The sequence below is a fragment of the Aedes aegypti genome, chromosome 3 (assembly GCF_002204515.2).
Source record: "Aedes aegypti strain LVP_AGWG chromosome 3, AaegL5.0 Primary Assembly, whole genome shotgun sequence".
Taxonomy (NCBI): domain Eukaryota; kingdom Metazoa; phylum Arthropoda; class Insecta; order Diptera; family Culicidae; genus Aedes; species Aedes aegypti.
Window position 1 is genome coordinate 283,017,420 of NC_035109.1, and position 288,358 is coordinate 283,305,777.

Below are 288,358 nucleotides of genomic sequence, written 5' to 3' on the forward strand. Positions count from 1 at the left end.
CTTATACTTGAGCAGGCATTGCAGAATTCACTCTCATTTGACTTTGAAGCATGATCAAATCAAGCGAAGAAAAACATCCCATCTGTGGCGGTTTGTGATCGGTAATGTACCGTTTTGATTCATATAACGGACACTTAAGGCTTCAGTGAAGAACGACTAATCGAAACACATATAAATTGAATCGTTCTTTATAAAACTTTAGCGTAATCAGGCCTTGCAAACACTTAAATTTAGAATGGTGGGTGAAGATTTGGATTCCGCATTTCTAATTCACTTTAATCAATAAAAATGTTCGGCCTCTTCATGATTTTTATTCCGGACACAGCCACGTTTTTGCTTCATATTCCGGACATTTTGATTTGAATTCCGGACAGCTATTGAATAACACAATTAGAATAGTTAAATCAATAATTAAACGCACTTAGCCGTTAGAAAGACGTCAAAACTAGTTGAACATTGTAAATTTTCATGGATTGCTGTGTAAAATGTTTATGAAAATCATCTTTAAAATTTGGAACTTTTTGGCGGCACATTTTGAAACATTTCGAGTGAAATGTTTCCCATACAAAGTAGAGTGTCCGGAATTTGAAGCTGTCCGGGATTCGAATCAAAACGGTATCGCAAGTTGTAACAAGTTTGATAAATGAGAGCAGCGAACGAGAGCCTCAAAGAGAGAGCGAAGATAAAATCCATTTTTCTCGCTTGTTTGTCCTTGGGGTAGGTGTTTTACTTTACTGGCACAAAAAACAATCCCCAAACTTCCGATACCAATAGTGTTCCCCAGGTTTGGATCTTGTTAAGAGGGGTTTTATCATGTATTGTCGCGCGCCCACCAAATCGGAACGCGCGTGTGGGACACGCGATGTTTGACTCGTTCCCGACATAACTGTCATAATGACATGTGTGCCGCTTCATTCTTACGATTTTTATGCACACAGCACACTATTCAAATATTAGTCGCGACGCTTGGAGATTGAGAAAAAATATATAAAAAAAAATGTTTGTCCTTATTTCTGTCGGATCCATAAATAGAGATAGAAAACTATAGAGGACGAATGTCGCTGCTGTTCCTTTTGTTCTCGCTCAGAAACATGTCGGGTACATAAGTGTCAAACTGCATACTTTTTCGCGTTGACATTTATAGCCCCGCCTATCTCCGCCAGCAAAAGATGTTCCTGCAGCGACGCCAGCGACATTCTTCCTCTATAGTTTATTACCTCTATTGATCCATAATACTACTATCCCCCCGATCTGATCGTAGTTGTAGCAGTAAACGAACAGTCTCTTAAAAATGTGCTACATATCATGATAGTTACAGAGAAATTATCTCAATTTTCTCAGGATTCAATCCCTGTAATTGAGTACCGTAAAACGGGGTATCTTTGATAGTGCGGGACCCACCACATACTAAACGAAATTAGATAATATCTGTTAAACAGTTAAGCAAAACGAATGCAACAGTAAAGAATATAAGTATGACACTTCATGTCAGAGCTATATTTATTTGAATCGAGAATATTTGAGACTTTATATACGAATGTTTAAAATAGATGCAACTTTAGAAATTTCGAACCGTCAAGAACAATCTGTTCTACAATCAATATTTGTTATAGTTTTGATCTGAGGGGTGCGGTCTGCAATATTTTGATCATTCAATTTGAGCACAAATTTTACTACCAGTGCTAACCGCTGTTTGTTTGCTTGTCTCACAGGAAACCATTTTCAAGATGTACACTTGAAATACTTCATACAAAGCTTCTGCAGTTTGATGCAGGCAATAAGTTCAATAAACCAGCCGAATTAGACAGTTTCTGATGGTATGTTAGTTAAAATATATTTCACAAAAGTTCTGAAAAACTTACGCCAAGTACCAAGTAAAGTACCAAGTAAACGTTTTTTCAACAGTCGATAGTTTTTGTGTCATAAAAAATGTATAGCAGTTTTTGGAGTGACGAACTAATGACCTCATACTCCTAGGCTATCTTTTGTCAATCTACCAACTGCAATCGATAGCTAGGATGCCCGTTCTTGTTTTAAATATATTAATTATAATTATTTGAAAGAGCATGCATAAATATCTAAGTTTTCTTTGAAAATAATATCAAAGTTACCTCGTTTTACGGTACTTCAAAATGTTATGAAAAGGAATGAAACAGTCTTGAAACAAAAGTTGCATAGCACTGACTAAACAATCAATCTGTTAACAAAACAGAGACAAAAAGTTTATCTCGAATGCAAGGGATGGTACACAAATTATGTCACGCTCAATTTCAACTTTTTTGACCCCCCCCTTCCCTTTGACACGTTTTTTGTATGAGTCCTCCGAAATTTTTGTAAAGCTTGTCACGCTTGGATTAACACCTAAAAATTATGGTAGGGGGGGGGGTAGTGTCGGAGGGGTTTATTTATGTGAATTTGAAAATCATTTTTTGACACGTATCGAAGGAGGAAGTTGATTGTCAGAAGCAGTTGGGACCGTTACTGAGTAAACACGCAGAGGTTTGCTAGCATGGCAAGGTGCGACTAGCCCTCAAGGAAAAAGCAAAATTCTGCAAGCCCCGGAAGGTTCCTCTCGCTTTCACAGAGTGTCAGGGAAAGTCAGGGAATGTCAGAGAATTCAATTTTTGACCTGAAAAGTCAGGAAAAGTCAAAAAATTTCACTAGAGGTTAGGAAAAAAATATAAAACTTCATACAAGAATTACAATAATTTCTTGCATGCTATTAATACGATCTTTGAAAAAATGGGAATCAATCTTTTAAAATAGCTGTTCACCATTGGGAAAACGCTTTTATGCATAATTAAGTAAAATGCAATCTTCCACATATACTTATCCTAAGAATTCATAATTTTCTGACATAAAAAGTATCAGCAGTGCTCCATTTATTTAGTTCTGAAGTTTGCTAGATTTACTCATTGACAATTTTTGGTAACAAACTACCCAGCCAACCAGAAATCGCATAAAAATTCACGTTACAACTCGTTTATTCATACTAATCACATCAAAACCGCAAAACACCGTGGATAAACTCGTCAGATTGATGAGTTTCTTCGCATAAAACACTTCTTTTCTGAGTTCATCTGTACATTTTGTTTCGTCCCGTACACTCGTACAGAGTAAGTCGAATCAATCCGTAGCAGCTGTCAAATCAACATTTGTTATCATAAGTTAAGTCGCATTAGATCACAGGTTAGTTCGGTAGAATATTTATACACTCGCATTGTATGTTATTATTCATCACATAATATATGCACGCATATCGCCTCCACTTTTGTACGTAGAAAGCCTTTTCGCGACACCTTATAAGTGAAATTTTGCATATACAAAGCCTCCAGGTGATTTCGTTATACAATGCCCACACAGTTACGGATCACCCACAGTGACGGATCACTTTGCCGTTCAACATCGGATAACTCTCTCAAAACATAAAAGTTGACGTAAAACATATTTTTCCCATGCTATACTATTTGTCTTCTACCATTTGTAATGTTAAGCACAACATTCAACCACTAAATAGCGGTGTATTTGACAAATGTTTAGTTGGTACCACACAGCTATCATTATATGGTCGTTTTCTGTAAGAAGTGCCGTCAGCATTCATAAGCTCCACAGGTGGTAAAAATTCAAATGGTATAGCATAAAACATGCTCGTTCGCTTCGATTTAGTATGAATTCATCTCTGGAAAACATTTGTCTTGATTGTTGATTCTAAATACCGAATTTTAGCACTTTTAACTAGTGATCCATAATATGGGCCAGGAAATGATTGTTTACCACGGTTATGGATCACTTCCAAAAAATGTAGATTTCTGCCATTTTAAGCATTGGATTCGACATTTTCAGACAATAGCACTAAGGATAAAACTAATAAAACATCAAGGTTTGTCAATTTCGTTTTTAAGCAGACAAAAATGGGTGGAAAACTTGGTGTGGAGCGAAAACAGTTCATGTCTCAGTTACTACAATGCAGTATCACAAAAAAAGGCCATTTTACCATTGTTTCCAGCTCTAACTCTGCTATTTTTTGCAGTAATATGTAACACATCGTTAGCTTTCGCTAAATCATGCAACACAGATGCATTGAGTTGAAAATCTCTTGATTTTTGCGCACTGATCCGTAATATGTCACAATTTGATCCATAATATGAACATTGATCCATAATATGGTTTTCAGAAACCGATACAATTTTTATTTTTTATGCAATCCTATGTAAATATTACACTCAAAACAGTTTACTAACCGAAGTTCCAATTTGAAACGATTCGATTCGTGCTTTTAAGGTGAAACAGTTTGGAATCAACTTCTAAGATTGCACTAAAACTTCAAAGGCACAAATCTCGCGAAGAAAGCATCCCACGACAGTGCACTTTTTATTTTGGCTTTGTGCACTAGCAGAAAGCTTAAAATAAGAAGATCAGGAGCGTTTGCTAACTATTTCTCCAGTTTTGTGCCTTCGAAATCGTGAGTAGGGGGAGAAGTCGGCCATTGTGCCGGCCATCTTTGGATTCCGAGATGTTTCACCTTAAATTACAATTTTGCGTTTTCCATGTCGTTCTATTGAATTTTATAGGTTGGACTCCACACTATTGGGGTCATGGTACGTACATTTTGGTTGTCTGGGTATGTTACCAGATAAAATCGAGTTGTATCACAACCACGTCGCTTTAGTTAGGGGACAAAAGTTGTGGCGTATTAAAAGCACTGCTTGGACCCGGTGCAGCAACAAGTAAGGCGACACAAGTGTGACCCTCTAGTTAAATTCGCTTAGGGAAAACTCTGAAGTTTTAGGCCAGAAAATTTGAAATACTGCCACCAGGAGGCGGTAGTAATCAAAGTCTAAATATATATGCTTATCGGAAATTGTACAGTTGTTTAAGCCCTAACATTTACAAAGGAAGAATGTTAGTTCAATGTCCGAAAAGAATGCAGTGTAGGGTAACCGAGGGTTGCCAAAATGAATTAAAAATGCCATAAATTCAAAAAAAAAAAAGATTTAATAAAATAAACTTTTTTCATTAAGGTTCGAAGGATCAGATTTCACTATGGGATTATAAGTTTGTACTTACATTACAGTACTAACGTGTTTTGAACACGTTTCAAAATTTCTCCATAGTAATTCTCAGATAAACCTACATTGTCTTTGAACCACCTTTGAACTTTTGATTAAAAAATTTGTAAATATTCAAATTGGCGGAAAATGTGAAACTGGATCCAGGCTTCTGAGATGGGTCACATGTACAAAAAAATTGAACCATCGATTGCCTAGCTTTGGTACAAAAACTAAAATGTCCCACATCACTGGTATCTTCGGTTACCATTCCTGAGTTATCTCGGTGATCAAGATGAGCCAAAGTGGTCATTTATCTATAATTGAACTGAAAAACCTCAGGTATTCAAAACCACGAAGGTTCAGCCGTCGCATGCCTACTTTTGGTGCTAAAACTTAGTGGTCCCATATTAAGGGTTTCCCGGTGCTCTAAAAGGACCAGCATAACCATCCTTTCATCATTTTGACAAAATATAATCAAGCCTAAAAAATCGGAAAACATTGGACACGATTAATTTGGTTCGGGGCATCCCGTCATACCGCTCATATACGAATGAAAGAATTACACATGCAACAAAATAAAAATTTTGCTATGAATTTTTCAAGGATTTCATCACAAATTGAATAATAGTCTAGCAAAGAACCGTTTAAAAATCTTGTCTTGTATCCAGAGTTTATGAATGGAGAGTTGCGCGAAGAGTGAAACCAAATCTACACTCAAAATAATCCAAACGTCATTGTTACGTGAAAACATACATGGTTTTTTTTCCATCGCACTTTCCACGTAGCTCTTACGTTAATCATAGGTAGCCCAAAATGAACGCATGAACTTTTGACCTTCGTCCATTCCACCGGCGCTACACGTAAGAGCTACGTGGATTTTCCGGTAGCCTTTACGAAGCGTTTCAATAGGACCTAGATGGTTTTGCATTAAATTTAACTGGAATAAAGACCAACCTTGTCTCTAATAGGCTTTGGAAGAAAACTAATTCCCAATTGGAAAATGTAAACAGACCTAAAAGATAGTGATATTTTTATATTCAATCTGAGCATTATGAATCCTGTTTCCCAAATGTTGTGAGTTTGTTCTGTCTTGTTGTAGCCTTCGCCTTCGCGTGCTATAATTGATAGAGATTATAAATCAGGTATAAAATATGAAGTAATGCAGGGATTCTTCGGTATTCAAAGCATATTTACCTTGAAATCAATCTAACACAGGGTTTAAAGTTCAGCAGCTTCTGAAGTTCCTCAAAAATCAAGCGGGCGCCATCTTAGGATTTGCGCTCAACACCGAATGTACGTACAACATGCAGATGTCAAAATGAACTTAGGCACCTACGTGAATTTCACGTAAGTGCGATAGATAACCTCAGTAACAATTACCGATTCTCTATTTGATGGTTATGAATGGCTTAGTGATCTTTATCTTAGTCAGGTAAAGTGGAGGCAAAATGAATTTGGAATGATCTACGTGATTTTTCACGTAGCAATGACGTTTGGAATTCTTTGAGTGTACCTATCGAACTGTCAAACCGTCTACCTATCGAGCAGACCAGCACAACAGATAGGGGCTATTTTCGAAGACGAAGAAGAACAACCATTCAAAGAAGTCTCTTCGCGCAACTCTCCATTCGTTTATTCGTCTCAATTCAAATATTTTACAATTCTTTCAATAATCTAGTCCAATTATATTAACATTTTGATATTCGCTTTCTTGTTATCACTAAATGCTTCTCATAGATACAAGGTGACCTCTAATTTCCTCATAATGTTATCATTTTTTTATTCTCGGCAGTCTCAAAAAAAAGTGTTCAGGCTTTTAGTTGTCTTCGTTTAATATGATCTTTTTGTTTTCCAGTACATGTTTTGCCCATACATCTTGCACAACTTATGGTGCAGACCCTCGAAGATTGAATAGTCGCTCTGCTTAGGACTTGAAATGAAAATGTCCCCAAACAGGCTCTGGCGGAACCTGTGCCAGGTGCTCTGGAATGATAATATTTGATGACATCGAAATTATCTTCCGTTTATTGACATATTCTATCGAATGAACAAAGATTAAGACGACACACGGTGTTTTTTTTACATAAAACGGGAATGTCCCCAAAGAGGTCCTCTTGGAACCAGTGCCAGATGCTCTGCAGTGGCCAAATCAGTCAAAGCAGCCAAAGATTTGATTCTTCATTTATTGACGAGCTCCTTCGAATTCATGAAGATTGAGACGTCGCACAGTATGTTTTGGACATAAAACGTAAATGTCCCCAAAGTGGCCCAGGAGGAACCTATGTCAGGTGCTTTGGGAAGGCCAAATCTGTTGATATTTAGAAGAGTGGTTCAAAAAATCGTTTTTGCTCCACACCGTTCATTAGATTTTAGATCAAATTCTGAGTGTCCTCCCAAAATTTAAACTCATTTGGATGAAAACTGAGACTACACAAGCCCTTTAAAGTTTATATGGGAATAACTATGGGAAAAACAACCAATTCATTCAATCGGTCATAGTGTTTGCCCATGTACTCTTGGAGATTAGAACTACGTTGATACTGTGAGATACATTCATCAGCTACAACTTTGCCGAAGACCGTTTTTACATCGGACGCCCCAGTAATTAGTTATTGATTTTTGAATGAGTTGTAAAACTTTGGCTATAATTATTGGGCTGCTCTGCAGGCATCACTGGATATATGCAGTAAAACATAGTAGCCATGATTTGTGCGTGCTATATCTTTCGCGCCAGGTGCAGCAATGTTGCCTGTTCAGAAGTTAAATGAGCACTGCTGAAGAATTTATGACTGGTTATAAATCAATAACTAATTACTGAGGCGTCCGATTTGAAAACGGTCTTCGGCAAAGTTGTAGCTGATGAATGTACCTCACAGTATCAACGTAGTTCTAATCTCCAAGAGCACATGGGCAAATACTATGACCGATTGAATGAATTGGTTGCTTTTCTCGTAGTTATTCCCATATAAACTTTAAAGGGCTTGTGCAGTCTCAGTTTTCATCCAAATGACCTCAAATGTTGGGAGGACACTCAGAATTTGAGCTAGAATCGAATGAGCGGTGTGGAGCAAAAACGATTTTTTGAACCACTCTAATATTTAGTTTATTCTTCCTTATTGGCATGTTTTTTCGAACTCACGAAGATTGAGAAGTCGCACGGTATGTTTTGTAAATAAAGCGGAGATGTCCCCTAGAACACCCTCGTGGAACATGTGCCAGGAGCTCTGCAGTGGTCACATCTAGGGTCACCAATATATTTTGGACCCCCTTGGCCATTTTCCTGCAAATTTCCCAGTTTAAATCGAAAGACCAACTCAATTTGCATGTCATTTGGAAAGATAGGACTATTCCGCACTTGCATCAACCGTTTGTACAAAGAAAATGTGTTTATATTATCTGAAATTAATTTAATTTAATCGGTGCAACCATGCAACCGTTACAACACGTTACACACAGAAATTGATGCCGTCAGAAATTTTTCAAATGTAAACAAAAACTTTTTTCAAATTTCTGGACAAAAAGCGTAGAATTTGTTCGGTTTTCCATTGTCGATCGATTGATTAGACTATGGGCAAGCATATTATACATACAGTGTCATGGACTTTATCGCCAAACGATAAAAAAATGCCAGGGGTCCAAAATATATACTTTGAGGGTCCAAAATGTATTGGGGTGTCCAAAATAATGAAAAACAGTGCTTCACATTTCAATTATTTTCGACGGTTTTTGGATCCTGCATGACCGTTTGGGCATTTTTATCTCGTAGAGGAAGTTTTTCTCTACATTTTGACATCCCAAGTAACATTGATAGTTGAATAACAACTTATTTAGCTGAAAATTAGCTATATAAACATATGTTTAGCTGAATAAGCTGTTATTCAGCTATAAATGTTACATGGGATATTCTTTGACTTGGTTACGCTGTGCAATTAATTAATTTTGACACAAAACTAAAATCACTTCCTTAGGGGGTCCAAAATACGACCGTTACCCTATTCGCACCGAGTTATTTCTTCTCTTATTGACATGTTCTCTCGAATTCATGAAGAATCAGATGTCGCAATTTATGTTTTGAACATGAAAAGTAAATGTCTCCAAAGGGGCCTGGCGGAACCGGCTAAGGTGTTACGGAACGGTGCCTTAATTCGAATTATGATCATTATCTTATGTTTGACATAAAAATAAGCTTCGGTGTTGTAACTGCACTTAATAAAAAAAAATAATCACATTTGCCTAATTTGGCAGTTTGGCACCCTCGTGCCGAACCCAAATGCGTCCGAATCCACCTTTGTCCAATCATGACAAATAACTGGTACCTTTTCAAAGTCAACTGCGTTTCAACAAAATAGAATAGAAATTGACGAAATGGCAGCTCGCTGATAATGCCTTGTTGGAGGTCAGGACGCAAAGGATAACCTGATAGATATTAAATCTGTGCACTTTTTTCAAATGGGCGAAATTGACATCGACGCCAAAATGAGAAACCATCGAATGAAATTTTCCAACAGATAATCAATTCCCCATTTATTAAAAAGAAATAATTCGACCCTCATTTTTGTTAATCATATTCATTGTAAGGTGTTTTATCATTCAAAGCAATTTATCATTTATTTATTTTAATTTTGCGTTACAATTTTGAGGAAAAAATAGTAACGCCCAATTCTGAACATCGTTTGTGATTGCGCCCTTCAGCATAATCGCCGATTGTCAAATCATAAATCCAATTGCGCCCCCCTATCGAGTCTTATTGGAAAACCATCTGTCAAATTCGCCTGTTTGTTTTCCTTTTTGTTGAAAATAGTTTCAATTGCGCCCTTCTGCACAAATGTGTTTTTGCGGTATATTTCTAAAGGAAAACTCTTAGTTTTTGTGAAAAATCAATATTGTACATTGATAAGATCACCTCGTCACCGTCAGCAACAGGAACAGCCCGCATGGGCAGGCTAGCTGTTGTCAGGAGAAGCCGAAGGTAAGTGTTCTCACAAACCATTACCGATAGGATACCACCCACATCTTCGAAGACAACATCAACAGAATATATATTTTTTTCCAGCCAGGCATATAGAATTCCTTCTAGATATCGTCTTGGGCTAGAGGATGAACCGTCTTTGCAGTCTTTGTTTGTACGGGAAGGTGTCGGATCACCTGCGACGGATATTCAGACGGGGGTAACTTTATAAACCCATGGCGGCGAAGGTATGTCACGAATTTAATTTTTTTGGGTAATTTGGTGTAGTGCGATGAGCAGTGAACAGAACAAAGGACTACGTTCACCGCACTATGCATTATCTAGCAAGGCTAAGTGCGATTTATGTGCCAAAGTATTCCAACATAATTCTTCGTGTGATACCATGTTTTCTACCTCTCAGTTTGGATAATTAATGCAGGCGCCTTGAATTAACTCTCATAGTAACTGATCGAATGAATTATGGTACAATTTATGTGAAATTTTTTGAACATAATCTTAAATATCATTAAGAGCCCTTAGTCGAAAAGAGAATTCAAATCAGCCCTTTTGTTATCGTTGTTTGGTGTGGGAGGAAATGGGCGAAATTGCACGCTAAGAAAAAAACAATCAAAATTCAATTACGCCCATTTGTTTTTCATAATTTATTTCATGTAAAATTTAAAAAAAATTGAAACTTTATGGATTTTCTGGCAAGTACGATGCAAAATGATGCCAGCCCAGCTTCTAACTTTATTTGTTATTTTTTGTTAGTTTCGCCCTTTTGAATAAAGCATCCAGAAATATCAAAGATCTGGAAATGTTATTTAGGATTGAAGGTTTCATATGTTTCTCTGTGATATTATTTTCCGATACCGTCAAACGGGGCTTCTTTTGACATAATTTCCACAATCTTCGACTTTGAGGATTTGTTGCTTTTAGAATTATGGATAGATTTAGATAATTCTTGCATATATCTAAGTTGTATATGTGCGTAACAAATGTGCAAAATATGAGGCAAATCTATCAATAAATAAAAATATTGCTTAAATAGCGAAAAAAAATGTGTCTTTCAAAACAAAAAAGGGGCTACTTTGGACATTTTTAGAAATCAATACAATTTGATAATAAAATGATTTGTTGTCTTAAATTTTGAACTGATTCTATAGATCATTGTCCACCATGATGTTTTGAACGTTTTTTCAACGACAAACTTAATTTAGAAGATTATAAAGCTTTAAAAAAATTACACACATATTACACTTGTTTGCGAAACATGCTCCTCTCAATTTTTAGGTTGTAACTTCAAATTCACCTTCTTTCAAATGGAAGTGTCAGTTACGAATGCTTGACTCACAGAGAAACAGACGTAACACTTAGAACAAATCGCGATCAAAATCATAGTCGCGAAAACATGTACGCCCAATCCTAAAAACACTGTAGTTGGCCGATGGACCAACAGGTGGCGGTAATGTGTAAACGTCAAACACGAACAAAAACGACGCGAGCGCTGCGGATGGTCGATTGACCACCTACAAGATATTCGAATCGATCGTTAAAAAGTTGGTCGATGAACAGCGATGAGAGTGTGACGTCTGTTTGTCTGTGCTTGACTGTTGCAGTTCATATACACGAATGATGTAACTATCAATTACTGCAATGCTCAATGAGTTTTGTACAAAAACATTCGTTCTGGTTCTCAATAGTGTTGAGATGACTCTTACGCTTAGTTTATTTGTAGCAGATGAAGTATGCAATTGCTTTGTACGGATGATTTATGTAAAATGTGGCCGATTTACATGAAAAAGTTGCAAGTTTACTGTTTTAAGTATTGAAATATACATGATTTATAGTTATTCACTTTTCTGAATTCTTAGTTTGATTTTATTTGTGTTGTTAAATATACAAACCAATACTATAAACTAAAATGTAGGTCGTAAAATTAAGACCTCTGGTCGATTATTTTTAGAAACCAACAATTTTCAACATTAAATTATCGAAAGTTTCTTTGAAAAATGAATATTCGATAGTTTTGTGATGCTCCCAACAACTTTGCACGATATGTGAAAAATTACAACAAAGTTTACATAGCAAATGTTTTGTACCTTGCGAATATTTGTTCGGACTTTTTTGACATATTTTCTTCCTTATCCTGTTATTGTTGATGTTGTTCCAAAAAATGTTCATGCCTGGTTGAAGTGCATATATTGGTTAATAAAAGTACCGTCAAACGGGGTAACTTGCAACAGGGGTGAAACTTGCAACACAACGACATGTAACTGAATTGATGTTTTCTAAAGCATTAAGTTCAATTATTCTAATTTGTTACACCGGTTAATGGCCTTAGATATAAATAGAGAGGATTTGGTGAGGTTTTTGGTATTATTTCTACTTTGGTTGGTTCGTTGGAGGAGAAAATCATATCACACATTTGTTCATATAAAATTAAGACTGAAAATCGTTCCTAGTACCACACAACCGGGATATAAATATTATTCTAGGTATTTGCTGTTTGCTACAGTATTTAATAGTGTACAAAACGACTGTAAAAAAGTTTGGTTAATTTCACGTTTAAACACAGAAAATAATTAAAAACGTTTTTGACTACCCTTGTGGGGTAACTTGCAACAGTAATTTTAATCTCAATGGCAAGATGTTTTCTGCCGCTTGTCATCAAAAACACATGGAAAAGCAAGATTGACCATTTATTTGTAGAATTACATTAAAACTGTTGATCCTGAACCAACTTATTACACGTTCGGTATAAAAATCTAGAAAAGTTACATTAATGGCATTATTATTGGATTTTATTATTTTATATTCTAGAAAACTAAAATTAATTTCAAAAATCTGTTCAAATTTAACTTGCAAATCTGTCATTGTGAACTATTCACATGAAATATAAAGATAGCTATTTTCATTTACCAACAGAGGCCATTTCAAGACATGCTTTCAATATATGATACGTTACTTTGGTTAAAAAATGAATAAAAAATAAGTTATGTGAAGCAAAACCTCCAAACCATTGCAGTTTAATAAAAAAAAAATAACACTAAAACTTTTGAATGGGTTTCTACTAGTCGTCAAGACTTGTGGTTTGCTAAAGTTTTCACTTGTGGAACCAATAAAATAGAAAATCAATTAATTTTTTAATCGGATAGGGTCAATACTTATAATTCAATTAATACTAATGATTTTTCAAAAATTACCAAGTACCAAGTTTTTTTTTGTTGTTATGCTTTTGCGTGGTTAATTATCTAATGATTTAAAACATGGTATCGATAAAAATTTTGATAGTAAACTTCAGTCAGCATTGTGTGTTGCATGTTACCCCACATCAGGGGTAGTATGAAAAATACATATTTTCAGCCTCTCCTGAATACAGGAAACCAAATTATATTAAAATAAATACCACATGGCATTCTTTACGTACCGATTAGGATACCAGATTGTATTTGGTTCATCCAAGTTCTTAAAATTTTCGTCCAAATAGATTTGAAGTTGAAAAGTGTTGCAAGTTACCCCGTTTGACGGTACTGAATACACAAAATGGCTCAGATTAATATTTATGCCACAAATAAATCCAGAACGCTAGTGTCCAAAGTAGCCCCCGGAATCAAAAGTAGCCCTGACGGTATTACATTTTTTATGTCAATCAAGTCAATATCTCGATTTGATGGTCAGAACATCGCTTCTGCTCGGGATGCGGTCAATAGGGCGATATTCAAAACTAAAAAGGCAATAGATGGCTCTTTTTCAGTGGTAGTAAAAACGACATCCTGAAGCAAAATAAGCACCACGGAAGATGAACTAAACACAAAAAGTTATGTATTCACTTTACACTTGATTTCTAATCACTACTTTTTTGATCCAGTTTCCTAATAGGGTAACGACTGTTTATTTTGATCTTAATCGCTAACAGTTGGCGCCAGTGGCAAAAAGTACAGACAACAACCCTTCGAACACTCAGTTTATCTGTGCTGGCCGCCGAGCGACGACACTGTTGTTTGTATTCCTCCCACTGATCGCGCTACGCTGCACGCTCGTTCAAATCTACTTAAAAGAGAGTAAGTTTGACTCACTTTTGAAGTTTCAAGTTAGCTGTCAAAAGTGAGTAACTTTATTTTATCAAGGTGAGTAACTTCTTACTCAATCATGAAAAAAACGACCTTACTCACTTTTGAGTAAACACAAACATATTTGACTCACTTTGTAAACGTCAAAGACTTGTGAAAATTTCGGCTTCTAAGTTTAGGAGTAAACATTGCTGTTAAACAAGTGCCTTAAAACGAATCATGCAAGTTGTGAATATATATGGGCAATTGTTAGTGGTATCATTTATCCTGTAGGCGAATCCCGGCGCGTATTTTCTTCGAAGAAAAGAAAATTCTCTTGCTGGTGCATAACGGAAGAAAATTTCTTCTCTTCGAAGAAATTAATCGCCGGAATTTACCTACTGATATCAAGTGAAGCGAGGTCAGAGTGAAAATTACCAAGTCCTTCCATAATCCACCAGCAAGAAAATTTTCTTTTCTTCGAAGAAAATACGCGCCGGAACTCGCCTACTGGTTTTGATCGAACAACCGCAAAAAAAATATATATATATAAACAGTAAGTTTTACCGTCGTACTTTTTATTGGACTAATTATCAATTCTTTACAGTCTAACCGGGAAGGCTACTCGTTCCGTCAAACTACATCTTCCAATGTCTTTCATCAATCCCCCAGGTCCCCCAGAGATTTACAACACCCGGGGATACATTCCAGAGCAGCAAAAGCTTCGACACAAATACCACAATTTTTACTTAAAATCATGTACTATCCCAACATTAATGTTTAAGATAATAAAATAAATGTTATGCTTTTTGTATATTTTTCTCTTGATTTTACAAAAATAATAATAAATTAATTTCCAAAAATATTATTTCTGAAGTGAGTGACATCTACTCACTTTCGCAAATTCCAGATTAAACGAAGTGAGTAAGTGTTACTCCAATATTGACATTTGACAACGTTACTCAAAAGTGAGTAACGATGGTGTTACTCACTTGTGAGCAGTTCCACTTTGTTCCGAAGTGAGTCGAATTCTACTCACTTTTGAGTAGATCTGAACGAGCGTGTGGATTCTCAAATTTCTCAAACTTTCAACACAAGCGCATGGAAGAATGGTAGTCGGAGAACTGTCAAACGTATGGAAAATAATGAAAAACGTAAATTACTTGCAATTTGGAAACTGGATCAAAAAAGTAGTGATTAGAAGTCAAGTGTAAAGTGAATACATAACTTTTTGTGTTTAGTTCATCTTCCGTAGAGCTTTCTTTGCTTCAGGATTTCGTTTTTACTACCACTGAAAAAGAGCCATCTATTGCCTTTTCAGTTTTGAATATCGCCCCATTGCAAGTAATTTACGTTTTGCATTATTTTCCATACATTTTGACAGTTCTCCGACTACCATTCTTCCATGCGCTTGTGTTGAAAGTTTGAGAAATTTGAGAATCCAGCGTAGCGCGATCAGTGGGTGATATACAAACAACAGTGTCGCTGCTCGGCGACCAGCGTAAGAAACTGAATGTTCGAAAGGATGTTGTCTGTACTTTTTGCCGCTAGCGCCAACTGTTAGCGATTATTAACGAAATAAACAGTCGTTACCCTATAGGCTCCCAGCTCCAATATGAGCCTATGCATACTATAAAACGTTTGACTTTTACTGTGCGCCCTGTTTTCCAGTTGCCCGTGAGAGAGAGAGCGAGACAGCACCAACACACGGCGCACAGTCATGGCACAGCAAGTCAAACGTGCACAGTTATGGCACGTACAGAGGCTCATTAGAATGTCGTCGACACACGTGAATTTCTTACACAGATGCCTATCTTCAGGCGTTTTTCAAAGTTTTTTTGAAAGTTTAATTTCCATTCAAAGAGAACCTTAATCTAGAAAAGCTAAATTTTGTATAAATTGAAATAAATTTTGCAAACATTAAATGAATACAAATTTTGTAGAAATCTGTAATTTAATCATCACTCGTATGTAACTATAATGCCCTTGTTGAACAGTCCTGAAGCTGTACTAAATTTTATTCCAGACGCAAACCACTTCGCCTCAGTACGAGCAATGCCTTCATGCTTGCAAACCAGACGTCATTCCCATTCCTCTTTGTGCTGCATTTTCTCCCTCACATCAGTCAAACATTTTGACATCAAACACAGCTGGGTTTTGACCAAAGAAGCTAAACAAAACGCCATGCTGAGGCTCTCTCGCCCATTCGCGTTCTCTTCGGCTCTCCACTGGCGACGTCACAAATCGCTAATCTACTGCAGCACCGAGCGTCTGAGATGCCGTATTGTGCTGTTCCGACTCGACCTGCAAGCTCAGTTCACTTCTGTCTGCTTGAAGAGTAGCACCTTCTTCTTCCGAGACGCCAACTAGGGGGAAGTGTGATTCCAAGTAGTGTGATTTCGTGGGAGGAGACGACCTCGCGTATGCGTAGAATTTTTGTTATTTCCTGACAGGAAACTCTTAGCTACCATCCGTGGGTCTTTAGGGTTTGAGAGTGCTGGTTGAATTATCACCTTAAAATTGGATAGTTGCTTTGGCTTTTGAAGACACTGTTGAAGTGGTGTTCCATAATCGGTCAACGCAAAGCCGAATCGTAGCGAAGATCAAAAGAAGCTGCTGCAGAGCCAATTTTCAATGGTATCCATGTTTATGGGTGTGTGTGAGTGTGACGGAAAACACGACCAGAAAAGCATGAAAATTTAATTGAACCAAAACGTATATGCATAACAGCAGCCCAACTCGGAGAAAAATCGAAATCCAAGTGTGCCTCTGCCCGAATTGCGCGTGAAGAATCGTAGTATTGGCCAACTTTGATGAGGTTCAACCGAACGAAAAGCCGAGTGTTGGAGTGAAATCAATGATTGCTTTGATCCACTGTCTCCCAAATAATAATAACACACACTGTGTGAAAGTCGAAGAAAAGTGAATTCAAAGAGAGTAAAATTTCCTTCTGTGTGCAAAAATAAAGCCAGGAAAACAAAAGCGAGAGAGATCAAACATAAAAGTGTTAAGGCGAAAAAGAAAAGAAAAACACAGATAAAATAATTGTTCTGCTCGTTTGGATTTTGTGGCATTGTGGGTGCATTCTAAAAATACTACGCGAGTGTATCAAAATCAATTTCGGCTGAAGAGGTGAATTTGTTGTCTAAATGCTTCAAAGTGTTCAGCGGAGTCGTCGTCAGAGCTGAGCTAAGCGGAACGATAATCGGTTGACTTGATTATCATCGCAACGCAACGGAACATCATCTAATGAGACTGCAGGTTAGAGCGCGGGGAGGGACCATTTGCATCGGCGGAGGGTTTAACATTGAAATATGATTTACATAACGATCGCTCTAGTATGCATATCTAGTGATATTTAGAGCCGTGCGCCGCTGTAGCGGATATATTTTACGTCACGCCACTGATTTTGTATTTTACGCTGATTAATATTTCTGCCCAAAACATGCCCTGGGAATATTTAAACATTGTTTTAGGAATTCTTGCGAAAAAACTTACGTAAATTCGTAAAAGGGATTTTTCCAAGAAGGTGTATAGGAAATCATCAAGCGGATCATCCAAGAATTCTTCTACGGATTCTATCAAAAATCATTTCAGAGATTCTTCTGAGGATAGACACTCAGATACTTTTACCGTTTTGATTCAAATTCCGGACAATCTACTTTGTATGGGAAACATTTCACACGAAATGTTTAAATTTTTGCCGCTCAAAAGTTCTCAATTTCGAGGCTCATTTCAGTAAACTTTTTCCATAAATATCTTTGAAAATTTATAATACCCAACTTCCTTAGATGTCTCTTTAGTGATTCGACGATTTTTTTTTAAATACAGTAATTTTATTGTATTTTTGTATACAACTGGACGAACCTTAACAGCTTTCACAAAATCACACTCAGAAAATTATTATATATTGTGGGTAACTTTGAATTTCCGCAGTAGTGGAACATTTGAAGTTTGATTCGACGAATAATAATGCTTGCGATGAAGTCGATTGAAACCCTAATTTGGAGCTTTCTTAGAAGGAGATTCGCAACTGTTAATCAACCTTTTGAAAAACATTTTGCCAGAAATTATTCGAAGGTTATATCAAATCTGTTCACTTAAAAAGTTTCTGCAAATATATTGTCAGCAGAATTAACATTGAAGTAATGAGAGAAAGCTCCTCGTTTTTCCCCAGGAATTGCTCTCGGGATTTGAATCATATTCCTCTAGCTTGTTCCTCAACAAAATTTTAAGGTGTTTTTGGAAATGCTTCTTAGAATTCTTCTATAAATACTTAATATAATATGCCGAATCTTGGCTTCTATGAAGTTTGCTAGTTGAACAATGCCTAAAATTGAAAAAAAAAAACGAGATTCACACAGCAGAGTTCATGACAAAAAACTAGATGTTAAGGTTCATTAATGAATTCCTGCAAGATTTCTCTTAATACTATTTCAAAAAATTAATTTATGGAATCCTGCAGAATATTTTTTTTTTCAAATATGTTCAAAAATAAAATTCGTAAATTGTTTCAGAAACATACTCCCTTGAACTCGATCACAAACTACACCCAAAATTCTCATAGAATTATTTTTTTTTTAGGAATGACTGCAATAATTATCTTCTTTTACTCCATGTTAAATTCTTGCATTTTTTCTTCGGTATGTCTCGAGATATATTTTCAAAATTAGCTTCTTAAAGTTTTATTGAGTTTGTGCCTACAAATGCTTCATAATCTTTTTTAAAGATCCCTTCAAAAATAAGTTTTGTTGAAGCTTTTTTACGATATTCTTGATGAAGTTTGATCTAGGATTCATAAACATCTAATTTTCTATAATTCCAATATTCCTCTAAAAACTGTTTTGAAGATTCCTTCAGAACTTCATCCAATTCTCTTTTAAGATTTTGTTTTGAATGATTTCTATGATTTATTGATGTATTCCAACAGGAATCATCTTACGGGATTTTCAGGAAATTGACCAACAATTTCATCAAGAACATTTTAAAGCATTGAATCATCCTATAAGTATAGAAATAATTTCTGAGATTTATTCACGACTTCATGTAACGTACTTTATAAATACTTCTACGCTAAGAACAGACAAAAAAAAACCATGGAAACTAAAGAAAATGTCTTGGTTTTTATTTCTGTTAGACATATTTTTAAAAACAGGATCGTAGTAACCCGCGCGTCGAAACGGACGTCAAAATTTTTCGCTCGCGTTTTTTTCTGCTGATTCTTGATTTTAGTCAATTTAGGAAGCGTTTGTGACAGGATTTTTGAGAACTTACGTCCGGAAAAGTGTCGTCCAAGTTTCAAGCTCGAGTTTGGCTTTCGCGGTTCCGGAATGAATTATTGTGTGTGTATCGCGTGTATCGACTGAGCAGCCAATCACGGATGGATGATTAATTTGGTGAGGCCGTTACATGCTTTTATCTTAAATGTTTGATTGATATGAAACATATTGTGGACTCCGTGGCCATTCGATTAGTGCTACTAAGCATTTAACCGTATCGAGTCAAAGAGTGTTGGTTCAATTCTCTCTTCAGTCTGGAAAACTTTTCGTCAGGAAAGATTTTTCACTGTGCCACTGGGTGTTGCATGCTAGTTCGTTCTAGTGTGGTGCTTCCTTCAAGCGGCAAATCGACCACTAAAAGTATTAACGTGTCGGAGTCTTTAAAAAAAATATTTACATCATGATAACGATAGGAATGTCACTATTTCGTATTTATACAACAGAATATTAATGGTTCGTCACTATAATCTACGAAATCCGAAAAGATCCTGGAACGACCAAAGAACGAACTTTGCTTTGTAGTCACGTTACTATAAATAAGGGTTTCCCAACCGTTGGTCCACAGACCCCTGGGGACCGTTGCGAGTTCTCTAGGGGATCCGCGGACACATTTAGAATAAGTGTTGTTTCTCTTGATTGACAGTGAATCCGTCGTCTAACTTGTTTTTAAAACAGATTTTTTTCCAAGTTGCAAAATTTCATCTCTCAAATATTTCTAAGCTTTGATCTATTTTGTTTCTTTCAACTGTAAAAAAATATTTTCAAAATCAATCACTCCGTTGAAGATTCCAAGCTTAATGTAATTACATAACGCGCATCCGTTTTTTTCCCCTCCAGCGTGACTTTGAAAATTGAAACTATTATCATATCTGGAGGCATCCATAGGAAATTGCTGGAATATTCGCGGGCAAATTTTGCCAGCTGCCAAGCGAGAATTTCGAAAAATTCCTCGGAACTCTGGTGATTATTAGAAGGATTGAGAAAAGTAAGATTTTTCACGGCTTTCCCAAAACCATTTGCGGAAACTTTTCGAGTCTGTCATTGAAATTTTAAGTGACATTTTCGACCGATATCTGTCGCAGTAATTCCAAACGTGGAACGATACAGACTGAAGCGGAAACAGCAAACCCGCCTATTCCGGGACAAAAAGCGCCGCCTGGAAGAGGTGGAATGCCAAGAGATGGAGTTGCTGTACCGTTCTCAAGAAACGCGGAAGTTCTATCAGAAGCTCAACACATCCCGCAAAGGCTTCGTGCCGCGAGCTGAGATGTGCCGGGATAAGGATGGGAGCATCTTGACGGACGGACGCGAGGTGATCGAAAGGTGGAAGCAGCACTACGATGAACACCTGAATGGCGCAGAGAACACAGGCACAGAAGGTCAGGACAGCGAAGGCGATGGCTACGTCAGCACAGCGGATAGCGGAAATCAACCAGCTCCCACGATGGGGGAAGTTAAAGATGCCATTCAACAGCTCAAGAACAACAAAGCCGCTGGCAAGGATGGTATCGGAGCCGAACTCATCAAGATGGGCCCGGACAGGTTGGCCGCTTGTCTGCATCGGCTGATAGTCAGAATCTGGGAAACGGAACAGCTACCGGAGGAGTGGAAGCAAGGCGTTATATGCCCTATCTACAAAAAGGGCGACAAACTGGAGTGTGAAAATTATCGTGCAATCACCATCCTAAACGCCGCCTATAAAGTGCTATCCCAGATTCTCTTCCGTCGTCTATCACCTATAGCAAACGAGTTCGTGGGAAGTTATCAAGCAGGTTTCATCGACGGCCGCTCGACAACGGACCAGATCTTTTCCGTGCGGCAAATCCTCCAGAAATGCCGTGAGTACCAGGTCCCTACGCACCATTTGTTCATCGATTTCAAGGCGGCATACGATAGTATCGACCGCATAGAGCTATGGAAAATCATGGACGAGAACAGCTTTCCCGGGAAGCTCACAAGATTGATCAGAGCAACGATGGACGGTGTGCAAAACTGCGTGAAGATCTCTGGCGAACACTCCAGTTCGTTCGAGTCTCGGCGGGGACTACGACAGGGCGACGGACTTTCGTGCCTGTTGTTCAATATTGCGCTTGAAGGTGTCATGCGGAGAGCCGGACTTAACAGTCGAGGCACGATTTTCACGAGATCCGGACAATTTGTTTGCTTCGCGGACGACATGGATATTATTGGGAGAAAATTTGAAACGGTGGCAGATTTGTTCACCCGCCTGAAACGCGAAGCAACAAGAGTCGGGCTAATGGTGAATGCGTCGAAAACAAAGTACATGCTGGTTGGCGGAACCGAGCGCGACAGGACCCGCCTAGGAAGCAGTGTTACGATAGACGGGGATACCTTCGAGGTGGTGGACGAGTTCGTCTACCTCGGATCCTTGTTGACGGCTGACAACAATGTTAGTCGGGAAATACGAAGGCGCATCATCAGCGGAAGTCGTGCCTACTATGGGCTCCAGAAGAAACTGCGGTCAAGAAAGATTCACCCCCGCACCAAATGCACGATGTACAAAACGCTCATAAGACCGGTAGTCCTCTATGGGCATGAGGCGTGGACTATGCTCGAGGAGGACTTGCAAGCTCTTGGGGTTTTCGAACGCCGAGTGCTGAGGACGATCTTCGGCGGCGTGCAGGAGAACGGCGTGTGGCGGCGAAGGATGAACCACGAGCTCGCTCAACTCTACGGCGAACCCAGTATCGTGAAGGTAGCTAAAGCTGGAAGGATACGCTGGGCAGGGCATGTTGCAAGAATGCTGGACAACAACCCTGTAAAGATGGTGTTCGCCACGAATCCGGTCGGAACAAGAAGGCGTGGGGCGCAGCGAGCTAGGTGGATTGATCAGGTACACCAGGACCTGGAGAGCGTGGGTCACAGTCGAGGATGGAGAGAAGCGGCCATGAACCGAGGGAATTGGCGAAATATTGTTGGCGAGGCTTTATCAAGATAATTGATGTAAAGCCAAATAAGTAAGTAAGTACTGTCGCAGTAATCTTCGGATTCCAACAAAGATTTTCGACAGACTTTTCGAAAATTGTCTGCCCTTTTTTACAAATTATTCCCACAGCAGATAGTTGGCCTCTAAAAAACACATTCTCAAGCCTCTTGAAATTTACACAGTGGCTTAGAGAGCTAATGATTTCTAGTGAAATCCATGGGAACACCATGCAAAAATCCTTCATTACGTCCTGGGAATGTTTTTGACGAACAGTTAACGGGATTCGGAATATTCCCATGTAGGGAGATGTATCTTATTCTTGGCACTTTTGATTCATTCAACCTCCCATTCTTAAAAGCTACTGTGTCACAATTTGCATTTGTTTCGGTGTGCTTCTTATTGCAAATTTCAGACAATTCTGCCGAGAAAAATCTCACATGATCAGTGAACCATGGAAGTATCCAAGAATCTCCAGACAATTTGATGAAGAAAAACTACAATGCTCAATGTGAATGATGGATGGAGGTGTCCATGTGATTTATCCTATATTCGCTGCATGATTTTTTGTTGAATTGCGTAAAGATCATTTATAGAACTTTTTATGTCGTATTCTTGGAAAGATACAAGTAGGGCTCAACTATTAGGGTACTCCTCCAAAGGATAACAACATCCATAAACATTGATTTCAAGAGCTTCCAGCTATAGGGGTTCGCGAAACGTTTGTAAAGCTTCAAAGCTCCGAAAAAGTTGAGAACCGTCTATATCACTATACGGTTTGTCAATAATATGATTCAACTTAAAAAAAGCCCTGCAAACTTCTACAAAAACCCCAAAAAATATTTGCATACATTGAAATTATTTACTCAGCAATTTTGTTTATAAAAGTTTAAGTAATAAGAGTTAGTAAGGACTGCTCATTTTATAAAGTGGACACCTTGTACATGCAATATCTCTTTAATCTATCAATGAAATCGCAAACGGTTTTCTGTACATCATTCAACTAGTACTGTACAATATTGTTGAAATAAAAAAGTTATCAAAATAATTAAATTTCACACTAATAAGGTACAACGTTTTGAATGGTTGATTTTTGGAGGTTATCAAAATCAAGGATTATCAAAAATTGGCTGGAAAACTTGACAATCTATGTTTTTTATTTTCAAAAAAGGCATGTTCGTCGAAAGCATAATCAATTGAAAGCTTGCTAAAAAAACATCAAGTTCTTTTTGGAGAAACAGTTCTCCAAATATCATGGAATCATTTTTTATGGATTTTCAAAATAAAAATATTTTAAATTTAAATGGAATTAACATGAGTAGAACTATAAGGAATAAATTTCGTCCAGACGGAAGTAATAATATAGTATTAATATGAAAAATAACTTATGCCTCCATAGAGTTGCCTATTTAGTCCCCACGTCATATTTTAAGCAAAATAGAAAAACAAACACTTTATGTTCAGAAGACCACTGAAAGCACAATGACAATCATCAAAATTGGGAACATTGCTTTTATTAAATCGAATTTATTTTTAATGTATTATCTTCAGAATATGTTATTCTGAGATGACGTATCAAAATATCCGAAGAAAAACGCCTGCTCTAGATCGTTAAATATGCGTATATGATTTTAAAAGCATGGCATTTTTCAATGAAACCACCATAAAGAGTAAATTTTGTACCTTAGAATGGGGTCAAAACTCAAGATTTTGCTCTATTTCATACAAATATAGTTTCTTTAGTAATATTAACTAATTTTCAACTCGCTCATTACTTTACTTTTTTGCTGAGAGTAAAAGGATGGTGTATTAGCAAATTTAGCCATAAGGAATAAATCATTGAAGTGACCTTGTGTCAGAGAATGGTGGAATATTATTGATGTTTTCAAAGCTTTACCTTTAGTAGAATAGTAAAGGATACCAACATACAATTTGTTCATAAAAATTAGAATTTTTTTCATGCGCAAAATAATGCTTAACTTTGACGAACAGTTTTTTTTTAGGAATTGTGGCGAAAACTATTTAGTTCTTCAACCAAAAGCATTTGGTAAGTTTTTATATTTTCATAATATTTTCATAAATAGTTTTACCAGTGTTACCAGTGCTAGTATTTACATTTGAATTTTCATACACCGATCTGTCTCATATTCCTTACATGACCCTTATTAACTTGATAAATAATGTACAATATTTAAAATTTGTCCATTGGATGACCAAATATTTCACAATTCAAGTACACTAAAGTCTTTTTTTTCTACGGTTTTTTTTGCACGCTTTATTTTTACACGGCTTTTTTTACACGCCTTTCGGAATTAACACGGTACTTTTTTTATACAAAATTCGGAAATATCACGGTTTTTTACTTATTTACACGGATTTCGGAATTAACACGGCTTTTTTCCTATTCACACGGATTTCAGAATTAACACGGTACTTTTTCCACGGATTCTAGAATTACCACGGTTTATTTTAACACAAATTCTAGAATTAGCACGGTTTTTTTTTGCACGGAATTTTTTTGCACGGCACGGGGGACCGTGTAAAAAAAAACCTTAGTGTACTCTATATTGAAAAACACTGAAAATATTAGTTTTAGGCTTCAAAATTACCACTTTTCCGAATATGGGTCTTGTTCAAAATTTCAGACAAAATAGCAAACCTTCAACGTCTGTAGGCCAACAAATCCCTGAAGCCACCGCCGATGAAAAAATATCTCGGCGCACAGGTCTGGTAGAGCTCAGGGCCGAGAACGGGATATCGGCCATCGGTCGCTTTACGATTGTGGCGAGAATGCGAAGCGAACGGACGAAGAGCTGCAAGTCAAGCTGATTGCATATTTGCTCTCTTTGTTATGCTAGGTGTCACCAACTTATCTGCAGTGGGTTGTTTTTTTTTTCGCTCGCTTGCTTGCTCATTTCTTGCGCCTGTTTAAAGTCAGACTAGGACTGAAGATGTGTCTGAGCCGGGATGCTTGGAAATGCACATTATTGTAGTTGTCCCGTTTGTGTTGTTTTTGCTCCTTTTGCTTGGTTCGCTTTGTCCTTCTTGGCTTGTTTACGATTCAACGACCTCGATTCTGCTGCACCCCGTGGTGTTTCTTGCTTTGCTGCTTGTTCCCTGGTTCTGGTTTACGGAAGGCTACGAGCAGTGTTGCCAGTGTTTGAATCATTTGACATCGTTGTGAATTGTGAGCCGAAAAGGTTTGGAAAAACGAAAAGTTAACACCCTTGATAAAAACAACAAATAGCAATAACTTTTCTAAATCTCAATCGATTTCTACAATATTCGAGTTGAAAGTCTCTAACTTGAATAGCATTCGCACCACCATGACATTCATAACGTTTGTTTTGAATTGAGCTAGAAATCTCGAAAAAAAAAACTCGTGTCCCACTCGAACTTTTACCACACTTTACTCTTAGCATTTTATGAACCTTTCTTAGTCGAGTGGTTAGAGTCCGCGGCTACAAAGCAAAGCCATGCTGAAGATGTCTGTGCTCCATTCCCGGTCGTTCCAGGATCTTTTCGTAATGCAAATTTCCTTGACTTCCCTGGGCATAAATTTTCATCGTACCTGCCACACAAAATACGAATGCGAAAATGGCAACTTTGGCAAAGAAAGCTCTCAGTTAAAAACTGTGGAAGTGTTTATAAGAACACTACCTGAGATGCAGGCTTTGTCCCATTGAGGACGTAATATCAAGAAGAAGAAGAAGTCTTTGAACAAATCCAAAAACCTGGCAACTCTTCCATTTCGATCCGGGATTCCCGCATCTTGCGAGAAATCAAAACACAACTCCCTCGCTCTCGTTTCGAACTCACATTTCATTGAAAAAGCAATCCAACCTTTCTCTATTTTCATTGCTCTTGCTCAAAACCAATTCAAACAGCGTTATTCCTAGAAGCGAACAAGGTCTGAGCCATGAATGACACACACCATAGCGACGCCAGCCAGCCGATATGATGGTAAATCCGCCGTTCCACTTTGTCATCCTCTCCATGTCCTATTCCTCTACCGAATGGATCCTGTTGAGAGTCTCCCCATTTTGTGAGTCGATTGCCTACCATTCGCGCACTTTGCCCAATTTTTATGGTGATTTCAACACCCCCGAACAAATACAAACGCAAGGATGCACCCGACAGGATCCGGAATTGGTGGATCCTGATGGTGAAGTGCACATTGAAATTAGGTCAATTCAGCAAGATGGTTCCAGCTGTGGCATCCATGTCCTGGTGCTTCGTTTTATGTAGGGTAGGACGGGGTAAGATGGGCACCCTAAGGTTATTGTCAATGTTAATCGAGAACTAGCATTTTTGAACTTCAAAAACCATGTAGTGTCCTTTCTCAGCATCTTTACTACCATCTATACACACACATTAAATATCAAATATAAAAATATGTATTGATAATCATTGAATTAAAAAGTAATGTTTTTTAGGACATTTCTAAACACCCGGGGCAAGATGAGCACCCCTGAAGGGCAAGATGAGCACCACATAGAAAAATGGTTTAATCTCCGCAATTTTTTTTTTTTTTTGTATTTGCTTTAAGGGAACATTTTTGTACATTGTTGAGGAAGTATTCAGTTACAATTTTAAGCGTCTGTAAATTACGTCACGCTTTAGAATGGAGGAAAGTCATTTCAAATATGACAGGCCAATTACTATTAGGTATTAGAGATTTAATACAAAAAACATAACTTGAGGAGCGGGCGTGAAAAAATGAGGGCAAAGTAATGCAAGACGTAATGAATGGACGAAGCTTTGATTGTTTTTGAATTTGTCTTGTGGTTGCATCACGGTTTATAATAATGTTTCTATATTTTTTTTAGTAATTCTGATTGAAATCGTTTGACTTTTTTTTATTGAAAACAACATTTTAACAATTCAACGTTATAAACAAAATAACATTTCTTCGAAGTTCATAGATCTTGGAGTATGTAGGTAGGAATGATTTGAAAAATCAGCATGTTGGACAAGTTTGACCGTTACATAGGTGATACCACTTGTCATATTCAGCGCATTTATTCCAATTTTCCCCATCGTCCGACGTTACGAAGCTAAAACCGCATTTCTCGCATAATGAATCCTGGGTCAGAACATCCCTTTTACGTTTCTTAACAGGGATTTCGGCGTTCGCTTTGGATGATTTTCGTTTTTGCTTTCGAAGGTCGCTGATATCCTTGGTAGCCGTTGAAGCTTTCAGCTAATTACGATTGGGTCTAGATGTAATGTTAGCGGCTTTCTCTTTCTTCCTCCAATGTGTGATCCTTCTACAAGTCATCTTTGGAAGTGGTTTTATTTCAGAAGGTGAGATTTTGAACGCAGATTTTCCTTTTTGTACTGGGGTCTGCACTGGATCTTTCTTTGATTCAACAGTTGTCGAGTTTTCGATAATTTCCAGGATTGGATTATTGGTAGCATGTTGTTCCTTAGGCGATTTTCCAATCTCAGATTCATCAAATCCAAAGAATGGACGATCATCCTTAATCACTGTGATAGTAGGTACATCAGTAGTTCCATCTTCCTCGACCAATTGGCCTTTAACTACAGCTGAATTACTTTTCGTGATGACAGCCGATTGATCATCCGTGACTAGTTCATCTGGCGAACGCAGAGGTTCAACGATTGGCAGTTCACCGTCACCGTACATACTAGATGGCTCACCTTCGTTGATCAGAGGAACATCAGATACATCCGCAGCAGCAAAATCATCATCTCCAAAGACACATCTATTAAGCGGCGCAATTTCAGTTTTGATGAAACCGTTGATAGCGGTAGACGGTGTGGCTGATGCGATGAAAGCTTTTCCAAAGAGTGAGCTAACGTCATTAATCGTCACAGTTTTTCCTGGGTTGTTCTTTAAGAAAGACTCTTCAGCCTTGGAAAAATGTGATTTCAGTGATGCCATATAACTGACATCGAGTGGCTGAATTTTGTGTGTACAATGTGGAGGAAACGAAATTACAGTCACGTTGGACACTCTTGCTTTCTCCACGAAGGCAAGATTTTTAGTGTGCGAACTGTGTCCATCCAACAGCAAAAGTATTGGACTTTCTGGTGTTGGTCTGGTATGGTCTACAAAATGGTCAAACCATTTGCAGAGCTCTTTTGCATTCATCCAACCAGTCGGATTGCAGCTGAACAGCGAATCTGGGGGAGCGCCTTTCTTAAGCTGCGCCGTCATTCTCACTCTCGGGAAGATAAGCATGGGCGGAATGTAAGTGCCCGCGGCAGACATGCAAATCGCTGCAGTTGTAAGTACGCCCCTCTCTGCTGAGGAAACGCACCCCACTTGCCGCTTTCCACGACGAGCCAGCACCTTGCTTTTTTTCGTTTGAACCTGTAAAAGATAAGCATCTATCATAGTGATTTTTTATCAAAATAATGACAATGAATTTGAACCTACCCACAGTGGCCCAAAGCTGGCCATAAGTCAAAAAAATGAAGTTTGCAAATTCCTTCCAGAATATTTTTCCTTGATTTCTTCAGTATTGAATAACAACTCCCCAAAGTTTCAGATTGATCGGTGTATATTTCGATTTTTCACAGCATGTGACCTGGAGAGATGTCAGCTGAAATTGATCCTTTTAAGTTTTTAAAATATCGTGAAGATTGTTCTATATAAATTGCAGTTTATGTACTAAATCATGACCAAATCTTTCTCAACCGGTCTCATTCGAAAGAATATACCTTAGGCTTTGCTTTGAAGATATTTCAAACCATATTTGACATGTTTACCATTTGAGATTGTCAAGAAGTGTATAACATGGAGCTCCTTCAAAAATAAGACATTTTTTCAAAGGTAGTGCAAGTTATCTGGGAAACGCTCTAAAATGATCATTTACCCCTCAATGTGTGGCAAATGTTCCATAGTATTCGATGTACTATGGCTTCACTTGCGCTTTTTTGCGCCAAGATAAGTAAAAATATTTTTAGTTACACTGCAAATCAGCCCATAAGACCATCAAACTTGTTATGAATATCGCATTTTTTTACCATTATAAGCTTCCGAATGGATTCAAAAACCACCTCGAGCTTGCCTACGATATTTAACTTCAAATTGGCATCGACATAATGACGTTTCATTTGATTTTGATCTGAATACGGATTTCATTGATTGAATTTTAAAACTGAAAATATCAATTTTCTGTTTCAGCGACTATTTCTATCAAATTACGTCTAAAAATAATGTTTTGTCAAATAATTAGCATTTTTGAACGTTTTGAGTGATAATTGTACTTTTGGCCAGCATTTGTATGGGATGCGGCCACTGTGCTACCGTTAGGACAGAAGTTTCGTCCACAATGTAGATCCGAGAAGGTGAAAATTTTCCAGTTGCAAGGGCGTTTTCCAGCACATCGAAAAAGCCGCTGACGGCGACACGGTTGGAACCTTGAGCTCTTGCGACGGAAGTAGCTTCTGGCAATCTCAGTGATATTTCGGGATGACGCTTTCGGAAGCCGGTAAGCCAATCTAGTCCGGCAAGTTGCTTCTCTTTGTTGAAACGATGAGGGATTTTATTTTTCTCCGCCAGATCAAAGGCCAACTGACGGGCTTCCAACGTTGTCATGCCATAAAATCGTTTTTCGAAGTCCAGAATATGTGCAATTAACTCTTGCTCCTGTTGATCTGTGAATACAGTTGCATATCGGCCCAAGTTGTTCACCTCACGATGCTGCCTTAAATGTCGTGCCAGGGTTTGTCTCGGAATTGCATGATCAAAAGCTGCTCTTTTCACGGAACATTCACCGGATACGATACGGCTTCGATTTCCGCACGAATGTTTTGTTTTCCCCACTTTTTCCGGTCAGAAATACGCTTGTAATTCCGAACCATTTTTGGAGTCCACTAGCGTTCACAATCATAACAAAAACTTTCGATATTGACACACGCTATTTGAGGTTATAGCAGATTGTTGTTGTGTGGCGAACTTGCCCCGTATCAGGGTGCTCATTCTACCCCGCATGGAGATACTTTTTCAACTACTGTTTTTTACATATTTACATATTTTCCTCAGACATTTTTTATAACATACTTGAATCACATATCTTAAGTAGTGCTGAGCGTAGATAGCAATGGAACAAAAAGCTTTCAGTACAGTATTTTAAACCTTATTGTATAAGCCCAACACCTTATAAGAAATGTACTGATACACATTGCAGACGGATCAAATTGATTTTCTCGATATTTTTGAAGTATTTCTCGGCTTATTTCAGGAATAGTAGATGATGTTAATTACATCTAAACGTACATTTACTAATATTTCAAAATATCACAGTTTTTTTTAAGTTTTTTCAGGGGTGCTCATCTTGCCCCGGGTGGCCATCTTGCCCCGTCCCCCCCTACTGACGTTTCGTGGGAGGCGGGAATTCGGTACACTGAGGCAAAAATACTTAGGTTTTCCATAAATCATGACTTATGAATCAGCCAAATTATGGTTTCATTGAACGTTTAACCTTTTCGATATTGGGATCATAAGTTTCATAAGTGAGAGCTTTGAATAATTTAAGAACCAATACTTGAAATAATTTTCATAACAATTGCTAAAAGAACTGCTCCGCTTTCGATGTTGGGTACAAGTTAATCGTTAGCAGATCACATGTTATCAACACATGTCAATTTTTGAGCATGCCTGAAATGAAAGGCAAACATTATAAACAATTGATTATTTTACTTAACCAATTATCATTGCGTTTATTGTCGATTTTCATTGATTGACTTAAAAAAATTTAGTAATGAAATTCTTTACCAAAATCATAAGTGAAACTTAAAAATTTCAACAATAATCGTTGTGGCGCCAAATCATAATTATTCCTTAAGAAATTATTAAGTTTTTTTGCCTCAGTGTAGTACAGTATACTGCCCATAACTGCATAACAGTCACATTCGACATTTTTGACAAATTGGAGTTAATACCATAGAGAGTCTTCAAATGATAAATACTTTCGATCAACTTGCTAACATCTGTGAGATTGTTCTAGAAAATTCGAAAAAAATACCAAGTTGTTTTGTCACATTGGCAATTGTAATCGCATAACAGTCACATTGAGATTATACATGAGCTTCATAATGTAGTAGCAACGAAATTTCTATCTGAATTATTTTCTGACTATTCACCCAATATGCGATATGAGTTGTACAAAATTTCAGCCTCAAATAAGCTCTTTTGAATTCTTAATGGTTTTTTGAAATTTTGGTTTCCTCCCATACTGCAGTAAAATGCAAACTTGGTATCCCATTTACTCAATGCCTACTTTTGTCGAATGTTACAAATATGCAGTTATGGGCAGTATAGTCGCCATTAATGTTTAATTGCAGAAATTTATGAAAAGTTGAAGAATGTGACGATTGATATTTTTAGCGTTATATGTATAATATATTATAAAATCTTCTTTTCTTCTAATATTAGTGTTCTATGAGCACCTCCACAGTTACTGAGTTTTTTTTTGACTGAGTGCTTTTTCCATTTGACCTTGTTTTCTTTTGGCAAGCACAAAAACACGCTAAGGACTGTGTCGAAATAGTAGTTTACGTAACAAGTTGCAGAATGATGGTGTTTACAGCACGAGTCGTTTTTTGCAATTTCATAGAAGACCAATTGAGGGTATCACACACTTATCGGGAAGCATTCAACAGTATTTTATATTTTCTTAAAATTGTTGTGTAATGATTCATTACGCAACTCAAAACAATTGCGTCATGAAAAAGCGTTACATAATAGTCATTACGCAACTGATTCCCGTTTGCGGTAATGACTCTTCCCGACCAACCAGTCTTTATAATTCTTTATAGATCTTTGACCAACGATGGCGATCGCTAACGGTTCAATACGAATCTTTATCGATCGCTATCGAAAATCACTGACTGGTTGACCGGGTTACCACACTTCACAATTCTGTGCAGGAAAATAAGCCGTTTTATGGCAGATTGGCGTGATGAAAAACAGCCTATTACGATGAGAAATCACAAAAAGTAATTAGCAACATATTTAATTATCTGAGAAATGTTGATTTCATCTTCAGCGTAAAATCAATTTGTAGAGAGGCTCCTCGAGCTAGAACTGGAATAAAGTGCTCCGCTAATACTCTGAATTCATCGAATTCAACTTGAGGTACAATACGGTCCTGAAGCCATATTCCAATTTTAGTACCTAACGCTTAAATTTAGGCCAGAAGCACACTTTTGATCGTTACGGTTAACTTTTTATTAATAGTTGTTTTAAGTAAAAAACATTTTCGGGTTTTGAGATTTGTGTAACAAAATCTCAAAACTCATTTTTTACTCGTACTTTGAACTTTAACGTTTGGTGTATTTTGTTTAACGCGTCCCTTTCGGAATGTCAGATAGGAACATCCCCAGTGGTAGAAAGTAAAATCTCTGTGGCGTTTTTGTCAACTTAGTGAACGTCAAACATGATCAAAAGTGTCAACGTTTGAATTTGGACCCATTTTTTAAATGAGAGTATAAATTTGATATAACCGTTATTTAGGCAGAAAATTTGCTAAAATAGTAGCAAGATGTCGCATTTTTGTGTTATTGAATAAAAACAAGATTTTATCGAACAATTATGGTCCATATTGTTGTTTATTGTAAATGTGGATGATAATGGTTTGCAAAATTACGCTTATATATTCTAGATATGTGTTCAATCATTTAAAAAACGGTTCTATCCCCATCGGTCGAAAGGGTCGTTAGACTGAAAGCGTCATTAGGCCGAAAATGAACGATAGATAATTAACAGGGTCAGGATAATTTATATTACCTAGAAGCCGCCGAATGAATTTTCAGCTCGAATGGATTGTTAGTTTTCGATCAGGATAATTCGCATAACCTAGAAGCCCACAATATCCATTGTGAAATATAACTAAAAAGAACAGCCTTTGACTAAAAGAAGGGAAACCCACTGATGAATGTGTTAGCCTTATGGAATAGTAGTAAATTAACGGCATTAAGCTTAACGATCTGCACCCTTCTCTATGGATATTTCTACAGTATCTTTGGGAACTTCATACAAGTATTACTCGAGACATAACGACAAGTATTGTTAACTGCATATTTTGCATATCTACAGGAATTTCATCATAAACTAATTCAAGTATTTGCCCAAAGGTTCCTCCAAGTTTTCAGGAATTTGTCCATTGATTCTTTATCGGCCTTCTTCATGAATTTCGTTCCAGATACATTCAAAAATTCAACATCATTTAAGTTTAGTAGCTCCACCATGGTTTTTTTTTTGTCAGAGATGCCTCTACTATTTTCTTAGGATTTCCAAAATTGTCGTTTAGGATTTGTTCAGATTTCAAGCCAGAATTTTCAAAGGATATATGCCTTCAGAAATTACTTATGATATTTCTTATCATACCTCTTCAGGAAAATTTTCATACCTCTTCAGGAAAAAACTTTTGGACGATATTTTTTTGGGATTTTTTTTAAAACAAGTCCTATAGTAATCTTTGAAAAACTTCCATAGAAAATTTCGAAGAATTATTGCAAGGATTCCCTTACCCTTGTGGAAGCTCTGGTGGATTTGCAAAATTAATGGCTAAGTTAATTATTTAAAAAAATCAAATACTTCGCTGCATCATATCAGGTACGATTTTCTAAGGCGATTTCCTGAAGTAAATCAAATCGCAAATTGAAGCCCTGAAAATGTGTCTTGAAATTATCAAAATAATTGGAGTACTGATTGCAGATTTGAAACCTTAGATGAAAATTTGTAGAATCCATGGAGATTTTACTTGAGAACTTTCTCCAGAATCGTTAGTTAGACGTCATAAAAAGTTCTTGGTCTTGAAAATTCCAAAATAAAACTAAAATTTTAAACTACTACACGCCTTTTTGTATTTTTTGACTATAGAAACCTGACAAGCCTGCTATTTTTAGTACAAAATTTCATTATGAAGACTAATTTTAAATTATATTTTTGTTAAATTAAATATGGGTTTATGATCAAATAAAAATCTTCATTTAATTCTGTACCATAATGCCTGTCATAATCACTTCTATAGAAGTAGCTATCTTCGAGTTATTTCAAATTTAATGCAAAAATTTGTTAATTGAATAGTAAAATAAGTATATTTTATATGTTATTCGCTATTCTCCGTCAGAAATAAAGGTTTTCGAGAGTAAAGGTCATAGTTACCTCTATTGGCTTTTGTTCTTGACGAAGAAAAGCGAATAATTTATAAAAATAGTAAAATTAATTATTCACTTGGTATATTTTTGCATTGAACTTGAAATAACTCGAAAATGGCTACTTAATTACTTGAGCATTGGAACGTAAGTATTTATTTGACAAAAAAATATTTTGAAAATTGATCGAATTTTTGGTTTTAGGAATTTTTTTTTTTTAAATTCCATTATGTGCCTCAAACATCGGTTTCCTATCAATATTCTTCGGCAAAAAATAAAAAAAATGTAAAAAATAAGTTTTTATGTAATTTACCATTCAAATTATGAATTTTTCATGATAATATGTATACTATTTAAGGGGATATATTTTTCTTGTAGCCCATACGATTCACTACATTTTCCCCATAGACCGTTTTCCTCGAAAACCAACAGTTTTAGAGCTAGAAGTTTTGAAATAAATTGCATGCAAATACTTATAGGCCATTTTCATAAGTTATTATCGTTTTATCTAGGGAAAACATTTGCTCTATCATGCAGAAAACGTGTGTAAAATTTTACCAAAATCGAACATTATCGGGAACGATTTCTGATAGTTTCTATTCATTCTAGATGGGATTCTTAATATCTTGAAGTAATTTATGAAGTCAATCATGAGATAAACCGTGGACGATTTTAAGAAGTTACCCATCTAAGGATGACTTAAGGATTTTTTTTTGTTTTTTTAGAGACTTTCAGCCTTGATTCTCTGGAAGGAATAACAAGAAAAATCGGTAAAGGAACTTGAAGGATTCTTGATAAAATCCTTTAAAGACCAGATAGATTTTTTTGGAAAAAGTCTGGAGAAAGTTTTGGAATAATATCTAGGAAACATTGAGGAGTAATCTTTGTGAAAATTACTTTGCAATTTCCCAACATTTCTTGATAAAACTTCTGGAGCAATTCCTAGAAACATTTATTGAAAAACACTGAACGAATTTCTGGTCGAATGCCTGAAAGAATTCTTGATAGATTTATTTGCAGGGATGCCTGGAGAAATTCCTGAAAGAATTGCAGAATAAATCCCAGGAGAAGAGTTTGAGGAATTTGACAAAGTGACGGGGCTGGTGGTCTAATGGCTACCACTTCTGCTTGATGAACAGAAGGTCATGAGTTCAATCCTAGACCTGTCTCTTTCTTCGTACCTTGTAGTTGTAGTTTCACTTGATTATATCTTCCACACTTAAACTATTTGTTCATAGCGAACGCTAGAACCAGATTTGGACAAGAAACCGTTTCCCTACGCTTCTATTCTTCCATCTTTATAGCACGCCTTTCCCTACGCATAGCCTTGATAGAAACTCCTCTGTGATGCAAAGAGAAGGCGATTTTGCCGTTTTTCTGAGGAGAAAAAATTGAACTCAATTTTTAACACAGATCCTCAAGCGATTCGAGTGAGAGGGCAAAAAAATGCGAGGATTATTTCTGGTACTCTCTCTCTTGTGTCGATGCTCACTTTTGCTCACTCTTCAAAAGAACTTTTGAGCGTCCCGCCCGAACAGGGCAGTCGGGTAGTTGTGAGACCACTTGGTTAATGGACAGCCTCTGACTTTAGAGCCCATTTTAGTTGAAATATGGACTTGAGAGATAATATATTAAAAATACTACTTGCATTAAAATAGTGACCAATTCTCTACAACGATACCTGCTACTAGTCCTGCGTGGAAAGCATGCACCTTGAATGTTCCTTTTTTATTTTGATACATTCCTTATCATAGGCTCTACCGGCCATCCGCATCACGCTCAGGGATACCAGGATCCGGTAAACTGTACACACGGGCACGTTTTCGTCTCAAAAGTGGCCTGGTCAACTATCTTCCACGATGCCCATGCGTTTCGTAAAACTGTACAACACGCTTGCGGAGTGCTAGCTTTTTCTACGCCATCTTGGATTGAATTAATCTTGGATTGAATTAAGTGACTTCACTCAAATGTACTCTCAGCACGAATGTTTGTGTACAAAATCACAAAGAACAAAATTGAAATTGATCTCTGGTTTAGTAATTAAAAAGTAATCACAATGATTTGTTTAGTAGAGAATTTCAACAACACATACGATAAACAGTATGAATTCAAAAACATGATCTTTTTCGGTTTCCGCGTGACGAGCAACTGACAAAACAATGCATTTATCTTTGCCGCTTGCCGCCCTCTGAGAATTGACCGAAAACAACCGCATATTTAGGGTCAGTGTGGGTGGAATAACAATTATATAGTTTTCAAATTTCAGTTACATTTCAACTATAAAACGGATTTATATATCGCCACTGATGGAGGGAGATTACCGTCACATTACATGTAGCAAGCAGGGTGCTCATTCACAAATCATAGGCCCTAAAGAGCAATTATTTCGTTACATCACTGTAAATCTTTTTCTTAATTTCGTCACGATAACAATACCCCTCTTGCTCCAAAACGTGTTTGTTTATTTTGCTCGATAGGTAGACGATTTGACAGTTCAATAGGTAGACTTGGTTTCAGTCTTCGCGCAACTCTCCATCCATCGACTCTGATGCCACTCATTTTATTGAGTCCAGAGAGCAATTCGGAAAAATAATCACGCTCCTTACTTTAATTACAGAGAGGCATTGAAATAATTCTAATTTTTTACTGAACACTCTTTATGGTAATTCCAACCAAAGTAAGCGCACAAAATTATTAACGCATTTCGCTTCCGAACTATTGATGTAATGACTGTTACTGCTCTTCAGTCGAGGCCAATGTCGATGGCGACTCAATCGTTCTCCATCCGAGTACTCAACCTTATAAACATATATACATTTTTCAGCTGTGCATCGAATGGCATTTCCTTTGAAGAAAGGTTTTTCGTTCGAAATTGGCTTTGTTTTGTTTTCCTAGAAAAAAAAGCGGATATAAAACCGGGATTTTCCTTGACTAACCTGTACTGCTTCGTTTAGGGATTTCCGCTTTTGCCTCCGCTACTGTATCCTTCAAGGATCATCGTACAGCTGGCATCGTAGAACGAGCCCCCACTGCCATATTGGGAAGAGTGACAACCGGTGCAGAAACCTACGGTTGATTGACGAGATGTGATTTCCCGGAATAGGTTCCATTCAACGTGAAAGCGGAAAGCATATAGACAGTGACAGGAGGACTTGCTGAGCTGACTATGAGGCGCCATTGTGGCTGCTAATCTAGTGCTTTTCGATTTGAGTTGAGTGGGTGGTGCTGTAAGAGTTTTGCCAACAATTAAATGACGTCATCGTACGGATGGGAGAAATTGAGGTTGCAGGAAAATCATCCAATGGCGTTCAAGGACGTTTACAGGGCTAGTTATCATGGTGATATTGGAATCATACAATTTTATGGATCCCCTCCAATATTTCATTCATGATTATTCCTACAGTTTGTTTTTCAAACAATACTCAAATAAGTTTCCAACTAAAATTTTCATTGATTCTTAAAAAACTGTATATAAGGTTTCACACCAGCAAACACTAAAGCAATTGCAATTATAAAAGAATAACCTTCTTGAAGGGTGCAGATCTCAAGAGTCCAACTTTAGCCATTGGACTAAAATCGAACACCTTTCCACATCATCGAATGGATACTTCTCACGGCATCTTGCTTCCAAACGGCAAATGTTTTCCTTATGCGATTTTCCCTCACCGGTACCTATTCCGTTTGTCACCCAATTTGTAAGGTAAATAAATTAGTAATCAGGTCACTCGCTCGTTACCTCCTCTCCCGTTGTATATCGTTCATTGCTGCAACACTCTGCCTTGAGTTTATATGTTTGTCTCTACTAGCGAAGACGATATCACGCTAGGAGAGGAAACTAACAGAAACTAAACAACCAAAGATGCAAACACACGATAGTAGCGAGACCCCGAAAGGCGTCGCTCGACCAACGATTCACCTCCACTTCGTTGAAATCGAGAATACCGGGGAGCAAACATCTCCGCACAGCTGAAGGTTTAACCCCTATAAGAGCAGCAACAATTTGTTAAACGGAAAAGAACCTTCTATCACGATAATTTATTTATTTTTAAGTTTTGATTTCTTTTTGGATGTGACGATTATGATAATTTCTCATCTGGATACAGAAGTATTCCAAAAATCCTTGGGGAACCGACCCATTATAATAACCCACGTGAAAATCTCAGGTTACTAAGTTTTTTCTCATAATTATCTATTCGCTTTTCGAAACAATACTTTAATGAGAGTCTGTTGTTAAATAATTGAACAAATTAATGCTACCGTTTTCGAGTAATGAGCATTATTGTTTGTTATCACTCTGGTTGTACAAAGAACTTACAAACTGATCGTTTTGTAATTTTTAGATTTCTTGAAGACAATTCAACTGATTTTTATGATTTTTGTTACAGAAGCTCATTAATACCTGCAGTTATATAGCTCATTTTGTTTTAAATTAATAAAACGAAAAAGGCATTTAGCAGCATAGCATAGTACAAGTCAATGGTTGCTACTCCGTGGTTGAACGGAACTGGTAAGAATTGCACTACGATCCAAATGAATAAGGGATGGGAGTTTCCGTTTAATCTCGAAGTGCAATTTTATCAATAACGGCGCCGGCCATGTCCTTACAGTCAGTTGGGATGGGGAAGGAATGTTAGGGTGTAATGATTGTTGCTTCTAGAGACCGAGAATACCTCTGCATCTCCACAATCACCACGGGAAGGGAGTTTATTAGTGAGGGAGGAAAAAATCTGGGAGTCACCTTTGGTCGGTGATGCGATCCATGGAAAAGGGGGAAATAAACAACTTACATTTAAGGCTAGTTTTCTATTTTTGTCTCGAGAAGTTTTTGATAGAAGATTTAAAAAATACGTCAACATCTATAATGTCGAACAATTCAAAAGAAGTTTTTATTAACAGCGAAAACTGAAACTAACATGTATATATTTTAAATTATATGAAACAGGAATAATGCTGACACTTGTAGTGACGAACCATACATAGTTTGTTTGAAAATTACATACGAGTATTGAGTGATTCCAAGCAACAGCACCAAAATTTGGTAAATTTTTTAATTCATTTTTTTCTATTGAGCTAAAATTTTGCACAGTTTTCCAGTTCCATCTAAATCGTCATTTTCCGATATCAAATCTTCAATTTGAGTCACGACTAACTTTTCAAAATGGTGTATGTGAAAATGGTTCAAAAATATTCAAAAAGCTGCACAGCAAAAACGGTTCGTTCGATTGTTAGACAACTAAAGAAACAAAGTTAGACAACTAAATAAAGATTCCAAAAAAAATACACACAGTAAAAAAAAATGTTTTTTGCATTAAAAAACATAATTTTTAACACAAAAACTCAAATATCTCAAAACCCTATCGGAATACCAACGTAATTTTTTGAGGGAGAACGGTCCATTATATTAGCTATCTACCATAAAAATTTGGTGATGGTAAACCAATAAACAAAAAAGTTATGACATTTCAAACATGTCACAATTTTCACATTTAGTAGAAAAAAAATTTTTTTTTTCGGTGTAAATTATTACGGGAACCGCAGTTTGTTGCTGATTTTATTGTTAAGGGCCTTGCGTGAATTAAACAAGTCGTTTTCATGTATTCATTAGTATTATGTATATTATATGTATAAATATTATGTATATGTATAAATATTATATGTATATGTATATACTTCTCTTTTTTATTTTCGACTTTTGCAGTCAGCTATTTTTACTTTTAGGGGAAAGGTATTCAATATCGGCAGATAGAGATATGTTTGCCAAATTAAGTGTACTTGTGGTAACATTGTGCTAAAAGATTATGTAGCCGGCGGGACTTGAACCCACAATTTCCATTCTGTACACGGACGCATTACCAATTATACTACAGCTACGCTACGGTAAACTGAAGTATTTGGCTAATGACCTTTGTAGCATCCCCAAGCCCCACAATCTTACTAGTCCAATATACCACACTTATCCCTCACCATATCTCTATCTGCCGGCATTGAATACAGTCGGTGTGAGAAAACGCAACACTATTGTACCTACATCCCCATATGATCGCACGGGTTGTCGATTCGGCTGAGGAATAGGTGCGTGGCTGCTGCCGTACACACTGACCAACGACGGCTATGATACATCCGTATCAAAGGGGTTTACTCTTCTCTTTTTTATTTTCGACTTTTGCAGTCAGCTATTTTTACTTTTAGGGGAAAGGTATTCAATATGTATATATGTATAAATTAAAATGAATTAACAGATTACACGAAAATAAAAATTTTTTTCCAGGATATTTTTTTTTAGAGTATGATCGATGAGTTTCTAAATGTTATATATAAACTTTAAAAGTTTTGGATTTGGGTATGCGTTATGAGATCATGAAAACATCTTATTAATACTTATTTATTTATTTATTGTTATTCAATTTTTTTACAATATCGAACACTTTTGCATCATTATCAGTACAGTTCGAGTATAGTTTTGCTTTAATTTTATTTTCTGACAATGGAATGAAACAGTGAAATTTTTGGGTTCCTTGGATCGTTTTCGCGTTATTATATTGCTCGCTGAGCTCTGATGCCGTTAATTCGTACTCTTCAGTATTAGTAAAACAAAATGATAATTTTGTTAAATCTTCTTCTTGTCTGCGATTCGCCCAATCAAATAGTTCTTTTGCAGTTTTAATTGGATGCTCACGTTCTTTGGCTAAACTTGCTCTTGTGGCCATGCGCTTTATGGTTCCTCCAATAGCATCACAAGGACCTTTGCCATGTGACGTAGCAAAGAAATGCCATTCTGCATCAATTCCGTACTTTGATTTAAATTGACATAGGCTCAAAAAATTCTTACGGGTTTTGTACTGCGATGCTGCTCCATCAGACATGAAATATATCTTTCTGATTTCTTTATCCTTATCAACGCGTAAAAAGTTAATCATTTTGGCAATGAACAAATTTACAGATACTGAGTCGTGTCTTAAATCTTCGGAAATTACAATAAAACTAAAATGTTCAATTTGCGTACTTACATTGAAATAAATAACGAATGGATGAATTGTAGCTTGTTGTACGTTGCAGTGATGGGACTGCACTTCATCTTGCAATACAAAGCTATAGTTTTCAGAAAAATCACAAATGACTAAAAATTCACCATCTTGTAATGTATTTAATAAAGTCGTGAGGAATTAAACTTTCTAATTTCAAGCAAAAAAATGACACAAACTCATCTACAGGTTTTACAATAGTTTCTAGGTCACACCTATCCGTGGTCACCCATTGCTCAAATGATAACTGATCAATATAATTTTCTTCAAACTCAGCGAATAAAGTATTTTCCAATGATGAAGAATCTGGACAATCCGAACAAGATCGTAGATAGCAATTTGATGTTGTATTTTCACACCAGTTAACATTTTAATATCCTTTGATAAATTGATTCTTTTCAAACTATGGAAGATTAGGTTAATATTTTCGTGTGTTGTGCACACACAAACATTATGTGTTCCTGAATTGGATAGAAGCTTGCATTGCTCTGGACGAAGGCTTGCAAATGAGGAAAAACCTACCTTAATATTTTCGTTAATTTCCTTGAAGCGTGTATACGCTTCTTTCAAAGTAGTCATCATTAATCGTTTTTGGATTGCTTGACGCTTTCCATCTTTTTTTACAGATACATAATCTTTTTGGCCAGGCAAAGCTCTACTTACTTCATCGTCTTCAAAATATTCAATTATTGTTTCTTTTGTCTCATCTGTTAATGAAGTACTCGACCTAGCATTTTTGGTTGCAAGACAGTTATTTTTGAATTGTTTTGCCTCTTTTGCTGTATTTCTATTGGTTTTGAACTCATCAATGGCGTCTTGAATAGACCACGAGCTTGGCAGCATCGACAAAATCAATAATTTTTCTTTCCTTGTCGTGGCTAGATTCGAGAACCTTTCCTTCATATTCATAATTAACTCATCGTAGTCTGTATTTTCCACATCCTCAGGTCCTAATTTGAAGAGGTTTCTTCGTACAGCTTCGTTGATTTCACGGTATTTTTTCTCGGGATAATTGACGTAACCCATCTTCGTCCATTTAATCGGAGTCACTTTTATTCCAGCTATCCCTTCGTTGAAGCGTTCGATGTTGACCTTCTGGATGCACTCATCTTCTGATTGATTTGTTGAAACAGATGTCGCTGATGGTACCGTGGCAAGACTATCTGCACTTGGTACTTCTGGTAACTCCTCAGTTGTTGTCGGTGCATCTAGTAATTCCTCAGTTGTTGTTGTTTTCGAACTTCCTGCAACCTGATCCACCGATGATGTACAGATTGCCCGTTTGTCAACGTTTAAACGGCAGGACGTACAAATGCTTAAATTTGTATTCAATGTAGACATTGGAGCATAACCAGCCGCTTTCAGTTTATCTATGGTGCTTTCGGTGAGATTTCGTAGCTCTTTCGAACACTTTTTTTCTGCAAACGGCCTGCAACAGTTGAGAGAGCAACTACTCATGTTGCTCGTTAGATTTTAATAAACAAAATCACTTTTAATTTTTTACTGACTAGTTTGGTGTCGTTTGCTTGACTGAAGAAAAATTTTACAATTAAATCTTTTATAACCATAGTGGTAGTATATTTTTAGCTTTTTCGTGAGTATGTTCATGGTATGTACCTATCATGTTTTTAATGTTGTTGAAGTTACTCGCTTTCTCCCAAATATGATTAACAAAGTCTATTCTCTACCAAGGCGGGTCTATACCCAGGTGTAATCAGATTTTAACTTTGTGGAGAAAACCAGCGCCGAGAAAACCGACCTGCTTTACGTATACTAGATCACCTGGGTATAGACCCGCCTTGTTCTCTACGAGGTAAACTTTTTGCAGGTAAACTAGTCGTATACCTGTATAGAAAACTTTTTTTGTAGCTTTTGTCTTCAATATTAGATTTCTTATAGGTTTCTTTTATCAAAAGGTTTCAACACTATTGAGAGAATTTTTCTTCAGTTACGTACAATAAAAATATGACACTATCAAGACTTTAGATCACAACACTGGATCGCGTCTAACTTTCTAATAGATGCTATAATAGTTATGAATAATTAAATAAAACATCATGAAAACAACTTGTTAACCTCATGTGGTACCCTTAACAAAAAATTCAACAACAAACTGCGGTCCTAAAAAAAATTAACAATGAAAAAAAAAAAAAATTCACCAAGTGTCAAATTTGTGAAATATTTGAAATGTCATAACTTTTTTGTTTATTGGCTTACCATCACCAAATTTTTATGGTAGAAAGCTAATATAATGGACCGTTTTCTCTCAAAAAATTACGTTGGTATTCCGATAGGGTTTTGAGATATTTGAGTTTTTGTGACAAAAATGATGTTTGTTAATGCAAAAAATTTTTTTTTTACTGTGTGTTTTTTTTTTGGAATCTTTATTTAGTTGTCTAACTTTGTTTCTTTAGTTGTCTAACAATCGAACGAACCGTTTTTGCTGTGCAGCTTTTTGAATATTTTTGAACCATTTTCACATACACCCTTTTGAAAAGTTAGTCGTGACTCAACTTGAAGATTTGATATCGGAAAATGACGATTTAGATGGAACTGAAAAACTGTGCAAAGTTTCAGATATTTTTGAAATGGTCGATCAGAATCGACTTGCATGCCTCCGTGGAATCCCTCTATTACTGTGCATTTTTGTCTCGAGATGGTAGAAGTTCCAAAAAATACGTCAACATTCGCAATGTCAAATAATTCAAAAGATATTTTAATAATGTCAAAAAGAGAAAAATATATGTACAGTTAACTTTTCCCTGCTCGATATTTCGTATCTCGATATCGAGTTAGAGAACCATAGTAAAATTTGGTTTTCATGGCTAACTCGATGGTCCCTTGGATCGTAGTTGCACTGATTTTGTGTTCTGTAACCCGTAACTCGATGGTCCCTTTTTTCTGTTTTGGAGCGTCTTGCTGGGTAGTGCTTCGTAAAGCCCAAGCAGGACAGTTCGGTTTTGCGTCGTCCGATAGATTTAGCTCACGGTTTCGCGCGTGTTTTCGTCGCTGGAGATTTTTTTATTTTCCTGTTTTGGAGCGTCTTGCTGGGTAGTGCTTCGTGAAGCCCAAGCAGAACAGTTTTTACATTCAGAAATGGAATAGTGAAAAGTGAAAAATGAAAAAGTGATTTGTTTGATTTGTGTCCTCAGTACTGTTGGTTTTTGGCTGCCATAAGTTCACCGAACCATCCGGAAGTGACAGGCAGCACATAAATTTAGAGAATAAATCCGGTGAGTTTGTTCCAGTATGATACTTTTTCTTTTGTGAGCCTTCCGGATCGTTTTTGTCCGCGTCGTGGAACTTCTGATCGTTTCTTGAACGGAAAATGTTATTTTCGGAGTTTGATAATTATGTTCAGATTGCGCATTCTGTCCGGGCGGTTATTACGCAACTAACAATCGGTTGTCGATGCCTTTTAACCGTTCGATGACCCTGGAGGGATCGATTCTGCTTTTCGTATAAATTTGAGCAGAAAAACCGACTGTGTTATCCTAGGGTGTTTAGTTCGAACGCGCTTCCTTTCGTTTTTCGATTATCAAAAAATACAGTACCACCCAGTACAGTTTTTCAATGGACACAGTACAGTTTTTCAATAGGCATGATTTTTTTTTTACGCGTATCGTTATTTTATACAATCCGATGACCCTGGAGGGATCGGTTTTGCTTTTTACTGGTTATTGAGCAAAAATATTACTGCACAATCGACAAGCATTTCGCGAAATACTATTTATACTATAAATAAGCTATTGTTTTCTCTTTTGATTGCTGGCATTCAAAAGATTAATTTGAAAACGCTTAAACAACAAATATTTATGGTCTATCGCCAGCTTTCTAGGCGAATCCTGACAATATACCTTCCCCAACCTCCAACTCCGTAGCACTTATGAGGGTGTCGCTGAGTCGGTGGCCTCTCATTAAGTAAGTGCTACATCAACATTTCCTTCCCCTATCCCAAGTTACGGTAAAGATGGGCGTGGCTGGGAATAGCGATATTCATGCTTTTAGTATTCTTGTTTATGATTTGAACAAGGTATACTCCCCTGCCTTGTTCTTGAAAGTAGTCAGGGTGAGATTACACTGCGGAACACGTTTTTGTCTCCAGCACCAAAATACCGCTATTCACTTAATTAAGGGTTGCTATATCCATTGCCGTTTTCAAAAATATCATAGCACGTCTAGTTTTTGAGATATTGACTGTTGAAAATGCGAAAAATGACTATTTCAGCCAACTTGCATGCAAGTTGGCCAGCTTGTAAGGTAATATATTGGCTTAATTTGCCACAGAATGCAATCTTTATGTGTATAACAATACTTATCATCAAAGTTTGTATTACTTTCGATACGGAAAAGTTATTTTTTGATGGTTTAGAGAATTGTTGTATTTTGCCATATAGAAGAAACGAAGAATTTTGTATGGAGACTGCAAGCATGTTGAAAAAATCGGTTTAATCGAAATTTAATCGCGCAATTTCAATCAAATTAGGTCTGAAATGAAAGTTCAAATTCTATTTTGGATGTTTGGTGGATTAGATTACAAAAAAGTATGATAAATTGTACTTTAAATTTCATGTAAACATTAATAAAACCAGTGTTTTATACAACTTTGGTGACCTGTAGCTAAAAATTGTGACGTGCTGGAACATTTCTGAGAATGGCACCAGATTCAGCAACCCCAAATCTACTAGAGACACATAATTTGATCCTTGAGACACGCAAAAATGTCATTTTTGTTACGCTGTGTTATTAAAAAGAAACATGAATGTTGCTAGTATCCAATCTACGAAGTATACCGTAACTACGCTAACGCTAACGCTAACTCCTAACTCGATGGTCCCTTCAATATTAAGTTAGGATGAGTTGACTATATATTGAAATTGTATAGAACAAGCATAATGCCGACACTTATAGTGATGAACCATACAAAGTTTGTTTTAGTATTACATAAAAGTTACGCTTTCAAGAAAAAAATGTGTTATCATAAGCATGAAACGAACTCACCAGTTGGTAATCCATCGTCGACTGAACACAAATATCTCTTCGTACTCACACAGTGCGAACAGCAAAACTTCTTGGCGTCCCGAAAACAAACCGTCCTGCTTGGGTTTTCCCAAACACCTACCGAGAGCAAACCTCTCCGAAGACGCAAAAATCGAACCGTCCTGCTTAGGCTTTACGAAGCACTACCTGCCCGGCAAATCGCACGCAAATCGAGGGAAAAAACAAAATACCAAGCCGATTCGTTAGCTCGGGTTTTTTCGAGGCACTGCCCAGCAAATCGAGGAAAAAAAAGACGAAACACTTAACCAACTCGTTGGCTCGGGCTCTTTCAAAGCACCTTAATAAAACCAAAAAGGCATTTACACATTAAAACATCTTACATGAGGAGTTTTGGTCCTCAAGAAACATCCTAATATCTTGAGAATCAGGTAATCAATGATCAATATCGACACACTAGGGTCCTAAAGGCCTGTCCCAATTTTAGTGCCAAATGCTTAAGTTTAGGCCAAAACACATGTTTTTCCTCATTTTTTTAAAATGTTTTTCGTTTGTTTAAGTCCAAAAAACATTTTTTAAAGTTTTTTTTTTAGATTTTATCACACCCCTTGGCTTAAACTCAAATTTTTTGTGTATTTTGTTTTCCGTGTCCCTTCCGAAATGTCAGATAAGAACAACCCCAGTGTTAAAACTAAAAGCTCTGTGGTGTTTTGGTCGACTAAGCGAACGTCAAGCATGATCAATAGTGTTAAGGTTCATTTATGGACCCAATTTTGAAATTGAAGTTTAAATATGATATAGCCGTTATTTGAGCGGGAAAAATTTGAGCGGGTTTAAGTAGTTACAGTAACTTGCTTTTCGTGTTGCTAAATAAAAACAAGATTTCATTAAATATTTTAGGACCCACTTTCTAAAAATCGATGGCTTTCATGAGCTCTTGTGAAAAATAGTGCGATTGGTTATAGAGTTTTTTTTGTGGTTAAAAACTAAGGCTGCCAGTACAAGGGTTAATTGGCCTGAATTGTATTGAAAACATTACTCTTCTTATTTTATTATATTACACAAAAGCTACACAGCTCACTTCGTGTCCAATAGTGTACTTGTCTGGCAGCGAAATTGTAACAATTTAACACAATCGCTTCAACCGCTTATACGAGCACACAGCTAAGAGCTGAATGTTTTGTAAACTTAAGTACACAGTGTCATCGTAGTTGGCATCGACAGTGTCGAAAAAATAAACAAAAATCGCCGCGACGCCTCGAAAACACAGCAAGCTACAGCTACGAACGGGTTGCGATGATACGGAGACGCGACGACACACAGTGGGTCAATATCAAGAAAATTCTGGTCTATAAGAGATGTTTCATGCCTATTTAACTATCAAGCAAATAGTCCAAATCAACCAAATCTTTAGAAAGTACAAATCGATCAATAACTTATATACTTTCGGGGATGCTACACAAATTATGTCACACTAAATTTGAAATTTTTCAAAAATTTTGACACACTTCTTGTTTGAGATCTTAAATATTTTGTAATGCCAGATCTCATCCCCTTCTTGGAGCATAACATAATTTGTGCATGAGATAGAGGTAGCAAAATTCAGCAAAAATATGTGTTTCAATATATATTACAAATATTATAAATCAATTTAAAATCTTATCAAAAAGTGATTTTTTCCGTTATTTTTTATGCACATCATGAGTATTTACTCATAACTCTTTTCTAAGATTTTCAACATTTTTCACATCGTTATAAGATACTTTAAAAAGTACGTGTTTTTTATCATCTCAAATATTTATCTTTATTTGTATTTCTTAATCAGACTGGCAAGAGTTTTCGCTTGCCAAAAAATAAAATACGGTACTTGCATTATTCGTTACGGTTGTCTTTGCCAAAAAAACAGATTTTTGTATTGAACTCTGTAGATAACACAACAAATGCTATAGTAGTAAATTACAAAAAAGTTTGGATATTTTTTCTACATACTTGCAAAAATGTAAGATTTTTCCTAATACATCAAAAACTCTACTTATAATATTCTCACATTAACTAAAGGCTCTTTATTCCAATCCTTTAAGTAGACATGTTGTCACGATGAGAGGGGTTCCAATAAATTGGTCAGATGAAGTTAAGTATCTAGGACTCATGCTAGATAAGAATTTAACTTTCAAAAATCACATTGAGGGCATTCAAGCCAAATGTAACAAATATGTAAAATGTCTCTATCCCCTTATTAATAGAAAATCAAAACTTTGTCTTAAGAACAAGCTTTTGATATTCAAACAAATTTTCAGGCCAGCCATGTTGTATGCTGTACCAATATGGACTAGCTGTTGTAATACCAGGAAGAAAGCTCTGCAGAGAATTCAAAATAAAATTTTGAAAATGATTCTGATGCTTCCTCCCTGGTATAGTACCAATGAGTTACATAGGATATCCAATGTTGAAACATTGGAACAAATGTCTAATAAAATAATCAATAATTTCAGGCAAAAATCGTTACAATCTTCTATTGCCACGATTAATGCGTTATATGTTTAGGTTAAGTTAGGTTAAGTATATTGAAAACCTTTTTTTTTTCTCTTATAAGCAGGTGAAATCAACTCACCTGTAAAAAATCTGAACTGCTACGACAAATGAAATGTAATATGTTGTTAACAAAATGTTAATAAAATCTTAGATTTGTTTTACCAAATTAGGATGATAGTGTTGTCTAATAACACAGAACACCTAGATATAAGAAATAATGAATGTAATGTTTGGAATGATACTAATAAAGAAATTAAAAAAAAAAAAAAAAAAAAAAAAAAAAATAGCAAAGTATTTGCTGCCATCGAAAGTTCAGTGACCGCCGAACGCTACTTGGGTGAGCGCAATCCCGACGAATCGCAAACCCGTTAATAAAAAGACTCACAGAGCGGACAGAGAACCAATCCGCTCTCAAATGGGAGACACGTTAGAACGCGTTCACCATTCAATCACTAAAGGCATTCAACCGAATGTCCGGATTTCGCGTTCACTGAATCATTTCACCTTGTGTATTTCCAGTCAGTGTGTGCCCGTCAGCACTCGAAATCAAATGCCATTCAAGCGGAATTGAAATGTAAATAATCATTTGCTACTGAAATCGGATGCCTTCGGCACACGGAGTCGGTAGTGAATCATTCTGTTGCCGTTCTAACTTGTCGCTCGGCGATAAAGTGGAAAGCGCATTGGAAATTGAAACACTCAGCTCGGTAGGAGAAACGGCAACCTCGCTCTTGATTGTGTGAGCGAGGAGAACGCAGCAATCGAGTGAGTGTTTCCCAAGCCTGATGGTCCAAGCGATTAAACTTATCATTCTTTCTACTTTTTTGGTAGTTTTCAGAATAAATATCGAATCGATTATTAACGTGTAGTTATCGTTACTCAATGAGTAAGAAATTACATTGATAGATTTGAATTCGGGGTAACAGGAATTGAAAATGTGGTGAACGATATTCATTCGATTTTTTTCAGAACTATCGACCTGAGGATTGGCTGTTTTGAATTGTTACGCGAGAAATCATGTCATTAATCGAACGTCATACCATTTACCGTTATTACGAAATCATGTCATTTGCCGTTATTAAAAAAAAAACATCAAGCCAGAGGGTTCACATACCTATTCTATCCTCTGGGAAGATTTTTGAAAAAGTCATTACACGAACTTTTGAGTTATGCCCTTTCAAACACTTAACTGCCCAAAACGTTGATTTTTAAAACGTTAACATAGTATTAGCTGGATTGGAATGTTTTCAATAAAATGAAATCATTCAATTTTATAAGAAATTACCATAATTCTATAAGACATTACAGTGTGATTTATTTTCTTAATTACTTACAAACTATTTTTCATCATAAAAATAATTTGAAGAACCTTTCTTCTGGTGTTCGAAACATAATTTTCATGTGTACTAACTTAGTGCAAGATATATTACAAAGCGAATGTTTGTTTCTAAGAATTCCTATGGGCCTACAGTTTACGTAATTTGAACGACTTCTTTGATACCTCCATGACCCACTTCACACGGTTTATTAATTTTATTAGCTTATTTTCACAACCCAAAGAAGGTTTAACTATATCAACCATTGATATGATATATTGAAAGTTTTTCTGCTTAGAAGAACTTATATTACTTTTACAGTATGGCATATTGTTGTCCTTTATTGGCTTTCACGTATCGAACAAAACTTCTAAATCAAAATGCTTAGTTTGTGATTGGTTGACAATTTAAAATGTAAATTTCCCAAAAAATAATTCAGTATTTGTACTAGTAAAATGCAAGACAACGTCCAGTTGGTCACGTTAAAAGTTATGATTATGCCAAAAAAAAAAATACACACTGAATCATGACTTGCCTTTTTTCAGTTTAATCTCTCAGTTGGCTTAGATGTCAACTACTAGCCCGAACCTACGAGCTAGTAATGTACATATGTGTATCAAGATTCCTTTCAATAACAGATGGGGTTCGTGGGCGTGTTGTTAGTGTCGTCAGGCTTTTAACCGCATTATTTCAAGGAGTGTGGATTTGATTTCTGCTTCAGCCAGAGAAACTTTTCGTGAAGTAAGTTATCCGACTGTGCCACATAGCGTTGCATATTGCACGTCCATTGTCTAGTGTTGTGCATTCTTCAAATTACTATTCAGATTTGTTCATTGGAGGCATTAACGTATTAAAGTTATTTAAAAAATTCGAGATGCTTTCCTCACCAATCGACGCGATTTTCTTATGCAGCAAAAATGTGAAATGGAATGGGCTACAAACATTTATCAAACATGATAATTTCCGTAGAACTTGTTCATAAAGCTCAGCAACTTGCGTTAAATTTAAAATCCTTTAGTTACGAAAAAAAAACACGGTGTACCTTGGTCAGATGTGTGAAATCAATCTTTGCAAGTGCTAACAAAAAACTAAACATTACATATACTTCGCAATTGGGTTAAATGGACAAATTGATGTGAAGTTTTGCGAAAAAGTTACACGTCTTCTCGGTAAGAATCGAACTCACGACTCCCTGCTCTCTAGAAAGGGCGCGTTACATCAGCGCCACGAGAGGACTCCTTTTTCGCAAAGTGCACCTCTTTCGGAAGAATTAGATGCCCATTGGACTGATGCAAATTTTGAAGTTTTTGCTCCCCTATGCTTAAACGATGTCAATTATGATGAAAATGATCCTCCCAAAATTTGAAGTGATTCGGAAGAAATTTGGTTGTGCACACGCTATTTGAAGTTTATATGGAAATTACTATGGAAAAGGCAAACCTTTTGTGTTCAGTCCTCTAACAGCTTGTCATAATAATCTATGGAAAAGTGAACACACTCATCTAATGTGGAAATTTCCCAGCTACAACTTTGCCGAAGACCACATTTTGATGGGCCGTAAGGATAATTTGTTATTATTGATACCAAAGTCTATATCAAACTGAGATGATCATACAATTACTTTCAGAGCAACACTGCTTTTTGGCTGTAGAACATAGTAGCCTGGATTACTTTGATCTATTCTTACCGCCAGGAGCACCACTGTTGCCTGCCGAACAGTTGGTGAAGCATGCTAAATGCAAACCAACTTTATGATGATGAATAACAATTTATCCTGACGCCCAATCAAAAAGTGGTCTTCGGCAAAGTTGTAGCTGGGAAGTTTTCACATGAGATGAGTGTGTTCACTTTACCATAAAATATTATGGCGAAGAGATAGAGGGCTGAATACAAAAGATTGGCGTTTTCCATAGAAATCTCCATATAAACTGCCGTGTGCACAACCAAATTTCTTCTGAATCACTTCAAACTTTGGGAGGAAGCTATTTACCATAATTAAAATCGTTTAAGTATAGGGGAGCTAAAATTTCAAAATTTGCGTCACTCCAATGCCCATCCAAACACAACGCTCTCTATTTATATCCATTGCCTAGCCTGAAAGCGCATTATTTTTTAGGTATTGAAATACCACACCACACTCGCCAACGACGTGCTGGCTGAGATTTTTATTGTGTGGATCAAGGAGTCATGAGTTCGATTCTCACCGAGAACATGTGTAACTTTTTCGCAAAACTTCACATCAATTTGTACATATAATGACACAAACATTATCAGTTCTATCTAGATATCGATTATTATAATGAAATACAGCGACTTAATCGCAATCGCTTACCACAGTGGTACGCATACGGTCAAAAATATCTTATCTATTTCTATTTCGAAACACTCCTACTTCTACTGTGGGATCTGGTTAAGTGTCGGTCCCCCAAGGAATTTTGGAACATCTCCGAGACTAGAAAAGTTTTGAAAAAATGTTTATTTAAACTTGTGTAGTATTCTTGTTTTCGAACCATTTTGTTTGGAACAACATTTTGATTCAAATGCCGGTGTACGTTCTGCCTTAAAGTCACAAATTTAGTCCACCTTTTCTCGATTGCGCCCCAGTGTACACCCAGCCTGGCCTCAGATGGCGCGGTTTACTATACATTTCGTGACCTAGTCTCACATTGTTCGCCGCTGAAACACATTTTCCCCCGATACGTGTAGGTAGAAACACTCTCCACATCAGCCCCCCCAATCCGAAGCATGCAAATGATACATGACGGAGCTGCTGCAGCAGGGCACGATCATACATCGTTCGTTTGGGTTTCGCAAGATACGAAATAGGTCATCGGCTCTGGAGCACGAGCGAACGAGTTTAGAACTCGTACCAACATCATAATTAAATATAGTTTACATATTGCCTTCGGAGAATGCGTGGCCGGCCCCAAAATCGTCGGCAGTGCATTTGCTCAATTGCCGAACCTGGGTGAAGTTGGGAGGTGTTAATTGTGTTTTAACGCACACGCTAACTGGGAACTCCACGGCGTCGTCGCCATCGACGACGTCACCGGGGTCGGGTGTTTCGGGTTGGTACGTGATTTAAATGCTATAAACTTTGATTGGTCGGTGCTTAAAACGTAGATTGAGATATTTGTTTGACTTATTTGAGCTCTTAATTGAAGGGGTCAATTAATGATTGACTAAGCCCAAAAATAATTGGAAAAATGCAGTAAGATCAGCAATAAATATTGAGATACATACATCCTCATCTCTCCAATTGCAGGAAAATATTTGCTTTCTGTAAGTTTCTGGATAAGGATGTTAAAAATTCCTTTATCGCTAAAGGCTTTATTATTATTATAGCTTTATTAGGGAGATTTTCAGCCCTAGGCTGGTTCATCTCCGTCTCTAGAGGCTTTCAAATTTTTAAGTATTTGAGCAATACTCGCGTAACTTTTTAAATCAGTTGCCCAAAAATAGTCGAACGAAAACTTTCCCTTGATTTGGAACGTTTTGAAATTCTATAGAAACTTCATTAACGTTTTACGAATGAATCGTTTTAAGCACTGATTCGAGTTACGAACCAATTCAATTCCCACACATACCCACCCCCCACCCCTCCAAATAGTTCGTGAATTGTATGATTCGTTATCCGTACAAAATCAAAACATTCACGCATGGAAAATATCAGGCATTTAAAACGATTCACATTCCTCAATGCGAAGAATCGACATAATTCACACCGATTCCATAGTCATAAAACCAAGACACAAACCACGGAAACTGATCATCTCTACCATGAACCTCTCAACAGATTATATGCACCTCCTAGCCTGCTTAACGATGCGTATGCAAATCACCACCGAGTATCATTATTTCTGTCGATCCACTCAAAACCTGAACGCACGATTAAGGAACAAAGAAGGGAAGTACGCAAATCTGTAAGCCGCCCCTTTGCACCCCTTTCCTGGTGCGACTTGTTGCTTGTCTAACCCCTTGCAAAGTCCAAACCAACCCGAGCGATAAAACACCCAGTGGCTCAACAAAGCGGCAAGATTTCAATCATCGCGCGTCAATCATCATAGGCACTCGCTAACTTTGGGTACGTCTGTTGAATAATTCAGTAAAACTCGTGTGCGCGCCCCCGCATTCCAAGTCCGCCGCCACCGTCAACGGAATCGTAAATCCGCGAGAATTTAGAGTTTACGCTGGGCTGGGAAGGAAGCTTCCTATAGCTACGCCCGCATCGCCAAACGCATTCACCTCCGCTGCCAGCGGCAAGATCGGTTTGACCGAGCAATAATTGGCATCGAGTGAGTTTAGCAACAAAAAATCAAAGCTTTGCGTATGCCAGACATGTGCGGGAAGATTGGATATATTTTTGTATGTTCTGTCTCCTACGGATGGTTGTCGTAATACTTCCTGCTATGGTAGTTCTGCCAAGTTAAACGCAGCTAAATTCTGAAACACAAAGGAGAAACAGTTGTTTTGCCCGGGGAGGTGCTGAGAATTTGGAATTCTGGACCCGCGCGTGGCTTGATCAGAATTCATATCGTCGTAGAGCGGAGACGTGCTGAAAGGTGTAGCGAGAGATGATAAGGAAGCTATCTTTTGTCTAGTGAGGAAGAGATGGATCGATGTTTATGAGATTTGATTGGGGGAACGTTGTGGCCATTGCAATTAGTATGTATTGCGTCGAGACAAATTCAATGACCATAAGGAAATAATCTTATCTTTGGGAAGATTGTTGGGTAGCGGAAAATTGCTGAAAACGTGCATTTATCCCTTGAAGAGAATTGAATAAACAATTACGAGTTTTTGTCTTTCGACTGCTAGAAAGACTGAAAGCCAAGAAGCAGTCCATTGCAACCTGTAAAAGTATCCAATTTAACCTTCGTTAGTCTCTAACAAAAAGTTACAAATTGTGACTGTGGGTCGTTTTCGACCCGAAAATTCAAACAGCTCGCAAAAATCAGTGTGTTCACTGAATTTAGTTCTGTTGGGCTTAATTGAAAGGCACACATAGTTTCAGAAACCCTCCCGGATATCCTGATTTGGTAACCGGAAACCTGCTGCATCGGAAAAAAGTTTCTTTAGAGACCCTTACTTTGACAACCTGTAGTTTCGCAACTTATCAAGTAATCTGAACCGTACTCATATTGTTGTCACGTAGACTGTGAACAGCTATTCTCAAATAATTTACTTAGTCATACCCGGTTCCGCAAACCCGGAACATCCGAAAAGTAAGTTTCCATCGCAGTTTTGTATCTGTTATTCACATCGGTACTGTTCGGTTGATGGATATTTTGGCATAAAATATCTTTGTAATAAGGAACCAATTGCCGTCGCTCATCCTCTGAAAAATTCGGCCCAGTATGGTCCATGCGGAGCCGGTTCCTGGAGTTCCGGATGGTGGCCAATATGGACAATTCGATGAAACTACTCGGATTTATGCCCCAAAACGAAATGAATTAGCGATGGCGAATGAACGAATTAGCGCAGAAATTAAATTTCTATTTAGATCATTTCAGAAATCATAGGAATTCGTCCAAAAAACTCTTTAAAACAATTTTAGGATAGTGCTAATTTATTCAAGATTTTATCCAGTCCTTCATTCATCTTTTTCCCTGGGCCTAGATTCCTGGACAAAACATCTTCTGAAATTCAATCAATAACTTCTCCAGAAATGACTCCAGAAATTTCTAAGGATTTCCTATGATTTCCACTAAAGATTTCTCTGACAGGGTGTCTACTACCTGGAAAACCTGGAATTATCAGGGAATTTTATTCAATCTGGAACAAGCCTGGAATTCTCAGGGAATTTCGATCACAATCAGGGATGTTCAGGCAATAATTCATGAGAGAATATTTTCACGCCAAAGTATTTTTGCGTCATAACCCAGAGCCAGAAAACTCTTCATTCGAAAAAAAATTCGGCTGCGCCGCTCTCAAAATACTATATGAGCTGTTCAGTGAGGATCCATTCGAGTATGAAATTTCATCAGCTTGTCAAAACATGGTCTAAATTTATTCGGTAAAGGATTAACATATCTGAGGCTGGTAACAGGTTTCTTTTTAGATACCATTTTTATGCAAGTCTCTAAAAAGTCTCTATTTTTGATAAATGGTGCCTGAAGTCTCTATTTTGACCAAAATAGTCTCTAAAGTCTCTTTTTTCCATAACTTGCTTGCAAACTGAGATGCAAAATTTCTTCTCGTATTTCTCGAGAACAGCTTCAGGAAATATCCATGCGGTTTCTCCAGAAATTTTATCGAGAATTCTTCAAGAAATTCCTTTAGCATTTTTTAAATAGGATGCTTACAGGAGTTGCTCCATAATTTGCTTCAGGAAATCCTTGAACATTTCAACGTTACAACCTCTAGTAAATAAAAGATGCACGTAAATTTGCTTTAGGAATGCGTCACGAATTTTCTCAACAATTTGTTAGCTTTCTTTTAAATTCCATCAAAATTTCCATGGATAAAACTCCTAAAAATGTTTGTACTTTACTGACATATACCATATGTGCTTGTATGTTGTCGTAATGTCACAAAAAAAATGGGAAAAAATAGTTTTAACAATATTTTCAGAGAAATGTCTGGTCTGATCAAACTATTTTGTTCTGGTTCCTGTTTCGTTTTTTGATTACTCTTTGATGTCTCTTTTCGGTCTCTTTTTGATTACTTTTTAATCTTTTTTTTCTGGCAAGAGGTTTCTAAATTTCATATTTTCAAGAAACTTATTTACCATGCACAATTTTTAAAATTATTAGAAAATATTTAGTTTCAGAAAATACAATTTTCGAGAAGTAAACTGGATTTTAAACAACTTCAAATTCAAAATTTCGAACAATCATGATTAATTTAGAACTTTTTCGAATGAAATGCAAAAATTTATCATTTATTAATATTTCCACAGTTCTCGCATAACTTATGATCTAGCCCTAAAAGCCATTGGTAACCATGTGTGTAGCTCGTTGTTTCTAAGCATTTGAATGGAGTTTCACGTTATTTAACAACGATATGGTGAAGAAAGGATCATTCCATACCTGCCAGTAGTGTTGGTTTGGATGCTTAATGATTCGTTTGCTCAGAAACAACGAGCTACACATGTGGTCACCAATGCGGCTTCTAGGGCGTTATCCCAGATCATGCGAGAGTTAAATGTTATACAGTCGAATATGATTACCCAGGGGCTTAATAATCCGTGTTTCTAGTAAAAAAATGGATCCGGGATCCAAAAGTTTTACGAATTATTTGTGTTAATTTATATGGATATATATTAGAGTGGTTCAAAAAAAAAAACGTTTTTGTTCCACACCGCTCATTCGATTCAAGATCAAATTCTGAGTGTCCTCCCAAAATTTGAGCTTATTCGGATGAAAACTGAGACTGCACAAGCCATTCAAAGTTTATTTGGGAATTACTATGGGAAAAGCAAGCAATAAATAGCTACTAAGGGGGCAAGATCCGTCATTGGTTTCGGAATTTTCAAAAGCAGTTTTTTCGTTCAAAATCAATAAAATTTACAAGAAAATGTGTTCACTGTATTCTATTTTCCAATTAAAGCACAGTGAACACATTTGTATCGAATAATTTTTAGTTTTGAACCGAAAAACTGCTTTTTAAGTCGCGATGATGACGATGATTACGATGACGGAGCGTTGATCGTTAAATCGAAAACACTCAAAAATTTGTCGTTAATTTGTTTTAGATACATAAAATTAGGGTATTTCTTGAACCTGGAATTATTTTTATAAAACCTGGAAATATCAGGGAATTCCATTTCGGTGAACGAGAAGACACCCTGTCTGAAGAAGTGCTAAAGGTATTGCTTCAGAGATTATTTCTAAGATTTCAGAAAGACTAAGACAGAAATTCCTTCACTAATTCCATGTGATTTTCTAAAGTAAGTTTTGAAGTTTTTTTTTCAGTACCGTAAAATGGGGTGTTAAGGGATGAGAAAAAAAACCACTTAAAATTCGAGCAACTTCTAGTATGCCAATAATTGAACAAAATACAGTCCTACCATTCTCCCGGCGTGTATATCAAAAGTCAATTACAATGAATACGGTCATATGGCAGATTTCTGAGATAATCATAAACATGTGTGATTTTTTACGAAAATGCAAAATGGGGTGTTAAGGAATATGAGCTTTGTATATAAAACTATATTTTGCCAACAGCAAAAAAAAATATTATTTTGGTCAACATCGTTGATGTGTCCCTTCAACTCTAAAGGTCTTGATAAATCTAAAGATAATATTACTTCAATATAATTCAAGTTTTATTTTAACTTCTAAATCTCTCATATCTATTGATTCTATTTTCAAGCAAGCTATTAGTGCATCGCACAATTGGCTTGAAAAGATTTTTATACTTATATGCAGTATTCGTATTCTAGAACAGTGCAGAGCAATCTTCTCATGACTTGTCAAAAGATGGATAATTTCAACAAGCTTTAAGTGTGGAAAGGGTAAGTGTCCAATTTGCCTTTTAAATAAAGCACCACACCAAATAACGGATTTGCATGTAACACCCAGTTGCATGATCGGAAAAAATCCTAACGAAAAGTTTCCAATACAGAGCGGAATCGCTCACACTATACCGCACACTATATATATTCCAAAAAAAGCTCGGAAATAACCTTATACTTTAACTGTTTATCTAGGACCTAGGTAATACTTAAAAGAATTTGATGGAATATCGACCGTCTAGACTGATTTTGAGATTTATTGGCGTAATTTAGGTCAAACCTGTTTAGATGTGCTCGGGTGAAAGCTGTGTAAGTTTGTGCTCCGTTCAAATTAATATTATGTGAGTTAAGTTATTAAGTCTGAAATTTATTTGTAATTGCAGTGTAATGTGGTTAGCCGTTCAATCAATGTTTGTCCAAACCCACTTGACTTAATCAATGATGTAAGTAGTATTAATTAATGTTTCGGACTTGACCAGACAAATAGTATATATTTTTGTAAATTGTAATTTGCCCTGTAGATGAGCAAATAAATGCTCGAAACGTCGGCTTTAATCAAAACGATTGTTTATTAATGTAACCCGTGGACCGAAATTACGCCAATAAATCTCAAAACTTAAAGGAATTAAAAGCTCCAAAACCATTTCAAATAAGATAATCATTCCTATATGCAAACTTTTCTCCAATGTGATGGAACAACTTATGAAAAAATTAAAAAATTATATTCACATTAGTCAGTTTAATTTAGATTTCCCTACCAATTTTACCAAATTTTGGAATAAGTCATTTTTGGAGCTATTTAGTGACTTACTAAATAGATCCTTTAACTTTACATTGTAGTTCAACTTGGCGGAACAACTTAAAACTATATTGAAATATATTACGGCGTATTGATATTTAATGAGTTTAGTTACTTAGAAATGTTAGAATAGATAATTCCTTAACACCCCGCTTATTTTCTAAACGAGACTTTTTTCATAAAAGTTTCTAAAAATTGAAACCCAGACATAATTTTATGAAGTTTTTGTCTGTGCAATGATCTCAATTAAATTTTCTTATCTTTTACCTTACTCGAGAATTTTTCTCAAATATATTTCATGGTTTTGTAGATAAATGTATTTAGCCCATAAAATTCGAACAAAAATGTTTTGAAAGGTTTTCAAATTCTAGAAACCACAATACTTCATATTAATAGACAGCTCTTATTACATATTGCAGTTCACAATCCTCTGAACAAACCGAGCATAACAGATGACTTATACATCGATTTTCGAGGTTTCTGTGATTTGTCGAACTTGATTGAGAAGTTCAATCCCTTAAAACCCCACGAGTCCTTAACACCCCATTTTACGGTAATTATTCCAGGGAAATGCCAAGATATTTTACCATAGCATATTTTTAAAGAACCTCTGAAAAACATGTGTAAGTTTTAAAGTCATTCTTAGTGAACAAGTATATCTGAAAGAACTCCTGGACTTGCGAAGAAAATTTCTTTAGTATTAACTAAAAACTTGAATAAACTTTTGGAGATTGCATGAGATGTTTTTGAAAAACTTTTGAAGAAATGTTTGGAAAATATGCAAAATCAATACTTGGATGTAATGCTGGAGAAATTCCTAGAACAAAATGTTAGATTCCTTGGAGGAAATGTGGGTGAATTCGTGAAGGAATGCACATGAACAGGCTATTTTTCAAAAACTCGGGAATATTCCTTTGTGGGCTTCCTCGGAAGAAATTCCGTAGAAATCTTTGGAAGATTTCCTAGAGTAACAACGGGAGAATTCGGTTGAAGTATTAGCGGAAATTCTAGGATAGTTTTAAGAAAAAATCATAATAATTTCTGAGGAGATAGTAGCGTTGAAGTTCCCATGGATTTCCTGGGGAAATGTTTCTGAACATCCTTTGAGCAATAGTTGGAAGTATTTTTGGGAGAATTGGTAGAGATATACCTAGAGGTATTTCTGTAGAGGTCCCTCTAGGAGACCCTGAAAGTATTCTAAATAAAATCAGTATGGCAAATCCTGAAACTTCTCTTTGGGGAATCTGAGACGAAATTCTTGAAGAGTCTGTTTGACCCACCATAGTCTCTGGAGCCTGTACAATTTTGCAGCAGGAATCAATGCAAGTATTATAAGGAACAAAGAGATTCAAAAAACAGAGTATCCATTATATTTAAACCCTCAACCAAAAATTTGTCTATACAACCATTCGAGTTGTTAACAAATGGATGAACAGCAAAAATTCTGTTAATTTGGGTAGTTTTTCTTTCTTTGCACAGAAGCGACCAGGCAAATCGCAAAAATTTTCAGGAAAAACTGAAGAATATTGGGAAATATTGTTAAACAAAATCTTTCATAAAATCTTCACAATTTGCTTTAAAAAATGATAAAACATTGGGAGACCGTATCGTGTCTTCCATACTATACAAGAATAAGTGCGACATTGATATATTGAACAGATAATATATAGTTTAACTTATTTTTCCAGATTTTTGCTGAAATTGGTTTTTTGCTTGTTTTAGTTGAATCGTGAGTAGGACAATCCTTTGACTGTCCTACCCAGAAGTTTTTGTGCGTAGTACATGTCCTACTTGTCCTACCCACTTCCCGCGCCACTGCTGACAACACTAAACGGGGTGCATCATTTGATTCGTTTCGATCGCCCAGATTTCAACAAAATAAAGTAGTAGTGGGTATGATACGGGACTCTCAATCCGAAGGTTCTTGGTTCGAATCCCGGTCTAGCTTTTTTTTATGTCGTCGTTCATAAACGGATGCGCGGCTCATGATTTTAGGAATGTGATTCATGATTTCGAGAGATCCGCAACAAAAACATAACGCGTGTGTTGCGTTACGGCAATTTGACTCATGATATCATGAGTCCAAATCATGGTGTATTTTCATAAGCTGAAAACACTCTGATATCATGATATCAAGAGTCATAATCTTGTTTTTGGATTCTGATTTCTACCCGATTAATGATTTTTTTTAAAATAAAAAATGAAATTAGCGAAAAAGTTGCACGTCTTCTTGGTGAGAATCGAACGCACGACTCCCTGTTCACTAGAAAGGGCGCGTTACACCTACACTACGTTAGGTTCCATGGACGCAGAAGTTAACCCTCGAAGCCCCGGAATAGATATGTTATTTTCAATTGAATGGTGTTCAAAAACAAATAAGAGGATCGATGGGATTAGTTAGACTTCCTGCGAATGAGGTTTTGGAACCGGAAATTCAGGTCTGGACATATTTTTCAACCGGAAATAAGTGTTCTATGGCAACATGCAATAATACATCATTTGGTTAATTTTCTTGCATGGGGTGAAAGCCGGAACCTATTTCCGGAAGTACTTTCCGAGTAAGATCCGAGGCCAAAGAACTAAAGAAAATTTACCCGCAGCAACAATGCGGCTACTCGAACGTCATGAAATGATCTCAGTAACCCAATGCAAGACATCAACTCTCAGTATTGTCAATTTTACCTATCAAGCCTGGGTTGAATGGTTACTTCCGGTGAATCAGGAGACAAATATGGATGAAGCTCAAAACTAGGCATGCGACTGCTCAAACTTCGTGAAATATCCTCAGCGTTGCTGTAAGAACATGTTTCTTGCATAGGGTAGATGTACCAATAGTGGAGGTACTAAGCACGATTGAACTTCATTTAACCGCCTTTATTCAAGAAGCGCAATAAATGTACATGTTAATGTTGTAACGGGAAGTAACGACCATTGACTTAATGAGAAAAATGATTTCATCGCAGTAATCCACGGTATGTCAGTGAAAAATAATACCTCCACTATTGGTACACTGTTCCTTTAGTTGCGGTATATTTTTAATTTGTGTTCCTATAGTTGCGGTATCCGTTGTTTTCTTATGGGATCCTCCACTATAGGAACACTTTACCGCAACTATTGGTACAAGTAAGAGAAGTTTTAGCAGTTTTAGTGATATTTCATCAGTTCTAAACCAATTTGTACGATCTTTTCAACTATGCCATGTATCAACAAGCCAATACGTCGATTGGCAGTGTCGGTTCTGTGGCCAAAGTGATGAAATCAGTGGAAACGGCACTACCGCAACTATAGGAACACCCACAACTAAGGGAACACTTACCTTATATGAACACTTCAGCTGCGTAGCCGAGCACCTTTTTTTCTTGTTTGTCTCCTAGTTCACCGGAAGTGACCTTAGAATCCGGTAATTGTGTGGTCATCTGGCCGAATCGTCTATATAGGCAAGAAGCATGTTCTTACAGGTAAATTGAGGTTATTTCATGAAGTTTGAGCGGACGCATGGCTAGTTTTGAGCTTCATCCATGTTTGTCTCCTGATTCACCGGATGTGACCCTCCAACCCAGACTTGGCCATATGGTAAAATTGACAATATTGAGAGTTGATGCCTCACATAGGGTTTCTGACATGATTCCATGACGTTCAAGTAGCCACATTGTTACTTCGGTCCCAATTTACTTTTGCTCCTTGGCCTCGACGCCTATCCGGAAAATACTTCCGGAACCAGATTACGGCTTTCGACCCCTGTAAGAAAATAAACCAAAAGGTGTATTCTTGCATTGGTCCGTTACTTCAAGTCTGAATACGGCTAAAACCTATAGTATTTTTTTGTTTAAGTTGTATAAAATGTTGCGCAAAATAAGAAAAAATATTGTTTAATTACACTGCAAATCAGCCCATTAGACCTTCATACTTGTTATAAATATCGCATTTTTACCACTATAGGCTCCCAAATAGATTAAAAAAAACACCTCAAGCTTGCCCACGATATTAAACTTCAAATTGGCATCGATATAATGACGTTTCATTCGATTTTGATCTGGATAAGGATTTCATTGATTTAATTGAAAATATGTGCTATTTTAAATTAATTCTGTCAAATGTACCGTAAATATTGATTTTCTGTTTCAGCGACTACTTTTATCAAATTACATCTAAAAAGCATGTTTTTTCAAATAATTAGCATTTTTGAGCGTTTTGAGTGAGAATTGTATTTTTGGCCAGCATTTGTATGGGATGCGGCCACTGTGCGATATAATGAAATGCAAACAGGTCGGTTCACATGAAAAGGCCTATAGAAAACGACCCATACCAAACGTCAAATCAACAGGTTCCTACTAGAAAGCGAGCCTGTTTGCGGCAGCTATAAGTACTTTTTAAAACCAGGATACCTCGAATGAAATATACCGCATAATCGTAATGTTTTATACATATAAGTACACTGTTTAAAAGCTTACTTTAAGGTGAAACATCTCGGTATCCAAAGATGGCCGCCACAATGGCCGACTTGTGCACCTACTCACGTTTTCAAAGGCACAAAACTGGAGAAATAGTTGACAAAAGTTTCTGATCTTCTTATTTTAAGCTTTCTGCTAGAGCACAAAGCCAAAATAAAAAGTGCACTGCTATTAGATGCTTTCTACGCGAGATTTGTGCCTTTGAAGTTTTAGTGCAATCTTAGAAGTTGATTCTAAACTGTTTCACCTTAAAATCTATCTTAGAAAGATAAAATGAAATAAAAAATCGTAGTTGAGTTCGGGTAAATGTGAGGACTACACCGATAAAAGTATTCGATATTTTATCGAATCTATACACATTCTATTCTATTATGTCCTAATTGGTCCCAGACTAAAATTAATTTTCAAGGGTTTTTGAAGATGTGAACACCAGAACCGCGAAAAATTTAGTTACACATATTTGTACAATAACAGCTCAAGATTATTTTATGGGTTAATTGAATATCGTGAAATGATTTATAAACACGTGAGCTCTATCAGAAGCTCAACGCAACACGCAACTGCTTCGTGCCCCGAACCGAGAAGCGTAGGAATAAAGCTGGGAGCATCTCGACGGATGAGCGTGAGGTGATCGAAAGGTGGAAGCAGAACTTCGATGAACACCTTAATGGCGCTGAGAGCACACACGCTCAAAAAAGAGTTCTGGAAAACGTAAACTGTCAGAAATACACCATGAACTACCATCATGTTTACGCATAAACATGATCTAGTTTACGGTGTATTTTTGCTTGTTGACGATTTCACGTCTGCTGTTCACGAATACGTGAACGGATTTTTTTTTCTGTGCAGGCAATGGTTATGATCCATACTATCTTTGTAATTTCTAATATTTAAAATGATTTTTGCCACATTAATCACATAAGTGGCCTATAGCCAACATTAGTAACAAAACTCATTGTTTCGATATAGGTCCTATTCAAAAGTTGATCTCGAAAACTTGTTTTTTTGGAAACCGAGCATCAAATTTGTGTCACAAAATCCATAATTATGACATAAGATGGCTAACATATTTTTGGCCACTAGTCTATATGGAAGCTGCCCGTAGTGCATCAGTTGCTTAATTTAACAAATGTTATGATGTTCGGTATAATTTCAAAATCATACAATGCTTGGAAATGAAAGCCCTTCAAATGACATTCTGTACAAATAAATATTAAAAACACTAGGTTGCAGTAATATGTCACACGTTTTCATGCACGTAAAACTTCCAAGAAGAAGACAAGTTTTTTTACTCAAAACAATGCAACAATTTAAATCGACCGCAAAATGCCTTCAGTTCAAAAATAAACTCAACGTGCCTCTATTCTAAACCGGTCCACTTAAGCTCCATTGTACGTCCAAATATTTTCTGTTATGTACAGTTGACCAACCACACCAGGAGCACTACTGGAAAAACGTCCTTCGTTAGGAGAAAACACGCGTCTCCCTGCTAATTCCGCATTCACATGCAGCACGTTGCACATGCCTTAGGACTAGGGATTTTCTCCACCCCAATCGGGGGGTACCTTCCGCTGAATTTGCCACCCATCACCGGCGTACGGAATCCCAGAGCCCATTGTCTTTCGCAACTCGTGCCTCACGGGCCCAAAAGCACCTAAGTGCAAAAACATCGACACTACGCAGTACCCGAGCAGAATGAATTTGCTGTAGAATACCAAACTATGGTTATGCATACATGGTACGAAAGAGTCCTGTATTAGAGCTAAAATACTTCCAATAATATCTCATGCATGAGTATGAGCATGATGGACCGCCCGCAGTTGCTATTATGTAATTACAGAAACAGATGTACCTAAATAGGGAACTAACAGACGCTACTCAGGATCAGTAGAATCCTCAATGTGTAGGTACTGAAGCTCCAATTAATATAAAACACAATAACGACGCTGGTTGCGTCCGAATGCAGGTCAATTTGGGGATCAAAGAGCCAAGGAGTCCTCTGCACTTCGACAAGAAATCACTGGGAGTTTGGATCTCATGCATATTCTGCAAACACCAAACTGATAATTGGATTAGGTTTTGCAATATCTATATGCAATAAAACATTTCAAAGAATATTTTCAATAGTGGTTCAATACCTGAAGCATAGATGGTACGCATAGATTGCTACCAGTTATTCGTTCCTGCTCGGGCAGCCTAGCACCATGGAGCACGGCTTACATATGTGTGCACACCTCTTGGTGGGCTCTGAGAACCGACCGAGAACGAAGCGGAGCTATTTTTGCCATTCATGTCACGTGACTTCCGAACGGAATTGGAAAATGAACCTGATGGACATGTGCCCAAGGAAAGTCATGTCGACGATGTTCGATGGACCTTCATTACCTTCTATGATGGTATACACTTCCAGCGGATGACCTCCGGTAGTTTCTTTAAACTGTGTGTGTGAACAGAACTATTTCACCATTTATAATGTAATAAGGCTTCGACAGCACGTAAATAACCTGCTTCGTTGGATCAGCTCTTTAACAGATTGGCATCGAATTTTCGAACTCAAAGCCATCGACCGACCGCGTGTTGACCAAATTTTGAATAATTGCCAGGTTCAAGGACATTGCAGTTTTTGGCGCGAAATTCATTGGTTGGATATGCGTTTCCATCGGAAGATGAGTTGGCAAACGAGCTTTGCGAAGGTCAACGTTTCTACGGTATGGATGTTGCCCCAATTATCGATGATTTCGAGGAATGGCGTTAATTGATGCGTAATTCAAGAGTTTGCTAGCTCTTTAATTGGTTGAGGTGTTTTTGAAGCCGGAACGAGAATCATGTAGCAATGAAAATGCTTTCTAATTTTTGAATCGCATATAATTAACTAAACACTCTAGATGTTAGATTTTTCACAGAAAATATGGCTTCATAACTAAAAATTAATCATATCATGACTTTTTTTTTAATTTGGACAATACTGTAATCGATGTAAGTATATGTACATGTAATAGTTCATTTAAACCTAAAAGACAATTCCAGGGTTTCCAATCTCTCTTATTATATTTCTTTTTTATCAAAAGGCCACAAATATAATAACATTTATGTGAATAGTTTTATAAACCATTATAAGGATTCCAGGTGAACATTCCATTTCACATTTGCTGGATAAAGATTTCCTAATATATACTGTTTTACTGAAATGTGTCTATTTATATCTTTTCAGGTATGCTGAACCGACATTTCCAAGAATTTGGTCATACAAGAACAAATCACGTAAGAAAAAAAATTTGACTGACGAATAAAGAAAAAATATGATCTCTGATAATAATATTGTCAACATAAAACGTTAATTTGATTCTCTACAGTTTTTAAAATATGAAAGAACAATAGTTTTTTTTAATTCTGGTAGAAAATCGACCATTTTGACCCAAGAATAGCTTTTGAGAACAGCCCATAAGTTCTTGCATGCAATTTGTTTGAAAAATTATAACCCCGAAACTAATGATTTTTAAAGAAAAATGTTCAACGAAGTTGTAGCGAACAGTTTGAACTATATGAAAAAATAAACACAGCAAAAAAAAATTTCATGAAAAATTCAAAAATAACCATTAAATTTCATAAAAACCTTATATCTAATATTTTTAAAATTTTCACAATATAGTCTTGATAGGAAACAAATGTTTAAGACAAAGTTTCTTGATGGAGAAATTTTAATAAAAAAAAAATTTCTAAGAACAATTTTTGGGGAATCGCGAAAAACTGATGAAAACGGCCTATTTTATTATTTAAATAATATTTTTTTCATTGCATTCAACTTAATACAATTCGAAAATGGCTATTTTGAGAGAAGTGTTCATGATAATCATTATGGTATAGACAGTGTCGTATATGAGCTTCGGGGAGCCCGGGTCAGATCTCTTGACGGGGGCTCTTGGTACAAAATGAACGGGAAACGCTTATCATAGGAAAGTTTAGTAATGTAGTATTACTCGAACTTAATTATATCCACACCTTTTGGGTGTAAAATAAATCATCTGTATAAAATACTTAACGTTCGTCGTAATCATCTCAACAGCAGTTTTATGTTCAAAAGTGACATCGTTCTAATCAAATCCAAAATTAAAAATGTTCTACTTAAAATCAAGACTATTTGACTTATCGAGACTTGAATCACAATAGCAAAGATCATATTTATATTTTTTCCGGTTTTGTTGCAGATATTTCCATTTAATGAACGCTTAATGTCGTTCAACGACAGTAATTACTGAAGCAAAAAGAAAATCGATTAACTAATTTTTATTGTGTAGCAAATCTCAGATTTCCCGACTTTTTTGTTGGAAAATTTATCATGTCGTGAAATGATTAAACATTGTGCTTTTTTTAAATATACTTTTTTTTTAATACTCAATTTGATGTCTGTTACAATAAATGAACAAACCATTGTCCAGAGTTTCTTCTATCAGATATTCAACTAGTCTTTGCGGACAAGAAGAAATTGGTTTCAGAAAAGCACTTGAGTTTTGAAATGTCAAATTTCAAATAGAATTTCAGTCAGGCTTGACAGAAACTCCTCTGCGATGCGAAAAAAAGACGATTTCGAGGTTTTTTATGAGGAGTGTAAATTAAGCTCAAAATTTATAACACAAATCCTTAAACGATTCAAGTGAAAGTTTATCGAAATGCGAGGATTTTTCTAGTACTCTTTCTCTCTTGCTGCTATGCTCACCTCTACTCACACTTTTCAAGAACTCTTGAGTGACCCGCCCGAACAAAACAGGCCTTACTGAGTTGTGATGGCATTCTTTTATGATGAAATTTTCCTCTGTTGCGTTTTGTGCCGCATCTTCCTCTCATTTTTCGTTGTATCTCTGCTACGTTGCTTTTTGCTTCCTCACAAAGGGGCAAAGACAACACGCTACTATAGAGCATGTTACCGAACTCTGATGATGTCCAGGAGTATTATCAGGCTTGATAATTCTCCTCAACATCATCAGAGTTCGGTGACATACTCTAGAGCAGCGAGCTGCCAGTGCCTCTTTGCGAGGGAGCCAAAAAATGCTAAGCTGCGAGGCAACGAAAAATAAACGAGGAAGATGCAGCACAAAAAAAACGAGTTAAATTCCATCAAAAAAGGGTGCTCTCACAACTCCCCGAGGACTGTCTGTTCGGGCGGCAGACTCGAGAGTTCGTTTGAAGTGTGAGTGATTGTGAGCATCGCAACGAGAGAGAGAGAGTGTCTGAAAAAAATCCTCGCATTTTTCTGCACTCTCACTCGAATCGCTTGAGGATCTGTGTTGAAAATTTTGAGTTTATTTTTTTCTCCTCAGAAAAACGGCAAAATCGCCTCCTCTTTGCATCGCAGAGGAGTTTCTATCAAGCCTGAGTATTATCAAGCCTGGTTTCAGGACCCTAATAGTAAAATCAAGAAATGTATGAATAACCAGTATCTTTTTCTTTAAAAGGTAATTTAAGGACATAAAGAACTGTAATTTTTACAATATTTTGCTGAGTTTTAAATTTTTGATATTACCTTGATGGTTTTCATTAGCGAATAGAAGGGTTTTCATTGAAACTGAAAAATTCAAAAACAATGCGAATTGGATTACCGAACAGCTCAATATAAACCTCAATTTGAAAAAAATCAGACAAAAATCGTATGGCATTTACTTGTAACTACAAAATAACATAACTTTATTTCATAATATATCTGTTAGAAATCGTATCGGATTTGGGTTCTAAATTTAAAATCATGATGGAAAAAAAAAATAAATGAATTGTGTTTCGCTTTTTTTCACTTCTCGGGGCCCCTTCCTCGGGAAGCTCGTTACATTTGCCCCCTTGGCACCTCCCCAAATCTGGGCCTGGGAAGCAAGAATGATTTCAGGATTCATATTGTACCATCAGAACACATTTATTTTGACAAAAAAAATGATAATCGACTAAAAGTTGTTCCTAGAAAAAATCTTGTATTAAAAATTTCTTTATCATGAGACTTTGTCTTAAACATCTGTTTGCTATCAAGATTCTATGGTGTAAATTTATAAAATATTAAAAAGGGGGTTTTTGTGTAATTTAAAATTTATATTAGACTTTTGTTTTCTTTTAATGAAAAATATTTTTTTTCGGTGTATGTTTTTTTGTAGATCAAATTTCGCTTTCAGTATCATAAGGGCGTGGTTGGTAAATGGCTGGGCATGGCGTACTATTGGTACCTCGCTTACCTGAAGGAATAAAATAGACCCCTTTGTGCGGTCCTTAGCCTCTTGCCCAGCAACTCCTATCCCTACCTCCTCGCGGTACTGGCCGGGGTACGAGTAACCTTAGGGAAGATCGGGTAACCAACCCCCGGTGGGAACTTTGGTCGTATGCTGACAGGGAAGGGGGGGTTTGCTTATGCTTTTGCTTCTGCAAACCTTGAGCGTCTGTACTCCATGTTAGGAGCGGCTCACAACAGCGTCTGTTTCCCATGTCAGGGGCGGCTGATCATCGTCCGAGTGCCAGAGAAGGACTCTAAGCTAAACTGCGCACTATGGTCCTCCGAACATTTAGGGGGAATGGTCCTCCGGAAATCTAGGGGGTTGGTGTCAGGCCCTGCAAGCCAGCCGTAAAAAAATCAAGCAACGAATAATCAACGAGAAATTGTTGATTCAGTGTTATCTGTGTAGATGTTAACTAAATAAATGATGAATCATAAGGGCGTAACTGCAATGATCGATTTCTCTTCATCGATTTTCTCTTTAGCCAATTGCTTAGCTGAGCGACTGTTTTATACCGCTATTTTCCATTCAGTAGAAAGTACTCATTGTCTTTCATCATGTTGCAGAGTAAAATGTTGCCATAATCGATTGAACTTCGTGTACTGATCAGAAGAGATAATCGACGAAGAGAAATCGATCACTGCAGATACGCCTGTATGATACTCAACGCGAGAAATGGTTCGCTACAACTTCTTCATAGGACATTTTTCTCTAATAAAAAAAATATTCTTGAGCCGAATGATCGATTTTTGCTTGGAAATCACTTATTCTACCATACCAAAAACATGTGCAAAATTTAATCCAAATCGAAAAAAATCGAGCCTGATATTCTTCGATATCGAGAAATTGTTTTTTTTTTCGACTCATTCTGGATGGAATTTGTCGTCCAGGAATCTACCGAGGGTCTCTAAATATAAATTAATTAGTTTAGTCCAGGAAATTATGTAACAATCTCGCCGGAAATTTCCCGATGATTTTTATATAAATCTGCTTATTATCTGATCAAGATATTGCTAGTAAATTACTGAAAATGTTAAAAAAAAGAAGAATGTCAAAAGTATATATCAAAGAATCTTAAAAAACATTCTTAATTTACTTAAAGTCTTTTCTGAAGATCTTTAAAAGATCATGCATGGAAATGCCGCTTGTATTCTTGAATCGTGGTCTTACAAAGAATCTGCTACGAATCTCTCTAGTAGTTTCACAAAGAAGCTTCCGTTAAGTTTTCATTGAGATATTATGGTAATTCGCTGAGGATCTCGATAGAAATTCATATCCTAGCTGGAAACTGACAGACATTTGTTAAGAGTCTTTCCAGAAATTCATGAAGTGTGAGATGTTAGGCGGTCGTGCAGCCCTGGTTTAATTTTGAACCATGACCGAAACCATTGTTTTTTTGTTATAAATATAATATTTAAAATATTTACTCCACTGAAAGATCAACCAGATGGTCGCAGTGATAATTTTTTTTTTTGAGTATTCTTACAGAGATTCTCACAGATTTTTTTCTAAGGCAAATCTTTAAATCTAGTAATTCTGCCAAAAAGTCGGAAAAAATATTTTATCATGAATTTTGTCTTTATATATATGGTTACTACAGATATTCTTGCATTGTTTTCTTCTTTGGATTTTTTTCATTTTTTTTCTTTCTGGGGATTATTTATATTTTTTTCTAAAAATCCTTATTAGAATACATATGTGGATTTTTTTGGAAGGTTCAAGCACTTTTTTGTTATCTCTATTAACGAGATTTTTAGCCCTGGGCTAGTTCATCTCGGGACCAACGGCTTACTTCCCTTCCGAAGGAAGTCGTCACTGAAATTTTTAGTGTCTATAATAATTATTAAAATCCTGACAAATCTCTATAATCATTTCTAGAGCATTGAAAATATCTCTGGCAGAATAAGAATTTGTTAGAAATATCATAAAATACTTTGGAAATTAGACAAGAGATTTATTGTGTGCAATATATTTCATGCTGTTTTGGAATTGTATTCCAGTAGCTACTGCACAGATTATTATATCATATCAATTGTATTTTTTTCCGAAAGCAACAGCGTAATGAAAAGTAAACCAGTAATTCTCAACATTTTTGAAACTGCTCTACAGCTCTACAAATATGAGTTTATGGAAAGATCCCATAATGAGTCAATAAATATCTATAACAGGCACACTTAGAATTCACATTAATAATCCACAACAGGTAATGTAAAAAATGCTATGATTCACTAAAAACCCACCTAGAGGCCTACCAAACATACTAGCATGAGTCCACTAAATGACCTTCGAAAGGGAATCTTACCAAAATTCAACAAAAAATTTTGCAGATCGTAGTTGGGAAGTTTTCAACTCCCGATAGCGATTTGTCAAATATATGAGCCTCTGTACGAGCTATAAATTCTTTTGTTCTTCTGACTTTTACTGTGCGCCGTGTGTGTTGGTGCTGTCTCGCTCTCTCTCACGGGCAACTTGAAAACAGAGCGCACAGTAAAAGTCAAACGTTTTAACCCTTTGGGGCCGGCGCGGTCATATATGACCGCAGTTCAAAAAAGGCTGTAAAAAAAGAATCAATGAACAAATGTATATACTGTCTTCGGCAAAGTTGTCCCAAATATACTCTTTTATCATAGAAAAATATGAAGTATATGCCTTTATGACCTAATTGACAACCTAGAACATCCTGAACATCCTGAAGTTTGGAAAATTGAACTATAAGTACATACGAAGCGTGAAATGCTGTTTTTGAACATAAATGATGTTCAGGCTGGATAATACAGAATTACTCTTTTAACGAAAACACTATTTCACTTGCTTTGCTATGTCCTGGGATGTTCTAGGACGTCCAAACTGTCTTGAAGCACACTCTTTGAAATCTACAACCGTAAAAGTAATTGTTTGGGTTAAAAACAATAACATTACAAATTCAAATAGAATCAACCAATCTCTGAGAATCTCAAGAGCTATTTCAAGGAACGTTTGGGATATTTCAGGCCCTCCAAATTACTCTGGAGTTCAGAACTTCAGGTCTACACTTGCTCCAGTAGTTATTCTCGCTAAACTGAGTGAAGTTATATAATCTACAATGTTTACTGAACCTTGTCACGGATCAAAAGGCTACTTCAAGAAACGTTTGAGGTATTCCAGGCCCTCCAAATTACCCTGGAAATCTGAATTTCATGTCTACATTTATTCCAGTAGTATTTCTTGCTAAACTGGGTGAAGTTATATAATCTACCATGTTCACTGAACTTTCGCACGTATCAATAGGATGTTTTAAAGAACGTTTGGAGTATTCCGGGCCCTCCAAATTACCCTGGAGTTCAGAACTTCAGGGCTACACTTATTCCAGAAATTTATCTCGCTAAACTGAGTGAATTTATAAAATCTGTCCTGTTCACTAAACCTTCTCATGCATCAATAGGCTGTTTCAAGGAACGTTTGGGATATTCCAGGCCCTCCAAATTACCCTGGAGTTCAGAACTTCAGGTCTGCACTTGTTCAAGTAATTGATCTCGCTAAACTGAGTGAAGTTATAAAATCTAACATGTTCACTGAATTTTCTCACGAATCAATATGCTGTTCCAAGGAACATTTGGGGTATTTCGAGCCACCCAGATTACCCCGGAGTTCAGAAATTCATATCTACAATTGTTCTAGTAATTTTTCTTACTAAACGATGAAGTTATTTAATGTTCACTGAGCTTTCTCACGAATCAAAAAGATATTTCAAGGAACGTTTGGAGTATTCCAGGCCCTCCAAATTACCCTGGAGTTCAGAACTACAGGTCTTCCCTTGTTCCAGTAATTTTTCTTTCTAAACTGAGTGAAGATGTATAATCTACTATGTTGACTGAACCTTCTCATGGATCAATATGCTGTTTCAAGGAACGATTGAGGTATTGCAGATTCTTCAAAATTTCCCCAGGACTTCAGAACTTCAGGTCTACTATTTTTCCTTCTAAACTGAGTGAAGTTATATAATCTATCATGTTCACTGAACCTTCTCACAGACCAATTGGCTATTTCAAGGAACGTTGGTGATATTCCAGGCCCTCCAATTTACCCTGGAGTTCAGAACTTCAACCCCTGTTCCAGTAACTTTACTCGCTAAAATGATCAAAGTTTTCCCTTTGGGGCCGGCACGGTCATTTATGACCGCAGTCGGAAAATGGCTGTATAAAAAGAACCAATGAATAAAATTTACTGTCTTCGGAAAAGTCCTTGCAAATATACTTCCCTGTCAGAGAAAAAATTTAGGTGTATGCCTTAATGTCCTACTTGGCAACCTAGAACATCCTGAACATGCAGAAGTCTGACAAATAGAATAATTAGTATAAAAGTAGCTTAAAATGCCTTTTGTAAATACAATTGATGTTCGTACTTGGTAATACATACCTATTATGTCAAGAAAAACGCTGCTTCACATGCCTTTTCATGCCATGGCAAAGAGTTTACCAAGTGCCTAACTGACAATAAGGCAATCCATGAGACAGCTGTGATCAGCTAAATTTTTTTGTTTACCATGAATTTTTTACAATCATCGCTTGGGGAACAAAGGAGATTGGTAAGCACTGATGACGTTGAACGAAATTTCGGTAAGTTTAGTGTTCACTGTGCTTGCACTTTGAGCTGTTAACCCAATCGCGAAGCGTCCTCATGGATAGTCTTATAGTCCACACTGCCATCTGTTGCAAGAACCGCGCGAAGCACTGTCTGCCATGATGGATTTTTAGTTGACGTTTGCTTAACACGCACACTACTACACGAATTGCCTGTAAGTTTTGTTCGCATTATTCAGCAACGTGTACACTATCAAAAGTCAAAGCGGTCGAACACTAGCGCCTCTGGTGGAACGATCGCGTCGGTCAAATGAAATTCAAATTCATCGTTAAACGCATGTACCATGAGCTTCTCAAGAGTGTTACGTCTGTTTGTCTATGACAGTACAGTAGTGACGTCTCTACACGGATAGTCGTGTTGCACGATTGCAAAAAAGAAGTAGAGCTCGAGATTTGTATGACGATTACCGGATCTTTTCGTAAAGAAAAGAGTCTTGACTTTCTTAGGCACAGAGTATGGGCGCATGCCTGCCGCACGATATATCCATGCAAAAAGGTCATTAGCTGAGAAAGATCTCAGGTAATAAATGTGGAAGTGCTAAACTAACACTAAGCTGAGAAGCCAGCTTACTCCCAATGGGAACGATATGCCAAGAAAAAAGAAGAAGATTCGTCGACAAACACATATATTCAAAACGTGTTTCTACTCGTTTACGCATTTAGACTCTACTGACGTTTTCACAAATTGTTCTCAAACAAAAGGTGAAAAGCAGGGGGGTTGAAAATAGTATATTTTTACGTGACATAATTTATGGATGCTTCCCAATAGATGTCGCTAATTATGACTGGAAACTTTGTCGAATACACCATGTTTCGGAAGTGCTTCGTTTCGTGGTTATTAATTTATTACCACTAAATCCTGACTCTCATCACGTTGTAGATCTTATGTACTGAACATCCCGACAAGTTAGATAATTTAGAACATTCGAAATGATCTGATACTATTTGCTGAACAATCAGAAGGTTCAGAATATACGGTAGATTACAGTTCATCACCTTGTATGATGAACAAGGTTGTTATTACAAGCATAGACTTCAAGTTATGAACTCAAGAGCAGTTTGGAAGACCTAGCACCTCCCAAAAAAATATTTGTCATCATTTCTTGTTATGTTTAGCATTTTGAGCACCAAAACTATTGAAAGGCGTTCAAAAAACTGTATAATGGTTCTTGGAAAAAATCAGGCCCCAAAGGGTTAAAGCATGCATTGGCTTATTCATGGATGTTTTATGGAGATTTCCTCGAAAAAGCAATTACACTAAATAAGAAAGATTTTCTTAGGTAGCCCCAAGGATCTCACGAGAATCCGTGAAGTTCTCGCTAAAAAAATTGCCAAAGACAGTTGCAAAAATCTAGCCTGCAACCGTTGACAATATTGTTGGATTTTGAGACTGTAAGAATTTTTCCCAGAAATCTTTCAGTCTCGCGAATAGTGAAAACAGTGAAGGAAGCTGAATAAATCTAACGAGCATTGAGCTCAAAATTTAACACGTATTTCCTATAAATGCTGAACACAGCGAGATGAAATATAACTTGCATTTTCTTATTGACAATATGACAGTACAGGAAAATAAATCAAAATAACTTGTATTTGAAATCATATACTTATAATTAGTTGTTAAAGCACTTAGGAAAAATCTCCCGTTTTTTGCAAGTATGAAGAAAATACAGTAGTTTCTCGATTTTATCACTGCTCGTTTTAATATCGCTTCATTATATCACTCTCGATTATAGCACGGTTTTCTGTTCGATTTTATCACAGCACAATAGTTGTATGAAATTAATACATTTTTCATTGAAAAATAACCTTAAACAATTAACATTTATCTGTTTGACAAATGGTCGGGGTTCTGCTAAACCGCACCAAGTGCCAAAAGCATTATTTTGAGATATTTAACTTTAAAGTTCACTCATCTGCGAGTAAATCGCAAATGACTCTTTTGAAAATTTCACCGTTCACAAATGACTAACAGGGTCCAATAAGTAACTCAAGATAGAATATTCAAAAAAATCATCAAATATTTTCCATTTAATTAGATTTGATTTCAAATCAAGAGGTACTCAGTTCACTCTGGCTGAACAAAAATTGAAGAAAATGGTTTTCAGTTCGGTATGGCTGAATGTGTTTCATGATTTTCAGGAACACAGGAGAAAGAAATAAATAAAAAGGGTTCATATCATCGCCATGCATGTTGGAATGCTTGTCACAAATGTTTATGCACTGTGAACGGAAAAGATTTGTAATTTTCCATAGAACTGGCCACAATGTAGTGGTATGAACTGGTACAAGCCAATTCGTATTCTAACGCATTCTACCGACTTTCTCATGATAGATTATCTATTTCAACAGAAGAGTTATTGAACCAAGTCCCTCACGCATTCAAAGATTCGAAAAAGACAATAATGATGTAGTTAAAGAATGTGTCGATCGAAGAAAACCATGAATTTGTTCTGCCAGAGTGCACCAAGTTACTCGCATTCAAAACACTTTGGCTGAACAAGTTCACGATTATTAAATTTTATGTGAAGTGGATACCAAGAATGGCATGCGTTTCATCATTCCCGTTGTACATGAAACTGCTTGTGCTTTATTGTTCAAAAATAGTCATAAAAGCTGAAAGTTGATTGATTTTATATGACTCCCTGTTAGGGACAACGTAAAAAATATTAATCTGGATTCTAACTCGTGTCCTTCGAGTGGTGATAAGGCGTGCTACCTCTCGGTCATTTAGAACTGTTGAATTGAAAGCGAATAGCTCGAAACAAACTGTGCGCGATCTGATCTAGGAGGCTTGATGATGAAAACAGGTGAAAACGTCATTTTCTGAACAGCTAAAGCGCACCAAGTGCTTCCAAATTATTCAGACAACATCAAATTTAAATGTCTTGTTATTTCATCACGGCTCCTGCATGGACCTATCGACATATTATATATAAAGAGAAGGTAAGCGTCTTGCGAATGTTGATAGCTCTTCTTCATACAAAAACACGATTTTAATATAAATGGTACTTGGTGCGGTGTGGCTGAACAAAATTTCAATGATATTAGATCAGCACCACCGAAACAATACTGTATTTTACAAAGCCGTTAACTTATATGACATACTAAAATCCTTTGGTGTTATTACTGTATGTTGTCCGGAATGGCCACTTAGCAATATTTAAGGAAGAATTAAAAAAAAAATGCCGTCTTTAATCAGAATACTAAATAACCTCTAATGACAAGCTAAGGTTTATGGTTCGCTCTGGTTGGATACAATTTCAGTTTTACATATCCTGCTAGAGAAAAATTTTGAATTTACTCAACGAGGGATGGTTTAAATTATTCGATATCTTAAATGTAGATAGGTTATGATAATCTCAGACCTCTAGTGTAAATAACTCATTATTGAAAAAAAAAATGGCGTTTGGTACGGTTTAGCAGAACCCCGACCAAATGATCTACATGTTTTTCATTTCATTCGCTCTATTTCTGCAACATAAATTTCAAATTTTGATGAAAACTATACAGCACAAAAAACATTTTTATTTTATCACGCTTCGCTATATCACGCCAACATTTTTGGGGTCCGTGATATAATCGAGAAATTACTGTATATCCAAACTTGTTTGCAATTTATTACAGATGACACGCAGGCTTCGTCCTTTGGCGGAGAAGCCTGTGTCAACCGCAAACAAAGATTTTTGAAATTTTTGAGGTGAGCGAGATGTTGGCCCCAAAATGCTGCCTTGAGGGACACCAACTCTTACAGGAAGTCTTTCAGATTTGGAGTCCTGATAAAAAACCTTAAGGATACGATGTTATAGATAGCTTTGGGTAATAATAACAATCTTTGTTTGAAAACTGTTATTTTATTTTTTCAATTTTAAAATCAAGCCAAATACTGTCATTGCTTTTTCTATGTCTAGACTATTTGAATAGTCTTCATTCACCCAAAAGTTCATTGGCAAAACTTGAATTTTCGTTGATGATGGTCCATTCTGTTCAAAACGAATTTTTCAAAAAGCTTACTGATGGAGGAAAGCAAGCTGATTCGACGATTCCGGTTTTAAAATTGATACAACCTTGTAATTTTTCCATTTGTCAGGAAAATATGCCAACTTAAAACTTTTGTTGAATATATCAACCAAGAATGATAGACTACTCTCTAGAAATTTTTTGATGAGGGCGTGAAAAACTCCATAGTTGCCAGGGGAGTTCAAACTTTCGATTTTTAATAATAGTGCTCACTTCTTCCAAATTAGTCTCTAAGGAACTGTCGAAAACATTCTCTTGATTGAGAATGCTCTCGAAGTCCTGAGTAACTTGATTTTCAATTGGGCTAGTGAGTCCTGAATTGAAATTATGGGCGCAATCAAACTGCAGAGCAAGCTTTTGAGCTTTTTCGCAATTTGCTAGTGATAATTTGTATTCCTCTTTCAATATCGGAATTGGCTTTTAAGGTTTTTTTTTCAAATGTTAGATAATTCCTAAAACGGTTTGATCCAACATCCAATTAAGAAATTTTGTTTTCAAATTGTTTGTTTCCTAATTGAGAAGAACGTTTGTTAAGCGTGCTTTCTCAAAGGTCCTTAAACCTGTGGCGTACTGACATTGCACAACAATCCCTGAAAAATGAAATTTCTGTCCTGTATAAGAAAGTTCTCCTATCGTTCAACGAAGCAGATAACAATCTGACACGTCTGTAAACCTTCCCACCTGAAGTCATCATGATTGAGAATTACCGCTTCCATTACAAAGTTCAACAACGTCCACACGGTAGGAAAGTCGTCCTAGGTCGTCACCATCGGTTCTAGCAACAAGACCTTCAACTCCATCGAGCGGAATGAACAAGATGAAGCTTTTGCTCCTTGTTGCAGTTCAAGGCACACATAGAACACCCTCTGGGGGAAAAGCTGAACAAGAGGGCGTCGTCGTCGTCGGCTTCTGTCACTGTGCCAAAGTTTAATTAAACAAAGTGTCATCTTTTGTCTTGTTTCGTTCAAAGCATGTCAGTTGGTGTTGTTTTTTGTTGTTGTCGGTATCATAGCAAACGGCACAACCACCGGAAGGAGCGGAGATATGTTCTTGTTCACCGTGTAAAGAAGGATAAATGCGCAAAGTTCAGTTCTTGATGTTTGCTGCTACTGGAAGCTTGTTTGCTGGTGTCGCAGTGATATCGAGCTGGTGCATTATTATGCCTTCCAGGGTCGTACAGCGAAGAATTCATTGCCATCGTCATCATCTGTCCGTTCCGCTTCGGGAAGTTATCTCACCCAGTGACGACAACGACTACGACGATGGAAGGTCCTCGTTTCGACGGTGCACTATGGACCAGAAATTTACTTTGGTAGGCCAAAACCCTTTGTATCTCGGATGAATCAGGAATTAAGGGGGTCAAGCCAAGCATAGTTAATGTGTTAATATTATAAGTGAAGGTTTAGAAGCATTAGGATAAATCTTCCTTTTTTGCAAGTATGAAGAAAACATATTCAAATTTTGTTGCAATCTACTAAATATGACACACAGGCTTCGTCCTTTGCCGGAAAGGCCTGTGTCATCAGCAAATAAAGATTTTTGACATCCCTGAGCTAACTCAGGTAAGTCATATGTGAATAATATTGGTCCCAAAATGCTGTCTTGAGGAACACCAGCTCTTACAGGAAGTCTTCCAGACCTGAAGTTCTGATAATTAACCTGAAGTGTACGATTTGACAGATAACTTTGAATTATTCTAACAGTGTATGTTGGAAAATAAAAGTTTTTTTAAATTTACAATCAAGCCTCCAGGCCAAATACTGTCGAATGCTTCTTCCACGTCTAGAAGAGAAAGACCAGTAGAGCAGCCTTCAGATTTACTGTGACAAATCAAATTCGTTACACGTAAAAGTTGGTGAGTGGTCGAATATCCATGGCGAAATCCGAACTGTTCATTGGCAAAAGTTGAATTTTCGTTGATGTGGACCATCATTCTGTTCAAAAAAAAAACTTTTCAAAAAGTTTACTGATGGATGAAAGCAAACTGATTGGACTATAGCTAGAAGCTATTTTTGTCTGGTTTTAAAATTGGTACAACCTTAGCATTTATCCATTTGTCAGGAAAATATGCCAACTGAAAATATTTGTTAAATATATCAACTAAGAATGATAGGCCACTTTCTGGAAGCTTCTTGATGAGAATGTAAAAAAAAATCCATCATTGCCAGTAGCTTTCATATTTTGTGTTTTTTAATAATAGTTCTCACTTCTTTCAAATCGGTCACCCAGGAATTTTCGAAAACGTTCTCGTGATTGAGAATCTTTTCGAAGTCCTGAATAAGTTGATTTTATATTGGACTCCCAGAGGCTTTGGTCAACGAACCACGTGTCTGCCCCATAGTGCAGGGAAGCTTTCGGTAGGAAAGAATCTTCAGAAATGCCATCTCATGTCACGTGGGGGTAAAAGTTCCTCTCGGCTGATGCTAATTGAAGATGCAAGCACCTGCAGTTGCACCTAGTGCTTTGCATAAGATCGCTTGCACCATTGTGCTCCAAAGTGTGATCAATTTCCCATGTAATTGGATCCCAGTCGTTGTCTATTAGCATCTTTTCGCGCCTCTTAGCGGAACTCATGCTCATGTTCCTCACGTGGCCCCAAACAGGAAGCTGCTGGAACGCCCCATTTCGCCAATCATAACAAGCTCATTTTGCAGCTGACTGAAGTTTCTTCTTATTCTTCTTTGTGGCGTTACATCTCCTCTGGGACAGAGTCTACTCGTCAGCTTAGTGTTCTAGGAGTACTTCCGTAGTTATTAACTGAGAGCTTTCTTTACCAAAGTTGCCATTTTTCGCATTCGTAAATCGTGTGGCTGGTACGATGATACTCTATGACCAGGAAAGTCAAGGAAATTTCCATTACGACCGACCGGGAATCGAACCCAGACACCTTCAGCGTGGCTTTGCTTTGTAGCCGCGGACTCTAACCACTTGGCTAAGAAAGGCCCCTGACTGAAGCTACATTAATCATTTACACAAATGCAATCAGCTTGGCCTGATGTTAGGAGCTGATTCAATTGGTACTTAACTTTGTGCACACACGCTTGGGATGTTAACGCTGGACCAGATTTATCTCGACCTAGATGACTAACTGTGGACTGCTGATTGGTTTCCGCCTGGCGCAACGCACAATTTACCCGGCGATAATTACGCCATGAAAATACCCGCAGCGCTGGTGGCTGAATAAATAACCATTCGAAATAATCGAAATAATTACGGAAAATCATGCGCCAATCGCAAAAATTATTGTTCTACGACAATTTACAAATTCCATTGAATGTGAAGTAGGGTGTAGCTTATGTTTTTGAATAATCTAATCAAAAATGAAAAGTTCGTGTGCTCTTCTGAATTTAAATCACATAAATAGAAAAACCTCATAGTTTTGGTTAAAAATGAAAAGTTCGTGTGCTCTTCTGAATTTAAATCACATAAATAGAAAAACCTCATAGTTTTGGTTAAAACTAATGAGATTTGAAAGTGACACAAGTTATAATATAAAATTCAGTGATGTTGACATAGTTCTGTTATTTTACAACCAATGTTGAGTCTTTTAGGAACGGTACTTAAAAAGATTTTTTTTAGTTTGTGGAACTTCAAATTTGATTATAATGATACAAGCTATAATATAGGGTGTCCCAGAAAGTATGGGCACGAGTTTACCATACTGCCATTTCAAGACTAGTGTATATAAAAATCCGATGTTCACATATTTTATTCCTTCACTTATCAAGAGCAGATTTTGAATTTTGAGCGATTATTCCGCTACTCATGTGTTGATGGTGTTCTATTCTAATCTTAAAAACTCCTCTTATAAGTTCTGCACAAATTGCATTATATCTGAGCAACTTTGATGCACGTAATTTGGGCAAGCTCATAAGATACGGGGTTGGTGGTCTAATGGCTACCGCTTCTGCTTCATAAGCAGAAGGTCATGAGTACAATCCCAAGCCCGTCCCTTTCCTCGTACTTTGTAGTTGTATATTTCACTTGCTTCTTTCTTTCTACTCTTCATATAGGGTAGGTGTACCAGTTATGGCCATATATATAGGAGAAGGTTGTCACCGCTCCACAGAGGGCGCATGAGACTCGGAGACAAAGTTAAGTAATTAAAGAAAAAGGTTCTTGAGTATTGATCCCCCGATCCAAATACTTAATAGGCAGCAAGAACCAGGTTCGAGAAAAGCGGAACCAACGCTGAATGTTAACGAGCCATCCCAAATCAGAAAAGAAATTACAGTCTCACAAAAATAAAATGGGAGTGATCATTTAAAGTGTACTTACATTTTTATTGGTGTACTTATCCTAGTTGCAGCTTATGTCCTAATTATGTTGGAGTGATGATAGTGTGTTTTGTGTATCCCACGGCGTCTGCAAAGTGACAAGCCTGTCCGGACAGTGGAGGGGAAGGACCACCGACGCCATGCCGGCCACCCCGCTGCTTAGCACGCCCATAGCCAAAGGTACCACCACACGACATCACCACCGTTAATGCACCGCCAAGGATTGTAGCTGGTGTCAAAGAAAGGCCTACAGTAGGCGTCGAATTGGACCATTAGTGGTGATAATCCTTTGGGATGCGGTTTAGGGTATTCATTCCGATTGCTTACCGATCTCAAGAAAGAGCTTATCGCTCTACCGCCATTGCACCACACTGCACATCATAACCATTTCGTTAATTTTCTTCACTACGCTCTAGAGGGAACCAAACAAATTAAATGGAAGAAACGCACAACTCACACAATAGGCTTTCTAACTCACATCGGTCAGACCACACAATGCTCAAAACTTCTATCACTGCACACGGTCTGTTTGATGATTAACCGATAACTGCTGGTTCTCCCCTTCTTGTGCATTGGTTTTATCGCCACCAGGCGTTGCAGAATTCGCTCTCATTTGAGAATGAAGCACGATCAAAGCAAGCAAAGAAAAACATCTCATCTGTTGCGGTCCACGATCGTCATTGTATCGCAAGGTGTAACAAGTCTGATAAATGGAAGCAGCGAGCGAGAGCCCCAACGAGAGAGCGATGATAAAATCCATTTTTCTCGCTTGTTTACCGTTGGGGATAGGTGTTTTTCTTTACTGGCACGATAAACAATCCACGAACTTCCAATAACAACAGTGTCCCCCAGGCTTGGAGCATGTTTAGAGGGGTTTTATCATGCACTACTATCCCCCCAATCTGATCAAACTTGTAGCAGTATACGATAAACAGTCTCTCATAATGTGCAGCATGTTATGATAGTTACAGAGAGCGATACGTGAGAGATCCTCTCAATTTTCTCAGGATTCAATCCCTGATCGCCACTAATCGAGTGGATTCGTGAGTGATGCACGATCTAGAGGTACTCATAATTGATCGGGATCTTTGATAACGGGAGAAGATTAATCTCTCCTTAGTTGATGAGCGCAGATAGTGTTCCTGATACCGGTGTGTGGTTTTTTTATGGCAATGGTTTCAATGATCAGCTATTGGTGGGATGAGTGGGTGGTATTTACGAAATGATGTTATTGGGGATAATCAATCTCTAATTTGAATGTGCATTAAGCAGTTTGCGCCCAGCGGAGCATCCAGTAAGGCATGCGGCGCGGTCGATCGACATTTGCTAACGATCAACCCGAAGATCTTGTTCTGTTGTTTCTGTTGTTTAGTGTGGTGATTTGACACGGTTTAATAAACCAAAACTTCTTTGCTGATTGGCGAGGCTGAGAGCACCATCAAGGGCTCGATGCACGGTACAACGATTGCCCGCCACGGCCATCAAGCGAGAAGAACAGGTTACAAGGTTTCGAAAAATCTTTTATGTTTTAGCAGTAAAGTAGAGGACAAATCTTGATGTTGAAACGTTTAAAAAGATTAAAAATGTAAAAGTTATCCAAATTTTGCATATGGACAAATAGGGAACCACTATGGCCATAGCTGGTACACTTTCCCTATCACAGTTTATCTATTCGTTCATAGCAATTGCTAGAACCGGAGAAGGACAAAAAACCGTTTCCCTACACTTCCATTCTTTCATCATTATAGCACGCCTTTCCTTACGCCTGATACATAGGCAGTCTGCTAACCAAACAGCAAGCCTCTCTGCCATAAAAATAACCAGCTCTGCACCCTTCCCGCACGAACTGGCGTAGACGCAGTGGCAAATACGGTCTACCATGGGAGCCAGTTTAATGCATCATCAATTCTAGAGATAGGCAAAGTGAATCGGAGCCGTTCAAAAGATCCGGATCATTCAAAAGAACGAGTGATCCGTGGTTTTTTTTTAACGAGAGTCGGTTCATTTGATCAGTACGGCTTTATTATAACGCTAGACACATGCCTCGCTTTGCGCGCCACGGCACACATGCAAACACAGTTTTCTGCTGCCGGTGCAGTTTCGTGTTCTCAGTGCTCTCATCATTTTGCGTCTTCTTTTTGGTTCGGGTAGGGGAAATCGACCGAGAATATCGTGAGCTTCTAGGGAAGAATGTAAGAAGAATAAGAGAGCAAAATATACGAAATGTACGACGCTTGTCGCACAACAGGGAGTGAACCGCACTAGCTCGGTTCAGTTTGTTCTTCCGTTACGAGCCGCTAAGCCACTGAGCCGGTCACTAAGATGAGTGATTCGTATAGGACCCGTTCACTAAAATGAGCCATTTTTCCCATATCTAATCAATTCCTTCCCTTTCCCCTCATTGGTCAGCATTCTGATGTGGCAGGCGCCATTGTTGCCTACAAAATAGGAGGTCACACTTGTGTGAACTTGTGTGAAAAATCGGGTTCTTTTTTTTGCCCAAATAACTCCAATCCTTTTCAACTCTTCTTTTACAAACACTCCTTATCCAGAAACTATAACTTCCGTTAATCCTAGTTCTTTCCTTCCGACAAGAACGTTCACCAGTCACATACAATTAAACCACATTATTGCCTTCTTTACTGCATGCCTATCGATTGATCACTAGATAATCTATTGGTTTTATACTAACTGATCGGTTTCATCTCTCTTTGTGTTCCGAGAATGTGTTATTGTGTGATTATTACAATAGTGTTTGTAGTTTATATGATTTAACTTAACAAACACTAATAGGTGTAATTATATTACTGAACTTGATAATTTCAATTACTTAATTTCGTTTGCATGTTTAACTAATTTGATGTGATGTGAACTAATTACTGACAACTAAGACATGATTTTTGACAATTAGTGAATTATTTATTCTTTAACAACTCACTCATTCTTTCCTTGAATAAGTACACTTAAACCGAACGATGATTTTTTTTTTTCGAAAACAGATATTCAAAATCACATATCAAGAAATCAGAATTTCTGGCAAATTTCCAATATGTACTGTCGAATGGAGTATTAAGCATTATTTTTTATTTTATATCTAGAGAATTTATTTAGTTTGACCATTTATACGATAGTAAAATACTGAGTAGTTAAAATAATACAGGTATCGTTGAATAAATCAAAAACCAAATTAAGTAGGATTCCATTTCATTCCTACAGGAAGTTATTGATAGTTTCATTTCAATACATGTGTTTTCCAATACCAACTAAAAATTACGGTATCGCGGTAATTACATTGGAAAGATACATTTGTAACTTTTTTAATTGTTCAAAATGTTGCTTAGTATTTGAATTTCATTTTAATCTATTTTCCTCATATTTTTTAATAGATCGAAATTTTACCAGATATTCACGGTTTTTTTTCGACGTTATGTCCCTTCGATGTTTTACCGTTGCGACGTTTTGGCATTTGACATTTTGGTACCTATTCGACGTTTTGTCACCCAACCTCTAAAACGTAACGTAGTCCTCCATACAATATGACACATTGGTCCACTCAATTTTTTTCGATTATGCCGGAGATTTTCTCAAACTTTTTCTCGTTCTATCTTGTTGCATCCCTTTTCAAGTGCATTTGTGAAAATGTTACGTTTATCCGTTCACTTTTTTCCAAGCCGTGACTTGCATACAACATTTCATTTTTATTCAAGCAGGTAGATGACATATCCTTCGAAATAAATTGAAAACTCTTGTTGCATTTCAAAACATGTTTGTATTGTTAAATGACAAAATTTATGATTTGTTCCCATATTGCTATTTCACAATGACACTTCTAGATAATTGCTTGACTCAATATGCGCGAAGTTTCTAAAGAAAACATCAATTGAACTATTTGAGAATTGTCTTCATTATTTATAAGATTTTTCTGAAACATGAAGCATATTCTAATTTACGAAGAATCTAAATCATTCAATACAATCTCGAAGAATTTCAAATGTTTCCTTTATAATCACTATTATTGTAAGACATTCTTATTTTTTAAGGAGTAGCCCTGGCTTTCAAATTCTACTGCAGATATAAAAAAATTAAATTCTCTCGAGTTCTTTTAGGCAAAAAGTTTCAACGTTAAGGTAGACAATTGGTTCAGAGATGTTTGGGAGAGTTTTTTTTTCATATGTACACATTTCATCAAAACTTGCAATGTGGATTTTTGTTTAGGACATCCAGTAGATTTTGTCAATTTTTATATGAACTTAATTTCTTTGGATTTTTTTCAAAGTTTCTTTCAGATAAAATTCAATAGTTCTCAGACAGTTCCCATTTGAAATAAAAACAATAATTTGCTTATATTTTTGCAGGAATTTATCCAATAATTCAAAGTTTAAACCCTAAAAAAATATTTTAGTATAAAAAATAAACTTTTGAAAACTTTCAAAAAAAAAATCTTGTTAAAGTCGCTCTGAAATTCCAGAACGAATATTCAATGGAATTGCAGTTATGTGTTTTGAAAAGCCTTGACTAAGGGGCGCTGAAATGAAGGTTTGTCAAAGGCTCCATGAGGCAACGCCACGGCTCTGAATGAGAATAAACAGTTTTAGCCTTGCCTTTCGAACCTGACAAAATTTGAAATATATAATATTTTTTCTTCAATATCCGTGTTTTTTTTTCGGTAGTTTTTGTTATACAACTAGTTCCAAACTACATATATGTTTTATTATCACTGCTAAGAAACAATCTAAGGGGATGTCCATTAATTATGTAAGGGTTTATGGGGGGAGAGGGGGTCTGAGATTTCTTACGCGCCATACAATTTATTTTTGATTTTCATACAAAAAATCTTACCATGGGGGAGGGGAGGTTGAAAAACCCCGAAATTTGTCTTACGTAATTAATGGACAACCCCTAATTGTCTTCAAAAGCATTTGGAAAGATTTTGAATCGTTTGAAAATTTGTGAAATGATGGTGGAACAATTTTTTTTTTTTTTTGTCAAAATGGCAGGAAATATAGAGAAATATATGTTTAACTAAAACTAATCTAAACCGTAGGCTACATCTCTGCTTTAGGTAGGGTAAAATTCATGTAAACTTCCTTCTAAAACTTTTTTATAGACTGGAAACGATATGTTTTCGTACAAAAAGTGAACAGACCCCTGATGTGTGATTAGACACGATGCACAAGTGGATTCAAAATTTTTAATTAACATACAGTGCAGGGTTAATAAATTGGTTATTGGAAGTCATCCAAATCGTCCTGAAATTTGCGTCCCAATAATCTACCAAGTCTTCAACAGTCTGTTCTTATCAAATCCTTGTAAAACACTCATTATTCTCCATAAAACTTTCTTATGGATCGGTGCTGCTATTGATAACACTGCGGAACACGGTTTTGTCTCAAGAACCAAAATACCGCTATTTACTAAATTAAGGGTTGCTGAGACCATTGCCGTTTTCAGAAATATCATGGCACGTCTAGTTTCTGAGATATTGACTGTTAAAAATGCTAAATTTGACTGTTTCAGCAAACTTGCATACAAGTTTTCCAACTTGTACGGCAATTTGTTTGCTCAATTTGCCACAGAATTCAAACTTTATGTATAGAACAATAATTATCAACGAAGTTCATAATATTTTCGATGGTAAAATGTTATTTTTTGGTGGTTCAGAAAAGTATTGTATTATGCCATATAAGAGAAACGAAGAATTTTATATGAAGACTGCAAACATGTTGAAAAAAATCGATTTAACCTAAATTTTATCGTAAAATTTCAACTGATTTGTATCTAAATTGAAAGTTCAATTCCTATTTAGCATGTTTGGTAGAATATACCACAAAAAATTTCGATAAATCATACTTTAAATTTCATGTAAACAGCAATAAAACCAGTGTTTTATACAACTTTGGGGACCTGTAGCTGAAAATTGTGACGTGCTGGAACATTTCTGAGAACGGCATCAGATTCAGCGACCCAAAATCTACTAGAAACACATAATTTGATCCTTGAGACACGCAAAAGTGTCATTTTTGTTACGCTGTGTAATCGAACGTTTTTCAGAATACACTGACATTGTGGTCAACAATCTATATATGTCGCATAATTTATTATTCAAATAAAATATTTTAAATATATCCGTTCTTGATTTTAAAAGTCTGTTATTGTTGTTCAAAAACTTTTCAAACTTATTGGTTGCACTAAAAATTTTACCCTGATGACAAAATTTACAATATCTACTGGATCGAATAGCAGTGCACATTTGACCAGATCGCAAAATAGGGGGAAATGAATAGTTCGACTATGAAGATGATGTTTTCGAACAAAAGTGTCTTTGGCAAAACTGTCACATATAAAAAGGGGATTTTTTTGGCATTATGTGACATTTGGGTGGTTTCAACTAATATAAAAATATTTTTTCCTTCTTTATTGATTTTCAAGTTGGCGGTTTAAAGTGTTCTAGAAAAATATTTTTTGTTTAATTTTAAACCATTGTTTAATCAACTTTGTAAGTCTACTGTAATTCTTGATGTGGTGTTTTAATTGGTTTGGTGTTAACTTTTAGAGTTAATTTATGCGCACATTTTGGTAGAAACAATAAGTGATTCTCAACTACCGAAAAGCTAAACATTACATATACTATGCAATTGGATAAAATGGACAAATTGATGTGAAGTTTTCAGAAAAAGTTACACGTCTTATCAGTGAGAATCGAACTCACGACTCCCTGATGTCAAGTTAGGGCGCGTTACCCCTACGCCATGAGAGGACTCATGGACGCAGAAGTTAACCTAAATTCGATTTCAGCTCAATAATCACGTGGTCCTTTTTTGCAAAGTGCGATAGTTGTTAAACTTCCACTCGGCTGGTTAGCCGTAAACCACGATTCATAATTAAAAACAAGTAAGTGATTCTCTCAATTTTATTACTTTAGTGCTTTTTCCCTATAGAGGTTTTAAACCACGCATTCTATGTGATTTGAACTCCGAAAAGCATACGAACTTTTGGTTTTGAGAACTTTTTGAAAATAAAAGTCGCACCCTAATGTGGAGTTTGTGAGGTCAATAGGGTCGCGCAGTTTTCCACCGCTTCAACGTGCCAATGGTGACACGCGTCTCCTTACCGAAAGGACATGTCTGTCGACGCCTCTACCTAATCGATAGGGTATAGTGGGGCCTGCCGGTTCACTAGTTCGAAACTAGTGTGGGCAAAAGTTTGCTGAATAAAAACAGAATATTGATATTCTTGGGACAGGAAAACTTCATATCAGTCGTAAAGTGATGTTCGCATAAAAATACACTTCAATTTCAAATCAGAATTCTGTCCAGAACGGTGAACGTAACATCTAAAATTACAATTTCCACGACAAAAAACAGCCACAACTAGTCCATATTTTATATAATTTGAACATTTTTTTGAGTCTTCTACATTTATTTTTAATCCAGTTACAAATCACCAAAATAAACTTTTGCCACATTAGAAATGTTGCCCCACTTTACTCTACACCTTTACCGTATTCTTCTCTTAGGATATAGAGTAAAGTGCGGCAATAGTTCGAGTGGGGCAAGAGTTTCTTTTAAAGATTTCTATCTTTATTCAAAAATATTGTTATAAATGTCATGGTGGTTCGAATGTTGCTCAAGTAAGGTATTTTCTCTCCAAATATCATAGAAATCGATCGAGATTTGGAAAAGTTCTGTCCATTTGTTGTTTTGTGGCGAAAAAATTGTAATTTTCGCTCAAACTTTCATTGCATGGAACAAAATGAAAATAAAATCTTTTTCGATTTTGTATGTAAGGGCGTTGCTAGCCCTATTATAAAGATGCTTTGTGGTGTATTAGATTTTGCATAAATGTTTGGAAACAAATTTTGGCTCATATTGGAGCAAAATTTCATTATTCATGCCGTCATATATTATTTTGAGAAATATTTGCAAATTGTTCAGAACCCACTTATCACCTTTAGTTTAAGCGAAATATGGTTGCTCGTGTGATAGAAGAGTCACAAAATTTCACATTTTGTCTTAGTTTTGCGAAAAACTACTATTTTTGGGTTGACCCTGTTTTGGGCAAATTTTTGATGAAAATTTAGTGTGTATTTTCCTGCAAACACAAGTTAATGACTGGTTTTAGGTATGCCTGTCATAAAAGTATCGATATTTTGTGTTCTGGTCAGCGAACTTTTGCTCTACACTAGATATACACTAAAAATTGGTAATTATTTTGACACAGGTTTTATCAGCAAAAGTGTAGCCTATATGTTGAAAGTTCACTTTGTGGTGTTTATTTCTTTTTGACTATTATAGTTTTTCTGAAGGTATAACTTTTGCCCCACCTTACTCTATGTCAAAGTAAGGTGTCGGGAAACACGTTTCCTACGGGAATGGAAGCCTTACAACTCAAAGCAATCCTCCGACAACAATTGGCACATTCCGCTGCTGATTAGTGCGGTGCGTTGTTTGGTATAGTACTTACAAAGACGGAGTTGATGATAAAGACCTACCAATCAATTCCGCTAATCTTCTGGGGCATTGTTTGTTTTAATTTAGTCGTGCAACTTTGTGTTCGTTCAACTAAAAATAATAGTGAGCCGTAATCTAGCATTAAGCGACAAAAGATTGCGACAAAGTGCGATCTAATCAGGTACTTGATTGGAAATGGATATACTAGGCTGGATCTTATAGTTCAGAAAAAGCGAATGTTCGAATCAGCGAGGCAAAAGCTCGATCCATGTATCTCGGGAAAAATTGCAAATGTATAACCTTTAAACTTTGCGAAATCTGCCTGATCGTGCAAAAATGTCTCCAAAATTTCATGTTTTTACTTTGTTTTGCGAAAAACTGCTAATTTTGGGTATATTACAATGAACACTTTTTGAGCATTTTTAATGAAAATTTAGTGTGTATTTATGTGTAAACATAAGCTTATGGCTGGTTTAAAGTATGTCTGTCGTAAAAGTGTCGATATTTTGTGTTGCAGCCAGCGGATTTCTGCCCCACAGTAGATTGGAAGTCTTGCCCCACCAGTGGAGCAAAAGTTTGTTGAAGACAATCAATTTTAAATCTGTTAAAACTAAACATGGGTAAATACTTTGGCACAAGATTGTCCAAAAAGTTATAGTCAAAATATATGAGGTTCAATGTGTGGTATTTTTTACTTTGAACTGCTAAAGCTTTTCAAGAAATATTGATTATTCCAGCGTTTTCAAACATTCGTCCAATTAAACTTCTGTCATTATAAAGTGAAACAATTTTTAAAACTTACTGCTAAAGTTCAGGGTACCTGTGGTTCACCAACCGCCACTCCAAGTTAAAACACATTTTATTGGCTTCGTTATCATGCGACATCATCGAGGCACGCTGCTCCATTTACACAAACTTTGATAACGTTCATCGCTAAAAAACCATCATCGTGACTGATGTTCAGATCCAACAGATGCGTTTCTCAACTACATCCCAGCCCCATTAATTTGATCAAAATCATTAAGTGTTTGCTTTACGGCCTTCCCGCATTCCCCGCAGCCAAAGATCATAATTTAAGCTCGTCCAAATTTTTCCCCACTCATCACCATCATCATCATCGGAGTGAAGTGGCGATGGAATCGAAATTTATTATGCTCCAATCGATGAGTTTATTTCCTAACGAATGAGGTTGTTAACACCTTGTTTTGGGGCTTGCTTCTCAAATTTTTGTTTTCTGGGTGAGATAAAGAAAACGTTGATTGCAGGAAGAGACTTGCGCGATTGTCTGTATCTTTACAACCGTATGCTCATGCGGAATGTTTTTGGATTTTCGATGCTTTGAGTGCGCCTTATTCTTGACTTTACGTCCCAATTGGAACGGATAGAATTATGACTTGATGTTTCATATGATTTTTTTTTGCAATAATATGAACACATTTTTCTCACTTCTCATTGTTTGTCTTTTCCTTCTTCCTTTTTTTCTTCTTCAAACTTTGCCAGTCATTAGGGTTTGAAATATTTTGGATTTATTAAGGCACTGATTATTTTTGTGCATTTTAAACGATGCTGGCAACAATGGTCAATTGGCAAAGTTTTCAATTAATATATTTGAAAGTGCTCATAGAACAATAAGCTGGGAAACAGACTCCAACAACACACCAGAAAGAAGTCCACCAATGCCCAAAAATCCAAGAAAACGTTCTCATCTAGAACGAGAATCGAACCTGTCATCTTTGGATTGACATTCTGTCGCCTTGCACACTAGCCTAACTGGAAATCTTGCATTGTAAACCTATACAAGCAGGTTTGGAAAGGCCCACCTTTTTGCATCGTCTGCTGTTTACACACAATTCGGCTGAAGTTTGAGTGATAACAACACCACTCAAGGTGTAGATAAGAGATGGTGGGGGTGGTTATCTTTGGGTTTAAACACATGTTTGATACACAGAAAAAAATATTTAATTTTCAATGTGATGTAAACTGAAGTCTACTGTAATAATAAATCAAATTCGTGTGTTGTTACATCATGTAAATATAAATGAATATACATTCAATTTTCAACTAAAAATGGTTAAAAATTACATGGTCGTGTAAATTTAAAGTGAGTTCGATTGAAAAATAATGGATTGGTAGTTGAAATATAGATTTACTTTGATGCTCCAAATATGTGCATGAAAATAAACTTAAATTTACAACATATTTTTAGCTGTGTAGTCAAAAATTAGTCCACGTTTTACGACCAAAATATAGACCTTATCTGCACGGTATAGAGGTTGGACTCGTTAAACAGATTACTCTAAATTGTGGGCATCAAGGTGATCCAATCATATTTTTTTGTGGTGAGATAAGTCAGGCATGGTTCACACATTATGTAACGATGAATATCAAGATTTTTGACCCCTTTCTCCAATAAGTAACGTTTCGCTGATCCACCTTCCCTCTGATTATGTAACGCTCACTCAAGATCCCCCTCGTTATTTTTCAAATTTATTAGAAAAAAAAGAAAATTAGAAAAATGGTTTTCTTCTTTTCAAATACAAATATCTCGTCTCACCGTCCAGCAAAAACAATTTTTGCGATATGGGGATTTTTTTTTATTTCTGTACGGGTTTGGGCCGAAAGGTCTCAGATTTTCATGAAACTTTTTCCACAGGCAGGGCTCATCAATATATAAATAAAAAAAATTGAGAAAAATTCAGGGTCGCCTATTTTCCCGGAAAACTCAGTTGGAATTTTTTGTTTTTCCCTGACACTATTTACTTTGAAAAATCATAACTCAAGAACGAAGCATCATAGAAACAAAGTTTTTTATTAAAATGAAAGCAAATTTTCTCAGGAATAAAAAAAAAATAACTAGAAAAAGTTTTCCACAAAATTTTCCACCGTTGAGAAAATTCGTAAAGAAAAGTTGGAAAAACTATGCTCTAACTCGTGGAAAATTTAAAAAAAAAATATTTTTGAGAAGATAATTTCATAAGCTTTAATCGCTGAAATTTTTGATATGTACTTTTTTTTTCGTTTTTGAGTTATGACCAATTTTGTAAAAAATGTGTAAATGTGCCATTTTGAGCCTTTTCTTTGAAAAATCATAACTCAAGAAAGAAACATCGTAGAAACAAAGTATTTTTTATCAAAATGAAAGCAAATTTTCTCAGGATTAAAAAAATATTAACTGGAAACAGTTTTCCACAAAATTTTCCATCATTGAGAAAATTCGTAAAGAAAAGCCGGAAAAACTTATTTCCAATTAGTGGAAAACTTTCAAAAATATATTTTTGAGAAGGTAATTTCATAAGCTTTAATCGGTGAACTTGTGCTTTTTTTTCGTTTTTGAGTGATGGCCAATTTTGTGGAAAATGACCATATAAGCCTTTTCTTTGAAAACCCACATATCAATCGAAGCATCCCAAAAACAAAGATTTTTAATCAAAGCAATTGCAAATTTTCTAAAACATCTGAAAAAAAAAGATATGGGATTGGTTTTAATGAAGTATAAGTCGGAATGGATGATATTTTTCATGAAAAATTACACCGTTAAGAAAAACTGAAAAAAATGTTTCTGTCCCAATTTTTCATTACACTGAAGAGGGATTCTTTCTTTTCTATGGAACAAATAAGATTAATATTTTTTTAATTTTATTTATTCAATTATTCAGTATATAACTTACATTTTCATCTTAATACTATCTATTTTTTCAACCGGGAAGATTGTTTTTGGTTGCTAACACCAGAAGATTTTCGTTTCTTTGTATTATTAAGAACAAAGCATGCTGTATTTTCTTGGTTTTCATGTGCATCTGAGAATTCACTAGCAAAAATGCTTCGTTCGTCTTTTGGTATAAATGAATGTTAGTTTTTGTTCCAGGAATTGGAACAAGGTAGAAAATCTTTCCTGAAGAAATTTTTCAGCCTCTGAATAGTCATTTTCAGTTGCATAGATAAATTCTTAATCTTTTTTAAATTGGTCTTTCACCTTTTGCGACACAGCCCAGTCGAAAAATTGTTTGGCGTTATTAATTTCTGCTGACTTTCTAATACTAGCATCTCTAGCCATTCGCTTAATGTTGGCACCGATACCATCACAAGGACCTTTTCCATATGAGATTGGGAAAAAGTGCCATTCTGCTTTAATTTTAAAATCATTTTCATGGTTGCATACATTTTTGAAATTTGACATTAACTCCTTGCTATGGCGTTTTCAAAGACGCAGGGTAGGGTGGTCAATGAAAATCTGATATTGCGCCCATTACATTTTTATTTCAAATTCAATCAAAATTAAGTTTTCTAAAAAGTTTTAGAACTAGTTTAAACGCGCATTTCAATGAAAGAATTCTTCATTCGTTCATGAGATATGATCGTTTTTTAATGACAAAAAAATAATATATTTCAACTAGTTCTAAAACATTGTAAAAAACGTAATTTTCTCAGAATTTTCTGGACTTTCAAAAAAAAAAAAATGAGAACAGCAATAGCCCCTTTGGTCCCAAGGCCCTCAAAACACGAAAAAACGGATTTTTTTAAAATTATTTTTCATGTAAAATAAAAGCAATTTTTGTGATATTTTTTTAAAGTCAAAATCTTTAGCCTTCATTTCGTTCAAGAAAATTGAAAATCGGTCAAACGGTTCAAAAGTTACGATTTTTTAATAATTAAAAATTTGGCAAAGTCACGATTTTTCTGGTCACCCTATTTTGGAAATGGTCACCCTAATCAAAAAATCCGAAAACATGTGTATTGGTCCCAGTTTGTAAAAATGGTTTTCGCTAAGAGATTAGAGACCGAATTCGTGTTCTACTACAACTGGGCTGTCAAGGAGAAGTGACAAAATCATTACCGTCAAACGGGGTAACTTGCAACACTTTTCAACTTCAAATCTATTTGGACCAAAAATTTTAAGGACTAAGATGAACCAAACAGAAGCTGGTATTTATTTTATTATAATTTGGTTTCCTGGGAACATGAGGGGCTGAAAATATGCATTTTTTATGCTACCCTTGATGTGGGGTAACATGCAACACACAATGCAGACTAAAGTTTACTATCAAAAATATTATCAATAAGGTACCGTGGGGTAAGTGGATACAGAAAAATCAATAGTTAACTTCATTGTTATGTATAGCTAACGTGAACAGTTTAACTCAAACTTTTTTCTGTGGATAACAAATAAGGGACTATTATACTTCAAATCATCATTTATTTCGATTTTACTGATTGTTATGTATTGAGAATGAGAGACTTGAAAATTTGCGCCAAATGATCCAGTTGCCGCACCATGGTGGGGTAAGTGGATCACCATTAAAAAAAAATCTGTTCTCGAAACAAATGTAGTATGATTATGTTTAATAAGAATGATATTACCCTTGCACTTGTTATTAGTGCTAGAAATGTTACATTTTATTACTTTAAAATTAAAAAGTATCTTTATTTAATCAAAATATAATGAAAAGTATGTATATATTAGTTCATACTAATTAAAACAAAAAAAAAAAACATTGTAAATAGAAAAATTTGGAGAAAATTCATCCATTTATACGCATAAGTAATACAGAAGTATTGTAGGATGATTCCTAACGATATTTTCGAAAAGCACTCTTGGTTTAAAAATATTAGTTACATTTACTTTTGAATAACAAACTGAAACCCTTCTGTTTTATTTATGAATATATGTGTATCATCTGTCTAGAACAATTTATAACAATCATGTACGAGACTATGCTTTCGATTGGAAAATAAGTATATTTTGCTCTTTTACAACTCAGCTTAGATAAACCACGAAAAGTTTCGTGTGAATTTTGAAATTATTATTCTTTTTATATTTTTTTTATACCAGAAAGGTTAAAAAAACTTTTAGGTGGATTAATTCAAATTTTCTATGGTCAATTTAACAAATTCAAGCTGCGAATGGAACAAAATAAAGGAAAACAACATTTGCGGGTATTAAAGCTTATTAAAATTCTCCTAAACAGTCTGCCAATAAATGATAATTATTCTTGATCCACTTACCCCACCCCACTAAAAAGTAGGGGTAAGTGTACCATGTCCAATATATTTGTATTTATTCATAAAAATGACATATTTTTCATTGTGATTCATTCAATTAGAACTGAAATGCTTACCATGTGTCGAAAAAAATAATAGAATTTGATTTTAGACAGAGATACAGTGGATTTTTTATTGATGGAAAACAATTTTCAAATAAATTACTTTTTGCAGCTAACAAGTTTGCTTGTGTTAGTGTACGTGTAGTACCAGTTTTGCAATAGTATCAGTGTGGGCGTAAGAATATAACCTAAAACTAAGCAATGGTGCGAAAACATTCAACATATCCAAGTATTTAGGCTTTATATTGACAAATGATCCACTTACCGCACTGATACACATCCTCCACTGTACCTTACCGTGTTTTAAATCATTGAATAACTAACTGCAGTAAAATCATGACAATAAACAGAAACTAGATACTATAATATGTATTTGAAAAATCTTCATAATTCATTAAAATAAGAGTATTGACCCCATCTGGTTAAAAAATCAATTGATTTTGTATTTTACTTGTTCCAAAAGTGGAAATTCTAGTAAATCACAAGTTTTGACGGCTATAAGACAACAATTTTAATGTAATTCTACTAATAAATGGTCAATCTTGGTTTTTCATGAGTTTTTGATGACAAGCGGCAGAAAACACCTTGCCATTGAGATTAAAATTGCTGTTGCAAGTTACCCCACGAGGGTAGTCAAAAAAGTTTTTAATTATTTTCAGTGGTTCAACGTGAAATTAACGAAACTTTTATATAGTCCTTTTGTACACTATTATATACTGTAGCGAATAGCAAATACCTAGAATAATATTTATATCCGTTCCCGGAACGATTTTCCGCCTTGTTTCATACGATCAAATATGTGAAATGATTTTCTCCTCCAACAAACCATTCAAAGTAGAAATAATACCAAAATCCTAATCAAAACCTCTCCTTTTTTATACCGAAGGTCATTGAAAACGTCAATTCAGTTACATGTCGTTGTGTTGCAAGTTTCAACCCTATTGCAAGTTACCCCGTTTGACGGTATGATTTCATCAAATAGTGATTGTAGAACATATTGTTTGTGAGCGTTTCAAAAATGCTAAAATCTTATTAATTTTTAATATTTGCATATAAATTCTCAAATGTACTTTATTCCAACGAAAAAATCTTTAACATGAAGTGTCATACTAATACTCATTACTCTTGAATTCGTTTTGCTAAACTGATCAACAGAAACTTTGTTATTTCGATTAGTATGTTGTGGGTCTCGCACTATCAAAGTTACCCAAACCCAAAGTTACGTCCAAACATTCGGATTATGAGTCTTGTTTGAATGTTGAGACAAGTCAGTATCTATTTGGTGTTAATAATATCCAAAATATGTTACAAATATCGAGATGTTCGGTAATCCGCATGGCTTTTAGTTAAACTATCTCGTTACGTGGTAAAGATGGATAAATTATGAAAAAAAAATCTACGTGCTCAGGTGGGATTCGAACCCACGATTCTTTTATGCTAGTATTAACCAACTAAGCCACCAAGCCATTTGGTGTCTTGTAACCTTCTTAGTTATTGGGTTACCAAGTGGCTCGGTTGCTTGGTTGGTAGAGCACTTGTCTAGCATACAAATGTCGTGGGTTTGAATCCCACCTAAGCACGCTGATTTTTTTCAGACTTTCACTTATAATTCATCCATTTTTACCACGCCTATTGAGTAAATTAACGTTCAACATAACCAGTGTTGTGAAAAACTCAATTTCTCATAACCCACGCTTGAGATTTTTCATGGGTGAGTTGTCAATCACGCAACTCAGAAGTCAAAAAATCATGGATGAGTTGGCTCACCTTTTAACTCATTGTCTCGTATTTTCACAGTTTACTAACACAGCAATAATTTCTTGTTAGTCTGGTAAAATTATAGTGTGTAAACAACAACATTAGGGTTTCACGAGTTTTTGACAGGTTTTGCGACTGAATCATTTTTTACGGTTTGAGTTGATTGAGTGATTTTGCATCAAAATCTCAAGCGTGAGATTTGCGAATCAGATCTTTAATGAGTTTGCTCTCATGGGAGAGTGTATTGATTGAGATTTGTGTGTGAGTCTATCAACACTGAACAAAACTATATTTTTTGCGAGAGGTGTGCAAATGAGGACCACGTGATTATTGAGTTGAAATCGAATTCAGGTTAACTTTTGCGTCCATGAGTCCTCTCGTACCTATCTAGTGAGCAGAGAGTCGTGAGTTCGATTCTTACCGAGAAGACGTGTAACTTTTTCTCAAATTTCACATCAATTTGTCCATTTAATCCAATCGCAAAGTATATGTAATGTTTAGTTTTTCGGTAGTTGATAAATAAATTTAGTAACTCTAGTCGTGTAACAATAAATTTGAAGCCGCAAGTAAACCGACCGGAAACACAGCACTAATCTAATACGTCAATGGCAACGATAAGCCATCCCCGATCCGCTATCGCGCATCTTTCAATCGATAACAGCACTACAATCGCACCCATTACACAACCCATTAGTCGGTCCAATTAATCAAAGTGTTTTATCACCCGGGTGCCAACACCTTTTTGTTTCCATATTTGCAATCCGTTCCACCGTTGCGTTGTTGTAGGTTTGTAATCAGAGCACCACCCGAAGCGCTGTAAATCTCGGTGAAAGTTCCTAGCTTTAATCATTTCAACATGAAACAAGCTCTTCTCAATCCCTTGCGGATAAAAACACCTTTTCCCAGCTGCAGAGCAGATGCAAATTTCTACAAGCAACTCCCATTTCCTAGTGGTCTACCTTTTTGGGTGGCGTTTCGTTCATACTGAAACAAAGTCTGCTCTCATGCAGATTTCTATTACTTCAATTTTGCATTAGAATATTACAGACAATCCCACTTGAATATTTTCCGTTATCATTGAAACATTTATCATTTAAACTCGAAAGCCCAGTTTCACCCTAGTTTTCGTTCACCTATGCTAATTATGGCTGTTGCATCCATTCCTGGGCCAGTCGGTGGAGAAGATGAATCATGTGTGCAAAAAGCACGAATGCCCCAATGTAGTTACACCTAACTGCTTCGCTCTGGTCTGTCCAGAGATGCCATGTTCCACTTTGGGAACAGACGACGACGATGGCGACTGTAAGCTGGAGGAGAAAATCTAGGCCAAACACTCGTGCAAATTGAGTGGATTTTCTTGTTGCTCGTAGGTCATTCTGTGGCATCTGCATATGCGTGTTGAGTGATAAGAGAAGTTTTGTCCCTCTTCTTCTTCATCTATTTGGCATTACATCCTCACTGGGACAGAGCTTGCCTCTCAGCTAGTGTTCTTATGAGCATTTCCGAAGTTATTAACTGAGAGCTTTCTTTGCCAAAGTTGCAATTTTTCACATTCGTATATCGTGTGGCAGGTACGATGATACTATATTCCCAGGGAAGTCAAGGAAATTTCCATTACGAAATGATCCTGGACCGACCGGGAATCGAACCCAGACACCTTCAGCGTGGCTGTGCTTTGTAGCCGTCGACTCTAACCACTCGGCTGAGGAAGGCCTTCCTTTTTCTTGTCCACCATAAATAAGGCAGAAATTTGATTCTTTTCGAATCAGATGAATTTATTTGAATTGTACAAAAGTACAAAACTTTATTCGTTAAAACAACTGTGAAATTGATTTAACACTACACGAGCTGGTCACCAGTGTTGCTCAGACTCATTTTCCTGAAAATAACGTTTTCCGAATTACGAAGCCACGAACTACTACAACCATGTTCTATCCTCCTAAGATAGAAAAGCAGATGGTTAAGCTTGAGTACTGCACACAAAATCGATCAATTTTGATCCCAGAGAGCCACAATTCAAGTTTCGGTGAAATGAAATGAGTGAGTGAGTGAGTGCGAATCATTTCACCGAAACTTGAATTGCGGCCCACCGAGATCGAAACTGTCGGATCCCATGTGTAACACTCAAGCCCAACCACCTCCCCCTCCATCTCAGGGATACAACGCACAGTTATAACAGTTCATGGCTTCATAATTCGAATTTCGGGGAAATGAGTCTGGTCAACACTGCTGGTCACCTAATTGAATCACTATCAACAATTCCGTTAGACCCGTTTACCCGCAGGTGCCTTTTAGCTGAAGTAGCTCTATAAACGCGACCCATACGAATTCACGTGCTAGCCGGTTTCCTTCCTTCATCATGCGTTCAGCTCAACCACACGGAAATTTGAAGTGAAAATTCTACGCACGATACTTCAACACGACCCTGAAACCAGCTCGGATCGGAACAGTTCGTTAAAAGCCTCCTGATGCCGGTCGTCACACTCAACCACTCGAGAGGTAGTGTAAGGTGGGGCAAAATGTTGATCTTAGTGGAATAATCAATATTTTCAGAAATAAACTATAACAATTGGATAGGAATAGATACCACACAAACAAATTGGTGTCTTCTTGGCATTAAGTTCTCACTGGAACAGAACCTGATTCTCAGTTTATTGTACAATGAGCACTTCCACAGGTATTAAGCTTTCTTTGCCAAAGTTTTCTTTTTTCGTATTCATGTATCGTGTGGCAGGTACGTTGATATTGGATGCCCAGGGTTGTCAAGGTAATTTTCATTGCGGAAAGATCCTGGACCGACCGGGAAGCATGGCTTTGTTTTGTACCCTCAGCTGGCTTTGCTCTCAGCATGCAGAAATTCCTTCATGATTTATTTTCGCAAATTTCTCCCAGATGCCTCCAAGAATTATTCCAGATAATCCTACCAGAATTTCTCTAGGAGAGAAACGCCAAATTTTCAAGTGAATCGCGAATAGAGCTTTCTTCAACAGTAATTCATCAAACATTTTTCGAAGACTTTTATCATAAGATCACTGCAGGATGTTCTTTTGAAATACCTTATGAAAGGTTCTATTTTAAAGATTTTTTGTAATAACTTTAAAAAATAAATCATGAAGAATTTGTTAATAGATTACTTGACGACTACCTTTGAAATTTCCCTATCTAAAAACCTTGAAATTTATTGCCTTGAGAAATACAAAAAAAAAACCTGAAGTAATTTTTACGAATATTCTTAGAAGAGTTCTTCGTTAGATAATGGAAAATTCCAAGGAATGACCAGTGAATACATTTCTTCCTTCCTATTTTTTTAAATTTTTTAGCAACTGCCTCAATTTATGTCTGATGAAATTCATGGGGAAACCCATAACAAAAAGTCTAGTGGCATAATATCACGAGGATTTTCTAATGAAAAATATATTAGTGCCCTGTGAGATATAGTATCTGGTTGGATTCATATGGAATCCCCAAAAAAATCCTCCTTAAATTACTCTTTTATTTTTTTTACTTCCTGATTGCTCTGGTTTTTTGGTTAATAAGGGGTCTTTTTTGGTTTCAGCTGGGTCTTTTTTTTTGAAATAGTTCTTTTTGTTTGCTACTTAGACGCTACCAGTCCTGTGAGTAACGTTTAGGGATTCAAGGTGTAAAACGCGCCGTCGGGTTTGATCGCGCTACCCACAATTTGAAATCGTCGTTTAATTTTGGAACCCATTTTTCATACGAGATTATAGAAAATGTGTGAAAATGCTTCTCTATTTATATTTTAAACACTTCAGTCGTCGCGCTGTTGTATTTTGTACAACACTGTTGATAAGACCTCGATTTCATTGACAACAGCAGCGTGGTTGTTCTGACTGTGGCAAAGCGCGCGACGACTGGAAGGTTAAGTGTTTTTCTCATGGGGCAAAATGCCCACCCTATTTCATAACAGCTTTGGTAGCTGTTTGAATTTGAATTGCGGCAAACGGGCAGTTACGTGCAATTAAACCTTACAAATGCGTGTAAACATGTAGGGCAATGATGTAGAACCTTATAAAACTACTAAAATTAAATCGAATTAGTTTTTGATCCTAGGTTGGAACTGACGCAACCCTTTCTAAATCACAGTTTCAATTCCAACCCAATTCAGGTTCGACCGAACTGCTTGACGCTTGTCTGTTTATGTTTATGACGTTTGTCTGTTTATGTGCTGATCACCGATTCAGGTTCTAAAATCGAAAGCGACATCAGAGAAACCACAGTTTGGTTGCAAGGTTGTTAATGCGAGAAATAGGCATTAAAATTAAATCAATACAGTAGGGACCCGATTTTGTCAGCCCCTCGATGAATTTTAGGCTGACAAAATGGGGAACCTGACAAAATCGTGTCATATTTTTTGTTTCTGTTTTTCAAATTTTGACGTGTTAATATTTAGTTTGAACCACGTTTAAAACCTATATAGAATTTTAGGGGGGTGAGGGACATGGACGTAGCCAGGTTTTTTGTTTATCAGGGGGGAAAGAGCGGCCCTCACAATTTCATTCTTAAATTTCTCGTTAAAACGATCTTTATACACTGTCTCTGCACCCTTTTTGCATGAATCATAAAACTATGCAGGATATCCACCTACAGTAAGCAAAGAATGGTCCTTCGCATTTTAAGTAACAGGTCCGTTTAACGTTTTGGAGAATTAATTATTGGAAAAAATCTGGAGATTCGATTTGTAGTAATCCCTTTGATCGGCAATTTTGCTGTGGTCAGTAAAAAAAGCCAGAATCAATCTGAACCCTGCGTGCACAAATTACGTCGGCTTTAGGACGTTTCATCGAAATACATTTGGTCGAATAGCTTTAAAACATTTCGTAATCGCGTTTGGTAATCCAATCGCGTTTGGTCGAATTGATATTTGGTCGGAAGATAATTTTGTAATGGTTCGTTGAAGAATCGTTTAGTCCAACGGAAAAAGATGAACAAGCTAAACTTTTTGCACAATGGATGAACATTGGATCTATTCGAAGCATACTTTTCATCAGAAGACAATAACGAACCTGTCTAAATGATAATTATTAACCAACTACGTTTTCAACGAAATTAGTATATGCAAGGTCAATTATCTTATCAATTATCTTATTCTTCAGCTTTTGTTGTATAGAAAGGCGGGCCATTTTGTTTCATCCGATAGGTTATTAAAATAGTTTTTCCAAGATCAAAGATGTTGATTTTTTTGTTGAATTTATTATTCTTTCAAAATTGATCATTCTTTGTAAAAATAAATATTTTAATTATTATTGATTCTTATTAGTTTTGTCATTAGCTATGTTGAATTTATTATTCTTAAAAAATTTCATCGTTCTTCGAATATAACTGCCCATCTTATTTAACGATAGATAGTTTGAATGTTTTGAAACTTTTCTGATTCTCAGATCTTAAAGCGTACGAACTTGGTTAAGAATTTAAAATAAGGCAACCAGACTTAAAACGGGCATAGAACTATGCGGTTACCTCGAATTGTCTGCATAAAATTCACATTAATACGTTGAATATAATGGCCATTGTATTTATGAAACGCTTCTGATGAAGTGTATCAAAATAGCCGTCTATATGATACGTTCTTCTACTAATCGTGAAATAGGTTATTGTGTCTTCCAGCTTAATATGATGACGGTGTCGACTGATTAGAAGTATAATAAGTTGATAAATAATTCAAAAGAAAACAAAAAAAAACACACAGAAACTAGAGGTAAAAAGAGTCAACTCAGGTGACAAATGTTGAGTTGCTTTCATTTGAAATCAGCTTGTCATGATTCATCTGGCTCGCAGAATCAGCCTGAATGAGGAAAATGATAGCAGGAAATGTAAAAAAAACACATATTACGCAAACACTGTGTAACGACAAAAAGTCACATGTAAAATAAATTTTAAAATCCCTATTCAAATGCCCTTTCGACCATATGTCACATGCTTCTCAAAATAACTAAATTATTTTCGACCAAATGGCCATTCGATGAGATGTCCGTCCGACCAAATGTACTTTCGATTAAATGTCATTCGACCAAACGTCATTCGACGAAATGTCAAAATGTCATAGATTCAATTACGTCGCGCTCCTGGGTCGACCCAAACGTGACAAATCTCACAAAAAATTTTGGAAGTCTCATACAAAAAACGTGTCAAAGGAGGGAGGGAGGAGGTAAAAAAAATGTTGAAATTAAGCGTGACATAATTTGTGTACCATCCCCTAGTTCTACAAGACCGTTGAATTATCCAAGAATTTTTCTTAGGTCACTGAAAACTGTTGAAAAAATTTCTTACAGTATGAAAACCAAAAAGTAATATTTTCAGAAACTTTTTTTAGTTTCCGTATTTTTTTTTTGTTCTTAGAGGTATTGACAAATGACATTATATGATGTCGTGAAAGAATATCCGAAATTATTCCGATGCCTATGGGATGATTAAGTGCTTGAAAAAAAAAAACTCAGTGAAATTCCTTATCAAATTATTGAAAAATCGCGTGAGATGATTCCTGTAAGGATCCTACAATAATCTTAGAAATTTTGCAAAATTTTCAGAAGTAAGATTAGAGGAACATCTGATAGAATATCTAAAACTTTGGAGGAATTTTGAAACTATTGAAATATTTTTTATGAGTTCTATTCCAAATTCTATTAAGAATACTGTAAGAAAGTTTCAACAAAATGTAATTTTGAAGGGATCCTTTCAAGCGGTTATGGAGGTCTCTTAGGCAGAATCCAAATAAAACATTAGGAGCAAATTTAAGAGAAATATTTCGAGAAATTACTGAAAAAACCACGAAAGAATGCAACAAGAATTTAAAGTAATTGAAGTTATTCCTTAATTTAAAATTACATCATAGGAATTCTGGGTGTAGTTCTGGACGAGTTCAAGAGTGAAGAAATTTAATTTTGAACGAATTCTTTGAAAAATCCCGTTAATGCATCCAGTTTGTTTCTGAAACAATTAAGAAAATTATTAAATGAATATTTTTGAGAACCAGTTTCATCAGGATTCCATAGAATAATTTTTGTAGTAGTAATAAAAGAAATTCTTGGAGAAATTCATGATTAATCCTTCACACCTAGTTTCTTTTTCGTGAAATCGGATGTTTTTTTGTTTATTCAATTTTAACCAATAATTGTTTCCTTAGCAACGAAGCACGATTTACTAATACTCGAGATCTTATGAAATTCTTTTGTCGACTACTCGGCTGTGGATGTGTCCATTGCGGGCTGTTGATGAAACCTTCAAACAATTTCTGCCAAGAAGTTTTATAATTTAGCATGACGTAACAATTGTATAAATACGGGTGCTAGAGACAATCTTTGAAGAATTCAAACACAAGACTAATTCCCGTTGTCAAATTGTTCTATTGTACAGAGGGTAGGAGGCATTGCCATTGCCCCCTTTGTCTAAGCCCTTGCGGGAATGACATCGAACATCAACATCAGTATTAATGTAAACGTGGTAAATCATGACGAAGAGGATTTTTTTATGTATTTAAAATAGGCTGACAAACTTGGGTCAAAAAGCTGACAAAATCGAGGGCAGACAAAATTGACAGTACTGTATATTTTCGTACCAATACATGGTGCCTTTCGATCACAGACATCATATTGCTAACGTCAAATAGAAAAATTTCATTCAGAGTGTTGGGAAACTGGCAACACTTAATTAAAGGAATAGTCAGTAGTGTTCAATGGAAGAGAAGAGTTTGGGAGGCTGTTTTTTTGGTAGTGCGGAGTGAACACCAAAATATATGTAATTGTAATAATTATAATTTGTTAATATTTGTACTGAATAAACCGTTTTCAGCATTGAAGCTGCGAGCATGAAAGCTGCTGTCAATTTTTGCGTGTTTCTGCCGAAGGTGACTCTACCCCTCCCAACACAGAGGGGGGGTGACCCATTTCGCATAAAGACGTTTCGCTTAAGGACGCATATACTGCCCATAAACGCATAATTGTCCCATGTGAATAGAAAATCCAGCAGACATGGGACTGATATGCTTTTATGGGCAGTATAATTCTGAATATGTCAAATGTCTATTATGCCCAACGTCCGTATGCGAAACGTCCTTATGCGAAACGTCCCACCTCCGAGGGGTCCGACGTGTTTATGTAATGTATCAGCTTTTGAGTTTGTGGGCACTATTTCTATGATTCTACTGAAGTGCTAAAAACTTCCGGGTAAAGTTGTGATGATTCGCCGTACTTGTTTGGAGGCTTTCCATAAGCTTGTAACTGAAATTGTGGAATTTATAAAGCTTTCAGGAAGTATTTTGCGATTGTAAATATTAATGGTATCCGGGTAAGTAGACTGTAAAAAATAATTCGAAATCTGTGGAATGGAGAAATAGTAATTTTGATTTTTTTGATGTGATGGGGCGGTGTCAATGAGAATATATACTATATTCTCATTGGGGCGGAGTCCCTTCACATCACCTCAATGATCTCTTGAAACGCAAGTTCTAGGTACAGCGGCACAAGTGTACTATGGATCCGGTAGAAATCAAGATAAATATTTTTATTATTTTCGGTCTACGAGCATCGCGACTAATAGTGCCCTGTAGTGGTGTCGGGGCAATATTGATCACACAAGGAAAACTTCATGGAATGCATAGAAAACAGTAAGACTATCGTTTAATTTATGTAAACAGGGTATCTATTACCTGGAATTCTCAGGGACTTTCGGTAACAATCAGGGAAATTCATTTGAGGCAGCAATTTATGGTAGAATATGTTCATGACAAAGGATTTTCGCGACAACCCTAAACAAATTCGGCTGTGCCGCTATCAAAATGTTCCTTGAGCTGTTCAGTGATCTCAAGGATACGAAATTTTATTGACTTCTCAAGAGATGATTGAATTTTATGAATAATATTTAATTAGTTATGGATTCACATATCTTCATGTAAGATTTTAAAAATTATTCGAAATTTGAAAAACTGGAAAACTGATTCTGGGATAGTTATCTAGAATTCAAACAACTTTCAATATAAAATGTCGAAGAAATCAATTTATTAATTTTAGGATTGCTTTAACAGGTCTCTGCTAAGAAACTTGTTCTCTATTTTCATGCACGTGGGCTTCGTGGCCGTGCGGATAGTGTTTCCAAGCATGTAGCCGCACGGTCAAGAAGTGTGGGTTCGATTCCCGCTTCAGTCCGGAAAACTTTTCGTCAGCAACGCATTTCGACTGTACCACTGGGCTTTGCATGCTAGTTCGTTGTCCAGTGTGGTGCTTCCTTCAAAGGACATAATCGTCCACTGAAAACAAGCATGCATGCAATCGAGCATAAGAAAACTCAAAGATTTATGGGCTAAACTAGAGTATCCTTAACAGACAGGGAGCGCTACAAATGTCGATATTTTTTTATGATTTGTTTATTTGTTCATTTTGTAATATGTCCTTTTTTTGTCACAATATGACTCGTAGTGTTGCCCGCCTATAGGCAAAAATTGGTTTCCAGAAACATCCGATAGGCATTGTGACACTTCGATAATAAATTACAATTTGTACGTCTAAAGCAACAAAAAACAGACATTTTCCAAATCTTCATATATTTGTATAATACTTGGATTGAAATAGTATTCAAATCACCATGAAAGTCAAATAATTTGTTTTTGATTGAGATAAAAATCTAAAAAACACTTTTACCTCACTTGCAAAAATCGAAGATTTCCCCTAATGCTTCAAAACTAAACTTATAATATTTCCGCATAAAACAAAAGCTCTTTATTTGAAACCTGCAAGAAGACATGTTGTCACGATGAGAGGGGTTCCAATAAATTATTCAGTTGAAGCCCTAAAGTATCTTGTGTTTATGCTAGATGAAATTTTAACTTTAAAAAATCACAATGAGGGCATTCGATCATCAAATTTATAAAATGTCTTTACCCAAATATTATCGGTAAATCAAAACTTTGTCTTAAGAACAATCTATTAACCCACAGCCCGCAATGGACTATCTTTTGAAATATCAGGAAGAATGTTCTGCAGATGATTCAAAATTAGATTTTGAAAATGATTCTAAAGCTCATTCGCTGGTATAGTACTTATGTGTTTGGTAGAATAACCAATATTGAAACATAATATTTTTTTTAAATCGTTGCCACGATAGGCTAAGTAAACAGAAGGTGATTTTTTCTCCTACAAATAAATAAAATCAATTCACCTAGGGTAGATGTACCAATAGTGGAGGTACTAAGCACGATTGAACTTCGTTTAACCGCCTAAATTCAAGAAGCGCAATTTATGTATATGTTAATGTTGCAACGGGAGGTAACGACCTTTGACTTAATGAGAAAAATGATTTCATCGTAGTAATCTACGGCATGTCAGTGAAAAATAATACCTCCACTATTGGAACACTGTTCCTTTAGTTGCGGTATTTTTTTAATTTGTGTTCCTATAGTTGCGGTATCCGTTGTTTTCTTATGGGATCCTCCACTATAGGAACACTTTATCGCAACTTTTGGTACAAGCAAGAAAAGATTTAGCAATTTTAGTGATATTTCATCAGTTTTGAAGTAATTTGAAAGCTCTTTTCAACTATTCCGTGTATCAACAAGCCAAAACGTCGATTGGCAGTGTCGGTTCTGTGGCTAATGTATTGAAATCAGTGGAAACGGCACTACCGCAACTATAGGACCACCCACAACTAAGGAAACACTTACCCTATATAATTCTGAACTGCTGCGGCAAATGAAATGTAATATGTTGTTAACAGTATGTTAATAAAAGCTTAATTGAGTTCTACCAAATTTGGAAGATAGTGTTGCATAACACAGAATACCTAGATATAAGAAATGAATGTAATGCTTGAATAAAGGACTTAAAAAAAGCGTTAAGTTCAAGAATCAACCATTCAATCATTAGCAATCATCATAAATAAAATACCAGTTTCTTGGTTCAAATTTAAAGAAATCCTTATAAAAATTTATCATCGCAATTCAGACAGTAAGTGTAATGCAATGATAGATTTTCTTGAACATAGCTTAAATTTTGTGCAAAAAAAAAACAGGTTTTGAACATTTGTTAAACGGTGCTGGTTATTTTCCTCTTAACTTCACTCGGATTTTTCCCCACCTTACCCTACGAGTCTGCTGCATCGAGTCTCCCTCTCCGCTCATGTGTGATGCCAAGGAAGCGATTTCACTTATCGTACTATTCGTGTGCACGCGCATATGCCTTATGTCAGTCAGTCAGTGATTTGGGGTTACCCACTAACGAGGCGCCTCTGGCTGGGCGGGCGCGAGGTTAATGATTGTCATTAGTAGTGATCCAATGATGGTCTTTTCTGTGACTTCCTTGTACCGGCGCGGCGCGGCGTTGGTGTCGATTTAGATTTGCCACCCAGTAATGTGAGGGTACTGCTCCTCCTACTTAGCCGCACGTAACGATACGTAACACACAGTATGGTAAATTTCGACGAATTCAATCGTCACCTTGTTTTTCCAAGACGACACGTTCCGCACGTTTCTGGGGCAAAAAACGCAGTTGCACTTGCAGCCTGACAAATCAAGTACTGACAAAGAAAGTAAATCAAGTTTTATGGCTGAAATATTTACATGTGGAGCGCGCACTGCCGCTGCTGAAAGCGGAGATAAAGGTCTACGACACCTATCAAGGCGTTCGCTACAAAGTGACCAAACGAGGAGCGGACAGGAATAAGGAAATATAAAAAATTTGTACATTTTTGCGACTTGCGGGAATATAAACGTATGCATAAATTTGAATTTCCTACGCGAAGGCGTTTTGAATATGCACATAAAAAAGAACAACTCGTGGATTGATTCTCCAACTATTCTGACGCGAAACCGTTCTAAGTATCCACCTGTTTTTCCAAAGATTTTGTATGGGCTTTAATGAGTCGCAAAACTGGACTAGTAATCGAATATTCGTTGTTTTGTAGTGCTTTTTGAATACTATTGTAATTATAAAAAAATACCATTGTGTTGAGTTTCCACTAAAATTTTTATCTAACACAATTTCTTTCTTTTTCTTTTCAGGTACTATTCGACCAACATTTGGAATTTAGGAGTTTTTTTGTAGATGAAACGAAGTGCACGAAGATATCAATCCTATGTTATCCTTTTTTGTCTAAAATACTTTAGGTAGGCACAGAACAACCAACGAAACAAAAAGCAATTTCTTCTTCCCTTGTTTAATAGAAGAAATTCCATCGGATCCGATCGCCGAGTTCAATCAGCTCTATAAAATCCAATCGAAAAGCTTGCAAACCACTTTGCTCTGAACCGGATCAGCCATCCCATCAAGAGTTGACTTCGGCTGGTTGGTTGGCTCCAATGGAGCGCATTTTTCCACCCTCCGGGGGTTCACCCACCATTTAAATGCATTACTTGTTACACATCGCCGTCATCCTCGTTGGTTCCTAGAAGGTATCTCTCTATCCACTTCAACCGGTCGAACCTTTCCCTTGTTGATTCCCATGGCAGCCCAGCGCGAAAAAAGAGGAACCACTCGCAGCAAAGACGTCGAATTGTAGGGTGCTCCAGAAAAAATCAACCCTAGAATAAAATACATGCTTATTTAAAGCATTTTTGAAGAATAAATCATTTTTCTAAAAAATCCTTTAGATGTCACCGGATTGATTCAAGAAAAACTGCCATTTTTGATGAAAATTGTCATACTTTGAAGTTTTGTGCAAAAGTTTTCAAAGCCTGCTATTTTTATAATTTTTTTTTAATTTTCCACGATAAATATAGGTCACTCGTGTGGTATGATTGTTTAAAAAAATGATGTTTTTCTTCTCTATAGATTTTTTTTTTAATCTATGATAAATTGAAGATTAGGACATTTTTTGGAAAGAATTTAACCTAAAAAACAAATATTGTTTTAAACCTGTAACATTTACCCGATGCCTTCTTTAGAAATTCCCTTGACTTCCCTGGGAATAGAGTATCATCGTACTTGCCACACGATATACGAATGCGAACTTTGGTAAAGAAAGCTCTCAGTTGATAACTGTGGGAGTGCTCATGAGAACTCAACTGAGAAGTAGGCTCTGTCAAAGTGAGGACGTAATGCCAAGAAGAGGAAGAATTTATTCGATGTTTAAAATTGATTTTTTTTCATGCAAACATATCTTCTATTTTGAGGTATAGCACCATGACCTTTCGAACATTGATATTTTATGGCCCACCCTATCGAACACGAAGCAACAGAACAAATAAATTGCACTTTACGTTCGTCTACTATTGAATTATCAAGCGCTGGCTGCCAAGTATAGGGAACCCGCCGGGATAAGTGAGTGCGGGTGAGTCAAGTGGATGCAGATTTCCACTCGTCGATAGAGATCAAAACAATGCTCTGTTCTCGGGAGTGGAGCTTGTAGCTGTATAATAAGTGAGACAACCTAAGCACAACGCTCGGCTCAAATCGAATTCAGTTTATTACGGTTCAATTGCATCATGAACTTGCTATTAATTGTGCACTAAGTATGCGCGGTGGAATTCTGATCGAGTTGTTGTAACGACACAGAACAGAATGCGTAGGCGCTATTAGATGAACAATTTATAGGTATTATCTAACGAAGCTGCATAGGTTATCTTTATTACAACAACTACGATTTGTTGGAGCTTTCTAAAACCACATAACATACGCAAGTTGTATTGTTCTGGAATTCAAGTCTTGAAATTCTGGGCTATTATCAAAGTAATCAAGTTAGGGAAGACGGGGTAAGACCGCCCGCCTAAGCAATTTAATTCACATGTCAAAATCAAGAATCAATGAATCCTTTCGATGCAGCATGTCTTTTTTTGAAGCCTTGGACATAATCAAAAAATATCACAGACTTTGTATTTGTAAAACTTTATTTATTTCTTGAAGCTTGGAAAAGTGATTTCTTATCACGATTATTTTTAGCGACGGGGGGTAAAACCGCCCACCCACGGGGTAAATGCGACCACCTCGATTTTCGTTCACAATTTTGCGAAAAATTATATCAGTTCCTTGTTATTTTAAGAAGTGTATTGTTTTATGAATTCTACATTGACTTTAATCATTGATATTGGATATTGAATCATTTTTAGAGTTAATTAATTCAAAAAACTTAGATATATACTTATCATTACCTTAAAACACCAATATTTTTCAAAAATAGTTTGTATTTTTAACAAAATTGATTTAATTTAACTTGAATTGTAATATACAACGTAGTTACAACTTTTAAAATGGTTTAGACATTATATTTGGTATAAATTAGGGGTGGCGGTCTTACCCCAGCAACAGTGGTCGGTTTTACCCCGCTTGCGCAATTTTCACAAGTAGAATAAGGCTCTAAGCTAAAAATTTACAATTCATATTTCACTTCACTGAAGCATATTTCACATTTATGTTAAAGCATGGACGGGTAATTTGTTATGTTTGGACAAAAAAATCCCTTCCGAAATCCTTAAGTGAGCATCTGTTAAAATTAGATCAAATTCAGTATCTACAAGCAAAAACATTGTTTTTGACATTTGTTTAGAAAAAAAAAAATGTTGGTATCACCCTGAATGCTTTGAAATGTCAAAAATCTTGTGTTTATGCAAAGTGCTTGGTGAACTTTCAAGAAAATCGCCGTTTTCATGTCAAACTGAAAATGGTCTGTCTTACCCCGGCGGGCGCTCTTACCCCGTCTTCCCCTAATTGTTTCCTTTGCTTCTTACTTGGGATTTGGTAATGCTACATTCTCTCATGTTTTTCAACTGTAGAGATGTAAAGGTATACTTGGTTTCTAGTAACAACAGTTGCCTAACTAACATTCCTTCCCTTCCAAGATGACCGTAAGGACGTGACCAGCGCCGTTATTGACTTTTAAATTTCGAGCTCTCGATTTGTAGAGATTGAGAATGGTAAGCTAATCCTTAGGTCCATTTATTAGATTGTCGAGCACTCTACACTGAAGAAGTCTGTAAGTCACAGACGAAATAGGCCTATCACCAGTTCAAGATAAGCAACATATTAGAGCTTAAAGGTATTTGCTCGCCTTACACTATGTATTTAATTTTTTGTTTTGCGAAAGTTAAGTGTTAAAGTTCAATAAGAAGTTTTTTCTCTTAAAAACAGTACTTAAAAGTGATACTTCATAGCACTGTTTCATAACGATGCTAAACAGTAGTATGTTTCGAATCTCTTTTAGGAGTTGGCAAATTAATCCATACTTTTATCACAGAACCCATACAGGATTCCCCAGATCCATACTGAAAACCCAGAATGAAATCCAAAATGAAATACTGGAATCCTAGAATCTACACTGGAATCCCAGGATCCGTACTCGAATATCAGTGTCAATACTAAAATATTCTGATATTTCACATTCACAATCCAAACTAAAATCCCAGAATTTACATTGCAATCCCAGCATCCATAATGGAATTACAGTATCCTCACTGGAGTCCCAACATACACCCTGGCATCCCAAGATCCACCCTGCATTCTCGAGGCGTTCCTGGATCCATAATGTAGTCCTAAGATTCACAATGGAATCCCAGTATCCACAATGCTATCCGAGGACCCACACTGGAAACCCAGGATCCATACTGGAAATCAAGGATTTCATAATTTACGTTATAATCTTAATCCCAGGATTCACCTTAGAAACCAAGGACCTATTTTCCAATCTAAAATCCACACTGGATTCCCAACAGCTTAAAGCTCACTAGGGGCTCCAATCCACTGTAAATTGTCAACCAGTTTAATACTTGTGATGTCAACTATGTGTTAAATTTAAGTGTTAAAATGTTAAATTAAGATTCACATTGGAATTCCAAGGTCCACACTGGAGTGTTAGGATCAACTATGATGTTCCGGAATCCCTACTGGAGTCCGAAGATTCACAATGGATTTCCAGCATCCACACAGGGACCCACACGTAGAAATATCCAACAAGCTTACGATTCATACTGGAATATCCCCAGGTAACATTGATAGCTGATTAACAGTTTATTCAGCTGAAAGGAGGCTGAATAAACAGCATTTTAGCCGAATAAGATGCTCTTTAGCTACCAATGTAACTTGGGTCAGGATCCATGCTGTAACACTATCCACACTGGAATCCCAGGTTGCTCACTGGAATCCCAATGTCCAAACTGGAATTCCAGAATCCACACTGGAATCCCAAGATCCATACTGAAATTCAGCATTCCCAGGCTTCCCACTGAAACTCTGCGATTCACATTACAATCCAGGGATCCACACTGAACCCACAATCTATACTCCAATCCTAATACAGCCGACTCTCGACATCTCGATATCGAAGGGACCATCGAGATAGGGAGAGACAATTGGGAATGAAAATCCCATCGAGATAAGGAGGATATCGAGACATGGACATGCAGAATGAAGGGACCGAAAAAATCATCGACATAGGGAGAAATACCGAGATGTAGAACAGTCGACTGTTTCCAAATGGGAATCAAAGGATCCACACTGGAATCCCAGAATCCATTCTGAAATCTTAGAACCTACACTGGCTTCCAGAGTCCATTCTACAGTCGTTCAGAATTGGTAAACTAGTGCTGCTGATAATACTGCTCAAAAAATTGAGAATTTTAATATTATATATATATATAATGTCTGTATAAGAAACCTGCCATTTGACTGCCCTTGATCTTTTTCACAATATATTGAACATAGTTTAAATGTTCTTGAAAGAATACTTTATACCAGTACCAGAATCGTCTGGTCAGCCTGTCTAAGCTGTTCATTGAACAGGTATACAATTTAAATCATATCAGGGGGGGGGTCAGATAGCTGTAGCGGTAAACGCGCAGCTATTCAGCATGACCATGCTGAGGGTCGTGGGTTTGAATCCCACTGGTCGAGGATCTTTTCGTAAAGGAAATTTTCTCGATTCCCAGGGCATAGAGTATCATTGTACCTGCCACACGATATACACATGCAAAAAATGGTCAATCGGCAAAGAAAGCTCTCAGTTAATAACTGTGGAAGTGCTCATTAGAACACTAATCTGAGAAGCAGGCTCTGTTCCAGTTGGGACGTAACGCCAGAAAGAAAAAAGAACAATTTAAATCAAAATCGTATAACTAATTCAAAAAATCAAATTCAACAAATATTAACATAGCATGAGCCTTTTTCATTATAATGTGAGTTTATAGGCACTACATAGAAAGTAGCATAGCAATTGGGTTGTTTAGCGATGAAAAACTGCAATAACTGAGCTTCGCACGGAAATAAAACAACTGAATTCAAAGCCCCACCCCGGTTCGACTCCAGCTTCAAGTGTACAATGGCCTATTATTAACCAACGAAGAGGTTCAAAGCGCCCACGCATGGCCGAGCCTGTGGCACGTGCATCTGAAACCTGTCAAGTAGGCAGTAAAAAACCTCAAGAAAATGACCCATCGATCCCTATCTGCAAGAAAGAAGATATTCAACGGTTTTGGTTGTACCTCTCAAAGATTCGCCCTGACGTCACTGTGGAAGCTGTGAGTGCCATGGTTAAAGCAAACCTCAATATTGACGCAGATCCACCCATCGTCAAGCTTGTACCGAAGGGAAGAACAATCGAATCTCTTTCCTTCGTCTCGTTTAAAATTGGTTTGGATCCTTCCTTACAACAAATTGCGCTTGATCCTGAGACATGGCCAGAGGGACTACTGTTTCGAGAATTTGAAGACTACGGAGCCCCAAAATTTCGGTTCCCGCTGACGACAACGCCTTCACTGTTAACTCCTCAAGCTGCTTCATCACCTGCCACCCCCGTAATGGATCTGAGCTAGATTCATCAAGTCAACACTCGTCATCTTCAGCTCCGGGATGCACGCCTGCAAGCCTTATGGGAGCCCTCAATCCCCTCGTCGCAGTCGAGCCACTCCTGCCAGCGTCCAGCAGTCATCCCGGCCCTGCGTATGAGTGTGGAGAAGAGGTCTCCCAACTCGCTCCAGCAGGCAAGTACTCCCATCCTAAAAACGCTTCTCGTCCAGTAATTTGCACTACTTTTGACAGCCCTACGCACACTGCCTCCAATCCGTCTTCTGAATGGATCGAATTTTCCTCGAATTGGCGAAATCTTTCTTCATCAACGAACGAACTCAGAACTTCTTCGAAAGGTTGCAACGTTTCATCATCATTGAGCAAATTTTCTTCAGCACAACTTCAATCCCCGGGATGCGCGCCTGCAAGCCTCATGGAAGCTCCCAATCCCTTCGTCGCAGTCGAGCCACTCCTGCCAGCGTCCAGCAGCCATCCCGGTCCTGCGTACGAATGTGGAGAGGGAGTCTTCCAACCCGTTCTCGCAGGCAAGTACAATCACGTTAAAAACACTTCTCCGTCAGTAATTCGCACCACCTTTGGCAGTCTACCTCACATTGGTTATGGCAGTAACTCATCAAAGTGTATCGTAACCTCAACAATCGACAGCATCAGATCTCTGACATCAAGCCAACCATCATTAGCCCAACTTTCATCTCAATCAACGCTTCCATCGTCGTCCCCGGGATGCATGCCTGCAAGCCTTATGGGAGACCCCAATTCCTTCGTCGCAGTCGAGCCACTCCTGCCAGCGTCCTGCAGTCATCCCGGTCCTGCGTACGAAATCGAAGAGGGGGTCTCCCAACCCGTCCTCGCAGGCAAGTATTCTAGCTACGAGAACAACTACCTCCCAGTAATTTCTACTGATTCCAGCAGCCAAGCTCAACGCATTGATCGTCACGCTCCAAGCACACCACCATCGAGCGACATTTCACCGAGATCCAGCATAGCAGTATACTACCAAAACGTACGAGGTATGCGCACCAAGATTTCTCGACTCCGTTTGATACTGTCTAGTTGTGATTATGACGTGCTTGTTTTCACTGAAACCTGGCTCCGTGATGACATAGATAGTACCGCAGTAGAGTAAACAGTCAGCATGCACGTGGTGGTGGCGTGCTGATTGCCGTTAAGCATCATCTTCGTTGTGAAATGTTCCCACTGTCGGATTGCGATCAATTAGAGCAGGTTGCGGTTCGGATGAAGTTGGACAATCGCTCACTCTACATTATTACTATCTATATTCCTCCTAACTCGTCCGCCGACCGATATTCTGCCCACGCAAATGCAGTACAGGGCCTCGTAAACAGTGTTTCAGCAGATGATATTGTTCTCTCCGTGGGGGACTTCAACCTCCCAAATTTGCGATGGCAGATGGACGACGAGCTGAACGGCTACATTCCCTCGAATGCTTCATCGGAACAAGAGAAATCTCTCATCGAAACCCTTTTCGCTACAGGCCTGCGACAAGTGAACAATTTCGAGAACATCAACAATCGACTCCTTGATCTTGTTTTCGTAAGTCTGCCAGAGCTACTGGATCTAGTTCAACCTCCCGCCCCACTATTACCCATTGACAACCACCATGCGCCATTCATTTTACTTCTCGACGTGAGTGTTAGTATTCCAGCCACACTCGATGACGATGCTGACAGAGTGGAGTATGACTTCAACGTGCGTGATTTCGATCAGCTGGCTATAGCTTTAGGAAATGTTGACTGGAGTATTCTCGAGCAAACCGGTACGGTCGACGAATTGTCTGCAGCGTTTTACAACAAGCTTCTCGAAATTTGTGACGCTTTGGTCCCTCGCAAACGACGTACGATTAACTCACCTTCCAGCAAACCGTGGTGGACTTCCGAGCTGCGTCGTCTCCGTAATTTACTGAGGAAAGCACGACAACACTTCTTCCTCTCGAAGTCTGAAGGCGACAAAATCGCCCTACGTGAAGCCGAGGCAACATACAAGTCTGTTTTGCAGACTACCTACGACGACTACATATCCGGAGTGCAGGCCAGCGTCAAGCAAGATCCAACGCGCTTCTGGGGCTTTGTAAAGAAACTGAAGTCATCCACCCGCATCCCTTGCAATGTAAGCTATGACGAAACTCTTGCCAGTTCCAACGAAGAAGCCGCTAATCTCTTTGCTGAATTTTTCGAAAGCGTGTTCAGTAAATCGTCTCCTGTACCCCGTCAGGACTGCTTTGCGCATGTTCCTTCGCACAACATTAACTTCCCCATCATGCAGTTCACCGCCGATGAGGTGCTGAATGTCATTTACACTCTGGACTGTAAGAAAGGACCCGGGACGGACGGCATTCCACCACTGCTCCTGAGAAAATGTGCTGCAGAACTTGTCACTCCTGTCACGCTTTTATTTAATCGATCTCTGAGCGAAAGAACATTTCCTTCCGTGTGGAAGACAGCTTTCATCGTTCCAATCCACAAGTCAGGGAACATCAACCGAGTCAGAAACTACCGTGGTATTTCAATACTGTGTTGCTTGAGCAAAATTTTCGAAAAACTGATGCACAATGCCCTCTACACCGTAGCTGCACCGATAATATCCGAGTATCAACACGGATTCATGAGACATCGCTCAACAACAACAAACCTGATGTGCTACGTTACCTCGCTGTCACGGGAGATAGAGTCGGGAAATCAAGTTGACGCAGTGTATGTTGACTTCGCAAAAGCGTTCGATACGGTTCCGCATATTTTAATCATCGATAAACTCAAGCGAATTGGCTACCCGGATTGGCTCACGGAGTGGATTTTTTCGTACCTATCCGCTCGTACTGCGCAAGTAGTGGTCAACTCATCAAGGTCCCGTCAAATCAACGTAACGTCTGGAGTGCCCCAGGGTAGCGTATTGGGTCCACTGTTATTCAATATCTTTGTGAACGACTTGTGTTTGTGCCTTTCATCTTTCAAACTCTCGTTCGCCGATGATCTCAAATTCTACCGTATCATACGTTCATCACTTGACTGTTTTGCGCTGCAAGAGGACATCAACACTTTGCTGATCTGGTGCAGCGACAACGGTATGCGTGTCAATAATGATAAATGCAAAGTTATAACTTTCACTCGCTCCAACAACCCCGTTACCCACCAGTACCACATGGAATTTGCACATCTAGAACGTGTAGCTTCGATCTGCGACCTGGGAGTTACCATCGACGCTAAGTTACAATTTCATGAACACGTTGGAATCACGACTGCTAAAGCTTTTTCAGTCCTGGGACTAATCCGGCGCCACGCTTCAGAATTCACTGATATCTATGCTTTGAAAACACTCTACTGCAGTTTAGTGCGGAGCATTCTTGAATACGCGGCCCCTTTCTGGTCACCGTATTATGTTGCACCGATACTCTCCATTGAACGCGTTCAAAAGAAGTTTGTTCGTTTCGTACTTCGCTCCCTTCCTTGGAATGATCCTGACAATCTTCCTCCGTATCCGGATCGCTGCCAACTGATAAGTTCAGAACCGCTGACTGTCAGGCGTGTAAAAATGCAACGTCTATTTGTATTTGACATTCTTAACGGTGCTATAGACTGTCCTGCGCTTCTCGAGCAAATATCTCTGCAAATCCCTTCTCGACGACTGCGAAACACTCCCATGATTGCGATTCCTTACCATCGCACTAATTATGGTTTCAATAATCCGTTCGACTCTTGTCTTCGTTCCTTCAATGTTGTTTCCGATCAATTTGACTTCGATATGTGCAAAAATGTGTTTAAAACTCGAATAAGTAGAATTGTTTAGATGTTAAGTATGCGTAAATTAGTGCTAAGTGGTTCAGTCTGTACGATTTTAATTCGAAGACGGTGATTATAAATAAATAAAAAAAGTTACAGTTTTTCGTAGCTTGATTGAAAGAACACATTTTTCTAAGTACATATAATACAGTTTTATTGCCCTTCAGTAGCATATTTTTTACATTATAAATTATTGATGAAGATTTCGGTCTGTAGGCTCAATGAAATTTAAATTTACATAATGACAGCTCGTCCCGTAGTACAATTTGTCGAGGGATGATACAAAAGTGATTTCCATACTAACTTTAAACGTGTTTTTAAAACAGTTCCAGGGCATGAAAAATTCTGATATATTGGATTCTGGCTCAATTTTTAACGTAGAATCAGAATATGTAGAAAACTGGATACTCATAAACAAGCAAATTGTCTCAAGGTGCACACAACGATCGTGTTGCGTGCTGAGCAAACGACAGCACGCAAAAGTTGAAGAGACGTGACTTCGGAAAACGCGTTCAACCTGCTCAACTGCCACTGTTGAACCAAATCCCATAGACCAATACAATTGCCTGCGTAGTAGAAAATTTCCTTTGTTTGCTCTCAGAACTGTCACAACATTGCTCTTGTTTGCTGTGAGAAAGCAAACATAAACAGAATTGCGGCCGAGCATTCACTTCATTGTTGGACTGTCGTCGACCGAAAGTTCGTCTGACGTCAAACAAACATTGATACGATTTTATTCTGAGGAAATCGACTTGTGTAAGATTGATCGTGCGTTGGTATTCGTGGCACAAGGCTGGTAGCGAGTCACTTTTTAGTGACTTGGTCACTTTTTTGAGGCCAGTCACTTTAAAGTCTCTTTTTTGAAGCCAATTCAACTAAAGTCACTTTTTTCGTCAAAAAGTCACTTTTTTCAACTATTTCGAGCTAATTTTGCGGGAGAAAATTTTGAATCGGCCTCGAACCAGTAATTATTATGGCAGAATATGTCCTTTTTGTAACACAACATTTCTTCAATAAAAAAAAATCGGCTGCGCCGCTGTTACAACTTGAGGTATTCAGTCAATGCACTTTAAGTTATTTTTAATATTCCGAATAACTTGTTTAAATAAGAAAGTAGGACTTAGGATTGCTAAAATGGGAAAGGCAAATTCGATTCCCAGTTGTTCAATGCATATCTCTAGAAAGTGTTTATTTTTAGTTAAGGTCTCTAAAATACATTATAATCAATATGGTATCTAAAGTCACTTTTTTGCCATAACCCTCTCTTTCCCATGGTAGCTCCTGAGCTCAATTATTTTTGACGAACTTGAGGCAAACCGAACTAGAGGAATACTATGCATTAATTTCTACAGTCAACTCTCCATAACTCGATATTGAAGGGGCCCTCGAGTAAGAGAGGTATCGAATTATGGAACACAAAACTAGTGCAAATGCGATCCGAGGGACCATCGCAGTAGCCATGAAAACCAACTTTTGCTGTAGTTCTCTAACTCGATATCGAAATACGAAATATCGAGTAAGGGAGAGTTGAGTTTCTATACTTATCAGATTAATCTGAAAGTCAATTAACTTTTTGAATAGTTAAACTATTGGCAAGCAATCAGTTTACTATTGTAAAACAACCAACAAATTTTAAACTGATTTTGAAAAAAATAGACCCTTTGAGATATTGTTTTTTGAATTACTTTTTATAAAAACGCTTTTTCATAAAGCAACTTTCGATTAAGGTGAAACAGTTTGGAATCAACTAAGATTGCACTAAAACTTCAAAGGCACAAATCTCGCGAAGAAAGCATCCCACAACAGTGCACTTTTTATTTTGGCTTTGTGCACTAGCAGAAAGCTTAAAATAAGAAGATCAGGAACATTTGCCAACTATCCAGCTTTTTACGCTGGCTATAAATCAACAAGGGGTGATTTAATTTTGTCATTTCTTGCCTATAGATTTTATAGCGAGGTCTTAGTAGGCAATGATTTCATATTGTTGATCGAACTGTCAATAATTTTCTCTTGATGATGTGTGCATCTACAACATCTTCGTATTGAATTTTATATTTTTAACCATTTTCTTATAATTTTTATTTATTTTGTACAATTTTAGGCAACCAATTATTAGGAGTCACAACAATTCTTCTGGTGTGAGCGAATTTCAGATTATTTGGATGACGGGATTGAGTTGAACACGCAAAGTTACATCAACATGGTCACATTACGTCAAAATACTGAAATTATCCTACCTATCACTGTTCATCGGCCATTCGTTTGCGATAATCGATGTTATTAAAAGGCTGATCATATGAGGATCCTGGATAATTTACAGAAGTGAAAATTGCACACTTTCATATAGAAACAATACGCAGCTGGTAGTCGATTTGTATACCGCAGGATTTCCCTTTATTTTCAATCATCGGGTATCGAAATAATACATTTAGATATATACAAATATTTGCATGATACCGTAACAAACTAAGAGCATTGCTAGCTGCTTTCACTAATGAACTTCCTTAGGAAAGAAAGACAATTTTCCCATGCATCAATAAATAAATGGAAAAAATACTAATTTCTAAGACCTACGGAAAGCCACAGTGTACGTCCTCATGTCCCAAGTTACAACCTTAGTCTCCTTTGTCAAATGACTTAACCCAGAGCACAAACTTCCGCACGCTTTTGCTAGGTTCGCCAACTCGCCCAGAAAGCTCTCCCTGATTCTAACAGATATTTCTATCCCACAAACTTGCTTGGCCAACACAAACCCATATAACATTTTTGCTCTATTGGTAACGGTAGAGCAACCAGTACCTTATGCAGCTGCGAATAACGTAGGACTTGTCATTTACTCTCATCTACCTATCCCCCATGATATTGAATGAAATCGTGACAATCAATGACAAATCGATCAACAAGTCAGTTTGTTTTAGTAGATTAATCGGAATCACTGGCATACATTCAGATTCAGACGTGATTTTGTATTTTGAAATTCCTTTTCAGTTTATGAATTTTGCAACAGTTTCATCCTCCTAAAATAAATAAAACTGGCATTAGAGAAAACAACAAAATATAACAAGGATTTAAAATATGAAACTTTTTCGGGGTTTGGTATCCTGGAAACACGAATATATTTGTTATTCGTCAACATGAAAAAAATACTTCAACACAAAGATTGCTACGATCCAACCATAAAAAATTATAGTGTATTTAAGAACCGTCAAATAGGGGTGATTCAAAAGTTATGGCATGTCTAGCGTAAAAAGCTGGATTCCTCTAGTTTTGTGCCTTTGAAAACGTGAGTAGGTGGAGAAGTCGGCCATTGTGCCGGCCATCGAGATGTTTCACCTTAAAGTCGTCGGAAATAGATGGTTAATCTGCTTGCAATGAATTCCGGTGCACCATTCTAGAGGCTCCGGAGAAACCTTCAGAGACTATTACGTAACTATTTATCGAGAGTTTCTTTCTGAAATACTTTCAAGAACTCCACCAGGAATGATTCCAGAAATTTTTCAATAGAAGTTCAGAGGAATTTCTTCTCAATTTTTTACTAAAAATTTTAGAGCATTCCTACGCTACTACCTCCAGTAATTTTCACAGAGATAACTCTGAAGAAAAAATCTCAGTATTTCCTCCAGATCACTGATTCTTTCACAGATTTCTTCAATCGCTACTTCTAGGATTCTTCCCACGTGCCCTACAGAAGTTTTTCCCCAAAGGTTTATTATAGAGTTTTCGAAAAAAATCGTCATTTTTATAAGAAACCCTACAATAATTCCTACGCCTTTTTCAATTAAATCCAGGCATTTTTATAAGGATTCACTCAAAAATTCATCCATAATTACTCTCCGGAATTTCTCAAAACTTACTTAAGGTATTATTGGATGAAATCTTTTCCAAGAATTGCTCGATGAATTGCATCTGGGATTCCTCTAGAAATTTCTCCAGCATTTCTTCAAAATATTATTACTGTGGCTCAAACACTTCACTGATATTTTTTCAAATACATTTTCCAGACCTGCATAGATACTTTAAAATTTCATTCAAGGTTCCACACTAGTTAATACTACAGCAATTATTACAGTTATTGCTCCGACCATTGATGGATTGATATGCTTTTATTATCATAGCAATTTATCAAGAAATATATTCATCATGAATTCGAAAGATCCAGTGATCCTCGTAGGTATTCATCATTATAACTCACACAAGTTTCATCAGAAATTACACTAAGATTTGTTTTAGAAATTCCTCGTGGATTTTTCAATTTTTTTCACAAAAAAATTGATTTTTTTTTTAAGTTTCAGTTTTTTTTGTTCGTGGTTTTTCTTTAAAAGAAAAACAGATAGAATACATGAAGGTATATAAACGACTCTAAGAAAAAATACATAAAAAGTTCGTAAAAATCACAAAACAAACTCCTGAAGAGATCTTCGGAGTATTAAGAACTTTACGGCAAAACGAAAAGTTACTTGTCGTAATTTCACTAGGAAGTCTTAGAATGTGAATACCTTCCATTAAACTTACTGATAGAAAATTTCTTCCTTAGTCGGCGTTCAAAGGACGCGGTTAATGCATAAAAATATTGACCTTATTAGGTAGAAGAGCTGGAGTTCAAATGGAAATGTGAAATGACAAAAATTTTAATTTTACAAATGTTCCAAATTCTTATTGAAACTTATTAAAGTATTTTATTACAATATATACTTTGGTAATATTAAAGACACAAAGCTTTTAAAATATTGAAAATCTACTAAAAACGGATTATTTACGTAAATATAAACTACCCTGTTTGAAAAAATTCTAGGCGATATCTTGTAAATTTGGAAGCACAATAAAAATGTCTAAATATGGTACTCAACTAGACCTACTACCTGCAGAAGATCACATGGAATATTCCCTATCATAATTGATATTGATCGTAAAACAGTATACTAGAATTGAAAAAAAAAATTGATTACGGCTTACTTTTCAAGTCACTTTTAGTCACTTTTTTGAGAATAGAAAGTCACTTTTTAGTCACTTATTTTCAAATTTGGTCACTAAAATAACTTTTTTCGGTACCAATTCTTGCTACCAGCCCTGGTGGCAGTTTGCTTGTAGACCTCTATACATCCCATAAACTAAGGTCTCACAAACATTCACAGCTTAGTAATCTGTACGCGCTTTAAAGCATACATATGTGGAAGCAACCCGTTCAACGAATGAATTGAACAGGTTTCAGTTTTTCTCTTCCCGAATAATTCGTACACGCTAAGAATATATTTTGTTAGGAATAGATCGAGTGTCTATCCAGACCTATTAAAATCAACTTATGATCATCATCAAGTAGGGGAATTCGGGGTAAAACCGACACCCTAAGCTTATTGATAAAATTTGTGTACTTTCGCTTGTTAAACGAACCTAAAATTGTTGTAGAATCACATATTGGTTATGAATCTATCAATCCTTGCGATCCCTGGATGATATATTAAGCTTATATAGTGATTTAAATCAAATTGAAATTTCATCATTTTTAGGTGAGACAATTTAGAGTGCGGGTGAGAACGACACCATGTTGGGGTAAAACCGACACTTCCATTTTGAGTAGAATTTATACGTTGTGAACATCACCATCACAATGCATATTTAAAAGAATGCTTTAAACGTGACTTTCGACATTTATGACCCTTTACTCCAAAGGATTAATCACATATTACGTAAATTATTGAGGAGAGGCCAAAGATCCACTAAATATATGTGAAAATTTCAAATGTCCCATGCTAAGGTTACAAAGTTGGGGTGAATACACATGGATATTATTAATTTGTGTTCATGGAATGCTTACGATGATGAAGTTGTAGCGATAATTGGTTTTGAAAATAAATACTGTTTTATTTTAACAAAACAGAAAAGTGTTATTATTTTTAGATGATAAAAACTGTCGAACCTCATAGTTTGTGAATGAACAATAAGATTAATTTATGTGAAAATATTTCAAATTCTATTAATTCTTCAATTTAAAATGAGAAAAATTTCTCCAAGCTTCATCAAATTAGTTGAAACGTGATAACATAGAAATATTTTTTTAATAATTAATGATAGCTTGTGGCAAGTCATATAGTGTCATATTTCATGTTAACAAATTCGCCATCCATGAACTTCACTGTAATTCGAAAATAAAGACTCACATAAACTACAGAGATAGTCTTCCAATTAGAGAGATTCCCTGAAGTTAGATTGTGAAGCAAAGAGAGGTGTCGATTTTACCCCAAATGAAAGTGTCGATCTTACCCCGAGTGTACATTTATTTTTCAATAGCGTTTTCAGCTGTCGAAAAACCAAAAATTAATTTCTCCTTCATGTTGTATCAACGTAATAATAGTAAATGATGATGTAGACACAGAACAAAAAATGACATTAAAAAAATTTCACATGCGAAATAGTTAAAGAATAACAGTGAAATAATGCAACTGCTGTTGCTTCAATGTTATCCAATATGGTTTTGTTATTTATTTTGGCAGTTTATTGGTAGCGTCAGTTGTAATGTCATTCGAAACACAACATTTCACAAGTTAAGGTAGAGCGTGGTGGAAATTGCATGAAAATCTGCTCAAAACTTGAAAAACCAAAGGGTGTCGAGCTTACTCACAGTGTCGGTTTTACCCTGATTTCCCCTATGAAGCTAACTTTCATGCAACACGAAGTCGATTTCTCTCGATACGGTCAACCAGCCGATAGAACAGGCTGAGTAGGGTTACCATATTTGCTCTAACCGAAAAGAGTACATTTTTCAACTCTGCGAAAAAGTACAAAAGAGTACACTAAGCCTATTCTCAATGTGACGACGAATACCCCTCGGCGCGTACGGACCTAAATTATCACATTATACGAATATCGAGAGAAAATGTCAGAGAGCAGAAACCTGTCAGAAAGGGCAAAACATCACGATCGATTACGTTGCAAATTTGTGAGAGATTCAATCTAAAAAGAAACAAATTGTCTTGATTTCTAAAATTTATTAAAGCTAGTATTCAATTTGAAGTTGAATGAATTTGAACCTAAATGTAAGTGTAAAACTAAACATATATAAAAACCTATTACTTACCTAATATGAATTTGTAAATCTAGTTACGACACATCAAACACATACTACTAGCTAAATTTGTAAAACTAAAGGATTAGTACGGAGGAACTGTTAAAATTGTAAGTAAATTTGTTATCCTTAAACATACAACAATTATTAAATAAATTAATTACAGCTAAAGCTGCCCCAACCAACTTCGAGATTCACCCACGGGACACTCAAAAATCGAAAATTTAGTTTTTGCGAAGGTTTTTTTTCTTATGTCAATCATTTTCATATACTTTTTCTTCAAAATTTTGAAGCTGTTTAATATAATAAATAATAAACATTTCAAAAAAGCCCGAATAAATATTCACAAGGTATAAAACATTGGCTATACAAACAATGTTTGAATTTTACCCATGTCTTGGAAACTTATTGGGAGCATCACAAAACTATCGAATCGTCATGTTTCATGAAAATCTTGTGATTTGTTTTGCTTAAAATTGTTGTTTTATTAAAATAATTCATCAAAGGTCTTATTTTTGCGACTTTTATTTTATTACGATGTTTTGATTAGTGTATTTTACAACTTAAAAAAAATGTTTGTAAAAAAGAATAGACATAAAACATACGTACTAATGCCAAATTCACAACATAATCTCTAAAAAACTATTTTTTGTCATATTTTACATGGATTTGTAGTTGCAATCCTTCGAATGCCTACATTAAACTACTCTTAAGCCAGCTCTAAACTGCTAAGAAGCTTATAGTAGTTTACGGAACAAGGTGCAGAATGATGATTTTTACAGCACGAGTTGTAATTTTATCCTACGAGGCTTGCCGAGTAGGATAATTACGACGAGTGCTATGAAAATCGAGTTCTGCAACGAGTTACGTACAACATTTTTTGCAATTTCGTAGAAGACCACTTGAGGGTATCAGAAATTATATCGCAATGCATTCACCATTATTTTACAATTTTTGAGAAATGGTTGTGTTATGATTCATTACGCAACTCAAAACAGTTGCGTAATGAGAAAGCGTTGCGTAATGAATCATTACAGCACTGGTTTCAGTTAGGTAACGACTATTCTCGCACTGCATACTTCAGTGCAGGAAAGTAGGCCGTTTCATGACATATTGGCATGATGAAAAACAGCCTATTACGATGAGAAATTGCAAAAAAGCATATTACAAAAGCAAACTTACTTCTTTACAATCTTGCTAAACTTTACTTCATAGATTGCGTTTTTAATGAAAATTACTTACTGGTATTAAATTAGTTTCCGGTATTAATGTGATTCTTCAACATATCGTTCGTAAGAATAGAAAAAAAAGAGTTTTTCTGTACATAATTTATTTATCATCGCAGTACCTAGTAGTTACGTCGTTCGTTTATGTCAACTTGAAAATCGAGCATTCGTAACTGATAGTTAAATTTAAGAGGAAGATGAAAATTTAAGTTTCATACTGCAAACTGAGAATAGTGAATGGCATGTTTCGTTGAAATTTGTTATATATGTGTAATTGATTCTAGCTTTGCAATTTTCTACATTAAGTTTATCAATGAAAAACGTTCCATAACATCACAGTGGACGACAATTTATTAAATCAGTTTGAAAGTAATAAGGAAAAATCATTTCATTAGCAAATTGTGAAAATGTCCAAAGTAGCCCCTTTTTTGTCTTGAAGGACACACTTTTTTCGCTATTCAAGCATTTTTGTTATTTCTCGATGGATTTGCCTCATATTTTGCACTTTTGTTACGTACATCTACAACTTAAAAATAGGCAAAAATTATCAACATCTATCCATAATTCTAAGAGTTACAAATCCTCAAAGTTAAAGAATGTGGAAATAATGTCAAAAGAAGCCCCGTTTGACGGTATAGTACTAAATTCGGTTTTTTCATCTACTTATAGGTATTCTACTAAACAGCTCGAAGATTTATTATCATGTAATAATAGGCCAAACAAACAGCTCTGTATAATATTTTCATCGATTTGCTAATTACTATTGAGAAATTCGCTTTTTCAGAAATTCTTTTTAACAATTTGCTGAAATTCTACTTTTTTTTTGAAAAAAATAAGCTTATTAAGGAATGGTATCGCCCGTATTCCGTAAAAGTTGATCAAATTTTTAATCATAACCATTTTTACACAAATGTTTATTAGGGAGCCAGATCCTATTCGTGGCACTTTTGATTCACTTCGGCAGTGTTTTTAAAGATACTAAGCTTGAGTTTGGCCACAATATGTGTCGTACAGAATCAGTTTCTAAACATTGGACTGAGAAACATCCCCCATGTCAAAGTGGTTCTGCACCCAGTGATGGAAAGTGGCGAACGCTTCATCTGAACTGGAACAAAAACAAAACCAAACGCTCCCGAGCGTCAGAGCGCTGGCTTACTCGCATCTGTCGACTCCCGAGTAACTGAAGCAAAAAGTGATTCGCGAACGTGTTCGGAGCTGCTCAGAGTCATATTGTGCTTTTGGGAAAAAAGCTGCTTACCCTCCGAGATTTATGGTTTTCAAGGGCTTTTGACTACAAACTAGTAGTTTACTATCGATATGATGGTTATACAATTAATTTGTCTGTCAAAACCATAATAAATCACACCTTGCTCGGTTACTCGCGAGTAAACGCTCGCGAGCTTGTTGCTACTTCTTTTGACATGTTCTCCCGAGCAGACGGGTGCGGGCTTACTCACACCTAGCCAGATCCCGAGTCTGTGATGTTTGTTATGCGTTGGTATACACTCGTGAGCTGCTTCGTGATGCGAACTTTTCTAGCACTGTCTGCACCTTATTGAATTTTTGTGGCTGACACCAATCTCAGTTATCCTCTATAGATTTCACGAAATTGAAACTTAATTTTATTCGTCGTTTTAGTAATATTCATGCATACTGAAACCAACATTTACTTCAGATGAGCTTAATTTTAAAACCAATATTCTTTTTAATGACGTATATTCTCCATAATGTTACTGCACTTGCAGAAACCTTTTCCGTAATATGAATTAAACCAAAAACAATCTCCTTATTCCATAGAAAATATGTAAGTACTATGTATTGCAAAGTATTCGTTTGTGAAAAAAAACAGACAGAAATAAAAAAATAAGAGTAAAGGCTTTCATTTAAAACCATTAATATGAAAAACATCTCAACTCCCTTAAATTTAAAATCAGCTAGAGTTTTTTTTTTGATTGATTGCGTATTTACAATTTTTGTTGCTGTTTAAGGTAATGGTCAACCATTTTGTTTCTGGAATTCAATTTTGTAGCTTTTTCTAGTTCATTCGCAACTTTGGCTGATTTGATTGGCGATTCTGAGTGATGTTTAGAAAACGAGTGCACTTAATGTCATTTAGCAAAGAATAGTACGCAACTTTGATGCAAATTATTTTTAAAAAATGGTGTTTTCTTTTGTAAATTTCTGTCAGATACACAAGATTAATATGCAGCTAAAAATATTTTCAAGTCAAGTAAAACGAACCAGGAAATTGAAAAAAATCGATCACTGCAGTTATCTTACTAAATGCAAGAATTCATACATATTTGCACATTGAAACATTTTATTATTTCTGATATGTTTTGTAGCTGAAACGTGCATTATCCAGTTAATCAGCAATTTACTGTTAATAACCAAATTATTTATCTTGTTGTTGTAAAGGTTGTTGGTTTTGGTACGAGACGCCTCTGACCACTACTCAAGTTTCGCAAGACTGCGCAATCTCACCGTAAAAAAATAGTAACAAAACAGTTTGGTGTCTATAGAAGCACACCAATGACGAAAAAGAACAGAATATACTGAATAATGTAGGCTTAGTTATAAGGGAGCCGTTTATCTCGGAGAAAGAAAAGGTTGGCTGAACAATTTATCGGCTTGTGCTTGAAGGGCATAATACTGTGGAGGACATTATGGTAATCCACAGGCTCAATTTTCCGTTGGATGAATATTAAACCACCATTTATCCTTGTGATGGTTAAAGTGCGCCACAGTCTTTCTGTTGTGAACAACATTCGGTACCGACGCCCGCCACGGTACGATCTGGAACGACTCGTGCTACCCGAAGTCGCAACTGATTACGCGCAAAACCTTGAAGCAGCGTTGCCGGATGAGGAAGAGCTCACCGAAGCCCCGGGTGCATTATCGGACCCGTTTGAAACACGCAAAGGACTTCGACATGGCCTTTCCTGCCTCCTGTTCAATATTGCGCTACAAGGTGTTATGAAACGGGTGGGCTTCAACATGCGTGACACGACCTTCAATCAATCCAGCCAGTTCATTTGTTTCGCTGACGACGGTAAATACGTCGAAGACAAAATATCTGCTGATGATGTTCGAGGTGTTGGACGAATCTACCTCGAATCATTGGTAACGTCGGATAACAACTACAGCAGAGAAATTCGAAGACGTATCATTGCTGGAAGTCGTGATTACTACGGATTCCACAAACCTTGCGGTCTGGTAAACTTCATTTCGGTACTAAGTGTACCATGTACAAGATGCTGATAAGACTGGTAGTCGTCTACGGGAATAAGAAGTGGACAATGCTCGAAGAGGACCTACAAGCGCTAGGAGTTTTTGAAGGACGTTTGCTTAGGCCGATCTTTGGCGGAGTATGTGAGAACGGCGTATTGAGGAGAAGAATGAACCACGAGCCTGAAGCAACTCTACGGTGAACACAGTATACATAAATTCACCAAAGCTTGAAGGGTATGTTGTGACAATGCCGGACCACGAATCCGGCCGATACTAGACAAAGAGGAGCGCAACGAGCTAGGTGGTTTGACCAAGTGGAGCAGGATCTTGGAAGTGCTGGGCGATCGAGAAACTGGAGGTTAGCAGCCGTGGACCGAGCTAGTTGGCGTAACATTGTGGTGCAGGTCTTGTCTTGAAGGACGAAGCGCCATCAAAAGTAAGTAAGTTCCACCCACTTCAAGCCATGATGGATTTGACAGAAGTGGGGGAAAGGTGCAATTGCATAAATCTCTTCACAGCGTGAATCGCTGAAATAGCATCAACCAACGGCAGCACATAATCGCCAAGTGAGAAAATTGACTAACTATCATAGTGACTCAATTTATTTAGCATCCGAGTGGTCACTCAATGCAATACGTCTACTTTAGAAGTGATGATCCTTCGCTGTTGGTGTCTTCTACGAGGTGTTAAATAAAACATAGCAAGTCTATCGAAGCTTCAATCGTTAATCGTGTTTTCTGTTTATGATGACGACGACGACTTGCGTAAAGTATGAGCGAATGAACAAATGTTTAAATACCGACAGGAATGTGCTCGTTTGAATATATCGAATTTCTACAGTTGTAAACATCCAGTGGAACACAGTTTTCATGGGTTATAAAGATCAAACATGCAAAATAAAGCTCATTCGATGGAGTCATCGTAATACATCACATCAATGTGATTTGATTGTTTAATGGAATTTGCCCACACAAAAGATTAAATTTGTTCCAGCTTGAGTATTTCAAGCCAAAATATTTGATACTGTATTCGGATCCATTTCCAAAACGTAATCAAATGATAATTGTGTTTGTGGATTTCACTTTAACTTGATCTGCTTCAGCCATGTTAAATTAGAAATGCTGGAAAACTTTACTAATAAAATTGTTATTGAATTAGTTCTCAAATGGTCCCAAATATTTTTTTTAAATATTTTAAATTGGAAAACTCGTGCTTTGAATGATTATAAGGACGAGCTGTTAAATTTTCGAACAGGTAAAATAAGAAACATATAGAAGTTATTACTTAAGCTTAGCTGGAACCTGGATCCAAACTTAAAAGAGATCTAAACTTTTTTGTTCATCGTTATAATCGACGGGATGGAGCATGTGGTAGAGTTGCAATCATCATTCATAGTTAAAATATCAACTTTTTTCGTCATTTAAAACAAAAGGTTTTGATACTTTGAGTGTTTCTGTTAAAACACAGCTTGGTAAATATACTTTCATAACTGCCTCTTTGTTTTTTCAATGCACTGGGCAGCAAGATAATTTGCTACAAACTGACTAGCAAAAATTGACTCGCAATAAGTTCAAATTTTTTGTCATTCGTTATTTGATTGCCAAACATCACTAATGGAATAATTCGCAAAATAATTCCAACAGCAGAAATTTTTTGATGAGTTATCTGATAAAATAAATAAGGAAATAGAATTTCATATTTTTTACTGTTGTTCTGTACTTTTAAGTTTATCATTTTATCTGTTTTATTGGTCAGTGTCTGGTTTGATCTTTTTGTTACACCAATATGTATATTGTTTCACTTACTCTTCTGTTTCCTGGTCCATTTTTACCCATCGAATCAACTAAATTTATTTCCAAGTTTCTTTATTGATCCTACAAACAACAGTCTCGACTCCAATGCCGTCCGAGTTCTTAGCCTCGAGGCATCCCACAAATAGTATAACAACCTTTCCTGCCATGTTTGGGAGAGATGAAGTACCGGATGGCTTCTCGCGTGCATTGCTTCGCGAAATGAAAATAGCAAAATATAAATTAACCTTGCTGCATTCAATGACCCTTTTCTCCCCGCGTCCATTCGTAGAAGACCTCTTCTAGAGTGCATGTTGTGCACATATAGGATACGTGTTTTGAGTTTACTCAAACGCGCGCGCGGTTTTGCAGTCGGTGAATCAACATCATCAAGCTGGTCGACTCTTTCGAGCTTCCTTCTCTCTATAACAGCTAGCAGCATCAATTCAGCACAAAACCGGCATCCCCAAGACCAAACACGCCGGCAGTCTACCCAGTCGGTGTGCTCAGCCCGTAACACACACGCCATTCTCGCGACTTTGTAGGCATTTTTCCTTTGCCCATCATAGAAAAAGTGGAAACCGGCTTTTACTGCGGCGGTCGACCGATTGAGTGGGCATTAGGGTGGCACAACATTTCACTTAAAAAAGAGGTCTTCTTCTTCTTCTTCTCCTCAAGGAAGTCAAGGAAATTTATATTACGAAAAGATCCTGGATCGACCGGGAATCGAACCCAGACACCTTCAGCATGGCTTTGCTTTGTAGCCGCGGACTCTAATCACTCGGCTAGGGAAGGCCCCTAAAAATGAGGTCTCAACCGCCAAATGATAGCTAAAAAGTTTTGCATGAAAATTATTGTATGGATGGAACCAATTTCAATACGAGAGGAATTTGTATGAAAGGATTTTTGTGATTAATATTTAGAAAATATTCTCTAGCTTTGTCAGTTGAATGCAAATTAACTTGCTGCCCAGTGCATTGAAAAGGCAAATAGGCAGCTATGAAAGTATATTTTCTAACAGAAACACCCAAGGTTTTAAAAAAAATGGTTCATATGATGAAAAAATTGGCTTACCATTTGTTGGTTGATACCTCAATTTTACTGATAAAGCTAAATTTCAAGACACCCTAGTTTACATGACGAGGACGTCGGTGGCGAAGGAAACCTGACTTTGAATCATTTCAATACCACGGTCACGGACACGACAACGATCGGAAAAGGGGGGCCGGACCGGTGTTGTAGTGAGGGCCGGAGCTGGATGTGCTTTCCGAAGCGAGAAATTGATTTCTTTATATGTGCGAAACCGTGTGCAATCGAAGGGTACTCTATCGGCGGTCACTTAGCCTACGCCCGGTGGGCTTGAGTTGGATGAGTGTGTTGTGGAGATATTTCTTCAGTTTGATCTCGTAGGAGTACTGACCTCTGCGAAAAGGAGGAAGGGTTTTTTGTCGTAGGATAGAAATTGAGTGGTTGGAGTCCGTGGCTTCAAAGCAAAGCCATGCTGAAAGTGTCTGGGTTCGATTCCCGGACGGTCCAGGGTCTTTTCGTAATGATAATTACCTTTACTTCCCTGGGCATAGAGTATCATCTCACCTGCCACACGATATGCGAATGGCAACTTTGGCAAAGAAAGCTCTCAGGTAATAACTGTGGAAGTGCTCATAAGAATACTGAGCTGAGAAGCAGGCTCTGTCCCAGTGAGGACGTTAATGCCAAGAAGAAGAAGAAGACGATCATATCAAATTATAGAGAGTTGGATTACTGCAAATTAAAACTGTATCGTGTGTAATACTCGTAATCTCAATGCATTACATAGTCAATTCAAACTATATAAAGACATTTCCACTGCATCGCAATTCTTTGTCCCCGTCGAGAAAGCTTCACTCATACAACCACCTAATCCGATTAGTGTCCCCGAGCAAAAGTTCTACCTGGAATGTCCACCGAACAGAAGTCTATTATCCCGGTGAACTTAACCGTCAACAGGGGCAACAGGCAGAAGTTATCCAACAAATCACTACATTACTTCAATCACATCGCGCTTCCCTTGACACGGCTTCGGCCGCTATGAACGATGACGATGACGAAGGCACTCTCTAAGCCGCCCATCATCAGTCATCGTTTCTTATGCAACAGACCGTGCAAACGAACAAAGAGCACTTTGCTTCGCTGTGGGTTAGATCTGGGTTGTGGCGTAGACTGGTTTGCAGGGAATGTTGCTGTCAAAGTATTACATTTATCATACATCACTTAAATGCAAGCAGTGTTGTGAGAAGTCTTTTGCATACTTTCTCGCAATTACTACAAGAATTCCGCTAGGAATACTTCCTAATTCCACTATTGGAATTCCTCCAAGGATTCCAACAAAAATTCGATCATCAATTTCATTACCGAGTCTTCTATAAGTTTCTCTGATGATTCAACCAATGTTTCAAAAATAATTAAGGGTTTCAAAATTTCACTCAAATACCCTTGAAATTTATTTTTCCAAACTTCCGCTAAAAAATCCTTTTGTGATTTTTTTTATTTTGCTTCGACAATTGCTTCTTAGGTTTAGCCAGTAATTTTTCAAATTCTACTATGAATTTCACTAAAGAATCTTTCAGGAAATTTGACTGTAATCAATTCAGTTTTTTAAGCGATTCTTTGTAGATTTTAACCTGCAGATTTCATGTAAAATCGTCAGTAATTTCTTCCTGAATTACTATTCGATTTTTTTTCGAATCTACGAATTTTTTTGAAAATTTTCCAAAATTAATTCTTAACGTTAGCCAGGGAAACTACTCAGCTTTTTCACCAGACGTTCTTTCATGAATTTCTCCTGAAGCTGCTACAGACAAATTTTCGACGAAATCAACCAAGTATTTCTTTGTGAACCTCTTCAACCTATGGGATGAATTCCTCTAAGAATACTTTCGAGAATAACAATTTCTTAAGTAATGTGTGCAGTTATTTCTCCAGGCATTCCCAAAAGTTTTTTGTTTACTTTCAAGAAATCTCTTAAAGATTCATCCAGGATTTAATTGATCCTTTTTTTCAGGAATTTCTTCAGCCGCTTTTCAAAGGATACAATCCTATTCTTCCGATAATATTCCAAGATTTTGTTTCAGGATTGTTTTGAAAAAGTTCTATAGCACTTTCAATGGCATGTTTTCCTGGAAATCTATTTGGGATCCTCTTTGAAAGTCTACCACGATTCTAATTGACAATAGTTTGTGCTAAATTATTTCCGTTCTGATATAGATACCTCAGATGGATGTATAGAGTGCTCCACACTAAAAACGAAGTATATTGTAAAGCTCGGTCATTGGCCATACTTTGTTAACTTTCCTGCAAAATATCACTTTATCAACTTTTGCTTTCGACACTCGCCTCAAGTGAACTGCCGAAAACACTAGATGCTTTCGGGTCTGCTTTCCTCTAGCTTCCCACTTTATTTACGTAGATAACTGTAGCCTGCACGCTCAAAAAAGCGTTCTGGAAAACGTGAACTGTCAAAAATACACCGTGAACTACCATGATTGGTCTCGTATACATGATCTAGTTCACGGTGTATTTTTGTTGTTGACGAGTTCACGCCTGCTGTTCACGGATACGAGAACGGATTTTTTTCTGTGTGAAGTCTTTTGTTTTTTATTTCAAGGAAAACATCATTCCACATATCATAAAGATTACAACCTAAACAAATTCCTCAACAACTTCAAACATATCCTCAACAAGCACTAGCTTAGCACCAATACGTGCCTCTTTCTTCACCTGCATCCATACTTTGAGATTTGATGGAACTGGTGGTCTAACATGCCGTCAATTTTTCTTTCTTTAATACCATGACTAAAAAAAAAATTGAACTTCAAAGAGCCTCGAGACCTGGAATGAATCATAACTGAAACTATCCAGAAAGCATTCAAGAAACGTACAGGGGGTTGTCAAAATAACTGGGACAGGCAAAAATTGGGCCATCTTTGGAATGCTGTAACTTTGACAAAAATAGATCGATTTCAATTCTTTAAAAGGACATTATAAAGCAAGACCAGAAATGGCGTCTAACATGGCACCTACCGCACTTCCCCTCCTTTCTACCCCTCTTGCCATACATTTGGTTTGGACAAAAATATGCAAACTTGTGAATCGAATTTTACGGTTCTTACCTTTAGATTGTGATGCGAAACTGCTATAGCTGGCACACATGGTTATATTCTACCCACTGAAACTAAATTTAGTGCACAATCGTAGTTAGGAGACGTAGCTCGTGCATTTTTCAAACCATGCACAGTTTTTGTTTCTTTCAGCTTCTTCCTCCATTCTTGATGGCATCATTTTAGCAGCAAAGTTGTCACTGTATTTTTACGCATAATTTTAAAGTAAAAATCGATACAAATGTAATCACTACAACCGCACACATATAAATTTTCTATAACTTTAATTAAAATACCGAAAAAACCTTGCAAATCGCGTTGAACTGGCTTTGTTTTTCAAATTCCAATTTCGCTTTTACGGAGAGTAAACACTCGCGACGGTGACTATAAGCAGTCATGTTGTGTGGTAGTATTGGTGACTTTTCCAGCAGTGGGGCCGGAATTGTTTTAAACGCTGGAATTGTGTTAAACGCTGCATCAACAGAAGCTATGGTCTGCTGTCAAAAATCTGTATAATTTTGCCTATTTCTATCTTTAAACTGAGTTTTAATTAATTTGTTATGTACAAGAAAAATACACTGAATAAAAGTGAAAGTGCAGTGAGTGATTTGATGTGTGTTTCTGGTTCGGAGATTCAGCTAGATTTTAGCTGCCGTATCTAGGACGGAATGTATTTTTGCATCCAGAGGTGACAAACGATTACAATAAATCAATCCGGTGAGTTTGTTCCAATTACTTGAAACTAGCATTGTAGAATCTGTTATGGTTTTGCGTTCCGACATTCATGACGAAGTGCCTTTTTTCGCATTTTCCATGTGTAGTGCGGGAGGTATGTTCAATATACGCGTTCCAACATGTCAGTTGTCAGGAAACTAGCTGTGTGTTGTCGTTTCTAGCTCAACATTTGTGCTCGCTCTTTTTTTCTTGCTGGTTTTTTGTTTATTTTTTTGTTGTTGCTCGTTTTCAGAATTAAATGAAAATGTTGCTCGGTTTGTACGTTCCGGTCGATAGCATTGTTTTCTCTTCTAATTGCCGGCTTATAAACAACAAACGCCCTGGTCCATCGCCAGCCTCTCAGGCGAACCATGACCTAATACCTTTCCCAACCTCCTCCTCCGTAGCACTTATGAGGGCGTCGCTGAGTCGGTGGCCTCTCATTAAGTATGTGCTGCATCAACATTTCCTTCCCCTATCCCAAGTTACGGAAAAGATGGGCGTGGCCAGAAATAGCAATATTCATGCGCTTGGTAATATTGCCCAAGATTGGGTCAAGGATTTTCCCCAGCCTTGTGCCTGAAAGCGGTCTGGATGAAATTATCAAACGAAACATTAATGTTGCTACCTAGTATCCAATCTACGAAGTATACCGTAACTACGCTAACACTAACGCTAACACTGCATCAACAGAAGTTATGCTTATTTAATACTAAACGAGGAAGTCATCGTAAAGCGAAGGATTCCTTAGGGCTTAACCTTTTCTTCATCGATGCTCGTTTTTAAACTTCATAAAAAATCGAGACCAGAAGATGGCAACATTTTAGAGTATTCCTCATAGACCTCGCTAAAGAAATCTCTGAAATTTAAATTTCCACTTGACCAATTTATCAATTTGAGTGTCTGAAACAACAATTTGTTTTACCGAAAAGCCTTTTAGGCCATTTTTAAGGCAAAAAGGCCTTGAAATCACTTCTAAAATTTATCTGTAGTTCAGACTGATGATATTTGATCGGATAAATGGTCTCAAAAGCATTCTCGAAAATTATCTAGAGTGAAAATTTGTGACATTTTTCAAACACATCAACGTTTTATAAATATTCTTATTTTTTGCATCCAATTAAACAATATGTAACGGTCCAATCTCTCGGTTGAATAAGGGCATAAGCTATTTTGAGGATTGGATATCTCGATTGAAAAGAATTGCTGAAATGATTCCACTCGCTCGGGGCAGTTGGATGCCTGAAATCAAACTGAGTTAAACATGATGTAGGATCATATAATGATATCACACCTTCAAATATTATCTTAGGGATTTTCAAAGAATATCGGCACATACCCTTTCATTTTTCCATGAAATTTTTCTAATTAATCTGTTTGGTTCGATTCTAATAATCCCCCACGAACTTTTGAAGAAATTCTTACTATAAGCTTCTGGAAAATGTTCACCACCTGCTTACTCAACTCTTAACCGAATTTATTCGGAAGAATTCGTAGAAACATTGGTACGATTCATTTAGAAAATGCTGTTATAAGCAACAAAATTCAAAAAATGAATAAATTGGAAAACTGTTTTTATTTTTAATGTTTGAAAATTACAGAGAAATTGAATAAAAAAACATCATGACTAAATTATAATAATATGTTTCTTATTTCTGGTAGAAAAAAAAACATCCTTATACCCAGAGAAGTATTATGATAAATTTATTGAGATAACACATAAGGGGATTTTTTTTTATTTCCGTACAAAGTGGGCCGAAGGGTCTCAGATTTTCATGAAACTTTTTCCACAGACAGGGCTCATCAATATATGAATAAAAAAAAATTGAGAAAAATTCAGGGTCGCCTATTTTCCCGGAAAACTCAGTTGGAATTTTTTTGTTTTCCCTTGACACTACTTACTTTGAAAAATCCTAACTCAAGAACGTAGCATCGTAGAAACAAAGTTTTTTTTTATGAAAATGAAAGCAAATTTGCAATTTATTTCTTTGAAAATCTTACACGAGTTGAAACATAGTTTTCCCGGCTTTTCTTTACGAATTTTCTCAACGGTGGCAAATTTTGTGGAAAACTTTTTCCAGTTAACATTTTTTTCTATTCCTTAGAAAATTTGCTTTCATTTTCATAAAATAAAAAACTTTGTTTCTACGATGCGTCTTTCTTGAGCTATGATTTTTCAAAGAAAAGGCTCAAAATGGCACATTTGCACATTTTTTTACAAAATTGGCCATAACTCAAAAACGAAAAAAAATACCATTTCAAAAATTTCAGCGATTAAAGCTTAGGAAATTACCTTCTCAAAAATATATTTTTGAAAGTTTTCCACTAATTGGAACATAGTTTTTTTCCGGCTTTTCTTTACGAATTTTCTCAACGGTGGAAAATTGTGTGGAAAACTGTTTCCAGTTAATATTTTTTTTATTCCTGAGAAAATTTGCTTTCATTTTCATAAAACAAAACTTTGTTTCTACGATGCTTCTTTCTTGAGTTATGATTTTTCAAAGAAAAGGCTCAAAATGGCACATTTGCACATTTTTTACAAAATTGGCCATAACTCAAAAACGAAAAAAAAATCAGCGTAAAGCTAATGAAATAACCTTCTCAAAAATATTTTTTTTTTTAATTTTCACCGAGTTGAAGCAGTTTCCGGCTTTTCTTTACGAATTTTCTCAACGGTGGAAAATTTTGTAGAAAACTTTTTCCAGTTAATATTTATTTTTTATTCCTGAGAAAATTTGCTTTCATTTTCATAAAAAAAAACTTTGTTTCTACGATGCTTCGTTCTTGAGTTATGATTTTTCAAAGTAAGTAGTGTCAGGGGAAAACAAAAAAATTCCAACTGAGTTTTCGGGGAAAATAGGCGACCCTGAATTTTTCTCAATTTTTTTTATTCATATATTGATGAGCCCTGCCTGTGGAAAAAGTTTCATGAAAATCTGAGACCTTTCGGCCCAAACCCGTACGGAAATAAAATAAATCCCCATAAGTTTACTTGCTAGATGAAGTAATGAATAAATTCTAGGTAAAATCTTTGGAAGCTCCTGGAATAAATCTTTAATTTCCCAAGTTAGAACTTCTGCACATCTGTGTATACGATTTCTCGCTGTGAATCCTGGAGTGCATGGTTTAGGTTCCAGATATTCGTACAAGAATCTCCTACAGGTTCTGCAGAAATCCTCAACAAAGAAGCCAAGGAAAAGCATCAGGAATTCTTGCAGTTTTCTCCAGAGAACTTCCTTCAGGAACACATTCAGATAGTACCTCACGGATTCCTCAAGATATTTCCTGTAGCAATTCTCCAAAAAAAAATCCTGTAATTCTTGTAGTGATTCAGAACACCTTGATTCAAATTCCGAACAGCACGAATAAATCGTATTCAAATGAATAATTTCGCAAATAAATTCATCCGAGCTAGTTCTACTGGCCTCGAACTAGAATATCATCACTACTCGCAAGGTATAAAAAATATTGGAATACGTTTAAATTGAATCACAAAGTACTGATATTTCCTGATAATTTGGTGACATATTTCAGCGAAACATTTCAACCAAATCGCCATACAAAAACCGAGTGTTCGGAATATGAGTCTGTTCGGAATTTGAGACAAAACGGTATAGCAAGTGATTAAAGATTAACTCGTTGTGACATGAGTCCATTTTTAATTTGCTTGTTTTACATCAAACCATTTTTTTTCTGTCAATTGCACCAAACATCATGCTTTGATCGGATTGTCATAATTTATTATGAACAGCTTGTAATTGAATAAGTTACCCCGTATATTAGACAGTATTATAATTTTGAGACTTTTTATCAAACATTATTACTTGGTTTTTTATGTTTTGATAAAATTAAAACACATTTTGTTATGTTTATGTTACTATTGCTTATGTACCCTTAGTCGGGATAGGGCTCCTGTGATTTATAGCTACAATCGACGCATGATGTATTTAAACCGGTATCGGCCCAAATATAATTTGATTACGGGGGTTGGGCATTTCGCATAAAGACGTTTCGCATAATTACGTTTCGCATACGGACGTTTGGCATAATGGACATTTGGCCAAAATGAGGATTATATGCCTTCTTTAAAATGCTACCTGTTCTTATATGAAACTGCTTTATGCGATTCGACCATTATGTCTATCGTCCGTAGGCGACACGTCCTTATGCGAAACGGCTTTATGCGAAATAGGTTACCCCCTTTGATTACCGACCTGACACAGACCCAACTTTAATCCAATGTCTACCTGACATTGGTCCGACATCGGGCACAATTTAACCCAACTTGAACTAGACATCTGGTAGACATATCAGGTGGGAATTAGCCCATATTTCCCCTTTGTGAACTAATCTGCCCTCCACCCATCATCGCACGATCGTTCATGCTGAGCAAAGGAAGAAAAGATGTCTGGATCAGAAATAATTGTAAAATGTAGATCTGCTTCGATTAATGTCAGCTCATCACTCATGTGCGTTGATAGCCTCAATGGTAAAGGCAATGTCGGACATTTTGCAGACCCGAGTTTCATAAAGTCTGGTGAAAAGTCGGATTTGTTGTGTGAACACTATTAAAAATGTTGCATCAAAAATGAGTTAAAATTTACTCAAATTCAAAATTTTAACACATTTTGTAACATGCTCAACTTTGAGTACAGTGTTGAGCATGTTACAAAATGTGTTCATATTTTGAAATAATCGTATTAGTATTTGTTATAATTTAGTCAGTGTATATTTTGTTAGTTTTTTTGTTGTTCTAACGGATTATCAGTATAAAACACTCTGTAGCAGAGAAATAAAATAAATAACACCACTTGTAATGATTCTGTTTTGCTCTACTGATTGGGCTTCCATGCCAAGTGTCCACAAAAAAATACAAACGTGTAATGCATCAACCCCGGTTCCAACAAAATTTTGATCAAATATTCATTTACTTGAAATATGCAAGAAGGCAATTTTTATGCCGATTAGGCCAACCTTCGGCCCATTGGGCTACCCTCTTGCAAATTTATTAAACACCTATGATTTTGCTTGAATTTCTCAATTTAAATCTAAGCAATTCTTAACTTAAGGGTGGTCGTTTCAAACTGGTGGACACTTCGTACGTCAGCTAGCTAAACAGTTTTCAAAAAGCCATTTTTTATAAATCCCCGATATTTTTTCGCGTGATGTGTCTCATATTTCTCTTAGAACACATAGCAAACTTAGTGGCATCGTAAAAAAGCTATATCTTCTTTCAATTAAAGCTAAAAATAGTATGGCCGCCATCTTAAATTTCGTTAGAAAAATCGTTTTTCTAACCATTAGCTCACCACTTGTTTTAAACTCTAAGATCACCATCAGAAATCTGAGAAAAAATTGAGTAAATAGGCTACAAAACTAGTGACCCATTATTTGAGTACCGTAATCCGGGGTAACATTGATCATTTTTCTGAATGTTTCTTCAATATTTCGTTTGAAAATGCAAATGTTACAGGTTTTGTATTTTTAAAACAAGTACTGGCACCCATAGCTCGAGACTTTATACTGTATTTTGTTTATTGAAAGATTTAAGGTGATTATAGAACGAAGCCACACCTCAAATTTTCAAGAGCACAAGACTTGAGAACCAAACAGCGCTCCGCGTTAAAAATCTATCCCATTGGTCACCACCAGGAAGCAAGCAAGTTGATTGGTTTTCTATGTGATCTGTTGTCAGATACTCTCGTCTTGTGCACTTGAAAATTCAAAGTTTGGCTTCGTTTTATAATCACCTTAAGCATGTTAAAAAAAATGTTTTAGGCGATTTTTTTATTTAGTTGATATGGGGTAACATTGATCACCTATATAAACAACGTTCGGTAATACTGAAAATATCGTTACTTACTTAAATCATGGCCCCTGAAGCCGAATTTGAAGACAAAACGCTTACAAGTCATTTACTTTTTGAGTTATTTTAAAATTAAAAACACCTCGAACCACGGAATACGCCTAAAGGTAGGCAATTTCCTAAGGGAATTTTACATTCCTAACAGTAATTCAGTAATGTTGCCTAATTGAGCATATTTATAAAAGTTTTGACAATGGAATCGTTTTCGGCGATGTCATTTATAGTAAGAACCACATTTTGCTTGCTTATATCGTTTGCAGAACTCATGTGAGACATGAATCTTCGGTAGTGTCATCCTTAACAATTAAAATAATTATTTTGAAAAGTTGACAAATTCACGCATAAGGTAAACGCAATTTTCACAAAAATATTAACTTTTATTAGCTTATGTATATAAGAAACAGAAGCACCGTTCATGATTTGAAAATGTTTCATCAATAAATGATAATGCAAACTTTTGATGAGGTGAGTCATTCCGATCAATGTTACCCCGCTGATCAATGATACCCCGGATTACGGTACCACCAAGGTGAAAAATTCATGCTACAACTAAAAATCAAGATGGGGTCAAAATTCAAGATTGCCGCCAGATTTTTCCATATTTATAATAATACTCTCATTCTTCACTCGACTCGAATAAAACACCAACAATTGTAAACTTGTTTCTTTGTTATACAAAACATTAGCGGGGTGCTAATGGTGAAAAAACGGTTTTTCTAACGTAATTCAAAATAACAGCCAAATTCAAAATGGCCGCCAAAATGTTTTTAGCTTCAAATTAAAGCTATATCCTTTCTCTATACGATGCCACTAAGTTTGCTATGTGTTTCAAGGGAAATATGATATATCATATTAATATAACGCGAAGAAACACCAAAGATTTATAAAAAAAATGAACTTTTTCGCCAACTGTTTCGCTAGCTAGCGTACGTGGGGTCCACCAATTTGAGAAATCCGAAACGATCACCTTTAAATTTTATTAAAAACTAGCGATCAGTGACATAAAATTGGAATTCTAACGATGGGAGCCGATGGTGGCCTGGTTTCAGCGAGAATTGCTCATTATTCTGTTATCATGAAACTTTGAATCGCAACTTCCATCCATTTTGACATAATTCATTGTCTATCATAAAAAACGAATAAAAAAAACAAAATATTCTGTAGTACATCCTACAAAAAAAAAACATATAAGCTTTTTTAAGAGGCACATTCTCACGGATTTCGTCAAAAATTTTAGATGTTTTATGGTGTTAGTTTTATTTTCCGACAAAAATTTAGTAAATTTTTGCAAATTCAATTTGAGCTGAAAGTATAAAAAAAATTGTTTAAGAAGTTCTTCCGAAACTTTTTAAATCTGATATAAATCGGATATTTTATCGTAGAGTAGTTTATGAAGAAATCCCTGAAAAATATTGAGGTTTTCCTAGAGTTGTTTTTGAACCAAATATGGAGAGTAGATATATTTCTAGAAGTCCTAAATTAACATTCGGAAAAAATATGCAGTAAATTTTTGAACTTGATGGAATTTCTCTAGATTTTTTCCAGATGTTCGAGAATAATTTTCAGAATTGTTTAGTAAATCTATCGATATTTTTTTCAATTCTTGTAAGAATCGCTTATGCTGTTTTAAGTTAAAAATCTCTGGAAAATACTTGGATGGATGTATGGTGAATTATTGGGAAGCTTCTTTGGACGACATCCCAGGGGAAACAACAATATAATTTTCCAAAGAAGTTTCTGACCAAATTGCTCGAGAAATTTTTGATAATTTTTAGAGGACAAACAACTGTTGGACGTATTCTGCCAAAAAATGTTTTTAAGAATGCTTGAATTCTCAAATATTTACTTAGGTAGGCATTTATGAAGAAATTTCAAAATATTATTTTCGAGAGAGTTTCAAAGGAATGCGACTAGTAATATCAAATTGATTTTAGGATAAATCTAAATAAACACTAAGAAATTTTTCTGTTACAAAATGCATATTGTTCTGTGGAAAACTTCTTTCAGAAATCACTAAGAAAATTTTCCTAGTTGAATCTTGTTTAAGTATTTATGAAAATCTTGTGGATTATTAGGAGGAATCCTCAGATTAACCTAGAAGAAACATTTGATGCTTTTTGCAAGAAGTTCTGGGTGATTTTTGCTGTGAACTTTTCAAGCAATCCTTGAATACAATACTTGAGTTACTCAATACACAAATCTTGATACCATATGGACCTGCGTTGACTCTGTAGAACATGAAGTACACATATTATACGTTAAACTGTTTTACACATGCTCATCAAAGGCATTCGACCAGAGCTACAATCTACAGTAGATCACATAAATAGTAACACCATCTTATATGAACCAGTCTAAGCCCCGCCAAAGGAACTCCGCCCGGCTTAGAACGATGACGTTTTCCACCTAACAATTGACTTATACTTTTCTCTTTCTCTCTCTCTCTCTGATTGTGGTATTTTTCCAGATTCCCGTCGTCGGAGTACAAAACAAACCGTAGCTCCATCACCAAGTTACATCATTCCAATCGTCGTCCACCGCTAGCTTAGAAGCGTCGTCGACTAGCTAGAATCACTTTTCGGAAGCCCCATTCAAGTTCGGCGCAGCACTCGGAGGAAGACGACGCTGCGTGTGAAGTGAAGGGAAGGGTCACCATCGCCAGGCGTGTTTACAGCTCTACAAACAACAACGAATCGTCGACGACACCGACAACGACTGCGCTATTACTTAGCATCAGCTCCATAGTGTTCTGGCCCTGCCCCAACATAATAGCTTCAAAGCTGGAAGTCTGGTGGAAAGGGACTGCAGAGGAGAGTGTGTGTTGAGTATTCGCATTCAATTTGCCCTTTTAGACGACACACGACCTCCACTATAGATTCGACGTAGAATTTCGAAGAGCTTCAACCAACAAAGCTGACTGCCGTGGACTTGTCTCTCCCTTGCGGCAGTGGTGGTGGTTGTTGTTGTTGTCCACGAAATTGACGAAACGAAGACGAGTCCCTCGCGGACAGTCGTGTGGAAAAGTCCCTTAAAAAGGCAAAAAACAGGCGCGCGTCTTCCCAACGCAAAGTACGACACAGACTGCTGTTTTTGTGTGGGAGGTTATTTTAAGAAAGGCAGAAGTAGAAGAAAAACATTCTTTTTCGTTCAGTATTTCGCGCGAGGCGAGTCAGTGATAAGTGTTTCCATTAGTTTGCGCGGGTCTAGCGAAAGGTTCGCTTATCAATCAATCCCCCCCATACGTAGTGCGAGTTCGCGCTTATCAATCGCGGAGTGTGAGGGTAGAGAAAGCGTGCGGAAAGTTCGGTTTCGGTGAGTGCCGCTTATCAAGAACCGCTCAACCTGACACCGCGACGCGACCTGCCGAGGCATCCAATTTCTGTCCCATGATTACAACAAAGGTGCCAATCGAGTGTAGTGGTCGCATTCTTGTTATTTTTCCTTTTCTGCGTAATATCATCGTGCTGTGATAGTACCCAAAACATCAGTCTCAGAGATTCAAGGTCGACGACATGTTCTCGTTCTTGTGCTGAAGAAGACTACGTTCGGTGATCAAGTGCGTGGTGTGGCGTAGCAAGAAGGCACCGAGCTTTCCTATAGTTTTCCGAAATTTGAAAAAGAAGATGGTGAATAGAAAAATGTCTGCACTAGGGCATCAGGTGAACATGAACAACTTCCTGTCGCTGCTGGTGGGTGCTTCCCTAGTGGCGGCCAACTCGTCCCCGAACCATGACCTTACCTCATTCTCCCAACCGACCGAGTTCTCCAACGGAGTTTCGTCCTTTGCCCTGCCAGCCGAGGACCGTATGGCGTTCGATAGCTATACCCTAGCCTATCTCAACTACTCGTACGTCGACGGCAACGAGATGGAATTCCACGAGGGTGAACTGATTGGAAAGTTTGGAGAAGGCCGGGTTCTGAACCGGACCGGTCTGTTGGTGCACGTTACCAAGTCGGACGATCCGAACGAACACCGGGGCTGCTCCAAGGATTGGAACGGGACCAATGGCCAACCGCTGCCCGCCAACGGCATTAAGTGGATAGCTCTGATCCTGCGGGGAAACTGCAACTTTGAGGAGAAAGTCAAACATGCATACATGCACGGAGCCGCCGGGGTTATCATCTACAACGATAAGGACGATCCGCGTTTGGATAAAATGAAGATTAACGACAAAGAACGTAAGTATTTGCTTTTTAACTCGTGGATAAAACGGGTGGCTGGAGTTGACGTATGTTTGCAACGTACAAACACTTGAAATGGTTGAGTGGATGCATTCGATGGAAGTTTTTTTTTTTTTTAATTAAATGTGAAGCATGAATCGATAATGTGTGCGGGTGTTGTATTGATTTCACCGGGTACTCTTTAAAAGTGCTGATAGCCGCAAATCGTTCAGTAAAACAAGTCCGATAATCAAAGCCAACTGAAACATGTGTCACTGATTGACTTAGATGACTTGACGGTTTGTAAAAACTTATGAATAGGGTCGACAAGTATGTGCTGTTAAAAAATGGTAAATTCCTGAAGGCTGAAACTAAGTGCCTTCTTGTGGAGGACCTCTGAAATAAATGATAATGAATAATGTGCATTTGGATAAACTTTAGACTGAAATTCATTAAAATAGAGATCGATCTCTAATAAAAGTTCTACAAAGTTTGGTGTTGGCATTCTAAATTGTGCTACGCCAGCAAAGGCAGTTAGTTTTCGTAGGCGATCGCCTTCGATCCATTTTTCGTCACGCCGCACGTTGCTTCATAGACAAAAATCAATTTTCAAGTTTTTTTTTCGGCGATAATAAGTATCTACAAGTGTTTATTCATAGCATCCGTTATTGAAGCAAATAATTATAAGCTATACAAAGCACTCAAACTACTACAACAAGCGGCAAAAATAACAGTTGTCGGAGTGTCAGAAAAACTAAATTTTGTCGCATGTTTTCAGCAATCTTTTCAACTAGCACGGAGAGTGTTGAAATCAATCTATTAAATCAAAATCTATAAGAGAACATGGCTGAAGGATTGTAAAGTATATTTGATGTGACTAGAACATCATTTTTTACTTTGAATATGAGAAATCGGCTATGAAATCAAATTTATAAAATACTAACATGTATCTTTGATTATCGATTCAAAAAAAGTTCCACCGAGTTCCACCCTAAATCAGGCATAGACATATTCCTTAGGACAAGAGAACACTCTAGGAGGTCTGAAAGATACAGCTGCAACTCCTTGCAACTCGTCGAGATTTTCGACTACTTTTAGGTAAACTCCTTAACCAGCACAACTATGAAAACAAGTTGTTTGTGAACAAAAAATCCGAAAATCATGCAACCCTATGTGGTCTCGGCTAAACCAGACATTACACTAGAGCAAGTTTATGCTCTAAATAATATATTAAGTGTGGAGATTTTATCCAAATTTCATATAAAAAACTGAAATATTGAAAAAAAAAAACGATTTTTTTTTCACTAAGGCGTACTTTTGCAGCTTCGAGTGAGAAGAGACATATTTGCAAATAGCTTCTTACATCATTATGAGTAATAAAAGTACAAATTGCAAGGTTTTTCTTGGAAAATAATGACGTTGGCGCTTGGGACAGTTTTGCGATTAAGCGTATATTATATGTCATTTATGCAAATTGTAGAGCTTTTAACCAGAAACAACTTTCCCTTCCATACCAAGGTGCTCAAATGGCTTGAACTTCCAGTTTTGATTTGTGTCCCGCATCTCCATACATTCAACGCTCTATGCGCCGACGCCGAATAAGATACACTGAGGCAAAAATGCTTAATATAATCTTAATAAATAATTATGATTTGGCGCCACAACGATTATTGTTAAAATAGTAAAGTTTTACTTATGATATTGGTGAAGAATTTCATTATTGATATTCATAAGTCATTCAATGAATTTCTCTTACTTTCGCAATGATAATGACGATATTGAAATTATCAAGCAATAATGACATTTGCCTATTATTTCAGGCATGCTCAAAAATGACATTTTTGACAACATGTGAAAAAAAATTCGCTTGGAAAACTGCTGCTAGCGATTGGTATGAAAATCATTTAAGTTCTTGATTTATACAGAATTCGTAGATCTCACTTATGAAACATATGAATCCATATGCAATATTCATAAGCGTTTAATGAAATGGAATTTTCACTGATTCATAAGTCTTGATTTATGGAAAACCCTAGTATTTTTGTCTCAGTGTATCAGCGACACGTATGGGAACTTAATTATGGCGATATAGCGCTTTTTTATGTGACAGGTTCGTCTATGCATTTGTTTACATCAGTGGAGGACCGGAGCTAACACGGGACTGTCCTTTCCGTAGAAGAACTGTCAATGAGCTTCCTGATCAGCTTGTGTATAAGTCTATTCTGGACGCAGTTTGTTTACATATTTGTTAACAGAGAAAAAGAAAAAGTAGAGTTATTTTTTATTTGAGTTATTTTTTTATTTGTCTCATTTTCCGAACATTTAAGGCCAACAGTGACTTCGAATGCATATGATAGGCATAAATTAGCTGATATTTGTAAAAATTTTAATTCCCTCGCAAAGTCTAACTGTTAGCTGTTGGGTGTGCTGATATAATTGTTCATTTAAACTTGTTTTGTGTACTTTTTTATGTAAAAGTGTGATTCAAATGCCGAACGTTGTGTTCATTCTGTCTCATATTCCACATCTTGATTCAAATTCTGAACAGCACGAATAAATCGTATTCAAATCAACAATTTCACAAATGAATTCATCTGAGCTAGTTTTACTGACCTCGAATTAGAGAATCGGCACTATTCCCGAGGTATAAAATAAATAAAAAGGCGTTAAAATTGGATTGCATATTTCAACGAAAGATTTCAATCAAATCGCCATACAAAAAACGAGTGTTCGGAATTTGAAACAAAACGGTATCATCTTCTACTTTTGTGCTCAATTATAGGATTTTTAATCATATGTTCGAAAACTTTCGTCTGCTAATCTCATGGTAGGGAGGGTTGTTCCAGCGATACTAGATTTTGCAATTTTCGCTCTATTTTCCCGAAAATCATGAAAATCATGAATCATTTTATGAATGATCGGAAAATCATGAATCGAGACATTTTGACTCGATTTCAAAAATGTATTTGCTCTCAAGAATCCATAGACTCAACAAATTCAACACAAAATGTTATAAGTAATTACTGCATTACTGCATTGCACGGGTGGTAAAGATGGATGAATTATGAAAACAAAACACATACTCAAGTGGGATTCGAACCCACGACTCCTGTATGCTAGGCGAGTGCTCTACCAACTAAGCTACCGAGCTACTTGGTGATTAAATAACAAAGAAGGTTACATAATTTTTGGTTTATTTTGATTGAAGTTCTTAGTAGATTCGTGTAGGTTGACGAAAACCTGAACCACACAAAAAAAATTGACGTTTTTCTTGGGAAATATACTGATATCCTGGAACATTTATTAGTAATTTCGATTGGAGCGTTTCTGGGTGTTATTGAAAATACTGATTCTTGATAAGTTTGTCTTGCCTGTATACTAGTTGGAGTAGTCCTTGATCTGTGACAAATTTCCTATGAGACTTATTTACAGAGAATTCTTCCATTCATACCCAACAAATTCCATGTAAGATTTTTCATGGATTCATATCAAGAAATTGTGAGGTTCATGAGATATTTTTGACCAGATTTTTTTCCGTTAATGACGAGATTCTTTGTCAAATCTTCGATAGAATGCTTGAAATATGCAAATTTGGTTTCATAGAAGAATAATAAAATTAATTTTAAAAATTTGTTGAAAAAAAGCTATTTGTTTTAAACATGAGTTTAACAGATCAACAATTTCTAAAGGAACCAGCTGTGTGCTATGTCTAACGCATAATTCCGAAGGCATTCTCGGGAGGTAATGGTTTGGCTCTTTTCTGAATATATAGTCTAAATTTACACAAACACAGAGCAGAAATTTGTTTGTATAATTCCACAATCTCTAAACTTTTTAAGAATTCTAGACAGTGGATGGTCTTTTAGATTTTCAACAAATAGCTCATATCTGTTTGACCAAAACTTTATCGCTTACAGTTTACAATATTTTATAAATTTAATTAAAAAAATAGTTCATAAATAGCTTAGTTCATGTCGTGCAAATTCGGCCAGTTCTTGTTAAAAACGAAAATATCAATATTAAATTTTCTAGCAGTTTAGTGGAATATCTATAAATAAATGAGAGCCGAATTTAGAACTAATGGTAAATGGTCGTCCATAAACCACGTAGTCATTTTCAATGGACAAAATACCACGAGAGAGGAAAGGGAGTCTGGATGTAAAAAAAATGACCATGCACCTTAACCATTAAATTCCACTTGTCAAAGGATACAAACTCTAGTGGAGCCCCATGATAACTTTGCCATCAGTTTTGGTTTGGTCAACCAAATTTAGAAATTGTCTCCAGAAACTTTTTCAAAACATGAATACCTGTAGGAATTATTATAAAACTGGGAAATGCATTCGAGGATTTCTCCACATTCGTCTGCAGAATTTGTCCCAAGCACTTATCAAGGAATCATTTCAAAAACTCCTTCAAGTCAAGAATATTCAATTCCCATTGTTTCCAAAAACAATTATTTTCGAAAACTCTTCAGTTATTCTCCCAATAGTTCTAAGGGATTACTTCAATACTTACTTCAAGTATGGGAAACTTAAATTTCTTCAAGGAACTTTTGTGGATTTTCTCTCATAGCAGACCTGCATAGATTCCTGAGTTATTCGTGATTACACAGCAAACAAGCGAGACCTTTTTTTATTAGCGTCGATGGAGTGTTTTTTTTCGGTTGATTGAATTTAACACGACCATGCACATTCAACAATGTAAAGACATATTAAATTTCGTTTCGTTGGAGTTTCAACATTCTCTGTGTAGCACAATTATTTTTGTCTGCACTTCAACCAAAAATTTCGATTCAATTTGCTGATGAAATCGTTTCTTAAAGCATTCTTCCTTGAATTCTGCCAAATGTAGCGAGAGTAACCAAGAAATTCTTTCCGGATTCTCACAAAGTTTACCTGCAGAAATAGTTCTAGAAAATCTACTTTAAAAATTCAACACAATAAAATTATACAGATGAGTTATGTTTCTCCAATAAAATATTTTTTAATTCTTAAAGTCGCTTATATATTATTTTGACGAGAAATGTGAAATGAAAGGGATGTTACAATAAAACTATTTAATAAATTTCATTTTTATTTATTTTTTATTACCGCAATGTGGGGTAACATTGATCAGTTTTTTGTATATTTCTCATAAATTTTATTTTAAAATGCTAATGTTGCAACCTTTATATGTTTAAAACAAGTACTGGCATTTGTTGCTCGTGACTATTTACTATCTTTTGTTTTTTGAGATATTTTGGTATGTTAAAAATGTTTTAGGTTTTTTTTTATTTAGCTGACATGGGGTAACATTGATCAACCATATCAACAATGTTCGGTACCTTTTCGTAACCTACTAAAATCAAGGTCTCTGAAAGCGAAGGTCAAACTCGTACAAGTAATTACCTTCTTGAGTTATTTCAAAACTATAAACCTTAGCACACCGTTGGTAATTCAGAGAAACTTAGAGTCTTGACGCGAATTCACAACTTCTTTCTGAACGAACGGATCGTGTTAATTATTCTTTTGGAGCACTTAGGTATATAGAGACAAACATGACGTCCTGCCACATCATAAAGATCAACAAATCAACAAATGATCAGTTATTGGGCCACATTTATGAATGTTATACATCAGCGTTGACAAAATTTGATTATTCTGTTTGTTCGTAATTCGGCCAAACGGATGGACACCCATTTTTTTTATTCTCGATATTTTAAAGTAAACTAATAAGATAAAATTAACTCGCTTGTTGAGCTTTATTGAATTTTGCGATAATTCTGTCTGTTTGTTTAGTTTTGTTTGAAAATGGCACGTTAAAAATTGATTTAAGACAAGAAAAAACATATTAGAACAACTTTTTTCCCTCAAAGTGCCCATCTTACAAAGTATAGACAGTTCAGTGTAGATCAGTGATTCCCAAACTTTTTTGACTTTCGCCCCCTTGAGGCCTATTGATTTTTGAAATCGCCACTCTGGTATGTTTTTGAAATATTTGCATTGAGCACTTTACTTTGCTAACTTTTAATCGATATATTACCATAAGTGTATCGAAGCTTGGTTTTTCAATCAAGATTACTAGTGTAAAGATGTCAAACATATGTGTAGCATTTTATGTACCAAAAAACACTTTGACTCGTATTCATGACAAAGTCAAGCGACTATCATATTCATTGATTTTCTTGTATCCACAAATCTATTCGACATATTTTCTTGAATTTCAGTAAACGACAATTATGATATACTTGTCAGTAATTTATAACAGCAAACATAGCTAGCCTATGTGCATTACAGGCTTACTGGCCCAGATTTCATGGTACTTAAAAGGTTTGGCTCACTTTCTGTATTTCGAAACCTTTCAAATTTATTAGTTGAAAGTAATTTTTTGTTGAATTAATAACAAAAATAAGCTTAAATTCTGAGTAATAAATGTCTCACTGTTTTGAAATGCCAAATTTTATAAAAACATAGGATAATTGAAAACACATGTACTTTATCTTTTTCACTGCAATGTTAAAAAGTCCTAATATTTCTAATATATCAAATTATTCCTTTTACATTTCGAAACCATTTCTAAAAATATCTAACAATTTTCACATATTTGTCACTTGCAGATGTAGATCTGAATACAATATCTTTAAAGAAAATTTCAGTAGCAAATACATAAACCAAGTGAACACAAACGCTTTAAAAAACTAAATGCATATCAAATATAGTTCGTCATTCATATTGTTCGTCCAATATATGTCATTGTGATTATAAAATGGAAGATGTACAATAAATAGAGGGAAAAGGTTTAACTTGTAATCAAATAATCTTCAGATGATTTGAACATAATCCTCTATTGAATTGAGTATCCTCTCCAAACGTAATCAGGGGATGGACTTGGTGTAGTGGTTAGAACACACGGTTAGAACACATGGGATCGAATCCCATCCCCGAGATAGTCACAAAAAAAATTCAGTGACGACTTCCTTCAGAAGGGAAGTAAAGCCCGAGATGAACTAGCCCAGGGCTAAAAATCTCGTTAATAAAGATAGAAAAAAAATCCAAATGTAATAAATCGTTGTTGCCAGTTTCTCACACTTTCGCCCCCTTTCTAGTTTTTTCGCCCCCCAAATTACATTTTACAGATTTTCGCCCCCCCTGGACATGAAAATCGCCCCCAGGGGGGCGAAATCGCCCACTTTGGGAATCACTGGTGTAGACCATAAATGAGATTTGTTACAGTATTTTTAATAAAAAATATAGACTATTATCTGCAAGTCACCCATACAACACATTGTGTAACGAGTTGTAATTTTTCAATTACATATCAAATTATCTTAAAAAAAATCGTTTGGAAATTTGGCCTTTTTTCTAATGATAGTCCTGATAAATTTTGTAAGAACTATGTATGCAAAGTGTCTGTACATCAAGAAAATTTCAACGAAATCTGAAAGGCTTCTGCCAATATTGAGTTGCTTGAGATCGAATGGTCTATAATTTTGCTGAAGTTTGTACACCATAATTCCTACAAATCTGTCTTTATAATTTCAATGAAAATGTGGACCACCCTTATTCTGAATATCATCAAAAAAGGACTTAGTGCAATGTAATGCGTGATTGGTAATATTTGCCCCATAATTACATCAGTCACCACCTGTCACTTCTTCTTCTTTCTTTTTTTCTGGCGTTACGTCCCCACTGGGACAAAGCCTGCTTCTCAGATTAGTGTTCTTATGAGCACTTTCCACAGTTATTAACTGAGAGCTTTCTTTGCCGATTGACCATTTGTGCATATGTGTATCGTGTGGCAGGTACGAAGATACTATATGCCCTGGGAAGTCGAGAAAATGTCCAACCCGAAAATTTCCAACCCGAAAAGCTAAGGCTATCTGGGCCCCAACACCATCTGTCACTACTGAAACCCAAACAGAATTATCGTGGGATGTCGCATAAAACATCCCATTACGCCCCAAGCCCCACTCTTCCTAGAATTGTTTTGCATTCCTACGATGCTCTCCAGGGTTCACGAGAGTTCTACGCTGTTACACTGTATAAAGCGATTTATTTTTCTTCGTTCGCAATATTTACCACCACATCCTGTGATATTTTGAAAAACGTGCTAAGTGGCACATTCTCAACACCGACCGGCGACATCTCCGTGGGGGTAGTTGACAATTTGTACCTGCATGTGTTACAAACCCGGTGACAATATTTACTCTCGCCATTCTCTGGGCTTATTTTTAGCTTAATGATCTTTTATTGTATTACGACATACGCAGTTATTTAGATAAACCACTCCCGACCTGGTCGATGTAGTGTCGCACCCTTTCCTCATCGCCGTGGTGAAATGAAATCAGCCCATGTCAACAATTGTTTGCCAAACTGTATTCTGCAGTCTGGTCGGTGATACGAGCCGCGGCTTGGTTTGTTCCGTTAGTCGATGTATTAACAGTCAGCCGGGTTCGTCATGGTGCAAACCTTTTGTAGACGGAACTGTTTGGAGGTTTGTTCACAGCAAAAAATATATTGTAAATTCACGTCGTTTAAGCTCAGTCAGTCTCATCGCAAATATGGTGTACAAAACAAAAGAAGTGTAAAAGTTTGACCGGGAGTGAGTGAGAGTGTCTTCCCATAAACATAAAATAAGCTATAATAGGGGAGAGAAGTGTCAAGTTGACGCTGTCAACTGTTGTTTTGCATAGGAGATCTCAACAACAACTAAATGTGTTGTGATAACACTATTTATTATTCATAAGTTATTCTTGGGGGCCTTCCTTAGCCGAGTAGTTTGTAGCGCGGCTACAAAACAAAGCCATGCTGAAGGTGTCTAGGTTCGATTCGCGGTCGGTCCAGGATCTTTCCGTAATGGAAATTTCCTTGATTTTCCTGGACATAGAGTATTATCGTACCTGCCACACGATATACGAATGCGAAGATGGCAACTTTGGAAAAGAAAGCTCTCAGTTAAAAACTGTGGAATTGCTCATGGAACACTAAGATGAGTAGCAGGCTCTGTTCCAGTCAGGACGTAACGCCAAGAAGAAGAAGAAGAATTTATTCTTAGCGTTTCGACTAGTATTCAAACTGACAGATAAATAAATATTTTTTTCACATTTTGTTATATTATGATATTTTCAGCTTGCTTTGACAGATTTTTTTCTGTGTAGCAGCAATTCGCTCTGCTGCCACATTCAGTGGATTGAGGAAACGGGGGAACGCTGAATGTAATAAACGTGTACCCCCTCAGATAATGATGTAGAATTTGAGTCAATACAGTCGTATCGATTACGTTGGAGTACTCGTGGGAGTAGATTTGTGCGTGCACGAGCGACCCACAATTCCGAATCTCCTCATGAACCAGGGGTTGCAGGTCTAATTATTACAATTACAGAGCGTAATTGTTTTCGACCTGCGCTTAACCAGTAAAGTCGGTGATTTTGGGAACTTTTTTGCGTGCTTTAAATTGCGGTGTCTGCTCCGGAGCGTAGGCAAATAAAATGGTTTTGTTTGTAGAGCGTGAGTAATTCGGACCGTTCTTTCATCAATCTTACATTTGTTTAATAGAGCTCTTATGACTGATTTTTCATTACTCAATATTCTTATTTCAAACATAACATTTAGGGGAAGACGGGGTAAAACCGCCCGCCTAAGCAATTTAATTCGTATGTCAAAATCAAGAATCAATAAATACTTTTTCGACGCAGCATGTCGTTTTTGAAGCTGTAGGCATAATCGAAAAATATCAGAGGTGTTGTATTTGTAAAAAAATGTGTATTTCTTGAAGCTTGAGAAAGTGATGTCTTATCACGATTATTTTTAGCGACGGGGCAAAACCAATTTTCAATAAAATTCAATATCGACGAGAAAAAAAATTGTTTTTGATATTTATTATGAGAAATTTACCTTAAATGGTTCGAAATGTCAAAAATCATGTGTTTAATGAAAGTGCCTAGTGAACTTTTAAGGAAACCGCCATTTTCATGGCAAACTAAAGATGGCCCGTCTTACTCCGTCTGGCGTTCGGTATTAGAGCAACACTATCATTCTATTGTTGGGATTCGTACCGAAATGCATTTTAACTCCTATCAAGGGATACCTTCAAAAAATTTTCAGATTTCTACTGAAAAAATAAAAAAAAAACTTTTCTATGAATTCCGCTGAGCATTTATCTAATGTTTTTTTAACAATTCATTCGAGCTCCTTACAAAAAAAATTAAGGCATCTTTCAGGGTTTCTCAAGTGATATCCTGAGGATCCCTATGGGAACTCCACCAGATTTCGTCAGGATTTTCTTTGAGGATTTCTCTAGGTGTTTCCACAAACTTCTTGACTGGTTGACAGATTAATTCCCATTCCCAATTTTTTGAAGATCCTCATTGTTTGGAGATTGCGCTGCGCACCGGTACAAAAAAACTAGAGATGAACAAAACAATATGCATGAGACTTTTAAAATTGTGTAGTTATATTTAATTTTTCAATGAATATTGAATATGGACAAACAGGACAAGAACTTGGAGTCCAGAAATATTTCAAAGCTACTGGGTTCGGCGTTGCAGTCTTGGGAGGCATCAAAACGATGCTTATAGACATGGACGTAGCCAGAGGGAGGCAGGGAGGGACCATTTCTCCCCTGCCGATGCAAAAATAATAAAATCAACTAGTTTGCTTTCAAAGATTGCATTTTTCGTCCGATTCTTCAAGGAATTTCTTTAATAATCACTCCAGGGTTCATTTTCAGAAATCTGTTTACAGAGTATCTCATATTTCTCCATAATCTGATAGCCCTATACCTACACAAAAATTGTATTCAGCAAACCTGCTCATCTCGTAAAATCTACAGCTTTGCTGAAGATACCATGAAGCTATTCCTTCAATATGTTTAGTTATGTCATTTATAAGAAATCGTCAAAAAAATTGCTTTAGTCAAACCGTTACTGCTCTTGAACTTGTGATTGGAAAAATCATTCAAAAATATATGTTAAAATCCAAGTTATGTCTGATGTTCTGCCAAAATTTCATTGAGATCGGTCCATAAATAACTGAGAAATACCAACCAACTTTCCAAAGTTGGTCATTTTGTACGTAAAATCGAAAAAGTAGCAAAAGTTTTGTCCAATACTGTATATACGGAGAGTTGCGCGAAGAGATTTCTTCGATGATTGTTCTTCTTCGGATTCAAAAATAGTCCCTATCTGATTTGATGGTCTGCTCGACAGGTAGACGGTTTGACAGCTCGATAAGTAGAATTGGTTTCATTCTTCATGCAGCTCTCCATTCATAGACTCTGGTAACATCATATTCATCTAATTTTGAAAATTTACTCATTTTTTTGTCGAATAAGTAAGTAATGAATCGATTTTTTTATTTGCTTTTCAGAAACAAATAATCTTCATCCGACTATCCATATTTTTGTAACATCGAGTATTGAACAGACTTCTATACATTTAGATATTTTTTAGGTTGAAAATGTATACAGTTTTACCGTACAAACACCAAATAAGAAGAAGAATACAAGGATCGATTGATAGTTTTTTTTTTCAAAAGTACCATCAGTGCACCAGTATTCGCTCATGCCCCTATTTCCGCTCACTAGCGTAAAAATTGGTTTTTCGTTTCAAAAACCAACATTTCTCGCACGGATGTATTCTAGCAATATTAAAAATTTCCGAATGAAGTCGTCTGACATTATTTGCATTTGATAAATCAATTCTTTATATTGAAATCACAAGACCTCGTGAGCGGTTATTGGATCACTATGTATTTGTGTGTTCAATAATCGCTCATGCAAAAAATTAAACAAAATTATAAAGAAATGTCGACTTTAGTAAACAGCCTTCCTTTTTGCAGTAGTAGCTTTGGTTTGATCATACAAAATAGCAGGGTAAATAACGAAATTCAAAATAATAATCGGTTTATCGTGAGCGGAAATAGGAACACTTAGATGCAGTAACAACTGCAATTATAATTTTTTCATGAAAATTTTTCAAATTCTTTTCATTTTTCCTCTGATTACCTATACTTGGAGCTACCTTGTGACACAATAGTTATTTTATAATAAACATTTGAACACAAAACTTCCCTTAAATGAGTGGAATCTGGTGCACTGATGGTAGTTCTTTGGTGAGAGACTGCGATCATTTTTTATAGTCTGAAAATTATGTAAACAATCATACGCACTTTCGACAATTTTGTTTTTTTTTTATTATTCCTTCGAAGATCGGTTCAAAATCAGAGAATCACGGTGATAACATTGGCTAAGACTATATTTTGCAATGTCTTAACTATTCAAATCATTGTTTAGTTTCTTAATTTTTATTTTATTTTCGTATTCCCTATTAATTGAACAGTTTGAAGTTTCGTCAGATATTCTCGCATTTTTTTGTTTTTGATGCGTTCTCTTGTTCGACGTTTTTTTTTCATTCGACGTTTTGGCATTCGACATTTTATCTTTCGACGTTTTGTCCTTTCGACGTTTTGTCCCTTCGACGTTTTGTCCTTTCGACGTTTTATCACCCAACCACTGAATACATATGCCACAGTCATTCAGTTTCGCTTGATAATGTGTCACTGAGATTGGAACTTGTCAGCTCTGCTCAGGATTACTCAAATTGAATTGTAGTTGCGGTAACTACACTACATATTCCTTGCTTCATTTCGTGAAGAATATAGAATAATTGGGTTAAATGGGACAGTGTAAAGATAACTGGAAATGCTCGGATTATTTTATTTATTTTTTCTTGCAAACGTCAATCATTTTTGAAAGGGTATTTGCATCAAGAAAAAGAATCTGAGTAATATGGGAAACTTATGGATACTTTCTCGATAATTGGAAAGACGAAACTCATAGGATTCCCTCATAGGTTTTTAACATATTTACGAAACATTAATCGTTATTCCCTATTTGTGTATAGAATAACAATTTTCAGTAATTGATGCACAAATATCCACCATGAGTCTTGTGGAAATTTTTCGGAATTTACTAACTTTTTCCAAATTTTCTCTGAGAACTATGCTAAACTCTGTAATATGAAAATAAACTATAGCTTTAACCACTTTTTTACGATTACCTACAAAAATTCCATAGATATAGCTTTGCTGGTTCAATTCATCAATCTCACGTTTGTTCACTAGAGCTCATGAGACAGAAAACTTTTGAGCTTGCGTTCACTCACTTCCGATATATGATCAATCAGACGGATGGATAATGGAAATGATTGAGTTTTGCCTTCAACACACATTCCTATGTTGTGTGTTTTGTTTCCTTCGTGATACAAGCTCAGTCTAAAACGTGACTAGTTATACCGCAATATAAGCAGTCTCCACCATTGAGTACCACCGGCAAAACTTTTGGCATCGTCATCTCTGATTGTGGATCGATTTAAATGTTGCCCGATTTGCTTCTGGATTGACACATTCTGAGGTACGGGATCTGTTTTTGGAGGAACACATGGAAACAACCAAAGCGAAGGTCACCCAGCAGCAACACGTCGTCGTCGTCGTCGTGCAAGTATCACTTAGGCTCCGGTTCTTGTTTACACAGCCGTGTAGATTTGGAATGTGATTGGATCAAATGAGAAGTCCGGAATTGAGCCGCCGGTCGAGTGTGATATGTGTTCAATCCTTTGTTGAGATAAAAAAAATCACACCGAATCAAGCCAGAGGTAAACGACCAACCTCAGGCAGAAACATTTCTATAGTGGTCACGAGAGTCCTTGAAAACCGCAATAGACGGCAATAACCATATTGGGCTCCTCTAGAAGGTATAACTATTTGTAAGATTTAATTACGTGGTGAGTTTTAAATACCCGTTGCTAAGTACCCACCGGAAAGGCAGACTCCGAGCGTGCTCATTAGCCTTCGCAAAGGTACGAAGTATGGGCGAGCACTGTCAAACTGGTCAATGCTTTAGCATACGACATTGAACTTTGACAGTGCTTTTGCATCTATCGTAATGGTTTGGTTTAATGACATGCCGACCATTAGCCATTGTGTTTGAGGTGTGTGATGAATGTTATTAATTTGGAAGGCTGCATCTACAAAGGTCTGTTTTGTAAGAGGTAAATGCTGATGAAGTATAACTTAGTGTACGGTTTTCAAACGATTCCCAGACTTATGATATGGCTTATAGGACTGAAGGTCCAAAGACGAAATATAAAGAACATAAGGAAGAATTATTCTTACCTTTTCCACGACTCTTCATCATATTAGTTGTCTAATATCTTTTCCATGCTAACTGTGCAGAGATATAATCGGTATTTACTAACAACTGATCTCTAATCACCAACCAAACAGAACTTCTATATTTAAAAAAATCAAGCAACTCTAGAAGGCGATTCCACTCCTCCGTCTAAAAGGGCACCCGAACGACGCATCAAATGCCAAACTCATTAAAGATGTGCGTTTAACTAACATTGGCTTCGGTTTGTTATTTCAAATGCAGTAAACTCACACTCGAATGCAACGTGTGTTTCGCATGTGAAAATGATTCGCGACATTCGATACTTGCCAGAAACATAAATATCCAGCTGAATCTCATCTCGAGAGATGCCATTGCTGTGCCACCCATCATCGTCGTCGTCGTTCTGTTCCTGAAAAAGATGGGCGACGTGAGAAATACTAACGGGACCGGGTCGTCATCGTTGCACATTGGGTTAGATCGCAAAATTAGGAGGAAAAATATTTTCACTATGATTATGTATTTAAGAACAAAAGTGTCTCCGGCTGCATCCACGTTTTTCCCCTTTTCAACATATCGACATTTGAAAAGAATGATTTATGTTAAGAATATGAGCTTATCTTCTTCTTCTTGGCATTACGTCCTCACTGGGACAGAGCCTGCTTCTCAGGTTAGTGTTCAATGAGCAAATCCCAGTTGTTAACTGGGATCTTTCTTTGCCAAAGTTTCCATTTTCGCATTCGTATATCGTGGGGCAGGTAGGATGATACTTTATGCCCAGGGAAGTCAAGGAAATTTTTCATTACAAAAGGATCCTGGACCGACCGGGAATCGAACACCTTCAGCATGGCTTTGCATTGTAGCCGCGGACTCTAACCACACGGCTAAGGAAGGCCTATTCATGCAATTGAACCTTTCACAAAAAAATGTACAAGAATTCCACAAAAAAAATTGTCATGAAATTCCTTATTAGGTCCTACAGAAAATTCTCTATGAAATTCTCTCTCTCTCTCTGTCGTAATGTAATAAGGGATTCCAAAATAGTCATAGAGTCATTCTTAGAAAAATATTTGTTCAAATGAGGAACCAGGAAAGAGATATCTAGAATTTTTCTTTCCAAGACAATCAAACGCTACCAGACCTGATTTCTCCAAGATATCATCTAGGAAAAAAAACGCCCTCTAAAGAAATTTTGTGGATGTATCTTAGATGTCCATAATTTTGAATCCCATTTTAAGGGAATTTTTGTTTTTCAATTTCAGGCTATTTTCTTCATATGTAGATTTGATAATTAGAAGCACATTCAGATTATATGATAAGAATAAATGATTTTTGTAGAAATCAAATATAAATCATAAAATTTTCTAATGTTGTTTACACGTTTGATACAAACAGAAAAAATATATCTTTCCAATTTAAGCGAAAAATGCTATGTAATTCATCGTTTATGTATTTTGAAGAATTTCTCGAACCTGGAATTATTTCTCAAAACTTGGAAATATCAGGGAATTTCATTTCACTAAATGAGTAGACACCCTGAAGCACTGAAATAGGCTTACAAAGGCGGTGTTTTCGGCCAAATTGATCAAAGTTCAACATATAACAACATTTTAGAAATCTTACCCCTGGTCCACCCAATGTATGTATCGAAAAGTAATCGCAATCATTCAAAACGGTCGAAGCTTGGATGATCTTTTTAAAACCTATTTTTTTCAAGCAAATCTCCTTTATGTCATCAAGTATTGAACAAATGAATAAAATATTAAAAATTTGCACTTTTTATATAACAACAAGGTTTATACAGCATTAAAACAAAATCTTTTTCAAAATAATATTTTTTAAGTGCCTCCTGAAGATTCGATAATTTGTTCTGAACATAATTTAAATCAAACGGAAAAAATATGAAAAGGTAATAATATTGTAAATTATGTAAACTTCATACATAGAATATTTTTCTTGAAATTTTATAGATTTTTTCAAAGAAATTTTAGAGGTATAAAAGACTTTCTCCACCATCTGTTAGCTATTTGGAAATTTGTCATACCATCTGTTATTTTTTTTTTTTTTGTTAAGGGGTCGAACCTTAATACACGTTTCTCACGCCGAGGATCTGGGATCGAATCTCATCCCCGAAATAGCCACTAACATATAGGTTATAGTGACGGAGTGCTCTTTGAAGGTCCAAGCAAGTGAGTCCGGTTTCCGCGTCTCTGAAGCGACTTTTGGTTGTGTGTATGTCAAGCATGTTGATGATTTAGCTTATGACTGCTTAGTCAAGGATGAATGATCAATTTGGTGAGCTCGTTCAATGCTTTTATTTTAAATGTAATAATCATATTTTGAATGGTTTGTCACTGTAGGTGTCGACAAAATCGAATGTTTAAATAGCATTCCAAAACACATACCTTGTTTTAAACCTAATTTTCGTCTTTATATATGTTTGAATTTTTCGACACTAAAAGTGTAGACTTACTAAAGGAACACGTTATCTTTAGTGACTTATAGGTGATTATTTGAACTAAACCTGCATGGATCGCATCACTTACCAAGGTAAATTCTGATCATGTAGCTTTTGAACCCTCCCCACGAACAAATTCCTTCCTAAGACAGGCATGGAGATGCAGAGGTTTTCATCATTTCAAATAACGCATGTGTTGCGGCTACGGCAATAATAGAGTAAAGTGGGGCAAAAGCTCGAGTGGGGCAAGAGTTTCTTTTCAAGATTTCTAACTCAATTCCAAACTAAACTTATAAATGTTATATGGTGGTTCAAATGCTGTTCAAGTAAGAGTCAGTCACTCCAAATTTTATTAAAATCGGGCGATTTTAGGCCTACCATAAGGATGCGTTGAGGTGTATTAGTTTTTGCATAAATACTTGGAAACAATTTTTGGCTCATAGTGGGGCAAAAGTTCGAATCAGTGGGGCAAAAGTTCGACCCATGTATAAACTCACGGAAAAATTTTACATTTTCACTCAGTTTTGCGAATTTTTGGGTATATTACAACTAACCCTGTTTTGGGCAGATGAAAATTTAGTGTGTATTTTCCAGCAAACATAAGTTTACGGCTGGTATAAAGTATGCCTGTCATGAAAGTATCAATATTTTGTTGTTTTTGCTAGAGAACTTTTGCCCCACACTGGATTAGAACTCTTGCCCCACCGGTAGGGCAAAAGTTCGTTTAAAACAATCAATTTTGAAACTGTTATAACTAAAAGTGGGTAAATATTTCGACAGAAGCTTGTTCAGCAAAATTATAGCCAATATGGTGAAGGTTTACTGCTTGGTAACAAAATAAAGTTTCAACTGCTATTGTTTGTCTGGAAAATTAGATGATACCACTAAAGTCGAACTTTTGCCCCAACTTACTCTATTTATCATCAATCTCTATGATAATGTTTGGTAGTTATATATGAAATTAGAATAATAGTTGCGCAAATTTGAGATAGGAACATTAACTATGGATTATGTACATCCATTTAAGAGCCAAACTGAAAGGAATTGACTAAAATTTTTGGTTTTCGAATTTTTATAAATGTTATATTAACCATGATCGTGAAGTATGAGACACCGATATCCCCTCGTAAGTACTCTTAAACTGATTATAAGTTTTTGAAACTCGTTCAGTATTCGTAGTAATTATTGGTAATGAAGTGAACTTGAAAAAAAAACGCTATTGTTCGACTTACTAGATTGTTTTAGCAAAAAAACATTGAAAAAGTGGTATCCGCTTATTTTTTTTCCAAATGTACTCTACTACATCTGAACAACGTAATGAAGATATTGGGCAATCATCTAGCACATAAAAAAATAGTTTTGAATGTTGTATGTTTGATTTTTGTTAGGTGTACGAATATGGGATTGGGTCAATTTTAGACACAAATTCTGTTATTGCAAAGATTTTAGCGAATAAATAGAGTTTATGATTTCCGAGCAATAGATGACACATAGCGGAGTATAAATATGACTACGTTGGTGTACAAATCAGTTAGAAATAAATCGTGAACTAGAACGTATCTCTGTCACGTAATAATTATTCCCTACCGGATCGTATCCGTGGGAACATACCACTTTAACCGATTAGTTTGGAAATCGTTCTCGAGACGTCACTAGTCGGCAAAAAATTTGTTCAGTTGTAATGATGTCCATTAATGAGAAATTACTATGGGCTCTTCGACAAAGTTGATCAACTAAATGAGACCTCGTCGTCTAAAACCTTATTAGTTGGGAATTTACTCTATGTGCGAAACATCAAGGAAACAACCAATAAGAAATTGGTCCACCTTGACCAAAACAATGAATACTTACTATCGAATTGAGCAACAATGTTTAGTCTGTTTGGAGTAAATGTAACCTCATTACAATTTTTGTTTGATCCAAGATTTGGCTATTTTTTTTTTTTGATTATCTTGAGAGCTAACAAAAGCAAACACATATTTTCTAGCTGTTGAATAAATAAGATGGTTGTTCAAAAAAAGTGAAGAATTGCCAAAACCACAAATATGCATTAGTGATACAGTAACTCGCACATGATAGACATGATGTAATGTTGACTTCAGATATCCAAGAACACCCAAAAGCAGCTGGCAGTAACAACACGTCTGTAAAGCAAGGACAAACTTTTATATGATAGTAATAAAATTACGATAGTACCACAACGCATAATATTTCGATAAAAAATATCATCGCTGTGAGCTGGCAAGTTGACTTGTCTGAAAAGTATGTATGTAAACTATAAATACAATAAATAAGAGCAGCGAACAAGAACCTCAAAGAGAGAGCGATGTTAAGCGCTGTTTTGTTTAACTGCTTAGTATTGGGGGTTGGTGTTTTTTTTTACTGACATGATAAACAAGTCTCGTATTTCCTATAGAAGTATTATCACCGGGGTTTGAAGCTTGTTCAGATGAATTTTATTATGCACTGTTGTTCCCCCAATCTAATCAGAGCTGTAGCAGATGATAAACAGACTCTCATGATGTGTTGCGGATCATGATTGTTAAGTGAGAGATATTCTCAATTTTCTCCGTATTAAATCCTTGTTTATAATATTATTTTTGAATGGAATTCATTTTTATATGAATCGTCAAGTATCCTTGAAATTGCCTCCCTCCCTCAAATCACGTGACGTAATTCATGGACGACCCCTTACCTTGAGTTTTTCTTAAACTCTTTACATTGATATGGATCGACTAGCATAAAATTTATTTGATAAATCTCGCAAATAGTAAAACAACTACATATAGACAACAAACTTTCAAGGTGTTTTTTTGGATCCCCAACATGGACATTATTTTTTTGGGGAGAGGTTTAATTTATGGAAATACAATTAGGAAAAACAAAAAATTGAGATTAATTTTAATATTGAGATACCTTGTGCGATAGTGGATTATTATCGCTAACTCGAAAAACAAATGTATGAATATTATGTGGGACCACCCTGATGTCCATGATGTCAAATCGTAGTCCTGACTACATTTTACAATTCTTCCGAAGACCCCATCATTCTAAATCATCATCTTAATAGTCAACATATTTTTTCCAAACTAATTCTGCGATCTGGCTCAATGTGCGTGGTAGTCGAGGCCATCCAGTCGATTCCTACCCCCACCGTTGATGAGTATAATATTTTAACGCCGATGCAAATTAACTGAGTTCTCTTTATAAAACACATTTTCTCCGTTTCTTGTTGCAAGGCGGAAGATTTCAAACACGTTGACGGTTTCCGTAACGGTGGTTTGTGGGAGGCTGGCTGGTGTCAGCGGTAAAGTCGTTTTTCATATTTTATTTACTGTAGCGCATCGTGCCTCCTCAACCACCATATGCGCAATGCATTGAGCACACAAAAGGCGTGATTGTTGATTTGATTTTGTTTATTCGATGTTTTAGCACTTTGTCGAACCTCAATCGTCGCCGGTCGATGAGGGTGGCAGAACGTCAGTAGTGATTACAGAATTATTGTAAACATACCCAGAGATATAGGTAGTTGCTACAAAGGCGTTACGTCAGCTTTTACTCATTGCGTCCTTCGGAGCTGCACATAAGGAAGCATTAGAACAGCGTTGTCATCGAAAGCCATAAACACACGGTTATGAAAGAAGTGTCCTAATGAAATTACTGCCAATTGTCTCCATTGGTTTGATTAGTTTTTTTTTCTGCGATAAGACTCAATTCTCACGCTGTTTGGTTATGGTGTTTGCTTGCGATAAGGAAGCTTTTAATAATTCTAAACACATCGGGAAAGTGGGGTTTCCGTTTACAGTCTTTGTTTTGGTTTGCTTTGCGAAGGCATCCTTTAACCCGGAGAGGTACAAATCGCAAAACAAACTCAAACTATTGACTTTATGGGGAAGGTGTCTGTGTTTGGTCAACTGTGCAAACAGTGCTCTCCTTACATTCGAACTAGGGTTATCATATTTTCCATTGTACATTTTTTCTATTCTTCAAAAAGGTACTTAGGAGTGCACCGAACTTATGCTAAAATATTGAAAAGGAATTTTTTACTAATGTGTTTATTTTGATTTTCTTGTTTTTACCATTTTTGTTTGTGTTTTCATAATTCCAAAGTCCCTATCGACGGCCACCTAGGTTAGGTTTCAAAAAAGATAAAATGTGAGATAAATGATTGACCATTTATCCTAACTCGGGGACCACACGATCTGAAGATAACAAACAAAAACCATTTGAAATACCCTATCAAAACATAAAATAAAATCCGTTCCAAATGATCGCTGATCAGATGGATTTTTTTTAATTTCTTCATTAGTATCATTTCAAACATAACATCCATTTCTTAAACCTAAGTGTTCTGTGTTATTAGAAAACACTATCATCCTTATTTGGTAAAACAAATTTAAGATTGTATTAACATTTTGTTAACAACATATGACATTTCATTTGCCGTAGCAGTTCAGATTTTTTACAGATGAGTTGATTTCACCTGCTTATAAGAGAAAAAACACGTTTTCAATTTACTTCACTTAACCTAAATAACGCATTAATAGTGGCAATAAAAGATTGTAACGATTTTTGCCTGTAATTATTAATTATTTTATTTGACATTTGTTCCAATGTGTCAACATTGGAACTCATTGGTACTATTCCAGGGCTTCAGCTTCAGAATCATTTTCAAAATTTTATTTTGAGTTCTCTGCAGAGCTCTCTTCCTGGTATAACAACAGCTGATCCATATTGGTACAGCATACAACATGGCTGGCCTGAAAATTTGTTTGATTATCAAAAGCTTGTTCTTAAGACAAAGTTTTGATTTTATATTAAAAAGGGGATAGAGACATTTTACATATTTATTACATTTGGCTTGAATGCCCTCAATGTGATTTTTGAAAGTTAAATTCTTATCTAGCATGAGCCCTAGATACTTAACTTCATCTGACCAATTTATTGAAACCCCTCTCATCATGATAACATGCCTACTTGATGGTTTCAATTAAAGAGCTTTTGGTTTATGTGGGAATATTATTAGTTGAGTTTTGGAAGCATTAGGAAAAATCTTCCATTTTTGCAAGTATGAAGAAACAATATCCAAACCTTTTAGCAATCGACTACAGATGACACGCAGACTTCGTCCTTTGGCGGAGAGGCCTGTGTCATCCGCAAATAAGGATTTTTGACATCCTTAAGGTATTTCAGGTAAGTCATATGTGACAATATTGTATTATATTGGTCCCAAAATGCTGCCTTGAGGAACACCAGCTCTTACAAGAAGTCTTTCAGACCTGAAGTTCTGATAATTAACCTGAAGTGTACGATTTGATAGATAACTTTGAATTATTCTAACAATGTATGTTGGAAAATTAAAGTTTTTTAATTTTATGATCAAACCAACATGCCAAACACTGTCGAATGCTTTTTCTATGCCTAGAAGAGCAAGACCAGTAGAATAGCCTTCAGATTTGTTGGAACGGATCAAATTTGTTACACGTAAAAGTTGATGAGTGGGCGAATGTCCATGGCGGAATCCAAACTGTTCATTGGCAAAAATTGAATTTTCGTTACTGTCGGCCGTTCCCTTTCTGTTCAAAATAACCATTTCAAAAAGTTTGCTGATGAAGGAAAGCAAACTGATTGGATGATAGCTAGAAGCTTCTGCAGGATTTTTGTCTGGTTTTAAAATTGGAACAACCTTAGCATTTTTTCATTTGTCAGGAAGATATGCTAATTGAAAACATTTGTTGAATATATCAACTAAAAATGATAAGCTACTTTCTGGAAGTTTCTTGATGAGGATGTAGAAAATTCCATCATCGCCAGGAGCTTTCATATTTTTGAATTTTTTAATAATAGTTCTCACTTCTTTCAAATCAGTCTCCTAGGAATTTTCGAAAACGTTCTCTTGATTGAGAATTTTTTCGAAGTCCTGAGTAACTTGATTTTCCATTGGACTAGTAAGTCCTAAATTAAAATTGTGCACGCTTACAAACAGCATAGCAAGTTTTTGAGCTTTTTCGCAATTAGTTTTTGATAATTTGAGGTTCTGAGATTTTTTCAAAATTTTAATTAATTTCCAAAAGGGCTTCGAGCCAGGGTCCATTGGAGAAATTTTATTTTCAAAATTTTTGTTTCTTAATTGTGAAAAGCGTTTCTTGATTTCTTTCTGCAGATTCTGTCATATAATTTTCATAGCAGGATCGCGAGTGCATTGAAATTGCCTTCTCCTCACGTTTTAAAGACGGATCAAAAGATTAAGATCGTCGTCTATAACCACGGATTCAAATTTTACTTCACATATGGGAATTGCAATGCTCCTGGCTTCAACAATGGAATTTGTTAAAGTTTCAAGAGCATTGTCAATATCAAGTTTAGTTTGCATTAAAATATGACCATCAGTGTTGATAGACTCACACTCAAATCTCAATCAATACGCTCTCCCGTGAGAGTAAATTCATTAGAGATCAGCTTCGCAAATCTCACGCTTGAGATGTTGATGCAAAATCACTCAATCAACTCAAACCGTAAAAAATGAGTTAGTCGCAAAACCCGTCAAAAACGCGTGAAACCCGAATGTTGTTGTTTACGTTAGAAAGGATTACTATAATTTTACCAGACTAACAAGAAATTATTACCGTGTGTGAATAAACTGTGGAAGTACGAGACAATGAGTCAAAGAGTTGAACCAACTCATCCATGATTTTTTGACTGCTGAGTTGCATGATTGACAACTCACGCATGAAAAATCTCAAGCGTGAGTTATGAGAAATTGAGTTTTTCACAACATTGATTACCATCAAGATAAGAGTCAATATATGTTTCATATATATATTCCAGCCATTTCGAATATAATTGAAAGTGGAGCTGATAGGATTGAAAATCGCTTCATGGGATATTTGAAATGTAACAGGGACATGATCAGAATGAAAATCAGCATGAGCAATGTATTGGCTACCAAGATGATTAGAGTCGGTTAAGACCAAATCAATCGTAGATGGATTTCTAGAAAAGGAAAAACATGTAGGACTATCTTCTTCTTCTTTCTGGCGTTACGTCCCAACTGGGACGAAGCCTGGTTCTCAGAGTAGTGTTCTTTTGTGCACTTTCACAGTTATTAACTGAGAGCTTTCTTTGCCGATTGACCATTTTTGCATGTGTATATCGTGTGGCAAGTACGAAGATACTCTATGCACTGGGAATCGAGAAAATTTTCTTTACGAAAAGATCTTCGACCAGCGGGATTCGAACCCACGACCCTCAGCATGGTCATGTAGGGCTATCAGGGTATTGAATTGATAAATATCCTGAAGAGCACCCATCATATAAAATTATGCCGTTGGAATTACTTTGAGAATTTTTCCATGACCGATGTTTGGCATCAAAGTCACCATTGACAACATATTTTGACTTATTGCGAATCAATTTTCACAAGTCAGTTTGGAGCAAATTAACTTGCTGTCCAGAGCATTGAAAAGGCAAATAGGCAGCTATGAAAGTATATTTTCCGAGTTGTGTTTCAACAGAAACACATAAAGTTTCAAAAACTTTAGTTTCGAACGACGAAAACAGTTGATGTTTTATACGCCAATGAATGATGATTGCAATTCCCTCTCATGCCTCATCAAGTCGATCATTACGATAAACGAAAAAGTTAGGATCTTTTTTAAGTTTTGATCCAGGTTTTAAATAAGTTTCATTAATAACTGCTATATGCAATGTTAGAAAATTAAACAGCTTTACCATTCAAAAAACGAGCATTCCAATTTAAAATATTCAAATTATTATTTATTGGATCCATTAGAAAAAAACGTAATCCATTAACCATTTAATATGTAAATTTTACACCGACTTGGACTGCTTGAGGCATAGTGGTGGCTTTGAACATTGCATCAATCATTTGATTCAATTGTTCAGTTAGAAAATTTAAATCAGAGGCAGACATATCATTTGAAGTGGGTACATTTTCTGATGATTTTCCATTAGAATTTTCGGTAGACGAAGAGGCGAAGTAGAAGTTTCTTGAGATGGGAGGGTTTTTTTCATTTGATTTGAAACAATTAGAGGGGAGGAGTTCAAATTACCTGCTATGATATCGGCAAAGGATTTTCCTTGGGTGGATCCATTCGAAATTGAATGATTCGAACGGCTACCCGACGGATCAAAATTAGTTTGTGAATGAGCATGACTATAATCCACCTCTGATGAGTGCTTTGTGAAGCCCAAGCAGGACAGTTCGGTTTTGCGTCGTCCGATAGATTTAGCTCACGGTTTCGCGCATGTTTTCGTCGCCGGAGGCTTTTTTTTCCTGTTTTGGAGCGTCTTGCTGGGTAGTGCTTCGTAAAGCCCAAGCAGGACAGTTTTTACATTCAGAAATGGAATAGTGAAAAGTGAAAAATGAAAAAGTGATTTGTTTGATTTGTGTCCTCAGTACTGTTGGTTTTTGGCTGCCCTAAGTTCCCCGAACCATCCGGAAGTGACAGGCAGCACATAAATTTAGAGAATCAATCCGGTGAGTTTGTTCCAGTATGATACTTTTTCTTTTGTGAGCCTTCCGGATCGTTTTTGTCCGCGTCGTGGAACTTCTGATCGTTTCTTGAACGGAAAATGTTATTTTCGGAGTTTGATAATTATGTTCAGATTGCGCATTCTGTCCGGGCGGGTGTTACGCAACTAACAATCGGTTGTGGATACTTTTTAACCGTTCGATGACCCTGGATCGATTCTGCTTTTCGTATAATTTTGAGCAGAAAAACCGACTGTGTTATCCCAGGGTGTTTAGTTCGAACGCGCTTCCTTTCGTTTTTCGATTATCTAAAAATACAGTACCACCCAGTACAGTTTTTCAATGGGCACAGTACAGTTTTTCAATTGGCGTGATTTTTTTTTACGCGTATCGTTATTTTATACAATCCGATGACCCTGGAGGGATCGGTTTTGCTTTTTACTGGTTATTGAGCAAAAATATCACTGCACAATCGACAAGCATTTCGCGAAATACTATTTATACTATAAATAAGCTATTGTTTTCTCTTTTGATTGCCGGCATTCAAAAGATTAATTTGAAAACGCTTAAACAACAAATATTTATGGTCTATCGCCAGCTTTCTAGGCGAATCCTGACAATATACCTTCCCCAACCTCCAACTCCGTGGCACTTATGAGGGTGTCGCTGAGTCGGTGGCCTCTCATTAAGTAAGTGCTACATCAACATTTCCTTCCCCTATCCCAAGTTACGGTAAAGATGGGCGTGGCCGGGAATAGCGATATTCATGCTTTTAGTATTCTTGTTTATGATTTGAACAAGGTATACTCCCCTGCCTTGTTCTTGAAAGTAGTCAGGACGAGATTATTAAAAAGAAACATGAATGTTGCTAGTATCCAATCTACGAAGTATACCGTAACTACGCTAACGCTAACGCTAACGCTAACGCATGACTATAATCCACCTCTGATTCCTATTCAAGCGATCGTTAACTGAAAAATGAGCATTATTCGATACTCTACCAGAGGAATTCCGGAAACGACCATTATCGTTATGGACATTATCGTTCATCTGTATGGCACGAGCCTCGACGACTCGCCTACGCGAAGGGCAAGCCCAAAAATTTGACTTATGATTGCTCCCGCAATTTGAGCATATGAACTTATCGGTATCTTCCTTCACTGGACAGACGTCATTAGCGTGAGAAGAACCTCCGCAAATCATGCATTTAGCATCCATGCGACAATTTTTTATTCCATGACCCCACTTTTGGCACCGACGGCACTGAGTGGGGTTCTGGTAATTTCCACCAGGTTTCTGGAAATGTTCCCATGTCACACGGACATCGAACGTAAGTCTAGCTTTTTCTAAAGCTTAATATTGACCTTTTTTGTTAAAGTGAACTAAACAATATTCTTGAGAAAGCCCTTTCCGAACAATGCCAGATTGAGTTATCTTTTTCATAACGATTACTTGGACTGGAAAAATCCAAGTAAATCATTTATTCCATTTTTGATCTCTTCAGGTGACTTATAGACACTTGAGAGACCTTTCAAGTTGTCTTTGAACAAACGTTCAGTTTTGTCCTCATAAGTAAAAATATGATGCTTCTTCTCTTCAAGATGTTTGAGAAGAAGTTTGCGATCCTTAAGAGTTTCCAGCAAAACACGACAGTCTCCTTTCTTCGCGATTTGGAAGGAAACCTTGATTCCCCTAATGGAGTTCAAGATCTCCTGCCTAAATACCCCAAATTCGGAACAACAGACCACGATAGCCGGCACTCTTTGCTTCCTCACTTGAATCAAAGAGCCTGGGCTAGAGACTGCTTCGATTTGGTGTTCGGAAAATATGTCTACAGCATCGAACTGATTGCTCATTTCGATGCAATTGTCAACATTATCCAATTCACCCTTGGAAGAAAGTTCGCAGTTCCGGAGAAACGTCCTTTTTGCCATTCTTGCCACGTTTAGTGACAGTTTTAAATCCCACTTTTTTGGAAGGAATTTGTGAATTCAGAGATTCACCCTTCCTTTTGTTTGTAGTTGAAACCATGTTTAGTGAATAAACGAAAGAAGACGAGACCTCCTAAGAGGTTTTTTTTCCTAAGACGGTGTCCAAGAAGGATTACCACCGCTAGCTTTCGCCAACGGGTCCAACGAAAAATCGAAGGCACGGGTCCAAACAGGGATCGTAAATGGATCAATAGTAGAAAAAATGGTACTGGAAAGTAATGTTTTGTAGCACTGTAAAGTACTATTTTATTGCTTGAGGTAGTTTTTAAAACCCTTCCAAGAGCAGACAGAATTCGTGTACGCACAGCACGAAAGTACGAAGCGCACAGATCAGATGGAAATGAATTTCATTTCCCCTCGTTGAAACGCACCTCCGAAGGGTTCATGGCCTACGCGCATTTTACTCGATCCCTCAATCTAAGCTTATTCGACTCTAATGTTGGATGCATTCGCCTACGAGAGAGAGATCACGGAATTGATTTCGCAGATTTGCGTAGAACAGAGATGTCCGGTTTCGATAACGAGTCATTTATGAGTTATGGTTATTAGGCATATTAACAACGATGGATGCGCGCCGTTACGAGCTAATCATTGCTCATTACACTGTTTTTTATGTGGACGCCGAGAAGGACGGTAGCAGTTTCTGTCAGTAGTGCGTTGGAATTCAATTGGAGAACAGTTTTTATTCTTTGGTCATCTATTTTATATGTTCTATTGGAGCTTGATTTATTGCCACAGATAATTTGATTGATCGATGCTAATGAGCTTCCTGTTTATGTGGGAATTTGAGAAACCGATTTGCATGTTATAGACTAATCAGGTGTGATTCGGTGGGAGTTAGTTTTATGGGCTTAATTATTGCCAATTCAATGATGAATGTTATACGCAAAGTGGAAGAATTACCTGAATTCAGAAGACAATGAGTTGAAACCTCGATCAGTCAAGAATGATTTTAAAGGTTTTTGAAACTTCATTCAGTGTGTGCTATTTCAAAAGAATATATTTTATGGCCTTCCTTAGTCGAGTGGTTAGAGTCCGCGGCCACAAAGCAAAGCTATGTTGAAGGTATCTGGGTTCGATTTCCGGTCGGTCCAGGATCTTTTTGTAATGGAAATTTCCTTGACTTCACTGGGCATAGAGTACCCTCGTACCTGCCACACGATATACGAATGCGAGAATGGCAACTTTGGCAAAGAAAGCTTTTAGTTAATAACGGTTGAAGTACTAATTGAACACTTCGCTGAGAAGCAGGCTCTGTCCCATTGAGGACGTAATACTAAAAATATGAAAAAGATGTGAACAATTCAAACCAAACCAATATTTGTTTAGATATGATTTTTGCGCCTTTAGGTGTCCGGTACTGGGGGATCTTCATCCACATCGCATTAGGAGAGTTTAATTTTGTATAATGTAACAAAACAGTTTTAATCCCTGACATTTGTTTTACAGATAGGCGTTTTTCTCAGAGAAACTTTATATGCACTCGTTGAGTTAACATAGTCACGATTTAATCAAACAACCTATCGATTTCGATTTTTGATTTACCTGTTCTACGATAAAACGTTTCACTTCCGAGTCTCCTCTAGTCGCTCAGACAGGGTTGGTGAAAAACAGAATAGTGGTATGGTCTCAAAACAAACATAAGCTTGCCAACATACAGGTAGGTGCTTGTTGGTTGGTGGAATTGTCGCGTGCCGCACTTTGCTCGTGTTTATACCGGCTGCCGGCTGCTAAATTTCATTTCAATTTCAATACAAGGTCGCTGCGAAGCTCAGCAGTGTTTAGCCCAGTTGTTCACGGATGGACGCTTCCAAAGTGCTACCCATGTATTAAATAATGATGGTTAGTGAAATGAGCACTATCACGTTTTCGACGTAGGACTACGTAGCAGTTAGGACGCCATGGCGAATATAAAAATATATAGTTTCAATGACTCTATGAGCTTCATAACAATAATGTCTAATAATTTGACCTAACCAAATTCCTGAACGCAAAAAATATAAATTACAACAAAATGTTGCTGTGGAAGTTGCTGAATGAAAAACTAACTGTAAAAACTACTCTGGCAGTACTCAAAGAAAACGATACAGTTCATTGAGTAATAAACAGCTGTAGCGATAAACGCTTAACTATTCCGCATGGTTATACTGAGGATATTTTCAGATTGAAAATGTTCTCGGCTTCCCAGGCCATAAAGTCTCTTCTACCTATCTATTATAAAGTAGTTTCTACACGATATACAAATGCAAAAATGTTCAATGGCAAAGAAAGAAACCAGTAGAAAACTGCAAAAGTACTCAAAGAATAAATGGTGTACGGAATCAAATTGCAACACACACAAATATTTGGCAAAATTCGCACGTTCAACCAAACATCTTTAATCTTTCAGAAAGTAAAATAAAACATGTTATGTATATTTTTCCATGTTTGTTTTATTCGATTTAAATTCCATATCCAAATGCACTAACTTTTCACTTTACGCTACTCAAAAAGTCCTGGACCAACTTTTTTTGCGAGACAGTCCATTTTTTCTTCGCATCTTCCTCCGATTTCACTTCCTTATGATGCTTCCGAAGCGCCTGCTTCATGTACTTTTCATTAGGCCGCAGCTCCGGTGCGTTCGGGGGGTTGAGATACTTCGGCAGGAAATTGATCTCCTTAGCTTTGTACCACTCCAAAACCTCTTTCGAATAATGGCACGAGGCCCTATCCGGCCAGAAAATCGTAGGACCATCGTGTGACGCTTTTGGAGGCATTCATTTAGGTACACCTGCCCATTGACCGTTCCAGTTGTCACAAATAGGGTGCTCCGCTTTCCACACGAGCAAATTCCTTGTCAAATCTTTTATTCTTAGCAAACTTTGACATCTTCTGCTTCCCAACGTCTTTAGGGACATCTAATTTATGATGAGCAGTGAAAAACTAGAGCCCCAGAAGCTGCCGGAAGTCTACCTTTACATACGTCTCATCATCCATAATGAGGCAATGTGGTTTCGTCAACATCTGGGTGTAGAACATTCGTCCACGTGTTTCACCTACCGTATTCTGCCGTTCATCGCGTTTAGGTGCCTTTTGGACTTTGTACGTATGAAGTCCTTCCATCTTTTTGCATCTTGCTCGGAAGTTTTGGATATATTCAGTTTCTTTGCCACAACTAGAAACTGAACGGTTGGGATTGCTCTTGAAAGCTTGAACTACCCGTTTGTGATCCTTAACACCATACACGGAGATCCATTTTGTCACTTTTTTCTTTCCGATCGATGGTCAAACTTTCGAATTCCCAGCTTTCTGCTGATGGCACGATGAGATAGATCTGGATTTTCGAGGTACGTGCCTGAAATTTCTTTGTGTCGCTGTTGTTCTTACGACTCCATATTTACAACGATTGCACATCTGTGATCTATTTTTAACATTGCTAGTGAAACACAGCGGAAACAAAAACACACTAAACAAATTACACCAAAATTTTAATAGAAAATACCCAACGGGTAAAAAGATACAGCCATTTAAAAGTGGTGCAATTTGATTCCGTACACCCTTTACTAACTTTGAAAGTTGACTTTGCCTAAATAGGATATAGTCCTAGAAAAAATAAGAATTTTATGATTCCACAAATGGTTCCCATATAACAAAATGTTTGAACAAGGAAAGTTTCCTGAGAGTTCCCAAAAAATGAAATTCCTACGGCAACAATATGATGGGACAGGGTATTAAACTCATTTTCTACAGCCACCAAATCTACTGATACCGGTGTCCTTGTCGGCAAATAGCAATGTTAAAAATAGATCATTATTGTCCACATTTGGAGCGATAATTTAAAAATTTGTTGAAAAATTCCAATTTGGGCCTATTTTTAGATAACACCGATTATCGGCTTTGAATGAAGCATGACGAGTCACGTTGTTCCGATATGAGGGAGTGATTCGCGACGAATTTCACAACCTATTTGGTAATTTAGATTAAGTTACGCCTATGTACATGATTGATTGTGATGGCGGTGGTGTCGGTTCGCACGTATCCGACGAGTAACACGAAAAATTGTGTTTTTGTCCGTTTTGTGTTTGGCTGTATCGTCTTCAACATGATGAGTAAAGCGCATCCCCGATTTGGTTGAACCAAAAATAAGAAAATGTCAAGCTACTCTGCTTGCAGACAGCACGAAGTCAAACTCAGACTGGGTTTAGTTGAACAAAATCAGAGGGAGATAGAAAATTATGCAACTTTCGGTTGTGTCTTACATGGAATTTAGTGGTATAATTCAATCAAGAAGTTTCGAAATTTTAAAAGATCCGTTTTTTTTGTAGCTTGTAATTTTTCGGCATTTTTGGTCTCTTTATCATCGACTAGGAATTCCTCCGGAAATTTGGTAAGTATTCCTCATGGAATTCAGAAATTCAGACAGTATCTCTTTTGGGAATTGGAAGGAATTTGATATTGGTTTTAGGCAGAGTCGCTCCTGATATTCAATAGAGTTACCTGAAATTCTATCAGAATCTCTCATGGAATTCTGTCAAGAATTCTCTGATTTGGGCAGGATTCTTCATTGCATTCATACAGAATCTCATGTGGGATTCGGAATAAATCTTTCCTGGGATTCGGTCAGGATCCTCCTTAGATTTGGTTGGAACCCAATCTATCCTTGAATTTTGCCGGAATCCTTCCTGACATTCAGCCTGAATACCTCATGGAATTCGTAAAGAATCCTTCATGGGATTCGAACAGAATCCCTCCTGGGATTCGAACAAAATCCTTCCTAAGATTCGAACAAAATCTTTTCTGAGGTTCGAATAGAATTCCTTCTGGGTTTCGAACAGAATCATTTCTGGGATTCGAACAGAATCCCTCCTGGGATTTGAACAGAACCTTTCTTGAGATTTGGACAAAATACCTCCTGGGCTTTAGACAGAATTCTCTTGGTATTTTAACAGTATCCCTCCTGGAATTTGGATAGAAATTTTCCTGGAATTCGGACAGAATTCCTCCTACATTTCGAGCATAATTCCTCCTGGGATTCTAACAGAATCCCTCCTAAGATTCGGACAGAATCCCTGTTTGGAGTCAAACAGAATCTTTCCTACGATTCGAACGGAATCCTTCCTGGAATTCGAACGGAATCCTTCCTGAAATTCGAACGGAATGCCTCTTGGAATTCTAAGAGAATCCCCCTGGGATTCGAAGAGAATCCCTACTGGAATTCGAAGAGAATCCCTCCTGGGATTCGAAGAGAATCCCTACTTGGATTCGAAGAGAATCCCTCCTGAGATTCGAAGAGAATCTCTCCTGAGATTCGAAGAGAATCTCTCCTGAGATTCGAAGAGAATCTCTCCTGAGATTCGAAGAGAATCCTTCCTAGGATTCTAAAAGAGTCCCTCCTGGGACTCGAAGAGAATCCCTTCTGGGATTCGAAGAGATTCCCTCCTGAGATCAAAGAGAATCCCTCCTGGGATTCGAACAGGATCCCTCCTGTGATTCGAACAGAATCTTATCAAATAAGTTCCAATATTATTACAAATGAGGCAAAAGGAGTGGAATTCCTGCAAAATTGCTCAAGGTTGATCCAATGATTATTTTACAATATTTTTCTTATAAATCACACCGATAATTCTTTCAGGAATTTCCAGGAATGCTTCAATCAATTAATCCCATTGAAATCGAATGTAGTAGACGAATTCCATGTCAAATAGGTCAGTCACAAAAGTCGACCATCTTCGATTTGCAGTAAATCGTGCACATGTTTTAGGTATGATACAGTGTTTTCCATAGAAAAATCGATCATTTTGACTCGAGAATAATTCCTAAAAATGGCCTATACATTTTTGCATGCGACCTATTTGGAAAATTCTCACTCCGAAACTGTTGATTACCATAGAATCTTGATAGTAAACAAATGTTAGGGCAAAGTTTCATGATGGATAAATTTTCAATAAAAAAGTTTTTCTAAGAACAATTTTTGGTCAACTTTCATTTTTTTTTGTCAAAATAAATACGTTCTGATGATACAATAAGAATCTTGAAATGTTTCTAAGCTATAATGATTATACGAATAATTTCGCTAGAAGTAGCCATTTTCGAATTATATCGAGTTTGATGCAAAAATTATTATTTAAATATTAAAATGAGCAAATGTCATTAGTTATTCGTGATTCTCTCTAAATAACACACTTTTCAATTAGGGTAGGTGTACCAGTTATGCCCATAGAAGTTCCCTATTTCGCCATACGTGAAAATTTGAATGTTTCTACATTTCGAAAATTTGTATTTGGTTCAATTGTAAGATACAGGATATATCATGATGTCAAAACATTCGAAAAGAATAAAAATGTGAAAGTTATTGAAATTTTCAATATGGCCAAATAGGGAACCACTATGGCCATAACTGGCCCACTTTCCCTACTTATTTTCCTTGATGAAGAACTGGATCCAGTGAAAATATTGCCAAGAGTCTACCAAACACCGAAACACCTTTCCAATCGTTTCGATCTTGCGAAAATCTAACAACAAATCAGGTAGTTGAGAGGCCTGTAATTTGTCACAGATAATTTCAGGAGTACAAGGAAGATTTTTTTTTCGTGATTATTTTCATTGAAATTGAAAAATTTCTCGTTAAGAAACATTCCAAAGATAGGTTAGGTATCAACCAATCATCATATTTACACCATGTTTTGCATATTTTAAGAAACTTTCTAATTCTTGGGAGTCAAATAACGATCTTTGGAAGAATTGTTTGAAGATTTTACCAAGTTCCACAAAAAAAAAACTTGTCGTATATTTGGTAAGAGTTTTCGTAGAAATCTCTCATGGATTACTACTCTAAAACCCTGATGATATATTCGAGAATATTTCGCTGATAGTTTTAGTGAAAATAGTGAAAAATGTCGAATCTGCAATTTCATCAATGGTTCGTAAAGTATCTTTCGAGAATCGCCAAGAATTTGTCGGAAATCTGACAAGGGTTGAGCCAAAACAATACAAGTTTTTTTTTTTAATATCTCTAGATAATTGGTAGACTCACACTTAAATCTCAATCAATGAGCTCTCCGGCAAGAAAAACATCATTCGAATTTCACTATTGAGCAGTGGTGAAAGCATTCGCATCACGAAGCATCTCACGAGTGTAAACCAATGCCAAACAAACATGATAGATTCGATAGAGAGCGCATTGTTTTTTAGGTATAGGGCTCGGGCTAGGCATTGGATATATATAGAAAGCGTTGTGTTTGGATGGGCATTTAATTCTTCCGAAAGAGGTGCACTTTGCGAAAAAGGACCACGTGATTATTGAGCTGAAATCGAATTCAGGTTAACTTCTACGTTCATGAGTCCTCTCATGGCGTAGTGGTAACGCGCCCCAACTAGAGATCAGGGAGTCGTGAGTTCGATTCTCACTGAGAAGACGTGTAACTTTTTCGCAAATCTTCACATCAATTTGTCCATCCAATCCAATTGCAAATTATATGTAATGTTTAGCTTTTCGGTAGTTGTTAAACTTCCACTCGGCTGGTTAGCTGTAAACCACGATTCATAATTAAAAACAAGTGGTGAGTTTTGTTTTTGTATATTTATGTGGAGTTTAGGTCCATTTAGAACTACACGCAGGTCAGTAAGGTAAAATATGGCTTTTATTCTCTTATCGACTGAATGAAATTGAATTATCAGCTATCGTGAAGATAAAAAAAAAAGAAATTTTAATATAATAAAAACCTGAACCCACTAATCATGATCTTTCGCAAGCATACGAGGCAAGAGATTCCTTTCACATTTATTCAGCAATCAAGAAAAATGACATTTATTTGTCATGTCTAGAATACGTCTAAAACGATTTTCCAGGAAAGACATAGGTTTGAAGGAATTATTCTAGGATGTTTTTCAAGGACTCTCCGAGGAATTCCTCTACAATAATGACAAATACAGCGAGGACACGATTATCCGGAGACTCGATTATCCGGAATTTTAGACTCGATTATCCGAAGAATGTTTTTTGATTTTCTTATTTTTCAGTTTTTATGCATAAATTTGAGATAATTTAGTATTGCAATACTAAATATGAATGGTTTAGCAGTTTTTGACGTAGATTTGAAAAGCGGGGTTTGAAAAAGGTTTTTTTTGGTATATGTTGGTCAAAAAAAATTTTCTTCTCAAAACCCCTAATGTTCTTAGCCTGCAGAGTATTATTCAGACTTTCGTTTAGTAAATTTCCCAACAATTAGTTCAGCAATTTTCTGGAGAATTTTCTTAAAATATCTCAAGTTTTTTCAGAGATTCTTGTAAGAGTTTTCTTCTGCCTGAGTTCATCGTGTATTTCACCAAGAATTTAACCTGTTTGTTTTCCTACAGAAAAAAACTTTCGGGGCCATCTGGACATCCAGATGGAAATTGACAAAAATTTAGGTAAATTGACGCTTATATTGAGCTGTTCGGTAATCCAATCCGCATGGTTATTGTCCCAGCCGAGCATGTGGATTTTTTTTTTCACAATTTCCCCCATAATTTGTCCATCTTTTATTACGCGTGGTAATAAGTAAAAATTTATGGTTGAAATAGTATAACAATTTAGAAATACAACCCTAGACGAAAGTCTCAGAAATCCCTGTAGTAACTTTAGGAGATATATAGAAAAAATACTGATTGAGTTCTTGAAGCAGTCGAGCACTCGACACTGAAGAAGGCTGTACGTTGCAGACGAAATAGGCCTATCTGTCAAGATAAGCAAAATATTAGAGTTTAAAGGTATTTGCTCGTCTTACTAGTGATTTTAGTATTATATGTTTTTCTGAAGTGAAGCGTTAAAGATCAGTTAGTAGTTTTTTTCTCTTCTTGTAGAAATTTTAAATGAACTTCGGTAGAGCAGAAGACTAATCTTTGGAGCAATTCTCGAACAAAGCTCTTGATGAGTTTTAGAAAGTATTACTAGATTAATTCCTGAAAAAATCTTAAGAGTAATTCACGAAGAAACCTTTCAGCAAATACCTGAATGATAAGTTCATGATTTTTTTGGTGAAAATCATGGAAAACACACTACATTTTTTAAAAGTAAAAATTCGATGCTGACGTTGGAAAGGGTAAATCCTGTCAAATATTTCCCATATCACTTATCACACCACGCGTTGCAATTGTTATGGCACGATAACAAGACGTCCGAATTTATTTCGGCATTGCGATAAACCACAACCCAAACAATTTATCGTCAGGTGTAGCCGCCACTGATATGGATGGGACGACCAATTATCACTGGTCATTTATGGATACTTAACCCAGTGCGTTGCATGCGGGGAATTCCACGGATACACTGTGGGCTAAAACAAATTCGATCAACGGTAAACCGTTTTAGTTGCACGTAACTTCGAGTGTAGCGTACCTACTTCCATGTCCAGTCCATATTCGGAAAGTGAAAGTCAATGAACAGAATGGCTACAACCGAATCCGTTACAATGGTGATATTACACAAACACGTACGCACCTCACACACAAACAGTGAATCAACGTACAGGAATTACTTGTTTATGGCATAATTCTTGTCTAAGAATACGTATTCAAATTAATCTGTATTCAATGATTTTTGTATGTTTGTGAATTAATCAAGGAAAACAGCCGACAAACTACGTAGCACCCTACTAATAGTAGACACCTTGTTGCCAAAACCAGGAAGACCCTGTATTCGATAACCTTCTTCAAATATAGAAAGGATTGGGAAACCAACAAGTGCCCTATTGAACGGTTGTCCAGATTCGGCTTCTCGGGTTTGTGTAGGGCCAACCGGTTTCCTCGTCAACAACGGCCGCTCAATTCCGACTGTACTCACGTAGTACCGTAGTACCGAGTAGCAGAAACTTTACAGTTTTGACGGGGAATCGGGTTCAAGTGCTCCCAATAAATTGTCCACACACGATTGCATGTTGCAACAACGGTTGTAACGCAAAACACACGCGACGATTTCCAGTGCCGAAGGGCGTCCAAGCAAGATGACCGGTCCAACGACTCACCAGTTTGCTAGTTACTGCCTACTTCTGGGTATACGGATCTATTTTTAGCTCGAACAGCAATTCTGCCTGAGAGCTGATGGTTCCGACGAAGAGAAGGCAGTAGCTCGCGGCGGAAAGCGATTTGTTCGTTCGCTTATTATTTTATTGATCAGTCACAACAACGCGGATTCTGGGGACAACTCGTTGTTCGATAGGCTGGGCGTCGTAATTTAATCGTAGTCCAGTCAGGACCATTGGCATAGCAGAGAAGGGAGGGGGGGGGGTTGGCATTTTAAGCTGTCTAATATTCTAGCAGTTATTACAGACACTTATTTAAAACCGGGATCCAAACTCAAAAGAGATCAATTTTTTTTGTTTAAGTATCGTAATGATCGACTGGATGGAGCTGCAATCATCATTCATAGGCGCATAAAGCATCAACTATTTTCGTCATTTGAAACCATTTTTTTTAACTTTAGGTGTTTCTGTTGAAGCACAGCTTGGTAAATATTCTTTCATAGCTGCCTATTTGCCTTTTCAATGCACTGGATAGCCAGTAAATTTGCTCCAGGCTGTCAGGAAAATTGACTCGCAAAAATTCAAATTTTGTTGTCCTAAATGACTTTCATGCAAAACATCGCTCATGGAATAATTCGCAAAGTAATTCCAATGGTAGAATTTTATTTGATGAGTGCTCTTCAGGATATTTCTCAATTCAATGCCCTGATAGCCGTACTTGTTTTTCCTCTCAGAGAAACACTTCTACGATTGATTTGGTCCTCACTGACTCTAGCCACCTTTGTGGCCAACTGGTTAGGGATGATTCAAATATTACGTAACGCTAAATTTGCCAATTTTAGACCCCCTCCCTCCCTCACGTAACAGCCTTTGTATGAAAAATTTAAAATGTTTGCATGGACCGTAACACAACGGATGACCCTTTCCCTCCCCCTGTTGCGTTAGGTAATATTTGAACGATCCCTTACTTACTCTGATTTTGATTCTGGTCATGTCTCTGTTACATTTCAAATATCGTATGAAGCGATTCTCAATCCTCAGTTGCACTTTCAATTATTTTCGAGCCGACTGGAATACATTTCTTTGCATCTCGAATGTCTCGAATATTGAAGTGGGACCTCTACAATTTTTTTTTCATAGGTTGTGCATTTGTGTATCTGTGAATTAATGTTTGATGCCACTCAACTTCCCCTTGAATCCTGGCTACGCCCATGGTCAGGGCACTGAATGTTAGGGAGACGTTATGCAAAGTGTAGTAACCGAAGCAATGACAAGAGAGTTTCCCATTCCCATTGGCTCACGATCCACGAGCAAACGCATGCACGACGGACACTTCGTTCGATAGTCAGTGTTCATATGAGGAAATCGCGCACAGACTTTGCGCTGGAAGATCAAGGGCAATCGCAGCGACTGCCCCGCGCCGCCATGGCAGATATGGATGGATGTAGACATGCATGTAAACTGTCAAGTGCATGAAAGTGCAGTGGTGGAGCGGCTCCCGCAGCGTTAGATCACGTTCGCTGCCGCCAAGTTTGCAGTAGGGTGGTAAATTTGATTCGAAGAATAAGTTTAGACTTTGAGACGTGAAGTTTGTACTTACCTTGAAGTGTTACCATATTTTAAATATATTTTTTTTTTCTAAATTTCTGTTATTAATAACTCTTATATAAACCAACATCGTCTTTGGGCTACCCTTACTACCGAAATGGCTGAAAATTTGACAGAACTCTTTTTCCGTCATAAAGATTGTAGGGAAAATATGAAAGACTGGATTTCCAAACTCTCTTGCGTTTTGAACCACCCTAGTGTATAGTAAGCTATCGCTCCGTTATAAGAGAGTAGTTAAATGTATTATTGCAATATCAAGATCAAGTCAACGATGACGGACGACGACGATGATGATGACGGGACATTTTTTGCTTGAGACTGGCATCTAACGTGGGGGTGTCAAGAACGTTCCACGATCGAAGGCTACTAAGGGCATTTGGAACGTGATTGAATTTACTCAACTGCCTGTTTGAACGGAATACATCATTTGTCAAGAAAGAACGGCGAAGGTCTTGAATCAAACAACTACGGGAGTTAATGGTTTTATGAGAGCATCTGACAGTTCATACGGTTGTTAAATTCAATTTAATTTCAATTGAGACAACCAGTCATCTTAAAGCCATCGCAATCACTCATTCAATGCATACGAACATCCGTATGTGACGACTTAATTATACGCAATGCATCCAATGATCAGGATTTACTAAAACTAAATATGATAAACAATTATAATAGTTGCGTGATAAACAACTAATTATGTGTTCTCCTTTTCTCATTACAGGTATGTATCATCTGGCGACAATGTGTAATGATGTTTTTATTGCTGAATGACTGGTATGAGCTTGTTGTTACTAATATAAACATTCTAGGGAGTGAAAATTCTTCTATTGTTATGTATCGAACTGAAAACCTTTTTTTTCAATTTTCGTTCAGCCAGAGTGAACTGAGTGATGTGAAATCACAACTACCTACATCGAAGATTATTGATGTTTTCCATGTATATTTTATTTTAAGGGGGCCTTCCTTAGCCGAACGGTTAGAGTCCGCGACTACAAAGCAAAGCCATGCTGAAGGTGTGTGGGTTCGATAAGACTCAAGATAGTCAGTTGGATTAAATGAATAACCAAATAACAAAACAACCAAAAAAAAACCCCTGCTATAAGAGATCATAAGCCGAATGATTTCTTCAGTGATTCTACCATCCATTTCCACAGGAGGTCCTCTACGAATTCTGGAATCGCTCCAGTACTTCTACCAGGGATTATTCTACGAAATCTCTTAACACTCCGGCGGTTGTGACCCAAAATCAGTAGGAACGGTATTTTCAACTCGCTATATCTCAGTGAGTTTTCATTCGATTTCTAATCTTTTTTCACGTATCAATTTTCCCAGGTATCAAGATTACTGCAAAATGTTGAGAACTCAAATTTGTACAGTATTATAATCTTGAGAACTGAAAAACCCGAGGCAAGTCTTAAAAAAATGCTGTTTTTTGATAATAACTTTCTTTTTATCGCGAAGATCTACACATATTTTTTGTTCAAAATGAGCACAATCTTATAAGACATTAGATTGTGAAAACTTTTTGGTAATTTATCTTGAAAAGAACCACACAATCTTCACAAATTTACGTATAATACAGATAAAATGCTTATTTTGTTTGTAACTTGAAATTTATCGTGATGACCAATACATATTATTACCTTTAAATGTACATATGTATATAGTGAACAACTTTGCTGAACAATGTTGTAAATTTATCTTCCAAGAAACTACAAAATTTTCACTAAAATACGTATAATACAGAGAAAATGCTCATTTTTGTTTGTAACTTGAAATTTCTCGTGATGACCAATATATATTATTACTTTCAAATGTACATATGTATATAATGAACAACTTTGCAGTACAATGTTGGAAGTTTAACTTTCAAGAAACTACAAAATTTTCCCAAAACAACGTATAATACAAAAAAAAAACACACACATTTTTGTTTGAAACTTGAAATTTCTCGAGATGACCAATACATATTATCACCTTCAAATGTACATATGTATTTCATGAACAATATTCAAGAACAATTATGTAAGCTTGAAACTCAAGAAACTACACAATTTTCACAAAACTACGTATAATACAGAGAGAATACGCATTTTTTGTTTTTAACTTGAAATTTCTTGAGATGACCTATACATATTATCACCTTCAAATGTACATATGTATTTAGTGAACAACTTTCTAGAACAATGTTGTAAGTTTAATTTCCAAGAAACTACCAAATTTTCATACATTTCTAATGTACATGTGTATTTAGTGAACAACTTTGCTGAAAAATATTGTAAATTTAACATTTAAGAAACTACATTTTTTTATAAAAATGTGTATAATATAGAAAAAAAAATTATTCTTGTTTGTAACATGAAATTTCTCGCGATGACCAATACATATTATCACTTTCAAATGTACATATGTATTAAATGAACAACTTTCCAGAACAATGTTGTAAATTTAACATTCAAGAAACTGCTGATTTTTCCCAAAAATACGTTAATACAGAAAAAATACTGATATTTTTTTTTTAACTTGAAATTTCTCGCGATGACCAAATCATATTATCACTTTCAAATGTACATATGTTTTTGGTGAGCAACTTTCCAGAACAATTTTGTAAGTTTAACATTCAAGATACTACATTTTTTTCTCAAAAATTCTTATAATACAAAAAACATACTCATTTTTGTTTGTATCATGAAATTTCTCGCAATGACCTACACATATTATCAAATTGTAATGTACATATGTATTAAATGTATGTATTTAGCGATATCAAGATACGAAATATTGAGCAAGGGAGAAATGACTTGAATTTGTATTGGTCATCGCGAAAAATTACAAGTTATAAAGAAAACAATTTTTTTCTTTATATTATACGTAGTCTTTAAAATATATTGTATTTTTTTGAAAGCTATACACACAACATATGTATCGGTCTAAAAAAAAAAGTTTCATTTCAGAATATTTTTTTCTGTATTTTACGTATTTTTGGAAAAATATTGCAGTTTCTTGGAAGTTAAAATAATATCAATGTTACTGAAAGTCATTTACTACATACCAATGTATTTTTGGAAAGTTTTTCTCACACACCAATATATATTTGAAGGTGATATTATGTGCTGATTATCGCAAGATATTTTAAATTTAAATTTAAATTTTAAAGTCAAAAGGAAGAAAAGTATATTTATATTATACGTAGATATTAAAGATAATATTGTAGTTTTATGATAGGTAAATTGACAACATTGTTTGAACAATAGTTCACTTAATACATATGGAGTTAATTAAATGTATTGGTTATCGTGATAAATTTCAAGTTACTATAAAGAAGAGTATTTTTTATGTTTCATACGTATTTATGGAAAAATATAGTAGTTTCTTGAGAATTAAACTAACAACATTGCTCTAGAAAGGTTTTCACTAAAACATATGAAAATATAAAGTTGATGATATGTATTGGTTATTGTGTGAAGAGAAGATCATCCTCTATCTCTCAGTGGTAATAGTTGCTCATTCATTTGCTTAGAAACAGGGAGCTACACACTCGATTACCATTGGTTTTTGGGGCGAGATCACAAGTCTGCGAGATTTTAAGGTTATAACATGCATTGGTCAAGAAATTGGGCTAGAAATTTGAAGCTACAAATAAGAAGGGTATTGTTTCGATATTATACGTACTTTCTAAAGAAATAAACTAAAAACATTGTTCAGAAAAGATGTTCACTAAATACATATACACATTTAAATGTGATTGTAATTGTGAAAAAATCAAGTAATAAACAATATGAGTACTTTTTTCTGTGTTTCACGTATTTTTGAAAAACACATTGTATTTTCTTGAATATTACACTCAGAACATTGTTTTGGAAAGTTGTTCACTAAACACAGATGCAAATTTGAAGTTGTTCAAATCGAGAAATTTCAAGTTTCAAACTAGACGGATATTTTTTGTAGTATTAAACGTATTTTTGGGGAAATATTGTAATTTCTTGAAGGTTAAACTTACACATGGACATATGAAAGTGATACAGGTAAGTTCCGTTTTTATCAATACGATCGATAATTTTCAGTTGACAAAAACGGAACCGTGACAAAAACGGAATAATTTTCTTAGACAAAATATTTTACAAATTTAAAGAAAAAAAAATGCAATGTTGCCAGGATAATAGTTTTCATCATTTAAATGCACAGTTTTGATGTTTAGGAGCTGTGAGGAGCTTTTAGATTGATCATTCATGTATGTTCGCAATTGAAGTTGATTGCAGACTCCTATCAATCAATGTGGTTTTGTAATAAATCATAAATAATTTTTAGTTTTCTTGGTTAGAATTCCAATAAATGTAATATAGAATATTGAAACGATAATCACATAAATGTCCTTTGCACCATAAGGTGCGTCATATTTGTAAAAACTACATGGAAATTGATCAAGCTGATCATTGTATTTGTCAAGCAAGATTAGACAAGAAACAACTTGTTTTTCTATTGTTCATCCTCATCCTTCTGCTTCTTCTTCTTCTTTATAGTATCACATCCCAACTGAGAAAGACTCTTTTTCTCAGCTTAGTCTTCTTATAAAAACTTCCGCAGTTATCAACTGAGAGCTTTTTTGCCAAAATACATTTTTTGCATTGTTGGCCACACCCGATTGGCGATTGAATGAGGAGTTTTGTTGCGAAAATTTTTGCAAACTGAAATGAACATCTACGGTTTCTTGTACTTTGAATTGCCAAAATCTTACCAGTAAAATGATTGTGACGTTTTTTTTTTCTAAAGGTATCACTACTTACTTAACTGCGCCACCATCGCCTTTTAGCTTTGCGTTAGATCACGAATAGACTGGCTATTAGCTAAAATAAAGTTTTAGTTTTTTGTTTAGTAAAAATTATAATAAATAAGTTCATCAAAAATACAGAAATGCACAAACTCCAGAACAAGCATCACCAAATTAGAACTTTTTGGTAAGATACTCTTTTGTAAAGTTTTATGAATAAGCGTTTGACTGTTTGTATAAGACTCCTAATTAACTGTTTGGTCTCCATGTGGGGGAAGGGGTTTACGTCTGCTCAAAAATCAAAATCCTAGCAAATGTAGGATGGAAACGAGCGTGCCGTGGATACGTTCAGTATCAATAGCTTCTTCAGCTCTTTTCCATCTTCCTCGGTGAAAACTATAAGCAGATTCCAAAATTTTCTATAGGTTCCATAGTTTTACTGCTCTTCCCCTACTCCTTGGAAAATGATCTAATCAATGGCTGTTTGTTATAATCTGTGCAATGCTATCGAGTTTGAGAAAAAGAAGATAATTTTCAAAATATGACGGGTTCGACAGTCTTATCAAAAATAAAACAAACTCGATCATGTCTCTTGCCGTTGCCTAAACATTTTTGAGTGCATTTCCAAGCGCATCCCTTAGAAAAAATAATTGAACATATATGTCTATCACATTTACATTGAAAATTCCTCGATGCCATGTTACATAAGAAAAATGAAAGGTCTATGCAATTTACTTAAATACGTATTCAACTTATCACAAATTTCAGTAGCTAGGACGTGGCCAGAGCAAATCTCGGTTGCTGAAGGATGTGTCTAATTAATCCAAAAGCCAATACTAAGTTTGATAACTCCAATTGATTAGTGGATAGGAAGCAATCAAACCTTATTTAATCCTATAAGACTTGACACCAACCATGTATCGTAAGTGCTCAACATTAACATAACGTCGAAAATTCAACCCTGAGACTATTGAAAAACATTAATATTGCTTCCAAATAAGTATTTAAATTCTATTCGAAACATTTTAAATTTAAAAAAAAAACTTTTTTTGTTTGTTTATAAAAACGGAATAATTTGTTGACGAAATCGGAACGTGATAAAAACGGAACATACCTGTAATATGTATTGGTGATCGGGAGAATATTCAAGTTACAATAAAACAAAAATTTCTGTATTATACATAGTTTTGGGAAAATTTTGTAGTTTTTTTCGAATGTTAAACTTACAATATTGTTTTGAGAAACTTGTTCACCTAATACATATGTACATTTGAAGTTGATAACATGATTGATCGTCACGAGAAATTTCAAACAATATAAGTATTTTTTTGTATTATTCCTATTTTTATGATTTTTTGAGTTTCTTGAAAGTTAAACTTACAACAATTTTCAGGAAAGTTGTTCACTAAATAAATATGTACATTTAAAAGTGATAATATGTATTGATCATCTCGGACAATTTCAAGTTACAACCAATATTAGTAGTTTTTCTGTATTAACGTATTTTAGTGAAAATGTTGTGGTTTCTTGAATGTTAAATTTAAAACATTGTTCTCGAAAGCTGCTCACTAAATAAAAATGTACATTTAAAGGTGACATCGCGGGAAATTTCAAGTTACAAACAAAATATATATTTTTTTCTGTATTATACGTATTTTTGGGAAAATTTTGTAGTTTCTTGAATGTTCAACTTACAACATTGTTCTGGAAAGTTGTTAACTAAATACATATGTACATTTGAAAATGATAATATGTATTGATCATTGCGAGAAATTTCAAGTTACAATCCAGAATGAGTATTTTCTCTGTATTATACGTAGTTTTGGGAAAATTTTGTAGTTCCTTGAAAGTTAAACTTATAACGTTGTTCTGAAAAGTTGTTCACTAAAAACATGTTTACATTTAAAAGTAATAACATGTATTGGTCATTTCGAGAAATTTCAAGTTACAAACAAAATAAGTGTTTTTTCTGTATTATACATATTTTTGGGAAAATTTTGTAGTTTCTTGAAAGTTAAATTTACAACATTGTTCTGGAAAGTTGATCACTTAATACATATGTACATTTAAAGGTGATAATATGTATTGGTAATAGCGGAAAATTTCAAGTTACAAACAATATCAGTATTTTTTCTGTATTATACGTATTTTTGGGAAAATTTTGTAGTTTCTCGAAAGTTAAACTTGCAACATTGTTCAGCAAAGTTGTTTCATTATATACATATGTACATTTAAAAGTGATAATATGTAGGGGGAGATCCCCCAGTACCGGACAGCACCCAATACCGGACAAAGTCGAAACATTGAGAAATCATGGTCCAATCAAGATGGTGTATTAGTAGTAAAGGAAGCTATTATGGAGACTAATGTTTGCGTAGAATAACACATCCTTGAAATATGCATGCCTTTTTAAAAAAGTACAAAAGATTGAAAATTTCAAAAAATTTGGCGTATTGCCTTAGTTTTGAGCCTATTTAGTAATTATTTTGAATATGAAAAACTACTTTCGATCACGCAAGCATATTCGAACATAATTCTAATTTGATAGTATGAATGAATTTTGTACCATAATTGGACTAAATATGGACAAATTACAATTTTGTTTAAGCACCTCCTGTACCCCAGTTTCGGACAGCCTGATTTGTTATATGATATCTTTGTAATTATTGCACGAGTGTTTCAAAATACATTCATTTTTCATGGATTCCGTCGACCATGGTATCAAACATGCAATAAAATTAAGAAAAATGAACATTCAGAACAACATCGTAAAATGTGCTATTTTTCATCATATAAGAAAGAGGTTTTTGATGGACATCTTGCAAACTATGAAATACTCAAATTGTTCTTGTAAATGTTGCAAATGCATTGAATTGCCAATTATATACTATTCCTAAAGTAAACACATTCAATGATGTTCAAATTTACAGAATTCTAGGCATTTCCAGATTGTGTCCGGTATTGGGTGCCACCTTTCAAGATCGATCAATTTGGTACTAAAATACATCATCAAAATGCAATGTCAAAATTCATACTTATATTTTCAAATTTATTTTTGTACACTATAAAAATGATAATATTTATCATAAATAGGTAACACGAGCACATAAAACCAATATTTTTCGAATTATGAATTCAGTGGCTTAAGTGTCCGGTACTGGGGGATCTCCCCCTATTGATTATCACGAGAAATTTCATGTTACAAACAAAAATTAGCATTTTCTCTGTATTATACGTATTTTAGTGAAAATTTTGTAGTTTCTTGGAAGATATATTTACAACATTGTTGAGCTAAGTTGTTCACTATATACATATGTATATTTAAAGGTGATAATATGTATTGGTCATCGCGATAAATTTCAAGTTACAAACAAAATAAGCTTTTTATCTGTATTATACGTAAATTTGTGAAGATTGTGTGGTTCTTTTCAAGATAAATTACCAAAAAGTTTTCACAATCTAATGTCTTATAAGATTGTGCTCATTTTGAACAAAAAATATGTGTAGATCTTCGCGATAAAAAGAATGTTATTATCAAAAAACAGCATTTTTTTAAGACTTGCCTCGGATTTTTCAGTTCTCAAGATTATAATACTGTACAAATTTGAGTTCTCAACATTTTGCAGTAATCTTGATACCTGGGAAAATTGATACGTGAAAAAAGATTAGAAATCGAATGAAAACTCATTGAGATATAGCGAGTTGAAAATACCGTTCCTACTGATTTTGGGTCATAGCACTTCGTGTAAGTGAAAGTAGTCATAGCTGCCGGAGTGTTAAGAAATCTTCAAATAAATCTAACATTCTTTTGACTCATGTGTGAAATACTGTACCATCGTGATTGTAGAACAATAAAAACATAATTTTGAGTGTTGATACACAAACTAAAGCGACTAGGGCAGTGCCTGCTTCTCGGCTTAAAGTTCATATGAGCACTTCATCAGTTATTATTGGTGGGCTTTCTGTACCAATTGATCAATTTTACATGTGTTTTCTTTGCGGAAAGATCCTCGACTGGTGGGATTCAAACCCACGGCTATGTGGACTCCGTATGTATGCTAGACTGGCCCAGCTCAGTATGGGAAAAAAATGAAGTTGTATAATTCCACGGTGCAACCCCCAGGATTTTTCGCAATTGCAATTGAATTGAAGTTAATATGGGATTTTCAGCTCAAACATATGGGAAACAGCACATCATCTCCTGTTTGGATCAAGAGAATTGTTGATCGCGTTCAATTGAACCCAGAATGTCAAAAACACTACTTGATACCATAGCGAACAATATTGTAGAAGGTTGTATGATGATTAAAACTGAGAAAGTTGGTGTTTTAACTATCTGAAGTAGATTTGCAATACAGCTTAGTTTGTCTTCAACATAGCTGGGTGGTAGCCACTAACTAGCCACCTATGACGCTGGGCGTGCTGCGATACAAGGTGCATGCATATATGATTGTACGGGAGTGTTGCTCCAAGCCTAACTTTCAACAACTGAAAGTATAATGAAAATGAGCTTAAATCCAGATACAACCTTCTGTAAATATGTTCATTAGGGTATCAACTAGTGAATTTGTCATTCTGGGCACAATTGAACGCGATTAACTAGTATACGGAACGAAACAGTGACATAGGGTCAATTTTCAATACATTTGAAACGAATATTCCATATAAACTTCGAATTGAAAGCGCCAGCTGGGGGAGCAACCAAATGAGTTGAACTTTTGAGAGAACTCTTCTCTTACCTAAAGGCACATATCTAGGGGGTTGCGTTTTACAACTTTTTTTTTATTTAAGGGCCAGTCTTGTATGCATGCATTGTAAATTATGCTGCAAATGTATAAACAATTGCATTTTGAATGAAGAGTGAAAAGGAGATAGTGTTACAGTGGATCATCGTCACTGCAAAATACCAATCAAATAATAAGAAGTATCTCTATCATTGTATCATTAGCGGTCAATTTTATATCAGTAAATGTACTGGATTGTCTTCAACTGTACAGCAAGCTATATCAACCAAAAGGTTGAAATATCGCATGTCAGTGTTCGAACAGCAACACCTAGCTACCACATGTAAAAAATGACCTTGACCATCGTATACATTAACTAACGGAAGCATTTGTTTAGGTCTAACAAAACCATGAACTAGAAGTCGACTATGTTTAGAAATCGTTTCGCTAGAGTAACTGTGATTTTCTGAAGTGGCATCGATAGCCAAGCCAAGCCAAGCCCACTGATTCACCCAAACACCAAACACGATACTTAGATGGTTGCGGTATTCAAATTTATGCAAATCACAAAACAGGTGCAAAAAAGTTAACTCCACACTCCACTGAGGAGATGATACGGCGCCTTCCTTCTTTCACTCAATTATCGCGTATGTCCAACACAGTAAGAATTAGAGTAGGATGGGGCAAAACTCTTTCGAATTCCAATCGATTTTTTAAATTTTTGAAGTTAGATTCACTTACTGGAATAGCATTCGAACCACCAAGAAATTCATAAAATTAGTTTTGAATTGAACTATAAATTTCAAAAACACTTTGACCCCACTCGAACATTTGCCCCACTTTACTCTCTACAACCTCATTTAAATGGTAGGTAAATACTCGGTATGACTCACCACCATGCATCGCCTCGTTGGGGTACGGCCACTGGTGTTACACGCGGCGTGGTGGGCTCGACCCGACGACGACCGTCTAAAGTTTGCGAATAAAAATGCGGAATTTATTACGGTTTGATGGGGCTCGGCATTGGTCACGGTCGCCACGCCACACAACCCCACGGGCGAGCGCAACCATTTACATTTAGGAAAATTTGCGCAGTTCATTAGCGCCTTATACACATTCGACGCTCAATCGACTCCCCGCACGCAAAGATCACGCTGAGTTTCCATCGAGTTGGCCAAATTTATTAGCTACTTTTCAGCCAAACAGCTCAATCTGTCCGTTTTGTCAGAAAACTTTTCGATGCCGTCACCGCCGTGCGAGCGTTGCCCTGTGTAGGTAGGAGTTGTCGTGGTAATAGATCCAAAACCGGCAGCTGTTGGCGTGTGGTATAAGAACGACACATGGTGGCAGTACAAAGTTAAAGTCAATGGCCTGGTGGATGGACCACACCGATGCGAAGATGAATGTTTCTCCCGTTCGTTACTGCGACCACACTGCGACTGCACACCAACTGAACTAAAGTAGCACCCTTGCATGGAGTCATGACCGATTAACTTGTCTGTGATGTGACGTACCGGCCGGTGTGAATTCATCGGTTTGATGTATGGACGGAGTCGTGAAATCAGAGCGTAAAGGGACCTCCAAGAGAGATGGCATGGTGATGAATAAAGGGTTTGGGATATTTTCAGTGAAGTTGGCCGATGAGATAATGATTTGACTGCCAAATAAGTTTTGTCCTGACTGTGACGTGACATATTATTTTTCCGTCTGGCGTTACGCCCCAACTACAACGAAACCTGTATATCCTGGGAAATTTTAAAAATTTCCTATCCGAGAAGATACCGTCCTATTAAGGCCGCACGGAACGTCATTATAATAACCCTATCCATTTGAAGAAGCAAATCTCAAGTACTACTCAGCATATCGATGTGAGAAATGTATCATATAATTCTATATGTAGTGCACAACCCATTAAATTTTCAGCTCCATCGGTTCACTGAATCTCGAGATTTGATTCTGCAAAGTTTTGATGAAAATTGTTAGAATGAGACAAAAGATAGGGACAATAACACGGTCTCACGTGTTACCTTAAATTCAAACCCGTTACACTAAGGATGGGGTCCAGATAGTCGTAGCGGTAAACGCGCGGCTATGGATCATTAAAATAACCAAAACGGCCGCTATGGAAAGCATAGATAGCGCCACCGTAGCCTTGTATGTTTGACAGAACAGCAATGCTGTCACAATGTTAAATTCCATATACAGTGGCGCCTTTGTTTTGATGCGGTGAGCACTTGCAAAAACTACCTTCAATGATCCATTGAGCAAAATTAAGGGGATCGAAAATTCTCTCGACATCTCAAGGCATAGTATATCTTCGTGCTTGTCACACGATAAACGAATGGAAAAATGATCAATTGGCAAAAAAGTTCTCAGTTAACTCCTCTACTAGCAGCATTAAATTTTTCTCCTCAAAAAATATTCAAATCACAATAGATTTTTCGTTTTTCGATATTTTTGCACCAGTTTTTCACAAGTGCTCAAAAAACTCTTGTACTTTAATAATCTGTGTCGATTTTGATCATGTTGAAATAATAACGACTACAAAAAACAAGGCTATTCCGCTCCACACCGCAGGCTACTGACTGGTCATATGGATCCGAAGATATTCTGAATTTCTTTGGAAGACCAACTATGGCTACGCGTAAATGTTCTAGACAACTTTGATGAGAGTCTGTTGTGAAAAAAGAACAAAAATTAGTACAACCGTTTTTGAGTAATGAGCATTTATGTTTCTGGTAGCAATCTAATCGAGAATGATCTTGAAAACTTCAAAAAACATCGTTTCGTAATTTTTAGCTTTCTTGGACACAACTCAACCGATTTGTATGATTTTTCCAGAGAAGCACCTTTTTACCTGACGTTGTATAGCCATAATTTTTTTTTCGATTAATAGACTAGAAACAAAATTACATACAAAAAATATATAAGAAGTGTCGGTCCCCCAAGGAATATCGAAATATCTTCAAAACCAGATAACTGATGATCGATATGGACACAAATTCTGAAAATACAGTCAGGTCTCCTATTTCACGCTGCCACCAACTTTACGACCATCGCAATTTCTCAGCTGTCGTTGAATTGATTCAAGTGAAATTAGGTAGGTTGTTAGTTCATACTATGCATCAGTGACAAACAAAACAACAGCTGAGAAATTGCAGCAGGAGAAAAGTGGGTGGCAGCGTCTTATAAGAGACCTGACTGTAGAAGTTTTTTGACACTTGTAAAAAAGTGGCGTAAACTATTGGAAAATAGGGTTAATTCCTGTGGAAGTGCCCATGAAGCTAAGCTAAGAAGCTGGCTTTGTCATACTTCGCACGTAACGTCAGAGAGGAGAATAAGAAAAGAAAAAGAAAAAGAAGAAGACCCTATGAAAAGAAGTCTACTATTGAAATGTCACGAATATTTACCAACGCACGGTCAACCTTACACAAGTTGATTTTCTCAGAATGAAAACGTATAAGGCTATCCGAGAGAACTCTCCGCGATAGGACTGACAGCTAAAAGTGTGCGTGCAACTGAAACGGAAGGGTAATCAAAATGCAAGTGTTATCGGAGCTTTACATTTTCCTTTGTAATCGAACGGTCACTCCGATCACAAAACTCATTGTAAACAAAAAACCAGCAAATCGCTGCTGTCTCATGGATTGCCTTATTGTTATTTATTTGACGTCATTTGAGCTTTCGGTCAAAGTAAGTCCAACAAGGAAATGGTTGCTCGATAGCAATAATTCTGTTTATGTTTACTTTCTAACAGCAAACAAAAGCAATGTTGTGACAGTTCTCACAGCAAAAAAAGAATTTTTTATGATAAATCTTCGAGCTGTTTAGTAGAATACCTATAAGTAGATGAAAAAAACGAATTTAGTACTATATCATTTAATTCCACTAGAGTTTGTATCCTTTGACAGATACGCGTATTTCGACCTCAAATGTAAGTTCGTCTTCAGTGTCGTGTACTAGAGTCGAGTCTAGTACACGACACTGAAGACGGCCTTACAGTTGAGGTCGAAATACGCGTATCTGCCAAAGGATACAAACTCTAGTGGAATTAAATGGTGTAGTACTAAATTCGGTTTTTTCATCTAAGAATTTTTTGTTAACATTGCACTACTACGCAGGTAATTTGATTGGTATATGGTCTTGCTAAATAGTTGTGCGTTTACTGCAGACTTAAGGTGAAACATCTCGTAATTCGAAAGTTGGCCGCCACAATGGCCGACTTGTGCCCCTACTCACGTTTTCAAAGGCACTAAACTGGAGAAATACTTGACAAACGTTTCTGATCTTCTTATTTTAAGCTTTCTGCCAGTACACAAAGCCAAAATAAAAAGTGCACTATTGTTGGATGCTTTCTTCGCGAGGTTTGTACCTTTGAAGGTTTAGTGCAAACTTAAAAGTGGATTCCAAACTGTTTGATTTTGTGAGTTCGATAAACAATATGACCGAAATCGATTAGTAATTAATAAAAATAATGATGGTTTGGTTATTGACCAGTTTTCGACAGTGTTGATTTTCGGTAAACTGTGGTAAAAATTTACCAACAATTCTGTAAACCTACGAAATTACTAAAATCTGAGAAAAAAAAATCCACTGACAATTCGGCAATCAATGAGTTAGTCTACCAAGTGCTCAGTAATATGACCCACTAGAAACGTCAGAACAAAACTTTCGCAATTTATCAGTGGAGTTTCAATTTTGATTTCACATAGCATTCTTCTTCTTTTTTCTGGCATTACATCTTCACTGGGACATAGCCTGCTTCTCAGCTTAGTGTTCTTATGAGCACTTCCACAGTTATCTCAGTTGAAAGCTTTTTTTGCCAAACTTGCCATTTTCGCATTCGTTTATCGTGTGGCAGGTACGATGATACTCTATGCCCAGGGAAGTCAAGGAAATTTCCTTTACGAAAAGATCCTAGACCGACCGGGATGCTCCTCTTTTGGTATGCTCCACCCGATTTTGGCAACATTTTCGAATACCATTAAAATTTGTGATTTTCGTAAATTATCATTGTGTCCTTTATTTAAATCATTTGAAAAGCATAGCCAGCTTCACGCTTTCCTCCATGCAGAGCTCAATTTTTATCGATATTCCCTAAATCGCTACTGCTAGTAGTACCGAACACGCTTATTTAATTCTAAAGGGTCGTGTGTTCGCAACGTTTCAGGAAGCCATTAATCTCTATGAGCATCTCAACTTGAGCTCCAACATCTTTTCTCAGACATTCGCGCTGTATGATCAGCCCACTGGAGTATGCTGGCAGCTGATACACTTAATAAAAATGTCCCACATCTTCTTCTATACGCCGTTTATAGCGCCATCATGACAAATGCGAACAAAATCTAAATTACATTTTGTTTCAAATAAGGCCATCAAAGCGTGCGATGAATACGATTGAGGCTTGATGTTCGACTTTTTAAGGAACGATTCAACATTTTATAACAGTGTTGCTCAGACTGGAGTATACTGCGGGCCATATCAAGATTTTAATCAAGGATGCGGGCGGCTTGGAATTATTGATGGATTTTACCCCGAATGCCATTTCCCCGAATGCCATCATCCCGAATTCCATCACCCCGAACTCACAATTATCTTGACAAGTTGATATTGATGACATTTCCCCATGATATTGGAATTCGGGGTGATGGGTCGTTCGGGGATATGGAATTCGGAGTAACGGCGTTCGGGTTGATGGTAATCGGGGTAATGGGGCATAATCTCCTTACGAGGTCCTAGTGATCCCTAGTTGGGTCTTGGAGTTTTTTAACTGGATTTTGAAGAATCCTTACGGGATCTTATGCTCTCATAGTGGGCTTCAGAGAATTTTTAGAGAATTTTTCAAACTACTTGAAACCTGGGTATGCCTATTAGACATTTGGTGTTTCTTGTGGAATTCTGAGAATGTATAATTAGTCATTGAGAATGTTGTACGAAATCTACCGAATTCTTGTAAACTCCTACGATTTCTAAGGTATTCTGAGAACTTCTAACGAAATACTGTGGATTTTTAGTAGTATTTTGAAAATGTTTGGAAAAAGGATTCAGAATAGATTTCCTGTGGAATTTGGAGATTGTTAGTGATAGTCTAGGAATCGGAGACTTGGAAATTTTCAGCAATATCGCTGCGGATTCCTCAAATTCTAAGCGATATCCTCGAAATTCCTTGCAAGCTGTAGGGCAGATGCCAATTCTTATCTGACTTCTAAGCAAAATCTTTAGAATTCTTAGGAAGATCCTGTTAATTTCTAGCGAGCTTCTTAAAAGTTCTAGCGGGTTTCTGTGGACTCTTAACGGACACCTGAAGATTTTTATCGGGCGTTTGGGGTTCAAAGCGCGATCCTGGAAATTTATGTTGAATTCATATGGTTTATTTCTGACATACAAGCACCATAAAAATCAATTCGAATGGAAGTGATGCGAAGTTTATTTCTGTGTTCTATGAAATCATGGGTCACAGTTGGGATGCTCATGCGGCTTGCGCATCACTGATCCATACCATTTTGCAATTATTTCTAGAGAAATTTATCATTCATATTTCTATGGAAAGTCCTATTGAAGGTTTAGCTAATAAGTATTCTGTTTCGAAAAATATAATATTTTTTGTGTACAGCAGTTTTTAGTTCTGTGTGCCCTTTTGTATGTAGTCAATCATTACACGGGTAAGAATCAGATCCCAAAATCATGATTATGTACGCTTATATTATGTTTCCAGAATGTTCTCATAAAGTATCAAAAGATCTTGCTAGCAGAACCAATAGTTATCTCGAAATAACTACATTCAGGAAGGATAGACGATGAATTTGTAACAGAGTCCTTTAAGAGTTTCCTCTAGATACTTCAAATGTTTTCTGGAGATTTTTCGAGTATATCCATTAAGTGATTCTTGCTGAGACTGGCCCACTATTAACGCTTCGTCTTTCAAAATGTTTAAAATTATGCTCATTCAAAAGCTCCTGTCGAGTAACTAAAGGAGCTGCATTCGGTTGGTCAAATTGATGAACCCCTCGGTAGTTATCATCAAAACAGTTATTGAGTACTCCTCGATTTTTGACAATTCTTGCCTCACTCAAACTGCCATAACTCGAAAATTTCTTCAACAACCCTTTCACAATATCAAATATAAACATTATTTAACATATTTTCATTGAATTTCCAAACCGCCACAACAAAAAAGCCACACTCGGACCACTTTGTTTTCATCACGACAATGAACCTTATGTTCTTGACTAGTCATGGGCAAAAATAAGCTGCCGTCATCTTCTGGTTCATGAGTTATCCAGGATTTTGTAATAGACTATTTTTGGACAGTTTTTACTAAAAGTATCATTAAATTTGAATATTTTGATAGTAAATGATGTCAAATTACTTTTTTGTTGCTCGATGACAAAACATGTTTATCCTTTTTTTACATGAAAAAACGGTTTCTAAGGCAAGCACAGTGCATAGGCTGGCGATCAAAATCGATTTTTTAAATGTTTTTACTAAAGTGTCACACAGCGCCACCCACTTCAGTGATAGAGTGTAGGTGTTCTCGAAAGAAATGTCTCAATGAACAACTTTGCAGAAGAAAGTCTTTTGCTAGAACGCTCCTATCAAAAGAGAAAACTGATCTAGATCAGTTTTCGCTTATCTAGATCAAATTTGAATGAGTCAAAATGTAGTACAAACTATTCAAAAATACTTTATCGGACACAAAACTTCTAGCATGCATATCCAGAGTACTAGAGGTTTTGGCCGTCGAAAACATCGATCTGCCGCAGTGTGCGAAGGTTCTCAAATAAATCTTAAAGATGTTTCAAAAATATGATTCGTTTTATTATTACAAAAGTTTTTGCTTTGTTAATCGTACTCCAAAAAATAATGCAGAAACTAGTTCAGTTCTCTCCGGTATACATAATGCATCGATTTATCCAGAATTTATTCCAATGTTTAATGCAAGAATAAGTTCAGGAATTAGTAAAAACAAATCTGTGAAAATTCCTTCTATGATTCCATAGAAAGTTACTGTGAAAAATCTGAAGTGATTCTAGAAGACATCATTGAAATCACTCCTTTTGAAATACTGATTTTTCTCTCTGGCGTTACGTCCCCGCTGGGACAGAGCCTACTTCTCAGCTTAGTGTTCTTATGAGCACTTGCACAGTTATTAACTGAGAGCATACTATGCCAATGACCATTTTTGCATGTGTATATCGTGTGGCAGGTACGAAGATACTCTATGCCCTGGAAAGTCGAGAAAATTTCCAACCCGAAAAGATCCTCGACCGGTGGGATTCGGAACCCACGACCCTCAGCTTGGTCATGCTGAATAGCTGCGCATTTACCACTACGGCTATCTGGGCCCCTGAAATATTGATGTTTTGTTTGAAAATGTGTGTTGAAAAATCAATGGATCAAATTTTGATGGAATTTCTGGAGATATGCTTAACACTTCAGTAGTCGCGCTTTTGTTTTCATTTTTTACAACATAGGTGACAAAGCGTCGCCTTTTGTACACAGCACCACGCGTCGCCCGGATGGCTATAAATAATCATAAGAGGAGCTTGTGAATTAATTATTGTTTGTATTTTGAAGGAGTTTCATATGACTTCTGTGGATGAATTTAGATTAATTAAGCTTGTGTTAGTTCTTGAAGAATAAAAGAAAAGATTGAAGGTCTTGAAGGTGATTTCTGAGGTACCTCAGATCAATTTCTTTAATACATAGATGCTAGAACCTTGATGAATGGTCTATAGCAGATGCGCAATAAATTATTTGGTTCTAGTGTGGTATTATAAATCATCAGTCATACCAATTAATCAATCGTAGTAATGAATCCTTAGTTTCATCTGCATCTTGTTCCATCCACAAGGTTCATATAGTTAACCCCTCTACCGGCAGCTCCATTTTTTCACCGCAAAAAAAAAATTCAAACAGCCATAACTTTAATGGTTTTCAATATCTTTATTCCACTTTTTTAAAAACACCCTCCTGTTTTAAGAATCTTTATCAATATTGATCATTGGTCAAATGGTTTTAAAGACATTCATATGTTTCTTGGAGAACCGACATTCTTCATATAAAAAATATTTGACCGACGTTTTGTTTTTATTTAATTTATCAAAAAATCAACTTAAATGTGAACTATACAATGCCAGGTTATTAGGAACTACTCTGAAAAAAAAAAAAACATCGAAACCGGTTGAGTTGTCTTCAAAAAATCAAGAAGTTTTCGAAGTTTATACGACCACATTGGTACCAAAAACATGTTCATTATTCCAAAACATTTGCCATCCATTTTTTTTTTGTATTTTTTTTCACAACAGACTTTCATTGAAGTATTGTTTCGAACAGTGAATTCTCGAACATGAGAAAAAATCTTTAGCCTGAAATATTAACGTGAATTTTGGCAAAACGTCGATCCCCCAAGGAATTTCGGAATATCTCCGGATCCAGATGACCAATGATCAATATCGACACAGATTCCTAAAACAGAAAAGTTTTTTTAGGGCTTTTTAAAAAAATTGCACCATACACCACATAGAAAAACGTAAAAGTTATGGCTTTTTAAATATTTTTTGTGGTAAAAAAATGAAACTGTTGGTAGAGGAGTTAAATATCATATAAAAAATAAGAATTGAAATGTAATGTAATGGCAAAGACTGTCGTCAAAAATGGAAGATGTTTTTTTTTAATCTTCATTAACGAGGCACGGTAAATGGCTGGGCATGGCGTACCAGTGGTACCTCGCTTACCTATAGGAATAAAATAGACCCCATTGTGTGGTCCTTAGCCTCTTGCCCAGCAACTCCTATCCTTACCTCCTCGTGGTACTGGCCGGGGTACGAGTAGCCTTGGGGAAGATCGGGTAACCAATCCCGGTTGGAACTATGGTCGTATGCTGACAGGGAAGGGGGGGTTTGCTTTTGCTTTTTCTTCTGCAAACCTTAAGCGTCCGTACTCTATGTTAGGAGCGGCTCACAACAGCGTTTGTTCCCCATGTCAGGGGCGGCTGATCATCGTCCAAGTGCCAGAGAAGGACTCTAAGCTAAACTGCGCACTATGGTCCTCCGAACATTTAGGGGAATGGTCCTCTGGAAATCTAGGGGTTTGTTGTCAGGTCCTGCAAGCCAACCGTAAAAACACATCAGCACAGGAATGTCAACGAGAGAATACGGACCGGAACAATCGGCAAAGACCACAGCGATGAAAATGGACTAGCGATTGGAAACTCGGTACGAGGAACTGCAAATCTCTCAACTTCATCGGAAGCACACGCATACTCTCCGATGTACTGAAGATCAAGGAAAGAATGTGCAAGTTGAGGCATAAAGGCCGGTTCTTCAACTTCAGCATCATAAACGTGCAAAGCCCTCACTCCAGAAGCACTGATGATGACAAGGACGCATTTTACGCGCAGCTCGAATGCGAGTACAATGGATAGATTTTGCCGCCTCCAAGAACATGGCCATTCGCACTGACTCTGATCACTATCTAGTGATAGTAAAACTACGCCCAAAGGCCAAAACTATCCGTCATCAACAATCTACGGTATCGACGCCTGTTTCGGTATAACCTTGCGCGACTGGCCCAACAGAACGTCGCCGCCGCATACGCGCAGCATCTCGAGGTAGCGTTGCCGGAACAGGAACTTGAGGACTGCTGGAGCAACATAAAATCAGCCATTAACAACGCAGCCGAGAGCATCGTCGGGTACGTGGAAAGGAGGACATGTAACGATTGGTTCGACGAAGAATTCAGGCAAGTTTTGGAGGAGAAGGATGCAGCGCGGGCTGCAATGCTGCAGCAAGGAACGCGACAAAACGTGGAGCAATATAGAAGAAAAGTAGCAAGCCCGCCTATTCCTGGACAAAAAGCGCCGCCTGGAAGAAGCGGAATGCGAAGAAATGGAACAGCTGCATCGTTCACAAGAAACGCGAAAGTTCTATGAGATCCCTAAAGCTTCCCGCAAAGGCTTCGTGCCGTGAGCCGAAATGTGTAGGGACGGAAGCATCTTGACGGACGGACGTGAGGTGATTGAAAGGTGGAAGCAGCACTATGATGAACACCTGAATGTCACGGGGAACACAAGCGTAGAGGGTCATGACAGCGGAGGAAGTGACTACGTCAGCACGACGGATGAAGGAAACCAACCTGCCCCCACATTGAGGGAAGTTAAAGATGCCATCAACCAGCTCAAAAATAACAAGGCCGCTGGCAAGGATGGTATTGAAGCTGAACTCATCAAAATGGGCCCGGAAAGGTTGGCCGCCTGTCTGCACCGGCTGATTGTCAGAATCTAGGAAACAGCCGGAGGATAGGAAGCAAGGGGTCATATGCCCCATCTACAAGAAGGGCGACCAACTGGAATGTGAAGACTATTGTGCGATCACTATCCTGAATGCCGCCTACAAAGTGCTATCCCAGATTATCTTCCGTCGTCTATAACCAATAGCAAATGAGTTTGTGGGAAGTTGTCAAGCTAATTTGATGACCGGCTGCTCGACGACGGACCAAATCTTCACTGTATGGCAAATCCTCCAGAAATGCCGTAATTACCAAGCCCCAATCCATCACCTATCCATCGATTTTAAAGCGGCTTATGATAGCATTAACCGCGAAGAGCTATGGAAAATCATGGACGAGTATAGCTTTCCCGGGAAGCTCACAAGACTAATAAGAGCAACGATGGACGGTGTGCAGAATAGCGTGAAGATTTCGGGCGAACATTCCAGTTCGTTCGAATTCCGCCGGGGACTTCGACAGGGTGCTGGACTTTCGTGCCTGCAGATCAACATCGCGCTAGAAGGTGTCATGCGAAGAGCCGGGTTCAATAACCGAGGTGCGATTTTCACAAGATTCAGCCAATTTGTTTGCTTCGCGGATGATATGGATATTGTCGGCAGAACATTTGGAACGATGGCAGACCTGTACACCCGCCTTCAACGTGAAGCGACAAAAGTCGGATTGGTGGTGAATGCGTCAAAAACAAAGTACATGCTGATAGGCGAAACCGAGCGCGACAGAGCCCGCCTGGGAAGCAGTGTTACGATCGACGGGGATACTTTTGAGGTCGATGATGAGTTCGTCTTCCTCGGATCCTTGTTAACGACTGATAACAACGTTAGTCGTGAAATTCGGAGACGTACATCAGTGGAAGTCGCGCCTACTATGGGCTCCAGAAGAAGCCGCGGTCGAGAAAGATTCACCCCGCACTAAATGTACCATGTACAAAACGCTAATAAGACCGGTGGTCCTCTATGGACATAAAGTATGAACCATGCTGGAAGAGAATCTGCAAGCACTTGGAGTGTTCGAACGAAGAGTGCTTATGACCATATTTGGCGGAGTGCAGGAGAACGGTGTGTGGTGGCGGAGAATGAACCACGAGCACGCCCCACTCTACGGGGAACCCAGTATCCAGAAGGTTGCAAAAGGTAGGGTGGGGAAGGTTGCGAAAGGGAGGAGAAGGTTGCGAAAGGGAAGGGTGCGCTGGGCAGTGCATGTTGCAAGAATTCCGGACTACAGCCCTGTAAAGATGGTGTTCGCTACGAAGGCGTGGGACGCAGCGAGCTAGGTGGATTGAGCAGGTGCACCAGGACCTGGAGAGCGTGGGTCGCAGTCGAGGATGGAGAAAAGCGACCATGAACCGAGTGAATTGGCGAAATATTGTTGGCGAGGTTTTATCAAGATAATTTATGTAAAACCAAATAAATAAATAAAATAAATAATAACGAGATTTTCAACCCTGGGTTAGATCATTTCAGGACCAACGGTATTACTTCCCTTGCAGAGGAAATCGTCACTATAACTTGTTTGAAGGCATAAGTGACTATCCCGGGGATGGGATTCGACCCCAAGTCCTCGGCGTAAGAGGCGTGTGTTCTAACCACTATACCAGTTCCGTCCCCAATGTTTGATGTGATTTTCCGGAAAAATATTTTTTCGGCAAAATGCCATTCGGCCAAATAGCGTTCGATCAAATGGCATCTGGTCGGCCAAATGACCCAGAACCGTCTCAAACAGTCAATAAACATAAAAATACAATGTTATTCAATTAGTTCATTATACAACAATTTTTTACAAAACTGAGTATTAACTGGGACAGAGAATTACGAGGGTGACTCATTTCGCATAAAGACGTTCAAACGAGGACGTAAATGAGTTCAGAAACTTCACTGTCAAAAGTTTTTGTTTCTTTCCTAGTCTGTAGAGCCTTTTGACCACTGCTTCCATTATTTGGGAATATTGTGATATGACCCATGATTTATCTGGTACTCATCAAATATCCTCTCACAATGAGATGTGATAGACAATGGTGGATGTAGCACACTATCCAAGTTAAGCTCAACTCGTTTTATAAAGTCTATTGCCCTATTAGGACTACATTGCCGAATTTCCAAGGGCTATAATAACCCTTTTCCAAATGTTGACGTTCTTTGATTAAGCAATGCTCCGCAATTTCGTTTTCATCTTGAAAAAAAAGACATTCAGAGGATTGGATATTTCCTATCTTTTAAAGATGCTACCTACTTGGACAGTGACCGTTTATCAGCCCAATTATTACCCTAAGATTTCCTTTATTGAGATTCGGTATAGCCCGGCCTTTTGCTAGACTATAGATTTCATGAATCTTTTCACTAGCTCACTGTCAAAAGTTACTGATGAATGAATATTATCTAGTGAACCAAGTTGAATCTGCTGTTGAGAACTCAGTAAAAAGATAAAACATATACTGAGTAATTTTAATATTCACAAGTTGCCAAAGTTGAGTTTTTTTTTGAAAACCTTCAGACATGTTGAAAACAGTATAATCATTGAATGCATCAGCATTCTACTTCAGAAACAAGACCGTTTGTTTTCAATAACAACAAAAACAATTTCTTTTTAAAATTCGTACAAAAAATCGATACCAAAGGCCCAGTCTTCTCATATATCAAATACAATACCCCTTACATTGTAGCTTCATAGTAGCAAACAACTCCATTCCATTGATTTCTTCCGACATGAACCCATCTGTTGATTGCATAATTGCACCACAGCGAAGTTGCAATTTCCAACAAACGAAAGCGAAATTGATCATTATCGGAGCCAGTGATCCAGATTCCGTACCGGCAACGAACAGTCGGCTCCTAAATAGCAATCCCAGCATTGGCTAGTTGCTCACGACTGTCGGATGACAAACGACAAATGGGGTGCCGTGCACGATTTGCTACAACAATTGCCGAAGCCCGCCATTCGCAGCCCTAAGTAGGTTCACATAGTTGGTAGTTACCCACCTAATAACGTAGCAAATTGCTAGGCTTTTGTTGCAGCGAGTTGCATGAGGGAAAATTTAAAGCTGGAAAAGGCCGCTCGTAGATGACGCACGGTAACGAGAGCGAAAGGAAATTACTGGTACAATAGTTGAAAATCCCAACATGAAAAGACGGCGGCAACTGGCGGAGGAAACTGAGTCAAATTATGATCATTTATGCTCGCCTCCGACGACTTTGTTCTCCGCCATGTGGAAATATATACGATTCTTAGATTTGGTAACTGTTCTGTACAAATTTTCCCATTTTGTTCACGGCGTTGTCCTTCAATAGTTGAGCATTGTTTTCTTGTCAGACTATGCAATGTAGTATGGACATTGACCCCGTTATGACAAACAGTTGTTACAAGCTTAATCGATATTATGATATTTAACATAATTGGCAAAGGAAATTAAAGTGTGCCCGAGTTTATTACTTTAAATTTTATTGTTATCGACAATCGTGTTGTTACTATAAATATAATATTCATTCGTGTCACGATAATAAATGTTTTTTCTCTTACCATCTCCCCCTAACAGGAAACATCACCGCCGTCTTCACGACCAAGGCCAAGGGTCACGAATTGATCGACATTCTGGAGCGACAGGGCTACGAAGTGACGATCGAAATCATCGAAGGAAGTCGCCACATCCGCTCACTGGCCAACATCAACCGGTATGAACCGATACCGTCACTCGATAAACCAATTGACATTAATTCCGTTCGATTTTCATCCCTCGCAGAACATCGGTGCTGTTTGTATCGGTTTCGTTTATCGTGCTGATGATCATCTCGCTGGTGTGGCTGGTGTTCTACTACGTACAACGGTTCCGGTATTTGCAAACCAAAGACAAACAATCGGTGAGTAGGTTGTGAGCTGATTGCGACGCAGTGCTGAATGCGTTTTCTTGGTGATGTCGTTTGAAAGCGCCAATCCAAGAAAAAATGACGTAAAGCGGCGTGATTTCATACTTCCATTTCTTTACTACCCCAATTCGCAGAGACGACTGTGCAACGTAGCGAAACGAATCATTGCCAAAATTCCTACCAAGAGTATTAAATCAGATGACAAGGTAAGTTCTTCGCCAGTGGAGCATTCCGCGAAATAAACCGATTAAGTGAGATAATTGAATCAGCACATTTTTTGTCGATTTGGAGAAAAAAACGATTCATTCATGTTTAGCTATGGTTGAGGATGGGTTCTATTCATTCTCTAGTGGGGTAGATTAGAAAAAAAGGAAGTGGCAATAGCAGCTGCTATGGTGGAGATTAACTGTAAGTGGTTCCATCGGTCTCTCTTGAGTCGCGTCCGGTAGGTGATTGGATTGAGCTGTTAGATGAGGTGTAGTCTTTAGGGGTTTTTGAACTCTTTTGAAGTGGAGAAATCTGCTTAAACTGGTGGAAGTAATTGTGGACATTACTATTGAAAATGTGGAGTTACTGACTAAAAGCTTAAGGATTTTAAGTAGATGAGCCTCTTCAAAGTCAAACTTTTACTGCCTCAGCGTAAAAAGCTGGATAGTTCGGCCAACTATTATTAGCGAAGTAAACAAATTAATAGGATCTGTTGAAAATCGCTACTTGGCTGACCGTATGATACCTAGTGCATATTCCAATCGCCACATATTACACCGTTAAGATGCTGCCCATCGTTATCCATATATCTCACTTCGCAGCACAAAGCCTTTGTCAGATGCTTTGAACTTCTATTAGAACTCGCGTGTCTCTTGAGTTCGCCATAGTTGCTCCTAGAGTTTTCAATCCCGGAAACATTTCCCGAGATTCCCGTTTCCCGATAAATGATTTTCTGGTTCCCGGGATTCCCTATTTCCCGGTATTTCCGTAGTTCCCGGGTAACTCTTTTGAAATACAGAATTGACCATCTATATTCAAAAAAAAAAACAATACAATTTTCATATCATACCAAACAATGTCCTCACACGAAGGGATGCGACGTGTTTGTTAGTTAAAATATTGGTGAAAATCAACCGAAAAAAGGGAATTATTCGGGATGTAATTCACTGACATTTTGTAGGTGATTTTTGCATGGCTTAGCTCACAGCCTACTGCTTGGCAATACAACATTTGCCGGGACAACTAGTTTGCAATACAATATAAAGAAATTTTCGAGGAAACAATTTCATGATTTGAGTAGGGTTATACAGTTTTCAAGGTTTCTATTTAGTTGATTTTTATTCTAGTGTTGAAAAGATTTACTAATTGTTGGAAACTATTATTTGAACTTCATACGATTTGGTTAGAATGACCTCCATATAAAAATTTGCTTATTTCATAAACTTTTTTGGTATAAATCCTAGCAAGAAACGAAGCCAACATATATTTTGGAGGAACATAAATAAATTACTCACAAAAAGAGAGAAACAATCGTACAAATACAATAAGCTAAAATACAATATACATAAAATACGAATTAGTTTAAAAAATTACATCAAATTTGCATCATTTTAAAGGTGTTTAAGAATTTCCCGGGATCTCGGGAATTCCCGAGAAATGACAATTTTATTTCCCGTTTCCCGGGAAGTCAATTCCCGGGAATATTGGAAACTCTAGTTGCTCCATGTCCATCAGTAATCGTCTAATGAATCCTTGGTTGTTTAAGGCATTCTTCTATCACACCATAGCACATGGGTACAAAACATTGTTGATGACGGTTTGTGTCGGACGCAGAATCGATGTTAGATTACGATTGTCCAATTGTCGATCATGCTGAGGATGCTTTTCGTAAAGGGTAGAAAATATCTTCGTGGTTTCCACTAGGTACCTACTTGATACCTTGATGGATTCATCTTCTCGGTCTTGGACGATACATCTCCAGTTGCTCCGAACGTTTGGGTCGCCAGGTCCTCTTTAACTATTTACAGTTAGTGTATTCGTGGTCTTCCTTGAAGTTGCCTATCTATACCTAGTTTCCAGCTGAATATTATTTTCGCAATTATTTCTTCTGACATTCGCACTTAGTGACCAGCCCACTGAAGTCTGCCTTATGTCACATGCATTACAATATTCGCATACTCTATTGACTTGCAATTGACAGGACTGTAAGGGATGGTACACAAATTATGTCACGCTAAATTTCGACTTTTTTGATCCCCTCCCCCCCCTTTGTCACGTTTTTTGTATGAGTCCTTCAAAAATTTTGTAAGGCTTGTCACGCTTGACTTGACCCCCTCCCCCCCTTGGAGCGTGACGTAATGTGTGCATGACCCCTAAGGTCGATATCGTTGACAAAGCCAAGGAGCGTGTGCGACCGTGTGCAGTTTCTTTGTACGCCAGATCTCCCAATAGCACCCTCGTTTGCAATGTTGAACTTTAAAGTGCAATTTTGTTCGTTCAAATCATTGGATTCATACTGCTCAATATTTCATTTGACAACTTAGTCAACATGGATGCCATTCACCAGCTCAAGAACAATAAAGCTGCTTATATCGGAGCTGAACTCATAAAGATGGGCCCGGAGAGGCTGGCCATTTGTCTGCACCGGCTGATAGGCACAATCTGGAAAACAGAACAGCTACCGAGCCCAGGGAAACAGAACAGGGGCCCAGATAGCCGTAGCGGTAAACGCGCAACTATTCAGCTTGACCATGCTGAGGGTCATGGGTTCGAATCCCGCTGGTCAACGATCTTTCCGTAAAGGAAATATTCTCGATTCTCAGGGCATAGAGTATCTTCGTACCTGCCACACGATATACACATGCAAAAATGGTCAATCGGCAAAGAAAGCTCTCAGTTAATAACTGTGGAATTGCTTATAAGAACACTAATCTGAGAAGCTGGCTTTGCCCCAGTTATAATATGCCCCATCTACAAGAAAGGCGACAAGTTAGATTGTGAGAACTTTCGAGCGATCACCATTCTAAATGCGGCCTACAAAGTATTATCCCAGATCATCTTCCGTCGTCTATCACCTGTAGTAAGCGAGTTCGTGGGAAGTTATCAAGCCGGCTTCGTTGACGGCCGATCAACAACAGACTAGATCTTTACTGTATCCTCCAAAAATGTCGTGAATACCAGGTCCCAATGCATCACCTTTTCATCGATTTTAAGGCGACATACGATAGTATCGACCGCGTAGAGCTATGGAAAATCATGAACGAGAACAGCTTTCCCGGGAAGCTCACGAGACTGATAAGAGCGACGATGGAAGGTGTGCAAAATTATGTGAAGGTTTCAGGCGAACATTCCAGTTCGTTTGGATCCTAGATGCGCTAGAAGGTGTTATGCGGAGATCCGGGCTCAACAGCCGGGGTACAATTTTTACGAGATCCGGACAATTTGTTTGCTTCGGTCGAACATTTGAAAAGGTGGCAGACCTGTACACCCGCCTGAAACGCGAAGCAGCGAAAGTTGGACTGGTGGTGAATGCGTCCAAGACAAAGTCCATGCTAGCTGGTGGGGCCGAGCGCGACAGGGCTCGCCTAGGTAGCAGTGTTACGATAGACGGGGATACCAGGTCCGTCCCACTCGGGCTCAGATTGGGTACCACTTCTAGTACTGCATTTGGTCCCTTGGTAGTGCAAAAGGTACCCAAGTTTGACAGATCGCAGTACACTTTTCACGGCATTCTAGATTACCTCGTGAGCCATAAAATTTTGGGCAACTGCAAGAGACATGCTGCCGTTATACGCATAATTGTCCCATGTTACTTTTTGTGCATTTTGACTTTTTGTCATCAAACAGTTTATTTTTACGTATAGTTTTAGAAAACACCCACCAAAAATTAACTTTGTTCGGAAACTCAATGAAAAGCAAGCCAAGTCATTTTGTCCCATTGTTGAATTTCCAGACATAACTGTCCCACTACTGTATTTCTACGCATAACTGTCACACTATACAATTCGCTGCGTTGAACTAGAGAAAAATATTCAGTAGGCAGTTTTGAATTAGCTGGTGTTTGGGAAAATCGTTTTGAACATCTTTTTATGTTGGCTTTACATCCCATGTGGAACACAACCCGTTTTATGTGTTTGAATTATCGGGATGCATTCATCATTCATGCCAGCCTGAAGTCAAATTTGATTGAATTTTTCAATATCAAAATATTATTTCCCATCCGTTTTTCAATGAATTTAAGTTGAATTGTCAATCACAAAAATCTTCTAGTTTTTGGAACCGCGTTCATCGATTAGAAATTTATCGTTATTTTGGATTCAGTACTGAAATAATCCCACTTGAAGAATCAGTAACCACTTTAATTTCGAGTGGCTGGCTTGCGACAAACCCACTTCATGATTTAGCAAACGAAGTCTAAATAAAAATAGTTTGACCGACATTGGATGACTTGGTCACATGTTGGGTTGTTCCGAATACCGGTTCACTGGTGGAAGTGGCCATTATATTGGCGAATCTGAAACCTGGCTTGCGACATATCATTGTCAAAGGTGGATCAAATCAAGTCTTAAGGTGGTTCAAATGTATTTGAATGACTTGACCACATGTCGGATTGTTCCGAATTACCGGTCCCCTGGGGGAAATGGCCACTAAACTGTCGGTTCTGAAACCTAACTGGCAACATTAAACTTCATAAATTTCCAAATCAAGGCTAAAGAAGTGTAACTCAAAGGTTCTTAGATGACTTGATAACATGCCAGGTTGTTTTGGATACCCTGTTCCCCAGAGAAAGTGGCTATTATATTGGCGGTTCTGAGACTTGCGACATATCAAACATGATGAATTTGCAAATCAAGTCAAAAGAAGAATAGTTCAAGAGGTTTAAGATGACCTGACCACATACTGGGTTATTACGGGTAACTGGTTCTTCGGCGCAAGTGGCTAATATGTTGGCGGTTCTTAAATTTAATTTGCGATGTATCAAATATCATGATTTTGCAAACCGAGTCCAAAGAAATGTCAAATCGTGTGATGATTTGTATCGTGAATTTTGAGTAAACTATCAATTCCGCAGAATAACCTTGAATTCGCAGATGAGTTTTTGTCAAGCCTGTAGCTGGAAGAGTCGATATAGGAATTTATTACATCTTATAAACTCTCTAACTTAAAGGGCCCACATAGTCGTAGCGGTAAACGCGCAGCTATTCAGTAAGACCAAGCTGAGGGTCGTGGGTTCGAATCCCACCGGTCGAGGATCTTTTCGGGTTGGAAATTTTCTCGGCTTCTCAGGGCATAGAGTATCTTCGTACCTGCCACACGATATACACATGCAAAAATGGTCATTGGCATAGTAAGCTCTCAGTTAATAACTGTGGAAGTGCTCATAGAACACTAAGCTGAGAAGCAGGCTCTGTCCCAGTGGGGACGTAACGCCAGAAAGAAGAAGAAGAAACTCTCTAACTTACACATCCACTCTTTCTATCACTAACTCATACATTTTCTCATTATCACACATACAGAAAACTTTGCTTTCCATCCCATACTATAAAATCGTATTTCTTCACTTCCCCACACGTGGCTCCGTTTGGCACATGTCACTTGAGCCTTCATTGGATGCCTTAACATAGTCCTGAGGTTATACGTCCTCTACATTCGGTACAATATATACGTAAGAATGGTCATCTACAGCAGTATGCTTAGCACATAATTGGTCACTACTTTCAGTGGGACTGTTATGCGTAGAAATTGACCAAAAATCTCGTTTTTCTAGGCATAACAGTACCACTTTGAATTTCGTAGCTAAATTTACTTTATTTCCATAATCCAAACTCTTGACTATAATGAACACACTATTCTTTATACTATTGTAATGATTTTAATTTAATTTACCACACACCTGGTCAATACGAGGCCTTAATGTGTTAAAATCTTTAAACGCGTTTTTCTCGATTGCATATTTTGGAACATGGGACAGTTATGCGTATAACGGCAGCATGGAAGTCTTGAATGTGTCTTTGGGGATACGTTTGAGGTGGTCGACGAGTTCGTCTACCTTGGATCCTTGCTGACGGCTGACAATAACGTTAGCCGTGAAACACGGAGGCGCATCATTAGTGGAAGTCGGGCCTACTATGGCCTCCACAGGAAAAAAAGATTCACACCCGCACCAAATGTACCATGTACAAAACGCTCATAAGGCCGGTAGTCCTCTACGGGCATGAAACGTGGACGATGCTCGAGGAGGACTTGCAAGCACTTGGAGTCTTCGAACGTCGGGTGCTTAGGACGATCTTTGGCGGTGTTCAGGAAAACGATGTGTGGCGGCGAAGGATGAACCACAAGCTCGCCCAACTCTACGGCGAACCCAGTATCCAGAAGGTGGCCAAAGCTGGAAGGATACGATGGGCAGGGCATGTTGCAAGAATGCCGGACAGCAACCCTGCAAAGATGGTGCTCGCTTCGGATCCGGTTGGTACAAGAAGGCGTGGAGCGCAGCGAGCTAGGTGGGTGGATCAAGTGCGTATCGATTTGGCGAGCGTGGGGCAGAACCGAGGATGGAGAGATGCGGCCACGAACCGAGTATTGTGGCGTGAAATTGTTGATTCAGTGTTATCTGTTTAGATGTTAACTAAATAAATGAAATGAATGAACTTAGTCAACACTAAAGAACAGTGAGTCTAAAAGTTATATTCCCGGAATTTATCTTGGATCATTCGCAAGGTAAACAGGTCGAGCGGCCTTCACGAAAACCAGCTTGGTATTCGCCGACGAAGGACTCATCGAGCGGTCTCAGTCTGTTAAACGGGATGCGCGACAGAATTAAGCAGGACAATACTCTGTAATTGGCACATTCCAGTCTGTACCTTTTCTTATATATTGGGCGTATGATTCCATCCAGCCAACTGGAATGCATTTCTTCGTCCTCTTCTTAAGGTATTCCTTAAGAAGGTCTCAGTGATCGTCTGATAAAGCCTCTTACTTCCGTGCTTGAGCAGCGTGCTTCCCAGCAGCCTTACAGTTCTTCAGCTTGGGTCGGTGGGTCTACAGCTTGAACATCATCACCAATATTCATCCCGTTTCTAACTACATTTCAATTTTCCGTTCAATAATTGCTGAAAGTGCTCCTTGCACCTGGCAGCCACCGCTATTTTATCGGTCTGCAAATTCCCTTTTCGATTCAATATGGGGGGCACTGGTACGGCATTGTACCACGCGCCATTAATAGTTGCATAAAATCTCCGCATATCGTTCTGTTTCATGCTATCTTGAGCTTCAGTACCGCTCTCGGTTCTGTCGGGTATCGGCTACAAACATACGGCTTCAGGCTAAATTCTTTATCGTTGACCAGTGCCAATCACTTCCCGCGTCGTTGTTGTTACAGCTTCGTTGTTCTGGAACTCGTGGCGCTAGATAATCGCGCCAGAATGTTAGCTACACACGCGCATGACGGCACCATAGTAGCATGTTGAAACAAACTATTGAGAGTGGTACAGGTCCAAAGCCCTGATAAAAGTTGATGGTTGTGATGGCCATGACCGTGATCATCGTGTAAAGAACAAATGGAAAATGCTGTGTTGTGTCAGCACCGAGGAAACAGCCTATCTAGAGACCCTGGTTAGTAGACTGGCCCATCTTAGTATGGGAGAAAAATAAAGTTGTATAATTCCACGGGGCACCCGCCAGGATTATTCTTTAGGATTAGAGGAAGACTTCCTGAAAGTTTCAGCTCATTTGGTCGTTCCATGAGCTGGCGCAATTGAATTGAAGTTAATATGGGATTTTCAGCTCCAACATATAGGAAACAGCACATCATCACCTGTTTGAATCAGGAAAATTGTTGATCGCGTTCAATTGAACCCAGAATGTCAAAAACACTACTTGATACTATAGCAAACAATATTGTAGAAGGTTGTATGATGATTAAAATTGATAAAGTTGGTGTTTTAACTATCTGAAGTAGATTTGCAATATTGCATAGTATTCCTTCAACTTAGCTGGGTGGTAGCCACTAAGCGCATCATAGCCACCTATGACGCTGGGCGAGCTGCGGCACAAGGTGCATGCACATGTGTGATTGTACGGGAGTGCTGATCTATGCCTAACTTTTAACAACTGAAAGCCTAATGAAAATGAGCTTAAATCCAGATACAACCTTCGGCAACTATGTTCATTAGCGTATCAACTAGTGAATTTGTCATTCTGGGTTCAATTGAACGCGATTAACTAGTGTACGAGACGAAACAGTGACATACGGTCAATTTCCAATATATTTGAGACGAATATTCCATACAAACTTTGAATTGAATGCGCCAGCTGGGGGAGCAACCAAATGAGTTGAAATTTTGAGAGAGCTTTTTTCTTACTCTAAGGCTCATATCTAGGGGGTGCCCCGTTGAATTTTACAACTTTCTTGTTTAAGGGCCAGTCTACTGGTTAGGTGGCCTATCGAAGACTCTTCACCAACCGAGAAAGGCAAAAGTAGAGCGTCAAAGTACCGACCTCAATTTTTACCTGATTTTTTTCTCGCTTAAACGAGCAGTTTGCAATGGAGAACTGATAATATTTCGAATTTTCAAAAAAAAACCTCAATGCGGCCGAACATGCTGAAGAATTTCCGACCGCTAATGCTATAATTAAAAAGCACTACGTCGACGATTATCTTGACAGTGCTGAAACCATCGACGAAGCTGTGCAACTGGCGAAGGAAGTATGAACCGTTCATTCCCGAGGTGGTTTTCATATAAGGATGGCCGATGGCCAACGCAGAGGAAGTCCCCGACGGGTCGGGGAACCCAACAAAGCTACGTCGTAGCAGCTAAACCTGGATATAAGCAACACAACTGAACGTATTCTAGGGATGCTGTGGTGATCCGAGAAGGCTGAGTTCACCTACTCTACGAGCATGGAAGTAATTCTTAACTACCAACCAAGCGCACAGTAGGGGCCTAGATAGTCGTAGCGGCAAACGCGCAGCTATTCAGCATGACCATGCTGAGGGTCGTGGGTTCGAATCCCGCTTGTCGAGGATCTTTTCGTGATGGAATTTTTTTCGATTCCCTGGGTATAGAATATCTTCGTACCTGCCACACGATATACACATACAAAAATGGTCAATCGGCAAAGAAAGCTCTCAGTTAATAACTGTGGAAGTGCTCATAAGAACACTAATCTGAGAAGCAGGCTTTGTCCCAGTTCGGACGTAACGCCAGAAAGAAGAAGAAGAAGCGCACAGTTCTGCGGCGAACCAAGTATCCAGAAGGTGGCCAAAGCTGGAAGGATACGATGGGCAGGGCATGTTGCAAGAATGCCGGACAGCAACCCTGCAAAGATGGTATTCGCTTCGGATCCGGTTGGTACAAGAAGGCGTGGAGCGCAGCGAGCTAGGTGGGCGGATCAATTGCGTATCGATTTGGCGAGCGTGGGGCAGAACCGAGGATGGAGAGATGCGGCCACGAACCGAGTATTGTGGCGTGAAATTGTTGATTCAGTGTTATCTGTGTAGAAGTTAACTAAATAAATAATAATAAAATAATAATAACACATTCCTATCAGCAGCTGTTAAAAATAACAGAAGTTGATAAAATTTTGTTATCAAGATGGCTTTGCTCTCAACTTGTTTTATTTTAGTAACACATTTATAACAACATTCGTTATATTTTTGATATCGCATTTATAAGTTTGTTACAAATAACATCCGATGTCATAAACAGTAATATAGGGTAACGTATATAATTTGGACATGCATATAATTTGGACAGGCTAATCGTTCTATGCTTATTTCCAATGAGATGGTGGAGTATACATGTACGGAAATCATGTATTTTATTGTTAATACACTATGCTACTTATTAATGATGACCATTTTCATAACAATTACAAATTGGCTTCAAAAACATAAAAATTGTAAATTGTATCTACAGAACATCTGTGAAACCTACGAATGCAAGAGGATGTGCATTTCAAGAACATACATTAAATGCAATAATAGCGCTCAGAATTAGCATTCATAAAAAGTTTGAAAGTGGAAACATGATTAAATATGTCTAAAATTAAAGCTAAGTTCATCTAAAATCTTAACATGAGTATATATGGCATAAATCAGGGGTTGTCCAAAATAGATTATGATTTTTGTTCAGTTGATATAATTTGACCATCTGATGAAACACACTGGAATGTCGCATGCATGCAAACTTGCAGGCGTTTTTTCGAGGATCTGATGATATTTGTTTGCTTTAATTGAAATTATTGATTTTCACCAATATACTCATCCAATAAGCGAAAAAATGCTTAAGTCACACGTAATCTCTTACAGTATTATGATATGATCGTCTTTTCAAGAAACCATTGTATGGATATTGAGATAACGCCTCTGTCCAAATTATATTCACATGAGGGTGTCCAAAATGTATATTAGGTGTCCGAAATGCATGTCAGACAGGCTGCCAAAAAACGCTATTTTGGAAGCTAATACTACAGTTTGTAAGCTTTTTCTCCCCAGAAATTCAAGGTACAATGCGACATTAAGCATATAAGCAACATTGCTTAATAAAATATGTGTATTTAATGCAGTTAATCGATCGCCGTTTCCAGACATATCCTTAGCCTGTCCAAAATACATAATTTACCCTACACTCAGAAACACGGATATTCACAGAATGACTAAATTTTAGTAATTTATGACTATTTTCTATCTGCCTCTCTTTCATCCTGCAGGGAATTTTATTCCTATTTGTCAATTCGCCTGGGTTGGAGCATCGCTAAGCTTCAACCCAGGCGAAATGGCATTTAAGTGTAGAAATTCACAGCAGAATGAAAGAGAGGTAGATAGAAAATAGTCATTAATGCATAAACTTTAGTAATTCTGTAACTATTTTTTATTTCTGAGTGTAGTTTGCAAAAATTTTGTTATTTTGTAACATCCTTGCAACACATTCTGTAATAATTTTGATGTAGTTGTAACAGGGTTTGTTATGTTTTAGTTTAATTTGTTAGAATTTTCGTTATTTTAACTACTAACGGTACATGTTTTATAACAACTGGTGATACAAAAAAATCATATCAGGGGAACACATTCTGTTATAATCTTGTTTCTTCCGTCTGGTCGGGATTACCAGACGACTGACTTGCTGGTCGGCTTGCTCTAACATGCTCCTGATTTTCGAATACCGTAAAACGAGGTAGCTTTGATAGTTGTTTCGAAAAAAAAATATTATATAACTGAATATATCTATTGAATATCATGTTTCGACATTGAAATCATCAATAATCATTCGTTTTGGAATATAAGTAAGAATAATTTTAACAAAATCCAATTAATTTTGTGAAGTACAGGGGATAGGCAAAATGATTGAGATAGGCAAAATTTTGCCCAAATTCAAATGCTTATAACTTTATGAAAAATGAATGAAATTGGATGCATCTGGAAGCAGTCGACGGCAAATTTGGTCCAGTTTTAGGAACTTCCTTGGCCATGCATATTGGCCACTGGACACCGGAGATGTTCCGGATTTTCTGAGCTCATGTCCAAATGTCATTTTTTCTGTCGCTTGTATTTTTGTGCGGTGTAAAGTTAGATAGATGTTTGCAATTTTCCTAGAAACTAGAACTACCCGGTCAACCAGTCAGTGATTTTCGATAGCGATCGATATAGATTCGTTTTGAACCGTTAGCGATCGCCATCGATGGTTAAAGATCTATAAATAATTATGAAGACTGGTTGGTCGGGTAATAGGAAGTTGAATGCCACCGGACGCATTAAGATTGGTTGGAAATCTTCAGAAATATGACCATTTCCGTAAAACTGGTTCCGGAAAGCATGGTCAGTCATGTTTATATTTCCAATCATGTAAATATTATCCGGAGCTATATCCAAGCGGACACCAACCTTAAAAATGATGTTTCCTGCAGCGTATTCAGAACCATTAGATGCACAGACCACTCTATAGAACGTTCCAGGTGCCCTGGGGGAAGTGGTCAATTAGGAACATATCCGTAACCATATCAATATGGGCATCAAACTTCATTATTTTCAAAGGTTATGCTTTCCGAAGCATTTCCAGCATCACCGGCTGCCATAACCACTTTATAGTAGGTTCCAGGTGCCCCGGGGGATGTGGCCAATTCGGAACATCTCCGGTGTCCAGTGGCCAATATGCATGGCCAAGGAAGTTCCTAAAACTGGACCAAATTTGCCGTCGACTGCTTCCAGATGCATCCAATTTCATCCATTTTTCATAAAGTTATAAGCATTTGAATTTGGGCAAAATTTTGCCTATCTCAATCATTTTGCCTATCCCCTGTATATAAGGCGTTGCATACCTGTAGGTGTTTAACGTTATGTGGAAAATTCTGACCTTGATTACAAAAGTGGTCCCAATTAGTACAGAGGCAATCACATCACTGCAGTTACGCCCTTATGGCGCCCTTATGGTACTGAACGCGAGATATATTTCTGTAATACTTCAGGATAAAACTTTTCTCAGGTCGAGTATTGCAAAACTTTTGGTAGGTGATATGATTGCCTCTGCACCTTCAAACTAGAATTCGCTTACAGATCTCTGAGCAAATTTCAAGAAACTGGAAACTGATTCTAAAAGTTATTTTTTATGGGACAACTAACTAGGTCTGCTTCTGCAACCTAGTGTTTGAAATATCATTCTCCAAGTCTATAATTGATTTAAAATTTAGCTGATTATATTTCTGACTAAGTATTGCATTCCTTTTCTTGAAGTGATTCCAATTCAGATTGTTCATAAGCTGAAGTCACATTGAAGCCACTAATACGACTTCAAAAGTAGATACTTCTTTGTTGGTGCACAATGAAAAATGTCAACGATTCAATTATTTCACTATTATAATACAATGTATAACAATGGAATTGTATCGCCCCAACAGGAAATCGACAACGATTGTTGTGCCATTTGCATCGAGCCATACAAAGTGACGGATGTGATACGCGTTCTTCCCTGCAAGTGAGTATCCCGTAGCGTATTCCAAAAACCATCGCCCTCAACCGTTCTCCCTTTTCCAGGCATGAATTCCACAAGACCTGCATCGATCCGTGGCTGCTCGAGCACCGCACCTGCCCGATGTGCAAGATGGACATCCTCAAGCATTACGGCTTCGTGGTGGGTTCCTCACACGGTTCCTCATCGTCCTCGTCTTCCTCGTCCGCCCAGAACAATCCCATCATAGCCGATTACTTTAGCGTAGCACCCCCGCCGCCCCCCTCCAACAGTTCGACCATCACCTCGGCCACCAGCGGGGCAACCCCAGCTGCTGTCTCCACCACAAATCGCGTGCTGGTTGCCGGCGGGGATGGCAGCAGTAGTAATAGCAATAGTAGTAGTAGTACTGGTAGTTCCTTGGAGCCAGATCAGATCGTTACGATCATTATCAACATCAATAGCGGGCCGGCTGATAGTAGTAGCACCTCGCTGGCCATACCTGGGGGAAGTAGTGGCGGCAGCAGCAGCAGTAGTAGTAGCAACAACTTGATGACGACAGCGACTACGACGACGACGACTACAGCGACTATGACGGAAGGTAGCAGTAGACAAATTACGGACGTCTGATAAGCAAGCAGCTGGAATCAGCTTTTGACCGGGCACAGGAGGAGAAGGAAGCGGGTTTTCCTAATCATTTAATTTATTCACGCGCACACGATTCGAGTGCGTTCCACGTGTGAGTTTTAAGTTTTAGGCTAAGTTATGTACTGTGTATAAACTAATGACTCCACGGTGCTTCATTTGCCGTTGTTATCTAGAAAAAAAATAGCTGTCGATTCGAGTTTGTTCATATAGTTGATGTATACATTTGAAGCGAATTTCGAAAAATCTTCAGACGAAATTTTGAGGCGCCTTTTGAAGGCGTAACGTCAAAATGTCTGATTTAAAAATCGGCCATTTTAAGGGTTACTTCTTCAAAATGTCGTAACTTGGAATTTCGTCGAACGATTTTTTTTAATTGCTCAAGAGGTGTACAACATCTATATAAACAAACCAGTGTTAAAAAAATCGATCGCTATTTTTCTTGCTAATAACGACAAACGAAGCACCGTGCGACGCCCGAGTGACTCGTGGACGCTAAGTTTTAGTACCCGAAGGGGGTTTGCTCCAGGATTTCTGAGAGATCTAGATGCTTAGACCCCCACCCTGAGTAATTGAGAATTCCTCCACCACAACGGCGAACGTGTGGAAACTGAAGTCAATCAATTCAACAGAAGGGAAGGAAGCTTTGTAAATAGCACATGGTAAGCTCATCGTTTAGGTTTTAGTTCATTAGATTCGTGACCGGGAGAGATGAATCCGGTTGCGTGATCAGTTAGATAGGCGATAGGCGACTTATTCAGACGAGAAAGTCAATGTTTTACATTTGAAGTACAGTGATGAATTCGAATCCTGTTGGTAGAATAAACGAATTAATAATGACTACAACGACTAATGCGCAGGTGACTACAGGACTGCCTAAGGTTAATGCAATAAGGATGACATGAAGAACATTCTGAATCAAGGACAGACAATACTGATCTGGTAATGCACTATAGTTAGTAGTTTTTCCAGATCGCAATCAAATTATTTCCACCATTCTGTTTTGAGTTCTACAAATTTCGCTACAATTCCAGTGCCATTTAATTAAGCTGAAAGCTCAATCACCGCATTAACGCCAATAGATAGGATCAACAGGCACCAGACACCTTTAAACGACCTCCAGGTTAGGCCGTGGGACTGTAGGGTGGTTCAAAATATCGGTTTTTGCTCAACACCGAGCTCAATCGATTTAAGGTCAGTTTATGAGCATGCTCCCAAAATTTGAGCTCATTTGGATGAAAACAGCGACTACTTAAGCCCTTCGAAGTTTGTGATTTTTCCAACTAATTTCATTTGAAATCCATCGCTCGGTTTGCACCATCATCATCTGGTGATCATGTTGCACTATACAGTGTTTCATGCAACAAAACAGTGTTTCGTGCAACATAACCCACAAATGGCGGTAGTGTGAAACGTCAAAAACGAAAAAAACGATTCGCGCGCCTCTGAGTGTAATAAAGGTCTAAACGCAATGATAGCGGAACGGCAACGGAAAGCGGAACCGATTCGTCAGCATGAATCACACCATCTTGACAGAGCTGTCAGCGAATGAAAGTGAACCAACACTAAGTCGACAAGTATGTTTAGTTCATGCTGGCGAACCGGTTCCGCTTTCCGTTGCTTTACCGCTATCATTGCGTTTGGGAATTAAGGTTTGAAACATGGCAAATTCTAAATAATCGTTAAATAAGTGGTCGATGAAAATTTCTTCATTGAAACGTCTGTTCGTCTGTGCCTTCATGTTTTCCTTCAAGAACATCTTCAGGAATTTCAGCAGGGATTCCTTATAAGTATTCAGGACTTAAAAAAAATCATGCGCATATTCAGGATTTTTTCCAGAAATATCGTTAATTATTCGGCCAGGTAATCATTGGAGTATTCCAACTGCGAATTCTTCAGACATTCTACTAGGTAGCCCTCTACGTATATCAGTTATGTATCATTCAATCTTTTAAGATTTTTTTCAAAATGATTCCAGGAATTTTTCAAAAAACATCCTTTAATAGTTCTTTTAGAAGTTTGCCAGAGATTCTTCCAAGAATTCTTACAAGAATCCTCCAGCACTTTCTGAGCTTCCAGCTGGGGTTTTCTAGAGATACTTTCATAAATTATTCCAGGGGGTGTTCTATAAATTGCTCAAGCGGTCCTTTTAAAAAACAATCCTGTACAGGGATTGAAATATGAGAAAATTGATTTTCCAGGGAACGCATAATGATTTTCTTGAAGATTTCTTTTGAGGACATCTCCAGGAATTCATCGTGGACTTTTGTGGGATTTCTCTCAATAGGTCTGCTTGATTTCTCTAGGAATTTCTTAGAAAAGGTTTCAATGGATTCTTCCAGGATTTGTTCCACAGCTTTTTACATTTTCTTTTTTTTTCAGGAATTCCTTTAAGAAATTTTTCAAGGGTAAGAAGGATTCTTCATAAATTGTACCAGTTTTTTACATAATTATATTTTATTTTTTTCGTGGCCTACTTAAAAATAGGTGGCGAATCCTGGTGCAGGTATTCGTATTTCCAGTATTCGCCACCCTATTTTTCAATATAAAATCAAAGTTTCTAACCAGTTCTAGTATTTTTCCTGCTAAACATGGATTGAAAGCTTTCTCATTAGGGGGATTCATTAATTACGTAAGACAATTTTCGGGGTTTTTCAACCCCCCCCTCCCCCCATGGTAAGATTTTTTGTATGAAAATTAAAAATAAATTGTATTCCGCTTAAGAAATCTGAAACCCCCCCTCCCCCCATAAACCCTTACATAATTAATGGACAGCCCCTTACGTATTGACAGGATTCAAAAGTCGTTTGATTTATTATAAGTTTACTTAGGATTGCGAATACTGGCACCCTATTCGTTCACGAAATATTCCAAAGAAAATTCTTCAATCTTTGTTCAAGATTTAAATATGAATTTTTCTTGTGATTTCTGCGTAGAATGCCACCTAAGCGCCCTTCAGAATTGTACCCAGGATTCAGTAATTTCTTCAGGAATGTCTTCATCCTAGAAATGCACAAGAAAGGGATGATATACAAATTATGTCACGCTAATTTCGTTTTTCCTGGACCACCTTCCCCTCCTCTTTTTCTTGCTTTTTATTGATCTTTTGATGATTTTGTAAGGACATAATAAGAGAAACCTCAAAGCTTGAGCCAAACTTATTAAAAGTTTAAAGTGGCATAAATGGCTTAAAGGTGAATTCTCAAGTGATTAAATATGACCTTAGTAAACTCTTCATAACTTTGATGTTTTCTAATAGTTTTGGCATCATTCTCTGCAGAATTAAATTTATTAAAAATTTGTTGAACATCAAATATGACTAACATCAAAACTTTTCTCAGTTAAAAGCGGTTTTCTCATCAAATTTTTTCCTCATTTTATCTTTGTCTGACCATATCTTCATGAATACGAAACCGATTCAAAAAAAAATCATATGCTTTTGAAGCAAGTTTTGTTGTTCTACAGTTGTAGGCAACACATTTAATGAACAAACTGTTTTGATTTTTTTTATTAAGCAAAAACTATTGAAAAAGGTGACTTTTATCATAAAAAAATATCAAATTTCTCCATAGTTTTTTTCACCAGAAATATTTATTATTTAACCGAGTTGAATTGTGCATATATATTTTGATAAATGCGAAAATGTTTTTGTTCAAACAAGCAACAAGCAACTATCCTTTCTAAAGGTTTAATAAATGAGAAAAACACTTTGGTATTAACCTTCAACCATCAAAAATAAAAAAAAAAATTATTTCGTTAAAAATTCATGTTTTTGGGTAGTTTTTGTTAAATGACGAAATCAAAACAATGTTTAATCAACATGTGAAATTTATACTTTTGAAAGTCAAATAAATTATCTTCGAAAGCATGTAAAAATATTTGGAATCGATTGAATATTCATTAAGTTATGGTCAACAATATTGATTTCTTTTAGGAAAATAAGGAAAAGTTTGGAGAAAACTACATCAAACTGAGACTAGTTCAACTTTAAGATAAATTAAATGTTCTACAAACTGTTCAGAATTGAATTTGAAGAGAATGATGCTAAAAGTTTTAAATTTATTAGAAGACAACAAAGCTATGTAAACTTTTAGCTTTGAATTCTCCTTCAAGTCACCATCTAAATCTTTATATTTTGGCTCAAACTTTGAAGTTTGTCCACTGACTAAACTGACGTGACTCTCGATTGCAGACGGTAACCGAAAATATACAACGGTCAATTCAAATGATGAGTGGTCGCAAATGTCAAACTGATGCAACGTCAATAGTACGAAGGTGACATTTATACAACGAGCATCTTCATCAGTCAAACCAAACAATACACACTGGTTTCAAACTAGGAAGGTATGAGTAAAATACTAAATCTAAAATAAACTAAATCAATTTCGTATGATGCATTTTAGTTTTGTCAAAACTATCGACAATCATGTGAGTCTGATTCTAAAGCAATATATTTGAGCCAAGAAAATTTTATTTCGTAAAGGAAAGCTTAGATTTTTGTATTCTCTATTTCCCAAACATGATTAAATATATTCCTCGTATTTTTACCCGAACATGTGTAGTTTTTCCTCGGAGTGCTAAAGATTTGTCCGTCAAAGTGTTTCTTTACAAAAACCACCAGGTGGAGTTAGTGTTCCAACGTATTTTCATTCAAATAATTGGCTATTATTCATGAAGCAAAATGCTCTAGCCACCACGTCAGTTTAGTCAGTGGTTTGTCCTTTAACATGATTTGAATTCAGAAGAGGACGCGGGTTTTTGGCATTGACAACTTGCAGAAAAAAAAGCACGCGCCACGCTTTTTTTTCAGGAATTCCATCAAACATTTTTTTTAAGAATCCTTCCAGGAGCCTACTGGAAAATCTTAATTTTTCGTAGATCTTCCATTCTCATTTTTGACTGATTCTTTGGAAGATTCTGTGCAGACTGTTAATCAAAATTTTGAATAGTGTCTAGTACACTCAGGCAAAAATACTAACAAAGTTCATTATTTTCACTTATGTTTATTAGCCACAAGAAATCGGTAAACATTTCATTACTTCGCCTTATGAATTCATTCAAATTATGCCAATGTGATTTCTTGCTTATTTCATAGACTAGCATTATGAACAATGACATAAAAATTTATGGATTCAATACTTCAGCAGTATGAAGTACTTACCTTTTTATGACGAAAATTATTATTAACAGTATGTTGTTCAATCGGTATATTGATGAAATTTTTGATGCATTCTTCTTCTACCTGCTGAGAAATTAATTAGCAAAAGTTCAGGAATACGGAATTTCGTAATAAAAGTTCGCTTTTACTAGTTGGTATACGAAGCAGAGATTCGAAAAATGTACAATTGATATAATCACCTGTCTGATGAAGTATAATTTATTTAATGAAATATGATCTGAATCATCATTATCTATTTATTCAAAAATAATTTTACAAATAATGCAATTTTTCATTTCAACAAAAAGTGCGTATTGTCATTTTTAATCTTGCTTCCTTTAGTTTTATTATGCAGGGTGAAAACGGTAGCGGTGATTTTGAGGTGCTATCTGGTTGGGTATTCTTAGAATCATACATATTTCGTCAGGATTTTCTCTTTTTCTATTTCAATCTCCTGCTGCTGCTGAGAATTGAAATTCTTGCTGAAATTCTACGTTCGTTAATATATTTACTAAAAGATTACCTTTGAAAATATCGAGGCGTCTGTTAGTGAATCTGCAATCAGCACTTCGTGCTACAAAGCAAGTCGTTACACGTTTTCATAATAACAGCCTTATAATTTTTTCACACTAATGACAACATTGGAAATCATAAGGCGCACAATGAAATTTGCAATTGTCCATTATGCTCTCAATTATTTTATCAATTATGATTATCATTTTGATGTAAATGACTAATAACAGCAATGAAAATCATAAGGCGCGCATTGAAATGTGTAATTGTTCATTAAGTTCAGCTTTCCAATCGATTATGATTATCATTTCAATGGAAATGACTAATAACAGCAATAAAAATCGTAAGGTGCACAATGAAATTTGTAGGCATTCATTATGTTCAACTATTTTCTCAATTATGAATCTCATTTCAATGGTATGAAATCCATATTAGCCTTTTGAAATTGTTTTTTATAGATTTTTCAAGGCTTCATAAGGGAGAATTTATGAAGTTCGTTAATTAATTTGCCTGAGTGTAAGATTTTTTTCAGAAGCCGGGTTGTTTGGAGGACTCCAAAAGTTCATGAGGAATTCTATCATGATTTATATATTTTATAAATATGAGAATTTTTGGCAATTGATTAGAAATTGAAGTACAGGATTAATTCGCATATTGATTTTCTTCATCGGCCAGAGGGGATTTGGTATAGCCCATGAAAGCTTGTGCAGTCTCAGTTTTCATCAAAACCATCGCAAATTTTAGGAGGACACTCAGAATCGGACCTAGAATCGAATAAGCTGTGTGGAGTGAATACGATATTTTGAACCAACCTAGTGAGACAATCATTCAAACGGTCACCGCTCTTAGCTCCATCCAGGCAGATCGCACTTAATTTCGAATTTAGCTAGTATTTGGAGACAATCAATGTACTTCATGGAGGAAGCGATCACATCGTATAGATAACCTAAAATTACACACACAAGTATAACATATAAGGAACGAGAGAACAATTTTTTTAAGCGTAAGCTTCTGTGATATATCAACTGAGACATAATTAGAGTACACATTTAAGGTCTGTATGAACAAGCTCCTTGCTACGGATACTACTTACTACTGCTACCACCTACTTTTAGCTATTTCCAACAGGGCGCCGGCAGGATGGTGAGGGAAGGTGCGACTCTTCTATCCCTTTCCCACCCAATTAAACACCAAGCTCAATGGGGGCGGATCCGATCGAGGATCCTTCCAATAAACAAAATTGTGTTTTAGATATATTTAGTGCTTGAAATTCTTTAGTTATGTTTGATTTTGAAATGAGTTTTTGGTGGAGTTTCTATATTTTTACTTATCCATTTCCGTTTCCGTACAAATTCAATTCTGAGCTAGAGACACAAAGTAGGCAAGAAGCTTGCGCTTCGTCAACAACTAAACACGCAAAACACAAACAACACACTTCTTTCGTTGTCAGTATAGTTAGTTAGGCATCCCTAGTATGAGTGCAATCAATTATCTTAATTATTTGTTTTGTGTCATACATTGAGACAATAAAAAGTGGTTAAACTTTAAACCTCTAACACTTACACACATAATTTTTCCATTGCGATCCTTTTGCGCTAATGTTTCTCCTCTTCCGTTGCAATAGACATTATTTCTTCAGCGATCGCTTTTGCATGCCCCTTGTATCGTTTCCGTAACGTCTGTCTGTCGCGGTGTCGTGTTATGTAGCGCGAGAGAGCGTCGTGCAACATCGCCAGCTGGTAACATACACTCACTGAACGAAATCTCCCGCCATGCATTGAATGATTTTTGCCTCATCCGAGCCCCAAACCTATTTTCCGACACAAATAGAATGATTTTCATTGTCGTCAAAATCATTTGTTTACAAATCACACCGAATGAAAATCATCCAGCCTTGAAACGATTTTTTTTTTCTATAATAAAATCAAAATTGAATGATTGTCGTTCACCAATGTAAACAACCCTTATCACCTGTTAGTTCATATTTACCAATTCAAATAAAAAATAAATAATTGCTCATTGTCGGTGGTTTTGCACATATCACTATTTATCTTGAACTATAAGACCATATAAATACATATAATAACAATTCACAAATAACTGAGTATCCTGTTGGTTTCCTGCAACACACCTAATTAAAACCAGCATGATGCGGCTGCTCCTTGAGTACATGCGATGAATAGTTCTTGATTCCTGTAAAAGTAATGGACAGACACTACAATTATAGTTGTTCTTTGATAATTCCACCATAGAATACAAAATTACCTTCAAAATCCAAGAAGAAACTTTGATTTGCTTTGATCCTTGTTGCTTCCGCCATGTTTTTCAGAAGATTGACAAGGATGATTGGAAATCTGGAATCATTAACACTCCAAATGACATTTTGGACTGTTATTGAATGATTTTTGATTCGGGGCATCGTAGAAAAGAAAACCCGTCATAAGTTACATGTTATTCATTTGTTTCCATGTGATTCAATTATATGCTTAATGTCATACAGATGCGCACCAAAAATCATCGAAACATTGGATGATTCTAGTTCTATAGACGGTGGATGCATCATATTCTTTCATAATCATTCAAAATGAGGATTATGATGATTTGCAGTCAAGTGAATTGAAAATCATTCAATTCATGGCGGGAGATTTCGTTCAGTGTACACACTTGCATACATCGCTGGGTCGAGCGGGTTTCGGTCTTCACTGCTATAAATGTATACATTTACGAATGCGGGTTCGTGACTTCACTGAAACGACTTCTTGTGATGTTGCATGCAACATGCCTACGGGAGTGTTGCGTCATTATTGAACATCAATTGCGTCGCGTTGATTGTATCGGAGCAAAATTTAATCCAAATTGGATGCTTTTATTCATTTGGTTTTAGTGTAAAAATGTGATTTGAAGAACAGCAGTGAATCGACTGATGCAGCAACGATTTCAGTTCAGTTTTGATCACCCAGTAGTGTAAGTTTATTTTTCTTTCGCTTTTTAATTAATAATTGATTTAATCAAGATGTAGTACTAACAAATTTATTACCATTCTAATAACATTTTATCACTAACGAAAAATCAAAAAAAAAAAATTATGTGGGGATATGAGTATTTATTAAATTATCATTGAATGACTATATCTTAACTTCATCCTTGTTACCGTAATTTCGGGTGAAATTGATCACTTTTCACTGTTTTCCATGTCTGTTTTCTATGATGTTGCCAATTCCAAACAACAATGCAGGAAAACAAGTACGACGGTGAGCTTCATTGGTTTATATACTCAAATTTTCATACAGTTGTGATTTTAGTGCTGAAAATCGTCTCTAAAATAAAAAAATCAAGGAATTCAATTTCGGGGTGAAATTGATCACCTTATTGTTAGTTTTGAAAACAACTTTACTTATTTAATTCGAGCCTCCTGAATCCAAATATGCTTGCCAAATTCTTAACAATGCAAAATTTATGGAAATAATTAACAATTAATTTTCAGCAATACCGCAGAAAACGCCTAAATGTAGGCAATTCCCGAAGGATCTATACAAAAATTCAATTATTACAACAAAATGAACAAATTGGTACGAATTTTGATGATAAAATTCGTTTTGGGGATATATTTCAAGCATCCTTACAAATTTTCAGGTTGACACCAAGTCCAAATTCTTGTTTAAAACTATAAGTTTATTGATGTCTGCCAATACCACACAGAACACGATTATGGAATTTCCTATTATTTTAATAGAAATAAACATTCCATAACACTAAAAGCTTCACCGCATGCAATTTGACAGTAGTTAAGACAAACAACGTTCATTTACATAGGTTGCATTGGTTTCTGTGCTCTATTAGAGGGAAATAAAATCGTGTGACATAGTGATCAATTTCACCCTACTGATCAATTTCACCAGAATTTACGGTATCTGAACTCTTTGTCAAATGGGCGCTCATCATCCTTATTGTAACAAAACAAAAAGAATACATTCACTCTAATGTACAGCTTTAGTTCAAATCAAAACTATAATGTATTTTCATTTCAAAGATAAATTACATTCACATGTACTTCACATGTTTTACATACCTTTAAGGAATCTTCAGCAGAAACACGAATCGTATGACAGAATAACGAATATTATAAATTTTGTAACTCGCTATACAGTTTGAAACTGCCCTTTGTGCAAGAAGAATGTCAAAGGATACAAACTCTAGTGGAATTAAATGGTATAGTACTAAATTCGGTTTTTCATCTACTTAAGAGAATGTGTTTTGGTTAGTATATTTTAAAATTGATGTCAAGCTTAAACACATAATACTATTGTATATTGTAAAATGATCAAAATATTAAGTTTAGTTAAAAAAAAGTTACCACTATATATACAATAAATCTAGTCATTGCCAATTCTATAGTATTTTAAATTGAAACATTTTTAATCCTTCTTCAATATTGTTTTGTACTTAAAACGCACATATTTTTAAATTTTCTGAATGCAAGAAACGCGTAAAGTCTGCGTGTTATCGGAAAATCTTATCGAAGAAAGTCTGTGAAAACCAAACAATATGCTCTCCAAATCAGTTGAGTTAAAATCACATACCCTGAGAAAGTTGGTGATGCTTTTCATGACATCTTTTCGACGGTCGGTGAACAACAAACTCGCAACTTGGCATCAAACAGCTATATAAACATTTTCAATACTATGGACAGATGCAACTTCTTTCTATTTTTGTGACCTAAGTCGAAGGCCTAGGTATTTTCAATCATTAGCAATTTGGGTGCCACAAAGGCAACCAGAATTGATGAATTTCCAATAGCTTCACTGAAGCAAAAATCTGCGCACCTTTCCGGCATATTGGCAGATTGTTTTAACAGCAGTAGGGTAGATGTACTAATAGTGGAGGTACTAAGCACGATTGAACTTCATTTAATCGCCTTATTTCAAGAAGCGCAATTAATGCACATGTTGATGTTGTAACGGGAAGTAACGGCCATTGACTTAATGAGAAAAAAGATTTCATTGCAGTAATCCAAGGCATGTCAGTGAAAAATAATACCTCCACTATTGGTACACTGTTCCTTTAGTTGCGGTATATTTTTAATTTATGTTCCTAAAGTTGCGGTATCCGTTGTTTTCTTATGGGATCCTTCACTATAGGAACCCTTTACCGCAACTATTGGTACAAGCAAGAACAGTTTTAGCAAATTTAGTTATATTTCACCAGTTTTAAAGCAATTTGAACGCTCTTATCAACTATTCCGTGTATCAACAAGCCAATACGTCGATTGACAGTGTCGGTTTTGCGGCTAATGCAATAAAATCAGTGAAAACTGCTCTACCGCAACTATAGGAACACCCACAACTAAGGGAATACTTACCCTATAAGTAATGGTGTCTATCCCGATTGTTTGAAGCGGTCACTTGTATTTCATGTTTAAAAGAGGATATTCCATGAACCATACCAACTATAGACCCATTTCAGTTCTACCCGCGGTTAACAAGATATTTGAAAAAATATTCTACATATGATTCTCAAGTTTCCTTGAGACCACCGGAATGCTGCATAAACATCAGTTTGAATTCAGACAAGGATCATCAACCAAAGTAGCAATTTTAGAGCTAATAGACGAACTTTCAACTGCTGTGAACAAAAAGAGTTGCGCTGGATCTATATTCTTGGACTAATTTACGGCATTCGACACAATCAACCATGAGATGTTCCTGAAAAAGTTGGAAGCAGCATTTGTAGAGTTCCTCTCAATATCATCAGAAGCTATTTGTTCAATCGGTATCAACAAGTTGTCGCCTATTGAATGAATGGCAAAACTTCCACAGTATCTTGCGATGTACCACGAGGAAGTAATGCTGATGATACCGCCATCTCATATAAAGGTCCTCACGCGGAAAGAGTTGTAGATGAGATGACACAAGATCTGGAACTTGCCTCGGCATATCTGGAAAACAATCTGCTAGCCCTAAACCTGAAGAAAACCAAAATGATGATTTTGCAGCTCACTCAGAGGTGATAAAGAGATTTGTGGGGGGTCTCGTAGCCTCGAGATTACGCTTTCGCTTCGTAAGCGGAAGGTCATGGGTTCGATTCCCAACCCTCCCACACAAAAAACTCCGTCCAGCCACCAGAAGACGCCGCACGAAGGACCGTGTATTGGGAAACGCATCCATCCTTTGTCAGTATCGGATGGTGACTGAGACACACTAACCCTCTATGTAGCAAGGCTAATTCATTGTACTCATATAAGGTGCAAAATACTATTATATACGAAATTATATAAAGTACCAAACGAACTCGTCCCACACTGCATTTTCTGGAATGTACGTATATGGCCTCCACTTTTGTTCACATAGAGGGAATCTGTGTATTTTAAACAATCTTTTATTTCCAAATAAGCGTTCACTTTACTGATTTGAGTCTCAGTTGTGTGAACAAATTTGTTGGCTGGGTACGATCAAGTTCCCACCGGGTTGGTTATCCGATTACCCCAACCAGTGCCGCCGGAAGTAGGGATAGGAATTGCTCGGCAGGAGGCTATGGCCATATAAAGGGGTTGTTCGGTCACACCTCAACGACATCTCCCATTCACTGTATGCTAGGCGCACTCAGCTACAGTTGCAGCGCAACAGTGTATTCAATTGAGTTCCTTCTGCCCCAGCTAGCAGCAATTTATTTAATGCTTTTGCATTGGGCTCAAGAGTACCCGTTTCATGTGTAATAATTAGTTTTAAGTTGTTGTTGTAATCGTTTCATTTCGTTTCACCCCGAGCAGGAGCACTGCCTCTCGGTGGAGGCGATAAATCAGCTGAAGCTGAAGTAGAAGTTCTTTTGTTATTCGTCTACCCCTTCGGGACCAAAGTTAGACACAAAGTAGGGCCTGGTCAACCCTGGACGAAACAGGGGTCTTTATTATTCATTGCAGATACACGAGGTTCCAATGGTACGCCATGTCTAGTATTTATCAATAGAAATATTAGTAGTAGAACGCTAATAGCGCTGTTCTCACAAAACTGAATTAGTTTATTATCACCTTCAACTGTATTTTTTCATTATTTGTTCGATGCCATGTTGTAGTGGATGGTTTCAAAATTTATTTGACACTTTGAGGACCGATACTCAAACTGTCAGCGCGTGGCAAACTAGATGTTGGTAACACGAACAGTAGCGACATTAGCATTCTTAGGTTAATGCTTCTACTTATTTATCTCACTGATTTGAACAATTTTGAAACGTCATAGCTTTCAAAGCACACGCCTACTGTTATAAGTGAGTGTGCAAATTGTATATTGCAAATAAACTATTTCATCAGAGTCTAAAAATTCGTGCAATGGTCAATAAAAAAGTGAAACTAATGGCTTGATAGAGAAACAATTATACCACAACGTCAACTGTGTTGTTTTTTCATAAATGCTTATCTGCTTTCATCGATTTCTCTTCATCCTTGCTCTCTTTGCGTTATTACAGAAGACTGATTCTCTTTTCGTAACATATTTTGTGCTGTAGGATGAAGAATCACTATATCTTGCTTCATTAACAAAAAAAATATTACAGATTTATCTAATTTTGCGAAAGAGAATGTCGATAAAAAGAAATTGCTCATGTCAGTTAGGCCCCATTAAAATAACAGCACAGATTTATCCTATCGAATTTCAAAATGAATTTGAAGTTTTTGCTCCCCTATGCTAAAACGGTGTCAATTATGATTAAAATCATTCTCCCAAAATTTGAAGTGATTTGGAAGAGGTTTTTTTGTGCACACGTCATTTGATGTTTATATGGAAATTACTATGGAAAAGGCAAACTTGTGCACATTTCAATTTCATCGAAATCATTTCAAACTTTTAGAGAATGCTATTTACCATAATAGAAATCGTTTAAGCATTGGGGAGCTGAAGTTTCAAAATTTACATAACTCTAATGAACATTGTGACCTCTAACAACTGCTTTTTGTTTTGTTTTATTTAGACCTTCAAAATACATAAAATTAACACAATACTCACGCATATTAACTTTAGCGTAATGAAGCTGTAGCTTTTGTGCATGTCTAACTTTTTAATTGATTATCATAGAGATAACATTTAAAATTTAGCAATCATACAATGTTGCTATTAAAAGTTTTCTATTATGCAATTATCAAGTTTTTTTTTGTAATTCATTCCTACAGTTCACCGGTAGTCAGGAGAGCATCCTTCAGCTAGATTTGGACATGGAAGAAGGAGACTTGATTGACGATCACAGCAGTACCGACGGTGGATATCAAAGACGACACAGCGTAAGCCCATTGCCGCAAATCAGAGCCTCCAATGAGAATCGAGTATGTGCTGTTCTTTTCTTTAACCCATTTTCATCAGTATTAACCTTGAAATTCTATCCCAGCTCTCACGAACCTCCTCGGAGTCGGACTCGGACAACGAGCATCAACCGTCCTCCAGCCGGCATCACTCCACCAGACAATCGATGACGCGTCGCGATAGCACCTCATCCGGAGCGGTCATCACTACCGGGTGCACCGATTCCGATCGACATCCGGACGATAACAACATTTGCGTCGGCTGTTTGGCTGCGGCGTTGAACAAGAAGAAGCATAACATGGAGAGCACCTTCCCGCAGGACGATGCCGATAGTGATGTAAGATTGGTCATTGGTCATTAAGGGGGCAGGATCCGTCATTGATTTTGGAATTTTCAAAAGCATTTTTTTCGTTCACAATCAAGAAAATTTACAGAAAATTGTGTTCACTGCATTCTATTCTCAAACCGAAACACAGTGAACACATTTTCATCGAATAATTTTCAGTTTTGAACAGAAAAACTGCTTTTGAAGTTTCGATGATGACGATGATTTCGATGACGGAGCGTTGAACGTTAAACTAGCCTGAACACTAGGGTGGTTCTAATTGAAAAATTTCATCTCTCATATCTTTATGATAAGATAGAGAAGAAAGTCTATGTTTTGAAGAATAATTTTAAATTTTTTAAATGATTTCTTTATATTTTCCTAAAAGTAATGTATTCAATACATTGTTTTATCTATTTCTTCTTCTATGTAAACTCAAATCGTTTTTGAGCCACTTTTTTTTTCATTTAAAGTAAATCTAATTTAGTGCTTAAATTTTGACATAAACCTAGTTTATCATAAAGATTGTAAGGAAATTAAGTTATCAATACTTTTGTAAATGTAATTTGGCGACGTTATTGTTATTTTAATTGTAATACTGGACACACATGTTGAGATATTATTATCCCAATTCCAGACCTTCTCCACCGGACCGCATGGTTCCTCGAGTCTTCCGGCCACTCTCAAGAAATACAAAGGCAACCACTCGACCGGTTCGTGCCGTGGCATGAATCCCCCAGATCACTACCACCAGCACATTCCACAGCAGTCACAATCGAAGCTTCCGTTCAAGTTCTATAAAACCGATCACAGCCAGGCACGCAAGGTGCGAACACCCCTGAAGAACCTTATCTCCCAATCGGTATCGGCACCATGTGACGACGGTTCCCTAACCAACATCGACCTCGGTTCGGAAGTGCACGATGACTGTACGGATGCTCCAGCAGTTCCCAAACAGCCACCACGTCGCTGTTCCCTGTCCCGAACATCTTCCAGTGGTTCGGAGTCGCGAAATTTTGCCCATCTCCATCACCATCATCGTCTCCCCCGTGAAGAACCACCTTCGCATGACGACGATCCGGAACACGACGACGAAGGTTCGGACGAAACCGAACCGAACAGTGACAACGATCTGATTGCCAACAAGAGCAGGGATGGCCTCGAAACCGAGTGCAAGAAGAAGTGATAAAAGTGATATTAGGATAAATCAAATTTTGAACTGTAACAAGTGAAACGCGAGGATTCGCGTTTTATTTTCAGTGTATCTCATACTATAGTTGCTCCTGAGTTTAAGATTTTTTTCTATAGAAATCGATCCGATTTGGACCTAGAAAAAAGTTCCGAAACATTTTAGAGATAGATTGTAGGTAAAATTTTGCTAACAGAAAGATGAAAAAAGCATCATGTGCGTGATATAAATGTTCTTATTTTCTCTCTATCCTCCGAAACCAGCGAACGAATTTTTCCAGTGTAGTGTGTTGTTCAATTCTGATGATTTCGTGTATTTTGTTGTATGATCCTTCCACGTTTTTTTCCGCTCAAGAAGTTGAGGCAATACTACTACTATCTAGATGAAAACTACAAAATCAGAACAGAAAAATGTTTCTATATAGAAAACGCTAGGAAAATTGTCAACGCGAACACTAATAATAGTAGAACAATAGGCTATACATTCTAACCCCGTTAAATAGGACGAATGAAGCATAAGAGATATTCAAGACGAAGGCGCTATAAGTAACGTAGGCTCCAATCAGAACGTAGAATATGACGTTTGTTCATTTACGGAAACCGTCACTTACAAGAAGATCGGTTTTGATTTTGAACGTTTTTTTTTCTAACGTAAGTTAAGCGGACTCTTCATTGGAGTCGATTACAGGACTCGTGCTCAACGGACCCATTTCATTTCTTTGGGAAACATTTAATAACACGTTTTCTCGTTTCAAGTCGTTACCCAGCAAAATCAATAAAGTCCTAAAGCCCTGTCCAAATTTTAGTTTTAAACGCTTAAGTTTAGGTCAGATACACATGTTTATTCAATTTTTAATATTTTTCGTTGGTTTGAGTCCATAAAAACAATTATTTACGGTTTTTGAGATTTTGTCCTACGCCTTGGTTTGAACTCATGATTTGCGTATATTTTGATTTCCGTGTCGCTTCCGAAATGTCAGATAAAAACAACCCCAGTGCCGTTTTTGTCGATTAAGTGAACGTCAAACATTATCAAAAGTGTCAATTTGAATCCATTAATTCAATTAAAATTTAAAAATGGTATTTGAGCGGGGAAAATTTCTAAGATAGTGGGAAGAACAGTATTTCATTCACAACTTTAGGACCCTTTTGGGTCCGTTTCGCACACTTTTACTGCCGTAAATCGCAAGTCAGTCCCATCTGCATTTGCGTCAAAATTTAATTGAGCTCAGTTTTCAATATATCTTTCAATGCTATTTCAAAAGCAATAATAAGATAATATGATTTATATGGAAAAAAACAGGAAGTCAAACTGTCCTATTACGAAAAGTAACCACTCACTTCATATCTCACTTTGATCATCTTTAATTTTTTTTTCTTGGAACGATATCTTAGCCTCTGGAATTTTTTGAATATTCGTATGGAAAATGAGTTTGGAAACTTCACAGCCCATTTGCTCAATGCCTACTTATTACAGATGGGACTGACTTGCGATTCACGGCAGTTTATTTTCAGCTGGGTGCTACGAACTGAACTATTTTTAGCAAATGCACTGCCGTGAATCGCACGTCAGTCTCATCTGTAAAAAGTAGCATCGGAAAAACTGACTGAGAAGTTTTCAAACTCATTTTCCATGCAAATATTCAAAAAAATCCAGGACATTGGAACATGTTCCGATCTCAATGAAAATTTCACAATTTGCTTTTCAACTTGTTACACTCAGAAACACGGGTAGGCACAGAATTACTAAATGTTAGTATTTAGTCGAAATGACAGTTAGTGTAAAAATTCACAGCAAAACGAAAGAGAGGCGGATAGAAAATAGTCATTAATGTATAAACTTCAGTAATTCTGTGACTATTTTTTTCTGAGTGTACCTCTCCGAGAAAAATATAAAGTCTATCAAATCACGGCTAATTTCACTGAACAAACAGTGTTGTTTCGTTAGTGCATCTGAAAGACCATTGGAAGATATGATAAAAAATGATATCAACTCAATTTTGGGCAAAATGCAGATGGGACTCACTTGCGATTCATAGCAGTTCATTATTCCGAAATTATACCAGATGCAAGACCATGCTCTATTATGTTATTAAATAAAAAACAAGATTTCATTTAAACACATTACACATGTTCTTGAACTTTTCCAGGTCACAAATTTGTTCTAATGAAATCTTTTTTTTTTAATAACACAATACAGCATGGTCTTACATCTGGTTTGATAATCTTTTCCGCTCAAATAACCGCAGATTCATAACTAAACTTTATTTTCAAAATATGCGTTGAAATTTCAACCTTGACGCTTTAGTTTATTCTTCTTTCTGGCGTTACGTCCCAACTGGAACAAAGCATGCTTCTCAGATAAGTGTTCTTATGAGCACTTCCACAGTTATTAAATGAGAGCTTTCTTTGCCGATTGACCATTTTTGCATGTGTATATCGTTTGGCAGGTACAAAGATGCTCTATGCCAAGGAAATTCAGAAAATTTCCATTACGAAAAGATCCTCGACCAGCGGGATTCGAACTCACGACCCTCAGCATGGTCATGCTGAATAGCTGCGCGTTTACCGCTAGGGACTACTTAGATTTCGTAAGCTCTTCAAAAATTTATATCTCGAAAAAATCTCAGAAGGATTCCTGTGAACATTCCTGGAAGAGTCGCTGAGAGCATATTGTAAAATTTCCTCAAGCTATTTCTGAAGAAATACGTGATTCGGGAGAAACACCTGGAGGAAAATCTTAAAGAATCTCTAAAGGAATTTCAGAACAAACTCGTGAGGGTTCACTTCGTAAAATTCCTCGAGGAAAACTTTGATAGTTTAAATTTAAGTAAACTAGAGGTTTTGCTGGCAAAGTGCTTCAACGAAGCCTGGGATGATTTTAACGAATTTCTTCTTGCAAGATCCGTTGACAAACCTACTAGATGATTTCTGGCGAGAACTGCCACCGAATCTGTTCGTGAAGGAAATTTGTTCGACTTCGCAGTGCATAGAGTATCTTCGTGCTTACCACATGATATACACGTGCAAAACTGGGCCATGGACCAACAAGTGTTCTGTAAAATTGTCCTTATTAGCACCCATCCCAATTTCAACACCAACATTGTTATTTTAAAATAAATTTACTTAAATTTTTCGACTAGAATTTGAAAAAGTTTAGTTTTAACTCATTGCGAATCATAATTACTGGGATTTATTTCACAAAACTTAATCTGAAATTCATCATTCTAATTCGATGTCTTCCCCAAAAAGCCTGAAGTTATCGAAAAAGTATCTATTTGCGGGATGTTATGCTTAAAATATAGGTACATTAATTCCAGTCAGTTGACGCGGTCGAAATCGTATCGGATTGCTTACTGTCAGTAAGTGCACTTCATGATACATTTTTTTCTAATTTACGGTTTAAACTTGTCATGACGACAAATTCCATAGTGACAAATTTGTGTAATTGAATTTGAACTTTCTCATCCTCGAAACAACTGATAAATTCAACAGGACATTGCACAATTTTTGAAGATTTCCATTTTTCATCCATTTCTTTCCTACACTTTCACTTTGAAGGAATTATTAGAATATGTATGTACAAAATTCCTTTTATTGAAAATATCTGCATTTCATCATCACAGAGCTGGTCCCATTATTGAAGGTGTTGCTTCCCGTTTCGAAAGTATTTTGTTTATTTTGAAACCCACTAAATATGGGTATTTTTGGAACGGGACCGATGAGTAGATGACGGAAATCGATGTCTGGCGTCATTTATAATCCAAGATAATGACTTCTGGTTTGTGAAAATCATTTGAAACCCATGCAATATGGGCATTTTGCAACGGGAGATAGATGGCGGACTCATCTGTCTTGTTCCGAAAAAATACCCATATTGCATGGGTTTAAAGAGATTTTCACAAACCGGAAGTCGACATCTTGGATTCAGAATAGCATCGGACATCGATTTCCGTCATTTACCCATCGGTCCCGTTCCAAAAATACGCATATTCCGTAGGTTTCAAGTTATTTTCACAAACCGGAAGCGCCATCTTGGATTTTAAAATGGCGTCAGACTATGGTTTACGTCATCGCTATTGATATCCTTGAGAAGTACCATGGATAAACCCCACCTCTTCGCAAAACTTCTCGCGAAAGAATGAAAAGCTTTATTACGCTTCTAATTATTTTTACGCTCAAAATTCGAACTTACGCTCCCTCTTTTTACGCTCCGGATTCCAACTTACGCTCCCTTCTTTGCGCTCACCCAGTTAGGGGCGTAAAAAAAGGTTTGGCACTTAAAAGTTTGGTAGAAACTCGCCCACACACACTTCTATTAAATATCTCAGTAATCCTCTTGGACGTTTTCCAAAGAATATTCAAATATTTACACTAGAAATATTACTAGTTTCGTTTAACACATTGCATATCCCGTTTACAAGAGTCTCTAAGAGTTTCTCCAGAAAACCGTCCATGGATCCCATCAGCAACTTTTTCCGTGTCTTTTTTCAATATTATCTAATAGATTCCTTTCTGACTTGTTTCACAAAATATTGAATTTTTCGTAGGGAATGCTTTAGGAGTCCTTCCAGATATAGCATAAGAGCAATTCTCGGTGAAACCAGGCCGCCATCGGCACGCATCGTTAAAATTACAATTTGTTCTCATTGATTGCAAATAACTGATAGAACTAAAACTGTTTAGTTTTCTCAAATTGGTGGACCCCTCGTACGACACCTAGCAAAACAGTAAGCGAGACAGCTAGCAAATCGGCCAATGTCTGCACAACAAACTTTAAGAATGTAGGCAGAATGGGAATTTCTTCTGTTGTTTTTTTGTATAAAGATTATTTTCATTATTTCTGTACAAACTTCGTCAAGAAAAATTTCAATAATAACGCCAGAATTGTCTTCTAATTTTTTGACAACATGTTTCTTGCAGCATCTCAAAGTACCATTTATGAAGAATCCTAAGGCCAAATGGTCGTAGCACTTTTGAGGGGTTCGCTGAAACAGTGGCCTCTTGTTCAGTAACCTCTAGGGTAATGGTCGTATACTGGATCCCCTAAGGAAGCAATTTTGGGTTTTTGTCCGAATTATTTAATTGTACAGCGTAACCAAGTTAAAGAACATCTCGAAATGTGGAAAAAACTGACAAAGTCCACGACACTGGTTGTATAATATGCTTTCCCATAGTCTAATCGATCGATGGTATACCGAAGAAATTCTACGCTTTTAGTCCAGAAATACGAAAAAAAGTTGTTGTTTACATTAAAAAAAAATTTGACAGCTCCAATTTCTGTGTGTAACGTGTTGTAACGGTTGCATGGATGTACCGATTGAATTGAATTAATATCTGTTGTAATAAAGACATTTTCTATGTACAAACGGTTGACGCAAGTGCAAAAGACTATCTATACAAATGACTTGCGAGTAGAGTTGGTCTTTTAATTTAAACTGGGAAAATCGTAGGAAAATGGCCGAGGGGGTCCAAAATATTGGTTACCCTATGCCATGTTACGCTGAAGATGGGAACGACTGTGAATAGCGATATTCGTGCTTTTTTTATCTCTTTTTCAAAATTAGACCAAGTTCTGCTTTTTGACCTTATTCCTAAAAGCAGTCTGGATGAGATGGTCAGAGTCAGTGGCGCGGGAAGTGGGTAGGACAGGTAGGACATGTACTACGCACAAAAACACCTGGGTAGGACAGTCAACGGATTGTCCTACCCACGATTCAACACGAAAAAAGCTTAAGAAATAAATTTCAATATTTATCATCTGTTCTATGTACGTACAAACTCGATGAATGTCGTACTTATTCTTATGGATAATTGAAGATACGATAAGGTTTTTTTATGGTATTTGTATAGTAAAGCGTGACTTGGTTTGTGCATAACCCCCAAAAGTTCTGAATCGTGAGAAGAAGGTCACAAAAGTATGTATATTATTCAAAGTGGTCTCCAAAGTATCTTTTTCCTTATTTTGCTTGCATCGAATCCAGATGCAAAATTGTACAGGCTCCAAGAAACTTTCAGAGGCTATAACGGGTTCAACAATGTTTTTCAGAATTGTGTCTCTGATTCCCTGAGGAAACATAAGTTTCAACTGATACTTAAAAGAATTTTCTCCAGAACATCCTTGAGAACTCTAAAGCTTCTACCTCCAGTAATTTCCTCGGGTATTACATTGATTTTTTTTCCAAACTATCCTATAATTTTCTCCAGATATTTTTTTACTAATCGTTCAACCGGATTCTCCAGTTTTTACTCTGGAACATCTTCCAAAGATGTCTACAGAATTTCTTTCGAGGAAATCTATAAAGATTTATTTCAATGTTTGTAAAAAATAACATAAGGGTTTTTTCCTAAGAAATCATGCAAGGATTCCTCCGCCTGTTCATGTGAAATCTTTCAAGAATTCTTCCTCGTTTCCTCCCAGAAATCCAAAATTCCATGAGGGATTCTTCGAACATTTTTTTTTCTCTAGAAATTTCTCCAGCATTTCATTTATGTAATACTTCTGCAGTTTTACCAAACATTTATTCAAATGTTTTCCAAAAACCCCATGAAATCTAACAAAAGTTTGTTAAAGTTTTCACACCAGTTTAAACTACAGCAATTTTTCCAATAATTCCTCCGATCATTCTTACACAGATTTTTATCGAGTTACTGTCCAATGTTTTCCGAGAAATTTCTTTTAAAAAACCTTGGAATACTAGCCCGAGATTCGTTTGTTTTCATTTTTTATTATTGTAGCAAATTATCTAGGAAATCTTCTTAAACTTCCTCAAGAGTCCAGGAATTATTTCAGAAATCTTTGTTCATTAAGGGTGATTTCAAAACAAACAAACAGGGTTTTATCAGAGGTTACTCTAGGTTTTTATTAAGAAATACCTAACAGATTTATTAAAAAAAAAAATGCTTGGCCCTGGAGACATTTTTGGAACAAATCCTGATAAATACTTTCAAGACGTACTTGTGAAAATCTCATAGAATTTTTGGAGGAATTTCTGTAGAAATCTTAGAAGGAATCTCTAAAGCAAATGATGGAGGTATCTTTAAAGATATCCCTAGTTATCTTATCTAAATCTTATATAAATCCTGAAAGACGATTTTAAAGGAAATCCCTGGAAACTTCTGAAGGAGTTATTGATTGAAGAAAACGTTTTGATCGGAATTCTTGAAGCATCCAAAATAAAATTCTTGAAGAAATTCCCTAGGAAAATTCGTGGAGAACTTTCTTTGGAAATGATCACTAAATGAACTCCTTTAGACATTTCCGGAGATAATATCTGAGCATTTGGAAAAATACCTGAAGCAGGAAATTTTTGGAGAAAATCCAGAAAAAAAAAACAAATACAGTAATAATAATCGTAATGTCACGAAGAGTTAAAAAAGTCTCAGATGTTATAGAAATGTCTGCTCTGATACTAGGAAAAATCGAACTCGCGAAAAAATTCCTAAAAACATCGTTAGAATGTTTGGAAACAGTTGAATTTCCTCAACTCAACTCCATGCCGTGAAAAATGTCACTTACACCCCTTTTGTGTTTGAACCCCTCAAATATTTATAACGTATTTTTCAATTTCCAGTCTAGAATTCTAAATGGATACATTTTTTGTAAGCTTCACTGTGCACAAAACATATTTGCAAACGTTTGTCCTACCCATGGTTTCAAACGTGGACGCGCCTCTGGTCAGAGTGAAATGAAACCACCATGAGTCGATATTGGAATCATGAGAATATCGAACCATGGAAGAGAAATGTTTTAGAAAGTTGTTGAAGGTACATCATGATTCCATGAGTTGATATCGATTTCCCAAATAATATGTTGTCATAAGCCTATAAGGAACGAAGCTATTAGAAATAAAAAAAAAAACATATTGACGAGCTACATCATCGATAAACTATCCATAAGGGGTCTTTCTTAACCAAGTGGTTAGAGTCCGCGGCTTCAAAGCAAAGCCATGCTAAAAGTGTCTGGGGTCAGGATCTTTTCGTATTTTTTTGTGTTTATTAGTGACACTGCTTGTAATGGAAATTTCCTTGACTTCCCTGGGCATAGAGGATCATTGTAGGTACCTGCCACACGATATGCGAATGCAAAAATTGCAACTTTGGCAAAACAAATTCTCAGTGCTTCTTAGCTTAGTGTTCTTATGAGTATTCAATAACTGTGAAAATGCTCATAAGAACACTAAGCTAAGAAGCAAAATCTGTACCAGTAAGGACATAATGTCAAGAAGAAGAAGAAGAAAAAGAAGAAGAAGAAGAAGAAGAAAGGGTCATGCAGAAATTATGTTTCGCTCCATGAAGAGCGAGGGGAGGTTTGACATAACGTAACAATTGTAAGGCTTGTTTTGGAGGTCTCATATAAAATTTGAAAAAAAAAACGAAATTTGTTGTTTTAAACTTGAATGTGTATTATGGTTGTTGTTCTAAACTTGAATGTGTATTCTGGCTGTAGAACAAAAACGCCGTAAGAAAATCATTTAGTTTTGAACAAAATAAAATATGTATTATTTATTTGAAATAGTTATGGATGGATCTTCTAAATTAAATAAAAATTGAACATCCCAAACGTTCAACGAATTTCAAGCAAAACTAACTTGCATACAAGAATGTGGGGCTCAACCCGCATTTCAGAATTTATTTTGTACACGACTAAAGATTTCCACTCAGGGTCTGAATTGGGTTTACTCAGAAACGGATAAGTCTTGCATTCTTCTCTTTTTCTTAGAAAAAGTTTCACGTGATTTATGCTATAATCGAACCAAATTTAAGCTACATTTATTTTAAAGTAGCACTTGCTTCTCCTCAAATTCTTTCAGAGCAAAACGCTTGCAATAGCGAAAGAACCAAACCATAATTTTGGTAGTTAAGCGCAAATATAAAGTGAGCTTAATAATAATTCAATAGCGTTTATTTTATTCTAGACATCGATTTTTTTTTAAATTGCAACTCAGACTCTGTTTACAAATCTTGAACACTGTAAGCTGTGTTAGTGTACACTTGCGTAAAAGTTTTTTTTTTATTCTACTTGCGTGCAATCACTTTCTCACACTCTGACCTAAATCAATCCATTCTCATTTGAAATTGGAAGTTGGCCGTTGCATGTGCCATGTGGTGGAAGCACATTAGAATATTTTTTAATAGTCGGCCCGAACTGACATTCTTTGCTTCCACTTATCAGTTACTCGAAAGACTAAAAGAGGATCTACTACATCCCTTATTTTTGAAAATAAGCGATACATACAATGTTATCACAATACACAGTATCCCTCCAAAATGATTGAAATAATAATTTGCAATCCTAAAAAGAGATAAACGTTTAACGGAAATTTAAAATGTTAGTTAAGCCCAACTGAAAAACAACAGCCATAGTCGTCTTTCAGATGTATGAATCCTTTAAACCTTTTTAATGAAACTATAGAAAATATACCAAGTGAAATAAAATTTGACTAAGCTACCGAATTTGATGAAACTCATGTCAAGGTATTTATGTTCTTGTTCTGTTCAATATCAACCAAATCGATCTTCTTGTAAACTAACGGTACCCTTATTGCAGCGATAGATAAGCAAGCGTAGTAAATTTAAAGTGTGCAAAACTTTTTGAAGACTGACACAATCTTGAGGAGGAGATGAAACTAACAACACGAAGTTGAACCTGAATTGGCTTTATTCGATGAATTTATAGGACAAATTCTCTAGTACTTAAATGGATTAAATCATAAGGCAACACGGAAGGATACGAGTCGGAAGATGTTCAAGCAAACGAAAACCACTTTCAATTTGAAAATAAAGAAATTCTAAAACTTCAACGTCGATGTATTTTTTTTCTTATAATTTATGTATTAGTAGCATTTCTAACATCACATCCATAAGAACTTCAATAAGTTTCTGTTTTTTCTTCTACTTCTTCATAAATACCATTCCAAACATTTCATTCATTTCTTATATCTAGGTGTTCTGTGTTATTGGACAACACTTTCATCCTAATTTGGGAAAACAAATTTAAGATTTTATTGACATTTTGTTAACAACATATTACATTTCATTTGCCGTAGTAGTTTAGATTGTTTACAGGTGAGTTGATTTCACCTGCTCAAAGGAAGAAAAAAAACGCTTTAAATTTACTTAACCTAACTTAACCTAAATATATAACGCATAAATCGTGGCAACAGGAGATTGCAACAATTTTTGCCTTAAGTGTTTAATTATTTTATTTGACATTTGTTCCAATGTTTCAACATTGAATATTCTATGTAATTCATCAGTACTATACCAGGGCGGAAGCTTCGAAATAATTCAGAAAGATTTTTAACTTCATCTGACCAATTTATTGGAATCCCTTTCAACGTGACAACATGTCTACTTGAAGGTTTCAAATAAAAAGCTTTTGGTTTATGTTGAAATATTTCGAAACAGTAAAAAGAGTAAAAAATTCCATTTTTGCAAGTATGAAGAAAAAATATCCAAAAATTTTTGCAATCTATTACAGATGACATGCAGGCTTTGTCCTTTGGCGGAGAGGCCTATATCATCCACAAAAAAAAGATTTTTGACATCCCTGAGGTAACTCAGGTAAGTCAGATGTGAAAATATTGTATAATATTGGTCCCAAAATGCTGCCTTGAGGAACACCTGTTCTTACAGGAAGTCTTTCAGACCTGGAGTTCTAATGATTAACCTGAAGTGTACGATTTGACAAATAACTTTGAATTATTCTAACAATGTATGTTGGAAAATTGAAGTTTTTTAATTTTACGATCAAATCTTCATGCCAAACACTGTCGAATGCTTTTTCTATGTCTAGAAGAGCAAGACCAGTAGAGTAGCCTTCAGATTTGTTGGAACGGTTCAAATTTGTTACACGTAAAAGTTGATGAGTGGTCGAATGTCCATGGCGGAATCCGAACTGTTCATTGGCAAAAATTATTTTCATGGCAGGATCGCGAGTGCGTTGAAATTGCCTTCTCCTCACGTTTTTAAGACGGATCAAGAGTTTAAGATCGTCACGGATTCAAATTTTACTTCACATTTTGGAATTGCAATGTCCCTGGCTTCAACAATGGATTTAGTTTCAAGAGCATTGTCAATATCAAGTTTAGTTTGTAATGAAATGTTAACATCAAGATTAGAGTCAATATATGTTTCATATATATTCCAGTCGGCTCGAAAATAATTGAAAGTGCAGCTGATAGGATTGAGAACCGTTTCATAGGATATTTGAAATGTAACAGGGACATGATCAGAATCATAATCAGCATGAGTAACTAATTGGCTACGAAGATGACTATAGTCGGTTAAGACCAAATCAATCGTAGAAGGGTTTCTAGAAGAGGAAAAACATGTAGGGTTATCGGGGTACTGAATTGAGAAATATCCTGAAGAGCACTCATCAAATAAAATTCTGCCGTTGGAACTACTTTGAGAATAATTCCATGATCGATGTTTGGCATTATAGTCACCAATGACAAAAAAATTGACTTATTGCAAGTCAGTTTGGAGCAAATTAACTTGCTGTCCAGAGCATTGAAAAGGAAAATAGGCAGCTATGAAAGTATATTTACCAAGCTGTGTTTCGACAGAAACACCTAAAGTTTCAAAAACTTCAGTTTCAAATGACGAAAACAGTTGATGTTTGATAATTACAACTCCCCCACACACCCCATCAAGTCGATCATTACGATAAACAAAAAAGTTAGGATCTTTTTTAAGTTTTAATCCAAGTTTTAAATATGTTTCAGTAATAATTGCTATATGCACGTTATTAGCTGTAAGAAAATCAAACAGCTCGTTCTCTTTACCATTCAAGGATCGAGCATTCCAATTTAAAATATTTAAATTATTATTTATTGGATCCATTAGAAAAACGTAATCCAACAACAATTTGATTAGTAAATTTTACACCAACTTGGACTGCTTCAGTCATAGTGGTGGCTCTGAACATTGCATCAATCATTAGATTCAATTGTTCAGTTAGAAAATTAAAATCAGAGGCAGACATATCACTTGAAGTAGGTACATTTGATGATTTCCCGTTAGAATTTTCGGGGGTTTTTCCATTTGATTTGAAACAAGTAGAATGGTACTCATAGGACGACTAGGGGAGGAGTTCGAATTACCTACTACGATATCGGCAAAGGATTTTCCTTGGGTACATACATTCAAAATTAAAATATTCGTACGGCTACCCGACGGATTAAAATTAGTTTGTGAATGAGCATGATTATAATCTTTCTGATGGGAATGATTCTTGATCAAACGATCGTTAACTGAAAATAAGCATTGTTTGATACTAGGAAAATTCCGGAAACGACCGTTATCGTAACGGATATTATCTTTCATCTGCCTGACACGATCCTCGAAGACTCGCCTACGTGAAGGGCAAGCCCAAAAATTTGACTTATGATTGCCCTTGCAATTGGCGCATAAGAACTTATCGGTATCTTCCTTCACTGGACAGATGTCCTTAGCGTGAGAAGAACCTCCGCAAATCATGCATTTAGCATCTATGCGACATTTTTTTGTTCCATGACCCCACTTTTGGCACCGACGGCACTGAGTGAGGTTCTGGTAATTTCCTACAGGTTTCTGGAAATGTTCCCATGTCACACGGACATCGAACATAAGTCTAGCTTTTTCTAAAGCTTTAATATTATTTAGATCACTTTTGTTAAAATGAATTGAATAATATTCTTGTGAAAGCCCTTTCCGAACAATGCCAGATTGGGATCTCTTTTTCATAATGATTACTTGGACTGGTGAAAATCCAATAAATCATTTATTCCATTTTTGATCTCTTCAGGTGACTTATAGTCACTTGAGAGACCTTCCAAGACGACTTTGAACAAACGTTCAGTCGTCATAAGTAAAAAAAAATGTGCTTCTTCTCTTCAAGATGTTTGAGAAGAAGTTCGCGATCTTTAAGAGTTTCCGGCAAATGCGACAGTCCTCCAGCCATAAAAAGTAGTACCGTAATCCGGGGTAACATTGATCAGCGGGGTAACATTGATCGGGATGACTCATCTTGTTAAACGTTCAAATAAAGATTTTTTGATGAAACATTTTCGAACCATGAATGGTGCGTATATTCATAAGCTAATGATAATTAAGGTTTTTGCCAAAATTGCGTTCAGTTCATGCGCAAATTTGTCAACTTTTTGAAACAATGATTTCTATCATTTTCACTGACACTATCGAAAATTCATGTCTCACATGAGTTCTGCAGACGATGTGATCAAGGAAAATGCGGGTGTTACTAAAAATGACATAGCCGAAAACTATTCCGTTGTCAAATCTTTCATAAGTTTATTCAATTAGGCTACATTAACTAATTACTATTACGAATGTAGAATATTCTGAGGAAATTGATTACTTTTAGGCGTATTCCGCGGTTCAAAGTGTTTTTAGTTTTGAAATAACTCAAAAAGTAAATGACTTGTAAGAGTTTGGTCTTCATATTCGGCTTCAGGGGCCCTGATTTTAGTAAGTAACGACATTTCCAATATTAGCGAACGTTGTTTACTTGGGTGATCAATGTTACCCCATATCAGCTGAATCAAAAAATCACTTAAAACATTTATTTAAACATGTTTAAATCTTTTGAAAAACAAAATAAAGTACATAGTTAGGAGCGGTGGGTACAAGTACTTGTTTTAAAAATATGAAACTTGTAACATTTGAATTGTGAAATGAAAAATTTAAGAAAAACTAATAAAAATGATCAATGTTACCCCGGATTACGGTACTGAAAAGTACTGTTTTATTTCGCAAACAGTTTCAAAACTTCCTTGAACAGAAAGATTGTACATATACACATAGCACGGGAGTACGGATGGCAAGGTGTTTAGTTGTGTCCAATTGATTCTGCTCCCGATTTCGGTTCAAGTGATTTCCCTTCACCACACACCGTGGAAATCGTCATAACAACATTTTCGTAACGTCTCTATTATGTCTCAATTTTCCATTGGATTCACCCAATCATTTCCGCCGAATTCCACTCCACCGAATGGCACACTACTGCTTTTGACCTGCGACAAGAATCAATTTCCTTCGGCATGCGATTTGAAGATTCGTGTGGCTTCTTCCCAAAGCCATGCCAGGAGCCAAACGAGACGACGATGTGTGACTGACTTGTCCGATTTCCATGCCCAGTTTGTTCTATATCGAATTCTTTATTTTACCCCCGTGATGGATTTACATCCAGTCCAGGAGGTAGGCCTACCTAAGACCAACCCGAAAAAGGTTGACTGAGAAAAAAAAAACGAGACGAAACGAAAGCAGGAAAAATTTAGCACCATACATTTGTTCGGAGACCGGTAAGTAACGCACATTGGATTCACATTTTATCACCCGATTGTGGCTCAATTCGGGGTTTACTACCGTAGGTAGGGGAAGACGATTGAAAACACCAACTCGAGCTGAATCGTATTTTACAGAGAAATAAAATGATAACGTATCATAGTAGTTTACAATTTTCGAAAACAAAGTTACATAAAATCGGGTTTTTCGGGATCAACACATTTTGTACTGACTTTTGCTACAATTTCTCAAACTTTACGACACACGAAGATGCTTAGCATTCCGGAGTTTCTTCATGAGTCACATAGGGTAGATGTAACAATAGAGGAAGTACTAATCATGGTTCAACTTCATGAAACCGATCGAAATTCTAGAAGCGCAATGATTGTGCAAATGTATTATTGTTTTAAAGGGACACAACGATTTTTTTTTTCATCATAAAAATTATTTTATCGCAGTAATCAACGGCATGTGACCGATACTCGTATGTGGATACGAGTAACTGACCCTGAAGAAAGCTGCAAGTGTTAGTCGAAATACCCGTACCTATCTGTCAAAGATAGCAAAAGGTACAAGGTACTCTAATCTACTTTTTTGTTTCTCCATAAGTCTATGGCTGGTGTAAAGTATGCCTGTCATAATAGTATCTATATTTTGTGTTTCAGCCAGCGAACTTTTGCACCACACTAGATTCTAGCTCTTGTCTCACCGCTGGGACAAAATTTTGTTTACATGAATTAATTTCAAAACTCTTATAACTCAAAATTTAATAAATAAATATAAGTTTATTTATCGAATTTGCAGCCAATATATTGAAGGATCATTGTGTGATATTTATTATTTTCCAAATTTTTCAAACGTTTGCCCCACATTACTCTTTTTTGATAAAAGATAGTTTAAAAATAGCTTTGTTCAATATAAATTCATGAAAAGCAACCTATTTCGCCATAGCTCCAGAAATAAAACGAAACTAACAATTGAGTGATTATTAGGTTATATTTCCGGGCTTCCTCTAAGTATTTTTCTAAGAGATTATCTATTGACAATCACAAGTTCTCAACAGAAGTAGATGCTAGAATCGTTTAAAAATGTATACTAATTAATTTTACCCCATGAGTGCATTTTGGACCACTTTGCCCTAGGTCCCATCCAACCACCCCGAGCGAGCGTCGCTGATGATGGAAAACTGATGCGAGGTGAAAATCGAATGAAATGCTCAGTTAGGTATGACTCGTTAGGGCCACCCCTCGAGATCGTCGAATCGCTGCTGCAATGTTGAGTTGATGAACCGTTTTGTTCTGTGGAGAGCGAGTTTTATTCGAAAGATAAAAGAGTTCGTCCCATAGCTTCGCACATTACATACGCTTGCGAATTCGTTTGATGCGCTGGGAATGGTTCCCAGAACTCGTGAACTCAGGCTTATCATGCGCATCACGGCACACTGCCAGTGAGAAATCGACTGTGTCACCTAAACTGATTATGTTTTTCGCGCGAAAATTTGTCACGAACCCTTCAATTTCCGAGAGACGAGCCAACGAGTGCAACTCTCACCCATCATAGCTAATTAATTATACACAGAGCGCACACATATCGTAGCTACGTTTGAATGCATTGCGTGAAAATTTGTCGTTGCATCAACAGATTTAATGACACCACCAAGGGAGATTAATTCGATGCACAAAAGTGGTTTGACGTTGGTCTGTTTTAGTATGGGATTTAAAAATGTGGAACATCGTTTTGATTGGTCAACTAACCATGGTTTGATTGGTCAACTAACCATGGTTTGATTGGTCAACTAACCACGGAAACTGCCGTTTAAATTATTTTGTGAGCCTGATCATAGCAAAAATAATTGTAGAGCATGATGAAATATTTTGCTCCAATCACTTTTCAATCCAACTAGGTGCAGTTTTCTCACACCTATCTTCAAAACATGAGAGACAGATGGGATAAAGAGTAATATAAAGACCAGTGGTGCTGAAAGTGGGTAGGACAGGTAGGACATGTACTACGCACGAAAACACCTGGGTAGGATAGTCAAAGGACTGTCCTTCCCACGACTCACCAAAAAATTCAAGATTATCAGAGAGCTTTAAAAAAATGAATAATTTATTATCTGTTCAATATTTACACTCCTGGAAGTAATTCTTGGGAAGTTTCGGGATCATCCATCAGAAGAATATTGAAGAATCATTGGTTGGTTATACGTGTTATACACCGCACGAGTGTGATGATGCTAGCGATATTTGAACGTGTGATCATTCTTGATATAATCTATCAAAGCATTGCTGAATCTCCTGACGAGCAATTTCTGTAGAACTCCCACATCACACTTTCTAGAAGTTGTTGGCTGAATCCACTCTTAAATCCCGAAAAATGAATTGATCAAATTCCCACTGATATGTTGTGACACCACTCAGACTAATATTTAGATCAGATTATGACGAATTTTTCAAGGTTTTTTTTTTGCAGAATTGTTGAAAATATGCAGGCAAAATATTTGATGGAGTTTCTGCGTGATGAAACATTTTCATGAAGCATCTTCAGGTTCTCCTGAAAACATTCACGAGTAGCCGGGTCACTTCGGTGCAAAGATAAAGCATCTCACAAATTCACAGAATTTACAAAATGTTCAACTATTTGTTATCTAGAATTAGATTAGGAAATTAGAACAAACTCACCGGTTGTAAAGGCAAGCAGTTTGCTCTGTTTTTGTGAAATTTGTTCATTAAAAAAATTATTTGAAAAGGATATAAATATAAAGATAAAAGGATTTTTCTATCAGTTCTCCCAGAAATTCTTCCTTCCAGCGATTTTTCAAAGGATGCTTAGCAGATTTTCTCCAGGAGATCCTCAAGAACTCCAAAGCTACTCACGGTGTATTTGTGGAGTAACTTTATTACAAAAAATAGGTAAATCTGAAATTTCGAACTAAAAACAATTAGACCAGTGGTTCTCAACCTTTTTGAAGCTGCGACCCCCTTCAAAAAATTTCAAACTGTCCACGGACCCCTATAGTTGATGATCTCTAAGCAAAAGTTCATGAACACTTTTCAAAGATTATTCATGAATCAACAGATATCCTTGACAGACACACCCGATCATTTTCTCTGTAATCCACCAAGATCATTCGGAGTCCACTAAAAGTCTTGCCAGGAGTCTATCAAACATCTTTCCAAGAATCCGATAAAAAAGTATCTTACAAAATCCTACAACAAATCAGTTAGTTGAAAAGATTTCAACAAAAACTACTTCCAGAAATTTTACAAACATATGTCCAGCGATCCCTACACACTTAAAAAAAAATACGGATTACGGTGAAATTTCACCGTAATATCAACAGCTGCAGGTTCGGTGAAAAATCACCGAACAATCTGTAAAATGATTTAATGAAATCATAAAGAAAAACAAGAAAATGGTTCAACTGGGAATCGAACTCCCAACCTACCGATCAGGAAGCAGGATTGCAACCACTAAGCGAGCTTTCACTGCTGGATAATGGTGTGCAAAAACTGTAACAAAAGGAAACTCATGCCTGCCAGAGCGGCTGTCACACGATTTCACAGAAGTTCGATGAAAATAATGCTGTTACCGAACTGTTCGTTAGTATTTCATAGGATTACAATAAAATTGTTTGTTTCACGGATTTTTTCGGTAACATAAAATATTTCACAGGGAAATCTGTATTTTTGTTGTTTACAGTTCGAATTCGGTGATTTATTTCACAGGATACTGCGATTTATTTTAAGTGTATAGAATGGAGATTTATCCGTAAAATGTCGTATTTTTTACTAGATTTGAAAGATTCCTTCGAGTATACCAAAAGTTGCTCCGACAAATTCTCATTTTTTTTCGAAAATTTCTCAGGATTCGACATCTGCAAACTTCTTTGGATATTCTAAATAACTTTTCTATTGGGCTTTTTAGAAACCATACAATCACCCCTATTCATGTTTACGTTCGAATGCGCTTTCGATCGAAAACCGTTCCGGATTTGAACGCAAGTTGAATCCGCCGTTAACAAGAATGAGGAAATAGCTCTTAAGAAATAGCTCTTAAAATGTTACCAATATCTCTTCAAAAATGTCGTTAATAATCTCCGTAGTTTTTTTTTTATGATCACTGCTTTCACACTTAAATTTAATCGCAGTATCCTGTGATATGAATCAACGAATTTTAATTATAAACAAGATTATTACAGATATTCCTGTGAAATCTATTATTTTACCGGAAATAACGATTAAAAAAAAATTCTGTAACTCTGTTAAATACTGACGAACAGTTCGGTGACAGCAACATTTTCATCGTACTTCTGTGAAATCATTTGGCAGGTATGAGCTCCTTTTGTTTCAGTTTTTGCACACCACTAACAAGCATAGAAAGCTGGCCCAGTGGTAACAAACCTACTTACTGATCGGTAGGCCGAGAGTACAACTCTCAGTTAAACCATTTTTTAATTTTATTTTGTTCAATGATTTTACAAATTGTTAGGTGATGAGATTATGGTGAAATTTCACCCTAATCCGGTTTTTTAGTGTGATGAACGTTTTAGAAAATCTCATCAAAAATCCTACTGATGGATACAAGAAGATTTCACCAATGGTTTGAGTGAAAACAGTGAATACTTTCAATGTTTTCCAATCCCGTGAATAATTCGCCTTAGAAACTCCCCAGAAACTTTTCGAGGATCTCATCAAGAAATGGTGAAATATATCAAGAATTAGTCCTAAAAAATTCCAGGAGTTACATATAATGCATGGCAGTGTTTGGATTTTGTTCCGAATAAGCCGTTTGTTCGGACTCGGCGTCCGAACACCTATCAACCATATTCTCCTCGGCTTGCATAAAGCAAGCAACACGTCAACATTTCCCTCCCATCCCTAAATTGACCTGCATTCGGATGCAGCCGGCGCCGTTAATGTTTGTTATAATAATGAGAGCACCAGTACTTATACATTGAGGATGCTACTGACCAGAGTAGTGTCTGTTGATTCCCTGTGTAAGTACAGATGTTCTTGCAATAACGGAGTATTATCTGCGGGCGGTCAATCATGCTCATGTTCATGCTAAATCTTCTGAAGATATCGCAAGAACGCTTTGAAACAGTAGATTTTTTTCAACTCAAAACCGACTAATATGTAACTTACAACACTTCGCGTTTGAGCCCCTTAAATATAGTAAGTTTCAATTTACAGTCCAGAGTTAAAATTTTCTTAGCTTCAATGTTGACAACATATTTGCCAACGTTTGTCCTACCCATGATTTCGAACGTGGACGCGCCCCTGATAAAGACTGACACATTTTTGAAACTTTAAAGCTAAAAATATTCCTTGCTGTAGTGACTTAAAATTCTGGTTACTGAAAACATAACCCAGTTTTGAGTGGCGAACTAGCTTAGGGCCATTAATAAAGCAAATAATAATAATATGAACTAAATGTTTTCGAAAGAAAAGAAAGAAAACGCTTTGTAAATTCATTTTGATTTAAATTTTGATAAAGTTTAAAGATAAAGGCATATTTATATTATGGGGTAACAGTCTTAAAATTTTTGGGAAACTATGGGCTATGCTGTAATTTTCTAGATTTAGAAAACTACGTATATATTCTGATGGTCTGTACATAATACGGAAAATCGCGTCAATCTAACAGTTTTCATAATTGTATATACAATTGGACGCAGAAAAATTGAAAATTACAGGCACAAGACAACTACACGATCTTACTCGTCACTTAACTATGTAGAATATCCTGAGGGGAGGCGGGCGTTTCTCAAAATAATGTTTGGTATATTAAGAATTATATGTCTTCTTTAGAATGCTATCTATTCTTGTATGAAACCGCTTCATGCGAATCGTTCATTATGTTAAACGTCATTAAGCGAAACGTCTTCATGCGAAACATCTATATGCTTAATGACCACCCGCGTTGATGGGACATGGCCCCCAGCACTTTACGTTCAAAGACCCCAAAAGCTCTCCGGTCGACCTCATTCAAGGTTCAAGATTCATGGCCGTACAGAGCTACCGGAAGAATTAGAGTCTTGTACAACGCGAGTTTGGTCTTCGTCTGTAAGCTGCGGGACTTTAGCTGGTTACGAAGTCCGCAAAAAGCCCGTCTCGCAGCTGCAATACGCCTTCTTACCTCGCGGGTATCATTATTATCGCAAGTCGCTAGAGTTCCCTAGAGGTACAGAAATTCTTTAACTACTTCAAAAATATCACCACCTATCAACACCTCACTACCAACATCATCTATGGACCCACGGTGTCTACCAGCGACCATGTTCTTTTTCTTTGTGGTATTAGTAATGAGCCCAATTTGCATTGTCTCCCTTTTAAAAGGCACGTATGCCTCTTCCACGGCTCGGCGATCAATCCCGATTATGGCGATATCGTCCGCAAAACCAAGGAGCATATACGAACTTGTGATAATAGTGCCATTCCTATGCACGCAAGCTCTCCTTATTGCTCCTTCTAGCGCTATGTTGAACAATAGGTTTGAAAGTGCATCGCCCTGCTTCAATCCATCTAAGGTTACGAAGGATGTTGAAATCTCATCCGCAACCCGTATGTTTGATTTCGATCCTTCCAACGTTCCAACGAATCAGTCTAATCAGCTTCGTCGGAAAAGCATGTTCCGTCATCATTTCTCACAACTCGTTTCTTTTAACTGAATCGTACGCCACCTTGAAATCAATGAACAGATGATGAGAGTCTGCAAGTAGTACTCCCGGAATTTATCGAGGATCTGTCGCAGGGTAAACATTTGATCCGACGTCGATCGGCCCTCACGAAAACCAGCTTGGTATTCGCCGACGAAGGACTCTTCAAGCGGTCTCAATCTGTTGAACAGAATACGTGACATTATTTTGTACGCCGAATTTAGGAGCGTTATTCCTCGGTAATTGGCGCACTCCAATCTATGCTCTTTTTTAAAGAGAGGGCAAATGAGGCCATCCATTCAGCTAGCAGGCAGTTCTTCTTCTTCCCATATCCTTAGTAGTATATGGTAAATTATTCTATGCAGCTGCTCACTACCGTGCTTGAGAAGTTCAGCCGAGAGCTCATCCTTCCCAGCAGCCTTGTTGTTCTTCAGTTCTTTAATCGCCTTCTGAACCTCATCTAGAGATGGAGGCTCCACAACTTGACCATCGTTGTCGATGTTCATTCTGTTCTCCGATGCTCTATTGTTCCCTCCATTCAGTAACGTTTCGAAGTGCTCTTTCCACCTGGCAGCCACCATCGTTTTATCTGTCAGCAAATTAGCTTTACGGTCGTTGCACATGAGACGGTGCTGACTTACTCCGCACGCCATTGAAAGTTTCATAGAATCGTCGCATATCATTCTGTTCCATACAGTTTTGCGCCTCGGCTATCACGTTCACAACAAAATCTTTTTTCTTCCTGCGATGGATTCGCTTTACGGCTGATCTTGCTTCCCTATACCGCTCTCTGTTCAGCCTGGTACCAGACACTAACATCCGACGTCTGGCCATGTTCTTCTCATCCGTCACCCTCTGGCACTCCTCGTCGAACCATCCGCTTCTGGGGCGTCTTCGAGCAGTACATATCACATCTTGCGCTGTTTTACTCACCACTCCATGGATTGCATCCCATAGATTGTTGAGGTCTTCGCTCACATTGACCTCACTTATCCGCTCGTCCTGCTTTTGGTGGTATTCAGCTGTAACACCGTCTGCTGAGAAGCGCTGGTCTTGAATTCGCTACAGTTGATAACCGCGCTCGAATATTACTGACAACGAGGTAGTGATCCGAGTCAATGTTAGGACCCCTGAAACTCCTAACAGCGATGACGTCTGAGCAGTGTCGGCCATCCACCAGAATATGGTCTATCTGGTTGCAAATATCACCATTTGGATGCCTCCAGGTGTGCTTCCGAATATCCTTGCGTGCAAAGTAGGTGCTGTTGATGGCCATACCCCTGGCAGCAGCGAAAGTCACTAGTCGTAGACCGTTGTCATTGGTAACGTAGTGAAGACACTCCTTACCGATAATCAGACGGAAAAGTCCTCTCTTCCGACCTGCGCGTTCGCATCTCCGATGACGATTTTCACGTCGTGTTTTGGGCACTCTCCATAGGCCTTATCAAGGCTTTCATAGAACGCGTCCTTCACGTCATCAGGTTTGTCGTTCGTCGGTGCATAGATGTTGATCAGGCTGTAGATGAAGAATTTGCCCCGTATCCTCAGTACACAGATTCGTTCGCCAATCGGTTTCCACTTCATAACGCGTTTTATCTGCTTCCCGATCACTATGAAACCGACTCCATGTTCTACTTTATCATCGCCGCTGTGGCAGATGTTATATTTGAACGTAGTGTTGGCGATGGGATCAACCGCCCGGAATTCACGTTCTCCAGATCTTGGCCTTCACACTTCTTGAATGGCGGTCACGCCCACTTCAACCTTCTGCAGTTCACGAGCCAAAAGGCTCGCTCGTCCGGGTTCATTCAATGTCCTGTCCTGATATTCCAGGTACCAAGTTTCCATTCATAGTCCTTATTTCGTTGCCAGAACGGAGCTGCGTTGATGGGGCTGCCACCTTAGGTTAGTTGACGTGATACAACATTTCATACTCAGCCGCTGGATACCAGAACAGACGCTGTTTGAGCCGCACCTCCTGGTGAACAGACGCTCGGGACGCACCCTCTCACTCTAGCTGATGTCAGAACCCTTAGCTGGCGGTCTTTGTCATCGTTAGACCCGTGGAAGCGTGAGGTAGGGACTTGCGAGGACCAGAGCTATGTTGGACGCTCCTTCCTGGTTGTCGACTCACCATTTTACAACCCACTGATACTGATAGATTAAAGCATGTTAATTGGAAGAAAGCTAGAGACATCAGCAATATTTTTGTCCAACTTTAAAATGGTGCATATAAAGCTTTTTTTTATATTTCGGTAAAATGTTTATCGAAAGCTTTTGTTAAATATATCAATTAATTAGTTCGTTTCTGGATGTATCTTGATAATGATGTTAAAAGCTACATCATCACCAGGGGCCTTCATATTATTGATTTTTATAATTATAGTTCTTACATCTTCCAAATCAGTCCCCCAAGAATTGTCGAAAAAGTTCTGTTGATTCAGAATGCTTTCAAAATTACGAGCAACTTGATTTTCAATTGAACAAGTGGGGTAAATTTTAAAACTCTGCGCACTTGTAAAATGCAAAGCAAAAAAACTTGCTTTCTTTTTTTTCAAAAATTTGATAATGTTTTGTTACTCTTCGATAATTGCATAGGGAATCCATTTTGGTAGAGCTTATTTTGAAATACTTCTCGTAATATTGTCGCTTCAATATTGAAGAAATACGCCTTTTAAAACTGTTGTCAGCTGAATTTAGCAAATAGTGATGATAAAACCTTTTCCCTCTTCATACCCATCTAGTCACAAAACCATTGCAAAAAAAACTATCGCAAACAATTGAACAACCATACACTGCGAAAATGAAAAATGGGAAATGATTCACGATGTGTTGAAACTAACGCTTTCTCACTTATTGCTTCCGCACCATCGCCCAGCACATGGATGGATAGATTTCACAATCCATGGGGAAACAGATGGAAGCGCTGGATTCTGGAAGGAAGAGCAAAAAATGTTCGAGCGCAAATTGGTTGGCAATGCGTTTGTTGCTGCTGCTGCTGCTGCTGATGATGATGATGCCGTTTAAAATGGGTCCGGATGGATGCATTTTCAAAAGCGTGGCAAATTTTCCCATTATAGTTTGGCTTAAATAGGTTTCATTTTTATGTTGTTGCGTATTCTAGTGTCTCGGTCCTCGATCCCGTTTGTACCTTTCGGTTGTTTCACAAGTTCTGCGTCCTATTACCAGAGGCGGATTAAAACAAAAGTTTCTTCGTTCGAGTAAAAGTTTTATCACTTGTTCAGTGTAGAAACAGTTTCGCCATCATCGCTCGTAACAGAAATTTAATTTTCTCCGTTTTCCCTAAACTTGAACAGCTGCACCTTTCCACCACCACCACTGTTGTATTTCTTGGAAGCAAATTGGCAGCACGTTGCCACCGAGCAAAATTCTCATGAAAGTGCAATAAATTAAAAACCAACCATTTGCCGCGTAATGCCTATCAGACTCGCAGACTCGTTTTCACACTTTCGGTTTTGGTTCCGGGAAATTGTGCCACACACACATTCCGCGCGGGTCCACAACCCACAGGTACCCCGGAATTTTAGCAAACTTTCGTTCCCATAGAGTATCTACGCATATAGGCAACATCGTTTTGGCTGGTTACACAAAGAGGATATCGCACGTGAAACGCATCGTTTATCTTGCACCTCTGCCACTAGTGCCGTGATTTCACCTTCCATCGCGTCGTTGGGCGGTTTTACTGTCATATTTCTGCAACGTAGCCGAGAAATTATGTTGTCTGAGGGGGAGATATGGAGTTTATGTATAATGTGTGATGTTATGATGATAAGATCTAAGACAGCGCCGTAACGAAGGTGGATCACCTTTACGTATTGCGTTACGAGGTAAGATCTACCGGGGCAGCAGGGACGAAAGTCCAGGAAGTTAATGGACTCTACGAGTTGGGGAGTTGCCCTGGGAGTAGTGTTTGATCCTTTGGTCGCGTTGCTTGCTCTTGCGAGGGCGAACTACGAACATTTGTTTGGCATACAATTCATTTATCGAATAATATCGCGAATCCGATCAGGCGTGAATATATCAAGGATCGCATCATCAACTAAAGATGACTCCCAGATTCTTACCTTATCCCACTAACCCAATATCCTTTCCATGACAACTATGGAGATTCAGAAGATTCTCCGGTTTTTAAAACCAGTGGTTGTCTAACTAACATACCTTCCCTTCCCCGATGACCGTAAGGACGTGGCCGGTGCCGTTATTGACTTCAAAAGTTTGAGCTCTCGATTTGTGCACATTGAAGAATGGTAAGCTAATCCCAAGTCCTATTCACTAAATCCCTGTGAAACTTCGATTGCTCTGGTCAATCATGGAATAGCAACTACGAATTGTACGGTCATTTATGCTCATGCTCTGCGAGTTGGGGAATTGCCCTGGATGTAGTAGGGTTTACAGTGCACACTGGGCCAGGAGCAGAATTTAGCCAGACAAAACCTCTAGCGCTTTAGGAGTGCATTTTTTCGAGTTGGTGTCAAAGGAGACTTATCTTGAATTTGTTTGTTCTTCAATTTGATGATAAAAGTTAGTTGGAAATTTCGCCGCATAGGTGGCGCTGCGATGCAAACTTTTTTGTTTTGCGTCCTAGAGCTTTCGCGTCTTGGGCAATGTTTTAGAACGTGTAAAAATACGACAAGTTGTCGAAGACACCAAAGTTTTAGGACTTCAAATAACAAAGTTATGGTAAAAATGTGTAAATCACTTAAATTTTACGTTTTTTCTACTTTTTACGTCAAAATCGTAAAATGTTTCATTTTAATAACCGTGCGTCGTTTAATTTCGATGACATGCAGGTGCTTTATGAAAAAAAAATCTTATTATTATATAAATATTTGAATTTTTGAACAAATTATTGTAAAAACATCATAATGTTTAACATAACTTTACTCAAAAAGTTGTAAGTTTTTGCAAAAACTTATCAATGTTCCGAAATCAGCTGTATTTCATCTACCAAATGTCAAAGTTTGCCAGATGTATATTTTGATATATTTGAGATATCTTAATTCAAAATAATCATCTCTTCATATAAATAGAATGGACTTATTATTAATTTTATCATTATTCTACAAGATTTTTGACACATTGTGTCAGTTAAGATTTGTTAATCAAATACTTTTATTTTGATACTAGTGATTTGTAAATTGTGATTTATGTCAGAGAGAACTGTCTCGACGCGGTCATAACAGAATGTAAAAAATGAATAATACCAGGCCATAGCGAAGTTCTAATTAGACAGTTGCTGGAGATGACATAAGAGCCACACAACAATATGAAAATACCTAGATACTGTAACACCTGACTAATAAAAAGTATTTGATTAATAAAACTTGACTGACGCAATGTGTCAAAAATCTTGTAGTACAATGATAAAATTAATAATAAGTCTATTCTATATATATGAAAAAGGTGGTTATTTTGAATTCAGATATCTCAAATATATCAAAATAAACATCCGGCAAACTTTGACATTTGGTAGATGAAATAAAGCGTATTTGGGATCATTGATAAGTTTTTGCAAAAATTTGCAACTTTTTGAGTTAAGTTATGTTAAAAATTATCATATTTTTACAATAATTTGTTCAAACATTCAAATATTTATATAATAATAAGATTTTTTTCATACAGTATATGCATGTTATCGAAATTAAGCGACGCATGGTTGTTAAAATGAAACATTTTACGATTTTGACGTAAAAAGTAGAAAAAACGTAAAATTTAAGTGATTTACACATTTTTTACCATAACTTTGTTATTTGAAGTCCTAGAACTTTGGTGTCTTCGACAACTTGTCGTATTTTTACACGTTCTAAAACATTGCCGAAGACGCGAAAGCTCTAGGACGCAAAACAAAAAAGTTTGCATCGCAGCGCCACCTATGCGGCGAAATTTCCAACTAACTTTTATCATCAAATTGAATAACAAACACATTCAAGATAAGTCTCCTTTGACACCAACCCGAAAAAATGCACTCCTAAAGCGCTAGAGGTTTTGTCTGGCTAAATTCTGCTCCTGGCCCAGTGTGCAGTGGGCTCTGATGAATCGTCATATAGAGTGTCCCAGAAAGTGTGGGCACGACTTTACCATACTGCCATTCGGAGACTAGTGCAGATAAAAGCCTGATTTTCACACATTTCATTTTTGCATTTATCAAGAGTAGATTGTGAATTTTGAGCGATTTTTTGGCTACCTGTTTGTTGATGGTGTAACATTTCTGGAAGAATTTTTTATCAGTTTTGCAAAATCGCGTTATATCTGAGCGACTTTTTGGTACAAAATTTATGCTAGGTCATCAAGTACGTACAATAAAAATTTGAAAAAATATATTTATTATTACCGATCTGATAAATGATCAGAATACCACTTATTTTATTGGAAATTATAAAGTTGAGTACCGTAAAACGGGGTAACTTTGATAGTTTTTTCGAAGAAAACTTGAATATTTATGCATGCTGTTTCAAAGATGTACAATTTATATTTTTAAAACAAGTACTGGCATCCTAGCTATCGATTACAGTCGATAGATTGGCAAAAGATTTATTATGAATGGATGTATAATTTTTCATAAAATCGAAAGTCGGTTTTCTGTTTTGGGGTAACTTTGATAATGGAGTAAGATTCGAACAAAATTGAATGAATAACGAACATTTGTAGGGCATTGCATACCTCTAGGCGTTTAACGTTACATGGAAATTTGTGACTTAGATTACAAAAATGGTCCCAGTTTGTGAAACTGCTTTTCGCTAAGAGATTTGAGACCGATTGCAAGTTCTATGATAACTAGGCTGTCAAAAATAAGTGGCCAACTATTCAAAACTACATCAAATAGTGATCGTAGAACAGATTGTTTGTAAGCGTTTCGAAAATGCTAAAGTTGTGTATTTTTTTTAAATTCGTATAAAAAGGCTAATATGTTCTTGATTCAAATGAAAACCGCTCTTTCATGAAGTGTCATACTAATATTCTTTAGTTTTGCATTCGTTTTGCTTAACTGATTAACAGAAATTATGATATTTCGTTTAGTTTGTGGTTGGTTACGCACTATCAAAGTTACCCGCATTATCAAAGTTACCCCGGGTTACGGTATATTAAATTTGAAGAGAAACGAAACATCCGGTTTCAGCTGTGGTCGATTTTTTGTTTTCGACCTAATTTTCTATTTTGCTTCTGACTTATGATATGATTTTTAACATCATGAACGAATGTAGTACGTCGTACTAACATCAAACTTAAAAACTAGCGGGGGGTAAATAAAAAACATTGCCATTGTGTGGTCTTAGAACGAACAATTGTTTAACGTGTCCATTATTTCCCTAATTCCCCTAACTAATGTTTTCTTCAATATTGTTTAAACCTTCTTAGATGTTATATGTTTACAGGATAAATTAAATGTTTTTGGAGCTTATTCGTCAACAATAAAATCTTTTAGATGATTTGCAGCACCTTGAGGCTGCATTACAGGAAATGGGTGAGCTGGAGGAAGCCTTTCTTGAGGATTGCTGGAGAACAGTGAAAGCAGCCATCACCAATACAGCTGAGAGCAACGTCGGGTGCGTGGGACGGAGTCGACGGAACGATTGGTTCGACGAGGAATGTAGGCAGATTCTGGAGGAGAAGAATGCAGCGCTGACGGACATGCAGCAGCTAGGGACCCGGCAGAACGTGGAGCGTTATATACGGAAACGGCAACAGCAGACCCGCCTCTTTCGGGGGCAAGCTTGAACAGCTGTGCCGGTCTCAAGAAGCACGTAAGTTCTATCAGAAGCTCAACGCATCCCGCAGCGGCTTCGTGCCGCGAGCCGAGATGTGCAGAGATAAGGATGGGAGCATTTCGACGGATGAGCGTGAGGTGATTGAAAGGTGGAAGCAGCATTTCGACGAACATCTGAATGGCGCTGAGAGCAAAGGCAATGAAAAACGGGACAACGGAAGAAAAACCTACGTCATTACTGCGGGAGATGGAAACTAACCAGCCCACACTTTGAGGAAGGTTAAGGATGCCATTCATCAGCTCATTAACAATAAAGCTGCTGGTAAGGATGATTCAGCTATTACTGGTATATACCCCGAATGCCTTAAGAAAGCGATTGTCTATCCAGTATTCAAAACTGGAGACCGGAAACTACTTAATAATTATCGGCCAATATCCGTGTTACCGGCAGTTAACAAGGTTTTCGAACAACTGCTCACCCAATGTCTTCTCAAATTTTTGGATTCTAACTCTTTCTTCTATATCAAGCAATACGGTTTTCGTAAAGGCTCCTCAACTCAAATAGCCGTGCTTGAACTAGTAGATGAGCTGTCAGATACTATTGATCGTCATAAGAACATTGCTGGTTGTCTGTTCTTGGATTTGTCAAAGGCTTTTGATACGATCGACCACGGATTTCTTCTGAAAAAACTTGAGGCGTGTGGAGTTCGAGGTCTTCCTAACAACTTGCTAAGGAGTTACCCGCAGAATAGGAAACAAGCTGTTATTGTTAATGGATGTCGGAGTAGTGAACTTAGTATTGAAATCGGGGTACCCCAGGGAAGCAACCTCGGACCGCTGTTGTTTCTTATTTATGTTAACGATCTGTGTACCTTATGGCTTAACGGTGTTCCTAGACTATTTGCCGATGATACAGTTCTCTCTTATACTGGGCGGACTCCTCAAGAAATAATTGATAAGATGAGAGAGGATCTTCTTATTGTAAGTGAATACCTAGAAAACAATCTGCTATCACTAAATGTTGCGAAAACTAAATTTATCATAATAAGAGGACCACGCACTATTCTCTCGGCACATACAGGTATCATGTTTAAGAACGAGGAGATTGAAGAAGTTGAATGTTTCAAACATTTAGGTATCATTCTCGATTGTAACCTGCCATGGAAAAATCACATCAAACATCTAGTCCAAACTTGTGCTCCGATTTGTGGCATGCTTAGGAAACTATCCTACTTTCTTCCTAGACACGTTTTATTAAAAATATTTTATGCTTTTATGAATAGTCGTTACCAATATGCATCATGTGTATGGGCCTCTGTAGGTGTCAATCAGTTAAAAGCATTGCAGGTGCAACAAAACAGGTGCCTAAAAGCCATATATCGCCTTCCATTTCTACATCCTACGATAAATCTATATGATTCTTTCAACCACAGTATAGTTCCAATCGGTGCTTTACATGCATATCAAACCTCAATTGTAATCCATAGAATTATTTGTATCCAAGATATACATCACAATTTTGATTTACAGAATGTATCACATCAGTACGAAACCCAGAATTTGGACCGTATAGTTGCCTCGAATTTTGCGTCTGAGATAGGTAGAAGAAGATTTTCGTCCATTGGGCATTTATAACAATTTGCCTAGTAGCGTAAAAAACTGTAAATTTATTACAACATTTAAGAAGAATTTGAAAAAGTATGTGCTTGATCATCTAGGTAGATATCTTTAAGTAGACGAATTATATCAATTAGCATGTAAGAATTATTATAACAACAACAACAACAACAACACTCTCGCTACTTTTGAGACTTTTTAGAGGAGCTTTGAGTTCATTAAAGTCTTAAAAGTGCAGTGCCGCTATGTATTGCAATAGTTATGCTTAATAACAGTGAATTATTGCACAGCGATAACAACGGTTTATTTACGTCCGCGGACCGGGAGTTTACTTCGACTATTCGATAGATATAAAGCGTATTAAATTCCTTATTACATCGGAATACCATCGTTAGTATAGTGTGTAGCAGCTACATGCTTTAGTTGCCCGATTAACGGTGATTCATACTAGTTTTCAAGTGAAAACTTTTTGCTAACAAGCAAAGCGAGCCGTCATCACAAGCGTCACAACGAACTAGCACGGATCCCGTTCGATTTGGTGTATTTGGCTTGCACACCACTGCCGAGCATTGAGTAGCAGTTTCAAATACCGCTTCGGCCATGGCCGAGGCTAGTCAAGGGCCCCAATTGGGGGGGCTCTTTGATAATCCTCCAGGAAGTACAATAGGCACACTAGTTCCTAGTTGGCTACTGAGCAATGACGAGATAGGATACCAGATCGTACTCGTAATGCAAGTCCGCCGTGAACTAGATTCAGGAGAAAAGGAAATCAACCACCGTCTTCCCAGCCCGATTGTGATTGGATTGTCAGTAGAGCAAGTGATTGGTGCTGAAAAAGCTAGAGAAATTGTCGCTTCTAAAGAAGGTAGAGGTACGAAATACCTTCTTCGCACGAACTCTCGCCTTACTGCCGAAAAGCTTCTAACCATCAAAAATCTGGTAGACGGGACACTTGTGGAAGTCGTTCCCCACTCAACCCTCAATTCAGTCGAAGGTGTGGTCTACGAGCCGGATTCAATAAACGATGACGAAGAAAAGATTCTAGACTACTTGAAGTGTCAGGGGGTAACTAAGGTTCGACGCATTCGGAAACGGGTCAATGGAACTCTTCGTAACACTCCATTGCTTGTATTGTCACTGAAAGGCGCTGTACTCCCCCAGTTCATATACTTCGGATTACTACGAGTTCCAATGCGTACGTATTATCCATCGCCTCTTCTGTGTTATAATTGTGGAATCTATGGACACCCTAAAAAGGCCTGTAAAGAAGCATCAATCTGCCTACACTGTTCTCAAGAAGTACATATTTCCGATGGGAAACAGTGTCAAAACCCTGCGTTTTGTTTGCATTGTAAGGCAAATCATCCAATCCACTCGCGCGAATGTCCGAAGAATCAACAAGAAGCGAAAATCATCAAGCACAAAACCGACAACAGAATCTCTTTCGGTGAAGCCCGCCGTGAGCTGCGCGATAGATGTGGCGATACGTACGCCAGTGCATTACAACAACGGTTGCACCAAGTTGAATCCGAAAAGGACACGATTATTGCCAACCTTAGAAAAGAACTCGAAGCCGTCAAAGCAGAATTAAAAACTCTGAAAGAAACCTCACTGTCAAACCACCCTAACGGCGAAATTGAGATTCAAAATGTGGTGAAGAGCAGCACCCCGACGGTAAAGGGAGTTGATATGGCTAAAAAAGACACTAACAGCCAAATGCCGTCGTCATCCGATTCTGGTACTATGACTGGAACTCGGACAAGCGTAAATGCAACTACCGGAAGGAAATCTCGGAAAGACAAACTATCAATGTCACCTCCAAAAGAATCTTCGCACAGCACGAACAATAGATTGCTTCACAATATGGAACTGCGAAACCGAAGCCGAAGTGACAAGCGTATCAATACCTCCCCTCCGGATCGGAACCGTGAAAAACGAAGGCATCTAGATTACAATGATGGCCGCTAGTAACTCTCCCTCGTACGCCCCTGAAAATACCGACCCTGCAATGAATCCGGACCCTGATATGGACAACGTACTAGCAAAACTTCAAACTGAGCAAAACGACCCTCGCATACAAATGGACTACGATTATGAACTTCTCCTCAACAACACGCAACGAGAAAAAATAATAGAAAATGTAAAACGGCGATTTGAGAAAGGGGAATGTGTAGTACCCCCCTCACTTCCAAACACGGAAGCGTGTCTAGGCAAGGAGGCAATCCGGGACGTCTCTCTCCAACCCGCTGACTGCCGATCTCCTAGCTCGGTCGCAAGAATACATCATCAATCATGTCGACCACCTCTTCCGAAAGAAACACTTTGGGATTCTGAAGCATACGACCGGCTGTGCCATTTTCGAGCGCTGCCCTCTAATAGCAACGCAGAAGGATACTTCATCATTGATCGCACCACCGGTATCTTCAACCACGATTCGCCAAGCGCGAGGCCTGCCACGTCGACCCTGACCAGGGATGTTCCGGTTTTGTCCGAAGAGCCTCTGGCGGCAGTCGGCGTGGCCCCTTCATCATCTCCGGCAAGTATTCAATCTTTTATATCTCAAAACCAGCAGTCAAACTCCATTGGTCTTTCCAACAACCTAGGGCTACAATCGGCTACAATTCATCAAGACGAAGATTCAAAAAACGATGAGGACTCTCTCAGCAACTCGACCTTCGGTGACGCAAGCAGAAAGATGTTTTTTCTCCAATGGAATATCCGCGGCCTTTGGTCCAATCATCCCGAATTATGCCACCTAATCTCGCAGAATCGTCCAATCGCAATTGGATTACAAGAAATGATGTCTAAAGATCCTGGCAACACCCTCCAGACACAGTACACATGGAGCCTTGCTAATCGGCATTACAGTCAAGGCGCTGGTGCAGCTGGTTTAGGAATCTTGAATGAGGTTCCACATCACTTCATGGTGATAGACACCCCAATCCCGGTCTCCGCCGCACGACTGCATAGTCCATTCAACACTACCGTGGTATCCGTATACGCTCCTCCAAATTGCCCGGATGTGGATATCGTAGAAACTTTAGAACACATCAAAAACAATCTAGAACCGCCATTTCTCATTGGCGGCGATTTCAACGCAGCCCATGAAGCATGGGGCAGCACCAAATCAACGCGAAAAGGTATGCTCCTTCTTACGTGGTTCGTAGACAATGACCTGATAGTACTCAATAATGGAGAGCCAACGTTTATCAGCTCATCCCATGGCAGCACATCTTGCATAGATCTAACCGTAGCGTCTAAAAGTCTAGCGAGAAATCTATATTGGTCTATATCTCATGACACAAACGGTAGTGATCATTTCCCGATCCGTGTCCATTCTGAAGAAAGCATAACCTGTACAAAACTCCGGAAACGTTGGCTATACAAAAACGCCAACTGGCCACATTACGAAGAAAACGTTGAAAATTTTCTGCGTAACGAGCCCAACTTGGATCTTTCAATTGAAGAAGTAACTGAAATGATCCTTAGCTCCGCTAAATCAAGCATTCCACGAACAACAGGCCAACCACCCAAAAGAGCAGAGCTATGGTGGACAGATTCAGTGAAACTTGCTGTAAAAGCACGGCGAAAAGCACTAAGAAAACTGAAACGCTTTAATAAAACTGATCCAATGAGAGACAAAGCACGAGCAGAATTTCAAAAAGCTCGTAGTATTGCTAGGAAAACGGTGAAACTGGCAAAGAAAGAGGCATGGGAAACTTTCTGCAGCTCCTTTAATCCACTTACCCCGGCTGACATTATTTGGAGTAATTTTAACAAGCTTTGTGGAAAAAGAAGATCAACGTTTAAAGGACTCACGATTGATGACAAGTACGAGCAGGATCCAGCAATCATTGCCGAACACTTTGCTGATTACTTCGAAAAAACTTCAACGGGCGATAGTCACGAGGAAGTACTGGAATCAGAAAGCAGGCGTGTACCATTCGTTTCCCCAGAGAATAGTCCATTGGACAGTGACTTCAGTTACCAAGAGCTTCTACGAGCAATCGATGGGACCAGAGGATTTTCAACAGGTAACGATAACGTTGGTTATCCCATGATTCGCCATCTACCCATCTCCGGAAAAGTGGCAATGCTACGAAGCTTCAACCGCGTCTGGGCTGAAGGCAAGTTTCCTTCTCTATGGAGAGAAGGGATTGTTGTACCAATCCCCAAACCTGGTGTTCAACCAAATTCTGTAGAGAATTATCGTCCAATCACTCTACTGAGTTGCATTGGAAAGATATACGAGCGCATGGTGAATCATCGTCTGACAACTTTCCTCGAAAAAAGCAAGTTTCTCCATCCGGGACAGCATGCGTTCCGAGCCGGCAGAGGAACCTCGTCATATTTTGCTGAGTTGAACGAAATCATCCAAGAGGCCAAACGAACAGAAACTCATCTTGAATTCGCTCTATTGGACATCCGGAAGGCATATGACCAAGCCTGGCGACCACATATACTCAACCAACTCGATCGTGTTCACGTCGGTAATCGGATGAGAGCTTGCATTGAAGAATACTTAAATGATAGGCGCTTCCAAGTTCAGTACAGCGGATCTTTTTCATCTAAAAAAACATTGAAAAGCGGAGTGCCGCAAGGATCAGTCCTAGCAGTGACTTTGTTTCTCCTGGCCATGAACACGGTGTTTGAAGTAGTTCCCAAAGACATTCGGATCTTGGTGTACGCCGATGACATTTTATTGGTAGCAGCATCCAAGCAACTGTCCACCGTACGACGAAAACTTCTGACTGCAGTTGCTGCAGTTAACGACTGGGCTAAAAAAGTCAAATTCCGTCTATCAGCTTCTAAGTCTTGCGTCCTACACGTATGTCAGAGAAAAAGACACAGAAAAGCGCGGGTAAGATCAGCAATTGTGATCGATGGCGAAGCAATCCCTGAAGTAAAAACTGCGCGCGTTCTCGGGGTATGGATAAACCGGAAAGGTAATTTTTCCACTCATAGTGCCAAGACAAAAGAAGCACTTCACAGTCGGATCAACTTCATCAGAGCTTTGGTACCGAAAGCAAATCGATCAACCTTGTGGAAAATATGCAATGCAGTTTGTTTGTCAAAAATGTTGTACGGTATCGAACTTTTCGGAACAGAACTAACCAGTTCTCTGCAGCCTATCTTCAACCAACTGTTAAGAACATCATCGGGGGCACTCAAATCTTCTCCGACCTATTGTCTTGCTGTTGAAGCTGGGGAACTGCCACTAGAGCTACGGGTCATCGAAATACTAATCCGTAAGTACTGCCGACTGGTGGAAAAAAACGATAACGGTTATCCTCATCTCCGCAATGCGGTTGATACTGCGCTCCTGATATCACTAAGCTTCAACGTGTTGGCCGCCGTCCATGGAACTGCCCTCAGGTAAAAGTAGACTGGTCCATTAAAAACATCTTCAAGAAAGGCAACAATACCAGTATAGCAAGGATCATCGTTAAGGAGCATCTTGAAAAGAAATACTCCAATCATGTGAAAATTTTTACTGATGGATCGAAAACTCAAAATGATGTCGGTATCGGAGTGGTTGGACCTAAACTATTAATCGAAAGAAGTTTGCACCCACAATGCTCTGTTTACTCTGCAAAAGCTGCCGCTCTGGTAGCAGCTGCACGATATGCATCAAGATCTCCAACAGTTATTCTAACTGATTCCGCTAGCTGTACCGCTGCTATCGATAAAGGCGAATCCAACCACCCTTTTGTGCAAGAATTTGAAAATATCGCTCTTCAGAAAAACATCACCGTTTGCTGGATCCCGGGCCACTCCGGAATCACAGGAAACGAAGAAGCAGACCGAGCAGCTGAACGAGGGCGATCTGCTAGGATATTCAACAGGACCGTTCCCTCATCCGACGTCAAAACATGGATCAAAACTTTGGTGTACGAGAACTTTCAGAACACGTGGGATTCTCACAGAACGACCTTCCTGAAGAGCTGCAAACCTTCGATAAACAAATGGATAGACAGATCTGACAGACGCGAACAACGTGTTTTAACTCGGCTTCGAATTGGTCATACTTTGATGACGAAAAAACATCTTTTTGATAAGCAAAATCCTCCTATTTGTGAAGTATGTAACGATGAGATTACAGTAGCACACATTCTTCTTAATTGTAGAAAATACGATCACATCAGAAGAAAAATAGGACTAAGTAATAATATTCAAATCGTGCTAAACAATAACAAGAAAAACGAAATCAAACTATTGAAATTTGTTAAAGAATGTAAACTAGATCAAATCTAAATTAAAACAGAGGTGAATGAACCTATGCAGGTTTAAAACCTCTTAAATAAAAAAAAAAAAAAAAAAATGCTTAATAAATTTGAATTTGAATTTGACGGATGGTATCGGAGCTGAACTCATAAAGATGGGCTTGGAGAGGCTGGCCAGCTGATAGGCACAATCTGGGAAACAGAAAAGCTACCGGAGGAGTGGAAGAAAGGGGTTATATGCCCCATCTACAAGAAAGGTGACACGTTAGATTGTGAGAACTTTCGAGCGATCACCATTCTAAATGCGGCCTACAAGGAATTATTCCAAATCATCTTTTGTCGTATGTCACCTATAGTAAACGAGTTCGTGGGAAGTTTTCAAGCTGGTCTCGTTGACGGTCGATAGACAACGGACTAGATCTTTACTATACGGCAAATCCTCCAAAAATGTCGTGAATACCAGGTCCCAATGCATCACCTTTTCATCAATTTCAAGGCGGCATATGATAATATCGACCGCGTAGAGCTATGGAAAATCATGGACGAGAACAGCTTTTCCGGGCAACTCACGAGACTGATAAGAGCGACGATGGAAGGTGTGCAAAACTGTGTGAAGTTTTCAGGCGAACATTCCAGTTCGTTTGGATCCCACTGGGGACTACAACAAGATGATAGAGTCTCGTTCGATATTGTGCTAGAAGGTGTTATGCGGAAAGCCGGGCTTTTCAGCCGGGGTACGATTTTTACGAGATCCAGTCAATATGATGATGATATGGACATTGTCGGCCGAACATTTGAAAAGGTGGCAGACCTGAACACCTACCTGAAACGCGAGGCAGCGAAAGTTGGTGAATACGTCCATGACAAACTACATTCTACCTGGTGGGGCCGAGCGCGACAGGGCTCGCCTAGGTAGCAGTGTTACGATAGACGGAGATACGTTCGAGGTGGTCGACGAGTTCGTCTACCTTGGATCTTTGCTGACGGCTGACAATAACGTTAGCCGTGAAATACGGAGGCGCATCATCAGTGGAAGTCGGGCCTACTATGGCCTCCACAAAAAGCTGCGGTCAAAAAATATTCACAGCCGCACCAAATGTACCATGTACAAAACGCTCATAAGGCCGGTAGTCTTCTACGGGCATGAAACGTGGACGATGCTCGAGGAAGACTTGCAGTTTTCTTGTAGTATTCGGACGTCGAGTGCTTAGGACGATCGTTGGTGGTGTGCAGGAAAATGGTGTGTGGCGGCGAAGGATGAACCTCGAGCTTGCCCAACTCTACGGCGAAACCAGTATTCAGAAGCTGGCTAAAGCTGGAAGGATACGATGGGCAGGGCATGTTGCAAGAATGCCGGACAGCAACCCTGCTTAGATGGTGTTCGTTTCGGATCCGGTTGGTACAAGAAGGCGTGGAGCGCAGCGAGCTAGGTGGGTGGATCAAGTGCGTATCGATTTGGCGAGCGTGGGGCAGAACCGAGGATGGAGAGATGCGGCCACGAACTGAGTATTGTGGCGTAAAATTGTTGATTCAGTGTTATCTGTTTAGATGTTAAGTAAATAAAAGAAATGAGGAAAGTGCCAGCAAACCAAAACCAATCAGTTGAACAGCTGAGATAAAATAAGAAAGATAGAATCTGATTGTTTTCTTTAACGAAGGCCTCATAGTTCAACATGATGAGCACTGAGATGGTAAAAAATCATTCAACTGCTAAAAACCAAGATGGCATCGAAATCCAAGATGGCCTCCCGATTTTCCAACCTCTAAATGATACACCTGCGTTTCGGCGTTACGTCCACATTAGAACATGCTTCTCATCTCTCATCTCTCATCTCTTCGCTATTTTTCACATGCATGTTGGGGGGTACTAAAAATGATACTTTATGGCTCAGAGCATCAAGGATGTTTTTTTTGCTTCAAAATTTATGATTTCAATTCTTAATTAATGCACTTTTGTCAATGTTTTACGTTAAAACTACAGATATTATCACAAGACTTACTCATGTCCCGGCGCGCAATTTTTAACCCCTCTACCGGCAGCTTCACTTATTACCGCAAGAAAAAAATTCAATTCGCGATAACTTTTTTGTTCCTCGGTATTTTTGCATCATTTTTTCACAAGTTCTCAAAAAAACTCTTCTTATTTGCGAATCCGAATCGATATTGATGATTGCTGATCTGGTTTTAAAGATATTCCAATATTCCTTGGGGGACCGACATTTTCCATATAAAATTTCTTAGGTGGCCATTTTGTTTTACGTCAATTTATCGAAAAAATAAAATGTGGGCTATATAATGCCACGTTATAAGGAACTACTCTGAAAAAATCATACAAATTGGTGAATACTCAACCAAGATACCTGAAAATTATGATATGAGGTTTTTTGAAGTTTTCAATATCTTTATTTGGCCAGCGTGGTACCAGGCACATAAATGCTCATTACTCAAAGATGGCTGCACCAAATTGCTTCATTTTTTCACAACATACTCTCATTGATGTATTGTTCCGAAGAGTGTACATCCAAATACGATAAAAATTCTGTAGCCTGAGATAGACACGTGTGCTATGGTTATGCGTCGGTCCCCCAAGGAATTTCGGAATATCTCTGGATCAAGATGACCAATAATCAATGTTGACGCAGATTCTAAAACTAGAAGAGTTTTTTGAGAGCTTGTGAAAAAATGGTGCAAAAATACCGGAAAACAAAGGAGTTATCACAATTTGAATTACCTTCTTGCAGTAAAAAATGAAGCTGCCGGTACACTGTGTTTTGTTTTCTCGATATCATGCGCTTTTTGAATAGCGCCCAAACCGTTGATTTTAGCGATATAGTTTGTTGGGAAAAGTTTCTTGGTATATTAAAGCGCAACTTTTGACGAAAAAAGTTTTGTGATCAATCCACCTAGCAGTGAGATAGAAAAACTATTTTTTCAAAACATTTAGATAGACATCTGGTGTCTTCGGCAAAGTTGTAGAATTGGCAATTTGAAACAACTTTGTCGAAGACACGATTTTCCTATTTCTTAAACTTTTTGAGATATATGCCGTTGTATGTGAATGGCCCCTAAAAATCAAATATTTTATCATAACTTTTTTCCAAGATTTTTAACATTTTTTGTGTGTTTCTACAAAGTTGTTCGTCATGAAAAAACCCGTGTTTTTGCTGAACACATCATCACCCTATCTTTTGAAATAACAAAGTTATTCATGATTTACTCGTTTTTCAAGGGGTAGTTTAGGCCTCTATTACTGGCTTCGGCGCAAATTGGCGCAGACAACTCTTACAAATCATGAAAGTACCATATCTTCCCTTTCGGCAGTTGATAACAACTTTTGTCTATAAGCGTCTTTGCATGGGTTTTACTATCAAACAAATATGCCTTATTAAAACGAACTCGTCTGATAATTCTTTTTCCTTAAGAGATAGAGAGGTGCAATGTTGAGCAAAAACACACGTTTTAAAATGTTTAACAACTTTGTAGAAGACATGAAAAATGTTAAAAATTTAAGTAAAAAGTTATTAACAAAAATGATTTTAAACGAGTTTTTTCATACAAATTTGTGTACTTTATGTTAAAAAATTTGTAACTCTTTTACACTGGAAACATATGAATAAAGACCTCAACGAAGTAGTTCAGAAGTGCGTTGTTTGCCAGCAACGGCAATCAGTTCCACGCGAACAGGTAGAATCATCGCGGTGTAGGTGTGTACGTCCTCTTCAAAGTATTCACCTAGACCTGTTCTACTTCGAGGGTCACATCGCTCTAATTATTGTAGATGCATTTTCAAAATACATCGATATTCGTTTACTGAAGTCAAGTAATGGTCTGCAAGTAATTGAGCAACTCGAATTCATTTTTGCCTACTTCGGGATTGCAGAAGAAGTTATCAGTGACAACGGTCCACCCTTCAATTCAGAATTGTTCGACACATTTCTTAGTGTGAATGGTGTTAAGGTGTCAAACTCTCCACCCTACCAGGTATTAAATTTGCAAAGAAAATAACAGTGATGCCGTGTTGATCGTTCTTGTTACATTTCAGCTGAGACTTCCTTTTTTTTACTAAACAGGTAAACATTTTTACCAGGCAAGTTATTTTTTTTTCAATTTTCATTACCTGACATAGCATAATGCCAAGAAGAGAATAATGAGAAAGCTTATACAGATTTATACTAAAGTAAGAAATTGGTTTTACGGTGCTCGTGAGACCCGCAGCAAATAGTTTTATGATTCAAGTATGATGCTACAATCTTGAGTTTTGTGAAAGTGCTAATATGTTAGAATATAACGCTAATCGTCTTCAATAAAATTTATACTGACGACATGGTTGTTTTAAAAGAAAACTAAACTCCAGAAGATCCTCGTCCGACGGGATTTAAACCGTCAACCTTAGCATTGTCTTGTTGAACAGCTGCACAACTATTGGCTACTTGTGAATTGTCCAAAATTATACAACTTTAGTTTTCAAAAACTTGAACGATAAAATCGTATTGTAGTTCTTTTTAAAATCGATTATTTTAATAACAGTGATGAAAATAGTAAGTTCAACAAAGGCTTTAATCTAATCCAGTTCAGAAAAAACTGCACCTCGTTGGTAATGAAAACAAAATATTATCCATAAACAGCCATGATTAACGACCGCTTCCTCCCAAAAGCCGGTTCCGACGATCTAACGGAAGAGAACAATCTTTCGACTTCCCCCATTTGCTTGTTCAAACAAAACACCGAATTTGCATGACTCGTTATAACCCGTCACGCAACGTGCATCCAAATCAAATAAAAATGGCTGAATCCATTCAATTTTCTCGGCTCAGATCTTCTCTCTCGCATTCTCGCACCGTTCCACCAATAGGCACTCCATAAATCTCACCCTGATATTTCCCATCGAAATCCCAGTGAAATTCACCCCAGTAGAGAAAAACGGGCGAGCATGGCTGCGAACAAGATCCATAATAATCCCTAATCACCTTCCTTCGTTCATTGTCGGGGCCTGACATCGCCATCGTCATCAGGAAAGGCCACCTTCGGAATATACGCCGGTTGACACACTGCATCGAGGAATAGATCGGCGGCCTGTCTGAACGGTGTGGTGACTTCACCAACAGAAGCCAACTGCCGAAAAATCAACGGAACATCGGAACGAATCGGCACATGCAGTGCCATGCCGCCGCCGCCACCGTTCTAATGCCACACACTCCGTTCTGGTTCGTCCCCGGGTCGTATGGGTATGCGTTATGATTTTTTTTCCGTGGTAACCTCGATGATCTATCTGCTTGAGAACATCTGGAAATACGTACTTCTGAAAACTGTTTGGAGGCCACTGGTAGCTCCTTGGGGAATGCTTCAAGAAGCTCTGAAACCCCTCAGGGATTCTAAAAACAGAGCTCTTGGAATACCCGGGAATTCCGCGACATACGCTTTTGACGAAATCACTCGAAAGACCACATACCCTTACCGGGTGCAAAACGAAGTAAAAAGACAAACATCATTTATGAAATATTGATGACACACTAACGTGGCGTATAGGACACGGTTTTTCTTTTCGGTCGGTCGCTCGGTTGGTTGGCCAATGACGATGAACCGGGAACCGGGACTGGAACTGCCACAGATCATCCCGTCGTACAAAGCCTATCCCAATAATGCTATTTATTATCCTGTTTGGTAGCTCTGCTTCTCCCCTCCGCAATATGCACTGTCTGATTTAATCAGAGCTGCCCATACAAAGTTTCCCAGCTGCACGCTGGAAATTTGCACGCTTCACGGTGAATTTTAGTCAAACAAATCGAGGACTCTCCGGTGCGTTTTTTGGACGCCGTCGGTGGAAGTTTTGGCCTAGGTTGGGACTTTGGATCAATATGGTGCGAAGTTTAGGTTGAATATTTTTAGCGAGCTGTCCTTTAGAGATTGATGAGATGTACTGAGAATTCATCTTTTGAGTGATATCGGTTTTGGAACAGTTTGATTCTATATAAGCTCTTTACATCACTATTTTAATCCCTCTACTGTGCGTACACAATTTCTTTCTGATCTCTACTACGTTTTTAAAACTTCCTATAGCAATAAAACAGTACTTCTCAGTGCTACAAAAATAGTACCTTTCAGTCCTATTTTTTCTACTATTCATCTCTTTTCGATTTTTGTTTGGATCCGTGCCTTCGCTTTTTCGTTGGACTCGTTAAAGAAAGCTTGCGGTGGTAATCCTTCTTGGACACCGTCTTAGGAAAAACCTCTTAGAAGGACACGTCCTCTTTCGTTTATTTACTGAATATGCAAGGGTGAAATGGTTAATGTTGATAATTGCATCGAAATGAGCAATAAGTTCGATTCTTTAGACAAATTTTTCGAACACCAAATCGAAGCAGCCTCTAGCCCAGGCTCTTTGATTCAAGTGAGGAAACAAAGAGAGTCGCCAATCGTAATCGCAAAGAAAGGAAACTGTTGCTTGTTGCTGGAAACTCTTAGAGATCGCGAACTTCTTCTCAAACATATTGAAGAGAACAAGTACAAATTTTTCACTTATGACGACAAAATTGAATGTTAGTTCAAGGTCGCCTTGAAAGGTCACTCAAGTGACCATAAGTCACACTATAAGATGAAGAATGGAATACATGATTTACTTTGATTTTCTCCAGTCCAAGTAATCATTATGAAAACAGAACCCAATCTGGTATTCGCTGAAAAGGGCTTTCTCAAGAATATTATTTAGGTCACTTTTGATAAAGTTATTTAAATAATTTTAAAGCTTCAGAAAAAGCAAAATTTGTGTTCGATGTCCGTGTGACATGGAAACAATTCCATAAAACTAGAGGAAATTTTCAGAACCCCACACACTTAAAAACGACATCGCTGTTTGTTTATTTATTTTATGGTTTTCGATCAGTAAACCACAAAAAATTTGAGATTTCAGCACTCTTTGTTGAAATCAATAATTTTCAGTAATTTTTTTCTTAACTTACTGAACTCAGTAAACGATTATGCTGATTAGACCACGAAATTAAAAAAAATACCGAGAAAAAGCAAAAAGTCAGTAAAATGATAGTACTGACTAATCAGTATCAATTCTTTTTTACTGAGTTTTCGTTAATATGCAATGAAAACAATAAACCACGTTTGCTATCTGCCAAGAGAATGTTTTTTTTAGTCAAAAAGACTCCTGCAACAGAATGTTTCTTGATGAAAATTTCCATTTTCTTGAAGGAAATTCTCATATTTGTAATATTTGAACACATCCAGCTCTGTTGTCTCCAGTCGCAACTCATGATAAGTAATCAGAAATTTGTTGATGAATAAAAATCACTACGGTCTTCCGACAATGTTTGTGCAGCTGAACTCACGCAAAGCTGAACAATTTATTTAATTGGTGCTTAGATTGCGCAGTAACGTGAGCCTTGCATCCAAAACTTACGGAAGGTCGCGATTCTGGTGGGTATCATATTCGTCGTGATTTTTCAATACTAGGTTGTAGGGCAACGCGTCCCAAACTTTTCTCGATGAGCCAGGTTGCCGGAAGTTAGATTGGACAAGTCTCTGTCAAGGCAGGGTGCCATGTAAACCGAGTTTGAGAAGCGTTGCGAAGAAATGTTTGGACATCAGATTGCAACCAGGGGATGAACTCGTCCCCTTGATGCTACAACTAGATAACTCGAAATTTGAAATTTTTGACTTTAATATGCCAAAACATTATTCTTAATTGGACTGCAAAATATCCGCAGCTCATAAGCGTGTGATTCAAAATACACATATTAAAGTTTAATTCTCAATCATTTTCTCTGCTATTAACCATCACCTTGTAAAACGGTCATATTTTCAAAGTTACACGTCCCAAAATTTTGATTTTCGAGTTATCTAGTTGTAGCATTAAGGGGACGAACTGGAGTATAAAAACGGGATTGATGAAATTATTATCACAGACAAACAGACGTCACACTCTCATCGTTGTCCATCCTTTTTAACGGTCGATTCAAAAATATGTCAGGTGGCCAATCCGCCACCCGCCGCGCTCATCGTTTTTTTACGTGCACTGTAAGACCAAAGTACCCTTTACATGGTAAAAAAGTACCCTTTTTGAGAGAAACTAGTTAAACTCATAAAAAGAGTAAAGGGCCTTTATTCATTAAAGAGTAAACCGCTTGTGCGTCAAGTCAACGAGTGATTTTTACCCTATATTCCAATTGAATTTAGTTTGAAATGAGAGTAAATTTTACTCTTTTTTTATGACTTGAATATTATATGAAATTAATCAATACCGTCGTTGGGGGTGACAATGGGTCAAAAATGGATATGTACGATTTATTTATTGAATAACCATCGCAATTTAACTCCAATTAAATTCAAATTTGGTGTGTATGTACTTTGATGGTACAATGACAACTGTTCAAAAAATTAAAGACAAATATTTATTCACAGCGGCACCACAAGTGAATGAAAAATGACCCAATCTCACCCCATAGAGGGGGTGACATTGGGTCACTGTAATTGAAATAACTTGTTTTTGAGAATATGATTGCAAAACCATTCACAGCTGATAAATATTGATGAAATACGATGCAAACAAGACGAAAAGATATATAAGATGTTTCGCAAATATGAAAGTAAAATATATGTAAACCCAACATTTTTTTCCCTCAAATTGTCTTCAAAGTCTCATCCCCATTGCCATAAAGCCTACTAAGTTTCCCCAAAGGTGTACTGAAACAGTGGTTATTCTAAACCTTCGCAAATGCGACTTATTATTCTAAACCTTCGCGGTGCGACTTTCAACGATCAATTCATTTCAGGCAGATGTTGTCGTCATAATCCCGGTATTTCAGCGATCCAACTTATTTGTACTTCCGTGAATTGTTTCTATATTGTGGAAACACTGATATATAATTAATTTACAAGAAAAAATCCATTTGATACAATTTTACGATGCTGCTGCGCACGAAACACAGTTGCTGGTTTAAGAAGTTGTCAAAATGGATTGCATTGTTATTCAATGCACGAAATACTCAAGTAGACTTGATTGATGTTCCATAAATGCTGTATTTAGAAAGAATAAACACATCTTAATGAAAAAAGATAACACCCGGCACCGTAAAATGTCAAAAAAGTGGACTTGCAATTTCATTTACTATCGTTCTTGCTTGACCCAATCTCCCCCCTCCCATTTTTAATGTTTTAGACACCGTACCGAAAAAAATGATTTTTTTGTGGAAAAATCAAATAGATTCCGGAAAATACATGTGAAATGTAATGAAAAGACTTTCAATCTTCCATTACTATAACGATTATAGGTTAAATTTCATGCGTGATTTTTTGCACAGGAGAAATTTAATGTTGTAAATTTTATCTAGTTTCAACACACAAGTTAATTGATATAGTAAACAAAAACTATTATTTCTAAAAATGTATGTTGGGATGAATTATGCGTAATAATATGTTCCCTAACATATTAATTATAAATTTAAGTAATATCAGCGTTATTAGCTGGAATATTTCATAAATCATATTTTTCCGTTTTGACCCAATCTCACCTTCTAGGCTCATTGTCACCCCCATCGACGGTAGTAATGAATATTGTGCAGACAAATTCGTTTTGCAATTTATTCGAATTTTATTAAATAAATCTTATTAAGTTAATGTTCTATTTCTTGTGGACATGCTTCTTTTCATATAATTAGCTCTCGGACATGGTCGCAGTTTCTGTGTGGCGTCTCGCTCAAGGCCGTAATGACAAATCATGATACCATATCACACCGGCCTTTTTGTTTAGCCGACTCATTCTGTAAGAATATCAATATTTCTTTAATTAAGAACGAGATAGATAATAAATCTCGATTTATCACTAACCTGCAAAATACTGTTCACTAACCTGCGATCAGGATACGACTTCGATCGCAACGAAAAAAAAGACATAAGATTTTCTTCACTCATTAAAGAGTAAACCATTGGAACTTACAAATGGGCAAAATTTACCCATTATGCAAGATTTTGAAATACCCCTATTTTTGACAGCTTCATATATCAGAAAAAGGGGGTATTTTTTACACCTTATAGCGTAATGCCAAGTTTATAGTGTGTTTGACGTTTACACACTACCGCCATCTTAACCAACTTAACTCTACTGTTCATAAACCCAGTAAAATTTTACCGTCTTTGTTAATGAAATCTAAGTGTGCACTCCGTGCCGTCGGTGTCATAAGTGGGGTCATGGTGCACAAAAAAAATGCCGCATGGATAATGAATACATGATTTGCGGAGGTTCTTCTCACGCTTACGACGTCTGTCCTGTGAATGAAGGTATCAAAAAGTTTGTATGCGCAAACTGCGTTGGCAACCGTAAG

At 37.1% G+C, this 288,358-nt stretch overlaps 1 protein-coding gene across 3 annotated transcripts; it reads left to right on the forward strand.

The window, feature by feature from the left end:
* The first annotated feature begins 16,349 nt into the window (after positions 1-16,349).
* Positions 16,350-242,271, forward strand: LOC5576142 (protein goliath). 3 transcript variants are annotated; one of them, XM_021854308.1, is made up of 11 exons: positions 16,350-16,688; positions 16,782-17,312; positions 147,469-149,180; positions 212,146-212,281; positions 212,350-212,467; positions 212,608-212,679; positions 225,353-225,429; positions 225,489-225,585; positions 239,877-240,026; positions 240,089-240,340; positions 240,966-242,271. In XM_021854308.1, exons 3-11 carry the CDS (start codon positions 148,625-148,627, stop codon positions 241,512-241,514), a joined length of 2,007 nt encoding a protein of 668 aa, XP_021710000.1. In that variant the 5' UTR covers positions 16,350-16,688; positions 16,782-17,312; positions 147,469-148,624; the 3' UTR covers positions 241,515-242,271. The 3 variants fall into 3 exon arrangements, with proteins under 3 accessions (XP_021710000.1, XP_021710001.1, XP_021710002.1); XM_021854309.1 differs by having other exon boundaries at positions 16,350-16,472; XM_021854310.1 differs by lacking the exons at positions 16,350-16,688; positions 16,782-17,312; positions 147,469-149,180 and adding an exon at positions 188,553-188,612.
* Positions 242,272-288,358: the final 46,087 nt, after the last annotated feature.

Excerpts from the sequence above, each read along its gene's own strand:
- LOC5576142 (XM_021854308.1), top strand. The coding sequence starts at position 148,625 with ATGGTGAATAGAAAAATGTCTGCACTAGGGCATCAGGTGAACATGAAC. Across the intron at positions 225,430-225,488 it reads ATACGCGTTCTTCCCTGCAA|GCATGAATTCCACAAGACCT; the intron begins GTGAGTATCCCG and ends TCCCTTTTCCAG. Across the intron at positions 240,027-240,088 it reads GAGCCTCCAATGAGAATCGA|CTCTCACGAACCTCCTCGGA; the intron begins GTATGTGCTGTT and ends ATTCTATCCCAG.